The sequence below is a fragment of the Mobula birostris genome, chromosome 11 (assembly GCF_030028105.1).
Source record: "Mobula birostris isolate sMobBir1 chromosome 11, sMobBir1.hap1, whole genome shotgun sequence".
In the NCBI taxonomy this organism is placed as follows: Eukaryota; Metazoa; Chordata; class Chondrichthyes; order Myliobatiformes; family Myliobatidae; genus Mobula; species Mobula birostris.
The window spans coordinates 115,455,602-115,743,959 of record NC_092380.1 but is presented as its reverse complement, the minus strand read 5'-3'; the positions used below and the strand labels follow the sequence as shown (position 1 = coordinate 115,743,959).

The 288,358-nt window shown below is 45.7% G+C and overlaps 2 protein-coding genes and 1 long non-coding RNA gene across 6 annotated transcripts in view; 1 reads left to right on the top strand and 2 right to left on the bottom strand.

Moving 5' to 3' along the window:
• The window catches only part of irf7 (interferon regulatory factor 7), a 118,176-nt gene extending 99,428 nt beyond the window's left edge, over positions 1–18,748 (bottom strand). Inside the window, exon 1 of the mRNA XM_072271389.1 lies at positions 18,713–18,748. Within this exon, the coding sequence (XP_072127490.1) occupies positions 18,713–18,748 (36 nt within the window). The remainder of the gene's footprint in view (positions 1–18,712) is intronic.
• A 43,826-nt stretch (positions 18,749–62,574) lies between these two features.
• On the bottom strand, positions 62,575–257,971 carry phrf1 (PHD and ring finger domains 1). 3 transcript variants are annotated; one of them, XM_072272921.1, is made up of 18 exons: positions 257,824–257,971; positions 238,489–238,606; positions 233,023–233,163; positions 226,209–226,402; positions 215,589–215,672; positions 214,481–214,602; positions 166,463–166,554; positions 151,053–151,234; positions 143,994–144,132; positions 132,343–132,464; positions 129,667–129,854; positions 127,909–128,031; positions 104,739–104,890; positions 92,934–96,689; positions 86,055–86,212; positions 77,286–77,567; positions 73,169–73,297; positions 62,575–63,363 (listed from the first exon to the last, which is right to left on the bottom strand). In XM_072272921.1, the coding sequence occupies exons 2-18, from the start codon at positions 238,580–238,582 to the stop codon at positions 63,211–63,213; spliced, it is 6,111 nt and encodes a 2,036-aa protein (XP_072129022.1). In that variant the 5' UTR covers positions 238,583–238,606; positions 257,824–257,971; the 3' UTR covers positions 62,575–63,210. The 3 variants fall into 3 exon arrangements, with proteins under 3 accessions (XP_072129022.1, XP_072129023.1, XP_072129024.1); XM_072272922.1 differs by having other exon boundaries at positions 129,667–129,761; XM_072272923.1 differs by lacking the exons at positions 214,481–214,602; positions 215,589–215,672; positions 226,209–226,402; ... (1 more) ...; positions 238,489–238,606; positions 257,824–257,971 and adding an exon at positions 189,245–189,410.
• A 15,601-nt stretch (positions 257,972–273,572) lies between these two features.
• LOC140205334 (uncharacterized) lies at positions 273,573–283,059 on the top strand. 2 transcript variants are annotated; one of them, XR_011887821.1, is made up of 4 exons: positions 273,573–273,926; positions 278,603–278,721; positions 280,040–280,153; positions 280,249–283,059. It is a non-coding gene; the product is annotated as an uncharacterized lncRNA (long non-coding RNA). The 2 variants fall into 2 exon arrangements; XR_011887820.1 differs by having other exon boundaries at positions 273,575–273,926; positions 280,040–283,059.
• Positions 283,060–288,358: the final 5,299 nt, after the last annotated feature.

Sequence of the window (288,358 nt, the reverse complement as noted above, 5' to 3'; positions counted from 1 at the left end):
TGCCAAGAGTCTGACCATTAATGCTATATTCTGCCATCGTATTTGACTTACCAAAATGGACCACTTCACACTTATCTGGGTTGAACTCCATCTGCCACTTCTCAGCCCAGTTTTGCATCCTATCAATGTCCCACTGTAACCTTTGACAGCCCTCCACACTATCCACAACACCCCCAACCTTTGTGTCATCAGCAAATTTACTAACCCACCCCTCCACTTCCTTATCCAGGTCATTTATAAAAATCACAAAGAGTAGGGGTCCCAGAACAGATCCCTGAGGCACTCCACTGGTGACCGACCTCCATGCAGAATATGACCCGTCTCCACCCACTCTTTGCCTTCTGTGGGCAAGCCAGTTCTGGATCCACAAAGCAATGTCCCCTTGGACCCCATGCCTCCTTACTTTCTCAACAAGCCTGGCATGGGTTACCTTATCAAATGCCTTGCTGAAATCCATATACATTACATCTACTGTTCTACCTTCATCAATGTGTTTAGTCACATCCCCAAAAAATTCAATCAGGCTGGTAAGGCATGAACTGCCTTTGACAAAGCCATGCTGACTATTCCTAATCATATTATACCGTCTACAAATGTTCATAAATCCTGCCTCTCAGGATCTTCTCCATCAACTTACCATCCACTGAAGTAGGACTCACTGGTCTATAATTTCCTGGACTATCTCTACTCCCCTTCTTGAATAAGAGAAACAACATCTGCAGCCCTCCAATCCTCCGGAACCTCTCCTGTCTTCATTGATGATGCAAAGATCATTGCCAGAGGCTCAGCAATCTCCTCCCTCGCCTCCCGCAGTAGCCTGGGGTACACCTGTTCCAGTCCCAGTGACTTATCCCCTTACTCCAATTAAACATTTCCCTAACTTCTCTGTTCTTATTCCTCTCCAATGCTATGGTAAAGGAAATAGAATTGTGATCACTATCTCCAAAATGCTCTCCCACTGAGAGATCTGACACCTGACCAGGTTCATTTTCCAATACCAGATCAACTACAGTCTCTCCTTTTGTAGGCTTATCTACATATTGTGTCAAGAAACCTTCCTGAACACACCTAACAAACTCCACCCCATCTAAACCCCTCACTCTAGGGAAATGCCAATCAATATTTGGGAAATTAAAATCTCCCACCACAACAACCCTGTTATTATTACTGCTTTCCAGAATCTGTCTCCCTATCTGCTCCTTGATGACCCTGTTACTATTGGGTGGTCTATAAAAAACACCCAGCAGAGTTATTGACCCCTTCCTGTTCCTAACTTCCACCACAGAGGCTCCGTAGACAATCCCTCCATGACGTCCTCCTTTTCTGCAGCCGTGACACTATCTCTGATCAACAGTGCCATGCCCCACCTCTTTTGCCTCCCTCCCTGTCCTTTCTGAAACATCGGAAGACGCTCGCATGGAGGGCAGAAGAAACGTTACAAAGACACACTAAAGTCCTCCCTGAAGTTATTTGACATAGACACGACCTCCTGGGAAACACTGGCACAAAACCGCCCTACCTGGCGCGGCCTCATCCACAAGGGTTGCCAAGCTTACGAAGCAAGGCGCATTGCTGAAGCACAACGTAAGCGCGAGCTGCGCAAGTCCAGCGCCACCAGTGCAACAACTGCAGCGCCTACACATCTGCCCAACATGTGCTAGGACATTCTGTGCCCGAATTGTCCTGACCAGTCATCTTCAGACACTCCGCATCCAGTCTCAAAGTGACTAATGGTGTCGCGGTCTTCATCGACAACAACGATGGACGAACAACAACAAAGCCTGGCACTTGAAGTAGCCATTCCTGTCCCTGCAACATCCAAGTCTCTGTAATGGCCACAACATCATAGCTCCAACTGCTGATCCATGCTCTAAGCTCATACGCTTTATCCATAATACTCCTCGCATTAAAATAGACACATCTTAAACCATTGGTCTGAGTGCATTCTTTCTCTATCATCTGTCTATCCTCCCTTTTGCGCTGTCTCCAAGCTTTCTCTATTTGTGAGCCAACCTCCCTTTCCTCTGTCTCATCAGTTCGGTTCCCAGCCCCCAGCAAATCTAGTTTAAACTCTCCCCAATAGCCTTTGCAAACCTCCCTGCCAGGATATTGGTCTCCCTCAGATTCAAGTGCAACCCATCCTTTTTGTACAGATCACACCTGCCCCAAAAGAGGTCCCAATGCCACGTATTTATCCGCCACCTCACTCTATTCCTATACCCACTGTCACGTGGCACAGGCAGTAATCCCGAGATTACTACCTTTGAGGTCCTGCTTCTCAACTTCCTTCCTAACTCCCTGTAGTCTGTTTTCAGGGCCTCCACCCTTTTTCTACCTGTGTCATTGGTACCAATATGTACCACAATCTGACTGTTCTCCTTCCCACTTCAGGAAATCGTGGACGTGATCAGAAACATCCCAGACCCTGGCACCTGGGAGGCAAACCTCCATCTGAGTTTCTTTCCTGCATCCACAGAATTGCCTGTCTGACCCCCTAATTATAGAGTCCCCTATCACTACTGCCATCCTCTTCCTTTCCCTACCCTTCTGAGCCACAAGACCAGACTCTGTGCCAGAGGCGCGACCACTGTTGCTTCCCCCAGGTAGGCCGTGTCCCCCAACAGTACTCAAACAGGAGTACTTATTGTATCCACTTGTACCACCCTCTCAGGCAGCTTGTTTGCATCACCATCACCCTTTATGTGAGATATATCTGCAGCTCCAGAGAGGGAAATCTGAACGTTACTTTCATTTCCCTCTCACTGAATGGTCAAGATCACTGGGATCTCCCTCCGCCCCTATTTGTGACATTAAACAGGAGCATTGTAGACAAAGGGGCAACGTATTGTTGAGAATCCCTGCCACTCATCCCACAATCTCTTTGACCCACCACCATCAGGAAGGAGGTACAGGAGCATCAGTCCTGATGAAGGGTCTTGGCCTGAAATGTCGACTGTTTATTCAATTCCACAGAGGCTGCCTGACCTGCTGAGTTCCTCCAGCATTTTGTGTGTGTTGCTCTGGATTTCCAGCATCTGCAGAATCTCTTAATGGGGAACAGTTTGAAAAGCGGTATAAGAACTGGGAGATAAGCGGTATAAGAATCTGTGTGCATACCTTGTTAAAGGAGTAAGATGGGTTGAGAAAGTGGTTTACAAAGCAACAGAGATCATGGTCTTTACAACAAGTTTTGATCAAAACTCAACCACTGTTCACCTCATTGGAGAAGTATATTCAGATGTGGGCAGCACACTTTAGGAAGGATTAAAAGGGTTTACTGGACCACTGTTCACCTCATTGGGGAAGTATATTCAGATGTGGGCAGTACACTTTAGGAAGGATTAAAGGGGTTTACCCTGATTCTATGGAATCGGAGCTATAGTTAAAACGTTCAGCACGGTGTTGAAATTGCAGGGGCCCTGGCAGATATATTTAAGATGTTGGTGTCTACAGGTGAGGTGCCGGAGGATTGGAGAATGGCTCATGTTGTTCCGTTGTTTAAAAAAGGATGGAAAAGTAATCTGGGAAATTATAGGCCGGTAAGTTTGACGTCGGTAGTGGGTAAGTTATTGGAGGGAGTACTGAGAGACAGAATCTACAAGCATTTGGATAGACAGGGTCTTATTAGGGAGAGTCAACATGGCTTTGTGCATGGTAGGTCATGTTTGACCAATCTATTGGAGTTTTTCGAGGAGGTTACCAGGAAAGTGGATGAAGGGAAGGCAGTGGATGTTGTTTACATGGACTTCAGTAAGGCCTTTGACAAGGTCCCGCATGGGAGGTTAGTTAGGAAAATTCATTCGTTAGGTATACATGGAGAGGTGGTAAATTGGATTAGACATTGGCTCGATGGAAGAAGCCAGAGAGTGGTGGTAGAGAATTGCTTCTCTGAGTGGAGGCCTGTGACTAGTGGTGTGCCACAGGGATCAGTGCTGGGTCCATTGTTATTTGTCATCTATATCAATGATCTGGATGATAATGTGGTAGATTGGATCAGCAAATTTGCTGATGATACAAAGATTGGAGGTGTAGTAGACACTGAGGAAGGTTTTCAAAGCTTGCAGAGGGATTTGGACTAGCTGGAAAAATGGGCTGAAAAATAGCAGATGGAGTTTAATACAGACAAGTGTGAGGTATTGCACGTTGGAAGGACAAACCAACGTAGAACATACAGGGTTAATGGTAAGGCACTGAGGAGTGCAGTGGAACAGAGGGATCTGGGAATACAGATACAAAATTCCCTAAAAGTGGTGTCACAGGTGGATAGGGTCGTAAGGAGAGCTTTTGGTACATTGGCCTTTATTAATCAAAATACATAGTATAAGAGCTGGAATGTTATGATGAGGTTGTATGAGGCATTGGTGAGACCGAATCTGGAGTATTGTGTTCAGTTTTGGTCATGAAATTACAGAAAGGATATAAATAAGGTTGAAAGAGTGCAGAGAAGGTTTACAAGGATGTTGCCAGGACTTGAGAAACTGAGTTACAGAGAAAGGTTGAATAAGTTAGGACTTTATTCCCTGGAGCGTAGAAGAATGAGGGGAGATTTGATAGAGGTATATAAAATTATGTTGGGTATAGATAGAGTGAATGCAAGCAGGCTTTTTCCACTGAGGCAAGAGGAGAAAAAAACCAGAGGACATGGGTTAAGGCTGAGGGGGGAAAAGTTTAAAGGGAACATTATGGGGAGGCTTCTTCACACAGAGAGTGGTGGGAGTATGGAATGAGCTGCCAGACAAGGTGGTAAATATGGGTTCCTTTTTAACATTTAAGAATAAATTGGACAGATACATGGATGGGAGGTGTATGGAGGGATATGGTCTGTGTGCTGGTCAGTGGGACTAGGCAGAAAATGGTTCAGCACAACCAAGAAGGGCCAAAAGGCCTGTTTCTGTGCTGTAGTTTTTCTATGGTTTCTATGGTTTCACAGGACAGACCCTTCGTCTCACAGTGTTGTGTGGAACCCATTAAATTAGTAATCAGATGCCTAACTAAACTAATCTCTTCTGTCTGCACAATATCCATACCCTTCCATTTTCCTCACATTCATGTGTCTATCTAAACATCTCTAAAAAGTCTCTAACGTATCTGTCTCTACCACCACCCCAGGCCATGCATTCTAGGCTCCCATCAAACTGTTAAAAAAAACTTTCCTCTCACATCTTATTTGAAATTATCCCCTCTCACCTTAAATACATGCTCTCTGGTATTAGAATTTTCAACTCTTGGAAAAAGATACTTTCTGCTATCTATGCCTCTCAAAATCTTATAAACCTCATTCAGGCCTTCCCTCATCCTCCGCTGCTCCACAGAAAACCAACACAAGTTTGTGCAACCTCTCACTATTGCACACACCCTCTAATCCAGGTAATATCTTTCTGTGGCATTCAAGTCCTGGAGGAGGGTTGGAGAAAGCCAGTGTCTCAGTCTGTGAACAGCTGGAGAAAGCCAGTGTCTCAGTCTGTGAACAGCTGGAGGAAGCCAGTGTCTCATCTGTAAACAGCTGGAGGAAGCCAGTGTCTCAGTCTGTGAACAGCTGGAGGAAGCCAGTGTCTCATCTGTAAACAGCTGGAGGAAGCCAGTGTCTCAGTCTGTGAACAGCTAGAGGAAGCCAGTGTCTCATCTGTAAACAGCTGGAGGAAGCCAGTGTCTCAGTCTGTGAACAGTTGGAGGAAGCCAGTGTCTCATCTGTAAACAGCTGGAGGAAGCCAGTGTCTCAGTCTGTGAACAGCTGGAGGAAGCCAGTGTCTCATCTGTAAACAGCTGGAGGAAGCCAGTGTCTCAGTCTGTGAACAGTTGGAGGAAGCCAGTGTCTCATCTGTAAACAGCTGGAGGAAGCCAGTGTCTCAGTCTGTGAACAGCTGGAGGAAGCCAGTGTCTCATCTGTAAACAGCTGGAGGAAGCCAGTGTCTCAGTCTGTGAACAGCTGGAGGAAGCCAGTGTCTCATCTGTAAACAGCTGGAGGAAGCCAGTGTCTCAGTCTATGAACAGCTGGAGGAAGCCAGTGTCTCATCTGTAAACAGCTGGAGGAAGCCAGTGTCTCATCTGTAAACAGCTGGAGGAAGCCAGTGTCTCAGTCTGTGAACAGCTGGAGGAAGCCAGTGTCTCATCTGTAAACAGCTGGAGGAAGCCAGTGTCTCATCTGTAAACAGCTGGAGGAAGCCAGTGTCTCATCTGTAAACAGCTGGAGGAAGCCAGTGTCTCAGTCTGTGAACAGCTGGAGGAAGCCAGTGTCTCATCTGTAAACAGCTGGAGGAAGCCAGTGCTGTAACGTATGGATCTATTTCTTTTAGAGCAATGACACCCCTGAGCACCGAGTATGGACTGATAACTTACCTATTGGCATTGATATGTTGTCTATGCATGCACATTGACCTGTTCATTCGTGTGTTTTCTCTCTCTGTCTCTCTCTCCAATGTGAATATATCTGTTAAAGTTATCCCCCATGTGCGTGCTTTTATTTAATCGTATGTAGTTGCACAGACACAACACTTAGGCAATGAGTACAACCTTGAATGTTAGAGAATATCACCAACTGCACCGACAGTTAGGGGTTGAGATAGTGAGAGGAAAGCGTTAACCAGTACACAGTAGACTGTCACAGACGCTAACATACAGGCACGTGAGTAACTGCATTGTCTCCTCTCTCTCTCCGGTTGTCCATCGAAATTTGATGATGATGACGACGTGAGATCTTTGATGACTGTACAGTCCTATCCTGGACCCACAAGCTCTATTGCAGGTGGGACATGTATATGTAGTAGTGGTGGCAACCATGGCTGCATTTCTCCTGGCTCTCTTCTGCTGTCTTCTGGTTGTTCTTTCCATCTCCAGGATATGAATCCGGTCCCTACACAGCTGTCGCCAAGTGGTACGGTCAGCAGCAACCTCCTCCAGGTCCTCGGGTCTGATCTTGCACTTCCTTGAAGCATTCTTCATCTGATCCTTACAGTGCTTCTTCGGCCTTCCAGCTGAGCGTCGACCATGGTGTAGCTGGCCGTATAACACTCTGCGGGGTAGCCGACATGGGGGCATCATTATCACGTGCCCCAGCCACTGCAGCTGACGCTGGGTGACCATGGCCTCAATACTCCTGCAGTTGGCCTTTACAAGTATTTCAGTGTGAGGCACCCGCTCACGCCAGGTAATTCCCAGGATGTGCTGGACGCAGCTTATGTGCAAGCGCTCCAAGGACTTGATGTGATGGCTGTAGGTTACCCAAGCTTCACAGCTATAAAGGAGGGTGGTGACACAGACCGCTTGGTGTACGGCAACCTTTGTGGGGGGACGAAGGCTCCTGTATAGTACACAGTGAAAGATGCACAAATAGCAAAGTTACAGTGAAAATATGTGGCTGGCAGTCAGAACTGCATTGCAAGAGAAACAATGTGGAGGAGCAAAAGAAAGCAGCTGCAGTTCTTAGTTTAATGGCTTTTACACAACCTAGAAGCTCCTGAAAAGCCAGTAAGCAAGGCATTCCATGAAACTGTTGCAATTTTACAAAATCATGAGCCCTGAACCGCTAGGAATAGCTGAGAGGTTTGGATTTCACCAAAGGAACCAGTAAACTTCTGAAATGTCTGCTTCGCTGCTGCTGCTACTGTGTGATCCAGAATCTCCGGAGGGGAAGGCCCTGAGTCCTCGGCTTTGCTTGTTGCTCGGCAGCCGGGGCAGGGTCGAAGTGCTCGGCAGAGATGGTGCTGGATGTCGAAGGGCTGGTCGGAGGCTCGAAGTTTTCGGACGGACTCAGAGTCCGCTGCGGTCGGGTGCTTCCAACGGTGCTGCATCAGCAAGTTGGCGGCGCTTGGAGGTTCATGGCAGGGAGAGTTTCTCCCTTCTGCCACCTGCGTGAGATGATGAGGCTATCAGGACTTTGAGACTTTTTTTTACCGTGCCCATGGTCTGCTCTTTATCAAATTATGGTATTGCTATGCACTGTTGTAACTATATGTTATAATTATGTGGTTTTGTCAGTTTTAGTCTTGGTTTGTCCTGTGTTTCTTGTGATATCATTCTGGAGAAACGTTGTATCAATTTTTAATGCATGCATTTCTAAATGACAATAAACGAGGACCAACTGTCCTCATAATCTAATCTAATCTAAAAGGTTAAAAACATTTCTGAGTACATTGCAGAACTGTACAAACTTTCCCAGTACTGTGACTTTAGAGATAGACTTTTTGATGCACTAAGGAACAGGCTTATTGGTGGTGTGCATAGTCAGAGCAATCAAAAGGGGCTACTGTCAGAAAGATGCCCAACCTTAAAACGGACATTGCCCTTGCAATATCGATAGAGACTGCAACAAAGGATGAAGCAGAACTACAGAAAAGAGTTTAGAATATGAAAGCCATAGAAAGGGTGCAGAGAAGATTTACAAGGATGTTGCCTGGATTGGGGAGCATGTCTTATGAGAATAGATTGAGTGAACTTGGCCTTTTCTCTTTGGAGCGACAGAGGATGAGAGGTGACCTGATAGAGGCGTATAAGATGATAAGAGGCATTGATCGTGTGGATAGTCAGAGGCTTTTTCACAGGGCTGAAATGGTTACCACGAGAGGACACAGGTTTAGGGTGCTGGGGAGTTGGTACAGAGGAGATGTCAGGGGTAAGTTTTTTTACACACAGAGTGGTGAGTGTGTAGAACGGGCTGCTGGCAACGGTGGTGGAGGCGGGTACAATAGGGTCTTTTAAGAGACTTTTGGATAGGTACATGGGGCTTAGTAAAATAGAGGGCTATAGGTAAGCCTAGTAATACTGTGTCCGGTGCTCCCGGTGCAGCCTTCTATATATTGGTGAGACCCAACGAAGATTGGGAGAACGCTTCGCTGAACGCCTACGCTCTGTCCGCTAGAGAAAGCAGGATCTCCCAGTGGCCACATATTTTAATTCCACGTCCCATTCCCATTCTGATATGTCTATCCACGGCCTCCTCTACTGTCGAGATGAAGCCACACTCAGGTTGGAGGAACAACACCTTATATTCCATCTGGGTAGCCTCCAACCTGATGGCATGAACACTGATTTCTCTAATTTCCGTTAATGCCCCACCTCCCCCTCATACCCCATCCGTTATTTATTATTTATTTTCTCTCTTTCCCTCTCACAATAACTCCTTGCCTGTTCTCCATCTTCCTCTGGTGCTCCCGTCCCCCTTTCTTTCTTCCAAGGCCTTCCGTCCTATGATCCTCTCCCTTCTCCAGCCTTGCATCCCTTTTGCCAATCACCTGTCCAGCTCTTGGCTCCATCCCTCCCCCTCCTGTCTTCTCCTATCATCTCGGGTCTCCCCCTCCCCCTCCCACTTTCAAATCTCTTACTATCTCTTCTTTCAGTTAGTCCTGACGAAGGGTCTCGGCCTGAAACGTCGACTGCACCTCTTCCTAGAGATGCTGCCTGGCCTGCTGTGTTCACCAGCATTTTGTTTGTGTTGCTTGAATTTCCAGCATCTGCAGATTTTCTCGTGTTTGTGCTTTTAAAAGCCTAGTAATTTCTAAGGTAGGGACATGTTCGGCACAACTTTGTGGGCCGAAGGGCCTGTATTGTGCTGTAGGTTTTCTATGTTTCTATGAAATGCACAGAATGTCCCTGAATGGTGTAAAAAGCCAAAAATGTCATTGATGTGGCAAATCCTTCCAGGATGCAAATTAACGTCGCTTCAAAGAAAGTCTGCAGAAAGTGTCACAGACAAGGTCACATAGAGAGAGTGTGCAAGGCAGACAAAAGCACAACCAAAGAGAAAATAAGTGTCAGGTGGTTCATTTTGGTAGGTCAAATATGATGGCAGAATATAACATTAATGGCAAGACTCTTGGCAGTGTGGAGGATCAGAGGGATCTTGGTGTCTGAGTCCATAGGACACTCAAAGCTGCTGCGTAGGTTGACTCTGTAGTTAAGAAGGCATACGGTGCATCGGCCTTCATCAACTGTGGGATTGAGTTTAAGAGTTGAGAGGTAATGTTGCAGCTATATAGGACCCTGGTCAGACCCCACTTGGAGTACTGTGCTCAGTTCTGGTCACCTCACTACAGGAAGGATGTGGAAACCATAGAAAGGGTGCAGAGGAGATTTACAAGGATGTTGCCTGGATTGGGGAGCATGCCTCATGAGAGTAGGTTGAGTGAACTCTGCCTTTTTTCCTTGGAGCGACGGAGGATGAGAGGTGACCTGATAGAGGTGTATAAGATGATGAGAGGCATAGATCATGTGGATAGTCAGGCTTTTTCCCAGGGCTGAAATGGCTCGCACGAGAAGGCACAGTTTTAAGGTGCTTGGAAGCAGGTACAGAGGAGATTTCAGGTGTAAGTTTCTTAACGCAGAGAGTGGTGAGCGTGTGGAATGGGCTGGGCAACGGTGGTGGAGGCGGATACAATAGGGTCTTTTAAGAGACTCCTGGACAGGTACATGGAGCTTAGGAAAATAGAGGGCAGTGGGTAACGCTGGGTAATTTCTAAGTAAGGACGTGTTCAGCACAGTCTGTATTGTGGCTGTATAGGTTTTCCATGTTTCTATGTAAAAATCACACCGAGTGAAAAATTTCAAACACAAAACTAAGCAAATGCAGAAAGTGAACGAATGTGAAACTGAATCAGACAACACAGAGCTGGACAAACGTGAGCTGTCGTGCCGGGAGCTGCAGAGTATTACTGAAGAAGATCACAAAATCATCTGGATCACAATCAATGCGTCTGCTGTAAAACTGAAAATGGAACTGGATACAGGGCCAGCTTTGTCCAACATTCCAGCGGCTGACTACAACAGACTGTTTTAAAAGCCACCATTAGAGAAGACCTCAGTGATGCTGAAGAACTACAGAGGTGAAAAAAGTGTCTCCCAAAAGCATACTGAAAGTGAAGGTGACGTATGGAGACCAAACACAGCAGTTAGAACTTCATGTGTTGAAAAGTGGAGGGCGAGCACTTTTCATATGTGAATAGTTGAGAAAACTCCAACCAAACTGGCACACAACTAGAAAGGACAGCAAATACGGTACTCAAGGTGTTGTATCCAAATGTGCATAGTATAAAAAATAAGGTGGATGGTCTTGTTGCAATATTACAGATTGTCAGGTATGATGTTGTGACCATCACTGAATCATGGCTGAAGGATGGTTGTAGTTGGGAGCTGAATGTCCAAGTTTACATATCGGAGGGATAGGAAGGTAGGCAGAGGGGGTGGTGTGGCTCTGCTGGTAAAGAATGGGATCAAATCAGTAGAAAGATGTGACAAAGGATCAGAAGATGTTGAATCCTTGTGGGTTGAGTTAAGAAACTGGAAGGGTAAAAGGACCCTGATGGCAGTTATATACTGGCCTCCCAACAGTGGCTGGGAGGTGGACCACAGGTTACAACAGGAAATAGAAAAGGTGAGTCAGAAGGGCAATGTTATGGTAGTCATGGGAGATTTTAACATGCAGGTCGATTGGGAAAATCAGGTTGGTAATGGATCTCAAGAGTGAGTTTCTTGAATGCCTAAGAGAGAGATTTTTAGAGCAGTTTGTCATTGAGCCAACTAGGGATCAGCTGTACTGGATTGGGTGTTATGTAATGAACTGGAGGCAATTAGGGATATTAAGATAAAAGAACCCTTAGGAACCAGTGATCACAATATGATTGTGTTCAACTTGAAATTTGATAGGGAGAAAGTAAAGTCTGATGTAGCAGTATTTCAGTGGAGTAAGGGAAATTACAGTGGTATGAGAGAGGAGTTGGCCAAAGTAAATTGGAGGGAGCTGCTGGCAGGGATGTCAGCAGAGCAGCAATGGCGTGAGTTTCTGGGAAAAATGAGGAAGGTGCAGGACATGTGTATTCCAAAAATGAAGGAATACTCAAATAGTAAAATAGTACAACCATGGCTGACAAGGGAAGTCAAAGCTGTCGTAAAACAAAAGAACGGGCATACAACAAAGCAAAAATTGGTGGGAAGATAGAGGATTGGGAAGTTTTTAAAAATCTACAGAGAGCAACTAAAAAAATCATTAGAAGAGAAAAGTTGAATATGAAAGCAAGCTAGCAAATAATATCAAAGTGGATAGTAAAAGTTTTGTGAAGTATGTTAAAAATAAAAGAGAAATGAGAGTGGATATAGGACTGCTAGAAAGTGAGGCAAGAGAAATAATAACAGGGGACAAGGAGATGGCTGAGGAACTAAATGAGTATTTTGCGTTAGTCTTCTCTGTGGAAGACACTAGCAGTGTGCCAGATGTTGTAGTGGGTGAGGGAAGAGAAGTGAGTGCAGTTACTGTTACAAGAGAGAAGATGCTCAAAAAGCTGAAAGAGCTAAAGGTACAAAAGTCACCTGGACCAGAGGAACCGCACTCTGGGGTTCCAAAATCTTTGGGAACAGGACTTACAGACTTCAATTTCTGAGAAAACTTGGAATGAACTTTTTTAATTGGTTAACACTTCATCGTTATGCGCTCACCACTCTCTCTTACAGTTTAAAGTGGTCCATAGGGTCCAAATGACCAAGGATAAGTTGTCTCGCTTTTATTTGGGTATATCTCCTTATTGTGATAAATGTAATAATGGAGAAGCTTCACTCATTCATATGTTTTGGACATGCCTGAGTATTGGAAAATACTGGAAAGAAGTATTTCAAACCTTCTCGGTACTTTTCAAAGTCAATTTTAAGCCTAATCCTTCGACCGCTTTATTTGGTACTGTCAGAGGAAAGGATATTATTTTGGAGAAATCTGATTTACACATTTTGGCTTTTATTTCTCTTATGGCTAGGAGGGTGCTCTTGCTTAAATGGAAAGATGTGGTCCCGCCCACTGACGTTCACTGGCTACGGGATGTGATGTCATGTTTAAACTTAGAGAAGATTCGGTGTTCAATTTCTGAATCTAATCAAGACTTTCAAACATTGTGGGGACCTTTTTTTGAACTATTTTCAAAACCTGTGATTTGCCATTAAAGCACAAATCATGGCTGATAATATACTTTTTTTCCCTTTTTTCTCCTTTACTAATCAGCTTCGGTCTTGGTAGTGGGTTAGATTTTTTTCCATATAATAAATTTACTATATTCCAATATTATGAATTAATCAATTTGTATGAATATAGGGTAAGGAGTTTGTATGTGCAATTCAGTATAATGTATTTCATATATTTATTTTTTCTTGAACTCTGTATTCTCCTATGTAGAAAATTAATTTTAAAAAATTGAAAAGAAAAGAAAGAAAATTATAGATCAGTTAGCCTGACAGCAGTGGTTGGGAAGATGTTAGAGTCAATTGTTAACGATGAGGTAATGAAGTACTTGGTGATGCAGGACAAGATAGGACAAAGTCAGGGAAAATCCTGCCTGACGAAACTGTTGGAATTCTTTGAGGAGATTACCAGCAGGTTAGATAAAGGGGATGCAGTGCATGTGAGCAACACAGGAAACCTACAGCGCAACACAGACCCTTCGGCCCACTATGCTGTGCCGAACATGTACTTACTTTAGAAATTACCTAGGGTTACCCATAGCCCTCTATTTTTCTGAGCTTCACATACCTATCCAGGAGTCTCTAAAAAGACCCTATCGTATCCGCCTCCACCACCGTCGCCGGCAGCCCATTCCACGCACTCATCACTCTCTGTGTAAAAAACCTACCCCTGACATCTTCTCTGTACCTACTTCCAAGCACCCTCTCATGTCAGCCATTTCAGCCCTGGGGAAAAGCCTCTGACCATCCACACGATCAATGCCTCTCATCATCTTATACACCTCTATCAGGTCACCTCTCATCCTCCGTCACTCCAAGAAGAAAAGGCCAAGTTCACTCAACCTATTCTCATAAGGCATGCTCCCCAATCCAAGCAACTTCCTTGTAAGTCTCCTCTGCACCATTTCTATGGTTTCCACATCCTTCCTGTAGTGAGGTGACCAGAACTGAGCACAGTAGTGGGGTCTGACCAGGGTCCTATATAACTGCAACATTTCCTCTCGGCTCCTAAACTCAATCCCATGATTGATGAAGGCCAATACACCGTATGCCTTCTTAACCGCACAGTCAACTTGCACAACAGCTTTGAGTGTCCTATGGACTTGGACCCCAAGATCCCTCTGATCCTCCACACTGCCAAGAGTCTTACCATTAATGCTATATTCTGCCATCATATTTGACCTACCAAAATGAACCACCTCACACTTATCTGGGTTGAACTCCATCTGCCACTTCTCAGCGCAGTTTTGCATCCTATTGATGTCCCGCTGTAACCTCTGACAGCCCTCCACACTATCCACAACACCTCCAACCTTTGTGTCTTCAGCAAATTTACTAACCCATCCCTCCACTTTCTCATCCAGGTCATTTATAAAAATCACAAAAATTGGGGGTCCCAGAACAGATCCCTGAAGCGCACCACTGGTGACCGACCTCCATGCAGAATATGACCCATCTACAACCACTCTTTGCCTTCTGTGGGCAAGCCAGTTCTGGATCCACAAAGCAATGTCCCCTTGGACCCCATGCCTCCTTACTTTCTCAACAAGCCTTGCATGGGTTACCTTATCAAATACCTTGCTGAAATCCATATCAGCAAGGCTCTACCTTTATCAATGTGTATAGTCACATCCTCAAAAAATTCAATGAGGCTCATAAGGCACCACCTGCCTTTGACGAAGCCATGCTGACTTTTCCAAATCATATTCTATGTCTCCAAATGTTCATAAATCCTGCCTCTTCTCCATCAACTTACCAACCACTGAGGTAAGACTCACTGGTCTATAATTTCCTGGGCTATCTCTACTCCCTTTCTTGAATAAGGGAACAACATCCTCCAAGGCAACCCTCCAATCCTCCGGAACTTCTCCCATCCCCATTGATGATGCAAAGATCATTGCCAGAGGCTCAGCAATCTCATCCCTCGCCTCCCACAGTAGCCTGGGGTACATCTCGCCTCCTTTTGGTCAAGGAGCAATCCACTGTAAGTCATCCCTACAATCGCCAAGATCCTTTTCCGTAGTGAATACTGAAGCAAAGTATTCATTAAGTACCTCTGCTGTCTCCCCCGGTACCATACACACTTTTCCACTGTCACACTTGCTTGGTCCTATTCTCTCATGTCTTATCCTCTTGCTCTTCACATACTTGTAGAATGCCTTTAGGGTTTTCCTTAATCCTGCTCACCAAGGCCTTCTCATGGCCCCTTCTGGCTCTCCTAATTTCATTCTTAAACTCCTTCCTGCTAGCCTTATAATCTCCTAGTTCTCTATCATTACCTAGTTTTTTAAACCATTCATAAGCTTTTCTTCTTGACTAGATTTTCTACAGCCTTTGTACACCACAGTTCCTGTACCCTACCATCATTTCCTTGTCTCATTGGAACGTACCTATGCAGAACTCCACGCAAATATCCCCTGAGCATTTGCCACATTTCTGCTGTACCTTTCCCTGAGAACACCTGTTCCCAATTTATGCTTCCAAGTTCCTGCCTGATAGCCTCATATTTCCCCTTACTCCAATTAAATGCTTTCCTAACTTGTCTGTTCCTATCCCTCTCCAATACTATGGTAAAGGAGATAGAATTGTGATCACTATCTCCCAAACGCTCTCCCACTGAGAGATCTGACACCTGACCAGGTTCATTTCCCAATACCAGATCAAATACAGTCTCTCCTCTTGTAGGCTTATCGACATATTGTGTCAAGAAACCTTCCTGAACACACCTAACAATCTCCACCCCATCTAAACCCCTTGCTCTAGGGAGATACCAATCAATATTTGGAAATTAAAATCTCCAACCACAACAATCCTGTGTGGTCTTCTCATTAGCATTATGCAATTGTGACAGTCTCTGGTCAGTGCTACTGTTTGGGCTGAAGTTGCCTGTTGATGACACATTGAGGGCTTTGATTGACCATAAGAGATAGGAGCAGAATTAGGCCATCTGACCCAATCATTGCTGGCCCTTTTTTTAAAATCTCCTCTTCACCCCAGTTCCCAGCTTTCTCCCCATAACCTTTGATGCCATGTCCAGTCAAGAACCTATCAATCTCCACCTTAAATACGTCCAACAACCTGGCCTGCACAGCTGCATGTGGCACTGGAGTTCTCCCTGCCTTTCCACATCCCGTAGGAGCAGCATTTCACGATCTTGCCTGTTATCCCTATTGTCCTAGCTGAGCAGGTATAAAGAAGAGAATGAAAAAAGAATAAGCTTTTCATTCCTTTGCTCTCACTGAGTGAAGCATCTCCTCTCTGGAGCCTCGAAGAGCTAAAGCCTCAAGATCACCACTCGGACTCTGCCCACTCAGACGACAGTCGCTGTGCTTTCCCCTGCCTTCCTTTAATTTGCTCTTGCTAATCAATCGCAAACACTAATTGGCTGCTAGTTAAGGCTTAATTACACTGCCGCGACACGCTCCTGCCTTTAATCCTCGGATGACTGATGTCCCCCTCCTCTCCAAACTTCTGACATTAAAGGTGTTAGAGAATCTACATGAAGGACATTTGGATACAATCTATATGAAGAGTCTCGCCTGGGGTGACATGTGGTGGCTGGGAACAGATAGATTGAAGACTTGTTCGAGATGCCAGAATTTCAAAATGCACTCCCACAGGCACCGTTACGCTGTGGGAGTGGTTGTTGTCACCATGGAAAAGAGAACATATTGACTTTGCTGGGCTGTTCATGGATTCCATGCCTCTGATTGCTGTCGATGGTCATTCAAAGGGCCGAAGGTCATACCAATAAAGTCAACCACATCAGAAAAGACTCAGCACTCTTTTCCAGAAATGATCTGCTGTCATTCACAAATTGTGAGTGACAACAGACCACAATACACATCAGAAATGTTTAGACTATTCATGAAGAAAGATGGCATCGGACATTTCAAGTCAGCTCCTCACCAACCAGCAACGAATGGATTAACTGAAAAGTTTACCCAAACCTTCAAGAAGTCTACTAACGCGATGGACAAGGAGGACATTTCTCTACAGCACAAGATGGACAACTTTTTGTGTATCGGAACTCTCTTCATATGACAACAAATCAAACACCTGCAATGTTGTTCATGAACAGGAATCTGAGATCTCACATAGACCTCCTGAAACCAGACCTACGGAGGGAAGTGCAGAATAAAGAGTTCAGCCTGTTGCCAGGAGTTAGGTCAGGAAGTCCGAGCCTGTGATTACTGAGAAGACAAGTGGACACCCGGTAGGACAGCTACAAGAACCAGACCGCTGATGTACACAGAGGATGTTGGAGATCAGACATGGAGACGTCAGTGGACCAGCTACTGGATGCTAAACGGAAGAGCACACCTGGGTCAATTCCATCCAACAAGATGGAGACATTACAGTCACCGGACTTACCTGTCAGTGTTAATCTTGTCAGATTAACAATTGTACGGAGCATTGACAGATGGAATTTAATACTGAAAACTGCAAGATGATCCTTTTTCGGTGTCAGACTGGGTGTGACATTTACTGTAAAGGAATGCTGACGAACAGTGACTGAAGTGCCAGCTCCATCGTTTTCTGGAAATTACAAGGCAGGTTGACAGGGTGGTGAAGAACGGTTGGGGCATGCTTGAACTTACAGCCTACGGCAGAGCATGTAAAAGCTGTGACATTATGTTGCAACATTACAAAACATTTGTTAGTCAGTGTGTCCTTAATGTTGTTATCACCAGGGACAGGGGTAGCGGGGATAAGCTCTCACTACCGAGTAAAGGCTCCCCAGTAGCGTGCATTGCAGATAGCCCCTGACAACCAAGTCCAGCTCCTGGCCTTAGCTGCTGAGCCCGGTGGAGCTACTTCAACAAAGGCAGGAAAAGGACAAAGGCGGGCTACTGGCACCTTAAAACCAGTCGCTTCGGGCAGATGGTGCTCATCAGTCATGGCTGACAGCTCGTCTAGGAGAAGGAAAGCTCTGATCTCAAACTTCCACTGCCTTGCGGCTATACCGACACATGGGGAAGGCTTCCGGAGTAAACACCAAGGAAAAACCTGGAGCTGGAGCTGGAGCAGCTCTACGTCGAGTTCAACACTGACTGCGATTCGTGCGATACCACCTGTGCCAAGCTGTATCAGCCTCTGTCTCCAGCATCAACGTTCTTGTTGCCATTTTTTTTGTGCTTGGGGAGAGGGAGATTTGGAGGCTGATTTTTTTTTGTGTTTTGTGCAGGGGAGGGTGTTTGGGAGTCAATGTTCTTGTTGTGTTTTTGTTACTTTTTTTGTTTGGGGAGAGGTTTATTTGGGGACCGACGTTCTTGTTGCATTTTGTGCTGGGGAGGGGGATTTGGGGGGTTGATGACCACGTTCTTTTTTTTCTTTGTTTCATGGGTATCTGGAGAAGAAAGATCTCAGAGTTGTAGACTGCATACATACTTTGCTAATAACTGAACCTCTGAACCGAGTGGCTGATATCTGGACCTTGCTGCCAGTGGAGGTGGTGGAATCAGATTGTGTTTAAGAGGTGCTAGACAGTTGAATAGGCTTGCAGTAGAAGGATACAGTCCTAATTCAAGCAGATGGAACTGGTGTATAGGGTAAAACTGTTGGCACAGACTTGAAGGGTCAAACAGCCTGTTTCTGTGCTACTCAGCTCTATAGACAAGCTTCATCCTCTGTTTGGATTCCTGGCCACTTTGAAGTCTTGAAACTGAACCCTACCTGAAGTAACTCGATTTTGGTGTGTACCAGACCCCGCTGCTTGCTGTGGGATTAGCTTGTCTGTTTTCCCACTCTCTCACTCTCTCTCTCTGAGTGGAGGACGTACCCAGCCTTCCCTGCCGGGCAGCTCCTCCCGCTCCATATTTTACTCCTTCTCCGTTCTCTAGTCCGAGTCTGTGACATGTTTCCCCTCCCGCAGAGTCTGCCTGACCTGCTTGCAATTCCGGTTCCTGACACAGGTTTAAAACGTACAAAATAGCACAGTACAGGCCCTTCGGCCCACAATGTTGTGCTGACCTTTTAACCTACTCCAAGATCAATCTTGCCCTTTCCTCCCACATGGCCCTCCATTTGTCTATCATCCATTTGCCTCCCTGAGTTCCTTAAATGCCCCTAAAGTATCTGCATCTACCCCCACCCTAGCAGTGCATTCCATGTACTCACCACTCTCTGTGTAAAGAATTTACCTCTGACATCCACCACCCCCCCCCCAAACTTCCTTCCAATCACCTCCAAGTTGTGTCCTCCTCATATTAGGCACCTCCACTCTGGGAGAAAGGCACTGCTGGTCCATACAATCTATCACACCTCTATCTAGTCACCTCTCATCCTCCTTCACTCCAAAGAGAAAAACCTGTCCCCAGAAGTCATACTTTCTAATCCAGGCAGCATCCTGGAAATTCTCCTCTGCACCCTCTCTACAGCTTCCACACCCTTCTTGTAATGAGATGACCAGAGCTGGACACACAGTTTTCAGGAGGTGCAGCTTGTTCTGAGTTTAGGAGGGCTCCTGGGTTGTTGCTGCCTCGGCCTAGGGTTCACCAGGCAGCCACAGCCTCACTCCATTGTCAGGGGTCCCACGTGGAGGGGTGAGCGGAGTTAGTGGGCACTGAGGCCTCTGGCCGTCACAGTAAACTCAAAGACCGCGGAGCTCAGTGTTTGGACCAGATTCCGCGTGGGTAGGCAGCGGGGAGAGGGTGAGGAGGCTGTACCTCATGGAGAATCGAGATCGAGGGAGGGGAACAAGCATCCGTCATCCCTGGGACTGACCTGGCAGTAGTTCCAGAGGGGGAGAAGCAATGGGTGGACATCGGTGGATGTGCTGTATCCAGCCTGATCCCCAGGCTGTGTCCGTGACAGACAGTGGTGGAAGGATGATGTCCCAAGTCAGAGACCAATGTTAGGGACTTGGGTCCCAGCAGGGGCCACCAGAGTTTCTGATCTCCCCTGGGGGAGAGGTCCCAGCAGGGGCCACCAGTCTCCGATCTCCCCTGGGGGAGAGGTCCCTGTGGGGGCCACCAGTCTCCGATCATCTGACCGGTGCTGGGAGGGAAAATGCTGCCCTTCTGCTGAGGGTACTGGAGGCTCCTCTCCCGGTGTGATTCCTCACCCATCCTGGAATCCCATGGGTGGTTGACTGTCTGGATCGACGCAGGCGATGACGGGGTACCCTGGCAGCGTAGCGGCCAACGTGATGCTATCACAGTTCAGGACGTCGGAGTTCAGAGTTCAGTTCTGATGTCCTCAGTAAGCAAGCTTGTACAGACCTTCCCGTGTGTGCATGAGTTTCCTCCAGCTTCTTTCCACATTCCAAAGATGTACTGGTTGGTAGTTTTGTAGGCCAGTGTTATTGATGGAAATATACATAACTCAGCCACCGACAATGAGTTGGGGTTCACTTTTAAGAAGCTGGTCTGACATGATGATGTAATTATGTAAAGTACTTTTACCACGCTTTGTGTTCGGTGTTTGGAGTACAATAAATGAGATGCTACGATTTTTCTTAGATATAAAATGCCTTTGCCACCTACACTGGTGACCCCAATGTTCTAGGACAATTCCATGTCAATCAACGCAGTCACTTTGAAACTGTTGGAATTTAGGGAGGAAAATGCTGTTGCTTGTGGTTCATACAAGCTGAGGCCCAATTTGCCCTGCGAGAAATCTCCGCCGGCAATGCCAAATATTTCTCTGTGGTAGTGTTGTGCAGTAGCTCCATGGCTGTGAGAGTGGTGAGTCTACTAGAACACCCGTCTGAACACAATAAATACCGATCGCTGGAAATTCTCTTTTACAGACATTTGGACTATCGGAGTCTGAGCAAACCAAACAGTTGTTCTCCTTACCGGTCTTGGTGATGCTGGGCCTTCAGAGATAATGGACCACATGCTGTCTCTCCTGGGAAATCGCCATCCTTGTTTTATTTTTAAAGAACTCTTCATACAGCAACTGCCTGATCCAGTTTGCTCAGCCCTCACTATTACACCCATGATGGACTATAGCGAGCTTACTAAAACGGCCGATATTTTACACTCAGCCAGTCAGAGGTGCATAATTCCTCCTCCTTTCCCTGCCACTATCAGCCCAGCAAACAAGGCCTCCGGCACACGCATGCCCACGACAACACTGGGTCTGTAGTTTCACCACACTCACTTTGGTACAAACGTCAGGAAGTGCTGACCGCCTTGCAGCTTCGACAGTGCCAACACATTGGGACATGGGAGGTCAGTGGGCCCCAGCTACCAGGGTCTCTACTGTTCAATACAGACACCCTTACAGGGCGATGCTTCTTGTGTGACATGGGTGCTCAAGTGAGTGTGCTGCCCGTATCGCTTATTGATCAAAAGACAAAGAGCAATGAAACGTTGCTGGAGGCCGCCAAAAACAGCAGGATCCAGACTTACAGGTCACAATGGGTGACGCTCTGCTTCTGTGGGCATGTTACACACGGGGCTTTGTCCTGGCTCAGTGTAGATTCCCTGTGTGCCCCAGGACCATCAGTTGATCTGAAGAACTGCTGAGTTGTGGGTGCCAAGGGCTTTGGGTTGTTACCCTGCTCTCCCAGTTAAGTTCCCCACAACGACTCTGTCAAGCACGTGCACTGCCGCATGTGAATTCACTCGACTTCTGAGCGAATTCCCAAACCTCAGCTACCGTCACAAAACATGGACACAATGGCCTACACGAGCGATTTCACCACTCCTCAAAGGCTGCTCTGAGCCTTTCCCCGACAGATGAGTGTTTACACGATCACCTCCCGTTGGTCCTGCTGGGGCTCAGAACAGTTCTGAAAGAGGGTCTGCAGTCGCCCACGGCTGAATTGGTATACGGGCAGCCATTACAAGTGCCAGGTGATTTTATTCCTGATGCCATGACTGCCCGGTTGGCTTCTCAACAGGTGGGTGCCCTAGGGAGGATTTGTTCCTTACCCTCACTTAACAGGAGAAGCTGCCCCGGTAGATGCCGGGGCGGGGGGGGGGGGGAGTTTGTTCCTTACCCTCACCTCCATTTCCCTGTTCCCCAACACCCTGCGTACTTTGCTAATTGCTCACAGGGTTGGAATTGGTCTGTTACTGTCTCATGTACAGAGTAACAGTGAAAAGCTGGTCTTGCACACTGCCAGTACAGATCAGATCATTACACAGTACATGCAGGTAGAACAAGGGAAAGGAATAACAGATTGCAGGATAAAGTGTCAGACTTACAGAGAAAGGGCAGCTCAGGCAGACAATAAGGAGGAATTTAAAGGGGGGGGTTATATGGGAGGCAGGGTTTAAGGGTCGGCACAATAATGTGGGCCAAAAGGCCTGTGCTGTACTGTACTATTCTATGTTCTATGTAGAGAACATTGGGGAGAACTGTGCAATAGTACCTTGAGATTCATTTCCTTGCAGGCATTAAGGTGATTGGAGAAAAGTACAGGGGGGAAGTTAGCACTAATTTCTTTCTATAGAGAGTGGTGTGTGTGTGGAATGCCCTGCCAGATACATTAGGGACGTTTAAGGGAATCTCAGATAGGCACGTGGATGGTTGAAAAATGGAGGGCTGTGGGGGAGGGAGGGGTTAGATTGATCTTGTACTATGCTATAATGTTCTATGTCCTATGTTTTACAGGATATTAATACTGTAGAATTTACAAAACTCTATTCATAAACAAGGGGTTTATGGGGTGTGTAGAGCGGGGTGGCTCCACTGGTGAAGGGCTGGTTGTGTCCATTCTGGGTCAGCTCACTCACCTTTGGGTCCCACTGGACACTCAGCCCTCACCTGTGGCCCCAAGTAGCTGTCTGCATGTGACAGCATCCACACCCCAGGACACCGCTTCGACAGGCCAGCTGAACCAGGTGAGGGCAGCCGTTGGGCCTCACATCCCACTGAGACAGGAACACGCTAGTCCTCCAGGTGAAGTCGGCTCCACTGGACTGGGCGAATAAGATCTACAGTGAGGTCCAGTGGCCACGCAACGCTCCGTGGAAAGCGAAGGGCGTGACGAGGCAAGAAGTTGTCAATGTCATCCACTGCAACCGTGGAATCAAGGTAGTGTCACTTGTGCATACCCAGACACCCAAGGTTGAGAGAACGGAACCGTCCCAGTGCAGTAGTTTTTCCACGTTAAATCTCTCCCGCTCAGGTTTGCTGTTGTCATCGCACGTGACAGACAACCACCTTTCATAAATAAAACCAACAACCAATGTACGAATCTGCCCTCCTGTTTTAGACTTCCTTACCTCATAAAAAAGGCTGTGACTATTTATCCAACTTATGCCAATCAGGGGACACCCGCCCTCTGACCCTGCAGGGATAGGGGCCTTCATTAGAACACAGTTAGCTTCAGGGGTTGCTCCACTCTGTGTGTGAAATGTGGCAATTCCAGGAGACCTCCAGCCAGGTTCTCTTCAGAGAGCGTGTGAAGGAACGGGGGCTGCAGCTCGATGACTTTCGGCTCATACAAGGGAATGAGAAGATGATAGATGGGAGGTAGTCACTCCAAGGTCGCAGGACGCAGGTAACTGGATGACTGTCAGGAGGAGGAAGGGAAACGGGCAAGCTGTATAGAGAATCCCTGTGGCCGTTCCCCTCAATAATGAGTATATCACTTTGAATATTGTTGAGGGGGACGACCTACTGGGGGAGCCACAACGAATAGGTCTCTGTCACCGAGTCTGGTGCTGTGGCTCAGAAGAGAAGAGAGGTGAAGAGGACTGCAGTGGTGATGGGAGATTTCACAGTTTGAAGAATAGAAACAAGATTCTGTGGATGCGATTGGGAGACTCGGATGGTATGTTGCAAGGGTCAGGAATTTCTCGGATTGGGTCCACGGCATTCTAAATGGGGAGGTGAACAGTCAGAAGCCATGATACATATTGGCACTAGTGACATGCGTAGGAAAAATGAGGAGATTCTGAGCAGAGATTTTAGGGAGCTAAGAAGAAAGCTGGAAAGCTGAGAAACAGGACCTCCCGGGTAGTGATCCCGGTGTTGATGCCTGTGCCACGCCCCGGTGAGCATAAGATTTAGCAGGTGAATGCGTGGCTGAGGAACGGGTGTAGGGGCAGGAGTTCAGATTTAAGGATCTTTGGTATGTTTACTGGGGAATGTACAACTTGTCAAAAGGAATGGGTTACACCTAGTTCCTTAAGGTTGTAATATTGGGGAGTGGGGGTGGTAGTGGGGATAAGCCCCCTACCCATTAAATGCTCCCGACAGCGTGCACCTCAAAAAGCCTCTGAAAACCAAGACCAGCTCCTGGCCTTCACGTGTGGCTTAGCTACTAAGCTCAGCGGAACTGTTTCTACTGACAGGAGAGGGGGAAAAGGCAGGTTACTGGCGCTGTAAAATCAGTCACTTCAGGTAGATGGTGCTGATTGGCAGTGGTTGATAACTCATCCAGAGAAGGAAAACTCTGATCTCAAATCTCCGATGCCTTAGGGCTATACTCGCTCATGGGGAAGACTTTGGGAATAAACCCCGAGGAAAAGTCCGGAGCTGCAGTCCCTGAGGCAGTCCTACGCTGAGTCCAATGCTGCCTGGCAACTCCTGTAATGCTGCTGGTGCCAGACTGTACTCTGCCATTCCTCTGGATTTATCTGCTGCATGGAGGGGGGAGATTACTACTTGGACAACAGCTTGCTTTCCATATCATACTGCCCAGGCTTCCGTAGCCAGACGGTCGGATGCAACGTCCAGGGTCGACCCTAACCGTCAGAGGCCTCACTCACACCTGAACGTGAGAGGGAACCAATACCCTTGTGGGCAGGTTTGCTAGAGCTGTCCAGGAGGGTTTAAGCTAATTTGACAGGGGGATGAGAACCAAACTGATAGCACTGAGGATGAGGTAGTTGGTTTACAAACGGAGCCAGTGTTTAGTGAGACTGCTAGTGAGGAGAAGCTGATGATGGAGCAAAATTGCAGTCGGCAGGCTGAATTGCAAGGTGAAAGGTGGACAAAATCCGTGTGATATTTGAATTTACGCAGTATACGGAGTGAGGTCGATGAATTTGTTTATGACACATTGGCATAAATGACATTGTGGGCATCACTGAATCATGGCTGATAGCTGAGTGCTTAGTATTCAAGGATGCACATTGTATCAGAAGGACAGGCAGTGGGCAGAGGAGGTGGTGTGGCCCTATAGGTAAATATGAAATCAAATCATTAGAAAGAGGAGACGTGGTGTTGAGTCATTGTGGGCTGAGCTAAGGAACTGATAGAGCACCTTGTGTTTGAGCCTACTGGGGAGGAACTATTCTGGTTTGGGTGTTGTACAATGAACTGGAATTGGTTAGAGAGCTTAAGGTAAAGGATCCCTTAGGAGCGGATGATCGTAAAGCTCAAAAAGAGCTTTAATTAACAGCCAGCCCAACCAGCGACCAATCGACACTTGGAATTGATTAGCAAGAACAAATTAAAGAAAGACAGGGACGAGTGCAGTGGCCATCGTCTGGTGGACTAGCTCAGAATGGTGATCTTGAGGATTTAGTTCTCCAAGGCTTCAGTTCTTCAAGGCTTCAGCGAAGAGCGGCTTCACTCAGAGAGAGCAAAGGAAAGAAAAGCTCAAGTTTTTTCCTTTTCTTTACATCTGCTCAGCTAGAACAGTAGAGATGCCAGGCAGGATAGTGGGATGCTCCTCTTGTGGGATGTAGGAAGGCAGGGAGACCTCCAGTGTCCCAGAGCACTACAACTGTGAGAAGTTCATCCTGCGCAGCTTCTAACAAACTGCGTTAAGGAGTTGGAGCTGGAACTGGATGAGCACTGGATCATTTGAGAGGCTGGGGGGGGGGGGGGCGGGGGTGATAGATAGGACATATAGAGAGATAGTTATACCAGAGGTGCAGGACACAAGAAATTGAGTGACAGTCAGCAAGGAGAAAGGGGCTAAGGGACCAGTGCAGAGTACCCTGTGGCCACCCCCCTCCCCCTCGGTAACAGGTATATCACTTTGGATACTGTTGGGGGGATGATCTACGGAGGAAAGTCACAGTGGCCAGATATCTGGGTCTGCCTCTGTGACTCGGGGTGGGGGGGTGGGAGAAGGGGCATGCTATGCTGACAGAGGATTTGTTAGTTAGGGTAACGGACAGGAGGCTCTGTGGGTGAGAACGAGATTCCCAGATGGTATGTTGCCTCCCAGGTGGCAGAGCAGCAATGGTAGGAATTTCTGGAAGCAATTCGGAAGGCACAGGATATACACACCCCAAAGAGGAAGAAGTATGCTAAATGAAAGATGATATAACCGCGGCTAACAAGAGAAATCAAAACGAACATAAAAGCCAAAGACAGGGCATACAAGACCAAACATTAGTGGGAAGTTAGAAGATTGGGAAGCTTTTAAAAACCAACAGAAGGCTACGAAGAAAGTCATTGAGGTAAAGATGGAATACTAAAGTAAGCTAGCCAATATTAAAGAAATTACCAAAGTTTCCTCAGATACATAAAGTGTAAAAGAGAAGCAAGAGTGGATATCAGACACTGGAAAATGAAGCTCAAGATGTAGTATTGGGGGGCAGTGAAACAGCAGATGAACTGAATAAATATTTGCATCAGTCTTCGATGTTGAAGACACTAGCTGTATGGTGCAAATTCCAGGTGTTAGGGGCCATGAAGTGTGTGAAGTTCCATAACCACCCAAAAGGTTCTTGGGAAACTGAAAGCCCTATAGGTAGATAAGTCACCTGGACCAGGTTCTGAACAAGGTGGCTGAAGTGATTGTGGAGAATGGTTCCAAATGATTAGAAAATTGCAATTCACTCTTCAAAAAGGGAAGGTGGCAGAATGAATGAAACTATAGGCCAGTTAGTCTGACCTCAGTGGTTGTGAAGATGTTGGAGTTGATTACTAAGGATGAGATCTCAGAGTACTTGGAGGCACATGATAAAATAGGCTGTAGTCAGCATGGTTTCCTCAAGGGAAAATCTTGCTTAACAAACCTGTTGGAATTCTTTGAAGAATCAACAAGCCGGAGAGACAAAGGAGAATTGGTTGATGTTGTGTACTTGGAATTTCAGAAGGCCTTCGACAAGGTGTCTCATGAGGCTGCTTAACAAGCTAAGAGCTCACGGGACTACAGGAACGATTCTAGCATGGATAAAACAGTGGCTGATTGGCAAGAGGAAAAAAAGGTGGGAATAAAGGGAGCCTTTTCTGGTTGGCCGCTGGTGACCAGTAGTGTTCCACAGGGGTCTGTGTTAAAAATGATTCTTTATACATTATATACATGATTTGGATGATGGAGTTGATGGCTTTGTTGCCAAGTTTGGAGACGATATGAAGATAGGTGGCGGGGCAGGTAGCTTTGAGGAAGTAGAGAGGCTACAGGACTTAGACAGATTCGGAGAATGGTCAAAGAAATGGCAGATGGAATACAGTGTCGGGAAGTGTATGGTAAATGCACTTTGGTAGAAGAAATGAAAGGTTGGCTATTTTCTAAATGGAGAAAAATACAAAAACCTGAGGTGCAAAGGGACTTGGGAGTCCTTCTGCAGGATTCCCTAAAGGTTAATTTGCAGGTTAAGTTTGATGAGGAAGGCAAATGAGGTATTAGCATTCATCTCAAGAGAACTAGAATATAAAAGCAAGGATGTAGTGTTGAGGATGTGCTGAAACTGGAGAGGGTTCCAGGAATTGACAGCTTGTCATATGAGGAGTGGCTGATGGCACTGGGCCCATATTCACTAGAATTCAGAAAAAAAAAAGGTGACCTCATTGAAACTTACTGAATGGTGAAAAGCCTTGACAGAGTGGATGTGGAGGGGATGTTTCCTGTGGTGGGAGAGTCTAGCACCAGAGGACACAGCCTCAGAATAGAGGGACATGTATTTAGAATGAGGATGAGGGGGAATTCCTTTCTCCAGGGAGTGGAGAATCTGTGGAACTCGTTGCCACAGGCAGCTCTGAAGTTGTCATCGGGTATGTTTAAGGCAGAGTCTGAAGGCTTCTTCATAAGTCAGGGCATGAAGGGATACATCTCCTCACAATCTTCGTCTGAAGCTCAGGCTTGGAGTGGATTATTCGCTGGCTGTTTTCTCCAGCTGGAACATTGGGAGCAGACTGTGATGGGAACATTGTTGTGGCATGCTCCAGTGAACACATAGCCAAACAAGTACAGAAAGGTTACTCATTAACTCTCGGCGTCTCACTGCAAATCAAAGGCCAAAGGTTCACACACTCCGGCATAGTTATCCAAGATGTGCCAAGGGAGGGTGGCACTGTGAGAGGGGTGCTACTGCGGGAGGGTTGGCTTCCTACCCCTCTTCCAAGGTATGTTAGAGTCTGGGTGTCCCTGGAGAAGAAGCAGGCAGTTACAATGGGTTCAACGGAGGACGTCCTAGGCAGTTGGGTGTCTTATAGGTAGCAGTAACCATATTTTAATTTGAAATTATTTATAGTCTTGTAACTCCTTGATGCTTGGATTTTGTGTGTGAATAAACTTTTGTAGTTTTGTAAAAGAAAACCTCCAGTATCGAAGCCCTGACTAGATTCAGGACATCACCCGGAGAATTCCAAAAATTCACCTCACACGCTCCAGACAGAACATTCTTAAATTGGAAGGCGTTCAGTCCCAAACTTTCTTTATTTGTTAACCCTTTCATTCTGCTAATCAGTTCAGTAAACCCCCCCATGCAATCACACATGGACTGCGGGAGTCCATGGAGAGCTGGCTAGCAGAGACAGAATCATTGTCTCATGTACAGAGACACAGTGAAAAGCTTGTCAATACAGATCAGGTCATTACACGGTGCATTGAGCTAGAACAAGGTAACACAATAACAGAACACACAATAAAGTGCAACAGTTACAGAGAAAGTGAAGTGCAGGTAAACAAAAAAGTTCAAGGTCATAATAAGGTAGATTATGAGGCCAAGAGTCCAATTTATTGAAGCAAGGGACCATTCTTATGGTCCTAAAACAGGATAGAAGCTGTCCTGGAGCCTGTTGGACGTGCTTTCAGGTTATTGAATCTTCTGCCCAATGTGAGAGGGGAGAAAAAAGAATGTCTGGGATGGGTGGGGTCTTTGATTACGCTGGCTGCTTTACTGAGAGAGTGAGATGTGTAGACAGAGTCCGTGGAAGGGAGGCTGGTTTCTGTGATGTGCTGAGCTGTGTGCACAACTCTCTGTGGTTTTTTGGGGCACACACAGAGCAGTTGCCGTACCAAGCTGTTATGCATCCAAATAAGATGCTTTCTGTGGTGCATCAATAGAAATTGGGGATAATTTCAATTGATACCAAATGTCTTTGGCCTCCTAAGGAAGTAGAGGCATTGGTGAGCTTTCTTGGCCATGGCATCTACATCAAAGTTATAGAGATTACAGCACAGAAACAGGTCCTTTGGCCTGTCTAATCCATTCTGAACTATTATTCTACCCAGTCTTCTCCCATCCATGTACTTATCCAAAGTATTCAATTCCAAAGAAGAAGCGTACAAATTAGCCAGAAAAAGTGGCTCACCTGAGGACTGGGGGAAATTCAGAGTTCAGCAGAGGAGGACAAAGGGCTTAATTAGGAAGGGGAAAAAAGATTATGAGAGAAAACTGGCAGGGAACATAAAAACTGACTGTAAAAGCTTTTATAGATATGTGAAAAGAAAAAGATTGGTTAAGACAAATGTAGGTCCCCTACAGACAGAAACAGGTGAATTGATTATGGGGAGCAAGGACATGGCAGACCAATTGAATAACTACTTTGGTTCTGTCTTCACTAAGGAGGACATAAATAATCTTCCGGAAATAGTAGGGGACAGAGGGTCCAGTGAGATGGAGGAACTGAGGGAAATACATGTTAGTAGGGAAGTGGTGTTAGGTAAATTGAAGGGATTAAAGGCAGATAAATCCCCAGGGCCAGATGGTCTGCATCCCAGAAGCTTAAGGAAGTAGCCCAAGAAATAGTGGATGCATTAGTGATAATTTTTCAAAACTCTTTAGATTCTGGACTAGTTCCTGAGGATTGGAGGGTGGCTAATGTAACCCCACTTTTTAAAAAAGGAGGGAGAGAGAAACCGGGGAATTATAGACCGGTTAGCCTAACATCGGTGGTGGGGAAACTGCTAGAGTCGGTTATCAAAGATGTGATAACAGCACATTTGGAAAGCGGTGAAATCATCAGACAAAGTCAGCATAGATTTGTGAAAGGAAAATCATGTCTGACGAATCTCATAGAATTTTTTGAGGATGTAACTAGTAGAATGGATAGGGGATAACCAGTGGATGTGGTATATTTAGATTTTCAAAAGGCTTTTGACAAGGTCCCACACAGGAGATTAGTCTGCAAACTTAAAGCACACGGTATTGCGGGTAAGGTATTGATGTGGATAGAGAATTGGTTGGCAGACAGGAAGCAAAGAGTGGGAATAAAGGGGACCTTTTCAGAATGGCAGGCAGTGACTAGTGGGGTACCGCAAGGCTCAGTGTTGGGACCCCAGTTGTTTGCAATATATATTAATGACTTGGATGAGGGAATTAAATGCAGCATCTCCAAGTTTGCGGATGACACGAAGCTGGGCAGCAGTGTTAGCTGTGAGGAGGATGCTAAGAGGATGCAGGGTGACTTGGATAGGTTAGGTGAGTGGGCAAATTCATGACAGATGCAAATTAATGTGGATAAATGTGAAGTTATTCACTTTGGTGGCAAAAACAGGAAAACAGGTTATTATCTGAATGGTGGTCGATTAGGAAAAGGGGAGGTGCAACGAGACCTGGGTGTCATTATACACCAGTCATTGAAAGTGGGCATGCAGGTACAGCAGGCGGTGAAAAAGGCGAATGGTATGCTGGCATTTATAGCGAGAGGATTCGAGTACGGGAGCAGGGAGGTACTATTGCAGTTGTACAGGGCCTTGGTGAGACCACACCTGGAGTATTGTGTGCAGTTTTGGTCCCCTAATCTGAGGAAAAACATCCTTGCCATAGAGGGAGTACAAAGAAGGTTCACCAGATTGATTCCTGGGATGGCAGGACTTTCATATGATGAAAGACTGGATGAACTGGGCTTATACTCGTTGGAATTTAGAAGATTGAGGGGGGATCTGATTGAAACGTATAAAATCCTAAAGAGATTGGACAGGCTAGATGCAGGAAGATTGTTCCCGATGTTGGGGAAGTCCAGAACGAGGGGTGACAGTTTGAGGATAAAGGGGAAGCCTTTTAGGACCGAGATGAGGAAAAACTTCTTCACACAGAGAGTGGTGAATCTGTGGAATTCTCTGCCACAGGAAATAGTTGAGACCAGTTCATTGGCTATATTTAAGAGGGAGTTAGATATGGCCCTTGTGGCTAAAGGGATCAGGGGGTATGGAGGGAAGGCTGGTACAGGGTTCTGAGTTGGATGATCAGCCATGATCATACTGAATGGCGGTGCAGGCTCGAAGGGCCGAATGGCCTACTCCTGCACCTATTTTCTATGTTTCTATGCTTTTATCCAAACTTTCCTTAAATGTTGAAATCAAGCCCACACTGGCAGCTCATTCCACATTCTCACCACACTGTGAGAGAAGATCAAAAGATACTGGAGCAGAATTAGGTTATTTGGCCCATCACATCTGCGACATAAATTGTCCCTCCTCAGGTTCAGTGGAAAAAGCCTGCTTGCATTTACCCTATCTTCAACCCTCATAATTATTTTGTATACCACTCTCCAATCTCCCCTCTTTCACCTGTATTCCAGGGAATAAAGTCCGAATCTGTTCAACCTCTCCCCATAACTCAGGTCCTCAAGTCCCAGCAACATCCTTATAAGTTTTCTCTGCTCTCTTTCAATCTTACTGATCTCTTCCCTGCAGATAGGTGACCAAAACTGCACACAGTACTCCAAATTAGGCCTTACCAATGTCTGATGAAACTTCAACTTTCTAATTCTTCCTATGTCTTACAGTCTTATCAGGGAGAAGGCAGGAGAACGGGGTTGAGAGGGATAATAAATCAGCCCTGATGGAATGGTGGGGCAGACTTGATGGGCCGAATGGCCCAACTTTGCTCCTTTGTCTTATAGTCTTAACATAACATCCCAACTACTGTATTCAATATTTTAATTTATGAAGGCCAATGTGCTCTTTACGACATTATCTACTTCTGATGCCATTTCAAGGAATTACGGATCTGTATTCCCAAATCCCAGGTGTTGCATTTTGGAAAGCCGAATCTAGGTAGGACTTTCATAGTGACTGGTTGCTCCTAGGGAGTATTGCAGGGCAAATGGGTCTTGGAGTAGAAGCACAAGGCTCAGTGAAAGTGGCATCACAGGGAGAGCTTATTGTTGTCCCTGTAGCGGAGAGCCGTGCCTGCCCATAGTCAAGGGGGGACAGGTATCGTCGTTACTTTACCCTTGCTTGTATATGTACCTGAACTCTGTCCCCACACTGTTTTCCCATGTATTATACTGCTGACCCGACTCTCATCACCCATTGTTGTGATGAAAATGAGACAGGTTCTTTGGCTCTCAAAGGCAAAGACTCTGGACACACAGGTCTAACAATAAGGAGTTTATTTACAAGGATAGAAGAGGTTGGGGACAACACAAGCGGCTACAATATTCGCACAAACATGCTTAGAACAGACGAGCGTGGGAAAAGTCTCCAGTGCTGTTCTGCAGTCTTCAGCCTGGAGCGAAGCACGGTGCTCCCTCGAGGATGGCAAAAAAGAGAGCGAGCCGAGCTCATGTAGCACCCTATATAGATCTGGGCTGGAGGGTCCAGTCCAGGCAATTCACTGGGGGGCCAACAGCTTGGTGCTAGACAGGTTAATCCAATTAAGGTGGCCAATGGTTATGTGTGCATTGATTAGTTGGGAGGGGTGAAATGTTGACTGGCATGTGGTGTGCCTTCCAAGCAGGTAGGGGGCAGTGCTGAGCCGGGACAGGCATGGCTCTCTGAAGACACCCATGTAGAAGCGTTGGTCTACCAGCTTCCCCTTGACGATAGAGATGCTTCTGGACTTGCTCGGCTTGATCTTCAGCCGAACCTGCTTGATGTTCTCTTGAAGCTTTCTCGACAGGCGTACAGTACAAGCCTTGGTCATGGTGAGTGTTGTGAGATCATCCCTGTATGCTCTGATGGGCGGCAACCTCAGGCCAGGTCGTATGCACTGTCCTCCAACCACGCATCGAGATGCTCAGATGATCACCTCCACGGCCATGGTGAAGGCTAGCGGGGAGATGGTACAACCGGCCATGATTCCCACTTCCAGATGTTGCCACACTGTGGTGTAATCTGCTGTTGTCAAACATAGCTGCACGTCCTGGAAGTAGGCCTCAACGAGGCCTGAGAGGGCCACTGGGACCCTGAAGAAGTGGAAAGCAGTCCAGAAGAGGTTATGAGGGACTGCGCCGAAGGGGTTGGAGAGGTCCAGGAACACCACATGAAGATCTGTTCCCTCCTTCTTGGCGACCTGGATTTGATGCCAGATGGTGCAAGCGTGTTCCAGACAGCCAGAGAAGCCTGCGATCCCTGCCTTCTGCATCGATGTATCAATCAGGTGGTTTCTTCGCAGATACCCTGACAGTCTATGAGTCAGCACACTAAAGAAGATTTTACCCTCGATGTTTAGGAGACTAATCTAGCGGAATTGGCTGATTTCTGATGAACCCTTTAAAAGTTGAGAAGTCATGTGCAGATATACAGGAGAGGACAGTGAGGCTTGAGGTTAGGTTCGGGCATCCTGAGAGAGGATAGATGTTATTAAAATTGAAAGAATGTGGAAAAGGTTTACGAGGATGTTGCCCAGACTTGAGAAACGAAAGAGAGAAGTAAGACAGGCTAGGACTACTCCCTGGAGAGCAGGAGAGAGAGCAGATCTCATGGAGCTGTATAAAGTCATGAGGGGTGTAGATCGGGGTAACAGATTCAGTCTTTTTCCCAGGTTTGGGGAGCGAAAAACCAGCAGGAAAAGGTTTAAGGTGAGAGGGGAAAGATTGAATGGGAACTTCAGGGGCAACTTTCTCACACAGAGGACATTGGGTGTATCGAACGAGCTGCCACAAGAAATGGTTGAGACATGGTTTGGAAGGTTCTAGATTGTGATCAGTTTTGGGCCCCTTCTCTTAAAAAAACACGTTCTGACATGTGGACCAGAGGAGGTTCGGGGAATGAAAGGGTAAACATACGAGGAGAATTTGATGGCTCTCGGGCTGTACCTGCTGGAATTTAGAAGAATGAGAGGGGAGCTTGTTGAAACCTATCGAATGTTGAAAGGCCTCAATACAGTGGATGTGGAGAGGATGTTTCCTATAGTGGGGGAGTCTAGGACCAGAGGACACAGATAGAGTGGATGTGGAGAGGATGTTTCCTATAGTGGGGAAGTCCAGGACCAGAGGACACAGATAGAGTGGATGTGGAGAGGATGTTTCCTATAGTGGGGGAGTCTAGGACCAGAGGACACAGATAGAGTGGATGTGGAGAGGATGTTTCCTATAATGGGGGAGTCTAGGACCAGAGGGCACAGCCTCAGAATAGAGAGACGTCCATTTAGACAGAGAAGAGGAGGAATTTCTTCAGCCAGAGGTTAGTGAATCTGTGGAATTCATTGCTACAGATGGAGACTAAGTCATTAGGTATATTTAATGTGGAGGTTGATAGGATCATGACTAGTCAGGGTGTCAAAGGTTATGCGGAAAAGGCAGGAGAACAGGATCAAGAGGGGAACTAAATCAGCCATCACGGAAAGATGGAGCAAACTCTGGGCCAGACGGCCTAACTCTGCTCCAGTGCTTCTGGGTAAATCAAGGGCAGATAGGAAAGCTTCAGAGAAGGCAAAGGCAGAGGAAGACGTTACAGTCCATTTACCACTGACACTGTCAGGGTTCTTGGCCAGAGACAGGAACCTCTGCTCTGCTCAACCCCTCCCTGAGGGCTCACCCAACGGGAGAGTGGGCTGTTGGAGGAGTGAGGGGAGGATCTGGTGAACGTGGCCGGCTGGACAATGTCACTGGTGCATTAACAGCTGTACCGTCTCCACGCACTGTCGGTCAAGCCAAGCTGATCTGCCGGGATGTCTGAGATGCTGCAGCAAGGAATTTCGGTGGCCACAGGCAGAGAGAGATCATCATCAACATTACGTGCGGTGACGCGGTGCTGAAGGGTGTGAGTGAGGTAGCACTGATAAACACCATCAGCTACCAGACCAAAATCACAGACACTACCAGGACAAAACATCTGATTTACACATGGTCTAAACTCCTGGTAAATCACTAAACCTGGCTTACAGCAGAAGAAACATTTCACCAATAGTCACGTAAACCAGCGGGGAGAGTGGGGCAGTGCGATTAGTGTGAGACTGACACAGGACTGTGGGGAGAGAGTGGGACACTGGGATTCGTGTGGGGACTGACACAGGACTGTGGGGAGAGAGTGGGACACTGGGATGAGTGTGGGGACTGATACAGGACTGTTGAGAGAGTGGGACACTGGGATTAGAGTGGGACTGACACAGGACAGTGGGGAGAGAGTGGGACTGTGGGATCAGTGTGGGACTGACACAGGACTGTGGGGAGAGAGTGGGACACTGGGATTAGTGTGGGGACTGACACAGGACTGTGGGGAGAGAGTGGGACACTGGGATTAGTGTGGGGACTGATACAGGACTGTGGAGAGAGTGGGACACTGGGATTAGAGTGGGACTGACACAGGACAGTGGGGAGAGAGTGGGACTGTGGGATCAGTGTGGGACTGACACAGGACTGTGGAGAGAGAGTGGGACACTGGGATTAGTGTGGGGACTGATACAGGACTGTGGAGAGAGTGGGACACTGGGATTAGAGTGGGACTGACACAGGGCTGTGGGGAGAGAGTGGGACTGTGGGATCAGTGTGGGACTGACACAGGACTGTGGGGAGAGAGTGTGACAGTGGGATTAGTGTGAGACAGACACAGGACTGTGGGGGGAGTGGGACAGTGGGATTAGGGTGGGGACTGTCACAGGACTGTGGGGTGGGAGTGGGACAGTGGTCCCAGTGTGGAACTGACACAGGGCGATGGGGAGAGTGTGGGACAGTGGGATTAGTGTGAGACTGAGAGAGGACTGTGGGGAGAGAGAGGGACAGTGGGATTCGTGTGGGACTGACACAGAACTGTGGGGAGAGAGTGCGGAAGTGGGATTAGTGTGAGACTGACACAGGACTGTGGGGAGAGAGTGGGACAGTGGGATTACTGTGGAGACTGACACAGGGCAGTGGGGAGAGAGTGGGACAGTGGGATTAGTGTGGGGACTGAGACAAAACTGTGGGGAAAAGGTGGGACAGTGGGATTAGGGTGAGACTGACACAGGGCTGTAGAGAGAGTGGGTCAGTGGGATTAGTGTAAGACTGACACGGGAATTTGGGGAGAGAGTGGACAGTGGGATTAGTGTGGGGACTGACACAGGACTGTGGGGAGAGAGTGGGACAGTAGGATTAGTGTGAGACTGATACAGGGCTCTGGTAGAGAGTGCGACAGTGGGACTTGTGTGGGGACTGACACAGGGCTGTCGGGAGAGAGTGGGGCAGTGGGATTAGTGTGGCACTGATACAGGGCTGTGGGGAGAGAGTGGGACAGTGGGATTAGTGTGGGGACTGACTCACGGCCGTGGGGAGAGAGTGGGGCATTGGAATTAGTGTGAGACTGACACAGGACTGTGGGGTGAGAGTGGGACAGTGGGATTAGTGTGGGGACTGACACAGGGCTGTGGGGAGAGAGTGGAGCAGTGGGATTAGTGTGAGACTGACACAGGGCTGTGGGGAGAGAGTGGGGCAGTGGGATTAGTGTGAGACTGACAGAGGACTGTGGGGAGAGAGTAGGACAGTGGGATTAGTGTGGGGACTGACACAGGACTGTGGGGAGAGTGGGACAGTGGGATTAGTGTGGGGAATGACACAGTGCTATGGGGAGAGAGTGGGACAGTGGGATTAGTGTTAGACTGATACAAGGCTCTGGTAGAGTGCGGGATAGTGGGATTAGTGTGGGGAATGACACAGCGCTGTCGGGAGAGAGTGGGGCAGTGGGATTAGTGTGGGACTGATACAGGGCTGTGGGAGAGAATGGGACAGTGGGATTAGGGTGGGGACTGACACACGGTCGTGGGGAGAGAGCGGGGCAGTGGGATTAATGTGGGGATTGACACAGCGCTGTGGGGAGAGAGTGGGACAGTGGGATTAGTGTGGGGACTGACACAGGACTTTGGGGAGAGAGTGGGACAGTGGGATTAGTGTGGGGATTGACACAGGGCTGTCGGGAGAGCGGCACAGTGGGATTAGTGTGGGACTGACACAGGGCTGTGGGGAGAGAGTGGGGCAGTGGGATTAGTGTGGGGAATGACACAGTGCTATGGGGAGAGAGTGGGACAGTGGGATTAGTGTTAGACTGATACAAGGCTCTGGTAGAGTGCGGGATAGTGGGATTAGTGTGGGGACTGACACAGCGCTGTCGGGAGAGAGTGGGGCAGTGGGATTAGTGTGGGACTGATACAGGGCTGTGGGAGAGAATGGGACAGTGGGATTAGGGTGGGGACTGACACACGGTCGTGGGGAGAGAGCGGGGCAGTGGGATTAATGTGGGGACTGACACAGCGCTGTGGGGAGAGAGTGGGACAGTGGGATTAGTGTGGGGACTGACACAGGACTTTGGGGAGAGAGTGGGACAGTGGGATTAGTGTGGGGATTGACACAGGGCTGTCGGGAGAGCGGCACAGTGGGATTAGTGTGGGACTGACACAGGGCTGTGGGGAGAGAGTGGGACACTGGGATTAGTGTAAGACTGACACAGGATTTTGGGGACAGAGTGGGACATTGGGATTAGTGTGGGGACTGACACAGGACTGTCGGGAGAGAGTGGGACAGTGGGATTAACGTGAGACTGATACAGGGCTCTGGTAGAGAGTGGGACAGTGGGATTAGTGTGGGAACTGACACAGGACTGTGTGGAGAGAGTGGGACAGTGGCATTAGTGTGAGACTGATACAGGGCTCTAGCAGAGTGCGGGATAGTGGGATTAGTGTGGGGACTGACACAGCGCTGTCGGGACAGAGTGGGGTAGCGGGATTAGTGTGGGATTGATACAGGGCTGTTGGAGAGAGTGGGACAGTGGGATTAGTGTAAGATTGACACAGGATTTTGGGGAGAGAGTGGGACAGTGGGATTAGTGTGGGGACTGACACAGGACTGTCGGGAGAGAGTGGGACAGTGGGATTAGTGTGGGGACTGACAGGGCTGTCGGGAGAGACTGCGGCAGTGGGATTAGTGTGGGACTGATACAGGGTTGTGGAAGAGAGTGGGACAGTGGGATTAGTGTGGGGACTGACTCACGGCCGTGGGGAGAGAGCGGGGCAGTGGGATTAGTGTGGGGATTGACACAGGACTGTGAGGAGAGAGTGGGACGATGGGATTAGTGTGAGACTGATACAGGGCTCTGGTAGAGTGCGGGATAGTGGGATTAGTGTGGGGACTGACACAGGACTTTGGGGAGAGAGTGGGACAGTGGGATTAGTGTGGGGACTGACACAGGGCTGTGGGGAGAAAGTGGGACAGTGGGATCAGTGTGGAACTGAGACAGGACTGTGGGGAGAGAGTGGGACAGTGGGATTAGTGTAAGACTGACACAGGATTTTGGGGAGAGAGTGCGACAGTGGGATTAGTGTGGGAACTGACACAGGACTGTGGGGAGAGAGTGGGACAGTGGGATTAGTGTGAGACTGATACAGGGCTCTGGTAGAGAGTGGGACAGTGGAACTTGTGTGGGGACTGACACAGGGCTTTCGGGAGAGACTGGGGCAGTGGGATTAGTGTGGCACTGATACAGGGCTGTGGGAGAGAGTGGGACAGTGGGATTAGTGTCGGGACTGACTCACGGCCGTGGGGAGAGAGCGGGGAGGTGGGATAAACATGGGGATTGACACAGCGCTGTGGGGAGAGAGTGGGACAGTGGGATTAGTGTGGGGACTGACACAGGGCTGTGGGGAGAGAGTGGGGCATTGGAATTAGTGTGAGACTGACACAGGACTGTGGGGAGAGAGTGGGACAGTGGGATTAGTGTGGGGACTGACAGGACTGTGGGGAGAGTGGGACAGTTGGATTCGTGTGGGGACTGACACAGATCTGTGGGGAGAGAGTGGTGCAGTGGGATTAGTGTGAGACTGACACAGGACTGTGGGGAGCGACTGGGACAGTGGGATTAGTGTGGGGACTGACACAGGGATGTCGGGAGAGCGGCACAGTGGGATTAGTGTGGGACTGACTGGACTGTGGGGAGAGAGTGGGACAGTGGGATTAGTGTGGGGACTGACACAGGGCTGTTGGGAGAAAGAGGGACAGTGGGATCAGTGTGGATCTGAGACAGGGCTGTGGTGAGAGAGTGGGGCAGTGGGATTAATGTGGGGACAGACACAGGTCTGTGCGGAGAGAGTGGGTTGGTGGGATTAGTGTGAGACTGACACAGGACTATGGGGAGAGAGTGGGACCGTGGGATTAGTGTGGTGACTGACCCAGGACTATGGGGAGAGAGTGGGATAGTGGGATTCGTGTGAGACTGACAGAGGACTGTCGGGAGAGAGTGGGACAGTGGGATTAGTGTGGGGGCTGACACAGGACTGTGGGGAGAGTGGGACAGTGGCTTTAGTGTGGGGACTGACAGAGTGCTGTGGGGAGAGAGTGGGACAGTTGGATTAGTGTGCGATTAATACAGGACTGTGGGGAGTGAGTGGGGCAGTGGGATTAGCATGAGACTGACACAGGACTATGGGAAGAGAGTGGGACAGTGGGATTAGTGTGGGCACTGACAGGACTGTGGGGAGAGTGGGACAGTGGGATTCGTGTGGTGACTGACACACGGCTGTGGGGAGAGAGTGGGGAAGTGGGATTAGCGTGGGGATTGACTCAGGGCTGTGAGGAGAGAGTGGGGAAGTGGGATTAGCGTGGGGATTGACTCAGGGCTGTGGGGAGAGATTGGGACAGTGGGATTAGTGTGGGGACTGACTCACGGCCGTGGGGAGAGAGCGGGGCAGTGGGATTAATGTAGGGATTGACACAGCGCTGTGGGGAGAGAGTGGGACAGTGGGATTAGTGTGGGGACTGACACAGGGCTGTGGGGAGAGAGTGGGGCATTGGAATTAGTGTGAGACTGACACAGGGCTGTGGGGAGAGAGTGGGGCAGTGGGATTAGTGTGAGACTGACAGAGGACTGTGGGGAGAGAGTAGGACAGTGGGATTAGTGTGGGGACTGACACAGGACTGTGGGGAGAGTGGGACAGTGGGATTAGTGTGGGGAATGACACAGTGCTGTGGGAGAGAGTGGGACAGTGGGATTAGTGTGAGACTGATACAGGGCTCTGGTAGAGTGCGGGATAGTGGGATTAGTGTGGGGACAGACACAGCGCTGTCGGGAGAGAGTGGGGCAGTGGGATTAGTGTGGGACTGATACAGGGCTGTGGGAGAGAATGGGACAGTGGGATTAGGGTGGGGACTGACACACGGTTGTGGGGAGAGAGCGGGGCAGTGGGATTAACGTGGGGATTGACACAGTGCTGTGGGGAGAGAGTGGGACAGTGGGATTAGTGTGGGGTCTGACACAGGACTTTGGGGAGAGAGTGGGACCGTGGGATTAGTGTGGGGACTGACACAGGACTATGAGGAGAGAGTGGGACAGTGAGATTAGTGTGGGGACTGACACAGGGCTGTGGGGCTACAGTGGGGCAGTGGGATTAGTGTGGGACTGACACAGGGCTGTGGGGAGAGAGTGGGACAGTGGGATTAGTGTGGGAACTGACACAGGGCTGTGGGGAGAAAGTGGGACAGTGGGATCAGAGTAAAACTGACACAGGATTTTGGGGAGAGAGTGGGACAGTGGGATTAGTGTGGGGACTGACTCACGGCCGTGGGGAGAGAGCGGGGCAGTGGGATTAACGCGGGGATTGACACAGCGCTGTGGGGAGAGAGTGGGACAGTGGGAATAGTGTGGGGATTGACACAGGACTTTGGGGAGAGAGTGGTACAGTGGGATTAGAGTGGGGACTGAGACAGGGCTGTCGGGAGAGAGTGGGACAGTGGGATTAGTGTGGGGACTGCACAGGGCTGTGGGGAGAAAGTGGGACAGTGGGATTAGTGTGGGGATTGAAACAGGGCTGTGGGGAGAGAGTGGGACAGTGGGATTAGTGTGAGACTGATGCAGGGCTCTGGTAGAGTGCGGGATAGTGGGATTAGTGTGGGGACTGACACAGCGCTGTCGGGAGAGAGTGGGGCAGTGGGATTAGAGTGGGTACTGACACAGAACTTTGGGGAGAGAGTGGGACAGTGGGATTAGTGTGGGGAATGATACAGGACTGTGGGGAGAGCGGCAGAGTGGGATTAGTGTTGGGACTGACACAGGACTGTGGGGAGAGTGGGACAGTGGGATTCGTGTGGGGACTGACACGGCTGTTGGGAGAGAGTAGGACAGTGGGATTAGTGTGGGGACTGACACAGGATTGTGGGGAGAGAGTGGGGCAGTGGGATTAGTGTGAGACTGACACAGGACTGTGGGGAGCGAATGGGACAGTGGGATTAGTGTGGGGACTGACACAGGACTGTGAGGAGAGAGTGGGACAGTGGGTTTAGTGTGAGACTGACACACGTCCGTGGGGAGAGAGCGGGGCAGTGGGATTAATGTGGGGATTGACACAGCACTGTGGGGAGAGAGTGGGACAGTGGGATTAGTGTGGGGACTGACACAGGGCTGTCGGGAGAGCGGCACAGTGGGATTAGTGTGGGACTGACTGGACTGTGGGGAGAGAGTGGGACAGTGGGATTAGTGTGGGGACTGACACAGGGCTGTTGGGAGAAAGAGGGACAGTGGGATCAGTGTGGATCTGAGACAGGGCTGTGGTGAGAGAGCGGGGCAGTGGGATTAGCGTGTGGATTGACTCAGGGCTGTGGGGAGAGAGTGGGACTGCGGGATTAGTGTGGGGACTGACACAGGGCTGTGGGGAGAGAGTGGGGCAGTGGGATTAATGTGGGGACAGACACAGGTCTGTGCGGAGAGAGTGGGTTGGTGGGATTAGTGTGAGACTGACACAGGACTATGGGGAGAGAGTGGGACCGTGGGATTAGTGTGGTGATTGACCCAGGACTATGGGGAGAGAGTGGGACAGTGGGATTAGTGTGAGACTGACAGAGGACTGTCGGGAGAGAGTGGGACAGTGGGATTAGTGTGGGGGCTGACACAGGACTGTGGGGAGAGTGGGACAGTGGCTTTAGTGTGGGGACTGACAGAGTGCTGTGGGGAGAGAGTGGGACAGTTGGATTAGTGTGCGATTAATACAGGACTGTGGGGAGTGAGTGGGGCAGTGGGATTAGCATGAGACTGACACAGGACTATGGGAAGAGCGTGGGACAGTGGGATTAGTGTGGGCACTGACAGGACTGTGGGGAGAGTGGGACAGTGGGATTCGTGTGGTGACTGACACACGGCTGTGGGGAGAGAGTGGGGAAGTGGGATTAGCGTGGGGATTGACTCAGGGCTGTGAGGAGAGAGTGGGGAAGAGGGATTAGCGTGAGGATTGACTCAGGGCTGTGGGGAGAGAGTGGGACAGTGGGATTAGTGTGGGGACTGACTCACAGCCGTGGGGAGAGAGCGGGGCAGTGGGATTAACGTAGGGATTGACACAGCGCTGTGGGGAGAGAGTGGGACAGTGGGATTAGTATGGGGACTGACACAGGGCTGTGGGGAGAGAGTGGGGCATTGGAATTAGTGTGAGACTGACACAGGACTGTGGGGTGAGAGTGGAACAGTGGGATTAGTGTGGGGACTGACACAGGGCTCTGGGGCGACAGTGGGACAGTGGGATTAGTGTGGGACTGACGCAGGGCTCAGGGGAGAGAGTGGGACAGTGGGATTAGTGTGAGACTGACACAGGGCTGTGGGGAGAGAGTGGGGCAGTGGGATTAGTGTGAGACTGACAGAGGACTGTGGGGAGAGAGTAGGACAGTGGGATTAGTGTGGGACTGACACAGGACTGTGGGGAGAGTGGGACAGTGGGATTAGTGTGGGGACAGACACAGCGCTGTCGGGAGAGAGTGGGGCAGTGGGATTAGTGTGGCACTGATACAGGGCTGTGGGAGAGAATGGGACAGTGGGATTAGGGTGGGGACTGACACACGGTTGTGGGGAGTGAGCGGGGCAGTGGGATTAACGTGGGGATTGACACAGTGCTGTGGGGAGAGAGTGGGACAGTGGGATTAGTGTGGGGACTGACACAGGACTTTGGGGAGAGAGTGGGACAGTGGGATTAGTGTGGGGACTGACACAGGGCTGTGGGGCTACAGTGGGGCAGTGGGATTAGTGTGGGACTGACACAGGGCTGTGGGGAGAGATTGGGGCAGTGGGATTAGTGTGAGACTGACAGAGGACTGTCGGGAGAGAGTGGGACAGTGGGATGAGTGTGGGGGCTGACACAGGACTGTGGGGAGAGTGGGACAGTGGCTTTAGTGTGGGGACTGACAGAGTACTGTGGGGAGAGAGTGGGACAGTTGGATTAGTGTGCGATTAATACAGGACTGTGGGGAGTGAGTGGGGCAGTGGGATTAGCATGAGACTGACACAGGACTATGGGAAGAGAGTGGGACAGTGGGATTCGTGTGGTGACTGACACACGGCTGTGGGGAGAGAGTCGGGCAGTGGGATTAGTGTGAGACTGACACAGGACTGTGGGGAGCGAGTGGAACAGTGGGACTAGTGTGGGGATTGAAACAGGTCTGTGGGGAGAGAGTGGGGAAGTGGGATTAGCGTGGGGATTCACTCAGGGCTGTGGGGAGAGAGTGGGACAGTGGGATTAGTGTGGGGACTGACACAGGGCTGTGGGGAGAGAGTGGGGCATTGGAATTAGTGTGAGACTGACACAGGACTGTGGGGTGAGAGTGGGACAGTGGGATTAGTGTGGGGACTGACACAGGGCTGTGGGGAGAAAGTGGGACAGTGGGATCAGTGTGGAACTGAGACAGGGCTGTGGTCAGAGAGTGGGACAGTGGGAGTTGTGTGGGACTGACACAGGACTGTGGGGAGAGAGTGGGACAGTGGGATTAGTGTAAAACTGACACAGGATTTTGGGGAGAGAGTGCGACAGTGGGATTAGTGTGGGAACTGACACAGGACTGTGGGGAGAGAGTGGGACAGTGGGATTAGTGTGAGACTGATACAGGGCTCTGGTAGAGAGTGGGACAGTGGGATTAGTGTGGGGACTGACACAGGGATGTCGGGAGAGATTGGGGCAGTGGGATTAGTGTGGGACTGATACAGGGTTGTGGGAGAGAGTGGGACAGTGGGATTAGTGTGGGGACTGACTCACGGCCGTGGGGAGAGAGTGGGGCAGTGGGATTAGTGTGGGGATTGACACAGGACTGTGAGGAGAGAGTGGGACAGTGGGATTAGTGTGAGACTGATACAGGGCTCTGGTAGAGTGCGGGATAGTGGGATTAGTGTGGGGACTGACACAGCGCTGTCGGGAGAGAGTGGGGCAGTGGGATTAGTGTGGGACTGATACAGGGCTGTGGGAGAGAGTGGGTCAGTGGGATTAGGGTGGGGATTGAAACAGCGCTGTGGGGAGAGAGTGGGGAAGTGGGATTAGCGTGGGGATTGACTCAGGGCTGTGAGGAGAGAGTGGGGAAGAGGGATTAGCGTGGGGATTGACTCAGGGCTGTGGGGAGAGAGTGGGACAGTGGGATTAGTGTGGGGACTGACTCACGGCCGTGGGGAGAGAGCGGGGCAGTGGGATTAACGTAGGGATTGACACAGCGCTGTGGGGAGAGAGTGGGACAGTGGGATTAGTGTGGGGACTGACACAGGGCTGTGGGGAGAGTGGGGCATTGGAATTAGTGTGAGACTGACACAGGATTGTGGGGTGAGAGTGGGACAGTGGGATTAGTGTGGGGACTGACACAGGGCTCTGGGGCGACAGTGGGACAGTGGGATTAGTGTGGGACTGACGCAGGGCTCTGGGGAGAGAGTGGGACAGTGGGATTAGTGTGAGACTGACAGAGGACTGTGGGGAGAGAGTAGGACAGTGGGATTAGTGTGGGGACTGACACAGGACTGTGGGGAGAGTGGGACAGTGGGATTAGTGTGGGGACAGACACAGCGCTGTCGGGAGAGAGTGGGGCAGTGGGATTAGTGTGGGGGCTGACACAGGACTGTGGGGAGAGAGTGGGACAGTTGGATTAGTGTGCGATTAATACAGGACTGTGGGGAGTGAGTGGGGCAGTGGGATTAACGTGGGGATTGACACAGTGCTGTGGGGAGAGAGTGGGACAGTGGGATTAGTGTTGGGACTGACACAGGACTTTGGGGAGAGAGTGGGACCGTGGGATTAGTGTGGGGACTGACACAGGACTATGAGGAGAGAGTGGGACAGTGAGATTAGTGTGGGGACTGACACAGGGCTGTGGGGCTACAGTGGGGCAGTGGGATTAGTGTGGGACTGACACAGGGCTGTGGGGAGAGATTGGGGCAGTGGGATTAGTGTGAGACTGACAGAGGACTGTCGGGAGAGAGTGGGACAGTGGGATGAGTGTGGGGGCTGACACAGGACTGTGGGGAGAGAGTGGGACAGTTGGATTAGTGTGCGATTAATACAGGACTGTGGGGAGTGAGTGGGGCAGTGGGATTAGCATGAGACTGATACAGGACTATGGGAAGAGAGTGGGACAGTGGGATTAGTGTGGGTACTGACAGGACTGTGGGGAGAGTGGGACAGTGGGATTCGTGTGGTGACTGACACACGGCTGTGGGGAGAGAGTCGGGCAGTGGGATTAGTGTGAGACTGACACAGGACTGTGGGGAGCGAGTGGAACAGTGGGACTAGTGTGGGGATTGAAACAGGTCTGTGGGGAGAGAGTGGGGAAGTGGGATTAGCGTGGGGATTGACTCAGGGCTGTGAGGAGGGAGTAGGGAAGTGGGATTAGCGTGGGGATTTACTCAGGGCTGTGGGGAGAGAGTGGGACAGTGGGATTAGTGTGGGGACTGACACAGGGCTGTGGGGAGAAAGTGGGACAGTGGGATCAGTGTGGAACTGAGACAGGGCTGTAGTCAGAGAGTGGGACAGTGGGAGTTGTGTGGGACTGACACAGGACTGTGGGGAGAGAGTGGGACAGTGGGATTAGTGTAAGACTGACACAGGATTTTGGGGAGAGAGTGCGACAGTGGGATTAGTGTGGGAACTGACACAGGACTGTGGGGAGAGAGTGGGACAGTGGGATTAGTGTGAGACTGATACAGGGCTCTGGTAGAGAGTGGGACAGTGGAACTTGTGTGGGGACTGACACAGGGCTTTCGGGAGAGACTGGGGCAGTGGGATTAGTGTGGCACTGATACAGGGCTGTGGGAGAGAGTGGGACAGTGGGATTAGTGTCGGGACTGACTCACGGCCGTGGGGAGAGAGCGGTGCAGTGGGATTAACGTGGGGATTGACATAGCGCTGTGGGGAGAGAGTGGGACAGTGGGATTAGTGTGGGGACTGACACAGGGCTGTGGGGAGAGAGTGGGGCATTGGAATTAGTGTGAGACTGACACAGGACTGTGGGGAGAGAATGGGACAGTGGGATTAGTGTGGGGACTGACAGGACTGTGAGGAGAGTGGGACAGTTGGATTCGTGTGGGGACTGACACAGATCTGTGGGGAGAGAGTGGTGCAGTGGGATTAGTGTGAGACTGACACAGGACTGTGGGGAGCGAGTGGGACAGTGGGATTAGTGTGGGGATTGAAACAACGCTGTGGGGAGAGAGTGGGGCAGTGGGATTAGCATGGGGATTGACTCAGGGCTGTGGGGAGAGAGTGGGACAGTGGGATTAGTGTGGGAACTGACACAGGGCTGTGGGCAGAAAGTGGGACAGTGGGATCAGTGTAAAACTGACACAGGATTTTGGGGAGAGAGTGGGACAGTGGGATTAGTGTGGGGACTGACACAGGACTGTCGGGAGAGAGTGGGACAGTGGGATTAGTGTGAGACTGATACAGGGCTCTGGTAGAGAGTGGGACAGTGGGATTAGTGTGGGGACTGACACAGGGCTGTCGGGAGAGACTGGGGCAGTGGGATTAGTGTGGGACTGATACAGCGTTGTGGGAGAGAGTGGGACAGTGGGATTAGTGTGGGGACTGACTCACGGCCGTGGGGAGAGAGCGGGGCAGTGGGATTAGTGTGGGGATTGACACAGGACTGTGAGGAGAGAGTGGGATAGTGGGATTAGTGTGGGGACTGACACAGGACTGTGGGGAGAGAGTGGGAGAGTGGGATTAGTGTGGGACTGACACAGGGCTGTGGGGAGAGAGTGGGACAGTGGGATTAGTGTAAAACTGACACAGGATTTTGGGGAGAGAGTGGGACAGTGGGATTAGTGTGGGGACTGACACAGGACTGTCGGGAGAGAGTGGGACAGTGGGATTAGTGTGAGACTGATACAGGGCTCTGGTAGAGAGTGGGACAGTGGGATTAGTGTGGGGACTGACACAGGGCTGTCGGGAGAGACTGGGGCAGTGGGATTAGTGTGGGACTGATACAGCGTTGTGGGAGAGAGTGGGACAGTGGGATTAGTGTGGGGACTGACTCACGGCCGTGGGGAGAGAGCGGGGCAGTGGGATTAGTGTGGGGATTGACACAGGACTGTGAGGAGAGAGTGGGATAGTGGGATTAGTGTGGGGACTGACACAGCGCTGTCGGGAGAGAGTGGGGCAGTGGGATTAGTGTGGGACTGATACAGGGCTGTGGGAGAGAGTGGGTCAGTGGGATTAGGGTGGGGACTGACACACGGCCGTGGGGAGAGAGCGGGGCAGTGGGATTAACGTGGGGATTGACACAGCGCTGTGGTGAGAGAGTGGGACAGTGGGATTAGTGTGCGGACTGACACAGGACTTTGGGGAGAGAGTGGGACAGTGGGATTAGTGTGGGGACTGACACAGGGCTGTGGGGAGAAAGTGGGACAGTGGGATCAGTGTGGAACTGAGACGTGGCTGTGGTGAGAGAGTGGGACAGTGGGACTTGTGTGGGGACTGACAGTGGGCTTTCGTGAGAGACTGGGGCAGTGGGATTAGTGTGGCACTGATACAGGGCTGTGGGAGAGAGTGGGACAGTGGGATTAGTGTCGGGACTGACTCACGGCCGTGGGGAGAGAGCGGGGCAGTGGGATTAACGTGGGGATTGACACAGCGCTGTGGGGAGAGAGTGGGACAGTGGGATTAGTGTGGGGATTGACACAGGGCTGTGGGGAGAGAGTGGGACAGTGGGATTAGTGTGGGGACTGACAGGACTGTGGGGAGAGTGGGACAGTTGGATTCGTGTGGGGACTGACACAGATCTGTGGGGAGAGAGTGGTGCAGTGGGATTAGTGTGAGACTGACACAGGACTGAGGGGAGCGAGTGGGACAGTGGGATTAGTGTGGGGATTGAAACAGCGCTGTGGGGAGAGAGTGGGACAGTGGGATTAGCGTCGGGATTGACTCAGGGCTGTGGGGAGAGAGTGGGACAGTGGGATTAGTGTGGGAACTGACACAGGGCTGTGGGGAGAAAGTGGGACAGTGGGATCAGTGTAAAACTGACACAGGATTTTGGGGAGAGAGTGGGACAGTGGGATTAGTGTGGGGACTGACACAGGACTGTGGGGAGAGAGTGGGAGAGTGGGATTAGTGTGGGGACTGACACAGGACTGTGGGGAGAGAGTGGGAGAGTGGGATTAGTGTGGGACTGACACAGGGCTGTGGGGAGAGAGTGGGAGAGTGGGATTAGTGTGGGACTGACACAGGGCTGTGGGGAGAGAGTGGGAGAGTGGGATTAGTGTGGGACTGACACAGGGCTGTGGGGAGAGAGTGGGACAGTGGGATTAGTGTAAAACTGACACAGGATTTTGGGGACAGAGTGGGACAGTGGGATTAGTGTGGGGACTGACACAGGACTGTCGGGAGAGAGTGGGACAGTGGGATTAGTGTGAGACTGATACAGGGCTCTGGTAGAGAGTGGGACAGTGGGATTAGTGTGGGGACTGACACAGGGCTGTCGGGAGAGACTGGGGCAGTGGGATTAGTGTGGGACTGATACAGGGTTGTGGGAGAGAGTGGGACAGTGGGATTAGTGTGGGGACTGACTCACGGCCGTGGGGAGAGAGCGGGGCAGTGGGATTAGTGTGGGGATTGACACAGGACTGTGAGGAGAGAGTGGGACAGTGGGAATAGTGTGGGGATTGACACAGGACTTTGGGGAGAGAGTGGTACAGTGGGATTAGAGTGGGGACTGAGACAGGGCTGTCGGGAGAGAGTGGGACAGTGGGATTAGTGTGGGGACTGCACAGGGCTGTGGGGAGAAAGTGGGACAGTGGGATCAGTGTGGAACTGAGACAGGGCTGTGGTGATAGAGTGGGACAGTGGGATTTGTGTGGGATGGACACAGGACTGTGGGGAGAGAGTGGGGCAGTGGGATTAGTGTGGGGTCTGACACACGGCTGTGGGGAGAGAGCGGGGCAGTGGGATTAGCGTGAGGATTGACTCAGGTCTGTGGGGAGAGAGTGGGACATTGGGATTAGTGTGGGGCTGACACAGGACTATGGGGAGAGTGTAGGACAGTGGGATTAGTGTGGGGACTGACACAGGGCTGTCGGGAGAGACTGGGGCAGTGGGATTAGTGTGGGACTGATACAGGGCTGTGGGAGAGAGTGGGACAGTGGGATTAGTGTGGGGACTGACACACGGCGGTGGGGAGAGAGTGGGGCAGTTGGATTAACGTGGGGATTGACACAGCGCTGTAGGGAAAGAGTGGGACAGTGGGATTAGTGTGGGGATTGACACAGGACTTTGGAGAGAGAGTGGTACAGTGGGATTAGTGTGGGGACTGACACAGGGCTGTTGGGAGAAAGTGGGACAGTGGGATCAGTGTGGAACTGAGACAGGGCTGTGGTGAGAGAGTGGGTCAGTGGGATTACTGTGGGACTGACACAGGACTGTGGGGAGAGAGTGGGACAGCGGGATTAGTGTGGGGACTGACACAGGGCTGTGGGAGAGATTGGGACAGTGGGATTAGTATGGGACTGACACAGGACTGTGGGGAGAGAGTGGTACAGTGGGATTAGTGTGGGGACTGACACAGGACTGTGGGGAGAGTGGGACAGTGGGATTCGTGTGGGGACTGACACGGCTGTTGGGAGAGAGTAGGACAGTGGGATTAGTGTGAGACTGACACAGGACTGTGGGGAGAGTGTGGGTGAGTGGGATTCGTGTGGGGACTGACAGGGCTGTGTGGAAATAGTAGGACAGTGGGATTAGTGTGGGACTGACACAGGATTGTGGAGAGAGAGTGGGGCTGTGGGATTAGTGTGAGACTGACACAGGACCGTGGGGAGCAAATCGGACAGTGGAATTAGTGTGGGGATTGACACAGGGCTGTGGGGAGAGAGTGGGGCAGTGGGATTAGTGTGAGACTGACGGAGTATTGTGAGGAGAGAGTGGAACAGTGGGATTAGTGTGGGGACTGACACAGGACTGTGGGGAGAGAGTGGGACAGCGGGATCAGTGTGAGACTGACACAGGGCTGCAAGGAGAGAGTTGGGTGTTGGGATTAGTGTGGAGACTGACACAGGGCTGTGGGGAGAGAGTGGTACAGTGGGATTAGTGTGGGGACTGACACAGGACTGTGGGGAGAGAGTGGGACAGTGGGATTCGTGTGGGGACTGACACAGGACTGTGGGGAGAGAGTAGGACAGTGGGATTAGTGTGGGACTGACACAGGATTGTGGGGAGCGAGTGGGACAGTGGGATTAGTGTGGGGATTGAACAGTGCTGTGGGGAGAGAGTGGGGCAGTGGGATTAGTGTGAGACTGACAGAGTATTGTGAGGAGAGAGTGGGACAGTGGGATTAGTGTGGAGACTGACACAGGACTGTGGAGAGAGAGTGGGACAGTGGGATTAGTGTGGGACTGACACAGGGCTGTGGGGAGAGAGTGGGACAGTGGAATTAGGGTGAGACTGATGCAGGACTGTGGGGAGAGAGTGCGACAGTGGGATTAGGTTGGGGACTGACACAGGCCTGTGGGGAGAGAGTGGGTCAGTGGGATTAGTGTGAGACTGACACAGGACTGTGGGGAGAGAGTGGGACAGTGGGATTAGTTTGGGGACTGACACAGGCCTGTGGGGAGAGAGTGGGTCAGTGGGATTAGTGTGAGACTGACACAGGACTGTGGGGAGAGAGTGGGACAGTGGGATTAGTTTGGGGACTGACACAGGGCTGTGTGGAGAGAGTGGGACAGTGGGATTAGTGTGGGGACTGACACAGGAATGTGGGGAGAAGATGGGACAGTGGAATTAGGGTGATACTGATGCAGCACTGTGGGGAGAGAGTGGGACAGTGGGATTAGTGTGGGGATTGACACAGGGCTTTGGGGAGAGTGGGGCAGTGGGATTAGTGTGAGACTGACAGTGTATTGTGAGGAGAGAGTGGAACAGTGGGATTAGTGTGGGGACTGACACAGGACTGTGGGGAAAGAGTGGGACAGTGGGATCAGTGTGAGACTGACACAGGGCTGCAGGGAGAGAGTGGGGCATTGGGATTAGTGTGGAGACTGACACAGGGCTGTGGGGAGAGAGTGGGACAGTGGGATTAGTGTGGGATTAACACAGGTTTGTGGGGAGAGATTGGGGCATTGGGATTAATGTGAGACTGACACAGCACTGTGGGGAGAGAGTGGTACAGTGGGATTAGTGTGGGGATTGACAGAGGACTGTGGGGAGAGTGGGACAGTGGGATTCGTGAGGGGACTGACAGGGCTGTGGGGAGAGAGTAGGACAGTGGGATTAGTGTGCGACTGACACAGGATTGTGGGAAGAGAGTGGGGCAGTGGGATTAGTGTGAGACTGACGCAGGACTGTGGGGAGAGAGTGGGACAGTGGGATTAGTGTGGGGATTGACACAGTGCTGTGGGGAGAGAGTGGGGCAGTGGTATTTGTGTGAGACTGACACAGGGCTGTGGGGAGAGATTGTGACAGTGGGATTAGTGTGGGACTGACACAGGGCTGTGGGGAGAGAGTGGGACAGTGGGATTAGATTGAGGATTGACACAGGCCTGTGGGGAGAGAGTGGATTGGTGGGATTAGTGTGAGACTGACGCAGGACTGTGGGGAGAGAGTGGGACAGTGGGATTAGTGTGAGACAGACACAGGACTGTGGGGAGAGAGTGGGACAGTGGGATTAGTGTGGGGATTGACACAGTGCTGTGGGGAGAGAGTGGGGCAGTGGGATTAGTGTGAGACTGACAGAGTATTGTGAGGAGAGAGTGGGACAGTGGGATTAGTGTGGGGACTGACACAGGACTGTGGGGAGAGAGTGGGACAGTGGGGTCAGTGTGAGACTGACACAGGGCTGCGGGGACAGAGTGGGACAGTGGGATTAGTGTGGAGACTGACACAGTGCTGTGGGGAGACAGTGGGACAGTGGGATTAGTGTGGGACTGACACTGGGCTGTGGGGAGAGAGTGGGACAGTGGGATTAGTTTGGGGACTGACACAGGCCTGTGGGGAGAGAGTGGGTCAGTGGGATTAGTGTGAGACTGACACAGGACTGTGGGGAGAGAGTGGGACAGTGGGATTAGTGTGGGGACTGACACAGGAATGTGGGGAGAAGGTGGGACAGTGTAATTAGGGTGAGACTGATGCAGGATTGTGGGGAGAGAATGCGACAGTGGGATTAGGTTGGGGACTGACATAGGCCTGTGGGGAGAGAGTGGGTCAGTGGGATTAGTGTGGGGACTGACACAGGGCTGTGGGAGAGAGTGGGACAGTGAGTTAGTGTGGGGACTGACACAGGCCTGTGGGGAAAGCGTGACAGTGGGATTAGTCTGGGACTGATACAGGAATGTGGGGAGAGAGTGGGGCAGTGGTATTTGTGTGAGACTGACACAGGGCTGTGGGGAGAGATTGTGACAGTGGGATTAGTGTGGGACTGACACAGGGCTGTGGGGAGAGAGTGGGACAGTGGGATTAGATTGAGGATTGACACAGGCCTGTGGGGAGAGAGTGGATTGGTGGGATTAGTGTGAGACTGACACAGGACTGTGGGGAGAGAGTGGTGCAGTGGGATTAGTGTTGGGACTGACACAGGACTGTGGGGAGAGTGGGACAGTGGGATTCGTGTGGGGACTGACACGGCTGTTGGGAGAGAGTAGGACAGTGGGATTAGTGTGGGGACTGACACAGGATTGTGGGGAGAGAGTGGGGCAGTGGGATTAGTGTGAGACTGACACAGGACTGTGGGGAGCAAGTGGAACAGTGGGATTAGTGTGGGGATTGACACAGGGCTTTGGGGAGAGAGTGGGGCAGTGGGATTAGTCTGAGACTGACAGTGTATTGTGAGGAGAGAGTGGGACAGTGGGATTAGTGTGGGGACTGACACAGGACTGTGCGGAGAGAGTGGGACAGTGGGATCAGTGTGAGACTGACACAGGGCTGCAGGGAGAGAGTGGGGCATTGGGATTAGTGTGGAGACTGACACAGGGCTGTGGGGAGAGAGTAGGACAGTGAGATTAGTGTGGGATTAACACAGGTCTGTGGGGAGAGATTGGGGCAGTGGGATTAATGTGAGACTGACACAGCACTGTGGGGAGAGAGTGGTACAGTGGGATTTGTGTGGGGACTGACACAGGACTGTGGGGAGAGTGGGACAGTGGGATTCGTGTGGGGACTGACAGGGCTGTGGGGAGAGAGTAGGACAGTGGGATTAGTGTGGGATTGACACAGGATTGTGGGGAGAGAGTGGGGCAGTGGGATTAGTGTGAGACTGACGCTGGACCGTGGGGAGCGAGTGGGACAGTGGGATTAGTGTGGGGATTGACACAGTGCTGTGGGGAGAGAGTGGGGCAGTGGGATTAGTGTGAGACTGACAGAGTATTGTGAGGAGAGAGTGGGACAGTGGGATTAGTGTGGGGATTGACACAGGACTGTGGGGAGGGAGTGGGACAGTGGGATCAGTGTGGAACTGTCACAGGGCTGTGGGGAGAGAGTGGGACAGTGGGATTAGTGTGGGACTGACACAGGACTGTGGGGAGAGAGTGGGACAGTTGGATTAGTGTAAGACTGATACAGGGCTCTGGGATAGAGTGGGGCAGTGGGATTAGTGTGGGGATTGACACAGAGCTGTGAGATTACCGTAGGGATTTATATAGGGCAGTCAGGAGACAGTGGTGAACTGGATAAGCAGTATCTGTCGTACGTTAATCTTTAGCAGATGATATTAAATACATGACAGGCAGTCAGTTGGAAAAACATACGGGTGATTCGGATGAAGTGCAGGTGAGATGGTTCCGTATTGTATTACACTGTGACTAAAACCATCATCCTCTGTCTGAGGTCTGACTGCTGATTTCTCCCTTAAGTGCCTTAAAATCTCAGATTTTTCATAGCTTTGTGCTTCGTGACGCGACAGTCACACATGAGCAGGATGCCCTCTCGTTTCTGCTGCTTCCACCCTGCTCATGGCCTGTTTGTCCCACTCCCTTAGGGAGGAGGCTACGTAGCATCCATGCCAGGGCTACCAGGCTCAAAAACAGTCACTTTCCCCAAGCAGTAAGGCTGATCAACACCTCCGACCACTAACCCACCTCTCCACATCCCCAACCACCACTGCTGTATCATCTCCTGCGCCTAGCATCATTTTGAAGCCCTTCATTGTTCGGGGTTGACCACAGATGTTGCGTCCCAGCTGTCTACGTGGTACGCAGGCTGAGGAAGTACGATACGGATAGCAAACTGCGGCCCACGCAACACCCTCACCCTCTCCACACAGTTGACCATCCAAAGGCAATCGAGTGCAATAGTTTGGTACCAGCGGCATTGCAGGAGTTGCCAATCAGCGTTGAGCTCAACATAGGTCTACTTTAAGGACTCCTGCTCTGGAACTTTCCTTGGGATTTACTCCCAAAGCCTTCCTGATGAGTGGGTGTAGTCACAAAGCAGCAGAGTTTCCAGTTTTCCTTCTGGATGAGCTGCTAACCATGGCGAGCAAGCCTCATCTGCCTTGTCACTTTATGGACATATAATCAATTTCTGTATATACTGTAGCTTAAGTATTTCTGTTCATTGTATTTTTCATGTGCTGTATCAGATCCGGAGTAACAATGAGTTCATTCTCCTTTACATTTGTGTACAGGAAATGATACTGAACAATGGTGAATAGCGTTACTGAGCTCACCTCTGAGGGTTCATTCTGGAGGCTGGTGCTAGTGAAATGGGGAGTGAGTGGTGAGGACTTTCCACTCAATTACATTGCCCTATACAGTACCCAATTGCTTTGCTGGTGACTGACTGGGTTTATGTGCAATTCCCCTGGTCTGTCAGTGAAGAGGTGCTGGCAGGTTGGCTGTGGATATGGTGGGAGTAGATGCAATCACCTCTTGCCGAGGGACTGGATGAAGTGATGCCAGCAGGATGTAAAGAGAGAGAATGGGGACACTGGGAAAGGGCCAGCATGGTTGGGATGGGCTGAGTGTCCACCTCCTTTGCTGAGAAGTGGATGAAGGAAAAAGCAGGGAAGTGCAGGGTGAATCATAAATACACGAGGTTCTTCAGCCGATGAAATCCAGAGGAACTCAGAAGGTCAGGCAGCATTTAAGAAAGGGAATAAACAGTCGATTTTACAGGCCGGGACCTTTCATTAGGAATGGAAATGGAGGAGGGCAGCTCCATTTACTGATACTGCAGGCTCACACGCAGAGAGCCAGACAGGTCGACGAGGCAGACTGGTGTAGTGGGCTGCTCTATATACTGAACACATCTACACGAAATGCTGTCGCAGGAAAGCAGCATCCATTATCAGTGGCCCCCACCACCCAGGCAAGGCTCTGGTTTCACTGCTGCCATCAGGAAGGTGGTACAGGAGCCTCAAGGCCCTCACCACCAGGTTCAGAAACAGTTATCACCCCTCTTGAAGCAGAGAGGATAACTTCACTCGTCTCATCACTGAACTGTTCCCACAACCTGTGGACTCTTCATCTCATGTTCTCAATATTTATTGCTTGTTATTATTATTATTTTCTATTTTTGTATTGGCACAGTATTATCTTTTGTACATTAGTTGTCTTTCATTGGTTCTGTTATGATACATATATAAACACTGAGAACATGAGTTGTAGAGTCCTTGGAGATGGGTGTCAGTTCAGAGTTGTGGTGAGTGAAGTTATCTACGCCAGTTCAGCAGCCTGACTTTCACTTTCAAGTATCTCCACCTCATATTCTCCATATTTGTTGCTTATTTATTATTGTGTATTTATTTTGTATTTGCACAGTTTAATATCTTTTGCATGAGTTGTCTGTTAGGTAAGGGTCTTTCATTGATTCTATTGTGTTTCTTGTATTTACTGTGAATGCCCGCAAGTACATGAATCTCAGGGTTGTCTGGTCACATATATGTACTGTATCTTGAAAATTAAATTACTGTGGAACTTTGTGGAGTCATACTCCGAGCCACAGGGAATCAACCTGATAACCTGAGTGACTCCCCAAATAACCGGAGATTACACCCTGAGTGACGGCTCACAGGGGAACTGGGGCTGTGCTTGGCTTGGCCAAGATGTCAACACTCTTTTCAGGATCCCTTCTCCAAAGGCAGTGCTAAAAACAGATGGAGCAGGAGACACAGAACACAGGACAGTTCTGCACAGGAACAGGCCTGCCAGCCACCATCTCTGTCCAGATCACACTCACACTCACGTCCCACCTGGTGAGGTCGCACTTGCACGATTGTGTATTATTAAACCAGAAAGAGTGCAGAAAAGATTTACCAGGACGTTGCCTGGGCTTGGGGGCACAAGTTACAAGGAGAGGTTGTGTAGACTGGAACTTTATTCCCTGGAATGCAGGAGACTAAGAGGTGTCCTGATTGAGGTGTATAAAATCATCAGGGGCATCGACTGGATGAAAGCACATGATCTTTTTACCAGGGGAGTGCAAAGAACAAGATGACATTGGGGAGGGGGAAGAGGAGAATGCAAGTGTTCTCTCACCGTCTTGCAGCATGTACAAGGGAAATTGAACCATTCCGCTCTGAAACTTATAAAATTTCCAGCTTGTTCCCCTGCAGATGTACTGCACACCTGACAAATAATTCAGGGTCTGGCAGAATCCACTTCTCCTTTCATGGGAGAGGCATGCATACTAATTATAGATAAAAAGCAGCACTTCTCCAGCCGCCGCTCACCACAGAGCACTGCAGACATCCTGTCCACGTGGCCAGCAGCTACTGTGATGTTAAACTGGGGGAACTGTCTGGCACTCAGACAGAGTAAAGGCGAAGCCAGTCAAATCTCCAAAACCTTCAGTGACCCGTAGAGACGAGATGTATGTATAACTCAATAACTAAATACTTCCAGGGAGACTGAGGCGGACGTGGAAGAGGAAAGGGAGTTCTGATACTGATTACAGGGAACAACATGGCACTATTTGGAGAAGGGCAAGGTCCTGGGTGGCCTTCTGTCATAGACTCATAGAGCATTACTGCACAGAAACAGGTCATTCAGCCCATCTAGTCCATGCTAGCCCATTTTTTGTTTATAACCACATACCTGCACCCAGATTACAGCCCTCCATATCCTCTGATCAATGTACTTGTCCAAACCTCCCTAAAAAAGTGCCACAAGAGGTTAGAGGTTACCTCGACACTACTACAGCTTAGGGCATCAGGGTTCAATTCTGGCGTCCTCTGTAAGCAAATCTGTACTTTCCGTCCCGTGGTTGCTCCAGTTTCCTCCCACAGTCCAAAGACCTATCTGTTTGTTGGTTTATTGGTCATCGTACATGCTCCTGTGATTAGGCTAGGGTTAGTTTGCTGGGTTGCTGGGCAGCATTGCTTAGTCAGCCCGAAGGGTCTGTACAGCACAGTATCTCCAAATAAATCAATCCTCTAACAATCACCCCCCCCAACCTTCCTTCATTGCTCCATTTTACCATTAGGGTGGGAGGGGGGTACCTGGGCCCACACCATCGTCAGTCCCTGTAGTGATCTGATGTCTGTAGCTCTGCGCATTTCACCCCTGCCACAGCAATCAGTTCTGTTGTCCTCTTTCAAGGAGACTTTTTATTGATGTAGAGATACAGCACAGAATCGGTCCTTCTGGCCTCTGAGCCACTCCTCCAACAACCGATACAAGCCTAATCACCGGACAATTTACAGTGACCAATTAATCCACTCACTGGTCTTTGGGATTTGGGAAGAAACCAGAGTACCTGGAGGAAATCCATGCATTCATGGGGAGCACGTACAAACTCCTTACAGAGGATGCCGGGATTGGACTCTGAACTCTGATGCCCCAAGTTATAACAGTATTGCACTGCCACACTACCGTAGCGCCATAACTGGGTCAGATTCTAATCAGCTGTGTTCTGCCCGCAGTACATTCCATCCTCAGTTACCACATGCCACACTGGCAGCTCACAATGAAGCGACATACACTCACTCGTCTGCCAGCACTTGGCTCACACACTATGATTTTCATTGACAGAGGCCCAGATAATCTCTGTGTTCTTGTGTGCTTCACTCTTCTGCATCGGGAACTCAACAGGTGAATAACCAACTCCAAACCATGATGTGATGGGTCTCCTCACCAAACACAAACCAATGGAATTACAATTTGTCAGGACTATTTGACGAACTCTGTCATGGACAGTCCCAAGCCCGGCTGAGAAAGGAGGAGGGTTGGGCAGGGGGCTAGCAATCCATCCTGTAAAACCCAAAGCTACAGAAGTGCCAAAAGAACATCTGAAGACTTCAATCCTGAGAGAGGAAGGATACACCAAGGAACAACAAGCCCAGGACAGAGGACTCTGGTGACAGCTTATGCCCCGGAAGGAGTGATGGGCTTAAGTAAGTAGGACTATAAGGTGCTGAAACAATCTGTTGGAAGAACTCAGTAGTTCGAGCAGTATCTGCGTAGGGGAAAAGAATTTTCCACTTATAAGACCATAAGACATAGGAGAAGTAGACCATTCAGCCCATTGAGACTGCTCTGCCATTCCATCATTGGCCCTGTTCGGATTCAACTGCAACCTGTCTTTTTTGCGCAGGTCACAGCTTCCCCAGAAGAAGTCCCAATTATCCAGAAGTCTGCATCCCTGGTCCCGCTCCAATTCTTTAGCCACACATTTATCCTCCACCTCGTTTTATTCCTATCCTGTCGCATGTCACAGGCAGTAAATCCAAGGTTACTGCCCTTGAGGTCCTGCTTCTCAGCTTCATCCTCAACTCCTTGCATTCTGCTTTCAGGATCTCCTCCCCTTTTCTACCTATGTTGTCGGTACCAATGTGTACTGACTTCTGGCTGCTCACCCTCCCGTATCAGGATATTGTGGACGCAGCATCGTGTTTCACCTTCCCTGTTTCTTTCTCGTTTTCACGGAATTGCCTATGTCTCCCTTACTATAGAGTCTTTTATTACTTCTGCCATTCTCTTCAGTTCCCTACCCTTCTGACCCACAGGGCCAGACTCAGAGGCATGGTCGCTGTCACTTCCCCAGGAAGGTCATTTACCCCCTCCCCCAACAGTACTCCAACTGGAGTACTTACAGTGCATGGTCACAAGGATGTTCTCTCTTCCCTCTCCAGGGTCACCCACTTATCTGTCTCCTGTAGAAACTGACTATCCTACAAAAAGTAATGGACATGGCCCAGTCCATCACAGGTAAACCTTTCCCACCATTCAGCACATCTACACAGTGCTGTCATAGGAACGCAGCATCCACCAACAGTGACCACCTGAAGTACAGGAGCCTCAGGCCTCCCACCACCAGGTTCGGGAACAGTTATTACCCCTCAACCATCAGGCCGCCCACCGCCAGATTCAGGAACAGTTATTACCCCTCAACCATCAGGAAGGAGGTACAGGAGCCTCAAGTCCCACACCACCAGGTTCAGGAACAGTTATCACCCTCAACCACCAGGTCCCACACCACCAGGTTCAGGAACAGTTATTACCCCTCAACCATCAGGTCCCACACCACCAGGTTCAGGAACAGTTATCACCCCTCAACCATCAGGCCCCCCACCGTCAGGTTCAGGAACAGTTATCACCCCTCAACCATCAGGTCCCACACCACCAGGTTCAGGAACAGTTATCACCCCTCAACCATCAGGTCCCACACCACCAGGTTCAGGAACAGTTATCACCCCTCAACCACCAGGTTCAGGAACAGTTATTACCCCTCAACCATCAGGAAGGAGGTACAGGAGCCTCAAGTCCCACACCACCAGGTTCAGGAACAGTTATCACCCCTCAACCACCAGGCTCTTGAACCAGAGGGGATAATTTCACTCACCCCATCACTGAACTGTTCCCACAACCTATGGACTCACTTTCAAGACCTCTTTATCTCATGTTCTCAATATTTATTGTTTGTTTATTTATTTACTATTAATTCTACTTTTTCTTTGTTGTTTCGTATTTGCATGGTTTGTTGTCTTTTGCACGCTGTTGTCTGCCCTGTTTGTGCAGTCTTTCTTTGATTCCATTATGGTCATTGATTTATTGAGTATGCCCGCAAGAAAATGAATCTCAGGGCTGTATATGACCACCTACAAGTACTTTGAAAATAAACTTACCCTGCGGGTCTTGAGAGACAATTTCTTCCCTGCACAGATGCCGTTTGACCTGCTGAGTTGCTCCAGCAGATTCCATCATCTGCTGCCTCCTGTGTCTCCTATTTGGTGAATACTCATACCTGAAGCATCTTGACAGAAAAGTCGCCTTCGTTAGACTATTGTTAATTGACTACAGCTCAATTACAGCCCTCAGTAATATAATTCCCAAAAAACTCCCCTCCAGACTCGGGCCTGGGTCTCATCATCTCCCTCTGCAACTGTATTCTTGACCTCTGACCACATTCAGTAAGGAGAGGCAACAACACTGCCACGATTACTCTCAATACCGGTGTTCCACAAGGTTATGTCCTTAGCCCCTTACTCTACTCTTTGTACATCTACAACTGTGTGGCGAGCTTCTGCTCCCACTCCATCCGCAAGTTTATAGATAATACCATCGTAGTGGGCCAAATCTCAAACAATGATGAGACAGTTCATAAAGGAGATAGAGAGTTTAGTGACATGGTGTCATGACAACAATCTTTCCCTCAGTATCAGCAGAAGAAAAGAACTGAATAGTGACTTCAAGAAGGGACTTGGTGCTCCTGTCAGTAGTTCTGAGGTTGAGAGACTTGAGAGAGTTGACAGCTTCAAGTTCCTGACAGCGAACATCATCAATAGCCTGTTGTGTAACAAAATATATATACCATATACAAACTTAAGAAGAATCTTAAGCTCCAAGGTTTCCCTCTGTTTTGTAGCTGTCTGCAGGAAGGCACATCTCAGGGTCATATACTATGTACATATTTTGATACTGAGAATCTTATTAGTTATGTTCAGGGTCAAACAACGTGGGGACTCTGTTCCATCGGGCAACAGAGACTCCAGCCTCTGCAGGATCAAGGACATCTTCAAAAGCAGATGTCTCTAGAAGGCAGCATCCATCATCAAAAGCCACCATCGCCCAGGACATGCCCTCTTCTCATTGATACCATCGGGGGGAGGTACAGGAGCCTGAAGACACACACACGCACAAACATTTCAGGAACAGCTTCTTCCCCTCCACCATCAGATTTCTGAATGGACAGTGAACCCATGAACTGTATTTTCTCTTTTTGCACTACTTATTAAAATTGTTATATATATTTCTTATTGTAATTTATGGTTTTATTATTATGTATTGCACTGTACTGCTGCCGCAAAACAACAAATTTCGCGACAAATGCCAGTGGCATTAAATTGAGTCCGATTCTGGCAATGAAAACTATTAGGGCCACACTCAGTGTAGGATTTGCTAACAGGATCTTCAGGGTAACTCATGTAAACAGCTGGTGTGCACATCACATAATATCTGAATCCTACAGCAAGATCAAGGGCCTGAGTGGCCTCTTCTGGTCCTTGGATAACAGGTTTGTGGGGTCTGAGGGATTGGCCTGTGTAACATGCTCACGCCCACATGACCTTGTTTCACAAGTTTAGCGATCTGAAGGTCTCGATTCTGTCTTGTTGCAGAGCTGAGATGCTGAATATTCCCTTGTTACTAAAACTTGGAATGTATGAAGTGCCCTGGGAAGGGTAGCGCTTTTGGCGAAGGGGCTTATCTTGTCTGTTCTGGGGCAGTTCATTCACCTTTGTTCCCCACCGACACTCAGCTCTTACCTGTGGCTCCAAGTAGCTGTTTGTATGCCACAGTGGCCACACTCTGGTATTCCACTTCAACAGGCGGGCTAAACCAGGTGAGGGAGGCCAGTGAGACAGGGACATGCCTATCCCAGCATGTGAAATCAGCTCTGGCAGATTGGGTGGATGAGATCCACAGTGACATCCAACGACCAGGTAGGTGGTTCTGCAGCACCTTGTGGACAGTGAAGGGCACGACAAAGCACAGAAGACATCACGGTCATCCACTGCAACCAAAGACCCTAGTTTGTTATGACTACTTGTACCACTGGAGCCGGATTTCTGAGGACGAAAGAAGGGAATTGCTCCAGTCCAACTGCTTTCCCACTTTAAAAACTTTCCCCGCATTGATTTGGTCACAATCGGATACGATAGACAATCAACAAAAGTGCTGAACACGGTGAGAACCCTGCCACAACTCGGTAGGTGTTAGTACACGGGCTTTAAATAAAGTTCGTTCAGACATGAAGCAAACAGAAACAATACACCCAGCATGAATTAATAACCATTTACACTGCATTTTTATAATCACAAACCCAGAACTGTTCTTACTGGGTAAAGAAAGCACTCCAATTCTCTAACAAATGAATTTCAAATATTATTTACAGCATTAAAAGATGCAATTATGGCTTTTAAATTATGATTTATGACAAGCAGTTGAGAGCAGATTTTGAGAAGCCGAAGTATGTTACGGTTTACCCAGGAATGAGGAGACTGTTTGAAAAGGGACTGATGTTTTATAAACTTGAGTTATTTAGACTTTCACCTTTTACAGGCAAAATCAGACTGACTATACAGCTTTTCAAGTATTCAATCCATTTTAAGTCAAAGGAACGTTATGCTAAAGGCAATGTCTACAAACCAGATTCATGGGAAGATCATCACAGTGTGTGAAACTTTGTTCTATTGTACAAGAAAACCAAGCAGGCAGGAAGGTTCTAGCTGCTCTCCTGGCCGATTATTTCCTCTCTCTCGGGAGCGGTTACACATTGACTGACAATACCGTTAAGTTTAAAGTGTCTGGGTGCTGCAGCCAATGGCACTGTGGTTCGTTGGAGTTACAGTTAGCGTCCTCCACATTTACGGGAAAGACACTGCACAATGAACCGTCTGTCCAAGCAGACTTCGCTGCCTTCAGCTTTCCTCGGCCTTCGCATCTGTCTCTTTGCTGGGCTCTCCCTCTGCCCCCTTCTTGTACTTTCGAATGTGTTTGTATTTCTCCACGTAACCTTTCACCAGGTTAGCGACCTTGACTGGGTTAATTTCACCACTCTTGCTGTGACAGATCTGCAGAGTGAAACAAAGATATTTCTTAAACCTCGTGTTAAAACATTAAATCACTGGCCACTTTATTAGGTACAACTGTACACCTGCTAGTTAATATAAATATCAAATCAGCCAATCGTGAGCAGCAACTCAATACATAAAGGCGTGCAGACATGGCCAAGAGATTCATTTGTTGTTCAGACCAAACATCAGAATGGGGAAGAAATGTGATCTAAGTGACTTTGACCACAGAGTAATTGTTGCTGCTAGTCAGGGTGGCTTGAGTATCTCAGAAATTGCTAATCTCCTAGGATTTGCACACACAACGTTCTCTAGTGTTTGTAGAGAATGGTGCAAACAAAAACAAAAAAAATCCAGTTAACAACAGTTCTATAAGCAAAAACAGTTTGTTAATGACAGAGATCAGAGGAGAATGGCCAGACTGGTTCAAGCTGACAGGAAGGCGACAGTAACTAAAATAATTACACATTACAACAGTGGTGTGCAGAAGAGCATCTCTGAATGCACATCACGTGAAATCTTAAAGTAGATGGGTTACAGCAGCAAAAGACATCAATGGGTTCGATTTCTGTAACTAACAATGTGGCTACATAAGAACATAAGAAATAGGAGCAGGAGTAGGCCATCCGACCCATCGAGCCTGCCCACCATTCAATAAGATCATGGCTGATCTGTCCGTAAACTCAGCTCCATCTACCTGCCTTTACCCCATAACTCTTAATTCCCTTACTATGTGAAAACCTATCTAACTGTACCTTAAATATATTTAGTGAAGAAGCTTCAACTGTTTCCCTGGGCAGAGAATTCCACAGATTCACCACTCTCTGGGAAAAACAGATTCATAGAACATAGAATAGTACAGCACAGTACAGGCCCTTCAGCCCACAATGTTGTGCCGACCCTCAAACCCTGCCTCCCATATAACCCCCCACCTTAAATTCCTCCATATACCTGTCTAGTAGTCTCTTAAACTTCACTAGTGTATCTGCCTCCACCACTGACTCAGGCAGTACATTCCACGCACCAACCACTCTCTGAGTAAAAAATCTTCCTCTAATATCCCCCTTGAACTTCCCACCCCTTACCTTAAAGCCATGTCCTCTTGTATTGAGCAGTGGTGCCCTGGGGAAGAGGCGCTGACTATCCACTCTATCTATTCCTCTTATTATCTTGTACACCTCTATCATGTCTCCTCTCATTTTCCTTCTCTCCAGAGAGTAAAGCCCTAGCTCCCTTAATCTCTGATCATAATGCATACTCTCTAAACCAGGCAGCATCCTGGTAAATCTCCTCTGTACCCTTTCCAATGCTTCCACATTCTTCCTATAGTGAGGTGACCAGAACTGGACACAGTATTCCAAGTGTGGCCTAACCAGAGTTTTATAGAGCTGCATCATTACCCCGCGACTCTTAAACTCTATCCCTCGACTTATGAAAGCTAACACCCCATAAGCTTTCTTAACTACCCCTATCCACCTGTGAGGCAACTTTCAGGGATCTGTGGACATGTACCCCCAGATCCCTCTGCTCCTCCACACTTCCAAGTATCCTGCCATTTACTTTGTACTCTGCCTTGGAGTTTGTCCTTCCAAAGTTTCTCCTCATCTCCATCCTAAATCTTCTCCCCTGAATCTTGAGGCAATGCCCCCTAGTTCTAGTCTCACCTACCAATGGAAACAACTTTCCTACTTCTATCTTATCTATCCCTTTCAAAATTTTGTATGTTCGATAAGATACCCTCTCATTCTTCTGAACTCCAGAGAGTATAGTCCCAGGCGACTCAATCTCTCCTCATAGGTTAACCCCTTCATCTCTGGAATCAACCTGGTGAACTTTCTCTGCACTGCCTCCAAAGCCAGTATATCCTTTCTCAAGTGTGGAGACCAGAACTGCACGCAGTACTCCAGGTGCAGCCTCACCAGTACCCTGTATAGTTGCATCATGACCTCCCTGCTCTTGAATTCAGTCCCTCTAGCAATGAAGGCCAACATTCTGTTTGCCTTCTTAATAACTTGTTGTACCTGCAAGCCAACGATTACTCAGTGTAGGTTCCAATTGACACATGATATTCGCTGTGGAGGAGGACTGTGGGGGGTTCAACAGTCCATTAGTCCAGGGCTGACGGAGTGATGCAACTGTTGACCACTGGACATAGTAAATACTCCAGCAACTCTGCCATTTACCGTCCTAAGTCTGGCTGTGAAAGTAAAACGGTTGAGCTAACAACCTCATCCCAGAGCTACAAAAAATGCCAATGGAAGTTCCATCATCCCTGGGAGAGAAGATGGGCTACACCTGGGGACAAAGTGAAAGACTGGCCCAGGACAGAGGGCTCTGGCCAGTTGCCGTTGTTGGCCTATGCCCCAGTAGGTGAAATGGGCTTAAGAGGGAGAGGAAATAGTCTAGTAACATTTACTCTGGATTTGCTCAGCACAACCACTCCTTATCCAATACCACACATTAACGATATGTTAATTGGAACCTGTTTGTGGATCCTTGCTATAAACTGACAGCTCTGACTGTGCTAGCAGCACTGTAGTTGGTGGGGCAGCAGGGTAGCGTAGTGGTTAGTGAAATGCTTTACAGCGCCTGCGATCAGGGTTCAATTCCAGCCACTGTCTGGAAGAAGTTTGCATATTCTCCCCATGACTTTGTAGCTTTCTTCCAGGTGTTCTGGTTTCTTCCCACCTTCCAAAGACATATGGGTTAGGGTTCGGGTTAGTAAGTTTTGAGCATGCTGTGTTGGCACTGGAAGTAGACACTTGCAGATTTCCCCAGCACAATTCTGGGTCTGTGTTGCTCAATGATGCAACAGTGCATTTCACTATATGTTTCAATTTTCATGTGACAAATTGATCGAACGTAACACGTCCAACATTGGAAGGAAGTTGTCCACTCAACATATCTCACAATTAAGACAGATGTCAGAGCAGCAGTGGGAGAGAGTTTCTGCCACACTGGGACTCACGTCCCCCTGACAACTGGGTTATTTGCCCATCGCAGGCAAAGCCCTCTCCATCAAGCACATTTACAAGGAGCACTGCCACAGTAAAACAGCATCCATCATCCAGGAGCCCAAGCATCAAGCTTTTACCTGCTGAACCAGTGTGGATAAATTCACTCACAACACTGACCTACACACTCACTTTCAATGACTCTCTACAGCTCATGTTTTCAATATTAGTTTATTTACACAGTTTGCTTTATCTTTCTGCTTTGGTGTTTCTCAGTCCTCGTCTGGGATGTATGGGAGCCCAAGGAGGGGCAACACCTCTGGCGAAGGAGGTTGAGTCCATTCTGGGCTAGCTCACTCACATTTGGTCCCTACTGGACACTCAGCTCTCACCTGTGGCTTCCACCGAGATGCAGCACTGAGTGTCATAGGAAGTCATTCCTGCCTGTGGCCATCAAACTTTACAACTCTTCCCTTGGAGGGTCAGACACCCTGAGCCAATAGGCTGGTCCTGGACTTAATTCATAATTTACTGGCATAATTTACATATTACTATTTAACTATTATGGTTTTATTACTATTTATTATTTATAGAGCAACTGTAACGAAAACCAGTTTCTCCCGGGATCAATAAAGTATGACTATGACTATGACTAAGTTGTTGTTTCCACGTGACAGTGGCCACAACCCGGTACACTGCTTCGACAGGCAGGCTAAACCAGGTGAGATAAGGACATGCCTGTCCTAACATGGGAAGTCAGATCTGGCAGATTGGGTGGATAAGATTGACAGTGAGATCCAACGGCCAGAAAGACGGTTCTGCCAAGCTCTGTGGAGAGCAAAGGGCATGACAGGGCACAGAAGTCATGGTCATCCACTGCTACCAAGGAAGACTCCAATTGTGACAGCTACTCGTACCATTGGACCTGGACTTCCAAGGTCAAGAGAGGAACTGCCCCAGTCTAACAGCTTTTCCACCTTAAAAACTCTCCCGCACAAGTCCCCAATCATTGTTGGATATGATGGACAACCAACCAGTAATTGTCTATTTATGTACAATTTTTAGCAAAATTCTACTGTACATCTTTCATTGCCCTGTAAATACCTGCAAAAAAAATGGTATGATACACTGGAGGTACTTTGATAATAAATTTACTTTGAACTTTGCTCAGCTACTGTGTTGAAGGAACAATGGAGGGGAAGTACCTCACTGACTCACTGGGAAAGCGTTTGTTTGAAATGATAGCTAAATTCTACAGTAGCATTCTGTACCAGCTGAGACACAGCCTCAAGTTCTAATCTTTTGTTAGCAGCTGGGGAAACTAAAATGCTTACTTAATCAATCTGTGGGGAAAACCCAATGTTAGACGGTGATGAGTTAGTGGTAAAAATCAACCTAGCTTACTTAAAACTTTTGGTGAGAAAGGTTTGTTGCACACCCTACGTGTACTATGAACCCACAGAAACTGGTGTCAGAGGTTTGTTGCATGCCCTCTATGTACTGTGGACCCACAGTAACTGGGGAGGTGAGGGAAGTTTGCTTATGGCCCTGTTCGTACTGTGGACTCACAGCAACTGTGAGGGAAGTTTGCTGATGGCCCTGTAGGTACTACACAATTACAAATTGGTTAGTACGACATTGTGGGCATCACTGAGTCGTGGCTGAAAGGTGGTCATTGTTGGGAGCTTAACATCAAAAATATAGTTTGTATTGAAAGGACAGGCAGGAAGGCATAGGCAGTGGTGTGGCTCTACTGGTAAGAGATGGAATTACATCTTTAGTAAGAGGTGACATAGGGCCAGAGAATGTGGAATCTTTGTGGGTGGAGTTAAGAAATTGCAAAGGTCAAGAAAACATTATGGGAATCATATATAGGCCTCCAAATAGTAGCCAAGATGTGGGGTTGAGAAAAGGCATGTAATAAGGGTAATGTCACAATTGTACTGGGGGACTTCAATATGCAAGGGGATTGGGGATATCAAATTGGTGTCAGATCGCAAGAGAGATGGCTTTTTAGAGCAGCTTGAGCTTGAGCCTACTTGATGAAAGGCTATCATAGATCGGGTGTTGTGTAATAATCCAGATCTTATTAGGGAGCTTAATGTAAAGGAACCCCTTAGGATGCAGTCATTATAATCTGATTGAAATCATACTGCAGTTTGAGAGGCAGAAGCATAACTCACATGTATCCGTATCACAATGGGATATAGGGAATTAAAGAGACATGAGAGAGGAGCTTGTCCAGATGGATTGGAGGAGGATACTGGCAGAATGACGGCAAAGCAGAGATGGCTGAAGTTTCTGGGAATAGTTCACAAGGTGCAGGAAAGATATGTCCCACAGAGGAAGAAGTTCTCAAATGGCAGGGACGCAACCGTGGCTAACAAAGGAAGTTAAGGACTGCATACAAGCCAAGTAAAGGGCATGCAAGGTAGCAAAAGTTAGTGGGATGTTGGATGATTGGGAAGCTTTTAAAATCCAACAAAAGGCAACTAGGAAAGCTATAAGGGAAAAGATGAAATATGAGGGCAGACTAGCCAATAATATAAAGCAGGGTGCCAAGTCTTTTCAGTAATATGAAGGGTAAAAGGGAGGTGAGAGTGGATATTGGACCACTGGAAAATGATGCTGGTGAGGTAGTAATGGGGGACAAAGAAATGGCAAATGAACCTAATGGGTACTTTGCATCTGCCTTCACTGTGGAAGACATTAGCAGTGAGTGGCTGAGGACCGTGACTGTCAGGGAGCAGGAGAGAGTGCCATTGTTATTACAAAGGAAAAAGTGCGAGGCAAATTCAAAGGTGTTAAGGTGGATAAGTCACCTGGGCCAGATGGACTCCATCCCAGAGTCCTGAGAGAGGTTGCAGAAGAGATAACAGATACATTGGTCATGATCTTTCAAGAATCACTTGATTCTGGCATGGTCCTGGAGGTGTGGATGATTGAAAATGTCACTCCACTCTTTAAGAAGGGAAGAAGGCAAAAGAAAGCATTTTTATAGGCTAGTTAACCTATCCTCAGTGGTTGGGAAAGTGTTGGAATCTATTATCAAGGATGAGGTTTCGAGGTACTTGGAAACTAATGATAAAAGATCACTAGTCAAAGTCAGCATGGCTTCTGTGAAGGGAAACCTTGCCTGACAAATCTGTTGGATTTCTTTGAGGAAGTAACAAGCAGAGTGGACAAAGGAGAGGCAGTGGATGTCATTTACTTGGATTTTTCCAGAAGGTGTTTGATAAGGTGCCACACATGAGGCTGCTTAACAAGATAAAATCCTATGGCATTACAGGAAAGATACTGGCATGGATAGCAGAATGGCTGACAGGCAGGAGGCAGCAAGGGGGAAACAAAAGGGGACCTTTCTGGTTGGCTGCCTGTGACTAGTGGTGTTCCTCAGGGGTCAGCATTGGGACTGCTATTTTTCATATTGTTTGTCAATGATTTAGATAATGGAATTGATGGCTTTGTGGGAAAGTTAGTGGATGATACAAAGATAGGTGGGGGGTAGGGAGTGCTGAGATAGGTGGGGAGGGGTAAGGAGTGCTGAGATAGGTGGAGGGGTAGGGAATGCTGAGATAGGTGGAGGGGTAGGTAGTGCTGAGATAGGTGGAGGGGTAGGGAGTGCTGAGATAGGTGGAGGAGTAGGGAGTGCTGAGGAAGCAATGCGATTGCAGCAGGACTCAGGCTTTATAAGACACTAGTCAGGCCCCACTTAGAGCACTGTCAACAGTTTTGGGCCTCATATCTCACAAAGGACATGTTGTCATTGGAGAGAGCCCAGAGGAGGTTCACGAGGATGATTCTGGAAATGAAGGGGCTAACGTATGAGGAGCATTTGGCAGCTTTGGGCCTGTACACGCTGGGGGTGTCCAGAACTAGAGAGCACAGCCACAAAATTGAGGGGCAACCCTTTAGAACAGAGCTAAGGATGATTCTTTTTTCGCCAGAGTAGTAAAGTTGTGGACTGCCATGTTACACTGCGGTGGAAGTCCGTGTGTATGTTTAAGGGGGAAATTGATCGTTTCCTGATCAGTGGGCATCAAAGGATGTGATGAGAAGGCAGGTGTATGGGGTTGAGTGGGATCTGGAATGGCGGAGCAGATTCGATGGGCTGAATGGCCTAATTCTGTTCCTATGTCTTACAGCCTTATGGACCCACAGTAACTGTGAGAGAAGTCTGTTGAAGACCCTGTATGTACTGTGGTCCCATAGTAACTGGTTGTCTCTTAACTGTCTTGTCCTATTGACCTGCACCCAGACCACAACCCTCCACACCACTCCCATGTACTTAGATAAACTTCTCTTAATGTTACAATTGAATCTGCATTCGCTAATTCTGCTGGAAGCTCATTCCACTCTCTGAGCAAAGATATTCTCTTTTAGGTTCCCCATAAATATTTCACCTTTCACCCAACCTGAGGGAAAAACGTCTGTAAGCATTTACCCGATCTATATCCCCCATCATTTTGTATCCCACTATCAAACCTCCCCTCATTCTCCTATATTTCAAGGAATAAAGCCCTATCCTATTCAGTCTTTCCCTATTACTCAGGTTCTCAATCCCAGCAACATTACCCGTATATTTTTCCCACTCTTAAGCTTTTTGCTATCTTTCCTGTTGGTTGGTGACCAAAACTGCACACAATACTCTAAATTAGGCCTCACCAATGTTTTATACAACTTCAACATAACATTTCAACTCCTGTACTCAATGCCTTGACTTACAAAATCCAATGTGCCAAAAATTCTCTTTACAATTCTATCTACCTGTGACACCAACTTTAAGTTCAAGTTCAATTGTCATTCAACCATACATGAATACCCATGAATACAGCCCAAGAAAGGTGTTATTCTGGGGCCAAGGTGCAGAACACATTACCAACAGTCATTCACAGTAGAAGGCACATACAAGATAGCAGTAAAATACAGTCACACAAAAAAAACAGTTCAATCACTGAGTCCATGAATATTGCAGCAGTCTGCTGTTGAACACGATACATCCTGTCTTCTGCTGTGCGAACATAGGAGGGTAACACTGACTTCACCATGGACACCACGCCACACCGCCTCCGGTACGCCAGTGGAGCACAGTGACTCTGATGTCTCTCTCACTGGAAATAGTGAACCCACAGTCTGAGGCCTAGTTCTTGCTACACCAAGGCTGTTCAGCTCTCCCGTCGTTCGCCAATGAAACAGTGAATCAAATTTGCAGAATTCCACATTACCAATGTCCACACCACTTTTGTGCACCAACTGCTCTCTGACACAGGCAGCAGTACAATCCGCACCAAGTCCAGCTCCTTCAGTTTCACCACCAACAAGCAACTGGCTGATGGGGTAGACTTGCAGTCCTTAATGTCCAGCAGAGTCTTGCAATCATAATAGATGTGTTTAAAAAAAGACAATAAAACTTTGGTTGGCCCCATAGAAGTCGCTGCATTCAAGTGCACTGCTGTCTTACTGAGAACAAGTTTTCAAGGAATTCCTAGATCTCTCTGTTCTACCACACTCCTCAGTGTCCTACCGCTCAACATGTAAGCCCTACCCTGATTTGTCCTCCCAAAGTGCCACATCTCACACTGGTCTGCATTAAGTTTCATCTGCCATTTTTCAGCTCATTTTTCCAGCTGGTCCAGATCCCCCCATTGCAAGCATTGATAGTCCTCCTCACTCTTCCCACTACTCCCCCAATTTTGGTGTCACCTGCAAATACGCTCATCTAATTTATTACATTATCATCCAGATCGTTGATAGAGATGATAAACAACAGACCCAACACCGATTCCTGCAGCACACCACTAGCCATATGGCTCAAATTAGAGGGGCAACCATTTACAAACACTCTATGACTTATCCCACAAAGACAATGTTGAATTCAATTTACTACCTCATCCTGAATGCCAAATGACTCAGCTTTCTGGACCACCTTCCCCTGTCAAAGTCCTTGCTACTGTCTGCATAGACAACGCCCACAGCCTTTCCTTCATCAACCTTTCTCATAACCACTGAGACAGGACCGCTGTGGTTTTCCCCTGGTAGGTTGTCCCTCCAACTATATCCAAAGGATAGACTTATTATTGAGGGTAACAACCATTGGAGCTCCCTGCACCGTCTGCCTAGTCCTTACTCTCTCCTCATGGTCACTCAGCTAGCTGCCTCTTGCAAACTAGGTGTGAATGCACACCAGTAATTCCTGTCAATCAACCTCTCAGGCTCTCGAAAGATCCGTAGGTCATCCAGCTCCAGCTCCAGTTCCCTAATACCATCTCTAAGGAGCTGCAGCCTGATGCTCTTCTTCATCATCACAGGCACTGGAGGACACCCAGACTTCCCACATTGAACAAGAGGAGAACACCTCTGCCATTTCCACTTCTCCAACTGTGCAATCAGAAAGAATGAAAAAATAACTTCACAGAAGACCTTAGTCCCTGCCTCTTTAGCCAAAGCCTCAGCTCCCCACTCTACCTCTATAACCCTCCAACAATCAAACTCAAGTGAAGAATGTCAGCTGGCACAGTAGAACAGATAGGAAGAGGTGGGCTGGCCAGGACCAGGACAGAGGTATCCCTTTCCAATGGACAGCAGTAGCCTGGTGGTCATTCAGGTACACACTCTGCCTCTCTGTGACTTTCACACTTTGACTGGAGAAGGATCATTTTCTATTTTCAAATTCTCAACACAGCCACGTTCCCTCACTTTTAAATTCAATGATCAGCTAAACAGTCAACAGACCCTAACAAACACTGTTTCAATGATGGTTTGGAGATCCCCCTACTATGAATGCCTACAATGGTCAGATATCAGGACCAGCTGCCGCCACACATCCAACGCTTGATGCACTCAGGTCTTACCTTCTGTACCGCTTTACGCAGGATCTCTTTGTACTCCTCTTTGGTGATCTCCTTATTCTGGTAATACGGCTTTAGTGCTAACTTTGCCTCTTCAACAGCTCTCTCCTGCACGTGCAATTTCTTTATATACTGAAACGAAAGTTTAATATTAGCACCTTTTGTAGACAATCATAAACCTTCCTACCCCAGGAGAGTGACTGGAGATAATTGATACTGTTAAGGAGTGGACAGCCTCCCCCCCTTTCTGCACTCATTATTCATATCACAGGCTCCTTGGAACAGGCTGTATACTCTCCCCGTGAACTGAGAAAGACAACACACAAGAAGGAAAGCCCTTGACTAGAAGCAAAGTTTCAAAGAACAGAACACAGATCAAACTTAAACATGGATTCACCCCAGTGAAAACCACTGACAAGACAGAATAAAGCTTATTCCACCATGAGCGGCACATGTCATGCTGTTCCATCATCATCATCAGCCAGACATATCTCAGAAATGGATACATAGTCAAAGACCCCCGACATTCCCTCTTCTCCCTTCTCTAGACAGAAGGTTCTTAGGAAACTGAAAAGTCTGAAGGTAGATAAGACATCTGGACCAGGACCAGATGGTGTACACCCCAGAGTTCTGAAAGAGGTGGCTGAAGAGATCGTGGAGGCATTGGTAATGATCTTTCAAGAATCACTAGATTCTGGAATGGTTCCAGAAGACTGGAAAATTGCAAATGTCACTCCACTCTTCAAGAAGGCAGAGAGGCAGAAGAAAGGAAATTATAGGCCAGTTAGTCTGACCTTAGTGGATGGGAAGATGTTGGAGCTGATTATTAAGAATGAGGTCTCAGGGTACTTGGAGGCACATGCCTGGCAAATCTGTTGGAATTCTATGAAGAAGTAACAAGCAGGACAGACAAAGGAGAACTGGTTGATGTTGCGTACTTGGATTTTCGGAAGGCCTTTGACAAGGTGCCACACATGGGGCTGCTTAACAAGCTATGAGCCCATGGTATCACAAGAAAGATTCTAGCGTGGAGAAGGCACTGGCTGATTGGCAGGAGACTAAGTGTGGGAATGAAGAGAACCTTTTCTGTCTGGCTGCTGGTGACTAGCGATGTTCCACAGGGGTCTGTGATGGGACGGATTCTTTTTACGTTGTATGTCAGCGATTTGGATGATTGATGGCCTTGTTGCAAAGTTTTCAGGCGATAGGAAGATCGGTGGAGGGGCAGGTAGTTTTAAGGAAGTAAAGAGGCTACAGAAGGACTTAGATTAGAATGGCCAAAGAAATGACAGATGGAATAGTGTCAGAAAATGTATGGTCATGCACTTTGGTAGAAGGAATGCAAGTGTTGACTATTTTCTAAATGGAGAGAAAATACAAAAAAAAGTTGAAGTGCAAAAGGATTCCCTGAAGGTTAATTTGCAGTTGAGTCTGTGGTGAGGAGGCAAATGTGATGTTAGCATTCATTTCAAGAGGACTAGAATATAAAAGCAAGGATGCATTGTTGAAACTTTGGAAAGCTCTGGTGAGGCCTCACTTGGAGTATTGTGAGCAGGTTTGGACCCCTTATCTTGGAAAGGATGTGCTGGAACTGGAAAGGGTTCAAAGGAGGTTCACGAAAATGATTCCAGGATTGAATGGCTTCTCATATGAAGAGTGTTCGATGACTCTAGGGCCTCATTGAAACCTATTGAATTGTGAAAGGCCTCGATAGAGTGAATGTGGAGAGGATGTTTCCTATGGTGGGAGAGTCTATCAGCCTCAGAATAGAGGGACATCCCTTTAGAACAGAAGTGAGAATGAATCTCTTTAGCCAGAGAGTGGTGAATCTGTTGAATTCTTTGCCAAAAGCAGCTGTGGAGTCAAGTCCTGATGTATATTTAAGGCAGAGGTTCATACATTCTTGATTGGTCAGGGCATGAAAGGATACAGGTAGAAGGCTGGAGATTGGCGCTGAGAGGAAAACTGGATCAGCCATGATGAAATTGCAGAACAGACACAATGTGCCAAATGGCCTAAACCTGCTCCTATATCTTACAATCTCTCCCATCGGCTAGAAAGTACAAAAGCCTGAAAGCATGTACCACCAGGCTCAAGGACAGCTTCTATCCCATTGTAACTGTGACACTTTATTCTGTATTGTTATTGTTTCTCCTTGTTCTCGCTCAATGCATTGTGCAATGGTTTCATCTGTATAAACAGGATGCAAGACCAACTTTTCACTGCATCTCCATACATGTGACATTTATAAACTCATAAACTAACAACTAATAAAGAATATCATTCTACAATTAAACAAGAAACTAATACTCAATATCGTGCATAAAATCTTCCCCCTTCTTTTCCAGTCCTGATGAAGGGACTTGTCCCATCCAAAGATGCTGCCTGGCCTGCTGAGCTCGTCCACACTGTGTAAACTAATACACAACAGAGACAGCTTGAAGAACTACAACAGAAGCTATTTCCCGTGGATTACGGGTTGATATTGGAAAGTGGGCCGAGGAGCGCCAAGTGGATTTCAATGCAGTGTGAGGTGATGCATTTTAGTGTAGTACTTGGTAGGGCACTAGGCAGTGTGATAAAACAGAGGAACTTAGGAGTACAGGTGTATAACTCATTGAAAGCAGTGTCACAGATAGACAGAGTGGTGAAGGCATTTAGCACGCTGGCATTCATCAATCAAGGTACTGAGGATAGGAGCTTATACATTATTTTCTGGTATAAGTCATTGGTGAGTCTGACCAACTGTTTACAGTTCTGGTCTTCCTGGTATAAGAATGATGTTGTTAAACTAGAAGAAGTGCAGAAAAGATTCACAAAGATGTTGCCAGGACACAAGGGATCCCCTTAATGGACTCTATTTCTTGCTGCCTCAGTCAAACAGCCAACAAAATCAACGACCTCACCCAGTCTTTCTTCTCCCCCCCCCCCCCCACTTCAGCAGAAGATACAAAAGCCTGAAAGCATGATCCACCAGGCTCAGGGACAGCTTCTACCTTCCACCCCAGAGACTCTTGTACGATAGGATGGACTCTTGGCCATGATCCACTTCACTATGATCTTGCATTTTATCATTTACCTGTACTGCACTTTTTTCAGGAGCTTGTGCACTTTATTCTGTGTTGTTATTGTGTTACCTTGTTCTGGCTCAATGCACTGTGTAATGATTCGCTCCGTAGAAACCAGCTTCTCATTGTATATCCGTGCATGTGACATTAATAAACCAATAAACCTATAAATAATGAAGCAAATTGGGGCTGGCACGATAGTGTAGCAATTAGCGAAGCACTGATGCAGCACCTGTAAATGGCATACTATACAATTATCACTGCTATCTCTAAGGAGTTTGTACATTGTCCCTGTGACCATGTGGGTGGAATTGAACCCTGGTCAGTGGCCTGTACTATGCTACTGTGCCTGCTGTAAATGAGTGGGCAGAGGATTCTGGGAGTTGGGGTGACGAGAGGTAACAGGTCAGACGGAAATATCATCAGGCTCTGACAGCTGAATATAGTATCACCACCACTCATTTTTTCACTCTCTCTCTTACATGTTCCCTTCTTCTCCCTCTTCCCACTCTTCCCAAACATCCCCTCTCTCTTTCTGTCCCCCATCTCTTACACTGGAGAGAAACCAGAGGAAGTTCATGAGAATGATTCTGTGAAAGAAAGGGTTAATGATGTATGTATGAGGAGTGTTTGACGGCTCTGGGCATCAATCGCTGGAGATGAGAAGAATGAAGGGGAAATCCCATTGAAAACTATCAATTATTAAAAGGCCTAGACAGAGTGGATATGCAGAGGATGTTTCCTGTAGTGAGGGAGTCTAGGACCAGAGGGCACAGCCTCTGAGTAGAGGGATGTCCATTTAGAACAGAGATGAGGAGGAATTTCTTTAGTCAAAGGGTAGTGAATCTGTGGAATTCATTGCCACAAACAGCTGTGGAGGTCGTCATTGGATATATTTAAAGTGGAGGTTGATAGGTTCTTGATTAGTCAGGATGGCAAAGGTTATGAAGTGAAGGCAGGAGAATGAGGTTGAGAGGTTTAATAAATCAGCAGTGATGGAATGGCAGAGCAGATTCAAAGGGCTGAGTGACCTAATTTTCTTTTGGTCTTACATTCTCGTTCTGAGTCTTGTCCTCACTGGTTTTGTTATCGGCATCCAGGTTCCCTTCCACTTGCGACACGTGTGTTTCTGGAGCTGGTGTTGAAGCAGGAACCGTCCCAGCCTGGTAGGTGGGCTGTGGGAGCAACGGAGGCACAGGAGTGGAGCCAATCAGTGGGATGTTCCCCTGCATGATGTACGGTGGGGCTGGCTGGCTGACCGGTGCGTAGGGTGGAGGGTGCAGTGGTGGGAATGGCGGCATGAACGGAGGTGGCATGTTGAGTTGGTTGAAAGCCTGCAGGAACGAAAGAAAAAAAAAACCTTTAGTTATCAATTCATAGAGCACTACAGCCCATTTTCCCCAAAGGGTCCAGGGCCCACTGTGAGCTTTGATAGTCTTCCTTGTTGTCCAGTACACCCCCAATCTTGGAGTCATCACCAAATCTGCCGAACAGGCAGCGATGGACCCAGCACCGATCCCTGTAGCATTCCATTATTCACAGACCTCCAGTCAGAGAGGTAACCATCTACTACCACTATCTGGCTTCTTCTTTGAAGTCAATGCCTAATCTAATTTACAACCTCATCTTGAATGCTGAGCGACTAACCCTTCTTAACGAAGCTCCCATGTGGGACCTTGTCAAAGTCCATGTAAATAACATCCATTTTAGACAGTGAAGAGTGACATGGTGGGCAGGCACTGTGTACTGAGACAGGAAGTTACAGGTATCTCAATGTATCCCGGTACGTGTGACATTAATAAACCAATTCCAATCAAACTACATGCCCCAAAAGCAAAAAAAAAGTGCAGATACAGCATATCCGAAATAAACTCAGCAAGGTAGGCAATGCGTTTGGAGAGACAGTGTTATCATTTCAGACATCCATGTCCAGCTTCAATCAATGCCTGTAATATCAGAGCACCAAGAGCAGACACTACCCACCATAGCTCTATGAACAAAAACCTCAAGTACTGGTTCCCAAGGAGGAGGGTAGGGCATGGGGCTAGCAACCCCATCCCATAAAATCCCAGAGCTACAGAAACACCAACAAGAGCTCCAAAGCCTCATTCGTGGTAGGAGAATTTTAAGATGGGCTATCTGGGAACAATTTGAAAGACTGGCCCCAAGACAGAGGACTCTGTCGAGCTGCTGTTGGTGGTCTATGTCCCAGTAGGGGTGATGACCTTAAGAAGAAGACTGGTTCCTAAAGTTCACAGAAGGACCCTCTCTTCACCGGACATTGGACATACTGGCCTTCATCGTGTCCGACACTTAACCAGGCCTGGACCCATTTGCTACGCCGCTATGAAGAAGTAGGTGGCTCCATAGGGACACAATGACCAGACCACTGGCAGCAACCGCCACCCGCCACTACTCTGTGTCTCATGCAGGACACCTTGGCGGCCTTCTCAACTGCCCCAACGCTGCCAATTATTTGGGCTGGGGAGCAGGTGACCAGCGTAGTTGAGATGCTGCACGTTATTAGAACAAGGAGCAAGCTGCATTCAATATTGGTCATTGGTCCCTACACTGAAATGGGTCAAATTTAACACTCGGGAATAAAATGCACTCAGTAGCTACTTTATTAGGTACATCTGCTCATTAATGTAAATGTCTAATCAGCCAGTCATGTGGCAGCTATGTGCAGACATGGTCAAGAGGTTCAGCTGTTGTTCAGACTAAACATTAGAATGCGGAATGACTTTGACCATAGAATGATTGTTGGTGCCAGACATGGTGGTTTGAGTATCTCAGAAACTGCTGATCTCCTGGGATTTTCATGCACAACAGTCTTGAGAGTTTTCAGGTAATGGCATGAGAAACAAAAACCATCCGGTGAGTGGTAGCTCTGTCTTGTTAATGAGAGAGGTCAGAGGAGAATGGCAGACTGGTTCAAGCTGACAGGAAGGTGACAGTAACTCAAATACCCACATTTCAACAGTGGTGTGCAGAAGAGCATCTCTGAACCCACAACATGTGTCACCTTTAAGTGAATGGGCTACAGCAGGAGAAGACCATATCGAATTCCATTTTTGTACCTAATAAAGTGGCCACTGAGTGTACTATCAAGGGAAAGCCCTTGCAAGGCCTTGCCCTTCCAAGGAACTGTCCACTGTTAAAGTTAAAGTCTGTCCCCCGAGCCTTGTGGCCCAACAGGCCGGTGCTTATGCTGGTTTCTGTGGCGTGAAGCGACTGAGAGTACAGTCTATCGTGAGGTTAACCCCCAGCATTTGCCGGTACCCATTTTCAGCTGGGTGGACTGGAGCAGAGTGGGGTTAAGTGCCTTGCTCAAAGACACAACACACTGCCTTGGCCGAGACTCGAACCCACGACCCTCAGATCGTGAGCCCAACACCCTCACCACTTGGCCACACATCACACAACTGTCCGCTGTACTGGACTTTAATGAAGACCCAACACGGAGAGATAGATCCCTGTGCACGCTCAAATACACATCCACATGGGGTCACCCCAAATTCACGGAACGGAATTCTCCCTGACTACAGGCTCAGAACTGGATACAAGGTTCACCATAAGCAACCAAGTCAATTCCTGCAATCTCATGCCCTCTGGTGGTCAGCTGATGAATTACAAGCACTGACACTGCCCCTTCAAGTTGGGAACAATGCGATGAGTTGGCAGGTAGGGGTTATGGGAGAAAACTGGAAAACACAATTGGAGGAAATTATTAGGATGTGCAGGGAAACTACACAAAGCCAGAAAGTATTAAGATTTGCAGAGGAAGTACATGAGGCCAGGTACATAGCAGAAACCTTCTAAATGTATCTCAACTCAGTACCATTTTTACAATGCAAAACCTGCAGAGTTGAGGCCAATTCTGATCCTACGTCTCATGTCATGGTCTCAGAAACTGACAGAGTTCAGCATATCACAGAAAGCAGCCTCCCCTCCATGGACACAGCTCAGCGTAATCAAAGACCTCACCCATTAGACAGAAGATACAAAAGCCTGAAAGCATATGCCACCAAGCTCAAAGGACAGCTTCTACCCCACTGTTACAGGAGTACAGAAGGGTCCTGTTGTATTATAAAATGGACTCTTATTGCCTTGTCTGCCTGCACTACACTTTCTCTGTTACCTTACTCTGCATCTATAACCAGGCCCGTGATTAGGTTAGGGTTAAATTGGGGTTGTCAGGGGTTGCTGGCTGGTGCGCTCCAAAGGGCTGGAAGAGCTTTATCCTTAATTAAAATTTTTTAAAATTATTCTGCATTCTGTTATTGTTTTAACTTGCACTATCTCAATGCTCTGATGTAATGAAATGATCTGTATGAGTGTCATGCAGAACAAGTTTGTCACAGTAACTCAGTATGTGTGACAATAACCAATCCAATTCGAACTGCAGGCCTCAAAACCAAAAACAGATGCTAGACATCCAAAATAAACTCAGCTACTGCGGGACAGCAATGCAGGCAGGGTGTGCAGGCGGGCAGGGGGGAGGGAGGACGGGGGAGGGAGGAGGGGGAGAGGAGGGGGGAGAGCGGGTGAGGGGAGAGCAAGGGGCGGGGGGGTACAGAGAGAGGTGGGGACAGGGGGTGACAGGGAGGTACAGAGGGGGAGGAGACAGAGGGTGAGGGAAAAGGAAAGAAGGGGTGGGGTATAGAAACATAGAAAATAGGTGCAGGAGTAGGCCATCCGGCCCTTCGAGCCTGCACCACCATTTATTATGATCATGGATCCAACTCAGAACCCCGCCCCAGCCTTCCCTCCATACCCCCTGATCCCCGTAGCCACAAGGGCCATATCTAACTCCCTCTTAAATATAGCCAATGTACTGGCCTCAACTGCTTCCTGTGGCAGAGAATTCCACAGATTCACCACTCTCTGAGTGAAGAAGTTTTTCCTAATCTCGGTCCTAAAAGGCTTCCCCTTCATCCTCAAACTGTGACCCCTCGTTCTGGACTTCCCCAACATCGGGAACAATCTTCCTGCATCTAGCCTGTCCAATCCCTTTAGGATTTTATACGTTTCAATCAGATCCCCCCTCAATCTTCTAAATTCCAACGAGTACAAGCCCAGTTCATCCAGTCTTTCTTCATATGAAAGTCCTGCCATCCCAGGAATCAATCTGGTGAACCTTCTTTGTACTCCCTCTATGGCAAGGATGTCTTTCCTCAGATTAGGGGACCAAAACTGCACACAATACTCCAGGTGTGGTCTCACCAAGGCCTTGTACAACTGCAGTAGTACCTCCCTGCTCCTGTACTCAAATCCTCTTGCTATAAATGCCAGCATACCATTCGCCTTTTTCACCGCCTGCTGTACCTGCATGCCCACTTTCAATGACTGGTGTATAATGACACCCAGGTCTCGTTGCACCTCCCCTTTTCCTAATCGGCCACCATTCAGATAATAATCTGTTTTCCTATTTTTGCCACCAAAGTGGATAACTTCACATTTATCCACATTAAATTGCATCTGCCATGAATTTGCCCACTCACCCAACCTATCCAAGTCACTCTGCATCCTCTTAGCATCCTCCTCACAGCTAACACTGCCACCCAGCTTCGTGTCATCCGCAAACTTGGAGATGCTGCATTTAATTCCCTCATCCAAGTCATTAATATATATTGTAAACAACTGGGGTCCCAGCACTGAGCCTTGCGGTACCCCACTAGTCACCGCCTGCCATTCTGAAAAGGTCCCGTTTATTCCCACTCTTTGCTTCCTGTCTGCTAACCAATTCTCCATCCACATCAATACCTTACCCCCAATACCATGTGCTTTAAGTTTGCACACTAATCTCCTGTGTGGGACCTTGTCAAAAGCCTTTTGAAAATCCAAATATACCACATCCACTGGTTCTCCCCTATCCACTCTACTAGTTACATCCTCAAAAAATTCAATGAGATTCGTCAGACATGATTTTCCCTTCACAAATCCATGCTGACTTTGTCCGATGACTTCACCGCTTTCCAAATGTGCTGTTATCACATCTTTGATAACTGACTCCAGCAGTTTCCCCACCACCGACGTTAGGCTAACCGGTCTATAATTCCCCGGTTTCTCTCTCCCTCCTTTTTTAAAAAGTGGGGTTACATTAGCCACCCTCCAATCCTCAGGAACTAGTCCAGAATCTAACGAGTTTTGAAAAATTATCACTAATGCATCCATTATTTCTTGGGCTACTTCCTTAAGCACTCTAGGATGCAGACCATCTGGCCCTGGGGATTTATCTGCCTTCAATCCCTTCAATTTACTTAACACCACTTCCCTACTAACAAGTATTTCGCTCAGTTCCTCCACCTCACTGGACCCTCTGTCCCCTACTATTTCTGGAAGATTATTTATGTCCTCCTTAGTGAAGACAGAACCAAAGTAATTATTCAATTGGTCTGCCATGTCCTTGCTCCCCATAATCAATTCACCTGTTTCTGTCTGTAGGGGACCTACATTTGTCTTTACCAGTCTTTTCCTTTTTACATACCTATAAAAGCTTTTACAGTCAGTTTTTATGTTCCCTGCCAGTTTTCTCTCATAATCTTTTTTCCCCTTCCTAATTAAGCCCTTTGTTCTCCTCTGCTGAACTCTGAATTTCTCCCAGTCCTCAGGTGAGCCACTTTCTCTGGCTAATTTGTATGCTGCTTCTTTGGAATTGATACTATCCCTAATTTCTCTTGTCAGCCACGGGTGCACTACCTTCCTTGATTTATTCTTTTGCCAAACTGGGATGAACAATTGTTGTAGTTCATCCATGCAACCTTTAAATGCTTGCCATTGCATATCCACCGTCAATCCTTTAAGTGTCATTTGCCAGTCTATCTTAGCTAATTCACGTCTCATACCTTCAAAGTTACCCCTCTTTAAGTTCAGAACCTTTGTTTCTGAATTAACTATGAAACTCTCCATCTTAATGAAGAATTCCACCATATTATGGTCACTCTTACCCAAAGGGCCTCTCACGACAAGATTGCTAATTAACCCTTCCTCATTGCTCAAAACCCAGTCTAGAATAGCCTGCTCTCTAGTTGGTTCCTCGACATGTTGGTTCAAAAAACCATCCCGCATACATTCCAAGAAATCCTCCTCCTCAGCACCTTTACCAATTTGGTTCACCCATGGGGGGAGGGGGACGGGAACAGAGAGGGGATGGGGAGATGGGGAGGGTGCAGTGGGATGGGGGAAGAAAGAGAGATATATAATTATAATTTCAGGGTGATAACCCATTTACATTACATTACATTAAGGCATCCATTAGTCTTGCGAGACCATGGACCTGCGCCTGGAAAGTCTTCACTCTCCAGGGCACAGGCCTGGGCAAGGTTGTATGGAAGACCAGCAGTTGACCATGCTGCAAGTCTCCTCTCTCAACGACACCAATGTTGTCCAAGGGAAGGGCATTAGGACCCATACAGCTTGGCACCGGTGTTGTCGCAGAGCAATGTGTGATTAAGTGCCTTGCTCAAGGACACAACACGTTCCCTTGGTTGCTAGTCCAATGCCTTAACCACTTGGCCACGTGCCCATTAACTCATTAGAACCTTTCATTCTGAAATGAGACGTTACAGTAGTGTAGCAGTTAGTGCAACACTATTCCAGCCTGGGGCGTCAAGCATTCAATTCCAGTGTTCTGGAAGAAGAAAAAGGATCTAGTGTATTCTGGCTGAAGATCACGAATAGGCTCTTCTCAGGCTTCCAGCTGGGTACAGGTATCGATTATAACTAACGTTTCAATGACAAACTCTGCCATCTTCTTCAGGGATGATACCTGGGTACATCTAGTCCGGTGGTATTTATACCCCCGTAGTCTGTCCCTGATTGGTTAGTCCTCATCCAATTGGGCTTCTGCTGTCCCACCTTGTTTACAATCGAATTCCAGTTCTTACTTAGAGCGAGACTTTCGTCTTTGTTAAAATTCTTTTATTTCACTGCCTTCCTATACCAGGCTTTCCCAAAAGCCAATGGCACGGCACAGTAGTTTTGTACCGTTGAGGTCAATCCTATGGCTATTCTCAATGCAGTGTACTGTTACCTGGAGGAACCCAAACGGATACACCTCCTGTGCTCCTTGATGCGGGTTTCCACTGTGCGTCGCGGCTGGCCGATATACGTTGCTCCGCATTCACAGGGAATTCTGTAAACACCAGCAGACCTGAGTCCCAGGTCATCTTTAACCCTCTGTGATTTGAACTTCCTTACGGATTTGTGGATGGTATTAATCCGGTATTTCTTCAGGATCCTGACGATCCTTCCAGAAACACACATCAAAGTTGCTGGTGAACGCAGCAGGCCAGGCAGAATCTCTAGGAAGAGGTACAGTCGACGTTTCAGGCCGAGACCCTTCGTCAGGACTGACTGAAGGGTCTCGGCCTGAAATGTCCACTGTACCTCTTCCTAGAGATGCTGCCTGGCCTGCTGCGTTCACCAGCAACTTTGATGTGTGTTGCTTGAATTTCCAGCATCTGCAGAATTCCTGTTGTTTGCGTTTTTAAGATCCTTCCAGAAACTGTGGAAATATAGGGAAGACAGGCAGTAGCGACGGGTTCCTGCTCATTCGGGTTCCTGGTTTTTCTGTCAGCCCTTTTAAGGGCCTGGGGAGTCTCTCCAAGGAGATTAGATGATTACACATGAGTTCCTACAGAATGGCTACAAGATGAAGAAAATTAATCTGACCCATCACGGCATATGTGGGTTAAAGACGACCTGGGACTCAGGCCGGCTGGCGTTTACAGGATTCACTGTGAACGCGGCGCAGCGTATATTGGCCAGATGGGAAACCCACATCAAGGAGCACGTGAGATGTATGTGTTTGGGTTCCCAGGGAAATCAGCAGTAGCAGAACATAGGATTGACTTTGACAGTACAAAACTACTGTGCCATGCCAATGGCTTTTGGGAGCAACTGGTAAAGGAAGCTATTGAAATAAAACCAGAGAAATAAAATTTTAACAAAGACGGTGTTCTCGCTCTAAGTAACAACTGGAATTCAACCGTAAACAAGGTGGGACAACGGAAACCTGATTGGATAAGGACTAAATCTGGAGGGATGGACGATGGGGGTATAAATACCACCGGACTAGACATACCCAGACAACCCTAAAGAAGATAGCAGAGCTTGCTATTGAAACGCCAGTTGTAGTCGATAGCTGTACCCAGCTGGAAGCCCAAGAAGAGTTTATTGGTCCTCTGTAAGAAGTTTGTACATCCTTTCCGTGAGCGTGTGTTTTTCCAGGTGCTTCAGTTTCATTCCACAGTCCAAAGACATATTGGTTATTAGGCTAACTGGTCATTGTAATGTGTCCCTTGATTAGGCTAGGATTAAATAGGTGGCTTGCTAGGCTGGAAGGACCTGTTCCGCACTGTTTCGCTAAATAAACAATCCTTTCTGGGCTACCATCTTACCAAGTTGCGCCTTAACTGAGGACACATTTTAATTTCACACAGCCTGTTCAATATGTTTTAACTGCACGGGGAGTATAGGAAAAATATAATTAGCATTTGTATGGTGTTTCTCACAAAGCAAGGATATTCCAGTAGCTTTACTGTGGAGGCACTGTGACATTATTGGGAATAGAACAGCCATTCTGCACAGAGCAGGTCACCACACTTTGATGTAACAAGGACAGGTGATGAGACTTAAGGGCCATGGAGTCGAGGGTATAGATCCAACCAGAAGTTCACTGAGCAGAGGTGAGTTGGAATGTTTGCTCTTGTGTATGGCAGGAATGGAAGGAAATAAAAACGCTGCTTCAGGCGTGAACCCCTCGTCACCACTGAGCAGCAGAGCAGGTATGCAGCAGGGTAGGGCTCACCACCAACCTGCGGTGGAAACAGACCAGGGAAAACAGGTGGAGGAATCATGTAGTTTGGTGGAGGGGGTTGGAAGATTGGCATTTGGTTTGATGGTTGACTTGTTTCTGGAGGTTTCCAGCTGCTTTCTTTGTTGTATCTGTGTGTCCTGTACGACATTGGAGTCCCTGCAAACAAATAGACAGGTTATAGCTTAAAGCCAAGCCCTGTTCCCATCATGTAACAAATAACATCCAGAATAACACACTTGTAGTATCACTTGTTCTAGTAGACATGGTATGATTTTAAACACAGGTACACACTGGAACACACTGCCCGACAGGGTGGTCTCCAGACACTCTCAAAACGTTTAAACACCATCTGGATGAGCACATTAGAATCACCAAGGCATCATAATGCCAATAGCTGTGTTTTTCTTACTCTTTTAGCATCACTTAATTTTTTTTAAATATGTTTTTAATTGTAATTTAGTTTTTTTTATTATGTATTACAATGTACTGCTGTTGCAAAACAACAAATTTCACGACATATGCCAGTGATATTAAACCTGATTGTGATCCTGAACAGGATGTGTACAGACTGGACTTCATGGCTGGCACAAACACGGTGGGCAGAAAGGCCTGTTTATCAGCTCACCTTACTGTTGGCAAGCTACCCACTACTAGTACACGTACCCAAGATTCTGTGCAGGACATTGTCCAAGCCTTCCCCACTGCTGCTGAGAACAACTACAAGACCATAAGATATAGGAAAATATAGGGGCCATTTGACCCATTGAATCTGCTATCCATTTCATCATGGCTGATCCATTTTTCCTCTCAGCCCCAATCTCCTGCCATCTCCCTGAATTCCTTCATGTCCTGGCCAATCAAGAATCTATCAACCTCTGACTTAAATATATGTAAGGACTTGACTCCACAGATGCTTTTAGCAAAGAATTCCACTCTCTGGCTAAAGAGATTCATCCTAATCTCTTTTCTAAGATACTTAGACACTTCCACCATAGGAAACTCCTCTCCACATCCACTCTATCAAGGCCTTTCACCATTCGATAGGTTTCAATGAGGTCACCCATCATTCTGAATTCCAGTGAATACAGGCCCAGAGCCATCAAACGCTCTTCATATGACAAGCCAATCAATACTGGAATCATTTTCGTGAACCTCCTTTGAACCCTTTCCAGTTTCAGCACACCCTTTCCAAGATAAGGGACCCAAACCTGCTCACAATACTCCTAAGTGAAGCCTCACCAGTGCTTTATAAAGTCTCAACATTACATCCTTGCTTTTACATTCTAGTCCACTTGGAATGAATGTTAACATCGCATTTGCCTTCCTTACCATAGACTCAACCTGCATATTAATCTTTAGGGAATCCTGCACAAAGATTCCCAAGCCCCTTTGTGCCTCAGCTTTTTGTATTTTCTTTCCATTTAGAAAATAGTCCACCCTTTCATTTCTCCTACCAAAGTGCATGACCATACACTTCCCAACACTCTATTCCATCTGCCACTTCTTTGCCATTTCTCCTAATCTGCCTAAGTCCTTTTGTAGCCTCTCTACTTTCTCAAAATTACCTGCCCCTCCACCAATCTTCCTATCGCCTGAAAATTTTGCAACAAAGCCATCAATCATCCAAATCGCTGACATACAACTTAAAAAGAATCCGTCCCAACGCAGACCCCTGTGGAAAATAACTAGCCATGGGAAGCCAACCAGAAAAAGCTCCCTTTATTCCTACTCTTTGCCTCCTGCCACTCAGCCACTGCTTGATCCACGCTACAATCTTTCCTGTAATACCACAGGCTCATAGCTTGTTAAGCAGCCCCATATGTGGCACCTTGTCAAAGGCCTTCTGAAAATCCAAGTAGACATCATCAACCAATTCTCCTTTGTCTACTGCTTGTTATTTCTTCAAAGAATTCCAACAGATATGTCAGGCAAGATTTTCCCTTGAGGAAACCAAGCCGACTACGGCCTATTTGATCATGTGCTTCCAAGTACCCCTAGATCTAATCTTTAATAATCGACTCCAACATCTTCCCAACCACTGAGGTCAGACTAACTGGTCTATAGTTTCCCTTCTTTTGCCTCTCTCCCTCTTCAAGAATGGAGTGATGTCTGCAATTTTCCAGTCTTCCAGAAGCATTCCAGAGTCTAGTGATTCTTCAGAGATCATTACTAATGCTTCCACAATCTCTTCAGCCACCTCTTTCAGAACGCTGGGATATACACCATCTGGTCCAGGAAGGTCTATTTACCTTCAGACCTTTCAGTTTCCCAAGAACCTTCACCTTGGAAATAGCAACTTTGCACACTTCATGGAACTTCCACCATACTGTTTGTGTCTTCCATAGTTCATCTCCCATTTCATTCTCCCCCCATTACTACATCTCCAGCATTGTTTTCCAATCTATTCTCAACTCTCTTTTACACATTATGTATCTGAAAAAAACTTCTGGTATCTTTAATATTATTGGCTAGCTTACTTTCGTATTCCACCTTTACTTCCTTAATGACTTTTTTAGTTGCCTTCTGTTGTTTTTCAAGGGGAGCTGCCACAAGAAAGTAATCTCCATTATCAAAGACATCACCATCAAGGGCTTGCTCTCTTCTCACTGCTGTCATCAGGAAAGTGGTACAGGAACCTCAGGACCCACACCATCAGGTTCAGGAGCAACTATTACCTCCTCAATCAGCAAGCTCTTGAACCAGAGGGGATAACTTCAATCATCCCAACTCTGATCAGATTGCACGCCCTATGGACTCATTTTCAAGGACTCTACAACTCACGCCCTCAAAATTATTTATTTATTTTTCTATTTGCACGTTGCTTGTTTGTACCTCTTTATGTGTAGTTTTTTATTGATACTATTGTATTTCTTTGTTCTGTGAATGCCCACAAGGAAATAAATCCCAGGGTATACGGTGGATATGGTGACATATATGTACATTGATAATAAATTTATTTTGAACTTTGAGATACAACTGAACATCAGTCCAAGGCAACAGGTATGTGCAAGAAAGGTATATTCCAAAAAAGAAGAAATTTTCAAGTGGAAAAAGGATGCAACCGTGGTTGACAAGAGAAGTCAAAGCCAAAGTTAAAGCTAAGGAGAGGGCATACAAGGAAGCAAAAATTAGTGGGAAGACAGAGGATTGGGAAGTCTTTAAAACCTTACAAAAGGAAACCAAGAAGGTCATTAAGAGAGAAAAGATTAACTATGAAAGGAAACTAGCAAATAATATCAAAGAGGATACTAAAAGCTTTTTCAAGTATATAAAGAGTAAAAGACAGGTGAGAGTAGATATAGGACCGATAGAAAATGATACTGGAGAAATTGTAAAGGGAGATGAGGAGATGGAAGAAGAACTGAACAAGTATTTTGCATCAGTCTTCACTGAGGAAGACAGCAGGATACCGGACACTCAAGGATGGCAGGGAAGAGAAGTGTGCGCAGTCACAATTACGAGAGAGAAAGTACTCAGGAAGCTGAATAGGCTAAAGGTCGATAAATCTCCTGGACCAGATGGAATGCACCCTCGTGTTCTGAAGGAAGTAGCTGTGGAGATTGCGGAGGCATTAGCGATGATCTTTCAAAAGTCAATAGATTCTGGCATGGTTCCGGAAGACTGGAAGATTGCAAATGTCACTCTGCTATTTAAGAAGGGGACAAGGAAGCAAAAAGGAAATTATAGACCTGTTAGCTTGACATCCGTGGTTGGGAAGTTGTTGGAGTCGATTGTCAAGGATGAGGTTACAGAGTACCTGGAGGCATATGACAAGATAGGCAGAACTCAGCATGGATTCCTTAAAGGAAAATCCTGCCTGACAAACCTATTACAATTTTTTGAGGAAATTACCAGTAGGCTAGACAAGGGAGATGCAGTGGATGTTGTATATTTGGATTTTCAGAAGGCCTTTGACATGGTGCTACACATGAGGCTGCTTAACAAGATAAGAGCCCATGGAATTACAGGAAAGTTACATACGTGGATAGAGCGTTGGCTGATTGGCAGGAAACAGAGAGTGGGAATAAAGGGATCCTATTCTGGTTGGCTGCCGGTTACCAGTGGTGTTCCACAGGGATCAGTGTTGGGGCCGCTTCTTTTTACATTGTACATCAACGATTTGGATTATGGAATAGATGGCTTTGTGGCTAAGTTTGCTGACGATACGAAGATAGGTGGAGGGGCCGGTAGTGCTGAGGAAACGGAGAGTCTGCAGAGAGACTTGGATATATTGGAAGAATGGGCAGAGAAGTGGCAAATGAAGTACAATGTTGGAAAGTGTATGGTTATGCACTTTGGCCAAAAAAATGAACGGGCAGACTATTATTTAAATGGGGAAAGAATTCAAAGTTATGAGATGCAACGGGACTTGGGAGTCCTCGTACAGGATTCCTTTAAAGTTAACCTCCAGTTTGAGTCGGTAGTGAAGAAGGCGAATGCAATGTTGGCATTCATTTCTAGAGGAATAGAGTATAGGAGCAGGGATGTGATGTTGAGGCTCTATAAGGCGCTGGTGAGACCTCACTTGGAGTACTGTGGGCAGTTTTGGTCTCCTTATTTAAGAAAGGATGTGCTGACGTTGGAGAGAGTACAGAGAAGATTCACTAGAATGATTCCGGGAATGAGAGGGTTAACATATGAGGAACGTCTGTCCGCTCTTGGACTGTATTCCTTGGAGTTTAGAAGAATGAGGGGAGACCTCATAGAAACATTTCGAATGTTAAAAGGCATGGACAGAGTGGATGTGGCAAAGTTGTTTCCCATGATGGGGGAGTCTAGTACGAGAGGGCATGACTTCAGGATTGAAGGGCGCCCTTTCAGAACAGAAATGCGAAAAAATTTTTTTTAGTCAGAGGATGGTGAATCTATGGAATTTGTTGCCACGGGCAGCAGTGGAGGCCAAGTCATTGGGTGTATTTAAGGCAGAGATTGATAGGTATCTGAGTAGCCGGGGCATCAAAGGTTATGGTGAGAAGGCGGGGCAGTGGGACTAAATAGGATAAAATGGATCAGCTCATGATAAAATGGCGGAGCAGACTCGATGGGCCGAATGGCCTACTTCTGCTCCTTTGTCTTATGGTCAACAGTGGTTCTGTGTCATTTCATCTCCAGTCTCCAAACAGTGAGGCAACTGGCTCCTGATGACGGATGTATTATCTGTGCCCAATGCACTGGTCCTTCCTGCATGGTTGGTGCATCAGGTCCACTGCCCAAATAAAACCCTTAATGAGTTTAGGAGGCAAGTGGTGTTGCAGTGTGAGGTTGTGCAATTATATCACTGCTTTAATACAAAGTATCCAGTTACACTGACTCCATTTTACTCTGTTCACATCCTCACCAATTCCCACACTTTCCATCACTCAGCTACATAATTAGTGACCAATTAACCTAACAATTCACAGGTAACACATAAAATGCTGGAGGAACTCAGCAGGTCAGGTAGCATCTAGGGAAGGAATAAACAGTCAATGTTTCAGGCTTAGACCCTTCATCAGGTTGTGTGGCCGGGTTACAGTTGATATGACGATTGGTGGTGTTATAGATAGCATAGAAGACTGGCAGAGAATACAACATGATATAAATCAATTGCAGATATGGGCAGAGAAATGGCAGATGGAGTTTAACCCGGCTAAATGTAAAGTGTTGCACCTTGATAGGTCAAATGTAAAGAGACAGTACACTGTTAATGGTAGGACCTTCAACAGTGTTCATATTCAGATGGATCTTGGCATCCAAGTCCATTTCTCCCTGAGTTTGATTGGATGGCAAAGGCGACATTTGCAATGTTTGCCTTTACTAGTGAAGGAATTGAGTTCAAAAGTCAGGAACTTTATAAAGTTGCAACTTTATAAAACGCTAGTTAGGCCATATCTGGAGTATTGCATTCAGTTCTGATCACCCCATTACAGGAAGAATGTTGAGGCCTTGGAGAGGGTGCAGGAGAGGTTTACCAGGATGCTGTCTAGATTAGAGGGCATGTGCTTTAACAGGAGGTTGGACAAACTTGGGTTGTTTTCTCTGGAGCAACGGAGACCGAGGGGAGATCTGATAGAGGTTTATAAGATTATGAGAGGCAGAGATAGAGTAGACAGGGAGTATCACTTCCCCATTATTAAGGACCCCCATCACCCAGGACATGCCTTCTTCTCATTGCTACCATCAAGAAGAAGGTACAGAAGACAGAAGACACACGCTTAACATTTCAGGAACTGTTCCTTCCCATCCACCATCAGATTGCTGAACAGACAATGAACCCATGAAGACTATATCACTACCTTTTGCTCTCTTTTTGCACTACTTATATAATTCATTTATATATATATTAATTTCATATTGTAATTTTCAGTTTTTTAACATTAAGTATTGCAATGTACTGCTGCCACAAATGACAAATACCAATGATATTAAACTATTGAAAATTGATATTGTTACTAGTCTTGGCCTCTCTTGTTGCTGTAGTCTGTAAACCCGAAGCAGCGAATGAAACTACTTCATCTCTGCCAGTGTGATATAACAGACATTGAGGCATAGAAAGCTACTTGGCCAGGTACATGGATAGGAAAGGTTTAAAGGGATATGGGTCCAATGCAGCTTTGTTTGCAATTTTTGTTGGCATGGACCAATTAGGACGAAGAACAGAAATGAGGGTGGGGAATCTGTGGAATTCATTGCCACAGGCAGCTATGGAGAGCAAGTCATGGGGCATATTTAAAGCAGAGATTGATAGGTTCTCGATTAGAAAAGATGTAAAAGGTTCTAGGGAGAAGGCAGGAGAGTGGGGTTGAGATCAGGCCATGATAAAATAGTGGTCTTTAGCTCCTATGTCTTATGGTCCAATATAAAGTGCATTAACCTATAAAGGAAACATCATACTCACTTGCAGGCCTTCCAGAGGGAGCCTCGTCCTTCTCAGTCTCCAAGTTCCAAGTTACTCTCTTGACAAGAGGCTTGGTTTTCACTCCAGTGCTTTGTGAAGCAGCTTCGGTCTCTGCCTTCCTTTTCACTGGTTCTGTCGACGGCAATCCACACTCGTTACCACTCTCTGTTTTCATTGACCCCAGCCTTTTCTCCCATGATTCATTTCCAACCGTAGCAGTCCGTGCTTCATCCTGCTTCATTACACTGTGTGAATCAGGGCAAACTGCCTCTGGCCTTGGTTCATTCTTCTCCAAGCGCATGTCTGCCGCAAAGTTCTCTACCTGCTCACTCTTGAAGGAGGTTACTGTCTCAGTACTGGGAGGGACAGAGCTTTTTGGATGCTCAGTTGTACTCATGCCCACAGATACTTTTTGATCATCAACACACGTAACGGGTTTAACATCTGCAGATATCGTTGGTTTAATGTCTACAGGTATCGATGGTTTAACGTCTACCGGTATCGATGGTTTAACGTCTACAGGTATCGATGGTTTAATATCTGCAGGTATCGTTGGTTTAATGTCTACAGGTATAGATGGTTTAACGTCTGTAGGTGTCGTTGGTTTAACGTCTGCAGGTATTGATGGTTTAACGTCTGTGGGTATCGATGGTTTAATGTCTGCAGGTATCGATGGTTTAACGTCTACAGGTAGCGTTGGTTTACCATCTACAGGTATTGATGGTTTAACGTCTACAGATATAATTGGTTTAACATCTACGGGTATCGATGGTTTAACGTCTACAGGTAGCGTTGGTTTAACATCTACAGTTATTGGTGTAACATCCACAGGTATAACAGGTTTAATATCTATAGGTATCACTGGTCTAACACCTACAGGTATTGCTGGTTTAGCAAAGTTCAAAGTGTCAGCTTCAGCAAAAGATGTTGGATCTGATGTAGCTGAAAGAGGCAGCGGAAACAGTTCATCGTCAGGCTTCACGGCTTCGTCATCCACTGTCAAAGGTGCACTCTTCTTTTCTTGACAGAGATCAATCCGGGAACCAGAAACCTCACCTGCGACTGGGCACCCCACGTGAACAGACTCAGAGGAAATACATGGAGTTTTTACTTCTGCTTCTGCTTGCCTTGTCTGTGTGTCCAAACCTTCCCAAAGAGGTTCTGCTACAGCAGGAATTTCCACCTTATCTTTTCCAAAGTTCTCACTTTGGTAGATGAACTCTTTGTTTTGTTCAGGAAGCTCCATTTGCTCTGGTTCTTCTTGTACTTGATCACTGTGTGCCACTGATTCCTCATTTATTACATGAGAAGAATTCTGGTCAACAGACAAATTGTTACCACCCTGTGAGCCCTCAGCACTACAAGAAATTATAAGCTCCTGCACTGCTGCATTCTTCTCCAAAGACTCATGCCTGGCAGAGGGTGAAGGTCTCTTTTGCTCTTGATCCTTCTCATTAGATGCTACTTCCTCCTGAGTAAATTTCCGTCTTCTTTCAACTTCTGGGGCATGCCACTTTGTCTGTGACCCTCTCTCTCTAGACCTAGATCTACTCTGATCCCTTGACCGAGAATGAGTTCTTGATCTAGTCCTTGGTTTCCTTCTCTCTTTGGATCGCGATCGAGTCCTTGATCTTCGTTTTCCTTTATATCTAAAAGATCTTCGTTTCTCCCTTGAACTTGATCTGGTCCGTGACCTTCTCTTATCCCGTGAACTGGATCTAGACCGCGATCTCCTTTCTCTAGAACTAGATCTGGACCATGACTTTGTCTTCTCTCTAAATTTAGGCCATAGCTTTCTCTTATCTCTGGATCTCGATCTCCTTCTCTCCCTTGACCAGGAGGTTGAGCGCCTCCTTCGCCTATCATACTGTTCTCGACTCAGTTCCCGTCGATACTGCCTTCTCTTGCCTTTCTCGCTGCTGCTTCGGGAGTGCTTGTAAGAACCCTTGTGCTCCTTTGAGCCGGAGACTTTCCTCCACTTCTTGCGGCTGTCTGTAGATGCATCAGAAGATGAGCTACCTGATCTTCGTTCTCTTGATTTTGATCTAGAACGTCCTCTCTTTTCCCTGCACCTTTCCTGCTTCACTTTCCGTCTCCTGTACCTTTCAGAGCTGCTAGACCGAGACCGTGATCTGGACTTCGATCGCCGCCGTTCTCTTGAATGCGATCTCACCCTTTTCCGCTCCTTTGACCCTGACTTTGATCTGTAGCCCCCATGATTCTCGCGGACCAAATTCTTGCTTCTACGTCGGCTGTGAGAACTTGATCTCGACCTCGAGCGAGCCTTTGGTTCAGTGTGGACTTTTTTATCAGCTCTGTCTCTTACCTCATTTTCTGAAGTGATATCTACATCAGTTCTCATTCCAGTGGGAACAGTCTGGTTAGTGCCCTTCAAAGCCCCTTCATCAGAAAATGAACATGAAGAAACACCATCACTGTCCGTGTTAACTAGCTGTTGCTCAGACCTGTGTCCATCTTCAGACACTGAAAAGCTGCACTGCATTTGGCTTTTGTGCACGTTATTCCACTTGCTCGTGCCAGACTCTGCACTCAATATCTCGTCCTTGGCCTCAGAAGGAACCTGAGAGCCACAAGAAGCTTCCAAGTCGGAGTCCAAAGAGGGTATAGTAAAAGATTGGTAAGCATCGGGGTCCTCGGCTGGGGTTTCTGCTTTGATTTTACAAGGTTCAGATTGTTCAGCATCGGAATGAAAATAAAGGCTTACTGTGTCTGCTCTGGGTTCCTCTCCTACTGACACCACATTGCCAGGGCTGGAAGCCGGAGACTCACCTTCACATTTTGATTCTCTCCTCTCAGGGGTGGAATTAGATGAACTTGGGTCAGAACCCGTGGGTTCGAAAGGATCATATATATCATCTGCACTTTTTACATTGGTTGGCAATGGCGAATTGTTGGCCTTTTTGCCACAGTGTTGAACTTCATCATCTGTAGGTTCAAATGGGTCATACGGATCCAAGCTAGGCAACCTCGCGCCACTCATCAACTTTACACAACTCTGTGCAGACGAGCTGGGAACTATGTCCTGACCTCGGAGCCTTCCTGGGAAAACACCAGAGGTGTTGGCTGAGCCTAGAGCAAGAGAAGACTGAAATCTTTCCTGGAATGGTCTTTCACCACTCTTTGCAGGCTCCGTAGACCCTGAAGCCTGAGTATTCTGGTGACCACCCCCCAGTTTGTTTACAGGAGGTATTCCATTACCTTGCGTGTTACTACTGGTTTGACTCTTGATCTTTGGTATTCTAGGGAATTCAGATATATCAAGCCTCTTAAGAGCTGGTTTGGGTGGGATCCGGTTCAATGTGCCCATGTTGTTTTTAATATGCAAGTTCGAGGCACTGTTTAACCACCTGAAAGGCGTGAAGCCACTGGTTCCCTTCTGATTGTCCCCTGCACTTTTACCAGGTGCTCCTGTCTGCTGCGTACCAGTGACAGAAGCAGATTCTCCAGTTCTGGGGCCAGAGGATACCTCAGGCATGGGGGTAAACGTCCCTGAAAAGGCAGGTCGCAGGTTGCCGGAAGCTGTTTGCTGCCGTAGATTCGAGGGAAAACCAGATGTTGATGGAAAAGCAGTCGAGGAAGATTTCTTTGTAGGAGTCAAGCCAACAGTTTTCCAATCCCCTTTCGGGCCACTTATGGAGTTCCCTGAGTTATGAGCACTTGTGGATAAACTGCCACTGGAAGTCTCGCCTGTTCTGCTGCTACTGGATGGTAACAGTGAAGGTTGGCTTGATGCAGCTGCAGAGAGGAAGTGATAAAATTAATAAAGTTCCAAAGAACACAACGAATCACAATGGTTTACAACAACAACAGGAATTCTGCAGATGCTGGAAATTCAAGCAACACACATCAAAGAATCACAATGGTTACTCATTATCTGAATAGCAATGTTTCATTTCAAATCAATGTGCTGCAACACACAGTTAGCCAGGGACAGAGTGGGAGCCTTTAGGAACCAAAGAGGTAATCTATGCGTGATGTGAGTCACATTCAGGTCACGCTCTCTTCTCAGGAGGTATAGGAGGCTCAGGACCCACACCACCAGGTTCAGGAACAGTTATTACCCCTCAACCATTAACTCCTGAATCAGAGGGGATAACTTCACTCACCTCAACTCTGCCTCGATTCCACAACCTATGAACTCACTTTCAAGAGGCACTGTAACTAATGTTCTCAGTTTTTGTTTGTTTGTTTATTTATCTTTTTATTATTTACTTTCTTTTGTATTTGAACAGTGTGTCATCTTTTGCGTGTTGGCTGTTTGTCAGTCTCAGTGTAGCTTTTCACTGTTCTACTGTATCGCTTTTTTCTACTCTGAATGCCTGCAAGAAAATGAATCTCAGGGTTGTATATGGTGCCATATATGTACTTTGATCATAAATTTACTTTGAGTACATTAGTGACATTTAAGAGACTCTTAGGCACATGAATGATAGGAAAATAAAGGGCTATGTAAGAGGGAAGGGTTAGATTGGTACAACATCGTGGGCTGAAGGACCTGCTGTAATGATCTATGTTCTATGAATATTTCTCATCTGTATTCACCAAGAAAAGTCCAGTGAGGGCCAATAGTCTGGAGATGGTCAGCATTAAGGTGGAGGAGGGGTTCGATGCGATGGAACACACAAGGGTTGATAAATCCCTAGGTCTAAACAAGATCAGGTTGCTAAACAACTTGAGGGAGGAGATGCCTTGGGCCCTGAAGGAGAATTTGCAACATTTGTTAGTCACAAGTTGAAGTGTCAGAGACTAGGGGATAGCAAATGCTGTTCCCTATTAAAGTAGGGTATCATACACAAATTAGATTACTTAAGGCCAGTGAGCCTTATGTAAGAGGTAGAGAAATTATTGGAGAAAATCCAGAGGGATACAATTTACGTGCATTTGGAAAAATGCAGGGTGGGCATGGAGAATCAGCATGGCTTTGTGTGGGGGAAATCCTGTCACTTTAATTTGATTAAAGATGTTTTGGAGGAGATAACTAAAGACAGTGAAGACAGAGAGGTAGATGTTGTCTATGGAGCAGTAAGGCATTAGACAAGGACCTACATGGTAGCTGACCCTTGTCTAATTTATTGTAAAATTGGCTTAAGATATGAGGCAGAGGGCAGTAGCGAAAGGATGCTTTTCAGAATTGTTTAATGTCATTTCCTGTACACAAGTGTAAAGGAGAACAAAATAGTTGTTACTCCAGATCCGATGCAGCACAAAACAAACATAATAAGATAAAGAACACAATAATATTAAAACACAATAAATATAAATACATAAGACTGCTTACATACGTAGATTGCTTGTATGTCCATAAAATGACACTAGGCACAGGAGTGTCTGTACATAAGGAGACTGACAGGAAATATGATATAGTAGTGGTGGGTTGGGGGTGTAGAGGGTTGGGTTAGTGGGTGGAGGTGTTGATTAGAATCAGAATCAGGTTTAATATCACTGTTATATGTCATGAAGTTTGTTTTTATTGGTGGCATTACATTGCAATATATAATAATAATGGGAATGGGACAAACAGTCCATGAATGGGGTGGGTGGGGATCCTTCGTGATGTTACTGGCCCTTACTGTATATATGTGTCCTCAATGGTGGGTAAGCTGAAGCCGGTGATATATTGGGCAGTTTTGAGAGCCTTTCTGTGCACCACAGTGATTAGATGTCTGTGACTAGTGATGGACCACAGAGATCAGTAATTGAAATCCTTTTTACTTGTGATATATTTACAATTTGGATGTGAATTTTAAGCGCATCTATAAACTTCTTGAGCGGCACTATCATATTTTCTTCCACTCTTACCCTAGCAGCACGTTCTGGGCGCTTACTACTCCCTGTGTAAAAAAAAATTATTCTGCACATCCTCTTTGAACTTTCCTCCCCTCACCCTGAAGCTATGCCTTCTTATACTTGACAAGTTTATCCTGGGAAAATGGGTGGCGTGGTGGAGGTGTAAGGCACTGCTTCCCTCTGCTAGTCAGCAGGTCCCCCTTGGGCAAGGCGTAGCAGTTGTTTGTCCCTCCAGTCAGGGTCATGTGAAGCCATGGCAGAAGCTAGTGGATGGTTGTACGAGTAACTGGGGCACATCACAAATCCTGGTTATGCAACCATTGACACCAGACAGACAATCCCTGAGGAGTATTGACGATAACTAGGGTCACCTATCTTGTAAAGCCACAAGCAGGCAATGGCAAACCACTTCCGCAGAAAAATTTGCCAAGAACAATCATGGTCATTAAAAGCTCATGATCGCCCGTCATTCAACACTGTACATAACAAAGAAACAAACCCTGGGAAATTGAATCTGGCTGTCTGCCCAATCTACATCTCTCCTAGTTTTTATGCCCTTCAATGAGGCCGTCCCTCAGCCTCGGAAACTCTAGAGGAAACAAGCCTCTCCCCCCCACCCCCCACCCCATATCAACTTTCAGTTCCTCAGTGTTCTCACTTCAGAGAATGTGTCCTGGGTCCAGCACCAAAGTGCCTTTAGAACATAGAATATAGAGTAGCACAGTACAGCACAGTACAGGCCCTTCGGCCTACATTGTTGTGCCGACCCTCAAACCCTGCCTCCCATATAACCCCCCACCTTAAATTCCTCCATATACCTGTCTAGTAGTCTCTTAAACTTCACGAGTGTATCTACCTCCACCACTGACTCAGGCAGTGCATTCCACGCACCAACCACTCTCTGAGTAAAAAACCTTCCTCTAATATCCCCCTTGAACTTCCCACCCCTTACCTTAAAGCCATGTCCTCTTGTATTGAGTAGTGGTGCCCTGGCAAAGAGGTGCTGGCTATCCACTCTATCTATTCCTCTTAATCTCTTGTATACCTCTATCATGTCTCCTCTCATCTTCCTTCTCTCCAAAGAGTAAAGCCCTAGCTCCCTTAATCTCTGATCATAATGCATACTCTCTAAACCAGGCAGCATCCTGGTAAATCTCCTCTGTACCCTTTCCAATGCTTCCACATCCTTCCTATAGTGAGGTGACCAGAACTGGACACAGTACTCCAAGTGTGGCCTAACCAGAGTTTTATAGAGCTGCATCATTACCTCGCGACTCTTAAACTCTATCCCTCGACTTATGAAAGCTAACACCCTATAAGCTTTCTTAACTACCCTATCCACCTGTGAGGCAACTTTCAGGGATCTGTGGACATGTACACCCAGATCCCTCTGCTCCTCCACACTACCAAGTATCCTGCCATTTACTTTGTACTCTGTCTTGGAGTTTGTCCTTCCAAAGTGTACCACCTCACACTTCTCCAGGTTGAACTCCATCTGCCACTTCTCAGCCCACTTCGGCATTCTATCAATGTCTCCCTGCAATCTTCGACAATCCTCTACACTATCTACAACACCACCAACATTTGTGTCGTCTGCAAACTTGCCAACCCACCCTTCTACCCCCACATCCAGGTCGTTAATAAAAATCACGAAAAGTAGAGGTCCCAGAACAGATCCTTGTGGGACACCACTAGTCACAACCCTCCAATCTGAATGTACTCCCTCCACCACAACCCTCTGCCTTCTGCAGGCAAGTCAATTCTGAATCCACCTGGCCAAACTTCCCCGGATCCCATGCCTTCTGACTTTCTGAATAAACCTACCGTTAGGATGAAGGCACAGCAGCACCTCAACTTTCTTAGAAGTTAGCAAAAATTCAGCATGACATTTCAAGCTTTGACAAACTTCTATAGATGAGTCATATAGAGTATCCTGACTGGTTGCATCATAGGCTGGAATGAATACACCAAAGCCCTTAAACAGAAAATTTCACAAAAGTAGTAGATATAGCCCAGTCCATCACAGGTAAAGCCCTCCTCACCATTGAGTACATCTACACGGAGCACTGTCACGGGAAAGCAGCATCCATTATCAAGGCCCTTCACCATCCAGGCCATGCTCTCTTCTCACTGCTGCCATCAGGAAGAAGGTATAGAATCCTGAGGTCCCATACCACTAGGTTCAGGAACAGTTATTATCCCTCAAACATTAGGCTCCTGAACCACTGTGGATAACTTCACTCATCCCAACACTGAACAGTTCCCACAACCAATGGACTCACTTTCAAAGACTATAACTCATGTTCTCAATATTTATTACATTTAAATGAACCTGGTCATCAGGTGCCCTCAGTAGGAGAGCATTTTGGAGGTAGTGATCACAACTCTATCTCCTTTACCATAGTGCTGGAGAGGGATAGGAGCAGACCATAAGACGATAAGACAGAGGAGCAGAAGTAGGCCATTCGGCCCATTGAGTCTGCTCCACATTTCAATCATGGGCTGATCCAATTCTTCCAGTCATGCCCACTCCCCTGCTTTCACCCCATATCCTTTGATGCCCTGGCTAATCAAGAACCTATCTATCTCTGCCTTAAATACACCTAATGACTTGGCCTCCACAGGTGCCAGTGGCAACAAATTCCACAGATTTACCACCCCGACTAAAGTAATTTTTCCGCATCTCAGTTCTAAATGGACGTCCTTCAATCCAGTCGTGCCTTCTTATCCTAGAATCCCCTACCATGGGAAATAACTTTGCCATATCTCATCTGTTCAGGCCTTTTAACATACGGAATGTTTCTATGAGATCCCCTCTCATTCTCCTGAACTCCAGGGAATACAGCCCAAGAGCTGCCATACGGTAACCCTTTCATTCCTGAAATCATTCTTGTGAATCTTCTCTGAACCCTCTCCAATGTCTGTATATCCTTTCTAAAATAAGGAGCCCAAAACTGCACACAATACTCCAAGTGTGATCTCACGAGTGCTTTATAGAGCCTCAACATCACATCCCTGCTCTTATCTTCTATACCTCTAGAATTGAGTGCCAACATTACATTTGCCTTCTTCAAAACTGACTCAGCCTGGAGGTTAACCTTTAGGGTATCCTGCACAAGGAATCCCAAGTCCCTTTGCATTTCTGCATTTGAATTCTCTCCCCATCTAAATAATAGTCTGCCTGTTTATTTCTTCACTGAAGTGCATGACCATACACTTTCCAACATTATATTTCATTTGCCACTTCTTTACCCATTCCACTAAACTATTTAAGTCTCTCTGCAGGCTCTCTGTTTCCTCAACACTACCTGCTCCTCCACCTATCTGGAGGCCATGAGAAGGCCTTGGCAAGCAGGATTAAAGAAAAGCCAAGGCATTATTTAATTTGGGAAAACATTTAATTGGGGTAGGGGGATTATATGATGTTATTAGGCACGAACTCAGGAGCATAAATTGGGAGCAGACGTTGTCAGGGAAGTGCACAGAAATGTGGCAAATGTTCAGGGAATATTTGCATGGTGTTCTGCATAGGTAGGCTCCACCGAGGCAGGGAAAGGATGGTAGGGTAGCAGAACCATGGCGTACAAAGGATGTGGAAAATCTAGTTAAGAAGAAAAGAAAAGCTTACAAAACTTTCAAGAAAATCGGTACTAATAAGAGTTCTAGAAAATTACAAGGTTGCCAGGAAGGAGCTTAAGAATGAAATTAGGAGAGCTATAAGGGGCCATGAGAAGGCCTTGGTGAGCAGGATTACAGAAAACCCCAAGGCAGTCTACAAGTACGTGAAGAGCAAGAGGATAGGACCAACCAGGTGTAAGAAGAGGACCAATCAGTTGCAATAATGGAAATCTGTGCATGGAGTTGGAGGAGGTAGCGGAGGTACTTAATACTCTGCTTCAGTATTCACCAGGGAAAAGGACTTTGGCAATTGTGGGGATGACTTACAGTGGACTGAAATGCTTGAGTGTATAGACATTAAGAAAAAGGATGTGCTGGAGCTTTTGAAAAGCATTAAGTTAGATAAGTTGCTAGGACCGGACAAGATATACCCCAGGCAACTGTGGGAAGTGAGGGAGGAGATTGTTGAGACTCTGGCGATGATCTTTGGTTCACCAACAGGAATGGGAGAGGGACCGGAGGGTTGTAAATGTTGTTCCCTTGTTCAAGTAAGGGAGTAGAGATAACCCAGGAAAATTGTAGACCAGTGAGTCCTACTTCAGTGATGGGCAAGTTATTGGAAAACATCCTGAGAGGCAGGATTTATGAATATTTGGAGAGATATAATCTGATTAGGGATAATCAGCAAAGCTTTGTCAAGGGCAGATTGTGCCTTACCAGCCTGACTGAATTCTTTGAGGATGTAATAAAACACATTGATGAAAGTAGAGCAGTGAATGTTGTGTATATTGATTTCAATGAGGCATTTGATAAAGTTTCCCATGCAAGGCTCATTCAGAAAGTAATAAGGCATGGGATCCAAGGAGACCTTGCTTTATGGATCCAGAATTGGCTTCACACAGAAGGCAAAGAGTGGTTGTAGATGGTTCGTATTGTGCACGGAAGTCGGTGACCAGTGGTGTTCTGCAGGGATCTGTTCTGGGACCCCCTCCTCTTTGTGATTTTTATAAATGACCTGGATGAAGAAGTAAAAGAATGGGTCAGTAAGTCTGCTGAAGACACAAAGGTTGGGGGTGTTGTGGATAGTGCAGAGGGCTGTCAGAGGTTACAGCGGGACATCAATAGGATGCAGAACTGGGCTGAGAAGTGGCAGATGGAGTTCAACCCAGATAAGTGTGAAGTGGTTCATTTTGGTAGGTCAAATTTGAAAACAAAATTTAGTATTAATGGTATGACTCTTGGCAGTGTAGAGGATCAGAGAGAACTTGGGGTCTGTGTCCATAGGACACTCAGAGCTGCTGCACAGGTTGACAGTGTTGTTAAGAAGGCGTATGGTGTGTTGGCTTTCATCAACCATGGAACCGAGTTCAAGAGCCGTGAGGTAATGTTACAGCTGTGCAAGACCTTGGTCAGACCCCACTTGGAGTACTGCATTCAGTTCTGGTCACCTCACTGCAGCAAGGATGTAGATACTATAGAGACAGTGCAGAGGAGATTTATGAGGATGTTGCCTGGATTGGGGAGCATGCCTTATGAGAATAGGCCGAGTGAACTTGGCCTTTTCTCCTTGGAGCAACTGAGGATGACACATGACCTGATAGAGGTGTATAAGAAGATGAGAGGCATTGATCGTGTGGATAGCCAGAGGCTTTTTCCCAGGCCTGAAATGGCTAATACAAAGGGGCATAGGTTTAAGGTACTTGGAGGCAGGTACAGAGGGGATGCCAAGGGTACATTTTTCACACAGAGTGTGGTAGGTACATGGAATGCACTGCTGGCAACGGTGGTGGGTCTTTTAAGAGACTCTTATGTAGGTACATGGAGCTTAAAAAATAGAGGGCTACACGGTAGGGTAATTCTAGGAAGTCTCTAGAGTAGGCTACATAGTCAGCACAACATTGTGGGCCGAAGGGCCTGTAATGTGCGGTAGATTTGTATGTTCTGTGTTCTATTTATTAATTATTATTATTTTACTTTTTTTTGTATTTGCACAATTTGTTGTCTTTTGCAGATTAGATGCTTGTTAGTCTTTGTGTGCAGTTTTCACTGATTCTATTGTGTTTCTTTGTATTTACTGTGAATGCCTGCAAGCAAATCAATCTCAGGGTTGTATATGGTGACATATATATACACTTTGATAATAAATTTAGTTTGAACTTTGAACGTTATAGCTCATAACCTGTAATCCAGGTTAAAAATACAACATAGAAACATAGAAAATAGGTGCAGGAGTAGGCCATTCGGCCCTTCGAGCCTGCACCGTCATTTATTATGATCATGGCTGATCATCCAACTCAGAACCCCGCCCCAGCCTTCCCTCCATACCCCCTGACCCCCGTAGCCATAGCTGAAGATAATATGCTCTGGTTTGATGAATACCTTTTGCCCTTAGTGATCCATCCCTGTTGATCACAATGTTGGAGCTATCCATCAGTAGAACATTTTGCCCAGCGAGGATACTTTCCAGCACATCTGGTACCGGTGTGGCTTCTGGTTGTGCTTCCTGCCCATCAACTGGAAGTCGTCCATTCCTGTCACACAGCAAGAACAAGGTTAAAAATTTCCTTGTAAGGAGCAACATTACACTTTGCTGCAAGCCCTGCTGTCTAGAGCTATAGAAACCTTCCAGGCACCTCAAGAACACTGGTGACTGTTTCCATTTTGCAGGAGAATGCAAGATCCTATCTCCAATGCCTGTTAACACGATGAGCCAAGCAAACTGTGCTTGGCTTTCTCTCTTACAGCCTTAATCAAGGCTTCAGTCTCTCTGTGTAAAAAAAGATGTGCTGATGTTGGGGAGGGTCCAGAGGAGGTTAAAGGATTGAGGTGTAAGGAATGTTTGATGGCTCTGGGCCTGTACTCACTGGATAAAGATCTCATTAAAACCTATCAAATATCTAAAGGCCTAGATAGATGTGGAGAGGATGTTTCCTATAGCGGGGTAGTCTAGGACCAGAGGGCACAGCCTCAGAATAGAGGGACGTCCATTTAGAACAGAGATGAGGAGGAATTTCTTTAGCCAGAGGGTGGAGAATCTGTGGAATTCATTGCCACAGACGGCTGTGGAGGCCAAGTCACTGGATGTACTTGATTAGTCACAGCATCAAAGATTATGGGGGAGAACGCAGGAGAAAGGGCTTGAGAGGAGAATGAATGTCATGCTGAAATAGCAGAGAATGGATGGGCCAGGTGGCTTAATTCTGCTCCTATGTGTATGCCAAAATTGCCAGTATACAGCAAGGGTCACTAACACTGCCAGTCACTGCCACTGGGGGACGGACCTCATATCTCTGTTGTGCTAGCCCACATTAATGATGATCCATTATCCATCACAACATGCAGCCTTGAGAGGTGTGAAAGCTTCCAGTGGAGTAAATAAATATAAACATCTTATCTTTGGTGAGTTAGTAGCTAGCAGCGATCTGAGGTAACTGACAGAAGAACTAGAACTCAGTTGAAAAAGAGGAATGGAGACACAAGAGATGGTAGATGCTGGAATCTGGGTGAAGCAGTCTGCTGGAAGAACAGCATGACAATGGACCTCTTGTATGATCAGATGGACTCTTGGCCTCACAATCTACCTCGTAATAACCTTGCACCTAATTGTCTGCCTGCACTGTACTTTCCTTGTAACTGTTACACTTATTCTGCATTCTGATATTGTTTTACCTTGTTCTACCTCAGTGCACCATTTATTTGTAATGCCCTGGTTAAATTTTTACTGCTATGCTGCAGGTATTTCATTTTAGCAATTCTACAAGGACAGTCTATTCTGTTTTCAGCATGTTTGGGGTTGAGCCAAAGATAAGGGGCTATGTTGTTCAATTTAGGAATGTTGTGTCAGCCAATCAGGATGGTGGAATTGGGAGAAGGTTCTAGAGAAAGCTGGGCGGAGAGGTTTTTGTAACGGACACTGGTGTGGGTCAAGGTCTTTTTGGCAGGAGCTGCGAGAAAACAGGAGAGAAGATGGATAAGGATGTAGTCTCTGTTGCACGTAGTGCTTTGTGTAGATGAATGGCTTCAAGGGGAAGCCCATTTGTTCAAGGTGGATTTTGAGCGCCATTCGGAAGGTGGTTTGTGCTTTCAAGCAGACCGTGAGTCCAGCATGTGTTTTAAAGACAACTTCAACATGAGATCCAACTTATGTGCACATTTAGCATGGGTTAATTGTGATGGTGCCTTTTCTTTGCTTTTCTTTTTTCTGACTAACCGCTTAATAAAGCAGTAAGCTGTAAATATACTTTCTTTACAATTGTATGCAGTGTACAATCTGTTATTTTTTGCTGAAGGCTAATTGCATGAGGGCAGTAGTTATACAGTATTCGCACAGATCACAGTTCAGATGGTTGAAACATCCCAACTTCCCGGTTTTGGTGGGACCCAAGTCATACTGACCCTAGACGCATGGTAAAAAGGGGTTTAACTGTGGGGGTTATTGCCCAGGATTTGATTCCCTGAATACTCTGTATTTGCTGTAAGAATCAATGAAGTGGTTTGTGTGTTTAAGCCTGTGTTTAAACTAGTGTCTGGGAAAGTGATTAATTACTGACACTGCAGAGATTAAACTTTGGTGCGATTCAAAGAGATTATCTGTAACTAATGCTTGTGTTCTTAGCGGAGTGGATAACTGCAGCCCAGATAAATTGTTGATTTGGGGTTTAAGTACCATTAAAGTATTAGGGAAAGTCACCCTCGTTGAATGGTGTTTTGATCAAATGGCTGGTAAGGATGTTGTTAGTCCAGTCCAGTAAAAGCGTGACGGGAGTGGATCTGCCTGGTACGACTGGAGCACCTGGAAAAGCGGGACCATGGCTGTCCAGACTTTTATAGGTGAGGAGTGTAGCAAAGGGTGAAGAATTGGGAGACAAGTTTCCCGTAGCTGAGGATGGAGACTTTAAAATCAAGTTGCTCTCTTTTCTGCAAAGTGAGGGGAAGGAGTTGTCTGATATGAAAGGTCCTTCAGCTGGTGATTTAAATTCTGAGTTCATTTTGGCGATAACATCACTGGTTGACAAATGCAGAGTTATATCTGCGGGGAGCCAAAGATATTGTAGGCTGGGAGTGTTCTCTGGGGTCAAGCCCAGACCCGACGGGATGAAGAATATGAGGCTTGGGCTGAGTGGAGGTCTCAGTTACTGGATGAATTATAATGTGAAAAATCTGAGACTGGTAGAGAGCTTAAGGGGCCCGGTGGCTGATATAGTGAGGTCCCTCAAGGCAGAAAATCCATTAGCCACGTCAGCTAATTATCTGAAAGCTCTGGAAGATGCCTTTAACACCACTGGAAGTGCAGCCGATCGTAGGATGAGGTTTAGGCACACATTTCAGGAGGAAGGAGAGAAGTTATCTGCCTACATTTTCAGTCTGGAGAAGCTGCTGCTCCGTTTGTACCACAAAAGGGGCATTCAACAGTCTGAGAGAAATTGTTTGAGGATGGAGCAAGCTGTGAAGGGCAGGCTGTCACATGACGTGATTGCTCTACATATTCGAATGACCCACAGGATGCCCCCTCCTCCATCTTTTACCGAGTTACTCAGAGAAGTTAGAGGGGTGGAAAACGCGGTGGGAGAGCAGGGCAAAGTCCTCGGTAGCAGCCTCTGTTACTAAAGCAACCCCTGACGCCACACAAAAGGGGTTTTGCAGGATGTCGCGAAAGATCTGAGGGCCAAGGTACCTCAGAGATATTGGCTGGTGCTGCCACCAAGCGTGACAAGGCTGACAGGAAGCTGGCCCCACTGGTAGGCCATACCAAGGCAAGGGCTGCTACCGAGCGGGGTCCCTTGACCAGAGAAGTGACCGGTATTTTCTGTTACAACTGTGGAGAAGATGGACATTTCAAGCGGGAGTATGAAGGACAGGAAAATCTTTGGAAAGTAAAACAGCGGTTAATCAAATAGAGAAGAAAAGGGGTAAAAACTACAGAGGGACCCAGTAAAGGAATGGGCTGGCATTTCAGAGTATACATTCCTATCAGTGTATCAAGGGAAGAACTGAAGTGCAAAACACTATTCCTTTAGGTTTAGTGGGACCAAGCTCTGTCGTATCCGAACGGATTGAAGGTGTTTATGCTACAGCCGTATGTGACACAGGTTCTCAAGTTACTTTGCTTTATAGATCCTTTTACAATCGGTATTTGACGCATTTACCATTGATGCCACTCAGTGCTTTTGAGATTCAGGGGCTCAGTACTGAAGAGTACCCATACAATGGTTACTTGTTGCTGAAGCTGGAGTTTTCAGAAGCAGATGCTGGAGTGACTGAGACTATTGACACACCAGTGTTGGTCTACCCGGATCCGGGTACAAAGGGTGGAGCTTCCATTCTTGTGGGAACAAACACTGCCATTGCGAGAAGGCTCATGGGAGCATGCAAGGAGAGAAATGGGCAAAACTTTCTGAAAACCTTGTCCATCCACCCTGTGTTCAGAGCTGCTTCTGAGAAGCTACGAGTTCCTCCTAAGCAGGATGATGAGCAGAAACGGGGAACTGGCTAAACTACACCCTGTCTAAACTTGTTATGTTTCATCCTGGAGGAGTAGCTGAAGTGACAGGAACCCCAGAATTTGACAGAATGGAAAAGAACATTAACTGAGAAGATGTTGGGACATGAAGATGTGTTTTCTACTGATGAATCCGATGTTGGTTACTCCAGGAGTACTTGCCATACTATTAGAGTGACTGAGGACACCCCTTTCCGAGAGAGGTCTTGCCGGTTAGCACCAGCAGAGGTTGAAGATGTTTGGCAGCACCTACTTAAACTGAAAGAAGTTAAGTTCAGTCACGGAGTAGGGGAACCTGAGCCACTGGCAGACACGGTGATGGACAGGGGGAGACACCCCCTGGTAGACAGGAAGGGTCACAAGGGGTAGTTGAAGCTGGAGGAGCAGAAGATGAAATAAAGAGGTCCAAAGAGTCAGGAAACCACCAGATAGGCTGGCCTATGACACACTGGGGGAACAGAGTGTTGTGCCTATCCCCCTAGTTAGATATATCACTACCATTTACAAATGGGTTGGAGGTCCTGACATTATGAAATTCCAATGAAAACTGTGTTACTAATGATGGGCTGATAAATTTCAAAGTCATGAGGACATGACTATTTTTGGTGGGGGGAAGGGGGAGTGTAATGCCCTGGTTAAGATTTTTATTGCTATGCTGTAAGATATTTCATTTTAGCAGTTCTGTAAGAGCAGTCTGTTCTGCTTTTAGCATGTTTGGGTTTAAGCTAAAGATAAAGGGCTATATTGTTCAACTTAGGAATGTTGCATCAGCCAATAACAATGGTAGAATTGGGAGAAGGTTCTCGAGAAAGCTGGGTGGAGAGGTGTTTTTGTTTATATAACGGACACTGGTGTGGACCAAGGTCTTTCTGCTGGGAGCTGAGAGAAGACAGGAGGTAGGATGGCTGAGAATGTCATCCCTGTGCACAGGGTGCTTTGTGCAGATGAATGGCTTCAAGGTGGAAGGAACAATAGTCCCATGAGGGAGCCCATTTGTTCGAGATGGATTTCCAGCGACATTCAGAAGGTGGTGTTCATGCAAACTGAGGGCCCAACATGCAATTGAAAGACAATTTCAAGATGAGCTCCAACTTATGTGCACATTTGGACTGGGTTAACTGTAATAGGCCCTTTTATTTTTTTCTCCCTCTCTTTTTTCCTACTGTTTGATAAAGCTGAAATTTGTTATATTTTCTTTACAATTGTATGCAGTGTATGATCTGTTATTTCTTGCCAAAGGCTAATTGCATGGGGGCAGTATTTACACAGTATTCGCACAGATTGGGGTTTGGGTGGCTGAGACTTAACAACTTCCCAGTTTTAGTGGGACCCAAGTCATACTGACCATAGATGTACAGAGTTTGAGAAAGATGGTTTTCACCACTGAGCCCAGTGGCTGTCAACAAGAGGCCAACAGCTGTGTCTCTAGAGACGCCCGGTAAAAAGGGCTTTCATAATGATCTGATCTGTATTAATTGTACACAAGATAAGCTTTTCACTGTATCTCCCTACATGACAATAACAAACCATAAAACAAAGCCAGTGGAAGGAACAAAATTGTTGATGTTTCATGTCATCATTGCAAGGTTTCCTCTCACTAATGCTGCTCAATCTGCTGAGTTCCTGTAGCAGATTGTGTGTGCTGCAGAAAGAGCAAAATTGGGACTAATTTTCTTCAGGCAATCTCTGGTGCTGTAAAATGAAGACTATACAAATGTTGGGTGATTAAAATTGAGATTTTAACTTGACAGGATCAAGATTGAGGATTCAAGATTGTTTAATGTCATTTCCAGTACAGAAGTGTAAAGTGTCTTGGAAATTGAGTCTGGTGGTCCGAGCGCGGTTGCTACATAGCCTCCTCCCTGATGAGAGGGTGAACAGGGTGCGTGGACTCTTTAATGATGTTACTGGCCCTTTTCTGGCACATTTCTGTATACGTGTTCTTGACAGCAAGTAACCTGTTGCTGGTGATGGTTTGGGCTGTTTTGACTACCCGCCAGCCGCAAAGAAACTTCACAGCGGGGTCATATAAACCTCTGAATTTAATATTGCATCAGCAAACTTGTTTGTACCGGCAGGAACAAAGAACATGATTTTTAGTTCAGTATTAACATAAGAAAATATTGAGAAACCTTCAGTCAATTAAATGTGAGATAAGAGGCTTTTATGAACAACAGGCAAAAAAGTTCAATTAAAGAGCCCAAGGATATAGGACTAGATGTATAAGAGCAAGTATGTAATGTTGAGGCTTTATAAAACATTGGACAGACTGCACTTTGAGTATTGCACGCAGTTTTAAGGCCCTTATTTAAAAAAAGATGTGCTGGCATTGGAGAAGGGTCAGAGGAGGTTCCTGAGTATGATTCCGGGAATGAAAGGGTTAATGCATGAGGAACACTTGGCAGCTCTGGGCCTGTACTTGCTGGTGTTTAAGAGTGTGGAGGAATCTCATTAAAATCTATTGTATGGGATGCATAAAGTATCACTATATGCAGATGACCTGTTACTATATATCTCTAACCCAGAGAAATCCATCCCTGCATTAATTACACTATTTGCTCAGTTTAGTAGTTTTTCTGGTTATAAATTGAATCTTAATAAGAATGTGCTTTTTCCATTAAATATGCAAGTTCCAATTCATAGACAAGCACCATTTAAATTAGTTACTGGTTATTTTACTTATTTGGGTGTTAAAATTACTAAGAAGCACAAGGATCTACTTAAAAGTTAATTTTTTTCCCCTTAATTGATCATGTTAAACAACTGTTTACTAAATGGTTCCCTTTGTCCTTATCTTTGATTGGTTGAATTAATACTATTAAGATGATTATTTTAACCTAAATTTTTGTATTTATTTCAGGCGGTATCAATTTTTATCCCTAAATCTTTTTTGATATTATTGATTGTAGAATTTTTTCATACATATGGCAGAATAGAAATCCCAGGTTAAGTAAGAAATATTTACAGAAATCAAAAAAAGGTGGCGGTTTGGCTTTGCCGAATCCTAGATTCGATATTTAATGTTTTGGACACAAGAATTGGATGAAACTCAATGTCCACAATGGATGAACCTCGAGCGGGAGTCTGTACAGGGTTTTTCGCTGGCTTCCATTCTAGGAGCTGCTCTTCCCTTTGCACTTACTAAATTGAATAAACAAATGATAAATCCAATGATTAAACATACAATACGAATATGGTTTCAATTTCGTAAATTCTTTGGATTGAACAAATTTATCTTGTCAAGTTCTATTATACTTAATTTTTTCTTTTAACCATCTAGAATTGATCAAGCTTTTCTTCTATGGAAAACAAAGGGAATAACATGTTTTAGTGATTTATTCATGGTTGATTGTTTTATGTCTTTTGAACAGTTGTCTAATAAATATAATTTGCCTAGATCACATTTTTTCAGATATTTACAGATTAGGAACTTTTTGAACACTACTTTATCTACCTTTCCGTTATCGCATCAAATTGAAGTTACAGAAAAAAATTTAGGTTTAAACCCTTATCAGAAGAGTTTAATAGCAATTATTTATAATCTGATTACGAAAATACATCAAGGTACATCTGATAAAATTAAGTATGAGTGGGAAAGAGAAATTCAAATATCTTTATCTACAGAGAAATGGGAAAAAATTCTTCAATTAGTCAATACTTCTTCAATGTGTGTCAGACACGCCTTGATACAATTTAAGATGGTTCACAGGGCTCATATGTCCAAGGATAAGTTAGCTCATTTTTATTGCCATATAAATCCTGTTTGTGATAGATGTAGCTCTAAGGCAGCTTCCTTGACACATATTTTCTGGTCTTGTCCTTTTCTAGAAAAATATTGGAAAGATATTTTTGATATTATTTCAGTAGTTCTGCGTATTGATTTACAACCTCATCCTATTACTGCAATTTTTAGACTACCAGTGATAGACTCTAGTCGTTTATCCTTCTCAGCTTGTCGTCTAATTGCATTTGTTACATTAATAGCCCGAAGATCCATTTTATTTAAATGGAAAGATTCTAATCCCCCCACTACATTTCAATGGTTTTCCCAAACAATAGCATGCCTAAACTTGGAAAAAAATAGGAGTGGTTCTATGGATCCTTCGGTTAAATTTGAAGAAACTTGGAGGCCGTTTATTCAATATTTTCATATGATGTAAGTTGACCCTTTCTGAGTCCTTTGTAGTAATTGTTTTTTGTTCATGTATAGAGGAGCGGAGTTAACCACAAATAATAATTTTAGCCGATGTAATATGACAGCCCAAGCTTTGTTTTTTTAGTTTAGTTTTTTTGAAGTTTAGGGGTGTTTTTTTCTCTCTTTATAAAATATCTTTTTCATAGTCAGTTACTATGAGATTGGGAGGCTAAACTATATTTGCTACTCGGAATCTGTGCTTGCACATGTTAATTGCTACTATTGTAATCCCGATCTCTACGTAACATTACTATTATTATTATGTTTAATTTTGAAACTTTCTAAAAAGATTGAAAAAGAAAGAAAGAAAATCTATTGTATATTGAAAAGCCTAGATATGATGGATGTGGAGAGGATGTTTCCTATAGTGGATGAGTCTAGGACCAGAGGGCACAGCCTCAGAATAGAAGGATGTACATTTAGAACAGAGATGAGAGGAATTCCTTTAGCTGGAGGGTAGTGAATCTGTGGGAGCCAAATCATTGGGCATATGTAAAGTGGAGGGTGATAGGTTCTTAGTTAGTCAGGGTGTCAGAGGTTACAGGGAGAATGCAGAAGAATGGGGTTGAGACAGTTAATGAATCAGCCATGACGGAATGGTGATTGGACTCTATGGGCCGCACGGCCTAATTTCGCACTTGCATCTTATGGTCATATATAGTAGATATGGCAGTGTAGCAGTTAGCACTGCTGCCTGCCAGTGCCATGGACTTGTGTTCAGCCCTGGCCTTAATGCTGTGTGAGTTAGGAGTTTGCTCTCTCTGTGACATGATTTTCCCCTTGATAAGGCAATTTCCGCCCCTTCGCCCAACAGATTCATGGGCCACTGCAAATTATCCCTTGGAGTAGCAGGTGACTGCGTAGGAATCAGAATCAGAAACAGGTTTATACAGTATGTCATGAAATGTATTGTTCTGCAGCAGTACAATGCAGTACATAAAATACACTACCAAGGATTCAAGATTCAAGATTGTTTAATGTTATTCTCAATACATAACTGTAAAGGTATAGAAAATAACTGTTACTTCAGATCTGATGCAGCACAAAAAAAAACAGTAAGAACACAATAATAAAAAATTACAATAAATATAAATACATAAGATAACTTATATACATAGCTTAATTGTACGTCCATAAAGTGACACCAGGTACAGGAATGTCTGTACATAAGGTGACTGACAGGAAATGATAAAGTAGTGGTGGTTGGACTGTGGAGGGATGGGTTAGTGAGTGGAGGTGTTGATCAGCCTTACTGCTTGGGGAAAGTAACTGTTTTGGAGTCTGGAGGTCCTGGCGTGGATGCTATGTAGCCTCCTCCCTGATGGAGATATATACATAAAGATTAAATAAGTAATATTAGTATGTAATGTTAATAGCAATAAGATATATATATATATTAAATAAGTAGTGCAAAAAGAGAGCAAAAAATGTGAGGTAGTGCTCATGGGTTGGTTCATTGCCTGTTCAGAACTCTGATGGCAGAGGGAAAGAGCTGTTCCCAAAGATTGAGTGTGCGTTTTCAGGCTCCTGTACCTCTTTCTATGATGGTGGTAATGAGAAGAGGGCATGTTTTGGTTGATGGGGGTCTGTAATGACAGATGCTGCCTTTTCAGATGTTCTCCAAAATAAGCTGCAGAGCAATGGAGCAGATGGCATTCTGCGCTTGGAGTTAGGATAGAACTGATTGGCCAAAGGGCTCGCTCTCCATTGAAGCTTGAGGAGACTTGGGATATCACCAAAGACATAATGGGTGTCACTGGGTGCTAGAGTCTGGGACATCTCAGATCGAGTCTTCAGCATTCCCAAGTGGGAGGGTTGACAGCCAGAGGTCATGGTTCACAGAGGTACCAATGACATGGGTAGACCGAGTGATTCGGTTCTGCATAGGTAGTTCAGGGAGTTAAGTGCTACAGTCACGCTAGGAAGTTTGTGAACCCTGTAGAATTTTCTCTATTTATGCATAAATATGACCTAAATTACAATCAGATTTTCATGCAAATCCTAAAACTAGATAGAGAACCCAATTAAATAAATAACACAAAAATATTATTCTTGTTCATGTATTGAGAAAAATGATCCAATATTACATGTAGTTGTTCGAAAAATGTGAACCTTTGCTTTTAGTAACTGGTGTGACCGACCTGTACAGCATTAACTTCAACCAAACGTTTCCAGTAACTGTTGATCAGTCCTGCACATTGGCTTGCAGGAATTTTAGGCTATTCCTCCTAACAAACTGCTTCAACTCTGTGAGAACTCTGGTGGGCTTCCTTGCATGAACTGCTTGCTTCAGGTCCTTCCACAACATTTCTATAGGATTAAGGTCAGGACTTTGATTCGGCCATTCCAAAACACAAGTTTTCTTCTTTTTAAACCATCCTGTTGTTGATTTACTCTTGTCTTTCAGATCATCGTCTTGTTGCATTATCCAACTTCTATCCAACTTTAGGTGACAGACCGCTACCCTGACATTCTTTCGTAAAATATCTTGATACAATTTTGAATTCATTGTTCCCTCATCAACTGCTAGCTGTCCAGGTCCTGAGGCAGCAAAGCAACCTGAAACCATCAAGCACTTTCCACCATGCTTCACAGTTGGGATGAGGTTTTGGCATTGGTATGCAATGTCCTTTTTCCTCCAAAAATAGCAATGGGCATTTCTACTGAAAAAAAGATAATTTTTGTCTCATCTGTCCACAGAACATTGTCCCAGAAGCACTGTAGAACATTCAGGTGGTCTTTTGCAAACTTGAGATATGCAGCAATGTTTTTTTTTGGAGAGCAGTGATGTCCTCCGTGGTGTCCTTCCGTGAACACCATTTTTGTTCAGTCTTTTTCTTTTGCTGTTGCACAAAAACATAGAAAACCTACAGCACAATACAGGCCCTTCAGCCAACAAAGCTATACCGAACTGTCCTTACCTTAGAATTTACCTAGTGTAACCCACAGCCTTCTAGTTTTCTGAGCTCCATGTACCTGTCCAGGAGTCTCTTAAAAGACCCTATCGTATCTGACTCACCACTGTCGCCGGCAGTCCATTCCATACACTTACCACACTCTGCATAAAAAACTTACCCCTGACACCTCCTCTGTACCTACCTCCAAGCACCTTAAACCTGTGACCTCTCGTGCGAGCCACTTCAGCCCTGGGAAAAAGCCTCTGACTATCCACACGATCAATGCCTCTCATCATCTTATACGCCTTTATCAGGTCACCTCTCATCCTCCGTCACTCCAAGGAAAAAAGCCCAAGTTCACTCAACCTATTCTCATAAGGCATGCTCCCCAATCCAGGCAACATCCTTGTAAATCTCCTCTGCACCCTTTCTATGGTTTCCACATCCGTCCTGTGGTGAGGTGACCAGAACTGAGCACAGTACTCCAAGTGGGGTCTGACCAGGGTCCTATATAGCTGCAACATTACCTCTTGGCTCCTAAACTCAATCCCATGATTGATGAAGGCCAATGCACCGTACGCCTTCTTAACCACAGAGTCAACCTGCGCAGCAGCTTTGATTGTCCTATGGACTCGGACCCCAAGATCCTCCACACTGCCACAAGTCTTACCATTAATGCTATTTTCTGCCATCATATTTGACATACCAAAATGAACCACCACACACTTATCTGGGTTGAACTCCATTTGCCACTTCTCAGCCCAGTTTTACATCCTATCGATGTCCCACTGTAACCTCTGACAGCCCTCCACACTATCCACAGCACCCCCAACCTTTGTGTCACCAGCAAATTTACCAACCCATCCCTCTACTTCCTCATCCAGGTCATTTATAAAAATCACGAAGAGAAGGGATCCCAGAACAGATCCCTGAGACACTCCACTGGTCACCCACCTCCATGCAGAATATGACCCATCTACAACCACTCTTTGCCTTCTGTGGGCAAGCCAGTTCTGGATCCACAAAGCAATGTCTCCTTGGATCCCATGCCTCATTACTTTCTCAATAAGCCTTGCATGGGTTACTTTATCAAATGCCTTGCTGAAATCCATGTATTTACTACATCCGCTGCTCTATCCTCATCAATGTGTTTAGTCACATCCTCAAAAAATTCAGTCAGGCTCGTAAGGCACGACCTACCTGTCACAAAGCCATGCTGACTATTTCTAATCATATTACGCCTCTCTAAATGTTCATAAATCCTACCTCTCAGGAATCTTCTCCATCAACTTACCAACCACTGAAGTAAGACTCACTGGTCTATAACTTCCTGGGCTAAATCTACTCCCTTTCTTGAATAATGGAACAACATCCGCAACCCTCCAATCCTCCGGAATCTCTCCTGTCCCCATTGATGATGCAAGGATCATTACCAGAGGCTCAGCAATAGAACCATAGAACCATAGAAACTACAGCACAGAAACAGGCCTTTTGGCCCTTCTTGGCTGTGCCGAACCATTTTCTGCCTAGTCCCACTGACCTGCACATGGACCATATCCCTCCATACACCTCCCATCCATGTATCTGTCCAATTTATTCTTAGATATTAAAAAAGAACCCCCATTTACCACCTCGTCTGGCAGCTCATTCCATACTCCCACCACTCTCTGTGTGAAGAAGCCCCCCCAATGTTCCCTTTAAACGTTTCCCCCCTCACCCTTAACCCATGTCCTCTGGTTTTTTTCTCCCCTTGCCTCAGTGGAAAAAGTCTGCTTGCATTCACTCTATCTATACCCATCAGAATTTTATATACCTCTATCAAATCTCCCCTCATTCTTCTATGCTCCAGGGAATAAAGTCCTAATCTATTCAACCTTTCTCTGTAACTGAGTTTCTCAAGTCCCGGCAACATCCTTGTAAACCTTCTCTGCACTCTTTCAACCTTATTTATATCCTTCCTGTAATTTGGTGACCAAAATTGAACACAATACTCCAGGTTCGGCCTCACCAATGCCTTATACAACCTCATCATAACATTCCAGCTCTTATACTCAATACTTTGATTAATAAAGGCCAATGTACAAAAAGCTCTCTTTACGACCCTATCTACCTGTGACGCCACTTTTAGGGAATTTTGTATCTGTATTCCCAGATCCCTCTGTTCCACTGCACTCCTCAGTGCCTTACCATTAACCCTGTATGTTCTACGTTGGTTTGTCCTTCCAACGTGCAATACCTCACACTTGTCAGTATTAAACTCCATCTGCCATTTTTCAGCCCATTTTTCCAGATGGTCCAAGTCCCTCTGCAGGCTCTGAAAACCTTCCTCACTGTCTACTACACCTCCAATCTTTGTATCATCAGCAAACTTGCTGATCCAATTTACCACATTATCATCCAGATCATTGATACAGATGACAAATAACAATGGACCCAGCACAGATCCCTGTGACACACCACTAGTCACAGGCCTCCACTCAGAGAAGCAATTCTCTACCACCACTCTCTGGCTTCTTCCATCGAGCCAATGTCTAATCCAATTTACCACCTCTCCATGTATACGTAGCGACTGAATTTTCCTAACTAACCTCCCATGCGGGACCTTGTCAAAGGCCTTACTGAAGTCCATGTAAACAATATCCACTGCCTTCCCTTCATCCACTTTCCTGGTAACCTCTTCGAAAAACTCCAACAGATTGGTCAAATATGACCTACCACACACAAGGCCATGTTGACTCTCCCTAATAAGCCCCTGTCTATCCAAATGCTTGTAGATTCTGTCTCTTAGTACTCCCTCCAATAACTTACCTACTACTGACGTTAAACTCACCGGCCTAAATTTCCCGGATTACTTTTCGATCTTTTTTTAAACAACGGAACAACATGAGCCACTCTCCAATCCTCCGGCACTTCACCCGTAGACAGCGACATTTTAAATATTTCTGCCAGGGTCCCCACAATTTCAACACTAGTCTCCTTCAAGGTCCGAGGGAACACTCTGTCAGGTCCCGGGGATTTATCCACTTTAATTTCCCTCAAGACAGCAAGCACCTCCTCCTTTTCAATCTGTACAGTTTCCATGGTCTCACTACTTGATTCCCTCAATTCCATAGATTTCATGCCAGCTTCCTTAGTAAATACAGACGCAAAAAACCTATTTAAGATCTCCCCCATTTCCTTTGGTTCTGCACAAAGCCGACCACTCTGATCTTCAAGAGGACCAATTTTAATCCTTACAATCCTTTTGCTCTTGATATACTTGTAAAAGCTCTTTGGATTATCCTTCACTTTGACTGCCAAGGCAACCTCATGTCTTCTTTTAGCCCTCCTGATTTCTTTCTTAAGTATTTTCTTGCACTTCTTATACTCCTCAAGCACCTGATTTACCCCCTGTTTCCTATACACTTCATACAACTCCCTCTTCTTCTTTATCAGAGTTGCAATATCCCTTGAGAACCAAGGTTCCTTATTCCTATTCAATTTGCCTTTGATCCTGACAGGAACATACAAACTCTGCACTCCCAAAATTTCCCCTTTGAAGGCTTCCCACCTACCAATCACATCTTTGCCAGAGAACAACCTGTCCCAATCCACGCTTTTTAGATCCTTTCTCATTTCTTCAAATTTGGCCTTCTTCCAGTTCAGAACCTCAACCCTAGGACCAGATCTATCCTTGTCCATGATCAAATTGAAACTAATGGTGTTATGATCACTGGAACCAAAGTGCTCCCCTACACAGACTTCTGTCACTTGCCCTAATTCGTTACCTAACAGGAGATCCAATATTGCATCCCCTCAATCTCCTCCCTCGTCTCCCACAGTAGCCTGGGGTACATCTCATCCGGTCCTGGTAACTTATCCAACTTCATGCTTTCCGAAAGCTCCAGCACATACTCTTTCTTAATATCTACATGCTCAAGCTTTTCAGCCCACTGTAAGCCATCCCTACATAGCCAAGATCCTTTTCCGTAGTGAATACTGAAGGAAAGTACTCATTAAGTACCTCTGCTATTTCCTCCAGTTCCATACACACTTTTCAACTGTCACACTTGATTGGCCCTATTCTCTCACATCTTATCCTCTTGCTCTTCACATACTTGTAGAATGCCTTGGGGTTTTCCTTAATCCTGCCCGCCAAGGCCTTCTCATGGCCCCTGCTGGTTCTCCTAATTTCTTTCTTAAGCTCCTTCCTGCTTGCCTTATAATCTTCTAGATCTCTATCATTACCTTTCGTAAGCTCTTTTCTTCTTGACTGGATTTACAACAGCCTTTGTACACCACGGTTCCTGTACCCTACCATCCTTTCCCTGCCCCATTGGAAAGTACCTATGCAGAACTCTACACAAATGTCCCCTGAACATTTGCCACATTTCTTTCGTATATTTCCCTGAGAACATCTGTTCCCAATTTATGCTTCTCAGTTCCAGCTTGATAGCCTCATATTTCCCCTAACTCCAATTAAACACTTTCCTAACTTGTCTGTTCCTATCCCTCTCCAATGCTATGGTAAAGGAGATAGAATTGTATTACTACCTCCAAAATGCTCTCCCACTGAGAGATCTGACACCTGACCAGGTTCATTTCCCAATACCAGATCAAGTACAGCCTCTCCTCTTGTAGGCTTATCTACACATTGTGTCAAGAAACCTTCCTGAACACACCTAACAAACTCCACACCATCTAAACCCCTCGCTCTAGGGAGATGCCAATTGATATTTGGGAAATTAAAATCTCCCACTACAACAACCCTGTTATTATTACACCTTTCCAGAATCTGTCTCCCTATTTGCTCCTCGATGTCCCTGTTACTATTGGGTGGTCTATAAAAAACACCCAGCAGAGTTATTGACCCCTTTCTGTTCCTAACTTCCACACACAGAGACTCCGTAGACAATCCCTCCATGAGTTCCTCCTTTTCTGCAGCTGTGACACTATCTCTGATCAACAGTGCCATGCCCCCACCTCTTTTGCCTCCCTCCCTGTCCTTTCTGAAACATCTAAAGCCTGGCACTTGAAGTAACCATTCCTATCCCTGAGCCATCCAAGTCTCTGCAATGGCCACCACATCATAACTCCAAATACTGATCCACGCTATAAGCTCATCCATATAACCATATAACAATTACAGCACGGAAACAGGCCATCTCAGCCCTTCTAGTCCATGCCAAACTCTTACTCTCACCTAGTCCCACCGACCTGCACTCACCCCATAACCCTCCATTCCTTTCCTTTGCTCATAATACTCCTTGCATTAAAATAGCACATCTCAAACCATCGGTCTGAGCGTGTCCCTTCTCTATCACCTGCCTATCCTCCCTCTCGCACTGTCTCCAAGCTTTCTCTATTTGTGAGCCAACCTCCTCTTCTTCCATCTCTTCAGTTTGGTTCCTGCCCCCCAGCAATCCTAGTTTAAACTCCCCCCAATAGCCTTCGCAAACCTCTTGGGTTCTTTTTCACCTCCTTCATCATTGCATGTTGTGCTCTTGGTTGATCTTTGGAGGCTGCCCACTCCTAGGGAGAGTAGCAACAGTACTGAGTTTCCTCCATTTGTAGACAATTTCTCTTACAGTGGACTGATGAACACTCAGGCCTTTAGCAATGCTTTTGTAGCCTTTCCCAGCTTCATGCATTTCCCCAATTCTTCTAAGGTCCTCTGAAAGTTGTTTTGATTGAGGCATGGTGCATATTAAACAGATCTTTCTTGAGAAGTGCAGACTCTGTCAGTAACCTGACTTTCTTTGAGGGCAGGACACCTCTACAACCCTAACCTCCAATCTCATCTCATTGATTGTGTAGAAGGCATTACCCCAGAGGTTCACATACTTTTTCCAACAAATACATGTTAATAGTGGATTATTTTTCTCAACAAATAAATGAACAAGTATAATGTGTTTTATTTAATTGGGTTCTCTTTATCTAGTTTTAGAACTTACATGAAGATCTGATCACATTTTAGGTCATATTTATGCGGAAATAGAGAAAATTATACAGCATTCACAAACTTTCTAGCACTACTAAGTTAAAGGGCAGGACCTCCAAGGTTGTGATTGCAGGATTGCTATGCATGTCACGTGTTAGTGAAGGCAGAACGAGGAAGATTACACAGTTTAACACGTGGCTAAAGATTTGGTGTAGGAGGGAGAGTACAAGATTTTTGGATTATTGGGATCTATTCCAGGGAAGGTGGGACCTGTACAGAAGATACAGTTTGCATCTGAACTAGAGGGGGAACTAATTTCCTAATGGAAAGGTTTGCTAATACTGCACAGTGGGGTTACAACTAGAGTTGTAGGGGAATGGGAAACACAGTTAGAGGAGAGGTTGAGAAGACAGATGTTGGTAAGACCACAGACAAAGTCAGGAATCAAAAGCACGGTGTGACTGGTGTCCTGACCTGTGTATATTTCAGTGCAAGGAGTATCGTAGAAAGGCGGATGGATAACCTCAGGGCACGGATCAACACCTGGAATTATGGGAATGTATCATTAGTGAGAGTTGGCTGCAGCAGGGGCAGGACTGGCCAGGGTCCCATAGTTTTAGACGTAACAGAGCAGGAGGGATTAAAGGAGAAGGGGTAGTGTTACTAGTCAGGGAAAATGTCACGGCAGTGCTCCATCAGGACAGACTGGAGAACACGACTAGTGAGGCATCTTGGGTGGAACTGAGAAATAAGAATAATATGACCACGTTAATAGGCTACATTACAGACCACCCAACAGTCCAAGGGATTTAGAACAACAAATTTGTAGAGAGTTCGCAGACTGTTGCAAGACATGCAAGTATGTTAAAGTAGGATATTTTAACTTTCCACATACTACCTGGGAATCCCGTACTGTAAAGGGACGAGATGGGATAGAATTTGCAAACGCTCCTAATGAGCGAGCATGTGATACTGGATCTGCTATGAGGAATGAGACAGAGCAGGTGACAGAAGTTTGTGCAGGGGGACACTTTGCCACCTGTGACCACAATGCCATTAGCTTCAAAGTAAATATGCAAAAAAAAAAGTCTGGTCCACAGGTTGAGGTTCTAAATTGGAGAAAGGTCAATTTTTAGGGTATCAGAAATGATCTAGCAAGTATAGTTTGGGACAGGTTGTTTTCTGGTAAAGGTTTACTTGGTAAGTGGGCTTCAAAAATGATATTTTAAAAATACAACACTCTGGAGGGGCGGAGCGAAGTTATGACGGCACTAATTGGCGACTCTTGCTTGCATCTTCAGAAACAGCTCTATTTCTATCTTTGATATCTCTTTTCTTGGTTCTTTTGAAGACCCTGATCTGGAGTTACATTCTGACTTTGGTTCTTTGTGGGAATGGGATCCGCTCTCAGGCCTCATGACCATCCGCTTTTTAATATCCCAAGGCACGGACTGGAAGGCGAACATGTTTTCAGGGTGCTGGATTTTGGTGGCTCTGGAGATGTGCTCATTCTAGCCGGTGCCCCTGACTGAAGCGCCGTGGCAGTACATGGAACAACGGGAGCAGCAGGTTAGCTGCTGTGAGTTGTGTGCCTGAAGACCTGCGCCTTTCTGGGGCTGACTCTCTGGGTGCAGAGCTTGGAAAAAGCGACGCAACAGACTTTTAACATCATAAAGCAGCGAGTTGTTTGTTATGTCTTCCCTCTCGCTGTGACATGGGGTCATCTCTTTTTCCATTATAAGAGAGAGAGTGAGAGAGCGAGCAAGAGAGAGAGCGAGAGAGCGAGCGAGAGAGAGAGTGAGAGAGCGAGCAAGAGAGAGAGCGAGAGCGTATGTCAAATTACTGGGTGAATGAGTAGTCTTTGGGGTACTGCAAGTCTGTGTCTTTATCGATGCTTGCTGCACGCTGGGCTCGGTGGAGGGGGCTGATGCTTTTTGCTGGTGGGGGGGGAGAGTTTGTTGCCTTGCTGCTGCTTGTGCATGGGAGGGGGAAGCGGGGGGGGGAATGACGTTTAACTGTCATTCATTCTTTGGGGCACTCCTCTGTTTTCGTGGATGTCTGCGAAGAAAAAGAATTTCAGGATGTATATTGTATACATTTATTGTGTACCTATTGAAATCTATTGCATGTGCCTGTCAGAATAAAGAGCAAAGATAACAAGTGTAGGGAACCTCGGTTTTCAAGAAATATTGAGGCCCTGGTTAAGAGAAAAAAGGAAGTACATAGCAGGTTATAGGCAAGCAGGAACAAATTAGGTACTTATGGAATATAAGAAATGCAAGAGAACACTAAAGAAAGAAATCAGGAAGGCTAAAACATGACATGAAGCTGATCTGGCAGACAAGGTATTTCTACAGATATGTTAACAGCAAAAGGATTGCAAAGGACAAAATTGGTTCTCTGGAATATCAGAATGGTAATGCAGGTGTGGAGCCAAAACAGACGGTGAAGATCTTAAACAAGTTGTTTACATCTGTATTCATTCAGGAGATAGACACAGCGTCTATAAAAGTAAGACAAAGTGGTATCAACTTTATGGGCCCTCATCAGATTACAGAGGAGGAGGTATTTGCCATCCTGAAGCAAATCAGGGTGGATAAATCCCCAAGGCCTGACAAGGTGTTCCCTTGAGTCCTACAGGAGGCAAGTGCAGAAATTGCCAGGGCCCCAGAAGAAATATTTAAATCATCCTTCGCGATAGGAGAGGTACCAGAGGATTGGAGGATAGCCAATGTTTTTCAACTGTTTAAAAGAGGCTCTAAACATAAAGCCTCTTCAAGCCTCATAAAGGTTCGTTAAGGTTGTTAATAGTCAGGGGTGGTAATGGAAACAAGCTCCCACTACCTATTAAATGATCTCAATGGCGTGCGCCTCAAATAGCCTCTGACAACCAAGTCCAGTTCCTGGCGTTTTCGTGTAGCTTAGCTAATAAGCCCAGCGGAACCGCTTTTACTGACAGAAAGGGAAAAGGCAGGTTACTGGTGCCTTAAAACCAGTGGCTTCGGGCAGATGGGGTTCATCAGCCATGGTTGGTAGCTCATCTAGAAAATTGATCTCAAACCTCTGCAGCCTTGCTGCTATATCCACTCATGAGGCAGGCTTCAGGAGTAAACCCCGAGGGAAAAATCCAGAGCTGGAGTCCCTAAGGCAGTCCTACATTGAGTTCAATACTGACTGGCAATTCCCACGACGCTGCTGGTATTAAACTGCATCGGTCTCTGCCGTTCCTTTGGGTTCATCAGTTGTATGGAGGGAGGAGCTTGCTATATAGAACACAGAAATCTACAGCACATTACAGGCCCTTCGGCCCACCATGTTGTGCCAACCATGTAACCTACTCTAGAAACTGCCTAGAATTTCCCTACCGCATAGCCCTCTGTTTTTCTAAGCTCCATGTACCTATCTCACAGGCTCCTAAAAGACCCTATTGTATCTGCAAACAGCTACACGGTCAACAGCTTGCTCTCACATCGTATTGTCTAGGTTTGCGTATCTAGACAGCTATATTCATGGTCAACTTTAACGGACGGGGGCCTCAAAAACGAAACCAGGAAATTATGAACTGTTGAGACTGACATCAGTTGTGGGAAGTTATTGGAAGGTATTCTAAGGGACCAAATGTACAAGTATTTGCATTGACACTGACAGGTCTAAAGATCTCTCTGAGAAAAGTAAAGGTGGGAGAGTATGTTTCATGGTGAACAATGCTTGGTGCAACCCAGGTAGCACACACAGCCTCAAATCCCTTTGCTCCCCAGATCTGGGGTACCTTATGCTGCTGTGTCAACCTTTCTGGCTGCCTAGTGAATTCATGTCTGTTATTATTACAGCTGTGTACATCCCACCACAGGCCTATACCAACCTGGCCCTCAATGAACTTTGTGAAACCACCAATATCCATGAAGCTACACACCCAGAGGCTGCTTTCATCATCGCTGGAGACTTTAACCAACCGTCCCTGAGCACAGCTTATGCAAAGCTCTGCCAACACATCGAGGTGAGCACACAAGGAGGAAACATACTCAACCACTGCTACTCTCCCTTCCGCAATGCCTACAAAGCACTTAACCATATAACCATATAACAATTACAGCACGGAAACAGGCCATCTCGGCTCTTCCAGTCCGTGCCGAACTCTTACTCTCACCTAGTCCCACCGACCTGCACTCACCCCATAACCCTCCATTCCCTTCCTGTCCATATAGCTGTCCAGTTTACCTTTAAGCGACAGCATGGAACCTGCCTCAACCACTTCTGCTAGAAGCTCGTTCCACACAGCTACCACTCTCTGAGTAAAGAAGTTCCCCCTCATGTTACCCCTAAACTTTTGCCCTTTAACTCTCAACTCATGTCCTCTTGTTTGAATCTCCCCCACTCTCAATGGAAAAAGCCTATCCACGTCAACTCTATTTATCCCTCTCATAATCTTAAATACCTCTATCAAGTCCCCCCTCAACCTTCTACATTCCAAAGAATAAGACCCAACTTGTTCAACCTTTCTCTGTAACTTAGGTGATGAAACCCAGATAATATTCTAGTAAACCTTCTCTGTACTCACTCAATTTTGTTGACATCTTTCCGATAATTTGGTGACCAAAACTGTACACAATACTCCAAATTTGGCCTCACCAATGCCTTGTACAATTTCAACATTACATCCCAACTCCTATACTCAAAGCTCTGACTTATAAAGGCCAGCATACCAAAAGCTTTCTTCACCACCCTATCCACATGAGATTCCATCTTCAGGGAACTATGCACCATTATTCCTAGATCCCTCTGTTTTACTGCATTCTTCAATGCCCTACCATTTACCATGTATGTCCTATTTTGATTAGTCCTACCAAAATGTAGCACCTCACATTTATCAGCATTGAACTCCATCTGCCATCTTTCAGACCACTCTTCTAACTGGCCTAAATCTCTCTGCAAGCTTTGAAAACCTACTTCATTATCCACAACTCCACCTATCTTAGTATCATCTGCATACTTACTCATCCAATTTACCACCCCATCATCCAGATCATTAATGTATATGACAAATAACATTGGTCCTAGTACAGATCCCTGAAGCACACCACTAGTCATCGGCCTCCAATCTGACAAACAATTTTCCACCACCACCCTCTGGCGTCTCCCATCCAGCCACTGCTGAATCCATTTTACTACTTCAATATTAATACCTAACAATCGAACCTTCCTAATCAACCTTCCATGTGGGACCTTGTCAAAGGCCTTACTGAAGTCCATATAGACAACATCCACCGCTTTACCCTCGTCAACATTCCTAGTAACCTCTTAAAAAAATTCAATAAGATTTGTCAAAGATGACCTTCCACAGACAAATCCATGTTGATTGTTCCTAATTGGACCCTGTCTATCCAACCTCTCCACCCTTCATTTGGAAAGTCTGACCATTTCTCCACCTTGCTCCTGCCCGCCTACAGGCAGAAACAGAAATAGGAAACAGCCATAATGAAAACCATCCACTGCTGGTCCAACCAATCAGACTCAATGTTACAAGACTGCTTTGATAGCGTCACCTGGGAGGCATTTGGCCACACAAACTGACAAAAAGTAGTGAATGTGGCCCAGTTCATCACGGGTAAAGTCTCCCCAGCATCGAGCGCATCTCTACTGAGCGATGTCGCAGGAAAGCAGCATCCATCATCAGGGACCCCCACGCTTTCTTCTCACTGCTGCCATCATGAAGGTGATACAGGAGCCTCAGGACTCACACCACCTGATTCAGGAACAGTTATTACCCCTCAACCATCAGGCTCTTGAACCAGAGGAGATAACTTCTCTCTCCCCCACACAGAACTGATCACACAACCTCTGGGCTCACTTTCAAGGTCTCTTCACCTCATGCTCTCCATATTTATGTTATCATTTTATTTCATTTCTTTGTATTTACAATGATACCCACAATAAAATGAAACTCTGGATATGGTAACATATATGTAGTTTAAAAATACATTTACTTTGAACTTTAGAGTTTCCACTCACAGCAACAATGAACCAACAGCATTGCTTACCTGGAGAGTTTTACAGAGATGGGCCTGGCTACTGGCCGATGAGATCGCAGGGCAGAGCGGGAAAGAACCTTTCTCTTGTTGCTCTGGAGGGATCCAACACTTGAAGTGTCAGGTTCAGGAGCACTGGAAGATAACAGCCATTACATACCAGTTAATTTCATGCATTCTAAAATACTGATAATTCTATGTATAAAGAAGATGCATTAGCTTATTTCAGGGCATTATGCATGGGGTGTCTAGGGAGGGCTAGCATCTCTGGTGAAGGGGCTTGTTGTGTCCATTCTTACCTTTGGGCCCCACCAGACACTCAGCTCTCACCTGTGGCTCCAAGCTATTGCATATAACAGCAGTTACACTCCGGTACATTGCTCTCACAGGTGGGGTAAACCAGGTGAGGGTAGCCGGTGGGCCTCAGATCGCAGTGAGAAAACAGAAAACTTGAACTGAATTAATACCGCTGCTTTAACAGGTCTATCTAAGTCAATAATCTTTCTTTCCAGAATGTAGATTAAGGAAAGCAGGGAGCTTTGATCAAGACTTAACAAGACAAAAGGAAGACTGTCGCCACACTGATCTGAAGTCTGAACAGGGAAATGCCATTTTTATACAGAATTAAATACAATCACAAAGAAACACTCATTGGCTGGAATGTGTGCAATCTCACGTGTGGGACTGCCATCTTCCTTCAACTACCTGCCTGCAAGAGTGCCCTGACTCTGTGGCTCCAATTTACAGTAACACACTTCAAGCATCCAAATGATATCTTTGGGAATTTTCTCCAATGTGTTAGCCCAGACTTGGCACTATACCTTTCAGAGACTAAAAGTGTTTGTAAGGAGTTTGTATATTCTCCCCATGACCTTGGGTTTCCTTTTGGGTGCTCCAGATTCCTCCCACTTCCAAAGATGTACGGGTTAGGGTTAGTCAGCTGTGGGTAGCTGTGTTGGTGCTGGAAGCATGGTGACACTTGCAGGGTATCCACAACACATCATCGCACACAGGTTGACTCTGTGGTTAAGAAAGCATGCGGTGCATTGGCCTTCATCAATCGTGAGATTGAGTTTAGGAGCAGAGAGGTAATGTTGCAGCTATATAGGACCCTGGTCAGACTCCACTTGGAGTACTGTGCTCTTTTCTGGTCACCTCACTACAGGAGGATGTGGAAACCATAGAAAGGGTGCAGAGAAGATTTACAAGGACATTGCCTGGATTGGGGAGCATGTCTTACGAGAATAGGTTGAGTGAACTCGGCCTTTTTTCCTTGGAGTGACGGAGGATGAGAGGTGACCTGACAGAGGTGTATAAGATGATGAGAGGCATTGATCGTGTGGATAGTCAGAGGCTTGTCCCAGGGCTGAAATGGTTGACACGAGAGGGCACAGTTTTAAGGTGCTTAGGAGTAGGTACAGAGGAGATGTCAGGAGTAAGTTTTTCACACAGAGAGTGGTGAGTGCGTGGAATGGGCTGCCGGCGGCAGTGGTGGAGGCGGAAACGATAGGGTCTTTTAAGAGACTCCTGGATGGATACATGTTTAGAAAAATAGAGGGCTATGGGTAACCCTAGGTAATTTCTCTCGTAAGGACATGCTTGGCATAGCTTTGCAGGCCAAAGGCCTATATTGTGCTGTAGATTTTCTATGTTTCTATATTTCTATGTATTGTGTTGGTCATCGACTTAAATGATGGATTTCACTATGCCTCGATGTACACGTGACAAATAAAGCTGATCTTTATAAGTCTAATCAAAAGAAAAACTAACCTTTCGAAGGGGTCCAAGTCATTTGGGTCACCATACACAGAGAACGATGCCGCTCCAATGTCCGTCCGCATGACTTTCAGGGACGGTTCCAGTGGCTTGTACATAGAGGGAAATGAGAGCCCATTTACAGGTTTACCCAGGCCAAGGCTCTTTGCAATGCGTGAGTGCACGGTGATACCCGGCTTTACCTAAGTGAATACATAGAAACGTTACCCACGTTTCCCCAAGGGTAACTCTGACCTGAATACATCATCGCACTGACGCCACTCTTCTCACCCCCGAAAATAAAACAATGACTAGACCCAGAACATACACACTCTTATGACTCACTTACACAAGAACAGCATGGCTCCAATCACCACACTGTTCTGAAATCTGAAGAGAAATGTCATTTTTATACAGAACTTACGAGCGGTTACAGATATTGACTACTGGTGAACTGTGTACATTTGAATTTCTTACTTGCAAGAACAATCACTGTTCACAATGCACGTGTCAAAAGTCAATATAAACTACAAGCTGACAACCGATGACACTTTGAAGTTTGCAGCCCTGATCTCACACATCATTGTATCCTGGATAATGGACTGGATACCACAGTAAGTGTGGCTTCAGAACTGTGTGTCAGACATGGCTACAAGTAGCACTGGGGCCCCACAGGGGACTATATTGGCTCCCTTCCTGTTTACCCTGTACACCTTGGGCTTTACATACAAAACTGAGTCATGTCATCTGCAGAAATTCTCTAATGACTCAGCAATAGTTGGGTGTATAAAGGGAGGAAAGGAGGATGAATATAGGGCCCTGGTGGAGGACTTCAGAAACCATAGAAAATACAGCACAGAAACAGGCCTTTTGGCCCTTCTCGGCTGTGCTGAACCATTTTCTGCCTAGTCCCACTGACCTGCACACGGACCATATCCCTCCATTCACCTCCCATCCATGTATCTGTCCAATTTATTCTTAAATGTTAAAAAAGAACCCACATTTACCACCTCGTCTGGCAGCTCATTCCACACTCCCACCACTCTCTGTGTGAAGAAGCCCCCACCCTAATGTTCCCTTTAAACTTTTCACCCCTCACCCTTAACCCATGTCCTCTGGTTTTTTTCTCCCCTTGCCTCAGTGGAAAAAGCCTGCTTGCATTCACTCTATCTATACCCATCAGAATTTTATATACCTCTATCAAATCTCCCCTCATACTTCTACACTCCAGGGAATTAAGTCCTAACCTATTCAACCTTTCTCTGTAACTGAGTTTCTCAAGTCCCGGCAACATCCTTGTAAACCTTCTCTGCACTCTTTCAAACTTATTTATATCCTTCCTGTAATTTGGTGACCAAAACTGAACACAATACTCCAGATTCGGCCTCACCAATGCCTTATACAACCTCATCATAACATTCCAGCTCTTATACTCAATACTTTGATTAATAAAGGCCAATGTACCAAAAGCTCTCTTTATGACCCTATCTACCTGTGACGCCACTTTTAGGGAATTTTGTATCTGTATTCCCAGATCCCTCTGTTCCACTGCACTCCTCAGTGCCTTACCATTAACCCTGTATGTTCTGCCTTGGTTTGTCCTTCCAACGTGCAATACCTCACACTTGTCTATATTAAACTCCATCTGCTATTTTTCAGGCCATTTTTCCAGCTGGTCCAAGTCCCTCTGCAGGCTCTGAAAACCTTCCTCACTGTCTACTACACCTCCAATCTTTGCCAAACGGTGCAAGCTGAATCATCTAAGGCAAAGGAGATGGAGATGGACTTTAGGAAGACTAAGCCTGCACTGCTCCCTGTTACTATTGATGGTGAGGATGTGGAAGTGGTGAGGACCAACAAGTACCTGGGGTACACCTGGATAACAGACTTGAGTGGAGCACCAACACAGAGGCTGTGTACAAGAAGGGCCAGAGTCACCTCTACTTCCTGAGGAGACCAAGGTCCTTTGGAGTATGCAGGCCCCTCCTTCATGTTCTCACAGTCTGCTGTCACCAGTACAATCTTCTATGCGGTGTATGTGTGGGGTAATGACATCAACACAGGTGATGCCAACAGGCTCAATAGACTGATTAGAAAGGCTGGCTCTGTCATAGGAGTCAAACTGGACACACTGGAGGCTGTGGTAGAACAAAGGACACCATAGAAAATCCTGGCAATTCTGGACAATGTTCCTCACCCTCTGCATGCCACCTTGTCTGAACAGAGGAGTACTTTTAGTAATGGACTAAGACAATTGTTCTGCTCCAAAGAGCGCTGTATGAGGTCATTCTTACCTTCGGCCATTAGGCTCTATAATGGGTCAACCTATAGTCGGGGAAGTGATCACCTCCTCCTGTTAGACTGTTTGAGGTAACTTATTTTTTACTCTTTCTCACTTCTCCTCTAATATTTGTATATCTGTGTATTTGTAATGCTACTGTGACACTGTAATTTCCTTTGGGATCAATAAAGTATCTATACAAAGCAATTGTTCATGCGCACGCACCTGGGATTGGTTATCTTGTCTCCAGACCTCTTCTGTGCAAAGGGAAGCTTTGCTCTTCAGAGACCTTGCTTGGCTGGGCTGTTTGTCTATTTACAACCTATCCTTGCCTGTACATTCCATTAACCCACAACGTTCACACTCTCCCAAGTTTCTCAAGGGTAACTCTTTATTAATGCTATTCTCACCACTTTCTTTGTGCCTTTCTTTCTCCTCGCCTTCCTCCTGCGTTTTCTCGTGGTCTTTTCACTGATCTTAGTTCCGGTCTTACTGCGAGATTTTTGTGTTCCAGTTCTTTTCCTTTTTTTACCTGTAGTAGGGGAAAGAGAGAAGGTTACAACACCAGTCAGCATGGGTGCACGGCTAGAAACTACAACCACTACACAAAATTCCATCTCGCATTCGACTAATGTAATTCTTGTCCAACTCAACACACTGACATCAATGAAGCAAGCAGTCCTGATGAAGGGTCTTGGCCAGAAACATCAACTGTTTACTCTTTTCCTGCTGAGTTCCTCCAGCATTTTGTGTGTGTTGCTTTGGATTTTCAGCATCTGCAGGTTTTCTCGTATTTGTGACATTGACATCAAAATCAAATCACAAGTGATAAATATCAGGCTCCCGAACTGACACGGGTAACTTCATTCACCACTACTCCGAACTGATTCCACAACCTACAGACAACCAAAGACTCTTTACAACTCATGCTTTCAGTATTATTTATCATTTGCAGTCTGTCATCTTTTGCACTTTGGCTGTTTGTCAGTCGTCTGTTTATGTATAGTTTTTTGCAAATTCTATTGAATTTTTTCCTGTATATCCCTGAAAGAAAATGAACCACAAGTTCATATAGTAATATATGCATACATTTACAACAAATTAACTTTCAGCTTTGAGGTGTCCAAGGATAAATGGGTAGAAGTAGGTGAACAAAAGCAAAAATCAGACATACATAACCAGCTGATCGGTACAGCCAGTTATCACTATAACTGTATGTCCCAACTTTACTGTAAGCTTTGATCCAGCTTCCTGATCAGTTCATGACCCAACAGCAAATGCTTGGAGATGATTTATCAGCACGGTAACAGTCCCTTCCAGCCCAACAAGCCCGCGGCTCTCAATTACACCCATTCACTAATTAACTTACTAACTGGTGTGTCTTTGGAAGGTGGGAGGAAACCAGAGCACCTGGAGAAAACCCTTATGTTCATGTAGGAGGACGTACAGTATTATAAAAAGTATTTACCCCCCCGCCCACCCCGGAAGTTTTCATGTTTTACTCTTTTACAATATTGAATCACAATGGATTTAGTTTGACTTTTTTGGCACTGATCTACAGATAAAGACTTTTGTGTCAAAGTGAAAACGTATTTCTACACAGTGATCTCAATTTATTCCAAATATGAAACACAAAATAATTGATTGCAGTGAAGCATCGCCACAGCATGATGCAGCCACCACCATACTTCATGGTAGGGATGGTGTGATTTTGATGATGTGCGGTGTTTGGTTTATGCCAAACACAGCGTTTAGTCTGATGGCCAAAAAGCTCAATTTTGATTTCATCAGATCACAGAACCTTCTTCCAGCTGACTTCAGAGTCTCCCACATGCCTTCCAGCAAATCTCTGCCATTCTCCCATAAGGCTATGACTGGTGAAACACCCTGGCAACAGTTGTTGTATTGTCAGTCTCTCCCATCTCAGCCACGGAAGCTTGTAACTCTTCCGCAGTTGTCATAGGTCTCTTGGTGGCCTCCCTTACTAGCCCCCTTCTTGCATCGTCACTCTGTTTTTGAGGACGGCCTGCTCTGGGCAGGTTTATAGCTGTGCCATATTCTTTCCATTTCTTGATGATTGACTTAACTGTACTCCAAAATATTCAGTGACTGGAAATTTTCTTGTATCCATCTCCTTACTTCTGCTTTTCAATAAGCTTTACACAGAGTTGCTTGAAGTGTTCTTTTGTCTTCATGGTGTGCTTTTTGCCATGATCCTGACAAACCAGCAGTTGGACCTTCCAGATCAATCAATTTACTACAATCAATTGAAACCATAGAAACTACAGCACAGAAACAGGCCTTTTGGCCCTTCTTGGCTGTGCTGAACCATTTTCTGCCTAGTCCCACTGACCTGCACACGGACCATATCCCTCCATACACCTCCCATCCATGTATCTGTCCAATTTATTCTTAAATTGTTAAAAAAGAACCCACATTTACCACCTCGTCTGGCAGCTCATTCCATACTCACACCACTCTCTATGTGAAGAAGCCCCCCCTAATGTTCCCTTTAAACTTTTCCCCCCTCACCCTTAACCCATGTCCTCTGGTATTTTTCTCCCCTTGCCTCAGTGGAAAAAGCCTGCTTGCATTCACTCATCTATACCCATCATAATTTTATATACCTCTATCAAATCTCCCCTCATTCTTCTACACTCCAGGGAATAAAGTCCTAACCTATTCAACCTTTCTCTGTAACTGAGTTTCTCAAGTCCCGGCAACATCCTTGTAAATCTTCTCTGCACCCTTTCAACCTTATTAATATCCTTCCTGTAATTTGGTGACCAAAACTGAACACAATACTCCAGATTCGGCCTCACCAATGCTTTATACAACCTCATCATAACATTCCAGCTCTTATACTCAATACCTTGACACCTTGACTGCACACAACTCTCCAAAAACAGATCTCCATTTAACCTAATAATGTAACTTCTAAAACCAACAAGCTGCACCAGTGATGATTTGGTGTGTCATATTAAAGGGGGTGAATAGTTATGCAATCAATTATTTTGTGTTTTATCTTTGTAATTAATTTAGATCACTTTGTAGAGATCTGTTTTCACAAAGGAGTCTTCTTCTGTTGATCAGTGTCACAAAAGCCTAATTAAATCCACTGTGATTCATTTTTGTAAAATAATAAAACATGAAAACTTCTGGGAGGAGTGGTGAATACTTTTTATTGGCACTGTATAAACTCGTTATAGACAGTAGCAGGAAACGAACCCCTGTCGCTGGTGTTGTAAAGCGTTGTGCTAACTGCTACACTTGGCGTAGATCCACAATGCAAGAGGTGCTAGATAGGAGAAATGAAACATGCAGGGGGAATGTTTGTGGTGGCAAGGGCACCTCTGTGGCTATTCCCATCAATAATAAGTATACTGTTTTGGATACCGTTGATGGGGATGACCTACCAGGGACAAGTTGTAGTGGTCGCGTCTCTGGCACCGAGATTGGACCCTCAGCTCAGAAAGGAAGGAGGGAAAAGAGGACAGCAGTAGTGATAGGGGATTCAATAGTTAGGGGGACAGATAAGAGGTTCTGTGGGAGAGATCGAGAATCCCAGATGGTCTGTTGCCTCCCTGGTGTTAGGGTCTGCGATATCTCGGATCGAGTTCTTGGTATTCTCAGGAGGGAGGGTGAGCAGCCAGATGTCATGGTCCATGTAGGGACCAATGACGTGGATAGGAAGGAGGAGGTCGTCCAGCAAAGAGAGTTTAGGGAGTTAGGTGCAAAGTTGAAGGACAGGACCTCCAGGGTTGCAATCTCAGGATTGCTACCCGTGCCACATGCTAGTGAGGCTAGAAAGAGGAAGATAATGCAGCTAAGTATGTGGCTAAGGAGTTGGTGCAGGAGGGAGGGCTTCACGTTTCTAGACAATTGGGCCTTGTTCCAGAGAAGGTAGGACCTGTTCCGACTGGATGGTTTGCACCTGAACTGGAGGGAGACTAACATTCTTGCGGGTAGGTTTGCTAGTTCTGCTCAGGGGGGGGTTTAAACTAGATTTGCAGGGGGAGGGGAACCAGAGTGTTAGAGCAGACAGTGAGGTGGAGGAGGATAACGGTCATGCGAGGACTTTATGTACAGACAGTAATCAAAGGTTTGTACATGATAGGAATGTTCTTAGGTGCACCTATTTCAATGCAAGGAGTATTGTAGGTAAAGCAGATGAGCTTAGGGCACGGATTGATACGTAGGATTGCGATATTATTGCTATTAGTGAGACTTGGTTGCAGGACAGGCAGGACTGGCAGCTTAGTGTTCCGGGATTCTGCTGTTTCAGACATGACAGAGGGGGAGGGATGAAAGGGGGAGGAGTGGCATTACTAGTCAGGGAGAATATTACAGCTGTGCGTAGACAGGACAGCCCGGAGGGCTTGTCTGCAGAGGCCATATGGGTGGAGCAAGGAACGGGAAAGGTGTGACCACACTAATAGGGTTGTATTATAGACTGCCCAATAGGCAGAGAGAATTGGAGGAGCAAATCTGTAGAGAGATAGCAGACTGATCTAAGAAACAGAAAGTTGTAATAGTAGGGGATTTTAACTTTCCACATATTGACTGGGACTCCCACACTGTGAAAGGGCTAGATGGCTTGGAATTTGTCAAATGTGTTCAGGAAAGTTTTCTAAATCAATATATAGAGGTACCAACGGGAGGATGCAATACTTGATCTCCTATTAGGGAACCAGACAGGTCAGGTGACAGAAGTATGTATAGGCGAACATTTTGGGTCCAGTGACCGTAATGTCATTAGTTTCAAGCTAATTGTGGATAAGGATAGGTCTGGTCCTTGAGTTTAAGGTTCTAAATTGGAGAAGGGCCAATTTTGAGAAAATGAGAAAGGATCTAGGAAGAGTGGATTGGGATGAGTTGTTTTCTGGCAAGGATGTGTTCAGTATGTGGAAGGCATTCAAAGGCAAAATTTTGAGAGTGCAGAGTTTGCACGTTCCTGCCAGGATTAAAAGCAAAGTTAACAGGCATAGGGAACCTTGGTTTTCAAGGGACACTGGTGATCTGGTTAAGAAAAAGAGAGAGGTGTGTAGCAGGTATAGGCAACAAGGAACAAATGAGGTATTTGAAGAGTGTAGAAAATGTAAGAAAATACTAAAGAAGGAAATCAGGAAGGCAAAAAGAAGACATGAGGTTGCTTTGGCAGATAATGTGAAGGTAAACCGGAAGGGTTTCTACAAGTATATTAAAAGGATAGTAAGGGACAAAATTGGTCCCCTAGAAGATCAAAGTGGTTGTCTATGTGTGGAGCCTCACGAGTTGGGGGAGATCTTAAACAATTTTTTTTGCATCAGTATTTACTCAGGACACTGGCATAGCGTATATGGAAGGAAGGGAAACAAGCAGCAGTGTCATGGAACATAAAGAGATTAAAGAGGAGGAGGTGCTTGCTGCCTTACAGCGAATAAAGGTAGATAAATCCCCCGGGCCTGATATGGTATTTCCTCGGACTTTAAGGGAGACTAGTGTAGAAATTGCAGGGGCCCTGGCAGAAATATTTAAAATGTCCTTAGCCACACGGGTATGGTGCCAGAGGACTGGAGGGTAGCTTATGTTGTTCCGTTGTTTTAAAAAGGCTCCAAAAGTAAACCAGGTAATTACAGGCTGGTGAGCCTGACATCAGTAGTAGGTAAATTATTGGAAGGTGTTCTGAGAGATTGGATATACAAATATTTGGACAGCCAAGGGCTGATTAAGGATAGTCAGCATGGCTTTGTGCGTGGTAGATCGTGTTTAACGAATCTTGTAGAGTTTTTTGAGGAGGTTACAAAGAAAGTAGACGAAGGAAAGGCTGTGGATGTTGTCTACATGTACTTCAGTAAGGCCTTTGACAAGGTCCCACATGGGATGTTAGTTCAGAAGGTTCAGACACTAGGTATCCATGAAGAGGTTGTAAACTAGGTTCGAAATTGGCTGTGTGGGAGAAGACAGAGAGTGGTAGTGGATGATTGCTTATCATATAACCATATAACAATTACAGCACGGAAACAGGCCACCTCAGCCCTTCTGGTCCGTACCGAACTCTTACTCTCACCTAGTTCCATCGACCTGCACTCAGCCCACAACCTTCCATTCCTTTCCTGTCCATATAGCTGTCCAATTTAACTTCAAACCACAACAATAAACCTGCCTCAACCACTTCTGCTGGAAGCTCATTCCACACAGCTACCACTTTCTGAGAAAAGAAGTTCCCCATCATGTTACTCCTAAACTTTTGCCCCCAAACTCTCAACTCATGTCCTCTTGTTTGAATCTCCTCCACGCTCAATGGAAAAAGCGTATCCACATCAACTCTACCTATCCCCCTCATAATTTTAAATACCTCTATCAAGTCCCTCCTCAACCTCCTACATTCCAAAGAATAAAGACCAAACTTATTCAACCTTTCTCTGTAACTTAGGAGATGAAACCCAGGTAACATTCTAGTAAATCTTCCCTGTACTCACTCAATTTTGTTGACATCTTCCCTATAATTCGGTGACCAGAACTGTAAACAATACCCCAAATTTGGCCTTACCAATGCCTTGTACAATTTCAACATTACATCCCAACTCCTATACTCAATGCTCTGATTTATAAAGACCAGCATACCAAAAGCTTTCTTCACCACCCTATCCACATGAGATTCCACCTTCAGGGAACTATGCACCATTATTCCTAGATCCCTCTGTTCTACTGCATTCTTCAATGCCCTACCATTTACCATGTATGTCCTATTTTGATTAGTCCTATCAAAATGTAGCACCTCACATTTATCAGCATTAAACTCCATCTGCCATCTTTCAGCCCACTCTTCTAACTGGCCTAAATCTCTCTGCAAGCTTTGAAAACCTACTTCATTATCCACAACGCCACCTATCTTAGTATCATCTGCATACTTACTCATCCAATTTACCACCCCACCATCCAGATCATTAATGTATATGACAAACAACATTGGACCCAGTACAGATCCCTGAGGCACACCACTACACTCCCTCCTCCAATCTGACACACAGTTAACCACCACTACTCTCCGGCGTCTCCCAACCAGCCACTGCTGAATCCATTTTACTACTTCGATATTAATGCCTAACGATTGAACCTTCCTAACTAACCTTCCGTGTGGAACCTTGTCAAAGGCCTTACTGAAGTCCATATAGACAACATCCACCGCTTTACCCTCAATGTTCCTAGTAACCTCATCAAAAAATTCAATAAGATTTGTCAAACATGACCTTCTATGCACAAATCCATGTTGACTGTTCCAAATCAGACCCTGTCTATCCAGATAATTATATATACCATCTCTAAAAATACTTTCCGTCAATTTACCCACCACTAACGCAAACTCACAGGCCGATAATTGCTAGGTTTACTCTTAGAACCCTTTTTAAACAATGGAACCACACGAGCAATACGCCAGTCCTCCGGCCCCATCCCCGTTTCTAATGACATTTGAAATATTTCTGTCAGAGCCCCTGCTATCTCTACACTAACTTCCCTCAAGGTCCTAGGGAATATCTTGTCTGGACCCAGAGACTTATCCACTTTTATATTCCTTAAAAGCGCCAGTACTTCCTCTTCTTTAATCGTCATACTTTCCATAACTACCCTTCTTGTTTCCTTTACCTTACACAATTCCATATCCTTCTCCTTAGTGAATACTGAAGAAAAGGATTTGTTGAAAATCTCCCGCGTCTCTTTTGGCTCCACACATAGTCGTCCACTCTAATTCTCTAAGGGACCAATTTTATCCCTCACTATCCTTTTGCTATTAATATAACTGTAGAAACCTTTTGGATTTATTTTCACCTTACTTGTTAAAGCAGACTCGTATCTACTTTTAGCTTTTCTAATTTCTTTCTTAAGATTCTTTTTACATTCTTTATATTCCTCCAGCACCTCATTAACTTCAAACTGCCTATATTTATTGTAGATCCCTCTCTTTTTCCAAACCAAGTTTCCAATATCCCTTGAAAACCATGGCTCTCTCAAACTTTTAACCTTTCCTTTCAACCTAACAGGAACATAAAGATCCTGTACCGTCAAAATTTCACCTTTAAATGACCTCCATTTCACTATTACATCCTTCCCATAAAACAAATTGTCTCAATCCACTCCTTCTAAATTCTTTCGCATCTCCTCAAAGTTAGCCTTTCTCCGATGATAAATCTCAACCCTGGGTCCAGTCCTATCCTTCTCCATAATTATGTTGAAACTAATGGTATTGTGATCACTGGACCCAAAGTCCTCCCCAACACAAACCTCCAGCAGCTGACCTATCTCATTCCCTAACAGGAGATCCAACACTGCCCCTTCTCTAGTTGGTACTTCTATATATTGCTGCAAAAAACTATCTTGCATACATTTGACAAACTCCAAACCAGCTAGCCCTTTTACAGAATGGGCTTCCCAGTCCATGTGTGGAAAATTAAAATCTCCACTGGGTTCTCTTCCAGGTAAGGTGGGACCTGTACAAAAGGGACAGTTTGCACCTGAACTGGAGTGCAACTAATATCCTAGTAGGAAAGTTTGTTAATACTGCATGGTGGGGTTTAAACTAGAGTTGCAGAGGGATGGGAACTACAGTGCAGAACAGCTAGTGGAGAGGTTGTGGAGACAGATATTGGTAATCTTGCGACATAGAGGACTGCAGAGTTTTGCTTCCAAATAAGCTTAATGCCTTCTATGCTCACTTTGTTCACCAGAACAGGGAGGAACCATCGCGCACCCCATGTCTCTCGATGATCTTTTGGTCTCAGTATCTGAAGACAACATGCAGGCTGCCTTCAAGAGTGAATCCATGGAAAGCATCTGGTCGGGACAAAACATCTGGCTGAGAACTGAAGACTTGCATCGGCCAAATGGCCGGTATATTCACGGGTATCTTCATCCTCTCACTCTGGCAGTGCGTGACAACCACCAGCTTCAAGCAGGCTTCAATCGTGCCGATGTCCAAGAAGAGTGCGGTAATCTGTCTAGATGACTATCGCCCAGTGGCACTTACATCCAGAGTGATGAAGTGTTTTGAGAGGCTGGTGTTGAAACGCATCAGCTCCTGTCTGCATGGTGACTTGCATCCACTCCAATTTGCCTACTGAAGCAACAGGTCTACAGCAGATGCTATCTTGTTGCCTCTTCACAAAACCCTGGAACTCTGGACAGCAAAGATGCATACATCAGGATGCTCTTTATCGATTACAGCTCAGCATTTAATACAATCATCCCTTCAAAACTAATTAGTAAACTCCAAGAGATGGGCCTCATCACCACCTTGTGCAATTGGCCCTTGGATATCCTCACCTGCAGATCCGTCAGTTCGGATTGACAATCTCCCTCAGTACAGGAGCACCACAGGATTGTGGGCTTCAACCCTGCTCTAACTTGCTTTACACCATAACTCTGTGGCTAAGTACAGTTCCAACACCATATATAAGTTTACTGATGACACCATTGTGGGCTGTATAAAGGTGGTGATGAATCCGCATGCAAGAGAGAAACTGAAAATTTGACTAAGTGGTGTAATAACAACAACCACTCACTCAATGTCAAAAAGACCAAGGAACTTCAGAATAGTAGACTTCAGGAGAGGGAAATCAGAGGTCATGAGCCAGTAATCATTGGAGGATCAGAAGTAGAGAGGGTCAGTAGTTTTAAATTCCTGGGTGTCACCATCTCAGAGGACCCATCCTGAACCTGTCATATAAATATAATTGTGAAGAAAGTACGACAGTCCCTCTACTTCCTCAGGAGTCTGTGGAGATTCAGCATATCATCAGAAACCTTGGCAAACTTCTATAGATGTGTGGTGGAAAGTGTGCTGACTGGCTGTATTATGGTCTGGTATGGGAACACCACTCTGAGTGGAAAATCCTACAAAAGGTAGTGGATTCAGCCCAATACGTCATGGGTAAATCCTTCCCGACCATTGAGCACATTTACATGAAATGCTGTCGTTGAAATGCAGCAGCCATCATCAAAGATTCTCACCACCCAGTCCGTGCTCTTTTCTCGCTGCTGCAATCAGGTAGAAGGTACAAGGGCCTCAGGACTCACACCAGGTTCAAAACCATTTACTACAGCTTAACCATCACGCTCTTGATCAGAAGGGGACAACTACACTCATTTATTATTATTTCATGCTTGTTATTTATTGTTATTTATTTATAATCTGCACTTGCACAGTTTTACTGTTTATAGTTGATGTTTACAGTTTACATATCCCATTACAGTTACTGTTCGATAGGTTTGCTAAGTATACCCACAGAAAAAGAATCTCAGGGTTGTATGTTGTGACATGTATGTACTCTGATGATAAATTTTACTTTGAACTGTGACCTCAGACAAAGTCAGGAATCAAAAAGTTGAGCATGGTGCAACTAATGCCCATATATTTCAATGCAAGAAGTATCATACAAAAGCCGGTTGAGCTCAGGGTGTGGAGCAACACCTGAAATTATGACATTGTAGGCATAGTTGCAGGAGGGGCAGGACTGGCAGCTCAATATTACAGGGTTCCATTCTTTTAAATATGACAGAGGAGAAGGGATTAAAGGAGGAGAGCTGGTGTTACCAGTCGGGGAAATGTCAGAGCAGTGCTTTGTCAGGATAAACTGGAGAACTCGTCTAGTGGGGCATCATGGGTGGAACTGAGAAGTACGAAAGGTATGACCCCCAATATACAGGAGGCAACACTGGGACCGGATACAGTAGATGACCCCGACAGACACACAGGTGAAATGTCACCTCACCTGGGAGGTCTGTTTGGGCCCCTGAATGGTAGTGAGGGAGAAGGTGCAGAGGCAGATGTAGCACTTGTTCCGCTTATAAGGTGAAGTGCCAGGAGGGAGATCAGTGGGGAGGGATGAATGGACAAGGGCGTCTCGTAAGGAGCGATCCCTGTGGAAAACAGAAAGTGGGGAGGAGGGAAAGGTGTGTTTGGTGGTGGGATTTCTCACACATTTCTTACTGTAATTTCTAGTTTATTAGGTATTGCAATGTATTGTTGCCGCAACAAAAATGTTCACAATATATGCCAGTGACATTAACCTTAATACTGATTCTGATGCATGCTGTATTAATACAGCCCTTGCTGCTCATCCTTGTACACTTCCATCAGAACTCCCCTCGTCTACTAAACAAGCTAGATATGTCAATATTTGAAAGGTCCAAAACTGAAGGCAGAATACAGGGTTGATGGTAGGATTCTTTGCAGTGTAGTGGAACTGAGATATCTTGGGGTCCACTTCCATAGAACCCTCACAGTTACCACACAAGTTGATAGGGTTGTTAAGAAGGCATATGGTGTTCAATGTTCAAAGTAAATTTATAATACATATATTTCATTATATCCTACCCTGAGATTCATTTTCTAGTGGGCATGCATGAGTGTGTTGCTGTTCATTAGTTGGAGGATTGAGTTCAAAAGCCACGAGGTAATGTTGTAGCTCTATAAAACTCTGGCCAGACTAGACCACACTTGGAATATGGTGTTCAGTTCTGGTTGACTCATTACAGGAAGAATGAAAAAGCCTTAGAGAGGGTGCACAGGAGATTTACCAGTATGTTGAATGGATTAGAGAGCACATTTTATGAGGAACCAAGAAGGAAGAGAGAGAAAGGTTAGATTGATCTTGGAGTAGGTTAAAAGGTCAGCACATTATGGGCTGAAGTATCTTAATGGTACTGAAGTGTTCTATGTTCCATACCAGTTAGAAATTCAACTGGTCAGTCCCCCCTCTGCTTTTAGCACCTAGGCCACTAATCATAAATATATCTCTTAGTTTTAAATATACTCAATGACTTAGCCTGCACAGCCATCTGTGGCAATGAACTCCAGATTCAGCTCCCCCTGGCCAAAGAAATTCCACATCATCTCTGCTTTAAGTGGACATCCCTCTATTCTGTGGCTGTGCCTTCTGGTCCTAGACTCTCCCACAATAGAAAACATCGTCTCCAGATCCACTCTGTCTAGGTCTGTCACCCTGTAATAATACTGTGGGTGATGCAGCAGGGCCTGGACTAGTTGCGCTTTGTGCATGTGCATCAAGCTGGACACCATTACCTGTCCTTTTCCTACGTTTCTTTGTGCTTCGAACTCGAGGGGTGAGGGGCCGGTGGTATACAGCCGTATTTAAGCCAGCAACAACACTCTCGATGGTTTCATCCAGCAAGCTTGCATTCATCAGGTACTGTGGAACGTCCTGCAGGTACAAAAGATGGCACTGTTACAGCCTGAGCTTAATTACACTTGGCTGGGCTTGTTCAGTGCAGTCCAACAGCTGCAACCAGTAAACTCACCTCATCTCTATGTAATAGAAACAAAAGAATACGAGTCAGGAATTTACAGCACAAGCAAGCCATTCCCACAAGCAAAAATCACAAGCCAGCTATCCCAACAGGCAAAATCCGTTAACTACTCTGATAATGGAGATGATCTTCGAGAAACACAAGCCAGGCAAAATCTGTTGTTTATTATTTTATTTATTTAAAAGGCGGGAGGTGAGAAAGCAGGGTTAAATAAGAGCCGTGGACAATTCTGATTTGATGGAAAGGGACGTGAAAGCACAGAGGAACATCTGGAGAAATTTCTGAAACGCTCGTTCGCTGTTGTCGTTACTGCGCGGTCGGGAATCTTTCGGAGGGAAGGCCTCAAAATCCCCAGCTTTGCCTGCTGTTGGCGACCAAGAAGGAGGTTGAATCGTTCGGACAGAGATGGTGCTCAGTACTCGGTGTCGGAAAGTTGATCAGAGCTCGAAGTTTTCGGATGACCCAGAGTCGGACCGTGGTCGGGTATGGCAGGGAGAGTTTTTCTTCCTTCTCCCGTCTGCGTGAGATATGGGACATTTGAGAGACTTTGAACTTTTACTGTGCTCACGGACTTCTTCATCAAGTTATCGTATTCTTGCACTGTTGTAACTGTATGTTATAATTATGTGGTTTTTGTCAGTTTTTCAGTCTTGGTCTGTCCTGTGTTTTGTGATATCACACTGGAGGAAATATTGTATCATTTCTTAATGCATGCATTACTAAATGACAATAAAAGAGGACTGCGTGTCTTCATAATCTAAAAAAATAAAAAAAAATTATTCATTCGGATACAGCTTGGAATAGGCCCTTCCAGCCCTTCGAGCAAGGCTACCCCACAATCCTCCAATTCAACCCTAGCCTAATTATGGGACAATTTACAATGACCAATTAACTTACCAACCGGTATGTCTTTGGAGGAAGCTGGAGCACTCAGAGGAAACTCATGCAATGCTCTAGCTTTATAAGACACTGGTCAGGCCGCACTTGGAGTATTGTCAACAGATTTGGGCCCCACATCTCAGAAAGAATGTGTTGTCACTGGAGAGAGTCCAGAAGAGGTTCACGAGGTTGATTCTGGGAATGAAGGGGTTAACATTTAGCAGCTTTGGGCCTGTAATCACTGGAATTTAGAAGAATTCGGGGGATCTCATTGAAACCTACCGAATGTTGAAAGGGCTAGATAGGGTGGATGTGGAGAGGATGTTTCTTCGGGTGGGTTTATCCAGAACTGGCGGGCACAGCCGCAAAATTGATGAGCGGTCTTTTAGAAAAGAGGTGAGGAGTAATTTTTTTAGCCAGAGAGTGGTGAATCTGTGGAATGCTCTGCTGCAGACTGCGGTGGAAGCCAAGTCCATGGGTATAGTTAATGCAGAAGTTGATTGCTTCAGAGTGTCAAAGGATATGGCAAGAAGGCAGGTGTATGGGGTGGAGTGGGATCCGGGATCAGCCATGATGGAATGGCAGAGCAGAGTCGAAGGTCTGAAATGGCCCAATTTTGCTCCTGTCTTATGGTCTGATCACCTGTGATGCCCTTACTATTGAAGAACCGATCAAGCTTAATGGATGGCACGGTAGTGTAGTGGTTTGCGCAATGCTATTACTGCTCAGAGAGTTCCTGAGTTCGGAGTTCATTTTAGTATTGCTAAAACTTACTTTACCTATCTTGGTATTAAAATTACTAAAAATTTTATGGATCTCTATAAATATTTTTTTCCATTAATTGACTACACCAAACAAATGCTTTCTAAATGGTCACCTATGACATTATCATTAATAGGTCAAATTAATGCTATTAAAATGATAGTTTTACCGAAATTCTTATATATATTTCAGGCAGTTCCTTCCTTTGTTCCTAAAAAGTTCTTTGACAGAATAGATTCTATAATCTTATCTTATATTTCCATAAACCATAGAACCATAGAAACTACAGCACAGAAACAGGCCTTTTGGCCCTTCTTGGCTGTGCCGAACCATTTTCTGCCTAGTCCCACTGACCTGCACATGGACCATATCCCTCCATACACCTCCCATCCATGTATCTGTCTAATTTATTCTTAAATGTTAAAAAAGAACCCACATTTACCACCTCGTCTGGCAGCTCATTCCATACTTCCATCACTCTCTGTGTGAAGAAGCCCCCCCAATGTTCCCTTTAAACTTTTCCCCCCTCACCCTTAACCCACGTCCTCTGGTTTTTTTCTCCCCTTGCCTCAGTGGAAAAAGCCTGCTTGCATTCACTCTATCTATACCCATCAGAATTTTATATACCTCTATCAAATCTCCCCTCATTCTTCTACACTCCAGGGAATAAAGTCCTAACCTATTCAACCTTTCTCTGTAACTGAGTTTCTCAAGTCCCGGCAACATCCTTGTAAACCTTCTCTGCACTCTTTCAACCTTATTTATATCCTTCCTGTAATTTGGTGACCAAAACTGAACACAATACTCCAGATTCGGCCTCACCAATGCCTTATTTTAAACAATGAAAATACTAGATTGAGTAAACCCTTTTGCAGAAATTAAAAAAGGATGGTGGTATGGCTTTGCCAAATTTTAGAATGTACTATTGGGCAATTAATGATTGATGGATTCACTATTCAGAGATACATGAATGTCCTTCATGGTTGGATTTGGAGGAAAACTCGGTGAAGGGGCTCTTTTTGGCCTCTTTACTGGGAGCTCCTCTTCCCTTTTTGTTTTCTAAGATTAGTAGACAAGATTTTAATCCCATTATTAAACATACATTAAGAATTTGGTTTCAGTTTTGTAGATTTTTTGAGTTAAATAATTTTATTCTTTCCAGTAATATCCATCTCAATTACTTTTTTAAACCATCAATTTTGGATAAGGCCTTTTTAATTTGGAAAACCAAGGGAATAATAACTTTTTCACATTTGTTTTTAGGGGACTGTTTAATGTTTTTTTCTCAATTAGTGGATAAATATGATTTATCTAATGTACACTTTTTTAGATATTTACAAAATAGGAATTCTTTACATGGTTTGTTGCCAAATTACCCTTTTGCTTATCCACTTAATATGACAGATGCTCCCTTTCAGTTTAAACCATTTCAGAAAGGGTTGATAGCTATAATCTATAAACGGTTATTGAAGTCACGAATGATATCAAATGATAAAATTAAATGTGCTTGGGAATCGGAATTTTAAGAGTCATTTTCAGATAGTCAATGGAGTAAACTTTTTCATTTGGTTAATAACTGATCTATTTGTGCCCGTCACTCCTTGATACAGTTCAAGGTAGTGCATCGGGCCCATGTCAAAGGATAAACAAGCGCGTATTTTTTCCAATATCAATCCTATTTGTGACAGATGTGATATTGAGGTGGCCATTTTAACTCATATGTATTGGTCTTGTATAAAGTTAAATAACTTTTGGAGAGATGTTCTTAAAATGCTATCAAAAGTCTTGGATCAGGATCTCTCCCCGTGAACTGCATGTGTTTTCCCTGGTTTCCTCCCACAGACCGAAGACAAACCAGTTTGCAGGTTAACTGGACATTGTAAATGGTCCCGTGGTTTGGCGAGGGTTAAACAGGTGCATTGTTGATTGTTAACTGGGCATTGTAAATTGTCCTGTGGTTCGGCGAGGGTTAAACAGGTGCATTGTTGATTGCTAACTGGACATTGTAAATTGTCCTGTGGTTCGGCGAGGGTTAAACAGGTGCATTGTTGATTGTTAATTGGGCATTGTAAATTGTCCTGTGGTTCAGCGTGGGTTAAACAGATGCATTGTTGATTGCTAACTGGACATTGTAAATTGTCCTGTGGTTCGGCGAGGGTTAAACAGGTGCATTGTTGATTGTTAATTGGGCATTGTAAATTGTCCTGTGATTCAGCGAGGGTTAACAGGTGCATTGTTGATTGCTAACTGGACATTGTAAATTGTCCTGTGGTTTGGCGAGGGTTAAACAGGTGCATTGTTGATTGTTAACTGGGCATTGTAAATTGTCCTGTGGTTCGGCGAGGGTTAAACAGGTGCATTGTTGATTGCTAACTGGACATTGTAAATTGTCCTGTGGTTCGGCGAGGGTTAAACAGGTGCATTGTTGATTGTTAATTGGGCATTGTAAATTGTCCTGTGATTCAGCGAGGGTTAACAGGTGCATTGTTGATTGCTAACTGGACATTGTAAATTGTCCTGTGGTTTGGCAAGGGTTAAACAGGTGCATTGTTGATTGCTAACTGGACATTGTAAATTGTCCTGTGGTTCGGTGTGGGTTAAACAGGTGCATTGTTGATTGCTAACTGGACATTGTAAATTGTCCTGTGGTTCGGTGTGGGTTAAACAGATGCATTGTTGATTGCTAACTGCACATTGTAAATTGTCCTGTGGTTCGGTGTGGGTTAAACAGGTGCATTGTTGATTGCTAACTGGACATTGTAAATTGTCCTGTGGTTCGGTGTGGGTTAAACAGATGCATTGTTGATTGCTAACTGGACATTGTAAATTGTCCTGTGGTTCGGTGTGGGTTAAACAGGTGCATTGTTGATTGCTAACTGGACATTGTAAATTGTCCTGTGGTTTGGCAAGGGTTAAACAGGTGCATTGTTGAGCCATGCGGCTCATTGAGCCGGAAGGGCCTGTTCCCGCCATAAAGCTAAATAAATATTTTAAAATCAAATGAAAATCAACATATATTTATGAAGTGTAAGTAAATTTGACAAGTTTGGTAGAGTTCTTTCTGGATGTAACAAGCAGATATGATATTTTAGAATAGTTGTCGCAATGTCTTTACTTATGACCGAATTTCAAATGAGGGTCACAGTTAGTTGCAAGAAAAATAAGGTTATGATAGTAGGCCATTTTAACTTTCCACATACTGACTGAGGCTCCCATACTGTAAAACGGATGAATAGGATAGAATTTCTTAAACACGCTCAGGAAAGTTCCCAACTAGACAGAGAGTACAATACTGGATCTATTAGAGAAAGAGACAGTGCACGAGGCTGAAGTTTGTGTAGGGTGATCATAAGTCCATTCTTTTTAAAGAAAATCACAGGAAAGGATAGGTCTGGTGTTCAGGTTGTGAATCTAAATGAGAGAAGGGCCAATTTTGAAAGCATCAGAAAGGATCTGGCATGTGGAGATTGGGATAGGTTGTTTGGTGGGAGACATTCCACCAAAGGGATGCTTGCTAGGTGGGAGACATTCAAATGTACAATATTGAGAGTATAGAGTTTGTATTTCCTGTCAGAATAAAAGGCAAGGATAACAGTTTTAAGGAACCTTGGTTTCTAAGAGATATTGAGGCCCTAGTTAAAAAAGGTGTATAGCATATAAAAACAAAATGAGGTCCTTGAGCAGTATAAGAATTGCAAGAGAACACTTAAGAAGGAAATCAGGATGGGCAAAAGAAAGCATGGTGTTGCTTTAGCTGGCAAGTTGAAGGAGAATATCAGGCTTCTACAGATATATTAAGAACAAAAGGATAGTAAGGGACAAAATTGGTCCTCCAGAAGATCAGAGTGGTCATCTATGCATGGAGCTGAAAGAGATGGGGGAGATCATAATTGGATTTTTTGCACCTGTATTTACTTGGGAGACGTATGTCCATGGTAGGTCATGTCTAACCATGAGTTTTTAGAGAATTTTTTGAGGAAGTTGTTAAAAAAGTTGATGAAGGCAAGGTAGTGGATGTTGTCTATAAGGACCTCAGCAAGGCATTTAACAAGGTCCCACATGGTGGCTGGTCAAGAATTTTCAGTTGCTTGGCATTCATAATGAATTTGAAAATTGGATTAGATGATAACTTGATGGGAGAAGCCAGAGAGTGGTTGTAGATGGCTGCCTCCCTGATTGGAAGCCTGTGACTTAGGGTGTGCCGCAGGGATTGGTGCTGGGTCTGTTGTTGGTTGTCATCCATATCAATGATGGATGATAATGTGGTTAATTGGATCAGTAAATTTTCAGAAAATACCAAGATTGGGTGTGAGAAGGCAGGGAGGGGTGAGTATATGGAACAAGTTTCCAGAGGAAGTGGTTGAGGCAGGTACAATGGTATCATTTAAGAAACACTTGGATAGGCACATGGAAGGGTGGGGCTTTGAGGGATATTGGACAAATGCAGGATTTCATGCATAGCTGGGAGGACACCATGGATTGTTTAGGCTGAAGAACCTGTATCTGTACTGTATTGATCTGTGACTATGACTGTGCATAGTCTGCTTCATTAGGGTCACATTTAAAGTGGCTGGTGAAGGAAGATGGTAAAAGATCAGCCATGATCTCCATTGCATGATGAAGCAAGCGTTAACATATGAGGAGCTTTTGATGGCTCTGGGCCTATAGTCACTTAAGTTTAGAAGGATAAGGTAGAATCTCATTGAAGCCTATTGAAATTTGAAAGGTCTAAACAGAGTGAATATGGAGAGGGTATTTCCTATAGTGGGGAGTCTGGGCCCAAAAGGCACAATCTCAAAGGTACAGTGGATTGAGAACAGAGATGAGGAGGAATATCTTTAGCCAGAGAGTGCTGAATTTGTGGAATTAATCTGGAGGTCCAGTCAATGGGTATACTTAAAGTAGAGGTTGATAGGTTCTTGGATAATCAGTACAACAAAGGTTACGGAAACAAGGCAGGAAAATGGGATTGCAAGGGATAATAAATCATCCAAGTGGCCTAATTCTGCTCCAATGTCTTATAGTCTTATAAATGAGGAAGTGCACACAGATGAGTGTCTCTCACCTGCTTCTACTTCTGATCTTCTGCAAATGGCCCAGTTTGGTTTCTGATTCCTATCACTGAACATTGCATTTAGCATTGCCACAGCATTGTACCCCGAGTTCAACTCACCCTGATCTGATGCGCACGGGTGATCCGACTCCTGTTCACATTTGCTCGGACCCGCTCACTCTGACGAGTCCGCGCTATGGCCCTCGTTCTTCTGGCCGTTGGACGTAACCGGGAGGTGGTGGGCTCTTGGGGTGCATCAGCAACGAGGAATGCAAGCTCCTCATCATCGATCTCTTCATCAGCTGCAGGGATAAGACAATAAAGTGAAATATTGTTTCTGTCTAGCTTCACTCTACACAACCTTCTCGTTTAGTGAGAGATCCACCCCACATAACCTTCCTGGTTAGTGAGGTCTCCACTCTATGTAACTTTGTAGTTTCGTGATGATTTGCACTCCACGTAACCTTCTCATTTAGTCTATTCCACATAACCTTTCCAGTTAGTAAGAACTCTACTCTATGTAACCCTCTCACTTAATAAGATCTCCACTCTACATAACCTTCCTGTTCAGTGAAGATCTCCACTCTGCATAACCTTCTCATTTAGAGAGAACTCCAGCCTACGTAACCTTCTCACTTAGTGAGATTTCTAGTCTATGTAATCTTCTCATTTCAGACCATAAGACATAAGAGCAAAATTAGTCCATTTGGCCCATCGAATCTGGTCCACCATTTCATCATGGCTGATCAATTTTTCCTCTCAGCCCCAATCTCCTGCCTTCTCCCTGTATCCCTCATGCCTGACCAATCAAGAATCCATCCTCTGCCTTAAAGATGCATACAGACTTGGCCTGCACAGTTGGCTGTGGCAAAGAATTTCACAAATTCACCATCTTCATCATCTCCATTCTAAAAAGACACCTCATTCTTCTGAATTCTAGTTAATACAGGCCCAGAGCCATCAAACATTCTTCATATGACAAGCCATCTAATCCTGGAATCAATTTTGTAAGCCTCCTTTGAACCCTTCCAGTTTTAGCACATCCCTTCTAAGGGGCCCAAACCTGCTCACAATACTCCAAGTGAGGCCTCACTACTGCTTTATAGTCTCAACATTACATCCTTTCCTTTACACTTCATTTCTCTTGGAATGAATGTTAACTTCACATTTGCCTTCTTAACCGCAGACTCAACCCGTAATCTTTAGGGAATCCTGCACAATCACTCCCAAGTCCCTTTGCGCCTCAGTTTTTTGTATTTTCTCTAAATTTAGAAAACAGTCAATCCTTTCATTTCTTCTACCAAAGTGCATGATAATACACTTCCTGACACTGCATTCCATCTGCCATTTCATTGCTTATTTCCCTAATCTGTGTAAATCCTGCTGTAGACTCTCTACTTCCTCAAAACTACCTGCCCCTCCTATCTGTGTATCACCTGCAGACTTTGCAACAAAGGAAGTTATTTGGAAACAGAAGCAGAGTTAAGGTGGCGCTAAACGGCGACTCTTTGCTTGCATCTTTCGAAACAGCTCTATTTCCATCTTTATTATCTTTATTTTTCTCTTTCAGAGTTCTTTTGAAGACCTTGACCTGGAGTTACACACTGACTTTGGTTCTCTGCATGAATGGGACCCATTCTCGGGGTTTCAGGACTGGCCATTGTTTGGCACGCCAAGGGTTCGGCCTGACAGTCTGGCTCGTATTTGGAAGCCTCAGATCTTGGGGCTCTGGAGATGGGCAGATTGAGGGTCGGTGTCATAATAGGAGACACGTATGTCATTGGGGGAGTTGAAAAAACTACTGCTGTGGGCCCAAAGACCCGAGACCTTTGCGATCTTCAGGCACAGAGCTCGAAAAAAGCAACGTAACAGGTTTTTAACATCGTAAACCAGCGAGTTGCTGTTATGTCTCCCTGCTCGCTGGGAAAATGGAGACATCTCCCTCTCTCTTACTAGGGGGAGAGAGAGAACATGTGGTGTGTTGAATGCCGGGTGTAACACGAAGTCTTTGGGTCTTTGCTATTGCTTTGCTCACACTTCAGTGCTCGGTGGTGGTGCTGATGATTGCTTTTCTTGCCGGTAGGGGGAGGGGGATTGTTGTTCACTGCTACTTACGCGTAGGAGTGGGGAGTTGGGGGGGGGGACTTCAGGGTTCCCACGTTTAACTATCATTCATCCTTTGTGGCACTTCTCTGTTTTCATGGATGTTTGCGAAGAAAAAGCATTTCAGGATGCATATTGTATACATTTCTGACATTCAATTGGACCTTTCAACCTTTGAATAATTCCATCATCCAAATCATTAACAAATAACGTAAAAGTAATCGGCCCCAACACATATCCCTGTGGAACTCCTCTAGTAACCAGCAGCCAACCAGAAAACCCTTTATTCCCATTCCCTGTGTGGATGAGTGTGTGCCTACAAAGGCTTACTGTGCATTCCCAAACCAAAAGCCAAGGACGAACCAGGAGGTACGTCGTCTGCTGTGGCATTCAAGTCTGGTGACCCAGGCCTGTACCAGAAAAGCAGGTATGATTTGTGGAGGGCTATCTCAAGGGCGAAGAGACAATTTTGAACGAGGTTGGGGGCGACATCGGATGCACAGCAACTCTGGCAGGGTTTGCAAGACATTACTTCCCACAAAGTGAAACCCAATAGCATGAATGGCAGCGATGCTTCACTACCAGATGAATTCAACACCTTCTATGCCCATTTTGAAAGGGAGAACACAACTACAGCTGTGGAGATCCCTGCCGCACCTGATGAAGCTGATGTTAAGGCTGTCTTTAACTAGAGTGAACCCTCGCAAGGCAGAACATCCAGATAGAGTACCTGGTAAGGCTCTGAAAACCTGTGTCCACTAACTAGCGGGAGTATTCAAGGATACTTTCAACCACTAACTGCTACAGGCAGGTTCCCACTTGCTTCAAAAAGACAACAATTATACCAGTGCCTAAGAAGAATAATGTGAGCTGCCTTGATGACTATCACCCGGTAGCACTCACATCGACAGTGATGAAAAGCTTTGAGAGGTTGGTCATGACTAGACTGAACTCCTGCCTCAGCAAGGACCTAGACCCATTGCAATTTGCCTATCGCCACAATAGGTCAACGGCACACACAATCTCAATGGCTCTCTCCATATGGTTTTAGACCACCTGGACAACACAAACGCCTGTGTCAGGATGCTGATCATCAACTGTAGCTCAGCATTTAATACCATCATTCCCACAATCATGATTGAGAAGTTGCAGAACCTGGGCCTCTGTACCTCCCTCTGTAATTGGATCCACAACTTCATAACCGGAAGACCACAATCTATGCGGATTGTTGATAATATCTCCTCCTCGCTGAAGATCAACACTGGCACACCTCAGGGGTGTGTGCTTAGCCCACTGCTCTACTCTCTATATACACAAGACTGTGTGGCTAGGCATAGCTCAAATACCATCTATAAATTTGCTGATGATACAAACATTGTTGGTAGAATCTCAGACAGTGACGAGAGGGCGTACAGGAGTGAGATATACCAACCAGTGGAGTGGTGTCACAGCAACAACCTGGCACTCAACGTCAGTAAGACAAGAGCTGATTGTGGACTTCAGGAAGAGTAAGAGGAAGGAACACATACCAATCCTCACACAGGGATCAGAGTGGAAAGAGTGAGCAGTTTCAAGTTCCTCGGTGTCAAGATTTCTGAGGACCTAACCTGGTCCCAATATATTGATGTAGTTATAAAGGCAGCAAGACAGCGACTATACTTTATTAGGAGTTTGAAGAGATTTGGCATGTCAACAAATACACTCAAAAACTTCTGTAGATGTACCATGGACAGCATTCTGACAGGCTGTTTCACTGTCTGGTATTGGTGGGTCGGGTATGGGGGGGCTACTTCACAGGACCGAAAGAAGCTGCAGAAGATTGTAAATTTAGTCAGCTCCATCTTGGGTACTAGCCTACAAAGTACCCAGGACATCTTCAGGAAGCGGTCTCTTAGAAAGGCAGCGTCCATTATTAAGGACCTCCAGTACCCAGGGCATGCCCTTTTCTCACTGTTACCATCAGGTAGGAGGTACAGGAGCCTGAAGGCACACACTCAGCGATTCAGGAACAGCTTCTTCCCCTCTGCCATCCAATTCCTAAATGGACATTGAAGCTTTGACACTACCTCACTTTTTTTAATATACAGTATTTCTGTTTTTTGCACGATTCTAATCTATTCAGTATATGTATACAGTAATTGATTTATCTATTTATTTGTTGTTACTACTTTTTTTCCTTCGGCAATTGAATAGTGCACGACTGCACAAGCACGTGAAAGTTGGACCGTGAGGCAGCGGGAGAGTTAAAAAGCCAGCAGATTAACGGAGCAGGCGACGTAGTAGCGGGAAACAGGATAGGAAGGCTTTGGCTCGAGTGGCTTCAGCGAGCAGAAGCTGAGGACGAGCTTGCTTCCAGTGAGATAAGGCTGGGTAAGCTCCTTTAGTTAATTTAATTACCTTAGGAGTAGGTACTGGAGGCAGCAGTTAGGGCAGTTGAGTGCTCCGTTTGCAGGATGTGGGAAGTTAGGGCGAGCATAATAGTCCCTGATGACTACACCTGTAAAAGGTGCATCCAGCTGCAGCTCCTGACAAACTGAGTTAGGGAACTGGAGCTGGAGCTGGATGAACTTCGGATCATTCGGGAGGCAGAGGCAGAAATAAACAGGAGTTACAGGGAGATAGTCACCCCTAAGAGTCAGGAGACAGGTAGCTGGGTGACTGTCAGGAGAGGGAAGGGGAATAGACAGAATGAGCAGAGCACCCCTGTGGCCGTTCCTGCCAATAGTAAGTACATCGTTTTGGATACTGTTGATGGGGACGACCTACCAGGGACAAGTTGCAGTGGATGCGTCTCTGGCACCCAGACTGGACCCTCAGCTCAGAAAGGAAGGAGGGAAAAGAGGAGAGCAGAAGTGATAGGGGATTCGATAGTTAGGGGGACAAATAAGAGGTTCTGTGGAAGAGATCAAGAATCCCAGATGGTCTGTTGCCTCCCTGGTGCCAAGGGCCGCGATATCAAGAATTGAGTTCACAGTATTCTCAAGAGGGAGGGTGAGCAGCCGGATGTCATGGTCCATGTAGGCACCAATGACGTGGGTAGGAGGAGTGAGGAGGTCCTGAAAGGTGAGTTTAGGGGAGTTAGGTGCCATGTTAAAGGACAGGGCCCCCAGGATAGCAATCTCAGAATTGCTACCAGTGCCACGTGCAGGTAGGTTTAGAAATAGTAAGATAGTGCAGATCAACATGTGGCTGAAGACATGGTGCAGGAGGGAGGGCTTCAGATTTACAGATAATTGGGCAGTTTTCCAGGGAATGTGGGACCTGTTCCGGCAAGACGGTTTACATCTGAACTGGAGGGGGACAAATATTCTTGCAGGTAGGTTTGCGAGAGACTCCAGTGGATTTAAACTAGATACAAGGGCGGAGGGGAACCAGAGTGTAGGACCAGATGTAGGGGAGAAGGAAGAAAAAGAAGATAGTAAAGTTGTTTGCACCGTTAGTGATAAACAGAGAGTAAGAGGTGGAAAATTTCTTAAATGCATTTATTTTAATGCTAGGAGCATTGTAAAAAAGGTGGATGAGGCATGGATTGATACCTGGAAGTATGATGTTGTAGCTATTAGTGAAACATGATTGCAGGAGGGGTGTGATCGGCAACTAAATATTCCTGGATTTCATGGCTTCAGGTGTGATTGAATCAGAGGGACAAGAGGGCGAAGTGTTGCATTGCTTGTCAGAAAAAATATTACAGCGGTGCTCTGGCAGGATAGATTAGAGGGCTCGTCTAGGGAGGCTATTTGGGTGGAATTGAGGAATGGGAAAGGTGTAGTAAAAGTTATAGGGGTGTATTATAGACCACCTAATGGGCAGTGAGAATTGGAGGAGCAAATTTGTAAGGAGATAGCAGATATTTGTAGTAAGCACGAAGTTGTGATTGTGGGAGACTTTAATTTTCCACACATAGACTGGGAAGCCCATACTGTAAAAGGGCTGGATGGTTTGGAGTTTGTAAAATGTGTGCAGGATAGTTTTTTGCAGCAATACATAGAGGTACCAACTAGAGAAGGGACAGTGTTGGATCTCCTGTTAGGGAATGAGATAGGTCAGGTGACGGAGGTATGTTTTGGGAGCACTTCGGGTCCAGTGATCACAATGCCATTAGTTTAATATAATTATGGAGAAGGATAGGTCTGGACCCAGGGTTGAGATTTTTGATTGGAGAAAGGCTAACTTTACGGAGATGCGAAAGGATTTAGAAGGAGTGGATTGGGACAATTTATTTTATGGGAAGGATGTAATAGAGAAATGGAGGTCATTTAAAAGTGAAATTTTGAGGATACAGAATCTTTATGTTCCTGTTAGGTTGAAAGGAAAGGTTAAAAGTTTGAGAGAGTCATGGTTTTCAAGGGATATTGGAAACTTGGTTCGGAAAAACAGAGATATCTACAATAAATATAGGCAGCGTGCAGTAAATGAGGTGCTTGAGGAATATAAAGAATGTAAAAAGAATCTTAAGAAAGAAATTAGAAAAGCTAAAAGATACGAGGTTGCTTTGGCAAGTAAGGTGAAAATAAATCCAAAGGGTTTCTACAGTTATATTAATAGCAAAAGGATAGTGAGGGATAAAATTGGTCCCTTAGAGAATCAGAGTGGACAGCTACGTGTGGAGCCAAAAGAGATGGGGGAGATTTTGAACAATTTCTTTTCTTTGGTATTCACTAAGGAGAAGGATATTGAATTGTGTAAGGTAAGGGAAACAGGTAGGGAAGTTATGGAAACTATGATGATTAAAGAAGAGGAAGTACTGGCACTTTTAAGGAATATAAAAGTGAATAAGTCTCCAGGTCCTGACAGGATATTCCCTAGGACCTTGAGGGAAGTTAGTGTAGAAATAGCAGGGGCTCTGACAGAAATATTTCAAATGTCATTAGAAACGGGGATGGTGCCGGAGGACTGGCGTATTGCTTGTGTGGTTCCATTGTTTAAAAAGGATTCTAAGAGTAATTCTAGCAATTATCGGCCTGTGAGTTTGATGTCAGTGGTGGGTAAATTGATGGAAAGTATTCTTAGAAATGGTATATATAATTATCTGGACAGACAGGGTCTAATTAGGAACAGTCAACATGGATTTGTGCGGGGAAGGTCATGTTTGACAAATCTTATTGAATTTTTAGAAGAGGTTACTAGGAAAGTTGATGAGGGTAAAGCGGTGGATGTTGTCTATATGGACTTCAGTAAGGCCTTTGACAAGGTTCCACATGGAAGGTTAGTTAGGAAGGTTCAACCGTCAGGTATTAATATTGAAGTAGTTAAATGGATTGAGCAGTGGCTGGATGGGAGACGCCAGAGAGTAGTGGTGGATAACTGTTTGTCAGATTGGAGGCCGGTGACTAGTGGTGTGCCTCAGGGATCCGTACTGGGTCCAATGTTGTTTGTCATATACATCAATGATCTGGATGATGGGGTGGTAAATTGGATTAGTAAGTATGCAGATGATACAAAAATAGGTGGCGTTGTGGATAATGAAGTGGGTTTTCAAAGCTTGCAGAGAGATTTAGGTCAGTTAGAAGAGTGGGCTGAAAGATGGCAGATGGAGTTTAATGCTGATAAATGTGAGGTGCTACATTTTGGTAGGACTAATCAGATAGGATATACATGGTAAATGGTAGGGCATTGAAGAATGCAGAAGAACAGAGGGATCTAGGAATAATGGTGCATTGTTCCCTGAAGGTGGAATCTCATGTGGATAGGGTGGTGAAGAGAGCTTTTGGTATGCTGGCCTTTATAAATCAGAGCATTGAGTATAGGAGTTGGGATGTAATGTTAAAATTGTACAAGGCATTGGTAAGGCCAAATTTGGAGTATTGTGTACAGTTCTGGTCACCGAATTATAGGAAAGATGTCAACAAAATTGAGAAAGTACAGAGAAGATTTACTAGAATGTTACCTGGGTTTCATCTCCTAAGTTACAGAGAAAGGTTGAACAAGTTGGGTCTTTATTCTTTGGAGCTTAGAAGGTTGAGGGGGGACTTGATAGAGGTATTTAAAATTATGAGGGGGATTGATAGAGTTGACATGGATAGGCTTTTTCCATTGAGAAAAGGGGAGATTCAAACAAGAGGACGAGTTCAGAGTTAGGGAGCAAAAGTTTACGGGTAACACGAGGGGGAACTTCTTTACTCAGAGAGTGGTAGCTGTGTGGAACGAGCTTCCAGCAGAAGTGGTAGAGGCAGGTTTATTGTTGTGGTTTGAAGTTAAATTGGATAGCTATATGGACAGGAAAGGAATGGAGGGTTATGGGCTGAGTGCAGGACGGTGGGACTAGGTGAGAGTAAGCGTTCGGCACGGACTCGAAGGGCCGAGATGGCCTGTTTCCATGCTGTAATTGTTAAATGGTTATATTATGTGGTTTTTCTATATTATGTGTTGCATTGAACTGCTGCTGCTACTATGTTAACAAGTTTCATGTTAAGCGTCGGCGATAAAAAAACGGATTCTGATTCTGATCAGGATAGATTGCTCTTTGCCTCCTGCCAGTCAGCCATTGCTTTATCCACGCTAGAATCTTTCCTGTAATACCATGGTCTCCAGTGATGATGTCCACTCTACGTAACCTTCTCATTTAGTGAGAACTCCACTCTACCTAACTTTTTCTCATTCACTGAGATCTCTAATCTGCATAACTTTCTCATTTAGTGACAATCCCCACTTAGTAACTTTCTTTAGTGATGATCTCCACGCTATGTAACTTTCTTGCTTAGTAAGAAATCAAATCTACGTAACCTTCTCATTTAGTGACCATCTCTATTCTACGTAACCTTCTTGCTTATTGAGAGCTTCACTCTATGTAACCTTCTCCTTTGTGACAACCTCCACTCTACACAACCTTCTCGTTTAGTGACAAGATCCACTGTACGTAACCTTCTCATTTAGTGAGAGCTACACTCTACATAACATTCTTGTTTAGTAACGAGATCCACTCTATACAACTTCTTGTTCAGTGACAACCTCCACTCTACACAAACAACAGGAATTCTGCAGATGCTGGAAATTCAAGCAACACACATCAAAGTTGCTGGTGAACGCAGCAGGCCAGGCAGCATCTCTAGGAAGAGGTACAGTCGACGTTTCAGGCCGAGACCCTTCGTCAGGACTAACTGAAGGAAGAGTTAGTAAGAGATATGAAAGTGGGAGGGAGAGGGGGAGATCCAAAATGATAGGAGAAGACAGGAGTGGGAGGGATGGAGCCAAGAGCTGGACAGGTGATTGGCAAAAGGGATATGAGAGGATCATGGGACAGGAGGCCCGGGGAGAAAGACGGGGGTGGGGGGGAACTTAGAGGATGGGCAAGGGGTATAGTTAGAGGGACAGAGGGAGAAAAAGGAGAGTGAGAGAAAGGATGTGTGTATAAAAATAAATAACAGATGGGGTACAAGGGAGAGGTGGGGCATTAGCAGAAGTTTGAGAAGTCAATGTTCATGCCATCAGGTTGGAGGCTACCCAGACGGAACATAAGGTGTTGTTCCTCCAAGCTGAGTGTGGCTTCATCTTTACAGTAGAGGAGGCTGTGGATAGACATGTCAGAATGGGAATGGCATGTGGAATTAAAATGTGTGGCTAAATGCCACATCTAAGCACATCTTTCCCTCCGCCCCCCCCCCCCCAGCTTTCCGCAGGGATCGCTCCCTACGTGGCTCCCTTGACCATTCGTCCCCCCCATCCCTCCACACTGATCTCCCTCCTGGCACTTATCCTTGTAAGCGGAACAAGTGCTACATATGCCCTTAGACTTCCTCCCTTACCACCATTCAGGGCCCCAGACAGTCCTTCCAGGTGAGGTGACACCACCTGTGAGTCAGCTGGGGTAATATACTGCGTCCGGTGCTCCCGATGTGGCCTTCTATACATTGGCGAGACCCGATGCAGACTGGGAGACAGCTTTGCTGAACACCTACGCTCTGTCTGCCAGAGAAAGCGGGATCTCCCGGTGGCCACACATTTTAATTCCACATCCCATTCCCATTCTGACATGTCTATCCACAGCCTCCTCTACTGTAAAGATGAAGCCACACTCAGGTTGGAGGAACAACAGCTTATATTCCGTCTGGGTAGCCTCCAACCTGATGGCATGACCACTGACTTCTCTAACTTCCGCTATTGCCCCGCCTCCCCCTCGTACCCCATCCGTTATTTATTTTTACACACACATTCTTTCTCTCACTCTCCTTTTCTCCCTCTGTCCCTCTCACTATACCCCTTGCCCATACTCTAGGTTCCCCCTGCCTTTTCTTTCTCCCTGGGCCTCCTGTCCCATGATCCTCTCATATCCCCTTTGCCAATCACCTGTCCAGCTCTTGGCTCCGTCCCTCCCCCTCCTGTCTTCTCCTATCATTTTGGATATCCCCCTCCCCCTCCCACTTTCATATCTCTTACTAACTCTTTCTTCAGTTAGTCCTGACGAATGGTCTCGGCCTGAAACATCGACTGTACCTCTTCTTAGAGATGCTGCCTGGCCTGCTGCGTTCACCAGCAACTTTGATGTGTGTTGCTCCACTCTACACAACCTTCTCATTTAGTGACAATCTCCACTCTACACAACCTCCTCGTTTAGTGATGAGATCCACTCTACACAACCTTCTCATTCAGTGACAATCTCCACTCTACACAACCTTGTTTAGTGACAATCTCCACTCTACACAACCTTGTTTAGTGATGATCTCCACTCTACACAACCTTCTTGTTTAGTGATGAGATCCACTCTACACAACCTTCAACCTTCTCGTGTAGTGACGATCTCTGCTCTGCACAATCTTCTCGTTTAGTGATGAGATCCACTCTACACAACCTTCTCGTTCAGCGACAATCTCCACTCTACACAACCTTCTCGTTTAGTGATGAGATCCACTCTACGCAACCTTGTTTAGTGACGATCTCCGCTCTACACAATCTTCTCGTTTAGTGACAATCTCCACTCTACACAATCTTCTCGTTTAGTGACAATCTCCACTCTACACAACCTTCTCGTTTAGTGATGAGATCCACTCTACACAACCTTCTCATTCAGTGACAATCTCCACTCTACACAACCTTGTTTAGTGACAATCTCCACTCTACACAACCTTGTTTAGTGATGATCTCCACTCTACACAACCTTCTTGTTTAGTGATGAGATCCACTCTACACAACCTTCAACCTTCTCGTGTAGTGACGATCTCTGCTCTGCACAATCTTCTCGTTTAGTGATGAGATCCACTCTACACAACCTTCTCGTTCAGCGACAATCTCCACTCTACACAACCTTCTCGTTTAGTGATGAGATCCACTCTACGCAACCTTGTTTAGTGACGATCTCCGCTCTACACAATCTTCTCGTTTAGTGACAATCTCCACTCTACACAATCTTCTCGTTTAGTGATGAGATCCACTCTACACAACCTTCTCGTTTAGTGACGAGATCCACTCTACACAACCTTCTCGTTCAGTGACAATCTCCACTCTACACAACCTTCTCGTTTAGTGGTGAGATCCACTCTACACAACCTTCTCGTTTAGTGACGAGATCCAGTCTACACAACCTTCTCGTTCAGTGACAATCTCCACTCTACACAACCTTGTTTAGTGACGATCTCCACTCTACACAACTTTCTCGTTTAGTGACAATCTCCACTCTACACAACCTTGTTTAGTGACCATCTCCACTCTACACAACCTTCTCGTTCACTGGCAATCTCCACTATACACAACCTTGTTTAGTAACGATCTCCACTCTACACAACCTTCTCGTTTAGTGACAATTTCCACTCTACACAACCTTCTCGTTTAGTGATGAGATCCACTCTACACAACTTTCTCTTTTAGTGATGAGATCCACTCTACACAACCTTCTCGTTTAGTGATGAGATCCACTCTACACAACCTTCTCGTTTAGTGATGAGATCCACTCTACACAACCTTCTCGTTTAGTGATGAGATCCACTCTACACAACCTTCTCGTTCAGCGACAATCTCCACTCTACACAACCTTCTCATTTAGTGACAATCTCCACTCTACACAACCTTCTCGTTTAGTGACAATCTCCACTCTACACAACCTTCTCGCTCAGTGACAATCTCCACTCGACACAACCTTGTTTAGTGACGGTCTCCACTCTACACAACTTTCTCGTTTAGTAATGAGATCCACTCTACACAACCTTCTCGTTCAGTGACGATCTCCACTCTACACAACCTTCTCGTTTAGTGATGAGATCCGCTCGAAACAACCTTCTCGTTTAGTGATGAGATCCACTCTACACAACCTTCTTGTTCAGTGACAATCTCCACTCTACAGAACCTTGTTTAGTGACAATCTCCACTCTACACAACCTTCTCGTTTAGTGACAATCTCCACTCTACACAATCTTCTCGTTTAGCGATAATCTCCACTCTGCACAACCTTCTTGTTTAGTGACAATCTCCACTCTACACAACCTTCTCATTTAGTGACGATCTCCACTCTACACAACCTTCTCGTTTAGTGACAATCTCCACTCTACACAATCTTCTCGTTTAGTGACAATCTCCACTCTACACAACCTTCTTGTTTAGTGACAATCTCCACTCTACACAACCTTCTCGTTTAGTGATGAGATCCACTCTACACAACCTTCTCGTTCAGTGACAATCTCCACTCTACAGAACCTTGTTTAGTGACGATCTCCACTCTACACAACCTTCTCGTTTAGTGACACTCTCCACTCTTCACAACCTTGTTTAGTGACGATCTCCACACTACACAACCTTCTCGTTTAGTGATGAGATCCACTCTACACAACCTTCTTGTTCAGTGACAATCTCCACTCTACACAACCTTCTCGTTTAGTGATGAGATCCACTCTACACAACCTTCTCGTTTAGTGACAATTTCCACTCTACACAACCTTCTCGTTTAGTAATGAGATCCACTCTACACAACCTTCTCATTTAGTGATGAGATCCACTCTACACAACCTTGTTTAGTGATGATCTCCACTGTACACAACCTTCTCGTTTAGTGAAAGTGCCACATTCACCTCAGAGGAACCATTACTAGTGAAAGAGGTTAAACAGCAAAGATTAATTGTTAATTTGGCACAGAGAAATCATTGAACTCTTAATAGCAATAAACTATAAAATTCAAAGTAAACACGAGGAAATCTGCAGATGCTGGAAATTCAAGCAACACACACAAAATGCTGGTGGAACGCAGCAGGGCAGGCAGCATCTATAGGAAGAGGTACAGTCGACGTCTCGGCCCGAAACGTCCACTGTACCTCTTCCTATAGATGATGCCTGGCCTGCTGTGTTCCACCAACATTTTGTGGTGGAAGTTCAAAGTAAATTTATTATCAAAGTACATATATGACTTCAAATACGATCCTGAGGTTATTTTTACTGGACGGCATACATAGTAAATCCAGGAAATGTAATAGAAGCAATGAAAGACCACACCCAAAAGGTCAGGCATACAACCATTGTGCCAAAGACAAAAAACTTGGCAAATATTAAAAAAAAAGAAATAACAATAATCATAATAAATAGATAAGCAATAGATATCAAAACCATATGATGAAGAGTTCTTGAAAATTAGTCCATAGGGTGTGGGAAGAGTTCATTGATCGTGCAAGTGAAAATTAATGAAGTTATCTCCTCTGCTTCGAGTCTGATGCTTATAAATCAAAATAATCGATCGTCTGACATACTTAAAACTCCATGCCTGAATGGGGTAAATTCAGAATGTTCCATTCGTTGAGAGATCACAATCTGGGGCAACCAAGTTTACAGATGATCTACAGCACAACTGCTTCACTTGTTTCCACCTGTTTCAATGCAACTGCACACGGTAGTGTGTAAACAACAGTGCACAGAGCTGTTCGATCAGCATGACACTGTCTACCAAGGTAGTGCTGCACTATGGGAGGGGTGGTACTGAGGGAGGGTCACACTGTGGGAGGCGTGGCACTGAAGCAGGGTCAACCTGTGGGAGGGGGCTTTACTGAGGGCAGTTAAACTGTAGAAGGGGTGGTACTGAGGGCGGGTCACACTGTGGGAGGGATGGTACTGGGGGGGGTCACACTGTGGGGGGGTGATACTGAGGGAGGGTCACACTGTGGAAGGGGTGGTACTGAGGGGGGTCACACTGTGGGAGGGGTGATACTGAGAGAGGGTCACACTGTGGAAGGGGTTGTACTGAGGGAGAGTCACACTGTGGGATAGGTGGTACCGAGGGAGGGTCACACTGTGGGATGGGTGGTACCGAGGGAGGGTCACACTGTGGGAGGGGTGGTACTGAAGGAGAGTCACACTGTGGGGGGGTGGTAGTGAGGGAGGTCACACTGTGGGAGGGGTGGTACTGAGGGAGGGCCACACTGTGGGAGGGGTGGTACTGAGGCAGTCACACTGTGGGAGGGGTGGTACTGAGGCAGTCACACTGTGGGACGGATGGTACTGAGGCAGAGTCACACTGTGGGAGGGGTGGTACTGAGGGAGGGTCACTCTGTGGGAGGGGTGGTACTGAGGGAGGGTCACACTGTGGGAGGGGTGGTGCTGAGGGAGAGTCACACTATGGGGGGGTGGTACTGAGGGAGAGTCACACTATGGGGGGTGATACTGAGGGAGGGTCACACTGTGGGAGGGGTGGTACTGAGGGTGAGTCACACTGTGGGAGGGGTGGTACTGAGGGTGAGTCACACTGTGGGAGGGGTGGTACTGAGGGAGGGTCACACTGTGGGAGGGTCACACTGTGGGAGGGGTGGTACTGAGGGTGAGTCACACTGTGGGAGGGGTGGTACTGAGGGTGAGTCACACCGTGGGAGGGGTGGTACTGAGGGAGGGTCACACTGTGGGAGGGGTGGTACTGAGGGTGAGTCACACTGTGGGAGGGGTGGTACTGAGGGAGGGTCACACTGTGGGAGGGGTGGTACTGAGGGAGGGTCACACTAGGAGGGAAAGAACTGCTGGAGGGTCACACTGGCATAGGGGCAGTATCAGGGGTGGGTTCAACTGTGGGAGGGGCAATACTGAGGGTGGGTCAAACTGTGGGAGAAGCAGTAAGGAGGGTGGGTTCAACTGTGGGAGGGGCCGTACCGAGGGTAGGTCACACTGAGGGCAGAGTTGTATTGAGGGAGTGTCATACCGTGGAAGGGGCAGTACCGAGGGTGGGTCAAACTGTGGGAGGGGTGATACTGGTGGGAAGGACAGGACTATGGCCGAGGAATGCAGTGCTGTGGTGGGAAGGAGGGGTGTGGTATTGAGGAAGCGCTGTGTTGAGGGAGGGGTGGTGTTGAACGAGTGCTGTGCTGTGGTTGTGGTAAGAGCTGCAGTCCTGGTCTCAGTTTTTGATTTTGAGGTGTGAAGTGATGACATCAATCTCTGAATTCTTGCAGAACCTCACAATGGGCTGAACAAGCATTCATCTTGGGTACATTGGGGCAAAATCGATCAGCTGCCATCAGCTTGTGTTCACTTACCAGCCATGGGATTGTTCAGAGCACATTCCGGACAAAACCATTCTTCTACTGGGACAGTGTGAAGGGCAGGAGTGAGACAGTCCAGGTGATACCTGTAACAAGGTGTGACACAGCTTGAGTCAGCAACATCCCCCAGTGCAGACAAGCATAGAAGGTAGCATGCAGTCAAACAGACCAGAGAACAGAACCAATAACAGAGCAGCAATGACCACTCTTTGCAAGATCAGCAGACACCAAACCATAGATTGGTTATTTCTACTATGTGAGAACTTAAGACATTCAAGCAGAGTTAGGTCATTAAGTCTGCTCTGCAATTCTATGATGGCTAATTTATTATCCCTCTTAACTTCATCCTCCTGCCTTCTCCCCATAACCTTTAACACCCTGAAAAATCAGGACCCAATCAACCTCTGTATTAAATATACCCAATGACTTAGTCTCTATAGCTGTCTGTGGCAATGAATTCCAGATTCACCACACTCTGGCTAAAGAAATTTCTCTCCTCTCCAGGTCGTCCTTCTATTCTGAGGCTGTGCCCTCTGGTCCTAGACTTCCCCACTATGGGAAACATCTTCTCCACTTCCACTCTCTCTAGGCCTTTCAAAATTTGAAAGGTTTCAATGAAACACCCCACCCACCATTCTTCTAAGCTCCATCGAGTAAAGGCCCAGAGCCATGAACCACTTCTCAAATGTTAACCTTTTCATTCCCCAAATCATTCTTGTGAACTTCCTCTGGTCCCTCTCCAATACCGGCACATCTTTTCTTAGCTGAGGAGACACTTGTAACCCGTGAAAGGAAGAGCCTGGTGCTGATCTTTTGCAAGGCCACAAACCACGCAAACTGGCTACTGGTGACCGTATTGGACATACATTTCCTCTGTGATCGCAAGACCCTGCTGGACATTGATTGCAGCAGGGCTGTTTCTCTGGTTTGGTGGGGAGACAGGCAGTGAGACAGCAGTGTCGTCTCGGCTGTAGCTAGGACTTGGCCTCAGCCTTCGGGCTTGCGTTGTGGGGTGGCATCAAGGCTCGATTGGAGGTGGCCTCTCCCTTTAGTGGTGGATCAGTGGAATTACAGGCTGGACTGCAGTCTATTTTTCTTATGTGACTATGTTCTTTTTTTCTTTTCTCGTTATTTTGAATGCGCAGATATGTTTTTGCACCGTCTCATTCGGCTGCATCCATGTATGATTTGAATGACAATTCAACTTAATTTGATTTGATCTCGATTTTGATACAAGGTAGTAATCTTGGGATTACTGCCTGTGCCACGTGACAGTAAGAATAGGAATAGAATGAGGTGGAGGATAAATGTGTGGCTGAGAGATTGGAGCAGGGGGCAGGGATTCAGATTTCTGGATCATTGGGACCTCTTTTGGGGCAGGCGTGACCTGTACAAAAAAGGACAAGTTGCACTTGAATCCGAGGGGGACCAATATCCTGACAGGGAAGTTTGCCAAGGCTATTGGGGAGAGTTTAAACTAGAATCGCTGGGGGGTGGGAACTGAACTGAAGAGATGGAGGAAGAGGCTGTTGGCTCACAAACAGAGAAAGCTTGGAGACAGTTTGTGAGGGAGGATAGTCAGGTGATTGAGAAGGGACGAGCTCAGACTGATGGTTTGAGATGCGTCTATTTTAACGCAAGGAGTGTTGTGAACAAAGCGGATGAGCTTAGAGCGTGCACCAATACTTGGAGATATGATGTGGTGGCCATTACAGAGACTTGGATGGCTCAGGGACAGGAATGGTTACTTCAAGTGCAGGGTTTTAGATGTTTCAGAAAGGACAGGGAGGGAGGGAGGCAAAAGAAGTGGGGGGTGTGGCACTGTTGATCAGAGGTAGTGTCATGACCGCAGAAAAGGTGGAGGCCACGGAGGGATTGTCTATGGAGTCTCTGTGGGTGGAGGTTAGGACAAGAAGGGGGTCAATAACTCTACTGGGTGTTTTTTATAGGCCACCCTATAGTAACAGGGATATCAAGGAGCAGATAGGGAAACAGATCCTGGAAAGGTGTAATAATAACAGAGTTGTCGTGGTGGGAGATTTTAATTTCCTAAATATCGATTGGCATCTCCCTAGAGCAAGGGGTTTAGATCGGGTGGAATTTGTTAGGTGTCTTCAGGAAGGTTTCTTAACACAATATGTAGATAAGCCTACAAGAGGAGAGACTGTACTTGATCTGGTATTGGGAAATGAACCTGGTCAGGTGTCAGATCTCTCAGTGGGAGAGCATTTTGGAGGTAGTGATAATAATTCTATCTCCTTTACAATAGCACTGGAGAGAGATAGGAACAGACAAATTAGAAAAGCATTTAATTGGAGTAAGGGGAAATATGAGGCTATCAGGCAGGAACTTGGAGGCTTAAATTGGGCACAGATGTTCTCAGGGAAAGGTACGGAAGAAATGTGGCAAATGTTCAGGGGATATTTGTGTGAAGTTCTGCATAGGTACATTCCAATGAGACAGGGAAGTTATGGGAGGGCACAGGAACCGTGGTGTACAAAGGCTGTAGTAAATCTAGTCAAGAAGAAAAGAAAAGCTTACAAAAGGTTCAGAGAGCTAGGTAATGTTAGAGATCTAGAAGATTATAAAGCTAATAGGATTAGATTAGATTATGAGAACACGCAGTCCTCGTTTATTGTCATTTAGAAATGCATGCATGCATTAAGAAATGATACAATGTTCCTCCTGAGTGATATCACAGAAAAACAGGTCAAACCAAAGACTAACACTGACAGAACCACATAATTATAACGTACCATAATTATACCATAATTTGATAAAGAGCAGATCATGGGCACAGTAAAAAAAAAGTCTCAAAGTCCCGATCGACTCCCGAATCCCCGATAGCAGGCGGCAAAAGGGAGAAACTCCCTGCCATAAACCTCCAGGCACCAACAACTGCTGATGCATTGGAAGCACCCGACCACAACCGACACTGAGTCCGTCCCTCCAAAAACTTCGAGCCTCCGACCAGACCCTCCAATACAGCCTCCCGAGCGCCATCGACCTCACCCCGGCCACTGAAACAAGCAAAGTCGAGGATTCGGGACCTTCTCCTCCAGAGATTCCGGTTACTACACAGTAGCAGCAGCAGCAAAAGCAGGCATTTCAGAAGTTTCTCCAGATGTTCCTCCATACTCTCACATCTGTCTCCATCAATCAGAATTGTTCACGGTACCCTACTTGACACATAACAAATATCATTCACCGCAGTGGCCGCATGTGCTACGTCCTGTTGCCATCTTCTCCTCCTCCCTCTAGGAAGGAGCTTAAGAAGGAAATTAGGAGAGTCAGAAGGGGCCATGGGAAGGCCTTGGCGGACAGAATTAAGGAAAACACCAAGGCATTCTACAAGTATGTGAAGAGCAAGAGGATAAGACATGAAAGAATAGGACATATCAAGTGTGACAATGGAAAAGTGTGTATGGAACCAGAGGAAATAGCCGAGGTACTTAATGAATACTTTACTTCAATATTCACTATGGAAAAGGATTTTGGTGATTGTAGTCATGACTTGCAGCAGACTGAAAAGCTTGAGCATGTAGATATTACGAAAGCAGATGTGCTGGAGCTTTTGGAAAGCATCAAGTTGGATAAGTCACCGGGATCGGATGAGATGTACCCCAGGCTACTGTGGGAGGTGAGGGAGGAGATTGCTGAGCCTCCGGTGAGATTCTTTGCATCATCACTGGGGACAGGAGAGGTTCCGGCGGGTTGGAGGGTTGCGAATGTTGTTCCCTCATTCAAGAAAGGGAGTAGAAATAGCCATGGAAATTATAAACCAGTGAGTCTTACCTCAGTGGTTGGTAAGTTGGTGGAGAAGATCCTGAGAAGCAGGATTTATGAACATTTGGAGAGGTATAATATGATTAGGAATAGTCAGCATGGCCTTGTCAAGGGCAGGTCGTGCCTTACCAGCCAGATTGAATTTTTTGAGGATGCGACTAAACACATTGATGAAGGAAGAGCAGTAGATGTAGTGTATATGGATTTCAGCAAGGTATTTGATAAGGTACCCCATGCAAGGCTTATTGAGAAAGTAAGGAGGCATGGGATCCAAGGGGACATTGCTTTGTGGATCCAGAACTGGCTTGCCCACAGAAGGCAAAGAGTGATTGTAGACAGGTCATATTCTGCATGGAGGTCGGTGACCAGTGGTGTGCCTCAGGGATCTGTTCTGGGACCCTTACTCTTCACGATTTTTATAAATGACCTGGACAAGGAAGTGGAGGGATGGGTTAATAAGTTTGCTGATGACACAAAGGTTGGGGGTGTTGTGGATAGCGTGGAGGGCTATGAGAGGTTACAGCGGGACATTGATAGGATGCAAAACTGAGCTGAGAAGTGGCAGATGGAGTTCAACCCAGATAAGTGTCAGATGGTTCATTTTGGTAGGTCAAATATGATGGCAGAATATAGTATTAATGGTAAGACTCTTGGCAGTGTGGAGGATCAAAGGGATCTTGGGGTCTGAGTCCACAGGACGTTCAAAGCAGCTGCACAGCTGCTGGTTAAGAAGGCATACGGTGTACTGGCCTTCATCAATCATGGAATTCAATTTAGGAGCCGAGAGGTAATGTTGCAGCTATGTAGGACGCTGGTCAGACCCCACTTTGGAGTACTGTGCTCAGTTCTGGTCGCTTCACTACAGGAAGGATGTGGAAGCCATAGAAAGGGTGCAGAGGAGATTTACAAGGATGTTGCCTGGATTGGGAAGCATGCCTTATGAAGACAGGTTGAGTGAACTTGGCCTTTTTTCCTTGGAGCGACGGAGGGTGAGAGGTGACCTGATAGAGGTGTATAAGATGATGAGAGGCATTGATTGTGTGGAGAGTCGCAGGCTTTTTCCCAGGGCTAAAATGGCTGCCACAAGAGGGCACAGGTTTAAGGTGCTTGGAAGTAGGCACAGAGGAGATGTCAGGGGTAAGTTTTTTTACGCAGAAAGTGGCCGGCAATGGTGGTGGAGGCAGATACGATAGGTCTTTTAAGAGACTTTTGGATAGGTACATGGAGCTTAGAAAAATAGAGGGCTATGGGTAACCCTAGTAACTTCTCAGGTAGGGACATGTTAGGCACAACTTTGTGGGCTGAAGGGTCTGTATTGTGCTGCAGGTTTTCTATGTTTCTAAGTATGGAATGGTCAGTGTCATTTCATCCACCCAATGGAAAATGGAGAGGAATGGACAGGAATTTGATGGACTGAATGGCCTCATGGCTTCCATAGATCCAGAACCATTTCGACAAGGCCAACAAAGCCAATATTATATTAGGTAACATACCAACATGCTTATGACCATTTGCAATGCAGTGGATTCCGGTTAATTGGGACACATTGGGGCTGGAGTAACATTTTGGCCCAGTTAAGCTGCTGCCCCAATTAGCCAAAGTTTCATGGAAATATTTAAAAAGGTATATAAAAAAAGATAACTACCATTTCACTGAGTATCAAATTATATATTTAAATGAAATACATAACAAATTAGAACAATACAAATATTACTGCGGTACTCTAAAACTATGTATTTGTTCCTAACAGTTATCGACGGAAGAATTCATCCAGTGTATCCTGCTGTGTTCTTTTGATTGACTTGTGAATGAAGAAAATTAACTCAGACACCTAGTGAAGCCTTCATATAATGCTTTCAGCAACTGATTCCCACAAATCTTCACTTTTATTGTAACATTCAAGATGATTGTAGATACCTTCAAATTCTTTATAGTTCCTAACTTTTAAGTCGTCTCCAATTCTGACTGTTTGAAACTGCAGTGAGCAAAACAGTTCTGAATTGTCTTACTGTTTATTTCTCGCCAACTATCAAAGTGACAAAAATCACTGCTTTTTGAACACATGCACATGCAACAGTCGCTATAAAAACTTTGCTCTAAGTGCACAGTATTGTGTCTAACAGCCAAACAAATGCATGAGACTGACACTAGTTACCAACTTTTTGGCAAAAGACTCCTGTCTTAATCAAGTGGCAGTGTCCCAAATAAACAAAAGGATTGCTAGCTATCTTCTCCATTAGTTTTTGTTCTTTAAGAGTTATCCCAAATAAGCAGCAGCCCAAGTTATCTGGTGGTCAAATTAACTGGAATCTGCTATTTTTAAATAAACTGTACATCCTGTGTTTGATTAGAGAGAAGTTTGGATAAATAGAAGGGGTAGAGGGGTAGAATTCCGGTGCAGGTTAATAAGATGCGAGGGGTAGAGTTCCGGTGCAGGTTAATAAGACTAGGTAGATAGATAGATACTTTATTGATCCCAAAGGAAATTACAGTGTCACAGTTGCATTACAAATATACAGATATACAAATATTAGAAGAGAAGTAAGAAAGAATAAAAAAAAAGTTACCCCAAACATCTAACAGAAGGGGATATCACTTCCCCAGCTATAGGTTGACATCATAGATCCTACTGGCTGAGGAAGAGAATGACCTCATATAACACTCTTTGGAGCAGTGCAGTTATCTCAGTCTATAACTAAAAGTGCTCCTCTGTTCAGACAAGATGGCATGCAGAGGGTGAGGAACATTGTCCAGAATTTAAAAACGCAAACACGAGGAAATCTGCAGATGCTGGAATTTCAAGCAACACACATCAAAGTCTCGGCCCGAAACGTCAACTGTATCCATTCCTAGAGATGCTGCCTGGCCTGCTGCGTTCACCAGCAACTTTTATGTGCGTTGATTGTCCAGAATTGACAGGATTTTCCGTAGGGTTCCTTGCTCTACCACAGCCTCCAGTGTATCCAGTTTGACTCCTTTAACAGAGCCAGACTTTCTAATCAGTTTATTGAGCCTGTTAGCACCACTTGTGTTGATGCCATTGACCCACATACACACCGCACAGAAGATTGTACCGGTGGCAACAGACTGTGAGAACATGTGAAGGAGAGGCCTGCATATTGCAAAGGACCTCAGTCTCCTCAGGAAGTAGAGGCGACTCTTGTGTACAGCCTGTGTTGGTGCTCACTCGAGTCTGCTGTCCAGGTGCACTCACAGGTATTTGTAGGTCCTCACCACATTCACATCCTCACCATCAATAGTAACAGGGAGCAGTGCAGGATTAGTCTTCCTAAAGCCCATCACCATCTTTGTCTTACTGATGTTGAGCTGCAGATGATTCAGCTTGCACCATTTGACAAAGTCCTCCACCAGGACCCTGTATTCATCCTCCCGTCCTCCCTTTATACACCCAACTATTGCTGAGTCATCAGAGAATTTTGGCAGATGACATGACTCAGTGTGGTACCTAAAGTCCAAGGTATACAGGGTAAACAGGAAGGGAGTCCCTGTGGGGCCCCAGTGCTGCTTTTATCCATGTCTGACACACAGCTCTGAAGCCGTACAAACGGACCTTTTCCCCCAGCAATGAGGGTTGTATGTTATTGAAGGAACTTGAGAAATCAAAAAACATGATTCTCACAGTGCTCCCCTGCTTATCCAAATGGGAGTAGGTTCTATTTAGCAGGTAGATGACAGCATCATTGACTCCAATGTGCTCCTGGTAGGCAAGTTGCAAGGGACTGAAAGCTTATCTGACCAGGAGCTAGGACCAGCCTCTCTAGAGTCTTCATGGTGTGTGAAGACAGGGCTATTGTACGGCAGTCATTCAGGACTTTCGTTTGGCCCTTCTTGGGTATTGGGACCACCCATGATCTTTTCCACACAGTCAGGCTGAGACTCTGATTGAAAATTTGCTGGAGAACTCCACACAGCTGCCCAGCACACTCCTTCAGAACCTTGGGGTTCACACCATCTAGTCCCAATGCTCTGCCAAACCTGAGTTTTCCCAGAGCCCTTCTCACCTGCTCAGTGGTGAAGTTGAGTCCATGATGACTGGGGAGCTGATGGAAGGTGGGGGCTGGGGGAGATGAAGATTGGGACAATAGACATTGGTATGTGGAGGTGTGGATGTAGGACCACAGCAAGGAGAGGATGTAGAAGGTGGTGGACAGTGTTGTTCATCCATGGTAGAATAACAGTTCAGCAGAGACTAGATCCTGTTTTGTGCCGTAGTGCCCTATGAGTCTACATCCCCTTCATTCTGAATTGCCATGGCAATCTTTACAAAGATGTGTAACAAACTGACGGCCCTGGCCTTGTGCACTAGGTTTAGGCCAGCAAAGAGCAGGCACGTGTACATGGGCAGAATGGACAGTACAGCTGAATGGTTCCATGTCAACACTGGTGTTGCACTGAGTGCTCAGGCTCCAGCCCTTCCACATTGGAGAGGCTGCAGAGGACTTTCAGGTATGAAAGGGTTAACATATAAGAGTGTTTGATGGCTCTGGGCTGTACTGCTTGAGTTTAGAAAAGTGAGGGGGAATCTCATTGAAATTGATCTAATATTGAAAGGCCTAGGTTGAGTGGATGTGGAGAGGATGTTTTCTATAGTGGAGGAGTCTCGGACCAGAGGGAATAACCTCAAAATAGCAGGACATCCATTTAGAACAGAGATGAGGAGGAATCTCCTTAGTCAGAGGGTGGTGAATCTGGAATTCATCGTCACAGATGGCTGTGAAGGCCAAGTCATTGGGTATATTTAAGGGAGAGGTTGATAGGTTGCTGATTAGTAAGGGTGTCAAATGTTATGGGGAGAAGCCAAAAGAATAGGGTTAAGATAGATAATAAATCTGCCATGATGTAATGGCAGAGCAGCCTCAAGGGGCTGGATGATCTAATTCTGCTCCTATCTAACCATATAATAGTTACAGCACGGAAACAGGCCATCTCGGCCCTTCTAGTCCGTGCCGAACACTTACTCTCACCTAGTCCCACCGACCTGCACTCAGCCCATAACCCTCCATTCCTTTCCTGTCCATAACCTATCTGTCTTATGGTCTTATTTATGGTCAACATGCCAATACTAACAATATAAATAAGTATTGATGCCAGCACATAGTTCAGTTTGTCCTGAGTCAGTGGGAAGGAAGGCAGGGAGATGAACATTACAGGCATACCGCAAGGGGCGTCTGCATTCAACAGATTGCCTATTTACTATGATGAACTCAATCGGCTCAATGGCCTCCCATGTCTTACAGTCTGCTACTTTGATTGGTAGCAGAGCGCAATGAAGCTGTGTAGAATGAAAAGAAATGAAGTGAGAAGAATGAAACAAGGGGGTGGACAAATGGGTTGTTTTCTCTAGAGCAGCGGACGATGAGGGGAGGTTTATAAGATTTTGAGAGGCATAGATAGAGCAGAAAGACAGTAACTTTTTCCAAGAGTTGAAAATTCTAATAGCAGAGAGCATGTATTTAAGGTGAGAGGGGATAATTTCAAATAAGATGTGAGAGGAAAGTTTTTTTTAACAGTTTGATGGGAGCCTAGAATGCATGGCCTGGGGTGGTGGTAGAGACAGATACGTTAGAGACGTTTTAGAGATGTTTAGATAGACACATGAATGTGAGGAAAATGGAAGGGTATGGATATTGTGCAGGCAGAAGAGATTAGTTTAGTTAGGCATCTGATGACTAATTTCATGGGTTCCGCACAACACTGTGAGAAGAAGGGTCTGTCCTGTGCTGTACATTTTAACTATAGCTCCGATTCCATGGAATCAGAGTAAACCCCTTTAATCCTTCCTAAAGTGTGCTGCCCACATCTGAATATACTTCCCCAATGAGGTGAACAGTGGTCAAGTAAACCCTTTTAATCCTTCCTAAAGTGTGCTGCCCACATCTGAATATACTTCTCCAATGAGGTGAACAGTGGTCCAGTTTTGATCAAAACTTGTTGTAAAGACCATGATCTCTGTTGCTTTGTAAACCACTTTCTCGACCCATCTTACCCCTTTAACAAGGTATGCACACAGATTCTTATACCGCTTATCTCCCAGTTCTTATACCGCTTTTCAAACTGTTCCCCATTAAGAGATTCTGCAGATGCTGGAAATCCAGAACAACGCAAACAAAATGAAGATGAGCTTTCAGGGTACTTGGAGACTAATGATAAAATAAGACAAAGTCAGCATAGTTTCTGTAAAGGGAAATCCTACTGAACAAATCTGTTAGAATTTTTTGAGGAAGTACCAAGCAGGGTAGACAAAGGAGAGGCAGTGGATGTCATTTACTTGGATTTTCAGAAGGCATTTGATAAGGTGCCACACACGAGGCTGCTTAACAAGATAAAATCCTATGGTGTTACAGGAGAGATACTGGCATGGATAGAGGAATGGCTGACAGGCAGGAGGCAGCGATTGGGAATAAAGGGGGCCTTTCTGGTTGGCTGCCAGTGACGATTGGGACCACTATTTTCACATTGTTTGTCAGTGATTTAGATAATGGAATTGATGGTTTCGTGGCAAAGTCTAAGGATGATACAAAGATAGGTGGAGGGGTAGGTAGTGCTGAGGAAGCAATGTGATTGCAGCAGGAAGAATGGGCAAAAAAGTGGCAGATGGAATACAGTGTTGGGAAATGTATAATAATGCATTTTGGTAAAAGGAACAATAGTGCAGACTGTTATCTAAATGGGGAGATGGTTCAAACATCAGCGGTGCAGAGGGGCTTAGGAGTCCTCGTACAAGACTCCCAGAAGATTAATTTAAAATTAATTTACAGGTTGAGTCTGTGGTAAAGATGACAAATGCAATGCTGGCATTTCAAGGGGAATAAAATATATAAATGTAAGGGGTTTCTTCTTTTATGTTACTGCATAGGCTAATTAAAATGGCTTCTTTGTTATGGTAAATGCTGAGAAAGTTCTCTCGCTAGCAGCTTGATTGGGTTATATTATTGATAAGAGAGCAAATGAACCAATAGGTGTCCATGTTGTTCTTTCTAGTGTGTCTGTAAGCTATTGTGATGCACGGGTTTTTGGGCAGAAAGCGAGAGAGAGGGAGAGGGAGAGAGGGAGAGAGGGAGAGAGGGAGAGAGGGAGAGAGGGAGAGAGGGAGAGGGGGAGAGGGGGAGAGGGGGAGAGGGGGAGAGGGGGAGAGGGGGAGAGGGGGAGAGGGGGAGAGGGGGAGAGGGGGAGAGGGGGAGAGGGGGAGAGGGGGAGAGGGGGAGAGGGGGAGAGGGGGAGAGGGGGAGAGGGGGAGAGGGGGAGAGGGGGAGAGGGGGAGAGGGGGAGAGGGGGAGAGGGGGAGAGGGGGAGAGGGGGAGAGGGAGAGAGGGAGAGAGGGAGAGAGGGAGAGAGGGAGAGAGGGAGAGAGGGAGAGAGGGAGAGAGGGAGAGAGGGAGAGAGGGAGAGAGGGAGAGAGGGAGAGAGAGAGAGAGAGAGAGAGAGAGAATGGACAATGGGGTCGGATCCCAAACAGGAGTCAGAAGACCAGGGTCTTCGGAGAGGAGAGGAGACGAGGATAGACTCGTGTGGAGCGTCTGGTCGACCACCATGGTTGGTCCCAGGCGGCGGGTCGAGGTGGTCAGAGGGGATCGAATGGTGAAGAGAGGATCATTGCTAGAGCTCCAACCGTTTTGTGCACGAAGAGATTGAACTTTGATAAGTGTGGCACCTTTTATTTTCCTTTTATATTTTATCTCTATTAATTATATAGTTCCAGTAATCTCTATAAACTGTAATTCATTTAATTGTATATGGTGTATTGTCTGTTATTTGGCGGGGTGGGGTACATCACACAGCATCCACCCAAACTTGATTACCCAGTTTGGCGGGGCCGAGGGCTGTTTCACTAGACGACAGCGAGCTGAGCGACCCTGAGGCTTCCCGGGGGGGGGGGGGGCACTACATAAACAAGGGGATAATGTTAAGCCTTTATAAGACACTAGTCAGGCTGCACTTGGAGTATTGTCAACAGATTTGGGCCCCATATCTCAGAAGAATGTGTTGTCATTGGAGAGTCCAGAGGAGGTTCACGAGGATGATTCTGGGAATGAAGGGGTTAACGTATGAGGAGTGTTTGGCAGCTTTGGGCCTGTATTCACTAGGAAGAAGAATGCCGGGAGGGGGGATTTCATTGAAACCTACCAAATGTGGAAAGGACTAGATAGGGTGGATGTGGAAAGCATGTTTCCCTTTGTGGGGGTATCCAGAACTAGAGGGCACAGTCTCAAAATTAAGGATTGTGAGCACCTCAGTTGAGGATCTTTTAGAACAGAGGTAAGGAGGAATTATTTTAGCCAGAGTGTAGTGAATCTGTGGAATGCTCTGCTACATAGTGTGGTAGAGCTCAAGTCTGTGGGTATATTTAAAGCAGAGGTTGATCATTTCCTGATCGGTCAGGGCATTAAAAGATCTGGTGAGAAGGCAGGTGTATGGAATTGAGTGGGATCTGGGATAAGCCATGATGGAATGGCGAAGCAGATTCGATAGGCTGAATGGCCTAATTCTGCTTCTATGTCTTATGGTCTTAAAATGCTGAAGGAACTCAGCATCTGTGGACAATATTGCATAATTCCATAGAGTTTGCTTGACCTGTACGGCTCCTCCAACAATTTGTATGTGCTGCCACACATGTATCACCTATTCTCATTCCTCCTACCAAAATGTAACAACTCTCATCTCTCAGTTCTAATGTTCATCTGTCATTTCCATAACTAATAATTTCTCCATAACATCTACCTCCCATAGCATCACAGTTCACTCAGTCTGGGTTTTTGTATCATATCTAAATTTGGAAATTATATCCTGCACACCCGAGTCCACCTCATCTGTAGACATTAAATAAAACATTGCTCTAAGCACCAACACACAGGAACATAAGAAGCAAGAAGCATGTACAAAATTATGAGAAGTATAGATAGGGTAAATGCAAGTAGGCTATTTCCACTGTGGTTGGGTTGAACAACTAAGTCATGGGTTAAGGGTTAAAGGTCAAAAGTTGAAGGGGAACTTCACTCAAAGAATGGTGAGAGTAGGGAATAAGCTGCCAGTGCAAGTGGTGAATGCGATTTCGATTTCAATGTTCAATAGAAGTTAGACAGATATGGGGAGGTATGGAGGACGATGGTCCAGGTGCAGGTTGATGGGACTAGGCAGTTTAAATGATTTGGCATGAACTGAATGGGCAGAAGGGCCTGTTTCTGTTCTGTACTTTTCTATGACTCTAGGAGCAGAGTAGATTAAACTTTAGTGAATCCTGGCTTCACAACAATGCAATTTCAAGTAGGTCCAGAGTATCAGGTTTGGAAACTCAAGTTTATCACTCTCAAATTTAGCCACAGCTTTTTCCCCCCAAGGGTGGAAATGACTAATCCAAGGGGGCATAATTTTTAAGTGATTGGAGGAAAGTATAGGGGGATATCAGAGGTAGGTTTTCCCCCCACAAAGAATGGCAAGTCTGTGGAATACCTTGCTACAGGCAGCTGCGGAGGCCAAATCTTTATGTATATTTATGGCAGAGGTTGATAGATTCTTGATTGGTCAGGCATGAAAGGATAAGGGGAGAAGCCAGGAGACTGGGGCTGAGAGAAAATTGGATCAGCCATGATGAAATGGCAGAGCAGACTCAATGGACCAAATGGCCTAATTCTGCACCTATATCTTATGGTCTTACGGAGTGCATGGAACATGCTGCCAGTGGCGGAGATGGAGGGAGGAAACATTTACATGACTCTTAGATAGACACATGGACAATAGAAAAATGGAGGCCTATGTGGAAGGAAGGGTTAGATTCTTCTTAGTGTAAGTTAAAAGGTCGGCCAAAGAGCCTGTACTCTGCTGTAGTGTTCTATGTTCTCACTGAATCTGAAATCCAGCAACCATTTCCTACATTCTCTTTAGTTTGAGATTAATCATACCATTAAACACCATTGTATTCCTCCAGTCCAGTAAGACCAGAGTCTCACTTCTAACATGTGATAAACATACAATACAGCACAGGGACAGGCTCTTCGACCCACAATGTTGTGCTGAATCAATTAAATTAGTAATCAAATTGCCAACTAAACTAATCTGTTCCAGCTACACAATGTCCCTATCAATCCATTTCCCTCACATAAATGCACCTATCCAAACATCATAAAAGTCTCTAATGTATCTGCCCCTACCACCATCCCAGGCACCCACAACTCTTCGTGTAAAACAAAAACTTCTCATATCTCCTTTGAATTTACCCCCTCTCACCTTAAATGCATGTCCTCTGGGAACACTGCAACCCTGGAAAAAAGATATTGTCTATCTAAGTCTTTCGTAATCATATAAACCTCTGTCAGATCTTCCATCAGCCTCCACTGTTCCATAGAAAACCAACCAAGTTGGTCCAACCTCCCCTACAGCTCAAACCCTCTAAACCAGGCAGCATCCCGGTAAACCTCTTCTGCACCCCCTCCAAAGCCCCGACATCTTTCCTATAATGGGGCAGCCAGTACTGTATGCAATACTTCAGGTGCCACCTAAATGGAGTTTTATAAAGCTGCAACATAACTTCCTGACTTTGAAACTCAGTGCCTCGACTAATAAAGACAAACATGCCATGTGCCTTCTGAACCCCCCTGTCAACCTGTGTAGCCACTTTCAGGGAGCGATGAACTTGGATCCCAAGATCCCTCTACTCCTCACACAAGGAGACACTCTGTTGCTGTGATGCTGATTTGGAGATAAATCTACAAACCAGCTGCATTAATTCTCAGTTGATGTTACAAAGCAGCAGAGCATTGTCATAAACCACCCCAGAAGTTTCTGTCCAGCTGCAATACATTACTCTCTTCTGTGCTTTGCACCTTCTCTGACTGGCTGCAGATGGACCAATCCAATTTACAGAGTGGAGCAGTAAGAGTTAAACTATCAGGCATACTCTATGAAGTCTAGGGCTCGGGATTTGGGCAGTACTGCCACGACTCAGTTCCACCGCTGTCTGTGAGGAGTTTGCATGTTCCACTTGTGACTGCGTGGGTTCCCCCCACATTCCAAAAAATGTCCCGGCTGGGGATAATGAGCAGCAGACAAGCAATTTTGGCAGCAGAAGCATGGCGACATTGCAGGCTGCCCCCAGCACATCCTCAGAGGGTATAGGTCCTTGACACAAAACAACACATTTCACTGTCTGTTTCAATGTTCCGATGTACATGTGACAAAAAAAGTGAACCTATCAAAATTACAGGGTGAAACATGGCCAGCAGTTCATCCAGAGCTGTCGCCAACGGCTTACTTGCAGGTCAGTGCTCTGACGTTAGCACATGTGCAATTAGTCAGAGGGTCGAATGCTGGCTCACCCAATCCACAGTGAGACTTGGGGCTCAGGCCAGAGTGGGATTAGTCAGGGGGTCGGGGCTGATGTCAGGGATTAATCAGAAGGGTGAATCCTGGCTCACCCAACCTCCCAATCCACAGCAAGACTCGGGGTTCAGGCCGGAGTGAGATCAGTCAGGGGGTCGGGACACAAGTCAGGGATCAGTCAGAGGGTTGAATGCGGGCTCACCCAACCTCCCAATCCACAGATAGACTCCAGGCTCAGGCCAGAGCGGGATTAGTCAGGGGGTCGGGACACAAGTCAGGGATTAATCAGAGGGTCGAATGCTGGCTCACCCAACCTCCCAATCCACAGCTAGACTCGGGGCTTAGGCCAGAGCGGGATTAGTCAGGGGGTCGGGACACAAGTCAGGGACTATTTAGACTCAAAGATGATATCATAGATAAGACCATTTCTTCAGATAGAAAAATCAAAAACTAAAGGACATAGAAACCAACAGCACAGTACAGACACTTCACCCACAATGTTGTGATCAATCTAACCCTTCCCTCCGACATAGCCCTCCATTTTTCTATCATCTATATGCATGTCTACGAGTCTCTTAAATGTTCCTAATGTATGTGCCTCTTCCATTACCCCAGTAGCACGTTCCACATACCCATCACTTTCCGTATAAAGAACCTACCTCTGACATTCCCGCCCACCCAATCACCTCAAAATTATTCCCCTTCATATGAATCATTTCCCTCCTGGGGAAAATAGCCTCTGGCTGTCCACTCAGTTGATTCCAGTTATCATCCTGTATACCTCTACCAAATCACCTCTCATCCTCCTTCATTCCAAAGTAAAAAGCCCTAGTTTGCTCAGCTTATCCTCATAAGACACGCTCTCAGATCCAGGCAGCATCCTGGTAAATCTCCTCTACACCCTCACTCAAGCTTCCACGTCCTTCTAATGAGGCAACCAGAACTGAACTCCATATTCCAGAGGAGACAGGAAGCACTTCAAAAATCAGAGGAAGTGTGGAAGCCTCTCTGGCCCCAGAATTTTGCACAAATGGAGGACAATTGAAAATACTAAAGCAGAGATGGAATGATTTTTGTTTGGAGAAGAAGTGGAACAGAGTCAGCGAATAGTGTTCAGGAATAAATCCAGCACTGTTTCATTGAATGGCAGAGAAGATCCAGGGTCGGAATGGGGCACTGCTACTTCCAGATGACACTTTATGGCATTAAGGGATTCGGATATTAGACCATAAGACTATATGACAAAGGAGCAGAATTAGCCCATTCAGTCCATCGTGTTTGAGCCACTGTTCTAACATGACTGATTTATTAACCCTCTCAACTCCATTCTCCTGCCTTCACCCCATAAACTACGATGCCCTGACTAATCAAGAAACCCCCCCCCCCACAATCAGCCTCCACTTTAAATATACCAAATGACTTGGCCTCCTCAACAGTCTCTGACAATGAATTACACAGATTCACCACTGTATGGCTAAAGAAATTCCTCATCTCTGTTCTAAATGGACATCCCTCTATTCTGAGGCTATGCACTCTGGTCCTAGACTTGCCCACTATCGGAAACATCCTTTCTACATCCATTCTATCTAGTTTTTCGATATTTGATAGGTTTCAGTGAGATTCCTTTCATTCTTCAAAACTGCAGCATGTACAAGTCGAGTCATCAAGAGCTCCTCATACATTAACCCTTTCATTTCCAGATTCATTTTCATCAGCCTCCTCCGGGCCCTCTCCCATGCCAACACATCTTTTCTTAGATAAAGAGCCTAAAACTGCTTACAATACTCCAAATGCAGCGTGGCCAATGCTTTATATAACCTGAGCATTACATCCTTGCTTTTATATTCTAGTTCTCTTGAAATGAATACTAATGTTGCATTTGTCTTCCTCACTACCAACTCAACCTGCAAGTTAACCTTTAGGGGATCCTGCACAAGGATTTCAGCAAGGCATTTGATAAGGTATGGATTTCAGCAAGGCATTTGATAAGGTACCCCATGCAAGGCTTATTGAGAAAGTAAGGAGGCATGGGATCCAAGGGGACATTGCTTTGTGGATTCAGAACTGGCTTGCCCACAGAAGGCAAACAGTGGTTGTAGATGGATCATATTCTGCATGGAGGTCGGTCACCAGTGGAGTGCCTCAGGGATCTGGGACCCTTACTCTTCGTGATTTTTATAAATGACCTGGATGAGGAAGTGGAGGGATGGATTAGTAAGTTTGCTGATGACACAAAGGTTGGAGGTGTTGTGGATAGTGTGGAGGGCTGTCAGAGGTTACAGCAGGACATTGATAGGATGCAAAACTGGGCTGAGAAGTGGCAGATGGAGTTCAACCCAGGTAAGTGTGAAGTGGTTCATTTTGGTAGGTCAAATATGATGGCAGAGTATAGTTTTAAGGTAAGACTCTTGGCAGTGTGGAGGATCAGAGGGATCTTGGGGTCCAAGTCCACAGGACGCTCAAAGCAGCTGCGCAGGTTGACTCTGCGGTTAAGGCGGCATACGGTGTATTGGCCTTCATCAATCGGGGAATTGAATTTAGGAGCCGAGGTAATGTTGCAGCTATATAGGACCCTGGTCAGACCCCACTTTGGAGTATTGTGCTCAGTTCTGGTCACCTCACTACAGGAAAGATGTGGAAGCCATAGAAAGGGTGCAGAGGAGATTTACAAGGACGTTGCCTGGATTGGAGAGCATGCCTTATGAGAATAGTTTGAGTGAACTCTGCCTTTTCTCCTTGGAGCGACGGAGGATGAGAGGTGACCTGGTAGAGGTGTATAAGGTGATGAGAGGCATTGATCACTTGGATAGTCACAGGCTTTTTCCCAGGGCTGAAATGGTTGCCACAAGAGGATACAGGTTTAAGGTGCTGGGGAGTAGGTACAGAGGAGATGTCAGGGGTACGTTTTTTACTCAGAGAGTGGTGAGTGCGTGGAATGGGCTGCCGGCAACGGTGGTGGAGACGGATATGATAGGGTTTTTTAAGAGACTTTTGGGTAGGTACATGGAGCTTAGATAAGCCTAGTAATTTCTAAGGTAGGGACATGTTCAGCACAATTTTGTGGGCTGAAGGGCCTGTATTGTGCTGTAGGTTTTCTATGTTCTATGAATCCATGTCCCTTTGTACCTCTAATTTTTGGATTTTCTCCCTGTTTTGAGTACATTCTCAGAAATTTGAAGTCAAGTTGGAAAAGTCTTTAAGGCACAGTCACACTGAATGTCAGAACAGTTTAGAGTCACAGAGTCAAAGAGAAGCACAGCACAGAAACAGGCCCTTCAGCCCACCTAGTCATGCTGAAACCATTTAAACTGTCTACTCCCATCGATCTGCACAGGACCATAGCCCTCTATACCCCTACCATTCACGTATCTATCCAAGTTTCGCCTAAACATTGAAATCGAGCTCGCATGCACCACTTCTGCTGGCAGCTCATTCCACACTCTCACAACCCTCTGAGTGAAGAAGTTTCCCCTCATGTTCCCCTTAACCTTTCACCCTTAACCCATGACTTCTGGTTGTAGTCCCACCCAACCACAGTGGAAAAAAATTTGCATTTCCCCTATCTACACCCCTTATAATTTTGTATACCTCTATCAAATCTCCTCTCAATCTTCTATGTTCCAAGTAATAAAGTCCTAGCTTATTCAATCTTTCTTCGTAACTGACGTCCTCCAGATCCAACAACATCCTTGTAAATTTTCTCTGTACTCTTTCAACCTTGCTTACATCTTTTCTGTAGGCGGGTGACCAAAACCACACATAATATTCCAAATCAGGCCTCACCAGTGTCTTACAACTTCAACATAACATCCCAGCTCCTGCATTCAGTACTTTCATTTATGAAGGCCACTGAGCAAAAAGCTTTATGACCTTATCTACCTGTGACGGCACTGTCAACAAATTATAGTTCTGTATTCCCACATCCCTTTGTTCCACCACACTCCTCAGTGCCCTACCATTCACTACGTAAGACCTACCAAAGTGCAAAACCTCAAACTTGTCTGCATTAAATTCCATCTGCCGTTTTCTTACTTTTACAGCCGATGCAAATCATTTTGTAAGCCATGACAGCCTTCTTTGCTGTTCACTACACCCCCAATCTTGATGTCATCTGCAAATTTGCTGATCCATTTAAACACATTATCATCCAGATCATTGATACAGATGACAAACAACAAGGGACCTAACACCAATCACTGCTGCACACCACTACACAGGCCTCCAGTCAGAGAGGCAACCATCTACTACCGCTCTCTGCCTTCTCCAACAAAGCCCAATATCTAATCTATTTTACTACCTCATCCTGAATGCTGAGTGAATGAACCTTCTTGACCAACCTCCCATGCAGGACCTTGTCAACTGCTTTGCTAAAGTCCATGTAGACAACAGCCACTACCTTGCCTTCATTAACTTTCCTGGTAACCTCCTCGAAAAACTCTATATGATTGGTTAGACATGATCTACCATGCACAAAGCCATGCTGACTTAACCTTAATCAGTCCATATCTATTCAAACACTTAAATATCCAGTCCCTTAGAATGTCTTCCAATAACTTTCCCAGACTTACTGGCCTATAATTTCCTGGATTATGTTCAGAGCCACTATTAAACAGCAGAACAAAAATGGCTATTCTCCAATCCTCTGGTACCTCTCCTGTTGCCAAGTATGATTTAAATATCTCTGCTGGGGCCCCAGAAATTTCTGCACTTGCCTCCCGCAGGGTCGATGGGAGCACCTTGCCAGGCCCTGGGAATTTATCCACCTTGATTTGCCTCAGGATTGCCTCCTCCCCCGTCATCTGTATAAGGTTCAGGAAGTTGAGACCGCTTTGCTTCACTTCTATGGACTCTATATTCATCTGCTGAGTAAATACAGATGCAAAAAAAAAATTTAAGATCTCCCCTAGCTGTTTTGGCTCCACACACAAATTACCATTCTGGTCTTCCAAAGGTCCAATTTTGTCTGTTGCAATCCTTTTGCTCTTAATAGATCTACAGAATCCCTTAGGATTTTCTTTCACCTTGTCTGCTGGAGCAACTTCATGTCTTCTTTTAGCCTTCTGATTTCCTTCTCTTGCATTTTTTATATTCCGTAAGTACCTCACTTGTTCCTGCTTGCCTATAACCTGAAATGGAACTCCTTTTGTCTCTAACCCAGGACCTCAACACCTGTTGAAACAAAGGATCCCTGCACTCGTTATCTTTACCTTTTACTCTGACACACACATACAAGCTTGGCACTTTCAAAAGTGTCATTTTTTAAGGTCTCCCACTTGCCACCTTTGCCAGAAAACAGCCTGTCCCAATCCACATTTCCGATACCATCAAAATTGGTCTTTCTCCAATTTAGAATCTCAACTTGTGGACCAGACCTACCTTTTTGCATATTTACTTTGAAACTAATGGCATTGTGGTCACTAAATGTGAAATGTTCCCCTACACAAAATTCTGATATCTGCCCTGTCTCATTCCCACACAGCAGATCCAGCATTGCATGCTCTCTCATTGGGACTTCCACGTACTGATGAAGGAAACTTTCCTGAACACTTTTGACAAACTCTATTCCATCTAGTCCTTTTACAGATAGGTAGGTAGATACTTTATTGATCCCAAAGGAAATTACAGTGTCACAGTAGCATTACAAGTGCACAGATATACAAATATTAGAAGAGAAGTAAGAAAGAATAAAAAATAAGTTACCTCAAATAGTCTGACAGGAGGGGCTCATCATCTCCCTGGCTATAGGTTGACTCATTATAGAGCCTAATGGCCGAGGGTAAGAATGACCTCATTTTGCGCTCTTTGGAGCAGCGCAGTTGTCTTCATCTATTACTCAAAGTGCTCCTCTGTTCAGCCAAGGTGGCAGGCAGAGGGTGAGAAACATTGTACAGAATTGCCAGGATATTCCGTAGGGTCCTTTGTTCTACCACAGCCTCCAGAGTGTCCAGTTTGACTCTTATAAACAGAGCCAGTCTTTTTAATCAATTTACTGAGCCTGTTAGCATCACCTGTGTTGATGCCATTGCCCACTGCACAGAAGACTGCACTGGCGACAACACTATGGGATCCCAAGTCAAAATGTGGAAAGTTAAAATCACCTACTATAGTAACCTTATGTTTCTTGCAACAGTCTGAGATATCTTTATAAGTTTGTCCCTCTAAATCCCTTGGACTATTGAATCGTCTTTAACATGGTCATATCTTTCGTAGTTCTCCAGTTCCACACATAACACCTCACTAGATGAGTTTTCCAGTCTGTCCTGACTGAGCACAGCTGTGACATTTTCCTCTATTAGCAACGCCACCCCTCCTCCTTTAATCCAGCCTGCTCTAAAACGATGGAACCCTGGAATATTAAGCTGCCAGTGCTAACTCTCCTGTAACCAAGTCTCACTAAGGCATACAATTTCATAATTCCAAGTGTTGATCCATGCCCTGAATTCATTTGCCTTTCCTACGATACTTGTTGCATTGAAAAATACATAGCACAGGACACTAGTTGCACCATGCTCAACCTTTTGATTCCTAACTTTGTCTGAGGCCTTAACAACATCTGTCTCCACAACTTCTCCACTAACTTTGCTAGCACTCTGGTTCCCATCCCCCTGCAACTCTAGTTTAAACCTCACCTTGCAGCATTAACAAATCTTCTAAACCCTCCTGCTAGAATATTAATCCCCCTCCAGTTCAGATGCAAACCATCCTTTTTGTACAGGTCCTACCTTCCCTGAAAGAGAACCCAATGATTCAAAAATCTTACGCCCTCCATGCTTGGTTGCTGGTCAATGCTCCAAAAAACTGCCGTGCTTGGTTGCTTTTCCTATGCAGTCAGTGGACCTAATGAAATTCTCTCCTCTCAAGCTTCTGATCTCCCGATTGGCCACTGGTCAGAGTTTGTGGGGCTGTCTGGGGCTACTCTTATTTCTTCCGTCCTCAATAATCTTAAGGTGAGTGGAGGAAAATATATGGGGGATGTCAGAAGTTAAGTAATTTTTTTTTAAACACAGAGAGTGCGTGGGAAATGCTGGCGGGGTGGTGGTAGAAGCAAACACATTAGAAACATTTAGGAGACTCTTAGATGATAGAAAAATAGAGGGCTATGTAGGAGGGAAGGGTTAGATTGATATTAAAGTAGGTTAAAACATCAGCACAACATTGTGGGCCAAAGGGCCTTCTGTGTTCAATGGATCCTGTTAGCTGATACTTAATTGTCTGATTTTAATCTGTCTATCAATTAATTGATTTATTTAGTGATACAGCCCAGCAACCCACCTATTTAAACCTCAGTTAATGATGGGACAATTTACATTGACCAATTAACCTACCAACCGGCACGTCTTTGGACTGTGGGAGGAAACCTGAGCACCTGGAGGAAAGCCACATAGTCACAGGAAGGACATACAAACTCCCTACAGTTGACATCAGAATTAAACTGCTAACTCCAACGCCCTGAGCTGCTAACTACTACACTACTGTGGTACCCCATATTATATTTGTAGGCCCAGAGAAAGATGCAGGCATTTGTATTCAGGCCTGGAGTTGCTGTAATAAGAGAGGCTGCTTTTATTTACAAGCAAGCAGCTCTGAACACATTGGCATTGCAGCCCAGCCTCTGGGAGAGCTCGAGATGAGCAGATATTTGCCTGTGGCACTCACCCCTGTAGCTTGGGAGAAGGAGCCGTGCTTGACATCAGTGCTCATGGCCACCTCCCTCAGGCCTTTGGCTGTCCGTTCTAACTGGATGGTGGAGCAGGCTCAGGAGGCTGGGTGGCCTCTCACTCTTGGGCAGATACGGAAGAAATGCCAGAAGATCAGCTGACTGATCAACTTCGCCAGCGTCTGGTCATCTTGTCGGCAGCGTGCCCACGACTATCCAGCTCTAAAGAGAAAGACATTGCTGACAGCCCCAACTCCCACTGATCTCCCATTATTACAAACATCCCTGCAAATAACAACACTGTCACTGTGCTGTGTCAACATCTCGTAAGATCCATCCTGGGCCCAACATATTGATGCAATTACAAAGGCAGCACAACAGGGGCTAGATTTAAGTAGGAGTTTGAGGAGAATTGATATGTCACCAAAGACTCTCCCAAATTTCTACCGTACAGAGGATTCCCACTGGTTACATCACTGTCCGGTGTAGAGGGGCCACTACAAAGGAACAAAAAAGGCTGCAGAAAGTTGTAAGCAGCCAGCTCCATCACCACTACTGAGGATACCTTCAAAAGGTGATACCTCAAGAAGGCAGCATCCATCATTAAGAATTCCCATCACCCAGGACATGCCCTCTTCTCATTGCTACCATCAAGGAGATACTACGGGAGCTTGAAGAAACACACTCAATGATTCAGGAACAGCTTCTTCCCTTTAGCCCTCAGATTTCTGAATGGACAATGAACCCATCTACACTATCTCACTATTTTTTTACTCTCTTCTTGCATTTTTTTTTACATATATATTCCTTATTGAAATTTATTGGATTCATTAGTTGTGCGGGGAGTAGGAGCCTGCTGCACAGGCAACAGTTTACTCTCCATATCGTACTGCCCTGACTTGTGTATCACATAGAGAGCTCGGACACAACATCTATGGTCAACCTCATCAAGCAGTGGGTCTCAAAGCCACATGATGGATCAGCCAGAGGGGAAGAAAATGTGCCCATATTCTGCAAGTTTCAATGGGAAACCCATAGCTCTGTTCCACCCACTGTATCCAATCGAAAAGGTTGAAAATGCAGTACTACAGAGTCAAGTGCAATACAGTCATGGAGCACCACGGCACAGAAACAGCACCTTCAGCCCATCTACTCTATGCCAAACTGTTATTCTGCCACATCCCATTGACCTGCATCTGGTCCTCCATACCCCTACCTTCCATGTACTTATCCATACCTCTCTAGTTCAATCTTTTTAAGGTCCATTTGCTGTCACGAGTGGACACAAAAAATCCCAAAGGCAATCATTCCAAGAACAGGAGTTTTGCCCAGAACCTTGTGCTGTTTATTTAATTAACAGAAATTCAAGCAAGTTATCTCATCATTTTGTGATATGTTGGGGGAACACTACAAAGCTGCCACTTCTCCCATAAAATGACAAAACTTCACTGTAAATTATTTTGAGATATTCTGGAAGGGATATAGAAGCAGAGAAGAAGAGCAAGACTGCTCCAAATGTTATTCCCAAATATGTTGCTATGAACAGTCACAAAAATGACCAGATACATTTGCATTTGAGTCAGCATTTTATTAGACCTTAATAAATCTAAACACAGAAGCGGATAAAAACTCATTGGCTGCATGTATAGGTTCTATCTTTAAGGCTTCAAACTGCAAATGTGCCCTATCATTAGCTTGGCCTTCCTCAAAGTATCACTACACACTGCCCCATCTGCAGCCCTATCACTCCAGTTCCCAACAATCTGCCAAATTAGTTTAAACCCTCCCGAATAGCAGTGTTACCCTGAAGGATATTGGTCCCCCTTGGGTTCAGAGCTGGCCTGTAACTCACATCCCCCTTCTGTATACAGAGCTGGCCTGTAACTCAAAGCTCCCTCTGTAATACAGAACTGGCCTGTAACTCACACCCTGATCTGTAATACAGAGCTGGCCCTTAACTCGCACCACCCCCTCACTCTGGAATACAGAGCTGGTTCAGAACAGTACACGGAATAAGGCGGAGGAACTCGCAGCACAGTTGCAGATTGACAGGTATGATGTTGTAGGCATCACAAAATCATGTCTGAAAGATTATAGCTGAGAGTTTAATGTCCAAGGATACACATTGGATCGAAAGGATAAGCTGGAAGGCAGAGGGGGTGGTGTTAAAAAAATGAAATAAAATCATTAGAAAGAGGTGACTTACGGTCAGAAGGTGTTGAATCATTGTGGATAGAGCTAAGGAACTGCAATGGTAAAAAGACACTGATGGGAGTTGTATACAAACCCCATATAGTAGTAAGGATGCAGCCTCCAAATTACGATGGGAGATAGAAAATGCATGCTAAACGGGCAATGTTACAATAGTTATGGGGGACTTCAATATGCATGGAGATTGAGAAAATCAGGTTGGTGCTGGATTGCAGGAGGGGAATATCTAGAGTTCCAATGAGTTGGCTTTTTAGAGCAGCTCATGGTTGAGCCCACTCGAGGATCAGCTATTCTGGATTGGGTGTTGTTCAATGAACTAGAATTGATTAGAAAGCTTAAGGTAAAAGAACCCTTAGGGACAATTGATCATAATATGATTGAATTCACCCTGAAATTCGAGGAGAAGCTAATGTCAGACGTATCAGTATTACAGTGGAATACTGTAAAGGGAGTTACAGAGGCATGAGACAGGAGTTGGTCAGAACTGATCAGAAAAGAACACTGGCAGGGATGGCAGTAATGGATGGAACTTCTGGAAGCAATTCAGAAGGCACAGGATATTTACATCCCAGACCCAGAGGAAAAAATATTCTAAAGGAAAGATGACACAACTGTGGCTAACAAGAAGACAAAGCCAACATAAAAGCCAAAGAGAGGGCATATAATAGCAAAAATTAGTGGGAAGTTAGAGGATTGGGAAGCTTTTAAATACCAACAGAAGGCAACTAAAAATGAAATCATTAAGGTGAAGATGGAATATGAAAGTAAGTTAGCCGATAATATTAAAGAGAGTACCAGACATTTCTTCAGGTACAAAAGAGAGGCGAGGGTGGATATCAGACCGCTGGAAAACAATGCCAATCATGGGGCATAACAAGACAGCGGACAAACTGAATTAAGTATTTTGCATCAGTCTTCACTGTGAAAGATGCTAGCAGTATGGTGGTAGTCCAGGTGTCAGGGGGCATGAAGTGTGTGAGGTCACCATAAACAGACAAAAGGTTCTTGGGAAACTGAAAGGTCTGAAGGTAGATAAGTCACCTAGACTTGATGGTGTACCCCCCAGAGTTCTGTAAGAGGTGGCTGAAGAGATTGTACAGGCACTAATAATGATCATTCAAGTGTCACTAGAATCGGGAATGGTTCCTCATTCCCCTTCTCTCATGGTCCACTCTCCTCTCCTACCAAATTCCCTCTTCGCCAATGATGTCATGAGCCCTGTGGGCTTGTGCACCTGGATTTGTTAATTGTCGTCTTATGAGTCATTAAGCCCTTAAACTTTCTGTTTAATCTTGTTGAGTTTATTTTGACTGGCACGGGACTCCAAGTGGGGTCTAACTAAGGTCTTATATAGCTGTAACATTACCTCCTGGTTCTTGAACTCAATCCCATAGTTGAAGGCGGCCAACACCCATACACCTTCTAAAGAACACTGTCAACCTGTGCAGCAGCTCTGAGTGTCCTATGGACTGGGGCCCCAAGAACTCACTGATCCTCCGCACTGCCAAGAGTCTTACCATTAATATTATACCTTGTCTTCAGCGGTTTGAACAGGGCACATCTGCGCAACAGCATGGAGATCAGCCAGTGAGAACAGTGAGAAGAGTTTAAAAAGACAGCTTTATACAGCCGGCTTCAGAGTAGAGGGTGACAGAGTAGGAAGGCTTTGGCTCAACAGGGCTTCGGCGATAACAGATTGAGGCAAGGTAGGTTACCTGTTTAGAATACACGTGGCCAAGTGGTTAAAGTGTTCGTCTAGTGATTTGAAGGTCACTAGTTCAAGCCTCAGCTGTGGCTGCGTGTTTGTGTCCTTGAGCAAGGCACTTAATCACACATTGCTCTAGTCTGTGTGAGGAGTGGCGCCCCACACAGACTTCTAATCTGCGCCTTGTAAGGCATGAAAATGCCCGACGCAGGCCTCTCATGGTCTGAGTCAACGTTCCCTTCCCTTAGAATACAGACAGGAAGTATGTGTGTGAGGCCACTTTTCTGTCCTTGGTGTCAGATGTGGGAGGTCCTGGAGACTCCCAGCCTCCCAGATGGCTACATCTGCACCAGGTGCGTCAAGCTGCAGCTCCTTAGGGAGCGCGTTAGGGAACTAGAGCTGCTGCTCAATGGCCTTCGTCTGGTCAGGGAGAGTGAGGAGGTGATAGAGAGGAGCTATAGGCAGGTAGTCACTCCAGGTCCACAGGAGACAGAAAAGTGGGTAACAGTCAGGGCAGGGAAGGGCAAGAGGCAGATGCTGGAGAGTACCCCAGTGGCTGTCCCCCTTAACAAAAAGTACTCCTACCTGGGGGAAACAACAGTGGTCACGCCTCTGGCACAGAGTCTGGCCCTGTGGCTCAGAAGGGTAGGGAAAAGAAGAGGATGGCAGTAGTGATAGGGGACTCTATAGTTAGGGGGTCAGACAGGTGATTCTGTAGATGCAGGAAAAAAACATGGATGGTAGTTTGCCTCTCAGGTGCCAGGGTCCGGGATATTTCTGATCGTGTCCACGATATCTTGAAGTGGGAAGCAGAACAGCCAGGGGTAGTGGTACATATTGGTACCAACGACATAGGTAGGAGTAGGGAGGAGATCCTGAAAACAGATTACAGGGAGTTCGGAAGGAAGTTGAGAAGCAGGACCTCAAAGGTAGTAATCTCGGGATTACTGCCTGTGCCACGCGACAGTGAGTATAGGAATAGAATGAGGTGGAGGATAAATGTGTGGCTGAGGAATCGGAGCAGGGGGCAGGGATTCAGATTTCTGGATCACTGGGACCGCTTTTGGGGCAGGTGTGACCTGTACAAAAAGGACGGATTGCACCTGAATCCCATGGGGACCAATATCCTGGTGGGGAGGTTTACTAAGGCTAATGGGGAGAGTTTAAACTACAGCTGCTGGGGTGGTGAGAAAAGAAGTGACGGAGGAAGGGGAGGCTGGCTCACAAATAGCGAAAGCTTGGAGACAGTGCGAGGGGGAGGTTAGGCAGGTGATAGACTGATGGCTTGAGATGTGTCTATTTTAATGCAAGGAGTATTATGAACAAAGCGGATGTGCTTAGAGCGTGGATCAACACTTGGAGCTATGATGTTGTGGCCATTACAGAGACTTGGATGGTGCAGGGGCAGGAATGGATATTTCAAGTACCAGGCTTTAGATGTTTCAGAAAGGACAGGGAGGGAGGCAAAAGAGGTGGGGGCATGATACTGTTGATCAGAGATAGTGTCATAGCTGCAGAAAAGGAGGAAGTCATGGAGGGGTTGTCTACAGAGTCTCTGTGGGTGGAAGTTAGGAATAGGAAGGGGTCAATAACTCTACTGGGTGTTTTTTTATAGACCACCCAGTAGTAACAGGGACAACGAGGAGCAGGTAGGGAGACAGATTCTGGAAAGGTGTAATAATAACAGGGTTGTTCTGGTGGGAGATTTTAACTTCCCAAATATTGAAGTTTAAACCCCTAGAGTGAGGGGTTTAGATGGGGTGGAGCTTGTTAGGTGTGTTCAGGAAGGTTTCTTGACACAATAGGAGAGGCTGTACCTGATCAGGTATTGGGAAATGAACTTGGTCAAGTGTCAGGTCTCTCAGTGGGAGAGCATTTTGGAGATAGTGATCACAATTTTATCTCCTTTACAATAGCATTGGAGAGGGATAGGAACAGACAGGTTAGGGAAACATTTACTTGGAGTAAAGGGAAATATGAGGCTATCAGGCAGGAACTTGGAAGCATAAACTGGAAACAGATGTTCTCAGGGAAATGTACAAAAAGAAATGTGGCAAATGTTCAGGGGATATTTGCATGCAGTTCTGCAATAAGTACGTTCCAGTGAGACAGGGGAAGGATGGTAGGGTACAGGAACCATAGTGTACAAATGCTGCTGTAAATCTAGTCAAGAAGTAAAGAAAAGCTTACGAAAGGTTCAAAAAACTAGGTAATGACAGAGATCTAGAAGATTATAAGGCTAGCAGGGAGGAACTTAAGAATGAAATTAGGAGAGGCAGAAGGGGCCATGAGAAGGCGGGCAGGATTAAGGAAAACACCAAGGCATTCGACAAGTATATGAAGAGCAAGAGGATAAGACGTAAACGAATAGGACCTATCAAGTATGACAGTGGAAAGGTGTGTATGGAACCGGAGGAAATAGCAGAGGTACTTAAATGAATACTTTGCTTCATTATTCACTACGGAAAAGGACCTTGGCGATTGAAGGGATGACTCGCAGCGGATAAAAAGCTTGAGCATGTAGATACTAAGGAAGAGGATGTGCTGGAGCTTTTGGAAAGCATCAAGTTGGATAAGTCACCGGGACCGGACGGGATGTACCCCAGGCTACTACGAGAAGCGAGGGAAGAGATTGCTGAGCCTCTGGCGATGATCTTTGCATCATCAAAGGGGACAGGAGAGGTTCCAGAGGATTGGAGGGTTGCGGATGTTGTTCTGTTATTCAAGAAAGGGAGTAGAGATAGCCCTGGAAATTATAGACCAGTGAGTCTTACTTCAGTGGTTAATGGAGAAGATCCTGAGAGGCAGGATTTATGAACATTTGGGGAGGCATAATATGATTAGGAGCAGTCAGCATGGTTTTGTGAAAGGCAGGTTGTGCCTTACAATCCTGATTGAATTTTTTGAGGATGGGACTAAACACATTGATGAAGGTAAAGCCGTAGATGTAGTGTATATGGATTTCAGCAAGGCATTTGATAACGTACTCCATGCAAAGCTTATTGAGAAAGTAAGGAGACTTGGGATCCAAGGGGACATTGCTTTGTGGATCCAGAACTGGCTTGCCCACAGAAGGCAAAGAGTGGTTGTAGACGGGTCATATTCTGCATGGAGGTCGGTGACCAGTGGTGTGCCTCAGGGATCTGTTCTGGGATTCCTCCTCTTCGTGATTTTTATAATTGACCTGGATGAGTAAGTGGAGGGATGGGTTAGTAAATTTGCTGTTGACACAAAAATTGGGGGTGTTGTGGATAGTGTGGAGGGCTGTCAGAGGTTACAGCGGGACATTGATAGGATGCAAAACTGGGCTGAGAAGTGGCAGATGGAGTTCAACCCAGAGAAGTGTGAGGTGGTTTTTTTTGGTGCGTCAAATATGACGGCAGAATATAGTACTAATGGTAAGACTCTTGGCAGTGTGGAGGATCAGAGGGATCTTGTGGTCCGAGTCCATAGGACACTCAAAGCTGCTGCGCAGGTTGACTCTGGTTAAGAAGGCACGCGGGGCATCAGCCTTCATCAACTGTGCGATTGAGTTTAGGAGCTGAGAGGTAATGTTGCGGCTATACAGGACCCTAGTCAGACCCCACTTGGAATACAGTGCTCAGTTCTGGTCACCTCACTACAGAAAGGATGTGGAAGCCATAGAAAGGGTACAGAGGAGATTTACAAGGATGTTGCCTGGATTGGGGAGCATGCCTTATGAGAACAGGTTGAGTGAACCCGGCCTTTTCTCCCTAGAGCAACATAGGATGAAAGGTGACCTGATAGAGGTGTACAAGATAATGAGAGGCATTGATCATGTGGATAATCAGAGGCTTCTTCTCAGTGCTGAAATGGCTAGCACGAGAGGGCATAGTTTTAAGGTACCTGGAAGTAGGTACAGAGGAGATGTCAGGGGTATGTTTGTTTGTTTTTTTTTACGCAGAGTGTGGTGAGTGCGTGGAATGTGCTGTTGGTGGTGGTGTTGGAGGTGGAAACGATAGGGTCTTTTAAGAGACTCCTGGATAGGTACATGGATCTTAGAAAAATAGAGGGCTATGGGTAAGCATTGGTAGTTCTAAGGTAAGGACATGTTCGGTATAGCTTTGTGGGCCAAAGGGCCTGTATTGTGCTGTAGGTTTTCTATGTTCTATGTCCTATGTTCAAATTTTACCTACCTCTTCACACTTATCTGGGTTGAACTCCATCTGCCACTTCTCAGTCCAGTTCTGCATGCTATCGCTGTTCTGCTGCAATCTCCAGACTATCCACAACACCCTCAACTTTTGTATCATCAGCAATTTTATGAACCCACTTTTCTACTTGCTCATCCAAGTCATTTATAAAAATCACGAAGAGGAGGGTTCACAGAACAGATCCCTGCAGGACTCACTGTTCTATAATTTCCTGGGTTATCTCTACTCCCTTTCTTGACCAAGGGAACAACATCTGCAACCTTCTAATCATTTGGTACTTCTCCCATCTCTATTGATGATGCAAAGATCATTGCTAGAGGCTCAGTAATCTCCTCCCTCGCTTCCCACAGTAGCCTGGGGTACATCTTGTCCGGTCCCGGTGACTTATCTAACTTAATGCTTTTCAAAAGCTCCAGCACATCCTCTTTCCTGATATCTATACACTCAAGCATTTCAGCCCACTGTGTTATCCCCACATTTGCCAAGGTCCTTTTCACTGCTGAATACTGAAGCAAAGTATTCAAAGCTACCTCCTCCAGCTCCATGCACACGTTTCCACTATCGCTCCTGATTGGTCCTATTCTCACACGGCTCATCCTCTTGCTCTTCACATACATGTGGAATGCCTTGGGGTTTTCCTTATCCCTGCTCTCCAAGGCCTTTTCATGGCTCCTTCTAGCTCTCCTAATTTCATTCTTGAGCTCTTTCCTGGCACCCTTGTAATTTTCCAAAGCTCTAACAGTACCTAGTTTCTTGAACCCTTTTGTAAGCTTTTCTTTTCTCCTTAACTAGATTTTCTACATACTTTGTACACCATGGTCTTTTTATCTTACCATTCTTTCCCTGCCTCAATGAAACATACCTATGCAGAATGCCTTGCAAATGCTCCCTGAACATTTGCCACATTTTGTGCCGTATTTCCCTGAGAACATCTGCTCCCAATTTACGTTCACAAGTTCCTACCTATAGCATCATATTTCCCCTACCCCAATTAAATGCTTTCCCAAATTGTCTGCTCCTCTCCCTCTCCAGCACTATGGTAAAGGAGGTAGAGTTGTGATCACTACCTCCAAAATGCTCTCCCACCAAGAGATCTGACACCTGACCAGGTTCATTTCCCAATACCAGATCAAGTACAGCCTCTCCTCTAGTTGGCCTATCTACATATAGCATCAGGAAATCTTCCTGAACACACCAAACAAACTCTACCTTATCTAAACCCCTCGCTCCAAGGAAATGCTAGTCAGTATTGCGAAAGTTAAAAACACCCATCACAACAACTCTATTATTATTGCACCATTCCAGAATCTGCCTTCCTATCTGCTCCTCGATGACTCTGTTACTATCGGGGGGGGGCACGGGGGACTTATTGGCCCCTTCCTCTTTCAGACTTCCACCCAGAATGATTCAGTAGACCATCTCTCCTTGACTTCCTTCTCTTCTGTAGTTGTGATATTATCCCTGATTAGCAGTGCCACTCCCCCACCTCTGTTGCCTCCCTCCCTGTCCTTTTTGAAACATCTAAAGCTTGGCACACTCAGCAGCCATTCCTGCCCGAGACATCCAAGCCTCTGTAATGGCCACATCATCATAGTTCCACATATTGATCCATGCTCTAAATTCATCTGCCTTGCTTATATTACTACTTGCATTAAAATAAACACATCTCAAACCATGTGGCTGAGTGCTTCTTTGCTCTATCATCTACCTATCCTTCCTCAAACTCCCAACAAGCTGTCACTACTTGTGCACCAACCGCCCCATCCTCTGCCTCTTCACTTCAGTTTCCACCCCCCTGCAAATCTAGTTTAAACACTCCCCAACAGCATCAGCAAACCTCCCTCCCAGGATATCGGTTCCCCTCCAGTTCAGGTGCAACCTGTCCCACTTGGACAGGTCACCCCTCCCCAGAAAAGGTTCCAATGATCCAAAAACTTGAAACCCTGCCCCATCTCCACAGCCACTCATTCATCAGCGCTATCTTCTTGTTCTGACCTTCACTAGCTTGTGGCACTGGGGGAAATCCAGAGATTACCACCTTGGAGGTCCTGCTCTTCAGCCTCCTTCCAAACTCCCTAAACTTACTGCGCAGGACCTCTACCCCTCTCCTACCTACGTCATTGGTACCAACATGTATCACAATCTCCGGGGACTCACCCACCCCTTCAAGAATATTCTGCAACCACTTAGAGGCATCTTGGACCCTAGCACCCAGGAGACAACAGATGATACTGGTGTCTCTTTCGCTCTGCAGGATCTGCTATGTGCCCCCCTAACTATAGAGTCCCTTATGACTATTGCTCCGCCCGACTTCACCCTACCCTTCTGAGACTCAGAGCCAACCACAGTGATATTGGTCTGGCTGCTGCCGCCTTGCCTACATAGGTCATCCTCCCCAGAAGTATCCAAAGGGGTATACCTATTGCTGAGGGGAATAGCCACAGGGGGACCCTGCACTGACTTCCATCTCCCTTTACCCCTCTCGGTGTTCACCCATCTACTCTCTGAATTCTTCACTCTGGGTGTAACATCTCTCAAAAGTCATATCTATCAACTGCTCTGCCTCCTGGATGATCCTCAATTCATCCAACTCCAGCTCCTTAATGTGGTCTTTCATGAGCTAGAGTTGGCTGCACTTCCTGCAGGTGTAGCCATCAGGGAGACTATCAGCTTCCATGAATTCCCACATCCTACAGGAGAAGCATTCCACTGCCATATCTACCATCCTGCCTGCATTGTACAATGACCAGTTCTTCTAACTTGTGTCTTTGACCTCAGCCTCTTCTCGTCAAAGCCTGACACTCCTACTCTCACCACTGGTCCTCTCCCAACAATGATCACCCTGCTTGTCCCTTTTATTTAATTCGCAGTGCTTTGTTCCCAATGCCGACTGGGCCTCTGGAATATCCAAACGCCTGTGAAGCTCTCCTTTATACAAGCTTCGCTCACTCGTGAGAAACCTCTTCGAAGTGCTCTGCTCCCAATGCTGACTGGGCTTCCAGAATGTCCAAGTGCTCGCAAAGCTCTTCTTTTATACAAGCTTCGCTAACCTGCGAGTAAGCTCTTCGAAGTGCTCTGTTCCCAATGTTGTTAGGGCCTCTGAATTAATACAGACGCGACCTGTAAATTAACCTTCTGAAACTCCTACACGAAGACTTCTAAGTCCCTCTACACCTCTGATGTTTGAACCTTCTCCCCATTTAGATAATAGTCCACACTATTGTTCCTTTTACCAAAATGCATTATCATATATTTCCCAACACTGAATTCTACCTGCCACTTCTTTGCCCATTCTTCCAATTTGTCTATGTCCTGCTGCAATCTCATTGCTTCCTCAGCACTACATACCCCTCCACCTACAGTGGCATGCAAAAGTTTGGGCACCCCGGTCAAAATTTCTGTTACTGTGAACAGCTAAGCCAATAAAAGATGACCTGATTTCCAAAAGGCATAAAGTTAAAGATGACACATTTCTTTAATATTTTAAGCAAGATTACTTTCTTATTTCCATCTTTTACAGTTTCAAAATAACAAAAAAGGAAAAGGGCCCAAAGCAAAAGTTTGGGCACCCTGCATGATCAGTACTTAGTAACACCCCCTTTGGCAAGTATCACAGCTTGTAAATGCTTTCTGTAGCCAGCTAAGAGTCTTTCAATTCTTGTTTGGGGGATTTTTGCCCATTCTTCCTTGCAAAAGGCTTCTAGTCCTGTGAGATTCTTGGGCCGTCTTGCATACACTGCTCTTTTAAGGTCTATCCACAGACTTTCAATGATGTTTAGGTCAGGGACTGTGAGGGCCATGGCAAAACCTTCAGCTTGCACCTCTTGAGGTAGTCCATTGTAGATTCGGAGGTGTGTTTAGGATCATTATCCGTTGTAGAAGCCATCTACTTTTCATCTTCAGCTCTTTTACAGACGGTGTGATGTCTGCTTCCAGAATTTGCTGGTATTTAATTGAATTCACTCTTCCCTCTACCAGTGAAATGTTCCCCGTACCACTGGCTGCAACACAAGCCCAAAGCATGATCGATCCACCCTCGTGTTTAACAGTTGGAGAAGTGTCCTTTTCATGAAATTCTGCACTCTTTTTTCTCCAAACATACCTTTGTTCATTGCCCCCAAAAAGTTCTATTTTAACTTCATCAGTCCACAGGACTTGTTTCCAAAATGCATCAGGCTTGTTTAGATGCTCCTTTGCAAACTTCTGACACTGAATTTTGTGGTGAGGACGCAGGAAAGGTTTTCTTCTGATGACTCTTCCATGAAGGTCATATTTGTGCAGGTGTCGCTGCACAGTAGAACAGTGCACCACCACTCCAGAGTCTGCTGAATCTTCATGAAGGTCTTTTGCAGTCAAACAGGGATCTTGATTTGCCTTTCTAGCAATCCTATGAGCAGTTCTCTGGAAAGTTTTCTTGGTCTTCTAGACCTCAACTTGACCTCCACCGTTCCTGTTAACTGTCATTTCTTATTTACATTACGAACTGAGGAAACAGCTACCTGAAAACGCTTTGCTATCTTCTCCTGCTTTGTGGGCATCATTTATTTTAATTTTCAGAGTGCTAGGCAGCTGATTAGAGGAGCCCATGGCTGCTGATTGTTGGGACAAGGTTTGAGGAGTCAGAGTATTGATAAAGCTTTGAAATTTGTATCACCTGGCCTTTCCTAACGATGACTGGGAACAAGCCATAGCCCTAACAAGCTAATTAAGGTCTGAGGCCTTGGTAAAAGTTATCTGAGAGCTCAAATCTCTTGGGGTGCCTGAACTTTTCCATGGTGCTCCTTTCCTTTTTTTCCACTCTAAAATTGTACAAAACAAAAATAATACACTAATCTTGCTTAAAATGTTGAAAGAAATGTTTCATCTTTAACTTTATGACTTTTGGAGATCAGTTCATCTTCTACTCACGTAACAAATTTTGACCAGGGTGCCCAAACTTTTGCATACCACTGTATCTTTATATCATCCGTAGACTTCGCCACAAAACCATCAATTCCATTATCTAAATCATTGACAAACAGTGTGAAAAGCAGTGGTCCCAATACTGACCCCTGAGGAACACCACTAGTCACCAGCAGCCAACCAGAAAAGGTCCCTTTTATTCCCACTCGCTGCCTCCTGTCTCCTGCCTCTCAGCCATTCAGTTATCCATGCCAGTATCCTTCCTGTAACACCATAGAATTTTATCTTAAGAAGCCTCAAGTGTGGCACCTTATCAAACACCTTCTGAAAATCCAAGCAAATGACATCCCACTGCCTCTACTTTGTCCACCCTGCTTGTTACTTCTCAAATCTGTTGAGAGTTCTACGAGGTATAGTGCTGGTGTACTGGATGGTGGGAAATGGTTGGACTTTACTCAAGGGTTGCAGACAACCATTCTCCTACCTTCTCCCCGTAACCTTTGACTCCCTGACTAATCAAGAACATATCAACCTCAGCTCTGAGTATACCTAATGACTTGACCACCACAACCATCTGTGGCAGTCAATTCCAAACATTCACCACCCTCCAGCTATAGAAATTCCTCATTTCTGTTCAAGATGGACGTCCCCCTACTCTGAGGCTATGCCCCTGGTCCCAGACTAACCCATTATAGGAAACACAACTCTTTCCCAGGCCTTTCAATATTTGATGGATTTCAATTACTTCTGTATGAAAAATATGTAAGGCAAGCATTTCACAGTATCTTGGCATACAGGGTTAATAATAAAGCAATTCCAATTCCAAAACAAGTATGCAGCTCCAACTACTTCTGTGACAAAAAAATTCCTGGAAGGCGGAGAACACCTTGTACAATATTCAAAGTCTCCTTGACAGTAAATATTACATCCAGGCCAACACTTGGGAACCTTTGCGTCTGCACTGTGCAGGGTGGAGAAAGGGCATTCAGGGAGGTCCTGAGCCCCTCCAGTCTCTAAGATAGAGGCACATAGAGGGCAAGCAAAGAGCATCCAATATCCTCAATAACCCACTCAGGCCCACAGCCCCAATGACCTACTCACCCCTCAGGGTCTCAATATCCCCAATGACCCACTCACCCCTCAGGGACTCAATATCCCCAATGACTCACTCACCTACTCACCCCTCAGGGTCTCAATATCCCCAATGACCCACTCACCCCTCAGGGACTCAATATCCCCAATGACTAACTCACCTACTCACCCCTCAGGGTCTCAATATCCCCAATGACCCACTCACCCCTCAGGGTCTCAATATCCCCAATGACCCACTCATCCCTCAGGGACTCAATATCCCCAATGACTCACCCACCTACTCACCCCTCAGGGTCTCAATATCCTCAATGACCCATTCATCCCTCAGGGACTCAATATCCCCAAAGACCCACTCAGCCCTCAAGGACTTAATATCCCTGATGACCCATTCACACACTCACCCCTGAGAAACTCAATATCCCCAATGACCCACTCACCCTCAAGGACTCAAATCCCCAACGACACTCTCACCCCACCAGGGACTCAAATCCCAAACGACACTCTCACACTCCCAGGAACTCAATATCCCCAATGACCCACTCAGCCCCTCAGGGAATAATATCCCCAATGGCCCAGTCATCCCCTCAATCGCCTGGCCTTGATGGACCACACCCCAAAGCTCTAAAAGAGGAAGCTGAAGAGATTGTGGGGGCATTTGTAATAATTTACCAAGAATCACAAGATCCTGGCACGATTCTTGAAGACTTGAAAACTGCAAATGTCACTCCACTTTTGAAGAAGGGAGGTTAGCAGAAGAAAGGAAATTATAGGTCAGCATGACTGACCTCAGTAGTTGGGAAGATGCTGGAGCCAATTGGTAAAATAGGCCAGTGTCAGCATGGTTTCCTTAAGGGAAAATCTTGCCTGCAAATCTGTTGGAATTCTTTGAAGAAATAACAAGCAGGACAGACAAAGGAGAATCTGGTGATGTTGTGTACTTGGATTTTCTGAAGGCCTATGACAAGGTGCCACACATGAAGCTGTAAACAAGGATTACCAGAAGGATACTAGCATGGGTAACACAATAGCTGATTGGCAGGATGTAAAGAGTGGGAATAAAGGGATCCTTTTCAGATTGGCTGCCAGTTGATAGTGGTGTTTCACAGGGATCTGTGTTGGAACCGCTTCTTTTTACATTGTATGTCAACAAATTGAATGATGAAATTGATGGCTTTGTGGCCAAGTTTGCAGACAAATATAGGTGGAAGGGCAGATAGTTTTGAGGAAGTAAGGAGGCTTCAGAAGGGCTTAAGACAGATTAGGAAAATGGACAAAGAGGTGGCACATGGAATACAGTGTTGGGAGGTGTACGGTCATGCACTTTTGTAGAAGGAATAAAAACACAGACTATTTCCTAAACGGGGAGAAAATTCAAAAACCCGAGGTGCAAATGGATCTGGGAGCCCTCATGCAGGATTCCCTAAAGTTTAATTTGCAAGTTGACACAATGGCAAGGAAGGCAAATGCAATGCTAGCATTCATTTCAAAAGGACTAGAATACAACAGTTGGATATAATGCTGAGGCTGTACAAGGCATTGGTGAGACTTCTCTTGCAATATTATGAGCAGTTTTGGGCCCCTTATTCAGGAAACGATGTGCTAACTTTGGAGAGGATTCAGAGGAAGTTCACAAGAATTTACCTACTTCGGGGGTGCCTCGAGGCAACTCATGTAGCAGCAGACCTCTCAATGGATATGATTAAATATTTTAGTTTCAGCCTGATACAGCTAAAGAGCACAACTGCTTCCAAGGTCAGTACAGTCAACAAAGATGCCTTAATGCGTTTAAATGGACTATCGTTGCTTAAAACTGATGGAAACACTGCTGATTGTGGACTGACTCGTTGCCCACGAAGGAAACACGGTTGCAGGTCAGTGATACAAGTGCATTTAAGGAAACGGGATTTTAAACTCCCAATACCAACTATCTTGCTGGCAAATGTACAGTCTCTAGTGAATAAAATTGATGATCTCAGAGCTAGGGTGCTGAATCAGAGGGACATTAGAACCGCGTGTGTCTTTTGTTTCACAGAAGACTGGTTAATCCCTTCCGTTCCAGATGCAATGATTCAGATTGACGGGTTTACTACAGTATAGATCTATAGCCTCTCAAAAGCAGAGGTGGAGGAGTATGTCTCATGGTCAACTCTTCTTGGTGCACAAACATATCAGTGCTGTCCCAATTCTGCTCACCAGATCTGGAATATCTAACAGTTAAGTGCCGTCCTTTTTATCTACCACGGGAGATTTCCAGGATCATTTTGGTAGTGGTATACATTCCACCTCAGCCCAATGACAAAAGGCTTTAGATGATCTGAGCAATGGGATCAACGTGCACCAAAAAGCGCACCCCAACGCCTCCACCATCATTTTGGGGGATTTTAACCAGGCCAGTCAGAAAAAGTCACTAATCAATTACCATCAACAGATCACTTGCAATACCAGAGGAAACAACACACTGGACCACTGTTACACCACCATCAAGAATGCTTACCGTATTATTCCACGCCCTCACTTCAGGAAGTCTGATCACCTGGCTGTACTTCTACTCCCTGAGTATAGGCAGAGACTTAAGACTGCAGCAGCAGTAGTGAGGACCAAGAAGCTATGGACAAGGGAAGCACAAGAGTGCCTACAGGCCTGCTTTGAATTGGTGGACTGGACTGTATTCAGAGATTCATCTTCGAAGCTGGATGAGTATGCTGCAGTTGTTACTGACTTCATTAAAACTTGTGTGGAAGAATGTGTGCCTAGAGAGGCTTACTGTACATTCCCAAACCAAAAGCAGTGGATGAACCAGGAGGTATGTCATCTGCTGAAGGCTAGATCTGTAGCATTCACGTCTGGCGACCCAGGCCTGTATCAGAAAACCAGGTATGATTTGTGGAGGGATATTTCAAGGGCGAAGAGACAACTTGGAATGAGGTTAGGGGCGACATTGGATGTACGACAACTCTGGCAGGGTTAAAAGGCATTACTTCCTACAAAGCAAAACCCAATAGCATGAATGGCAGCCATGCTTTCCTACCAGATGAACTCAATGCCTTCTATGCCCAGTTTGAAAGGGAGAACACAACTACAACTGTGAAGATCCCTGCTGCATCTGATGATCCTGTTTGCTCTGTCTCAGAGGCTAATGTTAGGCTGCCTTTAAAGAGGGTGAACTCTCGCAGGGTGTAAGATCCTGAAGGAGTACCTGGCAAAGCTCTGAAAACCTGTGCCAACCAACTAGCGGGAATATTCAAGGATATTTTCAACCTCCCACTGCCACAGGCAGAAGTTCCACTTGCTTCAAAAAGGCAACAATTATACCAGTGCCTAAGAAGAATAATGTGAGCTGCCTTAATGACTGTCGCCTGGTAACACTCACATCTACAGTGATGAAATGCTTTGAGAGGTTGGTCACGATTAGACTGAACTTGTGCCTCAGCAAGGACCTGGACCCATTGCAATTTGCCTATCGCCACAAGATCAACAGCAGATGCAATCTCAATGGCTCTCCACATGGCCTAAGACCATCTGGACAGTACAAATACCTATGTCAGGATGCTATTCATTGAATATAGCTCAGCGTTTAATTCCATCATTCTCACAATCCTGATTGAGAAATTGCAGAACCTGGGCCTCTGTACTTCCCCCTGCAATTGAATCCTTGACTTCCTAAATGGAAGACCACAATCTGTGCGGACTGGTGAAAACATATCCTCCTCGCTGACAATCAACACTGGTGCACCTCAGGGGTGTGTGCTTAGTCCACTGCTCTACTCTCTCTATACCCATGACTGTGTGGCTAGGTATAGCTCAAATACCATCTATAAATTTGCTGATGATACAACCATTGTTGATAGAATCTCAGATGGAAATGAGAGGGCGTACAGGAGTGAGATATGCCAACTAGTGGAGTGGTGCTGCAGCAACAACCTTGCACTCAACGTCAGTAAGACAAAAGAGCTGATTGTGGATTTCAGGAACAGTAAGACGAAGGAACACATACCAATCCTCATAGAGGGATCAGAAGTGGAGACAGTGAGCAGTTTCAAGTTCCTGGCTGTCAAGATCTCTGAGGACCCAACCTGGTCCCAACATATTGAAGCAGTTATAAAGAAGGCAAGACAGCGACTATACTTCATTAGGAGCTTGAAGAGATTTGGCATGTCAACAAGTATGAGGGGTGATTGATAAGTTCATGGCCTAAGGTAGAAGGAGTCAATTTTAGAAAACCTAGCACATTTGTTTTTCCTACATTTACACACTTAGTCCAGCAGTCGTGGAGCATATGGATCCCTTCTTTGTAGAAGTCAGCATCTTGGACCCCCAGAAAGTGGTCCACAGCAAAGGTGATTGATAAGTTCATGGCCTAAGGTAGAAGGAGATGAGTTATTAACTTCAAACTTTCTGCATTTTCACTCAGAGTTGAACTGCACATGCATGTAATGAGAGCTGTATAACTCATTTCCTTCTACCTTGGGCCACAAACTTATCAATCACCCCTGCTGTGGACCACCTGGAGGTCCAAGACGCTCTCATTACATGCACATGCAGTTCAACTCTTTGAGTGATAATGCAGAAAGTTTGAAATTAATAACTCATCTCTTTCTACCTTAGGCAACAAACTTATCAGTCACCCCTGCTGTGGACCACTTCTACAAAGAAAGGATCCGTATGCTCCATGATCGCTGGACTAAGTGTGTAAATGTAGGAGGGGACTATGTTGAAAAATAAATGTGCTAGGTTTTCTAAAATTGACTCCTTCTACCATAAGCCACAAACTTATCAATCATGCCTCGTACACTCAAAAACGTCTATAGATGTACTATAGACTACAGCATTCTAACAGGCTGCATCACTGTATGGAATGGGGGGGCGGGGGCTACTGCACAGGTCTGAAAGAAGCTGCAGAGGGCCTACAAAGTACCCAGGACATTTTCAAGGAGTGGTGTCTCAGAAAGGTAGCGTCCATTATTAAGGCCCTCAGCACCCAGGGCATGCCCTTTTCTCACTGTTACCATCAGGTAGGAGGAACAGAAGCCTGAAGGCTCACACTCAGCGATTCAGGAACAGCTTCTTCCCCTCTGCCATCTGATTCTCAAATGGACATTGAACCCATGTACACTACCTCACTTTTTTAATATATATTATTTGTTTTTTTGCACAATTTTTAATCTATTCAATATACATATATTGTAATTGATTTATTATTATTAATATTATTTTCTTCTTCTATATTATTTATTGCATTGGAACTGTTGCTGCTAAGTTAACAAATTTCATGACACATGCTGGTGATAATAAACCTCTTATTCTGGGAACGAAAGGGTTATCATATGAGCAATGATTGAAGACTTTGGACCTGTACTCGCTGGAATTTTGAAGAATAGGTGGGGGTATCTCATTGAAACCTATTGAATGTTGAGAGGCCTAGATAGAGTAAGTATAAAGAGAAAGCTGGGGTTGAGGGAAATGGATCAGCTATGATGAAATGACAGAGCAGACTCGATGGGTCAAATGGCTTAATTCTACTCCTATATCTTATAAACTCAATATCCCCAATGACCCACCAACCTCTCAATATTCCAAATGACCCACTCACCCCCTCAAGTTGCACCTGCCTCACCTCGCGCAGAGTCTGCAGAACTGAAGTGATAGCAAGTTATTTTGGACTCCAAGAAGATGTCAACATAAATACATCATACCATGACCACCAAACTCATCATGTGCTGCGTAGTGTAATAACAGCATTACTGATTTACACAGCACTGTCCTTTATAAATGTGGCAAAATTTACAACAAAAATATCAACAGGACAGAGAGCAATGTTTAAAATGAGTACACATTACATTGGAGATTAAATTGCTACCACCCCATCTCAAAATCAATGAGGAACTGATTCAGCTTGGTTCCCCTCCACCTTCAGCCATGAACATTACCTCATTACTCCTTTTTTGTTGCACTGTTTGTCTTTATAATCCTTAGATATAAGAACATTTAATACTAGTGAGGAGAGCAAGGAAGACTATCATGGCTTGCAGACAGATCTGAACCACCTGCAAAATAGGCTGAGAAACAGCAGATGGAATTCAATGAAGACCAGTGTAAGGTTTTGCACTTCAGTAGGACCAACCACAGAAGGTCTTACAGAGTGAAAGTTAGGGCACTGAGGTGTGCGGTAGGACAAAGGGACCTGCAAATACAGGTCCTTAATTTATTGCAAGTGGTATCACTGGTAGGTAGGGTCGTAAAGTAAGCTTTTGGTACATCAGCCTTCATAAATCAAAGTATCAAGTGCAGGAGATGGGATGTTATGTTGAAGTGGTATAAGACATTTGTGAGCCCCAGTTTGGAATATTGTGTGCAGTTTTGGTCTCCTATCTACAGGGAAGATGTAAGTAAGGTTGAAAGAGTACAGAGAAAATTTACAAAGACATTGCCAGGTCTGGAGGACCTGAGTTATATGGAAAGATTGGTTAGAATTTATTCCTTGGAATGTAGAAGATTGAGGGGAGATTTGACAGTATACAAAATTATGAGGAATATAGATAGGGTAAATGTAAGCAGGCTTTTCCCACTGTGGTTAGGTGGAACAACAACTAGAGATCTTGGGTTACAGGCTAAGGGTGAAAGGTGAAAGGCTTAAGGGGAACATGAGGGGAAACTTCTTCACTCAGATGGTTGTGAGAGTGTGGAATGAGTTGCCAGCGCAAGTAGTGCGTGCAAGCTCAATTTCAATGTTTAAGATAAGTTTGGATAAGTACATACATGGAAGGGGAATGGAGAGCTATGGTTCCAGTGCAGGTTGATGGGAGTAGGCTGTTTAAATGTTCCAGCATGATCTAGATGGGCTGAAGGGCATGTTTCTGCATTGTATTTTCTATGACTATAACTCTACAACAAAGTACAGGCTCTTCGACCCACAATATTTTGCTGACCTTTTAACCTACTCTATGATCAATCTAACTTTCCCTCCTACACCATCCATATTCCTCCATTTTTTCTATCACCCACGTGCCTATCTAAGAGTCCCTCAAATGTCCCTAATCTATCTGCCTCTCCCACCACCCTTGGCAGGGTGTTTCATACAACCACCACTCTATGTAAAAAATCCAGCTGGCATCTCCACCACCCCCTCTCCCATATTTTCCTCCAAACACCTTAAAATTTTCCACCCCATGTTTGTCATCTCCACCTTGGGGAAAATGTCTCTGGTTGTCCATTCGATATATGCCTCTTATCATCTTGCACACCTCTATCAAGTCATCTCTTATCCTCCTTCACTCTAGGAGAAAAGCCCTAGCTCACTCAACCTATCCTCATAAGACATGTCCTCTTACGCAGGCAACATCCTGGTAACTCTCCTCTACACCCTCCCTAAAACTTCTACATCTTTCCCATTATGAGGCAACCAGAACTGAACACAATATTCCAAGTGTAGTCTAATGAGAGGTTTATAGAGCTGCAACATTACCTTAATCCTGACTAATGAAGGCATTTTTGTCTTTGCACTGTAGTACTGCCACAAAATATACAGTAGAACATTACAGCACAGTGTAGAGCATTTGGCCTACAATATTGTGCCAATGTTTTAACACATTCTAAGATCAATCTAACCCTTCCCTCCTACATAGCCCTCCATTTTTCTGTCATCCATGTGCCCATAAAGAGTTTACTAAATGTCCCTAATGTATCTGCCGCTACCACTACCCCCAGTAGCACATTCTACACACACACCACTCTGTGTTAAGAACTTACCTCTGATATTGCCCTTATACTTTCCTACAATCACATTAAAATTATGTCCCATAAAACAGAGAACATCAAATTCATGTTATATCTCAATTATGAAATATCTGATTCTGAAATCAGACTTCACGAGTCTCCTGTTTGTGTAATACAATGACAATCAACCAACAGTCCATTGAAAATTGTGGGTGCATGTCTACTTCAGCCATAAGCTTCCCTTCCTGCTGTAACGACAACATCAGATCAGTGTCAAATTTGAAACTGAAAACAATGTGATTGATCAGTATGGGTCCTCTCTGCCATTCTGCGGTTAAGATTTTAGACACTGGCTTTCCACTAGAGCCACTCTTCTTTTTCATTGTGTCCCCTGCTACCCCAGGGTCATCTGTTAAAGACACATGCTTATGTGTTTGAGGGATTAGAATATGGGACTTCAAATGATCACCTGGTCAGTGGAAATCAGAGCTAACCAGATACACATTCAACTACAAGAGCAGCATGGTCATGCAGCACTTAGCGTAATGCTATTACAGCGCCTGTGCCCCAGGTTTAATTCCAATGTCTTTAAGGATTTGTACCTTATCCCTGTGACCGCATGAGTTTACTCCAGATACTCCAGTTTCCTCCCATATTCCTACAACATACAGGCTAGAAGGTTAATTGGTCAAGTGGATGTAATTGAGCAATGGGAACTCAATGGTTCTATGCAGTGTTTTATTGCTAAATAATAAAAATAAGCCTCCAAGCTTCTGGTCCCAATTACATCACTATAGTGCATCCTGGAAACATTCTCCAAGGTCCAAGAATGAAACCAAGAGGGTCTCATATTCACTGACCTCCGTGCATTTGTCTCCAGAGGAGATGATTTCAGTTTAGTCAAGATAATGTTGGTTGGAAGTTTCACAAATTGCCTTAATTGCTACTTTTCAGATGTGGGTAACTCTTGATTTTACCAAATGGAATTCAGACTTGGATTTATCGCTGATTTGCTGCCCACTGAGAGCTATGAAATTATTTGAAGTATTATTATTGTGAATGCCTCATTTATCTATAAAAAGAAAATAGCTGACTGAATACTATACAGCAAGAAACATGCAGTCTCTCAGTTAGGCAGGGGTAATGAGGTTAGGATTAAGGCAGAAAAAGGATGGAGGGGCTTGATATTTCAGTGTGGGTTAGGTAGTTAGAAACATAGAAACACAGAAAAACTACAGCATAATACAGACCCTTCAGCCCACAATGCTATGCCGAATATATACTTACTTTAGAAATTACCTACGGTTACCCATTACCCTCTATTTTTCTAAGCTCCATGTACCTACCCAGGAGTCTCTTAAAAGACTCCATCGTATCCGCCTCCACCACCATTGCCCATTCCACGTACTCACCACTCTCTGTGTAAAAAAAAAACTTACCCCTGACATCTCCTCTGTACCTATTTCCAAGCACCTTAAAGCTGTGCCCTCTCGTGTTAGCCATTTTAGCCCTGGAAAAAAGCCTCTGACTATCCACACAACCAAGGCCTCTCATTATCTTATACACCTCTATCAGGTCACCTCTTATCCTACGCCACTCCAAGGAGAAAAGGCTGAGTTCATTCAACCTATTCTGATAAGGCATGCTCCCCAATCCGGGCAACATTCTTGTAAATCTCCTCTGCACCCTTCCTATGGTTTCCACATCCTTCCTGCAGTGAGGTGACCAGAACTGAGCATGGTACTCCAAGTGGAGCTAATCGGGGTCCTATATAGCTGTAACATTACCTATCAGCTCTTAAACTCAATCCCAGAGTTGATAAAGCCCAATGCACTGTATGCCTTCTTAACCACAGAGTCAACCTCTGAAGCAGCTTTGAGTGTCCTGTTCACTTGGACCCCAAAATCCCTCTGATCTTCCACACTGCCAAGAGTCTTACTATTAATACTACATTCTGCCATCATATTTGACTGACCAAAATGAACCACCTCACACTTACCTGGGTTGAACTCCATCTGCCACTTCTCAGCCCAGTTTTGCATCCTATCTTTGTCCCGCCGTAACCTCTGACAGCCCTCCACACTATCCACAACACCCCCAACCTTTGTGTCATCAGCAAATTTACTAACCCATCCTTCCACTTCATCATCCAGGTCATTTACAAAAATCACAAAGAGGAGGGGTCCCAGAATAGATCCCTGAGGCACACCACTGATCACCAACCTCCATGCAGAATATGACCCATGTACAACCACTCTTTGCCTTCTGTGGGCAAGCCAGTTCTGGATCAACAAAGCAAGATCCCCTTGGATTCCATGCTTCCTTACTTTCTCAATAAGCCTTTCATGGGGTACCTTATCAAATGCCTTGCTGAAATCCATATACACTACATCTACTGCTCTACCTTCATCAACATGTTTAGTCACATCCTCAGAAAAGTCAATCAGGCTTGTAAGGCACAACCTGCTTTTGACAAAGCCATGCTGACTATTCCTAATCATATTATGCCTCTCCAAATGTTCATAAATCCTGCCTCTCAGGATCTTTTCCATCAACTTACCAATCACTGAAGTAAGACTCACTGGTCTATAATTTCCTGGGCTATCTCTACTCCCTTTTTTGAATAAGGGAACAACATCCGCAACCCTCCAATCCTCCGGAACCTCCTTTGTCCCCATTAATGATGCAAAGATCATTGCCAGAGGCTCAGCAATCTCCTCCCTCACCTCTCACAGCAGCCTGGGGTACATCTCATCCAGTCCTGGAGACTAATCCAACTTGATGCGTTCCAAAAGCGCCAGCTCATCCTCTTTCTTAATGTCTATTTGCTCAAGCTTTTCAGTCCACTGTAAGTCATCCCTACAATCGCCATAGTGAATAATGAAGCAAAGTATTCATTAAGTACCTCAGCTATCGCCTCCGGTTCCATACACACTTTTCCATTGTCACATTTGATTGGTCCTATTCTCTCATGTCTTATCCTCTTGCTCTTCACATACTTGTAGCATGCCTTGGGGTTTTCTTTAATCCTGCTTGCCAAGGCCTTCTCATGGCCCCTTCTGCCTCTCCTAATTTCATTCTTAAACTCCTTCCCGCTAGCCTTATAATCTTCTAGATCTCTATCATTACCTAGTTTTGAATCTGAGTTTCAAAGTTAAGGTAATATAGCAGTTATTGTCAAAGAGTAGTTATCACTTAGTACTTAACAATTTGGGAACATCAGCAGTAATGTTTCTGCAGCCTATTGTTTCTAGAGTGACTTATACACAAGAACTTTGAAGTAACAATACTCTAACAAGTGCAGTGAATATAATCTGAAAACATTCCTCACAGCTGTGTTGGGCTTTGGATAAACATTTGATCAGACATCAGAATGCCACTGTAATTTAATCAACTACCAATGTCTCGATAGCATTAGCTTACGTGTGTTTACATACCCCGCATCACAACCATCACAGAGGAGAAGGCTATCTTCCCGGTCACTTCGTCCACACACCTCACAATTTGTCACGTCCTCCTGCTCCTCTTCATTGTCTTGGTTCGCGTTCTGCACTGGAAGCTTCAAAAGGAATTTAAACTCTTAGCACTTAAATATCTGATGGTCACGATATCCACTTTATTATGCGACTCATATCAGCTCTCAAAATGAACATGAACCAATATGAATGTGAAGAAAATGGAGGAATATGGACATTGTGTAGGCATAAGGGAGTAGTTTAACTTTACCATTTGATTATTCATTTAATTGGTTTGACACAATATTGTGAGCCAAAGGGCCTGTTCCTGTTCTATGTTCTAAACAATTTGGAAGCTGTGTTATATTGTTGGGGGTGTTGGTATCGGTGGGAAAGAAAGGGACACTATAGAGAGGTATGTCAGGTTCATTTGTAAAACAAAACGGACTATTTCACCAGACACAATTTGTTCTCCCAGGATCCAATGCTAACCATGTGATAGACACATGGATGATAGAAAAAAGGAGGTTTATGTGGTAGGGAAGGTTTAGATTGATCTTGGAGTAGGTTAAAAGGTTAGAGAGCCTATACTGTGTTGCACAAAATGCCAGAGGAACTCAGCACGTCAGGCAGCATCAATGAAGGAAAATGAATAGTTGATGGATCAAAACTCTCAGCCAAAAATATCAACTGTTTATTCCCCCTCCATAGATGCAGCCTGACATGCTCAGTCCCTCCAGTATTTTGTGTGTATTGCTCTGGTTTTCTAGCACCTGCAGAATCTCCAGCATCTGCAGATTTCCTCGTGTTTGCGTTGTACCTGCAGAATCTCCTCTGTTTATACTGTGCTGTACTGTTGTATATTGAATGTTACACATACTTGCCCGTTCAGGTCAGGATAGGATAACCTAAACTCTCCCAATCTTCACCCAGAATCACACACTAGCGCAAAGTTCCAGAAAATGACTGCCCCATACCACCTCTATCCCCACCCACCTTAACAATGGGCATCTTTACCAAATGAGGAAATAAGTAAATGGTTTCTCCATTGTGTGCATCAATGCAAGGAACAATTTGCATACTAACTCACCTTCTTTAAAACCGCCCCCCCAAAATGAGTACGAACACAGATGTGCTTGAAAGTTATTCGATCCACGGGACATGAATTGGCATTCTGTTGGAGAAATAATGTTTAAAACACATCAGGACATTTCCGTTGACTTGGTGAAGCTCAGATTAATCACTCTGCTTTGTAATTTTACAACTTGGTTTTTAGGTACAGTGGATTCCAGTTTATTGGAACACATCAGGACCATTTCATTTTGGCCTAAATAAGCAGCTGTCTCAATTAGCCGAAGTTCCATGGAAATAGTTAAAAAGGTATTAAAAAAACAACATGAGTAACAAATTATGAATTTAAATGAAATACAGAACAAATTAGAACTCTATCAATAGTACTACAGTACTATACAACTATTAGTTTCAGATAGTTATTGACGGAGGAATTCATTCAGCATACACAATAAGCAAAATCAGTGCAGACACCGAGTGCAGATAATGGACTGCCTTTATACATGCTTTCAACGACTGTATCCTCAAATCTTCATTTTCATTGTAACATTAAAGATTATTGTCGATACCTTCAAATTCTTCACAGCTCCTAACTTGCTGAAGTAGTGAAATAGTTTTATTTTCATTCCCAGCCATTTCTGGCATCCCCAAGCCTGAACCCTTGAAAGCAGAATAAACAAAACAGTTTGGAATTGTCTTATTGCTGATTGTTCACCAATGAGCAGTGACAAAGATCACTTTTTGAACACAAGCACACAAGTGACGTTATTTTAAACTGTTTGCTCTAAGCTTGGTGTAGTGTCTATCGGTCAGCCACACAAGTGCAAGGGACTGACACTAGTTAGAAACCACTCGACAACAGTCCCTGTCCCAATTAAGCAACATCGTGTCCCAAATAAACAAAATAACATCCTAGCTATTTTCTCAATTTGTTTTTGTTCTTTAAGAGTTGTCCCAAACAAACAGCTGCCCCAATTAACCAGAATCCACTGTATTTATCCCAGATGTGCCTCTACATCTGGAAGCAAAAAAAAGATACACTCACACTTCCACAACACCTTTCACCATCTCAAACATCCCAGAGCCCTTTACACTCAGAGTACAAACACTCCATCAATGGAGCACATACATATGGGTGTTTTATACAATATCCAACCACCACATTGGTATTTTATACCATAGAGTACTACCACACTGGTGTTTTATACAAAGGAGATAGGAGATTGAGGCTCCCCTCACGCCTATTTTAACCAATTTTTACAGCAGCACCATCCAGTGTCCTGACCAGCTGAATCTCTGTCTGGTATGGGAATTGCAAGGCATTTGACTGCAAGACACTACAAGGGATCGCAAAGAATGCTGAGAGTATCATCAGGGTCTCCCTTTCACCCACCAGAGATATTTATCAGGAGCGCTGTGTACACAGGAATCTTAGCATTACTGTAATCTCTCTCATCCGTCCGACAATCTCACTGAACCCCTACCATCAAGTAGGAAGTACCATATCATTAAGACAAAGACTGTTAGGATGCGAAACTACTGAACTCCCTGCCACCACCCAGGTCTCATTTGTGGTAATATTACTCTATGTGCTATGTGTGAGAGTTATATGTAGTGTGCTGTGCACCTTGGTCTGGAGGAATGCTATTTTGTTTGACAGCATACATTAGTACAGTTGAATGACAATAAACTTGAATTTGACTTCACTTGAATAGAGTACCACCACATTGGTGTTATACAATAGAGTACCAATACTGTCTATCAATTCTAAAGCTGTCAACTCACATTTTTGGAGAACATGGGATCCAGGGAAGTTTGGCCAGGTGGATTCAGAATTGGCTTGCCTGCAGAAGGCAGAGGATGGTGGTGGAGGGAGTACATTCAGATTGGAGGATTGTGACTAGTGGTGTTCCACAAGGATCTGTTCTGGGACCTCTACTTTTCGTGATTTTTATTAACGACCTGGATGTGGGGGTAGAAGAGTGGGTTGGCAAGTTTGCAGACGACACAAAGGTTGGTGGTGTTGTAGACAGTGTAGAGGATTGTCAAAGATTGCAGAGAGACATTGATAGGATGCAGGAGTGGGCTGAGAAGTGGCAGATGGAGTTCAACCTGGAGAAGTGTGAGGTGGTACACTTTGGAAGGACAAACTCCAAGGCAGAGTACAAAGTAAATGGCAGGATACTTGGTAGTGTGGAGGAGCAGAGGGATCTCGGGGTACATGTCCACAGATCCCTGAAAGTTGCCTCACAGGTGGATAGGGTAGTTAAAAAAGCTTATGGGGTGTCAGCTTTCATAAGTCAAGGGATAGAGTTTAAGAGTCGCGATGTAATGATGCAGCTCTATAAAACTCTGGTTAGGCCACACTTGGAGTACTGTGCCCAGTTCTGGTCACCTGACTATAGGAAGGATGCGGAAGCATTGGAAAGGGTACAGAGGAGATTTACCAGGATGCCGCCTGGTTTAGAAAGTATGCATTATGATCAGAGATTAAGGGAGCTAAGGCTTTACTCTTTGGAGAGAAGGAGGATGAGAGGAGACATGATAGAGGTGTACAAGATAATAAGAGGAATAGACAGAGTGGACAGCCAGCGCCTCTTCCCCAGGGCACCACTGCTCAATACAAGAGGACATGGCTTTAAGGTAAGGGGTGGGAAGTTCAAGGGGGATATTAGAGGAAGGTTTTTTACTCAGAGAGTGGTTGGTGCGTGGAATGCACTGCCTGAGTCAGTGGTGGAGGCAGATACACTAGTGAAGTTTAAGAGACTACTAGACAGGTATATGGAGGAATTTAAGGTGGGGGTTTATATGGGGGGCAGGGTTTGAGGGTCAGCACAACATTGTGGGCCGAAGGGCCTGTACTGTGCTGTACTATTCTATAAAACACCCCTTTTCTTCAACTGGACTGATACACCCACTGTCCAGCTGAAATAAAATTCTCTGACATCTAATTTACATTATTAAAAATCTTGTATTGGATGAAAAAAAATAAATCAAAAATTACCCTTAAGTTACCTTAAGTAAACAGAAGTCACGGAATAATTGGACAACCAGACTTGTTCCTAAGGCACGAATGGCTAATATCAGGGGACATGATTTTAAGGTGATTGGAGGAAAGTATGGGGTGGTTAATGTCAGAGGCAGGTGTTTTGCACAGAGTGATGGCTACATGAAGCAATGGACCAGAAGAGGTGGCAGAGCAGATACATAAGAGACATTTAAGAGACTCTCACATAAGCACATGGATGAAAGGAAAACAGTGGATTATGCAGGTAGGAAATGTTAAATTGATCTTGGAGTAGGTTACAAGGTGGGCTGAAGGTAGAACATAGAAGGTACTCTTCTGTGTCTGACCTTCAAACCACTCCTTCAGCACTTTCCTACATAAGAATAGAGGTGAAAACAGACTGAAAAGATTTAAAAATTGGCTTCGCGGTAAGAAGCAAATGGTGGTGTTTAAAGGTTTAAAATGCGTATTCACAGTAAATACAAAGAAGCACAATATAATCAATGAAAGACCCCACACAAGATAAACAACCAATGTGGGGGAAAAAAACAAACTCTGCAAATGCAAAAAAAAAAAAATACTAATAAGTAAATAAATAAGCAATCAATATCAGGAACATGACATGAAGAGCCCTGAAAGTGAGCCCATAGGTTGTGGTAACAGTTCAGTGAATGGGCAAGTGAAGTTGAGTGAAGTTCTTCCCTCTGGTTCAAGAGCCTGAAGGTTGAGGGGTAATAGCTGTTCCTGAACCTGGTGATGTGGGTCCTAAGGCTCCTGTACTTCCTTCCTGAATGCAGCAGTAAGGCAGCAGCATGGCTTGGATGGCAGGGGTCCACGATGATGGATGCTGCTTTCCTGTAACAGCGCTCTGTGTAGATATACTCAGTGGTGGGGAGGGCTTTACCCGTGATGGACTGGGTTGTCTTTTGGAACTGAGGCTGGTGACTAAAACTGTTGTGCAGAGGTCAGTGTTGGGAACCTTGTTATTCATTATTTATAAAAATGCTTTTGATATCAATACACATGGCTTGATCAGTAAGTTTGTGGATGACACAAAATTAGGAACTGTCATTGATAGTGAAGGTTACCGTAGATTACAGGAGAATCTTGTTCAGTTGGGGAAGTGGACCTAAAAATGGGAAATGGACTTCAGTACAGATAAGAGTGAGGTTATGCAATTTGGATAGTAGTCAAACTAGAGTAGGTACTATGAATGATAGGGTGACGGAAGGAAGTGTAATGGAACAGAGCGACTGAGGAGTACAAGTGCATAACTCATTGAAAGCAGATACACGGATAGTCAGGGTGGTGAATAAAGCATTTAGCCTACTGGCCTTCATCAGTCAGGATGCTGAGTATAAGAATTACGGAATTAGTATTACTTCATGACTTTATAAATGCTGGAAAGTTGATGAATGCAAGGCAGTGGATGTCGTCTACATGGACTTTAGCAAGGCCTTTGACAAGGTCCCACATGAGAGCTTCATCAAGAAAGTTTGTCATTCAAGATGGATGTAGTAAACGGGATTAGACATTGGCTTCATGGGAGAAGCCGGAGAGCGGTAGTGGATGGTTGCCTCTGTGTCTGGAGGCCTGTGACTAGTGTTGTGTCACAGGGATCAGTGCTGGGTCCGTTGTTGTTTATCACCTATATCAATGACCTGGATGATAATGTGGTAAACTGGATCAGAAAATTTGCAGATGACACCGAGTTTGGGAGTGTTGCAGACAGCGAGGAAGACTATCAAAGTTTGCAGCGGGATCTGGACCTGCTGCATAGATGGGCTGAAAAATGGCAAATTGAATTTAATGCCAATAAGTGTGAGGTGTTGCATTTTGAAAGGCCCAAACAGGGCAGGACTTACACAGTGAACAGCAGGCCAGTGCAGAGTTCTGTAGAACAGGAATCCAGGAATGCAAGTCCATAATACATTGAAAGTGCATCACAGACAGATAACATCATAAAGAAAGCTTTTGGCACATTAGCCCTTATAAATGGATGTACTGAGTACAGGAGTTGGGATGTTTTATTGAAGTTGTATAAGATGTTGGTGAGGCCTAATCTAGAGTATTGTGTGCCAGTTTTGGTCACCTACCTACAGGAAAGACATAAATAAAATTAAAAGAGTGCAGAGAACATTTACAAGGACGCTGCCAGGACTTGAGAACCAGAGTTATAGGGAAATGTTGAATAGGTTAGGATTTTATTCTCCTGGAGCGTAGGAGAATGAGAGGAGATTTGACAGAGGTATACAAAATTATGAAGGGTACAGATAGGATAAATGCAAGCAAGCTTTTCCCACTGAGGCTGAGTGGGTCTAGAATGAGAAGTCATGGGTTAAAGGTGAAAGGTGAAATGCTTAAGAGGAAATTCTTCACTCAGAGGGTGTTGAGAGTGTGAAACTAGCTGTCAGCACCAATAGTGGATGCAGGGTTGATTTCAACATTTAAGAGAAGCTTAGATAGGTACATGGATGGTAGACGTATGGAGGGTCATGGTCCCAGTGCAGGTTGATGGGATAAGGCAGCTTAACTGTTTCATCACAGACTAGGTGGGCTGAAGGGCCTGTTTCTGTGCTGTACTTTTCTATGACTCCATGAGAGAGCAGACAGCCAGAGACTTTTCCCCAGGGCGTAAATAGCTAATACAAGAGAACATAATTTTACAGGCGTTTGATCAAAAGTATAGGGGTGATATGTGCTTGCTACATTAAATACCCTTTGCGTTATGTATGACAGGAGGACAATAGGCAGATGACAGGACAAAACTGCAGCCAGTAGGTTTAGTATTAAGGATGCAGAATCAAAAAGGGTAGCAAATACAGTATTCAAAGTGTTATATCTCAATGCAAGGAGTATAAGAAATAAGGTGGATGATCTTGTTGCACTATTACAGATTGTCAGGTATGATGTTGAGGCCATCACTGAATCATGGCTGAAGGATGGTTGTAGTTGGGAGCTGAATGTTCAAGGTCACACGCTGTATAAAAGGGATAGGAAGGTAGGCGGGGGATGGTGTGCCTCTGTTGGTGAAGAATAGCATGAAGTTAGTAGAAAGGTGTGACATAGGATCATAAGATGTTGAATCCTTGTGGATTGAATTAAGAAACTGCAAGGGTGAAAGGACCTTGATGGCAGTTATACACAGGGATGGTAGATGTATAGACAGCAGCTGGGATGTGAACCACAGATTACAACAGCAAATAGAAAATGCGAGTCAGAAGGGCAACGTTAAGATAGACATGGGAGATTTCAATATGCAGGTCAATTGGGAAAATCAAGTTGGCAATGGATCTCAAGAGAGGGAGTTTCTTGAATGCCTCAGAGATGGCTTTATAGAGCAGTCTGTCATTCAGCCTACCAGGAGATCAGCTATACTGGGTTGGGTGTTACATAATGAACTGGAGGTGATTAGGGAGCTTAAGGTTAAAGAACACCTTAGGAGGCAGTAATCCATCTTCGAACCTGGATGAACATGCTGCAGTTGTTACTGACTTCATTAAAACCTGTATGGATGAGTGTGTGACCACAAAGACTTACTGTACATTCCCAAACCAAAAGCCGTGGATGAACCAGGAGGTACATCGTCTGCTGAAGGCTATACCTGTGGCATTCAAGTCTGGCAACCCAGGCCTGTACCAGAAAACCAGGTATGATTTCTGGAGAGCTATTTCAAGGGCGAAGAGACAATTTCAAATGAGGTTGGAGCCGTTATCAGATGCACGGCAACTCTGGCAGGGTCTGCAAGACATTACTTCCTACAAAGCAAAACCCAATAGCATGAATGGCAGTGAAGCTTCACTGCCAGATAAACTCAACGCCTTCTATGCACGCTTTGAAAGGAAGAACACAACTACAGCTGTGAAGATCCCTGCTGCACCTGATGATCCTGTGATCTCTGTCTCAGAGGCTGATGTCAGACTGTCTTTAAAAAGAGTGAACCTTCACAAAGCAGAAGGTCCTGATGGAGCACCTGATAAGGCTCTGAAAACCTGTGCCAACCAACTAGCAAGAGTATTCAAGGACATTTTCAATCTCTCACTGCTCCGGGCAGAAGTTCCCACTTGCTTCAAAAAGGCAACAATTATACCAGTGCCTAAGAAGAATAATGTGGACTGCCTTAATGACTATTGCTTGGTAGTACTCACATCGACAGTGATGAAATGCTTTGAGAGGTTGGTCATGACTAGACTGAACTTGTGCCTCAGCAAGGACCTGGACCCATTGCAATTTACCTATCGCCACAATAGGTCAACGGCAGATGCAATCTCATTGGCTCTGCACACAGCTTCAGACCACCTAGACAACACAAACCTACTGTTCATCGACTATAGCTCAGCATTTAATACCATCATTCTCACAATCCTCACTGAGAAGTTGCAGAACCTGAGCCTCTGTACCTCCCTCTGCAATTGGATCCTCGACTTCCTAACCAGAAGACTACAGACTGTGCGGATTGGTGATAATACATCCCCCTCGCTGACGATCAACACTGGTGCACCTCAGGGGTGTGTGCTTAGCCCACTGCTCTTCTCTCTGTATACACGACTGTGTGGTTAAGCATAGCTCAAATACCATCCACAAATTTGCAGATGATACAACCATTGTTGGTAGAATTTCAGGTGGTGACGAGGGGGCATACAGGAGTGAGATATGCCAACTAGTGGAATGGTGCCGCAGCAACAACCTGGTACTCAATATTAGTAAGATGAAAGAGCTGCTTGTGGACTTCAGGAAGGGTAAGACGAAGGAACACATACCAATCTTCATAGAAGGATCAGAAGTGGAGAGAGTGAGCAGTTTCAAGTTCCTGGGTGTCAAGATCTCTGAGGACCTAACCTGGTCCCAACATATCGATATAGCCATAAAGAAGGCAAGACAGTGGCTGTACTATATTCGGAGTTTGAAGAGATTTGGCATGTCAACAAATACACTCAAAAACTTCTATAGTTGAACCATGGGGAGCATTCTGACAGGCTGCATCACCGTCTGGTATGGAGGGGCTACTGCACAGAACTGAAAGAAGCTGCAGAAGGTTATAAATCTAGTCAGCTCCATATTGGGCACTAGCCTACAAAGTACCCAGGACATCTTTAGGAAGCGGTGTCTCAGAAAGGCAGCATGCATTAGTAAGGACCTCCAGTACCCAGGGCATGCCCTTTTCTCACTGTTACCATCAGGTAGGAGGTACAGAAGCCTGAAGGCACACACTCAGCGATTCAGGAACAGCTTCTTCCCCTCTGCCAACTGATTCCCAAATGGACATTGAAACTTTGGATATTATCTCACTTTTTAAAAAAAAATACAGTATTTCTGTTTTTTGCACATTTTAAAAAAATCTATTCAATACATGTAATTGATTTACTAGTTTATTAACTTACTATTTTTTTTTCTCTCTCTGCTAGATATGTATTGCATTGAACTACTGCTGCTAAGTTAACAAATTGTACATCACACGCCAGTGATAATAAACCTGATTCTGATTCACCCCGACTAGATGAACTGCACCCTAGCGTTCTGAAAGAGGCAGCGGGAGAGATTGTGCAGACATTAGTGATGATCTTTCGAAAATCATTGGACTCTGTCATGGTGCAAGAGGACTGGACAATTGCAAATGTTATTTCACTCTTTAAGAAAGGAGAAAGGCAACAGAAAGGTTATAGACCAGTTAGCCTGACCTCAGTCGCTGGGAAGATGTTGGTGTCAATTGTTATAGATGAGGTTATGGAGTGCTTAGTGACACAGGACAAGATAGGACAAAGTCAGCATTGTTTTCCTTGAGGAAAAATCTTGCCTAACTAACCTATTAGAATTCTTCGAGGAAATTACAACCAGGATAGATGAAGGAGATGCAGCGGATGTTGAATATTTGGACTTTCAGAAGGCATTTGACAAAGTGCTGCACATGAGACTGCTTATCAAATTAAGACCCCATGATATTACAGGAAAGTTACTGGCATGGTTAGAGAATTAGCTGATTGGTAGGAGGCAGTGAATGGGAATAAAAGGATTCTTTTCTGGTTGGCTGCCAGTGACTAGTGGTGTTCCACAGGGGGTTGGTGCTGGGATCGTTTCATTTTAGGCTGTATATCAACGATTTAGATGATGGAATAGATGGTTTTGTTGCCAAGTTTGCACATGATATAAAGATTGGTGGAGGAGCAGGTAGTGTTGAGGAAACAGGTCGGCTGCAGAAGGACTTAGACAGATTAGGAGAATGGGCAGGGAAGTGGTAAATGAAATACAATGTTGGAAAATGCAAGGTTAACTTGCAGGTAGAGTCAGTGGTGAGGAAGACAAATGCAATGTTAGCATTCATTTCAAGAGGTCTAGAATACAAGAGCAGGGGTGTAATGCTGAGGCTTTATAAGGCACTGGTGAGGCCTCACCTTGAGTATTGTGAACAGTTTTGGGGTCCTCATCTAAGAAAAGATGTGCTGGCATTGGAGAGGAGTCAGAGAAGGTTCACAAGGATGATTCCGGAAATGAAAGGGTTATCATGCAAGGAACGTTTGATGGCTCTGGGTCTGTACTCACTGCAATTTAGAAGGATGAGGGGGGATCTCATTGAAACCTTTCGAATGTTGAAAGGTCTAGACAGAGTTGATGTGGAAAGGATGTTTCCCATGGTGGAAGAGTCTAGAACAAGAGGGGATAGCCTCAGCATAGAGGGACGTCCATTTAAAACACGCAGAAAAGTTTCTTTAGCCAGAGGGTGTTGAATTTGTGGAATTTGTTACCACAGGCAACTGTGGAGGCCAGGTCGTTGGGTGTATTTAAGGTGGAGATTGATAGGGTCTTGATTGGACACGGCATCAAAAGTAATGGGGAGAAGACCAGGGAGTGGAACTGAGGAGGGGAAATAAAGGATCAGCCATGAGTGAATGGCAGAGTAGACTCAGTAGGCAAATGGCCTAATTCTGCTCCTATGGCTATGGTGATAACACGTAACTGATGCAGATATGTGAGCAGAGAGTGACGTGTGCCAGCTGCTGCCCCGAAGGCTGGCATCTGTCACACACTACTCCGGAGGCTGACATCCGTCAGTTACTACTCCAGAGGGAGATGTCTGTCAATCATTAATTCATTAATAAAGTTTGGAAAGGTCACAAATTTGACACAAGTTTAGCACATGTTACTGACGATGGATCTGACTGTTGAATTCGTAAATTAGACTACTTAATTGTTATTTTCTTTGCAGTTTAACAATTAATCATCTGGTTGTACTTAAGTAGTTTTTATATGCATATGACAGGGTGTTATGCTTCCTAGTGGTCATAATATGTATATGCAGTTGTTCAATGTGTCCCCTTGTGTTATACTACTGGTATGATTCTGGAATCTTCTCTGGGTACTGGATTATTTAATTAAGAGCTATCTCATAGACTGCCTTTTAGCTGCAAATTTGAATGGAATTTTGCTGATCTAGGGTATAAAAATGCTGCACCATCTTGATCCTAGTCTCTTTGCCTTTAAGCCTTCTGCTACTAGATTCTGCTTGTGTTTTCTTTGTTTTTCCCTCAATGCTTAATAAAACATTTGTGAAGCATCAAATTTGTGCCTCTCTCCTGACTTCTGAGAGAACCATAGATTATAACATCACAATCCACTCTGTGCATTGACAGCACTCACCTTTGCCCATTCGAGGATGCAATCGAGGCAGAAGTAATGCACACAGCTCTCTGGAGTTCCGATAGCCTGATCCCGGAAAGCATTGAGACAGATTGGGCAATTTTCAATCTCCTCGTCAGAGCCACTTGCCCACTTCTCTGCAGTGCCAGATTTCTCAGCGTCCACTCCTTCAGCCGCACCATCAGCCTCATCATCTTCAAAGTCCAAAAAGATAAAAAGTGTTTGACAAAATTAATGACATTCCCACTAATCAACTTCGAACCACAATGGGGTGAGCAGTTTCATGTTCCTGAGTGTCAACATCGCTGAAGATTTATCCTTAGGTCCAACATATTGGTGCAATTGCAAGGTGTGACAGGGGCTACATTTCATCAGGAGCTTGAGGACAATTGATGTCACCACAGATACCCACAGCTTTCTACGATGTACCATGGAAAACATTCTGACTGGTTGCATCACCATTTGGTCTGGAGAGGCCACTGCACAGGATTAGAAAAAGCTGCAGAAAGTTGTAAGCTCAGCCAGCTCCATCATGGGCACTAGCCTCCCCAGCATTGAAGACATCTTTAAAAGGCGAAGCCTCTAGAAGGCAGCATCCATCATTAAGGACCCCCATCACCTAGGACATGCCCTCTTCTAATTACTACCATCAAGGAGGTGGTACAGGAGCCTTTAGGCACACATTCAATGCTTCAGGAACAGCACCTTCTCCCACACCATCAGATTTCTGAATGGACAAATGAACCCATGTACACTACCTCACTTTTCCCCCCTCTCTATTTACACTACATATACTGTACACATATATACATACATATGCGATGTTAGCATTCATTTCAAGAGGTCTAGAATACAACAGCAGGGATGTGATGCTGAGGCTTTATAAGGCACTGGTGAGACCTCACCTTAAGTATTGTGCACAGTGTTGGGCTCCTCATCCAAGAGAAGGTGTGCTGGCTTTGGAGAGGGTTTAGAGGAGATTCACAAGGATGATTCTGGGAATGAAAGGGTTATCAGACAACGAACGTTTGATGGCTCTGTACACACTGGAATTTAAAAGGATGAGGGGGATCTCATTAAAACCTTTCAAAGGCCTAGACAGAGTAGACGTAGAAAGGATGTTTTCCATGGTGTGGGAGTCTAGGACAAGACGGCACAGCCTCAAGATAGAGGGTCATCCATCTAAAACAGAGATGCAGTGAAATTTCTTTAGCCAGAGGGTGGTGAATTTGTGGAATTTATTACCACAGGCAGCTGTGGAGGCCAGGGCATTGGGTGTAATTAAGGCAGAGCTTGATCGGTTCTTGATTGGACACGACATCAAAGGGAGAAGGCTGGAGAGTGGGGCTCAGGAGGGAAAAAAAAGTATCAGTCACGATTGAATGGCAGAGCAGACTCAATGGACCAAACAACCCATCTGTTTTTATTAAGTGCAATCGTGAACAATAGCCAGATCAGAAATGCTGATCAAGTCAACTAGTTCCCAAAGAGAACTCTGATAGGCCAATCAGATGGTTCACAGCTGCTCAGTGATAGAGCACAACAAAATCATATGTACAATTAAGAAACATTAAAAAACAGTAGAAGTACAGGAGTCATGATGAAGTCTGCTGGAGAGAGACGTTTATACACATGCTGTCCTCCATAATTCAAAGATTGAAGGATAAGGTTGTAGGGTGACAAAATGTGGCAGGAGCACTTGGAACTAAAAACTAATCCCTACCGGGAGAAAACAGCACCTGTTCTTTCCGCACTGTTCTCCAGCAGTTTAAGGACTAAGTCCAGCCGGAACATAACTCACAAGTGCTCTTGAAAGTCAGATATTAACCCTACTTACCAACAATCAAGCATCTGCTCCTATATCTTATAGTCTTCGATATACATATAAAACATATATACATATACATTCACATATATACAAATACACACATGCATACACACTTGTAGTATTTTATAGTGTTTTTTATTTTGCATTGCAATGTACTGCGGCAACAATATAACTTATTTCGCGACATACGCCAATGATATCAAACCTGATTTAGAAAGCAAATTAACATCAGCCTGCATTTGCAAGGCATCTTTAATACAGTAAAACCAATCTGCTCGACAGAAACATTACTACAACCAACTGTAACAACAAGCACTCAAGGAGTTAACAGCCCAGTACTCCTTCCTAGTAAATATAGATTTAACTTGACAAGAATTCCAAGCAGCAATTCATCAATAAAAGCTCATTGTGACCTGGTTGTGAGAGGTGATTCAAGATACATGGCAGGTAGGGCAGCATCCGTGGAAAAGGACAGCCAACGTTTCGGGCCGGAACCTTTACGTTGACTGATCTTTTCCATGGATGCTGCCCGACCTGCTGAGTTCCTCCAGTGTGTTGTGAATGTTGGTTTGACCCCAGCACCTGCAGATTATTTTGTGTTTAAGATATATGGCATTGGTAGCATTTAATAGGCAATGGGAGCTTATCCCTACTACACACCCCCAACACTCACTGGCTATTTCAACCTTAAGGAACCTGCCTGGCATTAGGAACATGAAAACCAAGAACCAGTCTACCAACTCAAAGCAATGCACATCAAGTCTGCTCTGCCATTCCATCATGGCTGATTTACAGTTGCAAGAAAAAATTTGTGACCCCTTTGCAACTACCTGGTTTTCCTGCATTAATTGTGCATAAAATGTGGTCTGATCTTCATCTAAGTCACAATAATAGACAAACATGATCTGTCTAAACTAGTAACACATAAACAATTGTACTTTTCATGCCTTTATAGAACACATTGTTTAATCATTCACAGTCCAGGCTGGAAAAAGTATGTGAACCTTTGTATTGAATAACTGGTAGAACCTCCTTCAGCAGCAATAACCTCCATCAAAAAGGATCCAGTGCTTTCCCAGCGTATATGATGAATAAACTCTCCATGGGCTTCCAGCTGGGTACAGGTATCGACTTTAACTGACGTTTCCATGACAAACTCTGCCAACTTCATCAGGGATGGTGCCTGGGCAAGTCTAGTCCGGTGGTATTTATACGCCCATCGTCCGACCCTCCTGATTCGATTATAAACATGGTGGAGGAGTGGAAACCTGATTAGATGAGGACTAACCAGTCAGGGGATGGACAATAGGGGCATAAATACTACTGAATTAGAAATGTACAGGCATCCTCCCTGATGAGGATGCCAGCGTTTGAAATCAAAACATTGGTTCAAATCGATACCTGTACCCAGCTGTATAGGGCAGGGCACCTCTACAACCCACACCTCAATCTCATCTCATTGATCGGAACACCTGACCCCAAATAGATTTTGTAGAAGGATTTAGCCCAGAGGTTCACACACTTTTTTGAACCTAGATTGTGATTGTTCAAATGGTGTACTCAGAATTGACGAGAAGTAGTAAAATTGTTTGTGTATTATTTGTTTAGGCAGATTGTGTTTGTCTATTATTGCAACTTAGATGAAGATCAGACCACATCTTATGGGTAATTAAGGCAGAAAACCAGGTATTGCAAAGGGTTCACAAACTTTTTCTTACAATTGTATTATCCCTCACAACCTCATTCTCTTGCTTTCTCCCTGTAACCTTTGAAGCACTAACTCATCAAGAAACTATAAACCTCTTAAATATACCCAATGATTTGGCCTCCACAGCCATCTGTGACATTGAATTCCACAGATTCACCACCCTCTGGCTAAAGAACTTCCTCCTCATCTTTAGGAAATATCCACTCCACATGCATTCTATCTAGACCTTTCACTATTCGATAGGTTTCAATCAGAATCCCCCCTCGCCCCATTCTTCTAAACTCCAGTGAGTACTGGCCCAGAGCTATCAAAAGCTCCTCATACATTATTCTTTCATTCTTGAGTCATTCTCGTGAACCTGCTCTGGTTCCTCTCAAATGCCAGCAAATCCTTTCTTAGATAAGGAGCCCAAGATTGCTCACAATACTCCCAAGTACAGTCTGACCAATGCCTTATAAAGCCTCAGCATTACATCCTTGCTCTCATCTTCTAGTCCTTGCTCTTATATTCCAGTCATCAATCTGGCATATCTGCTGAACTAGTCTGCCATCTGGGACCTTGTCAAAAGCCTTGGCAAAGTGATTTATTATTGTTACATGTACCAAGATACAGTGAAAATCTTGCCCTACCTACTATTTATAGAGATCAAATCACCACGATCAAAATCAGCACAGTAACGTGGTGATTAGCACGACTCTATTATCGCTCAGGGTGGAGCTTGGAGTTCAACCCTGGAGTCCCCTGTAAGGAATCTGTATGTCCTTCCCATGGACTGCGTGGCTTTCCTCTGGCTACTCGGGTTTCCTCCCACAGTCCAAAGACATATCTGTTAGTAGGTTAATTGGTCATTGTAATCGCCATGTGGTCAGGTAAGGGTTACATTGGGGGCTGTCAGGGATTGCCGAGTGGCACACTTAAAGGGCCAGAAGGGCCTGCTCCGCACTGTATTTCGACATAAAATCTGTATTTTTTAAATTACATGGTGCACTAAACTTGAATAAATATGGTAATGTCTACGATGCTCATATAAACTAAAGAATGCCAACCACGGAATCAGAATCAGGTTTAATATCACTGGCATGTTTTGTGAAGTTCATTGTTTTGCGCCAGCAGTACATTACAATACCAAATTTTAAAAAGCTATAAATTACGATAAGAAATATACATATAAATTAAAAAGTAGTTATTAATTTATTAATGCTATTAATAAGCAGGCATTTCCACTGAGGTTGGGACTGCAACTACAGCTCGTGAGTCTAGGGTGAAATGTGAACTATTTAAGGGGAACTTATTCACTCAGAGAGTCATAAGAGTGTGGAATGAGCTGACAGTGCAAGTGGTGCATGCATGCTCGATTTCAACGTTTAAGAGGTTTGGACAGGTACAAAGACGATAGGGGTATGGAGGACTATGGTCCTAGTACAGGTCAAAGGAAGTAGGCAGCTTAAATGGTTCAGTGTGGACTAGATGGGCCAAAGGTCCTGTTTCTGTGCCGTATTTTTTTCGTGACTAAGACTTCTAGTGCAAACAGAGATCACAAATAGGAAAACAGTGAGGTAGTGTTCATGGGTTCATTGACTTTGGAATCTAATGGGAGAAGGGAAGAAACTTTGCTGAACTGTGTGCGCTTTATTTTACTTTAATACATATTTTAATAATAATAACTTTATTAATTGAGCACTTTTCATACGGATGATGTAATTCAAAGTGCTTTACAATGGGATAATGTGCAAACATGAAATAAAAGACAAAAAGAATTAGTTAAAAGTTAAATAAATCAGTTTTGAGCTGGTGCTTAAAAGTGTCAACTGAGTCTGCATCCCTTACAGTTTTAGGTATTGAACTCCACAGTTTAGGAGCGTGGCTGACCTGTCAATTAACTTTCAAGGAGATTATTTAAATTTAAGAAGCTGGTGGAAGACCTGAGAGCTTGAACAGGATAACATGTACTTTAATACGGAAGACCATGATATTATTTGGCAAAGTATTCTCTCCACCACACATGGACTGCACGAGGGGCAGAAAGGCACAGAGAACAGAAGCACAGGAACAGACTTCCCAGCCTTTGATAGCTGTCGATCATGATGCCAAATGCATACATAGTCTATGTTCTTAGGCAACCACAGGTACAAACAGCCCTGGAGGGGAGTGACATAAAGATCGGACAAAGTCCTGCTGTTAATCAACACCCAGCAGTCACAATTCACAGTATGCTTCAAAGCACATGTGACAAATAAAGCAAATATTTAATCTGAACTGGATGTAATCAAGCAGAACCAGAAGATCATAAAACATAGGAGCAGAATTAGGTCATTCTGTCCCCTACGTCATTCCTTCATGGCTGATTCATTATCCCTCTCAACCCCATTCTCCTGCCTTCTCCCCGTAATCTATGAAGCCCTTCCTTATTAAGAACCCACCAACCTCTGCTTTAAATATTCGCAATGACCTGGTATACACAGCCATACGTGACAATGAATTCCACAAATTCAAGACCCTCTAGGAAAAGAAATTCCTCCTCATCTCACAATACTCCAAGCACAAGGTTCATTCATGTTGCCCCAGCCGGGTTTTCAGATACTAACCAATGAGGTCCAGTCAATTACAGCACTAGACCAGTCTCCAGGGGAACAAGAACAAGTTTCTTCAAATGTGCAACTTATTTTTAAAAATGTGACTTTAGTAATTGTACCAACATACCCAAAACCGGCTTGGAGCTGTAAACAGAAATCTGACACTGTCAGATCAGTAAACATGAGGATATCAGTGCCCTCAACTGGTTTAAGCAAATCAAGTTAATTTATCAGGATGTTGCCTGGATTGGAGGACACGTCTTATGAAAATAGGTTGAAAGAGCGAGGGGTTTTCTCTTTGGAGTGAAGGGGGCCAACAGAAGGGTACAAGACAATAAGAGGCATAGATTGAGTGGACAGCTAGAGATTTCTCCCCAGAGTGAAAGTGCCTAACACAAGGAGGCATAATTTTAAGATGACTGGAGGAATGTACAAGGAGGGATATCAGAGGTAACTTTAATTTTTACACAGAGAGCAGTGAGTGCATGAGACACCCTGCCATCGGTGGTTGTAGAGGCAAATACATTAGGGGCATTTAAGAGATTCTTAGATAGGCACATAGATGATAGAAAAATGGAGCGCTCTGCGGGAGGGAAAGGTCAGAATGATCTTGGAATAGATTAAAATTTGGCATAACATTGTAGGCTGAAGGGCCTGTATTGTGCTGCAGTGTTCTATGTTTAATTAATGAATTAAGTAACCTACCTTCCTCCTCCTCTTCATCTTCCTCTTCATCGTCATCATCTTCATCCTCTAGGTCATCATCTTCTGCACCTTCTCCATCATCATCATCATCATCTGTATCGCCCTCGTCCATGTCATCATCATCTTCACTACTTGATTCCTCTAACAAAAGAAAACAGCATTCAGTACTTCATAAGCAGCAGTCTGGTTGGAATCCCACCTTGCCAACTGAGGGGAATGTGGACAACCCGTGAGCTATTGCTGGTCAGAAGGTCACTGAAATCTCCATGTAACTGCCCTTGAGGACTAAGATAGGATCTAGCTCCCTTAGCATAGCAATGAGACAAAAACCGTGTTGATGGTAAATACTCTACTGAGAGACTACAGTGAGGTTGAAAACAACTCAAGATGGATTTCAAACAACAGAAAAAGATGTTATTTAACCTCATTTAGTAAATTCCACATTACATTTTTAAACAAGCTTTGGGAACTGCTGACTCCACCATGGATGACCCCAGGCTAGGCTGCAAGAGGAGGAATGTTGGACATGGGGCTTGCAACCCCATCCCCTAAAAACCCAGAGCTACAGAAGATCCAAAGATCTCCTCTCTGGGAGAGAAAGGATAAACCAGTAAGATGGGCTGAACCTGGGGACAACGTGAATGACTAGCCCAGGACAGAGAACTCTGGTGAGCCACTGTCAGTGCCCTTTGCCCCAGTAGGGGTGATGGGCTTAAGTAAGTAAGTTTGGGAACTGCTAAGCATGCGACTGCCCAGGTCAGAAAGTATTTATTAGTTTGATTCACCATATGGCACTGTTAACCTTTTCAGCTAAATAAAATATTTTCAATATTTTCAGCTGAGGTGAAGCTTAAGTCATCAGTGGGGCTTCAGACACCCAGCTGACGTAGTAATTCCAGTTGCAGCATAACCTGGGCTCCTGGGCTAAGTGTGATTACACTGGGAACCACAACGACCCAGACCAATACCCCTCCATCCTGTTAACCTTACCATACCGGTCCAAAGACCACTGAAGATGACAGCATAGGTAGATAGAGCAGTCCCAGCTTATACAGTCCTTCATTTTAACTCAAGCATTGCAGTCCAAACAACATACCTATGTTTCTTTTCTGCAACCTCTCCAATGCAATCACATCCTTCCTAGAGTACAGTTGACCAGAACTGCACAAGATAATCCAGGTGCAGTCTCACCAACATCCTACAGAACTGGAATGTCGCATCCCATCTCTGGTACTCAACACCCTGTCCGATGAAGACAAACGTGATAAAGTATCTACCTATGTCACATCTTTCAGGAAATTATGTACCTGCACCCTTAAGTCTCCCTGTTCTGCAACACTCCTCAGAGACCTGTTCTTTACTGTGCAAGTCTGGCCCTAGTAAAGCACAGCACTGCACATAATGCTCTAACTGCACAAGCAGCCCAGGTTGGATTCTGTTGCTGTCTGTAAGGAGTATATATATCATCATGACCGCATCGGTTTCCTCCCACAGTCCAAAGATGTACAGGTTATTAGATTAATTGGTCACACGGGCTTGTTGGGCCAGAAGGGCCTGTTAATGTGCAGTATCCCTAAATAAAAATAAATAGATAACATGATTCAACGTGTTGGCCTTCATTATTTGTTTATTTATTTTACTTGTTTATTGAGATACAGTGCAGAACAGGCCCTTCAAGCCATGACACCCAGCAACCCCCGATTTTACTCTAGTCTCATCACAGGACAATTTACAATGACCAATTACTCCACCAATCAGTAAGTCAATGGATTGTGGGGAAAAGGCAGCAGCTGCAGAAACCCATGTAGTCATAGAGAGAATGTACAAACTCCTTCCGGACAACAGTGGGAATTGAGCCCAGGATGCTGGCACTGTAAAACGTTGTGCTAACCACTACACTACTGTATCACCCGCACCCCCCCCCATATAAGAACTGAACACAAGAGAAAAGAAGGTTATACTCCAACATTATCAAACATTGCTCTGACCTCATCTGGAGTACTGAATGCAGTTCGGGTCACTAAACTATTGGGAGGCCATGATAGCACCGGAGAGGAAGAAAAGAGCCTCCATTATAAGGCATTGCTCTGACCTCATCTGGAGTACTGAATGCAGTTCTGGTCACCACACTATAAGTCAGCTGTGACTGTGATAGCACCAGAGATGGTACAGAGCAGATTCACAGATGATATCTGGGATGAAGCAATGAATGAGATCTATAAAATAAATCTGAGAACTACAGACCAGTGGGTCTCACATCTGTTGTAGAGAAATTGCTGGAGAACATTCTTAGGGATAGGATATATGAGCATTTGGAAACCCATGGCCTAATCAGGGAGAACCAGCATGGCATTGTGTGTGGCAGGTCGTGCCTCACCAACTTGATTCCATTTTTTGACAAGGTGACAAGAGACTGCTGAGGGTAGGGTAGACGATGTTGTCTACACAGATTTTAGTAAAGTGTCTGCCAAAGTCCCTCATGGGAGGCTAATCCAGAAGATTAAGGTGCACGGGATCCGCAGCAAATTGGCTGTCTGGATTCAGAACTGGCTTGCACATAGAAGGCAGAGGGTAGTGGTTGAAGGGACTTATTTGAGCTGAATGTCTGTAATTAGTCGTGTTCCGCAGGGATCTGCGCTGAAACCTCTGCTGACTGTGATGTATATAAACGAACTGGATAAAAATGTAGATGGGCCTGTTGGCAAGTTTGCGGATGATACAAAAATTGGTGGAGTTGTGGACAGTGTAAACGACTAGCACGGTATAGATCAGTTGCAGATATGGGTTGAGGATTGGCAGATGGAGTTTAACGCAGATAACTGTGATGTGTTGCACCTCAGTAGGGCAAATGCAAAGAGACAGTACACTGTTAAGGGCAAGGTCCTCAACAGTGATGCTGAGCAGAAAGATCTTGGGACCCAAGTTCACAGCTCGGTGAAAGTGGCCACACAGGTCGATAAGGTGGTCAAGACGGCTTATGGAATGTTTGCTTTTATTGGTCAAGGCATGGAGTTCAAAAATCAGGAGGGAATGTTACATCTTTAGAAAACTCTGGTTAGGCCACATCTGCAGTTTGGCACACAGTTTAGTCGTCCCACTATATGAAGAATGCTGAGGCTTTGGAGAGGGTACAGAAGAGGTTTACCAGGATGCTGCCTGGTTTAGAGGGCACGTTATCACAAGAGGTTGAAAAAAAATTGGGTTCTTTTCTCCGGAACACTGGAGGCCAAGGGGAGATTTGAAAGAGGTTTACGAGATTATAAGAGGCATAAAGTGGACAGAGAATATCTGTTTCCCGGGGTTGAAATGTCTAATAGAGAGGGCATGCATTGAAGATTAGGGAAGGTAGGTTCAAAGGGGACGTGAGGGGTAAGGTTTTTACTCAGTCATGGATGCCTGGAATGCGCTGCCTGGTACAGCGGTAAAGGCTAATACATTGGAAGCTTTTAAGAGATAGGCACATAGATACAAGGAGGATGGAGGAATATGGACATAGTGTAGATAGGGGGGATTAGTGTTTGCACATTTTTGATTTGCTTTTTAGCTGGTATGGCACAAGCTTGTAGGCAAAATGGCCTGTTCCTGTGCTATGTTCTATGTAGTACGGAATAAGCCCTTCTGGCCCAAAGAATCAAGATCATCTGATCTTGAACAGGATTCGCACCGCCATCGACCCTAAGCTAAGATTCAATCAGAATGGTTTTTGGCAGAAGCGCACAGCAGTAATGCAAATACTTGCTCTCCGTAGAATCATCGAGGAAGTCAAGAAAAACAACCTACCAGCCGTGTTTACTTATATCAATTTTCGCAAAGCTTTTGAATCCATTCACCGAGATAAAATGCTGAAGATCCTGAAAGCTTACGGAGTGCCAGACCATCTACTGAGAGCAATAGAGTCCAGCTATACCAAAACCATGGCGAAAGTTGTATCACCAGACGGAGAAACAGCAGTGTTCGAGCTCCTAGCTGGTGTGCTGCAAGGAGACACTCTGGCACCCTACATCTTTATAATCGTCCTTGATTACGCTCTGTGACAAGCTACCAAAGATCATGACAAGCTTGGTTTTACATAAAACCAGGAGAAACAAAAGGGTCAGACCAGTTACGCTCACAGATCTCGATTTTGCAGATGACATAGTCCTGCTCTCTGACCAGATGGAGGAAGCACAGCAGCTACTGACAAAAGTGGAAATTGAGTGCAATAAAGTTGGACTTCACCTAAACACTAAAAAGACAGAGTACATGGCGTTTAACTGTGACGAAGGTACTCTCCAGACCGTAAAGAATGATACCATTAAGAAAGTCTTTGACTACAAGTACCTCGGGTCAAGAATGATGAGTTCGGAGGAGGACATAAAGATACAGAAGGCGCTGGCATGGAGGGCTATGAATGACATGAAGGAAATCTGGAAGTTGAACCTGACCAGAGGGCTTAAAAAGAGGATTTTCATAGCAGTCATAGAGTCCGTTCTCACGTACGGATGCGAGACGTGGACACTCAGCAAGACTATGTGAAAGTCTCTAGATGGCTGCTGTACACGAATGCTCCGGATGGCTCTTACGTGAGTTGGCAACTGCACATGATGAACGCCGAGCTCTATGACGACCTTCTGATGCTCACCACTAAAATCGAGGCGAGAAGACTGCAACTAGCGGGGCACTGTCTACGCCACCCCGAGCTACCTGCCGGCCCAGTCATCATATGGTAGCCCAAGCACGGGAGGATGAACACTGGGCGCCCTCCCAAGACCATGGTCAACACGCTCCTAGAAGACAGTGGTGTGGCTAATGTAGATGAACTGAACACACTGATGAGGGAGAGGGAGAAGAGGAGAGTCTGTCATCGTGCCCGACGCCGGCCCCCTAGGCCTGTTCGACGTAGTAGTAGTGGGCCCAAAGAACCACAGCGCCCAGCAACCCATCTATTTCACCCTCGCCTCATCACAGGACAATTTACAATGACCAATTAACCAACAAACCATTACGTCTTTGGAATGTGTGAGGGAACCAGAGAACCCAGAGAAAACCCATGCAGTCACAGGGAGAATGTGCAGGCAGCAATGGAATTAACTCTGAGCTGCGGAATGGCCCCAGTTGTAATACTGTCACGTAAACCACTATGCTAACTGTTCCTCTGGAGGATGATTTCAATGAGGCCTGAGGACATTTTTATAAATGCACAAAGACGTGGCTTTGGTGCACTGATCCAAGTTAAAGACAGCTCTCTTCTCTCCACTACCCCAACACCCCAGTTTACATTTGAGCTTTAGCAATGTGCTGATTAATCAATATTGCATCTTATTTAACTAATGATCCATATCTGATCCAGATAAATGGGCTTAACTAAGTGCATGCTAGGAGGTGGGATTAATTACAGATAAATGCGCACTGAATGGTATGGACACGGGGGGTGGGGTGAGGGGTGGGATCGAATGGCCTTTCAATGCCTGATGACTCCAAAATTACCTTCATCGCTGAAAATGCTAAAGATTTCCCGCTTCCTTCGTGTTTTTCCCAGCGCTGTGCTCTTATTAACTGGATCATCCTGATCTTCATCCATAGTTTACATTCAAACACGAGGTACCTGCAAAAAAATAACAGAGCTTTAGCAACTAACAATCAGCAGAGGAACTAACTCCTTCATGAACAGTCCCAAACCCGTCTGTGAAAGGAGGAGAGTTGGGTATCAACTCCCCATGGACAGTCCCAAACCCGGCTGTGAAAGGAGGAGGAACGGGTATGAACTCCCCACGGACAGTCCCAAACCCGACTGTGAAAGGAGGAGGAACGGGTATGAACTCCCCATGGACAGTCCCAAACCCGGCTGTGAAAGGAGGAGAGTTGGGTATGGGGTTAGCAAACCCATCCCATAAAAACCCAGAGCTACAGAAATGGCAACAGAAGCTCCAAAGCCGTCATCCCTGGGAGGAGGAGGAGAAGATGGGCTGCACCTTGGATAACTTGTAATACTAGGCAAAGACAGTGAGCTGCCATTGGCAACCTACAGTAAGTAACCAAACCAAAAGATGCTGGTAAAGCTCGCACAACTCCAGTTAGTTAAACCCAAAACTCCCGTTCAGCCCTGATGAAGAATCTCAAACCTGAACTGCTAACCTGGGATTTCTTCCCAAGATGCTGCCTGACCTGCTGAGTCTTTCTAGAATTTTTGAGTTCGGTTTATATTTCCAGCTTCTGAAGTTCTTTTCTTATTATCCAAGCATATTGCACCCTTCAGATCTCAAGAGCCAATATAATAATTTCATACAACTTGCTCAATTGTATCCTAATAGACCAATTGAGGTTATGTCTCTCGCAAACACCAGGAAATCTGCAGATGCTGGAAAATCAAGTAACAAAAAATGCTGGACCAGGCAGCATCTATAGGAAGAGGTACAGTCGACGTTTTGGACCAAGACCCTTCGTCAGGACTAACTGAAAGAAGAGATACTCCTGACGAAGGGTCTCAGCCCGAAACGTCGACTGTACCTCTTCCTATAGATGCTGCCTGGACCAGCATTTTTTGTGTGTGAGGTTATGTCTCTGTTTTATTAAATCAGATTCTCTCCACAGGTGCTGCCTGATCTGCTGAGCTTGGTCCGTGTTCTCCTTTCACTTCAGGTGTCAGCAACACCTCAAACCCGCATTTCACAACCTTGAGGTCCCATTGTCCTGTCCTTTCTCTCTCCTCTCTCATCCACCCCCCCCGCCATCTCTCCCCCTCCTCTCTGTCCCTCTCTCCATCCCCGCAACTCGACTTGCTTATCTTCTTTCACTTTATTTGCCAGATGGTTCTATAAATAGCAGGATCACGTCCACAAGCCTGGCCTCACTCCACTGTAGATATTCCCTTTGTACAATTCCCCATCCTCTCTGCAATTATTTTCTGTGTCCCAGTTCTTCAGAATGAACATTAACAATTTCCTCACCCACAGATATTAACTGAAATTCAGAATTTCTTACATTTCTATTACAGCAGATTTCTGCTGTTGCATTTTTTGAAAATAATATAATTGAATTTTAGTTTGTGTGGGGAAAATGCTGCCTCATTTAGTTTTATGGGGAGGACATTGAGATTGATGCAGGCAGGATGTCTATATGGACTTTAATAAGGTCCTGCATAGCAGTCAGATCTAAAAGCTTAAGGCACATGGGATCCAATGCAGGTTGGTTACAAAAGACCAGAAGTCTTTCCCCGACCATGATTATTTTTGACGAATTTTTCCACATTGCCTTCTTCTGGGCAGTCTTTACAAGACAGGTGACCCGAGCCATTATCAATACTCTTCAGCGATTGTCTGCCTGGCATCAGTGGTCGCATAAACAGGACTTGTGATGTGCTCCGGCTGTTCATACGACCATCCACCACCTGCTCCCATGGTTTCATATAACCCTGATTAAGAGGACTAAGCACGCGCCACACCTCACCCAAGGATGACCAGCAGGCTAGCAAAGGAAAGGAGTGGCTTAGTGGTTAGAAAGATGTTGAAGTCGATTGTTGAGGACGTGGTTTTGGGGTACTTGGAGGCACATAGCAAAATAGGCCATAGTCAACATGGTTTCCTCGAGGGAAGATCTTGCCTGACCAATCTGTTGGAATTCTTCGAAGAAGTAACAAGCAGGATAGACAAAGGAGAATCAGTGGATGTTGTGTACATCAATTTTCAGAAGGCCTTTGACAAGATGCTGCACATGAGGCTGCTTAACAAGTGAAGAGCCCATGGCATTAAAGGAAAGATACTAGCATGATAGAGCATTGTCTGATTGGCAGGAGGCAAAGACGGGGAATAAAGGGAGCCTTTTCTGGTTGGATACTTATTTTTACATTAGATTTCAATGATTTGGATGACAGAATTGATGGTTTTGCGGCCAAGTTTGTGGATGATACAAAGATAAGTAGAGAGGCAGGTAGTTTTAAGGAAGCAGAGAGGCTACATAAGGACTTATAGACAGTTCAAGAGAATGGGCAAAGAAAAGGCAGATGAAATACAGTGTCAGAAAGTATATGGTCATGCACTTTGGTAGAAGAAATAAATGGAGAGAAAATTCAAAAATCTGAGGTGCGAAGGCACTTGGGAGTCCTCGTGCAGGATTCCCAGAAGGTTAATCTGTGGTAAGGAAGGCAAATGCGATTGTAACACGCTGTGAGGTTTCACTGCTAATGTAATGGCTTCTCTGTAATGTTCCACTGCTGAGGTAATGGTTTCTCTGTAGCAACAACGTTTGTGTTACAACTAGAGATAACGGGACATGCTGGGCAATGAGCGGGATGCTGTTCTTTCCTGTGTGTCTAGGTGCCGGGAATTCACGGTCTTTTGCCGGGGAGAGACGAGGAGAGAGGAGGCAAATGGAGGGAACTGGTAGACCTCAGACGGAGTGGACTTGGAGTAAGGGTCCAAAGGTCAGTGACGATCGGAGGAGGTCGGTGGTGGACGAACAGCCTCATCAGTGAGTTCCAACATTGCACATTAGACCGTTTCATGAGAATGGGCCCTTTTCTTTCGTTTTCTTTACTAACCATATAGTCAAATTAAGAATTATAAAGCTCAATCAGTTAATTGCTCTGGACCTGTACATGCTGAAATTCAGTAGAATGAGGGGTGACCTCATTAAAACCTATCGAATGTCGAAAGACCTTGATAGAGCAGATATGGAAAGGATGTTTCTATTGTGGGGGAGCCTAAGACCGGAGGACAAAATCTAGGCCCTTCTTCTGACTGGAAAGAAAGAGGGCAGCAACTGGGGCGGGGGGGGGGGGCGGCGGAAGGGTCCAAGATGGTGGGTGGTACGCAAGTCCAGGTGAGGGGGAAGGTGAGGTACAGGGCTGATAGGGAACAATGTGAGAACCTGGACGATAGATGGAAGAGAGAAGGTGAAGGAACCACAGAAATGAAGGAAAATAAGGAGCGGGGGAAAAGGTAAACAACTGAAGTCATGACTGGTAGTACCATCAGGTTGGAGACTTCATTTAGGCCCTTCATTGATCAGGATCGACCATGAATGCTGCATCCTAGCTGTCTACATGATATACAAGTGAGGGCAGTACGATATGGAGAGAAAGCTGATGTCCATGTAGCAGACTCCCCCTCTCCATGCAGCTAATGAATACAAAGGAACGGCAGAGGCCACTGCAGGTTGGTGTCACTTGGGTTGCCAAGCAACATAAGCGACTCCAGCTCCAGATACTTCCCTCGGGGTTTACTCCTGAGGCCATCCCCATAAGTGGGTATAGCTGCAAGGCAGCAGAGGTTTGAGATCAGAGTTTTCCTTCTCCTGGATGAGCTACTAACCACAACCATGCCCTGGGTGCTGGAGGTCCTTAATAATGGATGCTGCCTTTCTGAGACACTGCTCCTTGAAGATGTCCCGGGTACTTTGTAGGCAAGTACCCAAGAGGGAGCTGACTAAATCTACAACCCTCTGCAGCTTCTTTCAGTCCTGTGCAGTAGCCCTTCCATACTAGAGAGTGATGCAGCCTGTCAGAATGGTCTCCACTGTACATCTATAGAAGTTTCTGAGTGTATTTCGTAATATACCAAATCTCTTCAAACTCCTAATAAAATATAGCTGCTGTCTTGCTTTCTTTATAACTGCATCAATATGTTGGGACCAGGTTAGATCCTCAGAGATCTTGACACCCAGGAACTTGAAACTGCCCACACTCTCCACTTCTGATCCCTCTGTGAGGATTGGTATGTGTTCCTTCGTCTTACCCTTCCTGAACTCCACAATCAGCTCTTTCGTCTTACTGACGTTGAGTGCCAGGTTGTTGTTGCTGTGGCACCACTCCACTAGTTGGCATATCTCACTCCTGTATACCAAGTCCTATATATTAATAGTCTATATACTACCCTGAGATTCGTTTTCCAGGGGGCATTCATTGTTAAATACGAGGAAAGTAATAGAATCAATTTAAGACCACACCCAACAGGAGAGACAAACAACCAACGCGCAAACGACAACGAACTGTGTGGACCTGTTGAGACCGTAAGCAAATTAGAGTGGATCCAATTGACTTCTCAGGCTGTATACTCAACTGGACACAATACTCCAAGTGTAGTTGCACCAACAACCTATATAACTGCAACATAATGTCCCAACTCTGAAACCCGATGCCCTGACTGAAGGAGGCGAGAATGCTAAAGGTCTCTCCACCAGCCTGTCTACTTGCACGGCTGCTTTCAGTGAACAGTGCACTTGTACTCCCAGCTCCCTCTGTTCCACAACACTCGTCAGTGCCCTAACAATCACTCTTTAGGACCTCTTCTCTTCTCCTCACCCACCTATCAACACCCCCCTGGTGCCTCTCCCCATTCTCCTATGGTTCACTTTCCTCTATCAGTTTCTTTTCCAAGTCCTTTACCTCCCAGCTCCCACCTCCCAGCTTCTTACTTCATTCCCCCCCTCCGCCACAGCCCTCGCTTACCTGCCAACTTGTCCTCCTTCCACACCCCACCACCCTCCTATTCAGGCATCTTATCTCTTCCTTTCCAGTCCTGATGAAGGGTCTCGGCCCAAACTGTCCAGTGCTTATTCCTCTCCATAAATGCTGCCTGACCTGAGTTCCTCTGGATTTCAAGCATCTGCAGAATTTCTTGTGCTGCTGAGTAGGAATATGGATCTTTCTCCTAATGGCAGGCTGTGACTATCCTAGCTCTGAGAAATCCTATTCCTCATTTTTTCTCTAATTCTCTCACACATACCCATTACTTTCCCCAATTCTCCACCAACCACATACATCAGACGTCACTTACAGTGGGCAAGACACAAAAGCCTGAAAGCACATACCACCAAGGACAGCTTCTACTCTGTTGTTATAAGACTACTGAATAGTTCCCCAGTATGATAAGTTGGACTCTTAACGTCACAATCTACCTCATTATGATCTTGCACTTTATTGCACTGCACTTTCTCAGTAGCTGTTACACTTTATTCAGCAAGGTTATTGTTTTACCTTGTTCTACCTCTATGCATTCCTCCAAGAGGACCACAACCTTGTTTATCATGGTTTGGAAGCTTGCGTGTCTCAATGACCCAGACAGCTCTGCTGGCTGGAGGCAGGGCTTTACGCTTTGGCTCCTGTTTGGGTCACTTATGCCAAATACATCTAAGGGTAGAGGCCGGACTAAGAATGGTCCACCAGTCCTCCAGGTTCAGGGGCTCAGCTCAAGGCTAACAACCCTGACTGACCAAACAAATTTAGTACAGAAGAAGCATGGAGAATTCTTCTACATCTGAGTGCTATGGTATTCCTGAGTCTCCACGGGATGTTGATGACTGACAGTTGTGAAAACCAAGAGAAAGTTACTGACGTGAAGAAAGCCCTGAACACTGCCAGAGATGGAGGACAATCATTGCTGCCCTAAATGCCAGAGGCATAATGAGCCATAACACACATCTCTCCACATTAGTTAATGACTTGGTCTATTTAGCGATACAGTGTGGGCTAGGCCCTTCCAGCCCTTTGAGCTACACCCCCCTGCAACCCCAACTTAATCACGTGACAATTTACAATGGCCCAGCAAGTCTTTAGACTGTGGTAGGAAACCAGAGCATCCAGGGAATACCCTCACATTCCAAGGGGAGGATGTACAGGAAATCCTTACAGAACGGCGTCAGAATTGAACTCAGAAATCCGGGATGCCCTGAGCTAGAACTGCACTAACCACTATGCTGTCACAGAGCCCAATACATACTGATGTGTGAACTGTATGCAGGACAAGCTTTTCACTGAGTCTCGGTACATGTGGAGCCTGAAGACACACACTCAATGTTTCAGGAATAGCTTCTTCCCCTCCAGCCATCAGATTTCTGAATGAACAATGAACCCTTGAACATTTCATTAGAATTTTTATCCCTCACTTTTGCTCTACTTACATATATATAACTTATTGTAATTTATAGTTCTTATTACTATGCATCGCACTGTACTGCTGCTACAAAACAGCTAATTTCATGACATACGTCAGTGATACTAAACCTGATTCAGATTCTGATATGGACAAAATTTCCCCATCCAATGCAGATGATAAATAGTTTTGGTTAAACAACTAGCACATCTTTATCATCTACATTGGATGGGGAATCAACCTTGCTCATGACCCTAAATTGAGTGGGAATGCCATTAGTGATGAGGAGACAGAAATGTTTCTCAGGGACATGGTCAAGCTGTGTAAGTGCACACAACATGACAGATAGAGCAGTGAGGAAAATGTCAATCACAGAGTAATACAGCACAGAAACAGGCCAATCAGCCCAACTGGTCCATACTAACCACATTATCTTCCCTGTTGGTCCCAGTTGCCCGCATTGGGCCCATAACCCTCCAAGCCCCTCCTCTCCACGTATTTTTCCAAATGCCTCTCATACGATGCAACTGAACCCACCTCCACCACTTCCTCTGGCAGCTCACTCCAGGTACTCACTACCCCTGTGTAAAGTTCCCTCTCAGGTCTCTTAAATTTCTTTTTATTCTGTCTAGAAAAGACTATGACTGTCACCTTATCCATACTCCGCATGATATTATAAACTTTTATATGGTCACCCCTCGTTCTCCTGTGCTCCAGGGAATATGATCCAGTGTGGCCAATCTCTTCCTATTACTCAGGCCCCCTAGTCCACGTCACCCCTCGTTCTCCTTCACTACAGGGAACAAGATCCACTGGACACAATACTCCATTTGCAGCCTCACCAACTTCAACATAACGTCCCAACTCCGAAACTCGATGCCCTGACTGATGCTGGCCAGCATGCTAAACATCATCTTCACCAGCCTGTCTACTCACACAGCCACTTTCAGTGAACTGTGCACTTGCAGTCCCAGCTCCCTCTGTTCCAAACACTCATCAGTGAGCTGACATTCACTGTAGAGGCCCCCCCCCCCCTTGGTTTGACTATCCAAAATGCATCTCACACTTATCACAGTTGAAATCCATTTGCCATTCCTTAGCCATCTTCCTAACTGATCAAGATCTCTGTGTAATAATTGTAACCAGCTTCACTATCAACAAGACCCCCTAATTTAGTATCATAAGCAAATGTGTCCTGTTGTTTAGAAAAGGTCTAAAAATAATACATAAAAATTATAGCTGGTGAGCCTGACATCAATGGTGGAAAGTTATTGGGAAGTATTCTAAGGAACTGGACTACAGGTATTTGGATAGACATGGGCTGATAAAGGATAGTCAGCATGGCTTCATGCAGGGCAGGTCGTGTCTAACCAACCTTAGAGAGTTTTTTGAGGAAGTTACCATAAAAGTTGAAGGCGGCAGAGAATGTCTACATGGACTTTAGCAAGGCACTTGACAAGACCCCGCAGGGAGGTTGATCAAGAAGGTTCAGTTGTTGGTATTCAAGATGAGGTAGTAAATTGCATTAGACATTGGCTTTGTGGGAGTGGTAGGAAATAACTCATTCCCTGACTGGTGGCCTGTAACTACTGGTGTGCCGCAGGGATCAGTGCTGGGTCCGTTGTTGTTTGTCATTGATATTAGTGAGTTGGATGACAATGTGGTGAACTGGATCAGCAAATTTGTGGACGACAGCAAGATGTAGTGAACGGTGAGGAAGACTATCAGAGCTTACAGCGGGATCTAGACCAGCTAGAAAAATGGGCTGAAAAATGGCAAATGGAATTTAATGCAAACAAGTGTGAAGTGTTGCACTTCAGTAGCACCAACCAGGGTAGGTCTAACACAGTGAGCAGTAGGAATATGGTAGAACAAATCAATCTGGGAATACAGGTACATAATTCATTGAAAGTGGCATCATGGTTTAACCTGAAGGACCTTATCAAAGGCCTTACTAAAGTCCATATAAACAATATTCACTGCACTGCCCCCTTAGTTAGCTCTTCAAAAGATTCATCAGACCTGACCCCCACACATTAAACCATGCTAGTTGCTGATCAAGCCTTGGGTATACAAACAATTGTAGACATTGCCCCTCACAATTTACTCCAGTAACCTCCCTACAATGGTAGCGCAGCGGTCAGCAGACGCTATTACTCCTCAGGACATCAGAGTTCGGAGTTCAAAACCAGTGTCATCTGTAAGGAGTTTGTACGATTTCCCCACGACTGTGTTGGTTTCCTCCGGGTGCTCTGGGTTCCACCCACAGTGCAAACCCATAATGATTAGGAGGTTAGTTGGTCCTGTGATTAGGCTGGGGTTAGTTACATCTCGAAAGGGTCAGAAGGGCCAGATCTGCTCTGCCTCTCCAAATAAAAATAAATTTTAAAAACTAAGTCAGGCTCACTGGCCTGTCTTTGCTACTCTACTAGAAGTTATGAAGAAAGGTTGCCTGCTTTCATTGAAGGAAAGCAGAAAGACTGTGTTTTTAAGCCTTAGTAGCAAGATGTTGATGTGGTGAGCAAGTGGAGTATTCACCTTTATTTCAAGGGGATTTGATTACAAGAGTGAAGGTGACTTACTTCATTTATATAGGGCCTCAATGAGATCACATTTAGAGCACTCTGCTCCCTTTTGATTTTATGAAAAAATTAAGTGAGTCACAAAAAGAAAGCAAGCTATCACTTCAATCATCCCACAATGACTCCTGGGATGCAGGTTCTCAAATGAGGAGAGACTGAGTAGGCTAGGCCTTGAACTCTGTTCTAGAACTTTGAAATATTTCAAACTTTTTAGCAGGCTCTCCCCGTGAGGTAGTTATGACTATAGGGCACAGTATGAGATTAAAGGCCATTTAGAACGGAAATGAGGAGGAAATTTGGAGTTGGAGGCGGAGTTACAATGGTGCTCAATGGCGACTCCTTCGTGTTCGTCAAAGAAATTTCTACTTTTGATGTCTCCTTTTCAGGGTGGATGGGTTCTGTTAAAGACCCTGACCTGGAGTTACACTCAGGCTTCGGTTCTTTGCGGCGGTGGGACCTGCTCCTGGGAGGACACAACCGGCCACTTTTTGATATCCCAAGGACATGGCCTAGAAGACTAGTGTGCCTTCAGGGTTCCATTCCGAGGTTTCATGGCCCTGATTCTAAGCCAGCGCCACCAACTGAAGCATTGCAGGGAAAAACAGAACATTGGAAACAGCAGATCAACTGTCGGACGCTCTGTACTCAGTGAATCGGGCTCTCTCTAGTTGGTGGAGGAAAGATTGCTGCCGATTCTCCAGGTGGAAAACCTGGGGGAAGAAAAGCAGCATGACCGACTTCTAATGCTGTCAATCAGCGAGTTGTTTTGTTATGTCACTGTGAAAGGGAACACCTATTTTTCCCTTTATTGGGGAGAGAGCCAGCCAGCCTGTGGCATGTCAAATTGTCGAGTGAACGATTAGTTTTTGTCACAAACAAGAGAAAATCTGCAGATGCTGAATATCAAACAACACACACAAATGCTGGAGGAACTCAGCAGGCCAGGCAGCATCTACGGAAGAGAACAGTTGACGCTTTGGGTGAGACCCTTCATCAATCGACTGTACTCTTTTCCATACATGCTGCCTGGCCTGCTGAGTTTCTCCAGCACTGTGTGTGCATTGATTAGTTTTTGTTGCACTGAAGATCATGGTCTTTATCGGGGGCTTTGCTGTTGCAGGCTTGGTGGGTGAGCTGATGCTTTTTTGCGGAAATGGGGGGTTGGAGGAGGGTCGTTGCTTTGCTGCTGCTTGTGCGTGGGGGGAGTGGGGAGGCTTTGGGGTTCGAATGTTTTAACTGTCACTCATTCTCTGGGCCACTCTTCTGTTTCCATGGATGTGAAGAACAAGAATTTCAGGATGTATATTGCATACATTTCTCTGATAGTAAGCTGAACTACTGAGGTTTCTTCACCTAGAGTACTGGAACATTGGAATTACCCCAGTTGGCTACAGAGGCTCAGTTATTTTCTGTATTCAAATGGTAGACAGAGATTTCTGGTCTTGGAGGTAATAGATCAACCATTATCTTGTCAAACGAATGAACAGACCTGAGAGGCCAGATGGTCTGCCGCTACTGGTATTCATATTGGTTTATTAATGACATGGGTACGGAGATACAGTGAAAAGCTTGCACTGCATGCTGCTCATACACACGAAATCATTAGACAGTGCGCTGAGGTAGTCATAGAAAAGTACAGCACAGAAACAGGCTCTTGGCCCATCCAGTCCATGCCAAACTAATTAAACTGCCTGCTCCCACTGACCTGCACCAGGACCATAGCCCTCCATACCCCTACCATCCAAGTACCGATCCAAACTTCTCTTAAACGTTGAAATTGAGCTTCCATGCACTTGTGCTGGCAGCTCATTCCACACTCTCACGGCCCTCCGAGTGAAGACATTTCCTCTCATGTTCCCCTTAAACTTTTCACCTTTCACCCTTAACCCATGAGCTCTGGTTGTAGTCCCACCCAACCTCAGTGGAAAACGCCTGCATTTACCTTATCCATACCCCTCATAATTTTGTACACCTCTATTAAATCTCCTTTCAATCTTCTGTGTTGCAAGGAATAAAGTCCTAACCTACTCAGTCTTTCCTTATAGCTCAGGTCCTCCAGATCCAGCAACATTCTCGTAAATTTTCTCTGTACTCTTTCAACCTTACTTACACTTTTCCTGCACGAAGGTGACCATAGCTGCACACAACACTCCAATTTACACCTCACCAATGTCTTATAGAATTTCAACATAATATCCCATCTCCTATAGTCAATGCTTTAACTTACCAAGACCAATGTACCAAAAGCTTTCTTTATGACCCTATCTATCTGTGAAATACACACAAGATGCTGGAGGAACACAGCAGGGAAGGCAGCATATATGGAAAAGAGTACAGTCAACGTTTCAGGCTGAGATGCTCCATCAGGACTGGAGAAAAAAAGATGAGAAGTCAGAGCTTGAAGGTGGGGGAAGGGAAGGAAGAAGTACAAGGTGATAGGTGAATTCGGGAGAGGGGGAGGGAGGGTGAAGTAAATGAATAAAGGGCTGGAGAAGGGGGAGGAGATCTGACAGACGACAGAAGGCCATGGAAGAAAGGAAAGAGGAGGATCACCAGAGGGAGGTGATAGGCAGATAAGAAGATAAGGTGACAGAGGGAAATGGGATGGGGGAATGGTGAATAGAGGGGAGGACAGCTCTTGATCTTTTCAATGATTTCAAGTTTCCTGGCCCTACTCATCTTATTTTCACTACGGATGTCTAGTCCCTAGACCTCTCCATCCCTCACCTGGAAGGCCTTAAAGCTGTTTTATTCTGGACAGTAGACCCAACCAGTTCCCCTCCATTAGAACTCCCCACTGTCCAAGCAGAGCTTGTCTTTACTCTTAAAAATTTCTCCGTCAGCTCCTCCCACTTCCTTCAAACAAAAGGTGTAACCATGGGCACTCACATGGGTCCTAGCTATGCCTGCCTTTTTGTTGGCTATGTGGAACAGTCCACACTGGTGTCACTCCTTAACTTTTCCTACGCTACATCAACGACTGCATTGGTGCTGCTTTCTGCACACATGCGGAGCTCATCAACTTCGCGTCTAACTTCCACCCTGCCCTCAAACTTACCTGGTCTATTTCGAACACCTCCCTCCACTTTCTCAATCTCTCTATCTCTATCTCTGGAGACAGCTTACCTACTGATGTCTTTTATAAACCCACTGACTCTGACAGCTACCTGAACTATATCTCTTCCCACCTTGTTACTTGTAAAAATGCCATCCCTTTCTCTTAATTTCTCTATCTCCACCTCATTTGCTCTCAGGATGAGGCTTTTCATTCCAGAACTAAGGAAATGTCAGACATATAGATGAGGGTAGTGCAGTGGATATGATCTACATGGATTTTAGTAAGGCATTTGATAAGGTTCCACACAGCAGGCTTATTCAGAAAGTCAGAAGGCATGGAATCCAGGGAAGTTTGGCCAGGTGGATTCAGAATTGGCTTGCCTGCAGAAAGCAGAGGGTCGTGGTCATAGTTCCCTTTAAGCTGTGCGTGTGCACACGTTTTTCAACCAGCACACAAAGGAAATTAATGTGCGCACAAAAGGTTAGTTATCTAAAATAATGTAGTAATTAATAATTATACTTATTGAAAGTAATATTTTAGCTGTTTCTGTTAACTAGTTAGTTGGTTTTTCAAACATCACAATGCACGTCACTAATTTACGTCACCTCACCTTTCCTGTTCCGGTTTGTACAGCTACATCATGGCAGCAGCCGTGTTTGGCAGACAGTGTTCATATTGTAAAGTTTACAAAAATCTGTTTCAAATCTTGTAGATAGCTTACTAAGTTTTTATTGAAAAAAACATTGATCCACTATGTCGAATTCAAAAGAAGCAAAGGGCGTGAAGCCCAAAAAAACTGCAAATTTGCTTAAAGTTGAATGGCTTAACAAAATAGTAGAAACTGCTACGCCGAAAGCTCATGAGGTCATGAACATTCAGCTATAAGAAATATTTATGTACGATTCAGAAACTGAAGTTATCCATTTGTATTGTTGTGATGTGAAAGTTGCTGTTGAATTTGTTAGTGGAAAGAAATGGGATGATATTTGGAAAGTTGACTTTGAAGCGTCATTTGGCAAGTAAATCGCATTTGAACGGTTTACAAAAGCTCAGGCAACAGAACCCGTCATTACCCGTTACAGGAGTGCTACGCATGTTACGGTTGAGTGCAGATGAGCGAGAGCGTAAACGATCAAACCCAGAGGAGATCAAAGTTGAGGTACAAGAATGGTCAGCTTTTGATTTCTCCGCAATTGCAGATTGTGACTTCACATTTAGCGATGAACAAGTTAATGCCTTATGTCTAAAATATCATGATTTTCTAGCTGAAAATACTGTGGTTGTTAGACAGTTTAATGATTTCAAATTTTCCATGCAAGAAAAAATTAAATCCAAACTGATTTCAAACTTTGCTCAAATGGTGGCATTTGTACTTCACAATGAACAGTTTTGCGACCGTACACAGTTGATGGACATGGGGGGAACCTTTCTTGTGTCTATTGTGGACTGTGAGCGAGGTTTTAGCCTAATGAATCAACTCAGAAACAGGCTGAGAAACCGTTTAGGTGAATGTTATTTGGATGTTAATGAGAATCTAAAGCTATCAATTGGATGGAAGTTCTATTAGTCTAGATAGTTTACAAAGAATGGGTAAATGCCAAAGACACGAGAGAGAAAAAAATAACTGAGTGACTTAAACACGTATGTTATTTTGTTGTTATTTTATGCAGTTTTATGCCAAATATTTTGTAAACCTACATAAACTGTGCCATGTGTGCATTCAGTGCGCACATACTTTTGTCACAGGAAAAAAATTTGCACAACGTAAGATTTTTGCGCACACTGACTACTAAAAATTAGAGGGAACATTGGTCGTGGTGGAGGGAGTACATTCGGATTGGAGGGTTGTGACTAATGTGTCCCACAAGAATCGGTTCTGAGACCTCTACTTTTCATGATTTTTTTATTAACGACCTGGATGTGGGGGTAGAAGGGTAGATGGGCAAGTTTGCAGATGACACAAAGGTTGGTGGTGTTGTAGACAGTGTAGAGGATTGTCAAAGATTGCAGAGAGACATTGATAGGATGCAGAAGTGGGCTGAGAAGTGGCAGATGGAGTTCAACCCGGAGAAGTGTGAGGTGGTACACTTTGGAAGGACAAACTCCAAAGCAGAGTACAAAGTAAATGGCAGGATACTTGGTAGTGTGGAGGAGCAGAAGGATCTGGGGGTACATGTCCAAAGATCCCTGAAAGTTGCCTCACAGGTAGATAGGGTAGTTAAGAAAGCTTATGGGGTGTAGCTTTCATAAGTCGAGGGATAGAGTTTAAGAGTCGCGATGTAATGATGCAGCTCTATAAAACTCTGGTTAGGCCACACTTGGAGTACTGTGTCCAGTTCTGGTCGCCTCACTATAGGAAGGATGTGGAAGCATTGGAAAGGGTACAGAGGAGATTTACCAGGATGCTGCCTGGTTTAGAGAGTATGCATTATGATCAGAGATTAAGGGAGCTAGGGTTTTACTCTTTGAAGAGAAGGAGGATGAGAGGAGACATGATAGAGGTATACAAGCTATTAAGAGGAATAGAGTGGACAGCCAGCACCTCTTCTCTAGGGCACCACTGCTCAATACAAGAGGACATGGCTTTAAGGTAAGGGGTGGGAAGTTCAAGGGGGATATTAGAGGAAGGTTTTTTACTCAGAGAGTGGTTGGTGCGTGGAATGCACTGCGTGAGTCAGTGATGGAGGCAGATACACTAGTGAAGTTTAAGAGACTACTAGACAGGTATATGGAGGAATTTAAGGTGGGGGGGTTATATGGGAGGCAGGGTTTAAGGGTTGGCACAACATTGTGGGCCGAAGGGCCTGTACTGTGCTGTATTATTCTATGTTCTATTCTTGCAAGAGAGGGGCTTCCCTTTCTCCACCATCAATGCTGTCCTCAACCACATCGCTTCCATTTCATGCACATCTACCCTCTCTCATTCTCTTGCCGCCCCACCAGGGACAGGGTTCCTCTTGTCCTCACCTCCCACCCACCAGCCTCCTGTGTCCAGCATATAATTCTTTGTAGCTTCCACCATCTCTAATGGGATCCCACCACCAAACACATCTTTCACTCCACCCCAACTTTCTGCCTTCCACAGGGATCTCTCCCTATGTGACTCCCTTGTCCATTCGTCCCTCCCCACTGATCTCCCTCCTGGCACTTGTCCTTGCAAGTGGAACAAGTGCTACACCTGCCCCTAAACCTCCTCCCTCACTACCATTAAGGACCCCAAACAGTCCTTCCAGGTGAGATGACACTTCACCTGTGAGTCTTTTGGGGTCATCTACTGTATCTGGTGCTCTCAGTGTTACCTCCTGTATATCGGTAGGACCCGATATCCACTACGAACCCCTTCACCAAGCACATATGCTCCATCCGCCAGAAGAAGCAGGATCTTCCAGTGCCACCCATCTTAATTCCACTTCCCATTCTGATATGTCTATCCACGGCCTCCTCTGCTGTTGCGATGAGGCCACATTCAGGTTGGAGGAACAACACCTTATATTCTGCCTGGGTAGCCTTCAACCTGATGGCATGAACATCGATTTCTCAAACTTCCAGTAATGCCTCCCCCACCCCCCCCCCACCATTCCCCATCCCCTTTTCCCTCTCACCTCATCTCTTTGCCTGCCCGTCACTTCCCTCTGATGATCCTCCCCCTTTTTCTTTCTTCCATGGCCTTCTGTCTGCTCCTATTAGATTCCCCCTTCTCCAGCCCTGTATCTTTCAACAACTAACTTCCCAGCTCTTTACTTCACCCCTCCCCCGGTTTCACCTATCACCTACTAGCTTGTATTTCTTCCTCCCCTCCCCCACCCTCTTATTCCGACTTCTCAGCATTTTTCTCCAGTCCTGGTGAAGAGTCTCGGCCTGAAACGTCGACTGCACTCTTTTCCACAGATACTACCTGACCTGCTGAGCTCCTCCAGCAGTTTGTGTGCGTCGCTTGGATTTCCAGCACCCGTGGATTTTCTTGTTTGTGATTAGACTATCTACCTGTGACACCACTTTCACCAAATTATGGACCTGTATTCCCAGATCCTTTTGTTCTACCACACTCCTCAGTGCCCTACCATTCACTGTGTAAGCCTACTCTGGTTGGTCCTATCGAAGTGCAACACCTCACACTAGTCTGCATTAAGTTAATTCTGCCATTTTTCAGCCCATTTTTCTAGCTGATCCAGATCCCGCTGCATACCATGACAGCCTTCATCACTGTCCACCACACCCCCAATCTGGGTGAAATCCACAAATTTGCTGATCCAGTTGACCACATTATCATCCAGATCATTGATATAGATGGCAAACAACAACGGACCCAGCACCGATCCCTGCAGCACAACATTAGTCACAGGCCTCCACTCAGAGGCAACCATCTACTACCATTCTCTGACTTCTCCCATAAAGCCAATGATTAATCCAGTTTACTACCAGTTGCCAGTCTGTACTGACTTCAGCATAGGGGGAACAAGGTAAAAAAAAAGTAACAACGTAGAATAAATTGTAAAAGTTACAGAGGAAGTGCAGTGCAGGGAAATGATAAAGTGCAAGATCTTAACAAGGTGATTACTGAGGTCTTTCTGCACAAGAAGTCTGTTCATATTTGATATATGAGCTGCAGCCACAACAGTGGTTTTCACTGCTTCTTTAGTTACCAGCAATTTTCAAAGGGGAATTGGATACTATAAGACCATAAGATATAGGAGCGGAATTAGGCCATTCAGCAATTGAGTTTGTTCCACCATTCAATCATGGCTGATTTATTATCCCCTTGTAAGACCATAAGACATAGGAGCAGAATTAGATGTGGAGTCTGTTTCACCATTTGATCACCATTGATTTGTTTTCCCTCTATAAGACCACATACATAGCAAAAGAATTTTGTGCACTAGTTTCACAAACAGCCAGCACAGATTCCTTTTAAACTGCCAGATTTTGAACTTATATAATGAGGCTCTCCATTGGTATTGTGTCTTTGCTGTCTACGTATACACAAGCCAATAACGCAAATCAGTACAATATGGAGAGCAAGCTGTTGCCCATGCAGAAGGCTCCCCCTCTCCACACAGCTGATGAATCCAAAGCAATGGCAAAGACTGACACAGTCTGGCACCAGCAGCATTGCAGGAATTGCCAGTCAGCATTGAACTCGAAGTAGGACTGCCTCAGGGACTCCAGCTCCAGATTTTCCATCAGGGTTCACTCCTGGTCTTCCCCATGAGGTGGGTATCACCGGAGGCAGCAGAGGTTTGAGTAATCCTGCTCCTAGATGAGCTGCCAACCATGGACGACAAGTCCCATTTGCTCAGAGTAACCGGCTTTAAGGCACCAGTAGCCCACGTTTACCCCTTCTCCTGTCACTAGAAATGATTCCACCGGGTTTTGTAGCTAAACCACACATGAAGGCCAGGAGCTGGACTTGGTTGTCAGAGGCTACTTGAGATGCTTGACATTGGAAACCTTTAATAGATAATTGAAGCTCATCTGCCCCTGGCTATGACAACCTTCAGGAACATACAAAACACCTAATGTCACCTGATCTAAGTCAGTGATAATAAATCTGATTCTGAAGGACTGTATGTTGCATTATACAGAATATACAATGATTGAAACAGGCCATTCAGCCAACCTGTGCTGTCCCTCCTGTTGAGCCCTTGCCCTCATCTGCCTAATTACTGTTCCCTTTGGAAAAATCGTCCACTTGAAAGTTATCGGTTGCAATACAGGGATAGGCTTCAAGCAGGTCAATGTGGAACTCCGTAAATAAGAACATAAGGTACAGGAGCAGAATTAGGCCATTCGGCTCATTGACTCCACCATCCCATCATGGCTGATTTATTATTCCTCTTAATACCATTCTCTTGCCTTCTCCCCATAACCTTTGACACACTTACTAATCAAGAACCTTTCAACCTCCAATATAAATATAGCCAATGACTTGGTCCCCAAAGCCATCTGTGGCAATGAGTTCCACAGCTTCATCATCCATTGGCTAAAGAAATTCCTTCTCATCTCTGTTCTAAATGGACATAGCTCTATTCTGAGCCTGTGCCCTCTGGTCATAGACTCCCCCACTAAAAGAAACATCCTCTCCTTAGCCACTCTATCTAAACATTTCAATATTTGATAGGTTTCATTTCAATGAAGATCTGCTTCATTTTTCTAAACTCCTGCAAGTACAGGCCCAGAGCCATCAAAAGCTCCTTGTACCTTAACCCTTTCACTTCTGGGATCATTCTTGTGAACCTCCTCTGGACCCTCTCCAATGCCAGCACATCTTTTCTTAGCAGCACACACAAAAGGCCGGAGCAACTCAGCTGGTTTCGACCCAAAATGTTGACTGTGCTCTTTTCCTAGATGCTGCCTGGCCTGCTGAGTTCCTCCAGCATTTTGTGTGTGTTGTTCAGATGTCCAGCATTTGCAGATTTTCTCGTTTGTGATTGGACATCTTTTTTTAGATAAGAGGCCCAAAACTGCTCACCATACTCCGAGTGTATTCACCAATGCTTTTTCAGCCAGTGGCCCAGAATATTCTTACAGAAACATATAAAACCATGAAAAGTATAGATAAGACAGAGGCAGGAAAGTTGTTTCCACTTGTAAGTGAGACTAGAACTAGGGAATATGGCTTCAAGATTCGGGGGAATAGATTTAAGACAGATGAGGAGAAACTGCTTTACCAGAGAGTAGTGAATCCATGGAATTCTCTGCCCACAGAAGCAGTGAGGCTACGTTTTAAAATATCTAAGACACAGTTAGTTAGATAGATTTTTGCATCACAGGGGAAGTAAGGGTTCTGGGGTGAAGGCACGTAGGTGGAGCTGAGTCCACGGTCAGATCAGCCATGATCAGATTGAATGGCCGAGCAGGCTGGACGGATCAGATGGCAGACTCCTGCGCCGGTTTCTTATGGAAATAAACTGCCCTCATAGAGGAGTGTGCCAGTTGTGTGTACAACCCCCTCCGTAAAGACTGTGAACTGACCTGTGGGTGAACAAGTCAGGGACGGTTTGCCTGGGGCCTGGATCTGCAGCCTTAGCCGTGCCTGGGGCCTTGCCTGAAGCCTGGACCTAGAGCCAGGGCTGCGCTTTGGGCCGCGCTTGGGGTCCGATACACCACACGGATTCTCCTTCCCTCGGTTCCTCATCGACCCCGGGTCCGGCCTGCGGACGGAGCCCGACTCCCCCACAGGCGCTGCTGTGAGCGCGTCCACTTTATCACCCAGGCGGTGTAGGCCGCAGGCTACGCCGCGACTCCAGTAGCGTCCCGGCACCGCTCCGCTCCCAGCCCCAGTTCCCGAGCTTCCGCCTCGCCCGCTCACACTCACCTCTTGCCGCTCCGGGTCCAGCGTCCCGAGTCCAGGCGCTCCCGGGCCTCTTGGTCCGGCTGTCAAACCCTCACGACCCTTACCGAACGCAGTACCGAACAGGGCCGCCGGAGAAACCCGAGCCTATCCGAGTCCATCCGACAGGGGTCGCCGAAGAGAGCCGAGCCCGTCCGAACAGGGCCGACTGCGAGAGCCGAGTCTATCCGAGCGGGGCTTCTTGGTCCGGTTGTCAAACCGTCACGACCCTTACCGAGCGCGGTACCGAACAGCGCCGCCGGAGAGAGCCGTGCCCAGCCGAGTCTATCCGTGCGGGGCCCCCAAAGTGAGCCGAGCCTATTGGAACAGGGCCGACGGAGAGAACCGAACCTGTCCGAACAGGGCCGACGAAGAGAGCCGAGCCTGTCCGAACAGGGCAGCCGGAGAGAACCGAACCCATCCGAACAGGGCCGACGGAGAGAGCCGAGCCTGTCCGAACAGGGCCGACGGAGGGAGCCGAGCGCTGCCGAGTGATAGACGACCTGTATTTGACCTGGATACGGATGAGAATGGCGATGGAAAGGTTGAGTGTCTCAAGTTCCTGGACGTCAACGTCCCAGAGAATCTATCCTGAGCCAAACAATCGACCCAATCACAAAATAATCTCTAATGCCATTTCAAAGTCTGCTGATACACCCCACCCACTTCTCTCTTGCTGCCGTCAGGAAGGAGGTACAAACCAGCAGGTTCAGGAACAGTTATTCCCCCTCAACCGTCAGGAACTTGAACCAGAGGGGCTAACTTCACTCAACTTCGCTTATCCCATCACTGCACCGTTCCCACAACCTGTGGAGCACACACAAAACGCTGCAGGAACTCAGCAGGCCAGGCAGCATCTTATGGAAAAGAGTACAATCGACATTTTGGGCCAAGACCTTTCGTCAGGACTGGAAAAAAAGACGAGGAGTCGGAGTAAGGTCACTGGACTCACTTTCAACGACTCTTCATCTCACATTCTCCGTATTTATTCCTTATTGATTTGTTATTATTATTTCTTTCCTTTGTATTTGTAATTTGTTGTCTCTTGTACACTGGTTGAATACTCAGTTGGTGCAGTCTTTCATTGATTCTATTATGATTATTAATCTGTTATGGATTTATTGAGTATGCCTGCAAGAAAATGAATCTCATGTGTGACAAAATTGTATTTTGATAATAAACTTAATTTGAACTTTGAAGACATGCCAGCGGCTCTGCTTCATAAGAAGTTTGAGGAGATCCGGTACGCCAGCAAAGACTTGAAAATTTCTACAGTTGTCATGTTGACAGCATTCTAACTGTTGTATCATCGTTTGGTTGGAAGTTCTAATCCATTGAGCCAAACTCAGCTGAAAAGCTCCTTCTGCCTACAGCGACCAGTTTTAAGGTGCCAGTAATCCGCCTTTGCCTCTTCAAAGTTCAAAGTAAATTTATTATCAGACTACATATATATCACCATATGTAACCCTGAGGTTCATCTTCATGTGGGCATACTCTATAAATCTAAATAATAATAATGATAACAGAATCGGTGAAAGACCACACAACTTGGGCATTCAACCCAGACAACAAACTTGTGCAAATACAAAAAGAAAGAAGTAATAATAAAAAATAAATAAGCAATAAAAATTGTGAGACATGAGATGAAGAGTTCTTGAAAGTGAGTCTATGGGTTTTGGGAGCATTTCAATGATTGGACAAGTGAAGTTATCCCCTTTGGTTCAAGAGCCTTCTCCTGTCAGTAGAAATATTTCCACTGGGCTTAGTAGCTAAGCCACATACAAAGGCTAGGAGTTGGACTTGGTTGTTAGAAGTATTTGAGACTCATGTTATTGGAGCATTTAGTAGGTAGTGGGAACTTTATGGCCACCAAAAAAGTTACAAGACTTCCAGATATGGTCTCTGGAAAACTGTCTCATGGGCGAAGTATCAATTCTGGACTAAAAATGAATCAGTAAAGGATACTCAATAGCTTTAGTAAGGCTTGAATGCTACCACTTCTTATAAAGTTAAATCAAGTGACATAGGAGACAGCAAGACTTTGCATCCAGAAGAGCTCAATGCCGACTGAGTTTGCTTTGTCCTTGAAAACGTCGAGAACTCTCACAGCCCCTGGTGATCCTTGATTTTGGACTTTGAGGTCGACATGAGAGCATCTGTCTGGAGGGTGAACCCATGGAAAGTACCTAGCCCAGATGAGATAGCTGGCCGAGTCCTAAAGACCCGTGCTGATCAACTGGCTAGAGTGTTCACTCAGATCTTCAACCTTTCGCTTCAGCAGTCCAAGGTACCCGCCACTTTAAGCAGGCTTAAGTTATACCGGTGCCTAAGAAGAACTTGGAAGCCTGCCTCATTGACTATCGTCCAGTGACACTTACATCCACAGTGAAGTGAGGTGACTCACAACTCAGATGTAGATGGTTATTATTTAATTGTCTAACGTGTAATTTTTTTTAGTTTTGTAAGGATGGTTTTGGAGACACAGAGAGGAGTTAGGGATCAAGTTAGGGTTTAAGTACAGAGATGTGTAGAACTAGAGGCCAGGCTGATCTAAGTCTCCACTCTGCGATCAAAGACCACCTTTTAAATCTACTCCTTGGCTTTTTGCCTCCAGTCCTGCCGAAGGGTTTCAGCCCAAAATATCGACTACTCTTTTCCTAGATGCTGCCTGGTCTGTTGAGTTCCTCCAGCATTTTGTGTGTATTGCTTGGATTTCCAGCACATGCAGATTTTCTCTTGTTTCTGACAACGTTGCAATATCCATGGTTGGATGTTGGATGGTGGCACTTGTGGGTGTGTGGTCGTTGATGGAAATGACACATTTCACTGCACACATGACAAATCAAACTAAGAGCTTATGCATACGAAGTTGCCAAGAGTAGTGGGAAACTGGAAGATCAGGAAAACTTTAAAAAGCAACAAAGAACCACTAAGTGAGCTAAAAAGAAAGGGAAGCCAGATAGTGAAAATAAACCAGCAGAAAATAGAAATACAGATAGTAAAAGTTTTTATAATTATATAAAGCAGAAATGGGTGGCTAAAGTGAATGTAGATCCCTTGGAAGACAAGAAGGGAGAAATAATATTGGGTATTGAGGAAATGGCCAAGGCTTTGAATGACTATTTTGTGTCAGTTTTCATGGTGCAGGACACATCTAACATGCCAAAGAGAGATATGGATGCAATGAGAGGTGAGGACTTGATACAATAGCTATCACTAAGGAGGTAGTGCTGAGCAAACTTGTGGGCCTGAAGATAGACGAGTCCCCTGGTCCTGATGGAATGCACCCCAGGGTACCGAAGGAAATGGCAGAAGTTATAGTAGAGGCTTTGGTGATGATTTAACAAAATTCTCTGGACTTTGGGCAGGTTCTGGCAGATTGGAAGACAGCGAATGTCATGCCACAGTTCAAAAAAGGATGTTGGCAAAAGGCAGAACGATATACTGGTTTTAAAGGCAGTGCAGAGGAGTTTAACCAGGTAGATTCCAGAGATGAGGGGGTTAGACCACGAGAAGAGACTGAGTTGCCTGGGACTGTACTCACTGGAATTCAGAAGAATGAGAGGAGATCTTAAAGAAACATATAAAATTATGAAAGGGATAGATAAGGTAGTGACAGGAAAGTTGTTTCCACTGGTAGGTGAGACTAGAACCAGGGGACATAACCTCAAGATTTGTGAGAGTAGATTTAGTACAGAGATGAGGAGGAACTGCTTTTCCCAGAGAGTAGTGGATCAGTGGAATTCTCTGCCCAATGAAGCAGTGGAGGCTACCTCAGTAAATATATTTAAAACAAGGTTGGATAGATCTTTGCATAGTAAGGAAATTAAGGGTTATGGGGAAAAGGCAGGTAGGTGGAGATGAGTCCATGATCAGATCAGCCATGATCTTATTGAATGGCAGAGCAGGCTCGACAGGCCAGATGGCCTACACCTGCTCCTGTTTGTTATGTTCTTAAATAAATGTGAATTTTGAATTTTGCTATTTTAGGGGAGGTATAGACTTTTAACATGAACAACAGGACTCCCACAAGTCCTGCTATAAACTATATACCTTCTTCTGACATTTGACCTGCCAAAGTGGAGCAGCTGATATTTGTCCAGGTTAAACTCTGTCTCTCATCTGGAGAAGCAAGATGTTGTGTCCCACATGAAGAGAAGGGACGTACTTACTCCCCGTTACACTGCTGGACTTTAATGGCAGCAGTGAAGGTCCTCCATCTCTCTCTCTCATTCCCGGAAACAATTTTGGTCTCGGTCTTAGCAGTATTCCGGACTTCTCTCATGACGTCAGTCGCTTCCTCTTGGTTTTCAGTACTGTCAGCAATGCAGGTCCCAGGTGGAGACTCAGGAATATCATCACACTCAGATGTAGAAGGATACTTCATTACAATTTCCAAAACATTTTTGTTTGACCAGTCAGTGTTGTTTACCCTGAGCTAAACCCACAAACCTGGAGGACCAGAGGCCCAGAGTAGTCCGGCGGACGGACCTCTACCTCACTGAGACCCAGCAGCAGCTCTCTGACAACTCTTTTTTTAATTAATTTTTTATGCATTTCTACAATAAAACTATAGAAAAAAACCCAACAACAAAATGGAGATTTATACAGTGTGAAACAAACAAATCCAATATACTATAATTAATAACATTAAAAAAATAGAATTATGTAAAATTAGTATCCACCCCGACCTCCCACTGAAAAAAAACCCAGGCCAACCATTTCTGCGTGTAAAAGGAAAAAAAAATTAATCAGAGCATTCAACCCCAGAGAACTGTAACTACATATATAGGCAAAAAGCAGGTATAATGCCGATTACCAAAAGTGCAATGTAATTCACAACAAAAAAACCATATAACATTACAAAAAAAAGCTGAAAGTAAGGGATTGTAGCATACAAAAAAAAAGATAAACTTAACTGAAAGAGGAGTTAAGAAAATATTCAAGAAAAGGTCCCCACACCTTATGAAACTTTATGTCCGAATTAAGAAGTGAATAATTAATCTTTTCATGGTCTAAACAGCCCATAATATCACTAAGCCATTGAGCGTGAGTGGGTGGGGCAGCATCTTTCCACCTAACAGGAACCAACTGTCTAGCCAAGAGAGAGGCAAAAGATAATGTTCGACGTTTAGTCGGACTCAAGTTCATGTCTACTTCACCCAAGGTGACAAAAAGAACAACCAGAGGGTTAGATTCTAAATGGCAATTAAGAATATGAGATAGGGTTGAAAAAACTTCTCTCCTGACTAGGACAGGCCCAATACATATGAATAAGGGAAGCCTCAGCCCCTTTACACTTATCACAGACAGGACTAATGTCAGGGTAAAACCGTGATAATTTTGTTTTAGACATATGAGCCCTGTATATAACCTTAAACTGCAAAAGGCAGTGGTGAGCACAAGGAGAGGCTGAGTTGACTGACTTAAGAATTGAATCCCAAACTGCATCAGATAAGGAGATATTTAGATCTTGTTCCCTGGCAGTTCTAATTTTATCAAAGGGGGCACGCCTCAAAATCACTAACTTATCCCGAATAGCAGATATTAAACAATTACCCAATGGATTGATACAAAGAAACAAGTCCAAAATATTTTTCTCAGACACCTCAGGAAAGTTTGATATCAAAGGGTTAAAGAAATGAGTATTAGGTAGATTAAACTTTACAGACAGTTGTTGAAAAGTTGCAAAATGATTATCAATGAAAAGATCTCCTCTTACTGACACCTCAACACCCCAACACCTCCTCTTACTTACCCCTGGAACAGGACCCCACCAAAAAACATCAAACCCCTGCACCACCACGGCCCTTATCAGCTCCGGAGACCTTCCATCCTCAGCCACTAAACTCATAATTCCCACACCCCGCACAGCTTGGTTTTACCTCCTCCCCAAGATCCACAAGCCTGACTGTCCCAGTAGACCGGTAGTTTCTGCCTGCTCCTGTCCCACCGAACTTGTATCTGTCTCCATTTTGTGACTCCATTTTGTCACCATAGTTCAGTCCCTCCCCACCTACATCCGGGATACATCCCATGCCCTCCACTTCTTCAATAACTTCCAGTTCCCCGGTCCCGAATGCTTCATTTTCACTGTGGATGTCCAATCCTTATACACCTCAATTCCCCATCAAGAAGGCCTCAAAGCCCTCTGTTACTTTCTGGACCATAGACCTCATCAGTTCCCCACCACCACTACCCTCCTCTGGTTGGTGGAACTGGTACTCACACTTAATAACTTCACTTTTGGCTCTTCCCATTTCCTTCAGACCAAGGGTGTAGCTATGGGAACTTGCATGGGCCCCAGCTACGCCTGCCTCTTCGTTGGTTATGTGGAACAGTCTGTGCCACAAACCTATTCTGGTACTGCTCCCCAACTTTTCCTTCGCTACATTGACGACTACATTGGTTCTACTTCCTGCACCCATGCTGAGCTGGTCAATTACTTTGCTTCTAACTTCCACCCAGCCCTCAAATTCACTTGGTCCATCTCGGACACTTCTTTCCCCTTTCTCAACATCTCGGCCTCCATCTCTGGAGACAGACTGTCCACTGACATCTTCTACAAGCCCACTGACTCTCATAACTACCTCGACTATACCTCTTCCCACCCTGCCACATGCAAAAATGCCATTCCCTATTCCCAGTTCCTCTGTTTCCGCCACATCTGCTCCCAGGATGAGGCTTTCCATTCCAGGACATCTCAAATGTTCTCTTTCTTTAAGGATTGTGGTTTCCTTTCTGCCGTCATCAATGATGCCCTCACCTGCATCTCCTCCATTTCCCACACTTCGGCCCTCACCCCATCCTCCTGTTACCACAACAGGGACAGAGTTCCCTTCTCCTCACCTAACACCCCACCAGCCTCCGGATCCAGCACATTATCCTCCTCAACTTCCGCCACCTTCAACAGGACCCCACCACTAAGCACATCTTTCCCTCTCCACCTCTCTCCGCCTTCCGCAGGGATCGGTCCCTCCGTGACTCCCTGGTCCACACGTCCATCCCCACAGATCTCCCACCCGGCACTTATCCCTGTAAGCGTAAGTGCTACACCTGTCCCTACACCTCCTCTCTTGCCACCCTTCAGGGCCCCAAACAGTCCTTCCAGGTGAGGCAACACTTCACTTGTGAGTCTGTTGAGGTCATCTATCGCATCCGGTGCTCCCGGTGCGGCCTCCTCTACATCGGTGAAACCCGACGCAGATTGGGGGATCGCTTCGTCGAGCACCTCCGCTCCGTACACCACAACAGACAGGATCTCCCAGTAGCCACTCACTTCAACTCTGCTTTCCATTCCCATTCAGATATGTCCATACATGGCCTCCTGTACTGCCATGATGAGGCTAAACTCAGGTTGGAGGAGCAACACCTCATATACCGTCTAGATAGTCTCCAGCCCCTTGGTATGAACATTGAATTCTCCAATTTCCGGTAATTCCCTTCCCCTCCCTTCCCCCATCCCAGTTTCACTCTGCCCCCTCCCCCAGCTGCCTATCACCTCCCTCATGGTTCTGCCTCCTTCTACTACCCATTGTGTTTTCCCCTATTCCTTCTTCACTTTTCCTGCCTATCACCTCCCTGCTTCCCCTCCCGCACCTCTTTATCTTTCCCCTTACTAAATTTTTCACCTGGAACCTACCAGCCTTCTCCTTCCCACCCTCCCCCCACCTTCTTTATAGGGCCTCTGCCCCCTCACTCTTCAGTCCTGACGAAGGGTCTCGGCCCGAAACGTTGACTGTTCATTTCCACGGATGCTGCCTGACCTGCTGAGTTCCTCCAGCGTGTTGTGAGTGTTACTGTTGTTCTGTGCCTGTAGTGAGGTCCTGGTGTTCTGTGTGTGTAGTGTGGTAATGGTGTCCTGTGTCTGTAATGTGGTAATGGTGTTCTGTGCCTGTAGTGAGGTCCTGGTGTTCTGTGCCTGTAGTGTGGTCCTGGTGTTCTGTGTCTGTAGTGTGGTACTGGTGTTCTGTGTCTGTAGTGTGGGTCCTGGTGTTCCGTGTCTGTAGTGTGGTCCTGGTGTTCTGTGTCTGTAGTGTGGGTACTGGTGTTGTGTGTCTGTAGTGTGGTAATGATGTTCTGTGTCTGTAGTGTGGGTACTGGTGTTGTGTGTCTGTAGTGTGGTAATGATGTTCTGTGTCTGTAGTGTGGGTACTGCTGCTTTCCGCTCTGGAGATGGACCCATAGGCAGAGTATTGGAGATGTTTCAGCACAGAATGATATTCTTCATGACAGACCAGGCAACAATGTAAATCTAGGCAGTGAGCTGGAAAGCTCGGAGCAACTGGTTGGGGCTGGTTGGTTTGATGAGTGAACAAGTGCAATGGGTGAAAGGTGGGGTTAAATAGGTTGCAGGTGATGAGTCAGGAATGAGTGGCAGGTGATTCCTGTTAGCTGGGTGGGCACTTGGGTGTGCCTGGATGTGCAGGCTGGTACTTGTCAGCAGGAGCAGGCCTGATGGTAAGGGTGGCTGATAGCTCAGGCACATATTATCTGCTCTGTATCTGTGTGAGTGGACCTGCTTGTCCTAGCATGTGAAGTCAGCTCTGGCATGCTAGGTCAATGAAATTCAACAGCCAAGAAGGCATAATTGAACACTCCGAGGAGAGGGAGGGATATGACAAGGCTCAAGAGAAGTTATGTTTGTCTACTGCAACCAAGGAAGCCCCCAGTTTGTGATGGACCAGGACTTCTGAGCTGATAGAGTGGAACTACCCCAGTTTCATTGCTCTCCTGTAAAGGCTTTTGTTATCATGGGATCCTATAAAGTACAATCACGTGTAGTCTGGGTACTGGCGTCCTGCATTTTCGGGGTGACTGATGGCTCGGGCAAGTTAATTTACTCTACATATAGACTGGGTGTTTGTCAGGCCTGCACATGTCAGCACCTCAGCGGATGCATTGGAATTGGTGCGCTAAGGCCGCGTCTAACAGCAAGTAATTGTCTTGGATGTTTCTCTTGTGATTGCAAGTCCCTGGTGGACATTGGTAATGTAAAATCCTGCAATTCTGTTTCCCTTGTTCATTGGCGAGACTGATGGTGGAAAAGCTGGGTGGCCTCGGTTGGAGCACAGACTAGGCCTCATGCCACAGGGTCAGGAGAGTAGACGCTGGAGGTGGTGTGGTGCAGCGTCCGTGCTGGGTTGGAGTCTGGCCCTCCTCCCAACAGTGCTGCCCTTTGTAGAAGACAAGCTGGTTTGCGTGCATCTGAATGTTCATCCGCAGACTGCTAAGATCTGCTTGTTCTTGCTGACAGCACCAATGCACCATCAATTTACAGGACGTCACTCAGGGACTTGGGCTACGTATATATTTTTTGTGTGACTGTATGCTAACTTGGTACAGTAACTTCTATGTGCTGTGTGTGCCTTGTGTATGACTGGTCGCTGTGTGCTTTACTCCTTGACCCTGGGGGAGCACTGTTTCATTTAGCTGTATGCATGGGTAGGAGTGAATAGCAAGTAAACTTGAACTTGAAACCCCCATTCTCTACCTAGCCAATAGATTTCACCTGCTGCTCGTTCCAGACACATCACCTGCAGCCTATTTAAACCCAGCTCGCAGCCACAGCCCTTGTTCACTCATCAAACCAGCCAGCCTTAACCAGTTGCTCCTAGCCTTCAGTTACCTGTTGCCTCTTGTTTTGTGGCCCTCATGGCTTGTTATTTTGCAGTTTATTACTGGAGTTGCCGTTCGTTGCTGAACCGTTTCCACTGCTGTGCTTTTGGGTGAAGCCTCCTGACAGTAGTGGTGATCAGTGCCCTCAGAGTGGCTGGTCGCTCAGACACATGTAGAAAGCTGCTCAGCTAGATGCCACTGCTGGCTCAGCCCAGTCAGGAGCTGACACTTTCCTGGCATGGAGAGCGGCAGCAACATCTCCCTGGCACCTCTTCTCATCAAGCAACTACTGCCTCTGAGCAGGGGGCTCACAAACAGAGCCACGGAGGATTATACTTTGCAAATATTTCTCCACCAAAGGCAATAATCTGACATTAATCCTCTTGTGCCAGACCTCCAGGTGCTTTATTTATTTATTGTTTAGCATTACAACGAGAACAGCTTCATCTGGGCAATGAGCCGCACCGTCCAGTAACCCCATCACAAGACAATTTACAATGACCAATTATCCGACTAACCGGTGGGTGGGAGGAAATCAGAGCTCTCAGAGGAAACCCACGCGGTCACAGAGGCAACGTACAAACTCAGAACTGAACCCTGTACTCCGACACCCCGACCTGTGACAGCATTATGCTAACCTCTATGCTACTGTGGTGCCCAAATCCATGGTCTCAAACCCAAAGTTCATAGTACAAATATGTCACAGTACACTACCCTGAGATTCAGGAGAACATTGGTATCAGCTGTGGTGGGGTCTGGTGCAGACTGGAGTTTCTTTCACTTCATTAATCATAGAACATTACAGCACAGTACAGGCTCTTTGGCCCCAGTGTTGTGCCGATCTGTTAAACTACTCCTATTCTAAGATTAATCTAACTCTTCCCTCTTAAATAGCCCTCCATTGTCAAGCTTTCAGCCATACGAACAGAATTAGGCCATTCGACCCATTGAGTCTGCTCCGCTATTCCATCATTATCCCCCTCAGCTCCTACTCTCCTGCCTTCTGCCTGCAACCTTTGGTGCCCTGGCTTATGAAGAACCTATTCACCCCTGCCTTAAATATACCCAATGTGAAGGTCAGAGACAGCTGCAGGAGGCTGGAGGCCTGGAAGCAGCCAGTCCTAGGTCTGCAGGAGTTTGTGTGTGTGTGTGTGTGTGTGTGTCTGTCTCTGTGTATGTGAGTGTGTGTGTGTATCTGTCTGTGTCTCTCTGTGTGAGTGTGTGTGTATCTCTGTATGAGTGAGTGTGTGTGTGTGTGTGTCTGACTGTATGAGTGAGTGTGTGTGTGTCTCTGTGTGAGTGTCTGCGTGCTTGTGTGTGTGCCTGTGTGTGTGTTTCTGTGTGAGTGTGTGTATGTGTGTCTGTGCCTGTGTGAGTGTGTCTGTGTCAGTGTGTGTGTGTGGTGGGTGGGAGAGGGGGAGGTGCTTGTTATGTTGTGTTCTGTGTTGTTCTGCTGTGCATTGTGGACGTGCTATGTTGGCGCTGGAACGTGTTCTGACACTTGCGGGCTGCCCACAGCACAAACCCCCACACAGACTGTGTTGGTCATTGACGCAAACAACACATTTCACTCTATATTTCGATCCACGTGCAGTAAGTAAACCTGAATCTGGTAGTTGTATCCAGGCGAAAGTTCAGGAGACCAAAGGGGTTCACTTGTCCGTGGTGGACGTTGACCAGCTGATCTACTGAATGCTTGCAGTGGTTCAGCGCAGAACAACATCTCCAACACTGCCTAAACTAAAGGTCTCAGTAGTGGTGATGTACCAAGGGAGAGGTGGGTGTGAAAGGATGGAAGAAAGATATGGAATTTCCCTCTCACAAGGACTCATTTCCTGGAGGGAAGCTGCAATATTTCTGTTCGTAAGCATCGTAACTGAGACTTGACTCAAGAATTCAACTGGATGTGAGAACTAGCAGGGGCCCACCAAAACAGTGGGGTCAGACCCAGCCTGGGACTAACCCCAGCATTCAGAACTGGTTCAGCTCTGATGGTGAGGTGGAACTCCTGTACTGCCATAGCACCTTCTGCACCCACTGGGCACCCTAGGGCATGAGAGTGCTGGGGAGGCAGAGGCTGAACTTGCAGTCTGGATCTGCCCCCAGTGGACTCGGGCGTGGGGGTGGCCATTCAGGGCGGAACCACAGAGACCAGGAGCTGAGCGTCCTTGTCCGGAGAACGATGGCGAAAAGAAACCGCAGGCACTGGAGAGGAGCTCTGCCTGACACAACCCTTCAACAACCGCAGACGGGTGCCACAGTAGTGCAGCAGTTAGTGTGATGCTATGACAGCTCAGGGTTCAGTACCAGTGTCCTCTGTAAAGAGATTGTGCGTCCACCCTGTGGAATGTGTAGGTGTCCTCCCACAGTCCGAAGGCGTATGCTCGGTGGGTGAGGTGTTTGTTGTGAACTGTCCCGTGTTTAGGCTAGGGTTAAGTGCTGGGTTGCTGGGCGGTGCAGCTCAGCGGGCCGGAAGAGGCTGTTCCGTGCTGTATCTCTAAATTAAAAAAAATTAAAGTGTCAGGAAAAGCCTGGGATTGCGGAAGAAACGGGGGAATGTCTGTTGCTTGAATTGGAGTGGTCAGTCCATGGATCGTCCGTCCCGAGACAAAACCTCACAGAATTCTGTACGATGCTCAACGCTAAACGAGTGAGGGTACCAAAGGCAGAGGGGAGGTAGGTGCCTGCAGCTATGTACAGCACCTCACTACTCAATGTTAGCACTAAGGGAGAGTCACCCCGGGAGGGGGGGTACTGAGGGAGAGTCACCTCGGGAGGGGGGGGTACTGAGGGAGGGTCACCCCAGGAGGGGGGGTACTGAGGGAGGGTCACACCATGTGGGGGGTACAGAGGGTCAGAGGGTCACCCCGGGAGGGGTGGTACTGAGGGAGGGTCACACTGGGGAGGGGGGGTACAGACAGAGGGTCACAGGGGAAGGGCTAGTACTGATGGAGGGGTGATACTGAGGGAGGACCAGACAGCGGGTTAGGGACACTGAGGGAGGTTCACAATCTCTCCACTATCTCACTATCCCCCTCCTCTATCTCACTCCCACTCCCCTCCCTCTATCCTCCTCTTCCCTATCCCCTCTCCCCCATCTTACCCTCCTGTCCCCATCTCTATCTTTCCCGTCACTCCCGTTCTCTTCTTTCCCTCTCACACCCCTCCTCCCATTCACTACCATTCTACCCTCCTCCCCCTCCCTATCTCCCCCTCCCCACCCTCTCTCCCTCCCCTTCTCCCCTCCCCTCTCTCCCTCCCCTCTCTCCCTCCCCTTCTCCCCTCCCCTCTCTCCCTCCCCCTCCCCCTTCTCTCCCTCCCCTCCCCCCTCCCTATCTCCCCTCCTGACCCTCCCTATCTCCCCCTCCTCTCCCCTCTCCTCTCTCCCTCCCCTCTCCTCTCTCCCTCCCCTCTCCTCTCTCCCTCCCCTCCCTCTCCCCCTCCCCTCCCCTCCCCTCTCCCTCCTCCTCCCCCCTCCCCTCCCCTCTCCCTCCTCCTCCCCCCTCCCCTCTCCCTCCTCCTCCCCCTCCCCTCTTCCTCCTCCTCCCTATCTCCCCTCCTGCCCCTCCCTCTCTCCCCTCCTGCCCCTCCCTCTCTCCCCCTCTCCCTTCCTCCCCCTCCCTATCTCCCCTCCTGCCCCTCCCTCTCTCCCACTCCCCTCCTTCCCCTCCCCTCCTTCCCCTCCCTCTCTCCCCTCCTTCCCCTCCCTCTCTCCCCTCCTTCCCCTCCCTCTCTCCCCTCCCCTCCCCTCCCCTCTCCCCTCCCATCCCCCTCCCCCTCCCCTCTCCCCTCCCATCCCCCTCCCCCTCCCCTCTCCCCTCCCCCTCCCCCTCCCCTCTCCCCTCCCCCTCCCCTCCCCCCTCCCCTCCCCTCCCCCCTCCCCTCCCCTCCCCTCCCCCCTCCCCTCCCCTCCCCTCCCCTCCCCTCCCCCTCTCCCCTCCCCCCTCCCCCTCTCCCCTCCCCCTCTCCTCCCCTCTCCTCCCCTCTCCCCTCCCCTCTCCCCTCCCCTCCCCTCTCCCCTCCCCTCTCCCCTCCCCTCTCCCCTCCCCTCCCCTCCCCTCTCCCCTCCCCCTCCCCCTCTCCCCTCCCTTCTCCCCTCCCCTCTCCCCTCCCCTCTCCCCTCCCCCCTCCCCTCCCCTCTCCCCTCCCCCCTCCCCTCCCCTCCCCTCTCCCCTCCCCCCTCCCCTCCCCTCCCCTCTCCCCTCCCCTCCCCTCTCCCCTCCCCTCCCCTCCCCTCTCCCCTCCCCCCTCCCCTCCCCTCCCCTCCCCTCTCCCCTCTCCCCTCTCCCCTCTCCCCTCTCCCCTCTCCCCTCCCCTCTCCCCTCTCCCCTCCCCTCTCCCTCCCCTCCCCTCTCCCTCCCCTCCCCTCCTCTCCCCTCTCCCCTCCCCTCCCCTCTCCCTCCCCTCCTCCCCCTCCCTATCTCCTCTCCTGCCCCTCCCTCTCTCCCCTTCCCCTCCCCTCCTCCCCCTCCCTATCTTCCCTCCTGCCCCTCCCCTCTCTCCCTCCTCCCCCTCCCTCCCTGTCCCGTGGGTGGTGCTACCCCAGATGCTACGTGCTGAGTGGAAGGTACCGGGAATCCGCGTGCTGATTGGTGCAGCTACTTGCCAGTCACTGACAGCTGGGGATAGGGCGGGACTATGAGGGAGAGAGAAAGTGAAACCGTGAGTAAATGAGTGAAAAGGGGAGATGGAGAGAGTGTGTGGGGGGGGGGAGAGGGGCAGAGAGAGAGAGTGGAAGAGGGAGAGATATAGAGAGTGAGTGAGAGGTGAGAGAGAAGGAAGGGGTAAGGAAGAGATGTGGGTAGAGAGAAGAGAGTGGGGGAGGGAAGGAGGGAGGAAAGAGAGGGGGAGGGAAGGAGGCAGGAAAGAGAGGGGGAGGGAAGGAGGGAGGAAAGAGAGGGGGAGGGAAGGAGGGAGGAAAGAGAGGGGGAGGGAAGGAGGGAGGGAATGAGGCAGGAAAGGGAGGGAGGAGAGGGGGAGGGAAGGAGGGAGGAAAGGGGGGAGGGAAGGAGGGAGGAAAGAGGGGGGAGGGAAGGAGGGAGGAAAGAGGGGGGAGGGAAGGAGGGAGGAAAGAGGGGGGAGGGAAGGAGGGAGGGAATGAGGCAGGAAAGGGAGGGAGGAGAGGGGGAGGGAAGGAGGGAAGGAGGGAGGAAAGGGGGGAGGGAAGGAGGGAGGAAAGAGGGGGGAGGGAAGGAGGGAGGAAAGAGGGGGGGAGAGAAGGAGGGAGGAAAGAGGGGGGAGGGAAGGAGGGAGGAAAGAGGGGGAGGGAAGGAGGGAGGAAAGAGGGGGGAGGGACGGAGGGAGGAAAGAGGGGGAGGGAAGGAGGGAGGAAAGAGAGGGGGAGGGAAGGAGGGAGGAAAGAGGGGGAGGGAAGGAGGGAGGAAAGAGAGGGGGAGGGAAGGAGGGAGGAAAGAGGGGGAGGGAAGGAGGGAGGAAAGGGGAGGGGAGAGGGAGGGGTGAAGGAGAGTGAAATGGCTGGGGTGAGGTAGCACAGGAAGGGAAAGGGTGAGGGCAGAGAGGATAGGACAGAGAAGAGAGTGAGGGTGTGGTGGGGGAAGACAGGGCAGGAGGTGGGTAAAACCACCAAACGGGGAGAAGTCAGGAGAATGGGGTTGAGAAGGATAATAAATCGGTCGTGACTGAATGGTGGGGCAGACTTGATAGGCCAAATGGCCTAATTCTGCTCCTATGTCATGTGGTGCTATGGGTGGAGTGGCCAGGTAGGGTTGGACACGGGGTGTTGTGAATGGGAGAGGGAGATCAGGTGTGGGGAGAGCGGACAGTGGAGGAGTGAACAGAGGGGACGGGTGGGGAAATGGATGAACATGAAACCAGAGAGGCAGGGCAGTGTGCGAGGGGGAGGGTGTTATGGAGGATGATGTTATGAACATGGGGGTAGGTTGGCCACTGCCCCACACACACTGCGTTAACGTGAAGCCCACTGTGCGTGTGACAGCGGCGAACCGGCTCTCAGGACAGCAGCTGGAAGATGGGAGGGGAGTGAGGGAATGGGGTAGACTTGGGGAAGGAATGAGAGGGTGGGGATGCAGGGGCCATGTCAGACCCAGTTTACTGTGTAACGTTCAGTGGGCCTGAAGCAACACCTGAATGGAGGGGGAGGGGGAGGCAGAGGGAAGAGGAGAAGGAGGGGAGGGGTGTGTGTCCATGAGGCGGTTTATCCCCCTGGTGGGACCCCCCAGAGGGCACTGGCAGTGGAGGATGGGTGATCTGCTCCGTAGGGCGGTGCGAGAAAATTGAGCACTGGGCAGGGGCAATGTCTGAGGGAATGGAGATCTCAGACACAGCGGGGCAGCTGCCTCCCACCCCAGGCTCAGCGTCAGGGAGCAGCTCCATGTCGACTGGACCCTCTGGATCTCTAGAGTGAAATCAAGGAGTTGGTCGTGGGCTTCAGGAAGGGGAAATCGAGGGATCACACACCAGTCCTCATCGAGGGATCAGAAATGGAAAAGGTAAGCAGCTTGAAGTTCCTGGTTGTCAACATCTCTGAGGATCTGTCCTGGGTTCAACATATTGATGAGGTTACAAAGGTACAACAGCAGCTGTATTTCATTAGGAGATGTTTTATGTCACTAAAGACACTCTCAAAGTTTTACAGATGTACCATGGACAGCATTCTAACTAGCTACATTATCGTCTGGTATTGGGGGGGGGCGGGGGCTACTGCGCAGGATCAGAAAAAACTGCAGAAAGTTGTAAGCTCAGCCAGTTCCATCATGGCCACTAGCCTCCCTAGCATCCAGGACACCTTCAACAGGCGACGCCTCAGAAAGGCAGCATCTGTCATTAAGGACCCCCATCACCCAGGACATGCCCTCTTCTCATTGCTACCATCAGGGAGGAGGTACAGGAGCCTGAAGATACACATTCAATGTTTCAGGAACAGCTTCTTCCCCTTCACCTTCAGATTTGTGAATGGACGTTAAACCCTCACTGGGTTTTTCTCTCTTTTTGCACTGCATACTTAATTTTTTAAATATATGTTTCTTATTGTAATTTATAGTTTTTAGTATATATTGCAATGTACTGCTGCCACAAAACAACACATTTCATCATGTAGAGTGTGGAAATGATATTAAACCTGATTCTGACTCTGAGTGGAATCGCTCGATAGCTGAAGTTCAGCCAGAGGTCACAGCTTAAAACAACATCCGGAAACTTTCGCAGGAAGGACTGCAACAACACCCAGCTCTTGTTCATCACCATACCCCAGGGAATGTGTGTGTTTGTGTGTATGTGTGTCAATGACTGTGTGTCTGTATGAGAGTGTGTGCAAATGTGTCTGTGTGAGAGAGAGTGAGTGTGTGTCTGTGTTAGCATGTGCAAGTGTGTTTGTGTGTATGAGTGTGTGCCTGTGTCTTTAAGAGGGTGTGCAAATGTGTTTTATGTATGAGACAGTGTATTTGTGAGAAAATGAATGTGTGTGTTAGTGTGAGAGAGAGTATGTGCAAATGTGTTTGAATATGTGTCTGAGTATGAATGTGTATGCCTGTGAGAGCGTATGCAAGTATGTTAGTGTGAGAGAGAGTGAGCATGGGTGGAAGTGTGTGTACGTGTGTTTCGGTGTGTATGGTGTACAAGTCTGAGAGTGTGCGTGTGTGAGTGTGTGTGTGTATGTGTGTTTCAGTGTGTATGGTGTGCAGGTCTGAGAGTGTATGTGTGAGTGTGAATGTGTGAGTGTGAGAGTGAGTGAGTGCGTGAGTGTGTGCATGTGTGTGAGTGTATGTGCGAGTGTATGTGTGTGCGAGTGTGAGTGTGTGTGTGAGTGAGTGTGCATGAGTGTGTGAGTGAGTGAGTGTGTGTGCGTGAGTGTGTGTGTGTGTGTGTGTGTGTGTGTGTGTGTGTGTGGGCACATGCAGATTAGAGAAGTGGCTGACCAGTGAAAGGCACAGACAGGTGGTGCATGAAGCTGATGCAATTCAGTTTGGAAGAAGGCAATGGAAAATGGTGCAGGAAGAGAGAGATTGTGAAATACAGGTGCACTCCCATGGCTTTGCTGATATCAGAGTGGTGGGTGTACTGAGGAAGCCCCTGCCACTCAGCATTATGTTGATGATCCAGGGGCTTCGGACATCATATTGAAGTCAGCAGTAATGACCAATCGATGCCATCAGACTGACAAAGACCCCAAAGAGGATGTTTGTTATAGAGGGCGAGTCCAGGACCAGACGGGATGCTTAGTGATGATACTCATGCCTTTAGAACAGAGATGAGGAGGAATTTCTTTAGCCTGAAAATGGTGAATCTGTGGAATTCATTGCTGCAGGCGGCTGTGCAGGCCAAGTCATTGAGTATATTTAAAGTGGAGGGTGATGGGTTCTGGGTTAGTCAGGGGGTCAAAGGTTACGGGGAGAAGGCAAGAGGATGGGGTTGGGAGGGAAAATAAATCAGCCATGGTGGAACGGTGGAGCAGACTAGATCGGCTGAATGGCTAAACTTTGCTCCTAGCCTTACGGTCTTTTGGACGCACTGAACCAAGGAGTAAGAAGGAGTGCTGGGTTAGGGGAATATGGGTGATCGAATTAACAACAGGAAGGGGGGTGAGCGGGGGTTCGGCACAGGAATTGGAGCAAAAGGAGAGCAATGTTATCGCACAGTAAGCTGTTGTGGTCAGCTGTGAAAAGGAAGGAACGGGGCTTTAAACTGGGTAATGAATACTTGTCATTTACAGGGCTGTGAGGAAAGAAGAGCAGCAGGGTTATCACAACGCTTTACAACGCCGGTGATCAGGGTCTGGTTCTCTCCATAGTCTGTAAGGAGTTTATACATACTCCCGGTGAATGGGTGGGTTTCCCCTGGGTGCTCCAGGTTCCTCCCACCAGTTAGTAGGTTAATTGGTCACGTGGGTCTAATTGTGCGGTGTGGGCTCATTGGGACGGAAGGGAATGTTACCCTGCTGAATCTCTAAATAAAAATAAGGTGAAGAGGGAGGTGGGACTGATTGTAGTCAAATCACAATGGAGCCACATTGTTCTGTTAGAGTGTCGAGCAGTCTGACTCAGAAACACTTGCTGGCTCAGTCAGGTCATTACCTCGATGATCAGTGTAACACAAGAAAACCAGATGCTGTAGGTTCCATTCTCACACCAGAGCTTTGCTGGAATTTCCTGGTTATGTTCACTGAGAGCTCGAGTTCATTTGAGTTTTAGAGATCATTCTGTGCTCGCTATTGAGGTGACAGCAGCAGAGAGTGTTACCTGCACTACCTCAGCCACTGGCAATCTTCTCACCTTTAGCTCAGGCTCTCTGGGATAATTTAGTCTTATCAATAACCCTGACTGCCTCTTGGTATTTTTTTAATTCTTCTGTTGGGATCTGGACATGATTAGGACAAGTTATTGTGATGATCAGTTATAGTAAAGTTCCATTGAGCGTAGGGCTTTACCTAGGGGAGGTGTCTGTAAGGAGCTTGCACACGCCGTTTTTGACCGTGTCGGTTTCTCTGGGTGCTCTGTGGACAGTCCAAAGACGTACTGGTTAGGGTCAGTAAGTTCTGGACACGCTATTTTGGCACTGGAAGTGTGGCGACACGTGCTAGATGCCCCAGCGCATCCTTAACACAAACTATGCATTTCGCTGTATTTTTCAATGCACGTGGAATGGCGGCAGAACAAGACTGGCTGGAGTATCTGGAAGCAGTTCGGACGGCACAGGAAATATACATCCCAAAGTTGAAGAAGTATTCTAAAGGCAAGATGACACAACCGTGGCTGGCAGGGAAGTAAAAGTCAATGTAAAAGCAAAAGAGAAGGCACGTAATAGAGCAAAAATGAGTGCAAAGTTAGAGGATTCGTGGACTTTTAAAAACCACAGAAGGCAGCTGAAAAGCCATAAAGAGAGAAAAGAGGGATGTTGGCGTTGAATGGTGAGCTGTAGTTGATAAAGAACAGTGAGGAGTAATTGATGTACTCACTGGAGTTTAGAAGAACGGAGGGGAGATCTCAGTGAAAACTGCTGAATATTGAAAGGGCTGGACAGAGTGGATGTGGAATGGATGTTTCCTCTTGTAGGTGATTCTCAGACCAGTGGGCACAGCTAGTTTTGTTTGCACTACCTTACTTTCCCTTTTCTATTTTCTATTTATGATTTATAATTTAAATTTTTACTATTTACTATCGATTTGTAATCCAGGGAGCGCGAAGCGCAGAATCAATATCGCTGTGATGATTGTACGCTCTAGTATCAATTGTTTGGCGACATTAAAGTAGAGTAAAGCCTCGGAATAGAGGGATGTCCATTTTGAACAGAGATGAGGAGGGATCACCCCCAGAGTGTGGTGACTCTGTTGAATTCATTGCCACAGGCGGCTATGGAGGCCAAGTTATTGGGTAAATTTAAAACAGAGATTGATAGGTTCTCAATTAGTCAGGGTGTCAAAAGTTAGGGGGAAAAGGCAGGAGGATGGGATTGAGAGGGATAATAAATCAGCCTCGATGGGATAGTGGAGCAGAGTAGAGGGCTGAATGGCCTTATTCTGCTCCTATGTCTTATCGTCTTCAACCTCATATATATTGAACCTCTACCCTGTAGTACTGAAGGGAAGAGTTCACTATGCCCTCCATCGTGCTGTATGCCTCTATCAGGGGTAGACCTCACAGAGTCATGCGTACACCTGACTTTGTCTACCATGTTGACGTATCAGTTAGTGTCTATGAGCAGTTCGTATGTTCTCCCTGTAACCACGTAGGTCTCTTCCCACAGTCCAAAGATGTGGCAGTTGGTAGGTTAGTTGGTCATTGTAAATTGTCCTGTGATTAGGTGAGGGTTAAACAGTGGGTGTGTGGACAATACGGCTCAGTGGGCTGGAAGAGCCCGTTCCCACTGCATCTCTAAATCAGTATCGTACACAACATCCCTCTGTTCCTCTACGCTTCCGACCATTCATTTTATATAATAATAACTTTATTTATAGAACACTTTTCATACAGATGATCTAGTTCAAAGTGCTTTACGATGGGATAAAAGTCCAAACATGAAAATAAAATAAAAAATAAAAATAAAAGACAAAAAGATGTTGGTTAAATAAATGGTTTCTGAGCTGGTGTTTAAAAGTGTCAACTGTTTCTGCATCCGTTATAGATTTAGGCATTGAGTTCAAAAAAGCTGACTTGCCAATTATCATTTAAAGGAAATCATTTAAATTTAAGAGACGTGCAGAAGAAGACCTGAGAGCTGGAGCAGGATTACAAAACAAAAACGATTCTGGGATGTACTCCTGTCCTAGACCATCGAAAGCTTTAAAAACAAGTAAGTGAACTTTAAAATCAATTCTGAAAGAAGCCAATACAGAGTAGAGAGGACTGGAGTTAGAAGTCTAGTGCAGCGTGTGAATGAGTTGAAGTTCCTCAATAGAGTCCTTTAGAAGGACAGTAAACAGTTCATTGCAGAAATCTAGACTATTCCATATAGAGGAGTGAATTAGTTTTTCAGCCTCATTATGTGACAGAAACAGACACAACTTTGCAAGATTTCTTAAGTGTAGAAATGCTACCCTGGTCACTTTCTTTCTGTGGGAATTAAAACTCTCATCTGAGTCAAGGGTAACATCCAGGCTAGTTACTTCTGATTTTTCAAGGGGAGCCAAGGGTTCCAAGTTATCAAGCACTTTATTTCTTTTGGTTTTGGGATCATCCAGAAGTATTTCAGTTTTATTTTCATTTGGCTTTGGAAATTATTGCTAATCCATTTGCTTATTGCAGCTATATCAGAAGCCAGAGAAGTTAGAGTGTTATTATCATCAGGCTCAACTGCCATTTACAATTGTGTGTCATCTACATAACCGTGGAAGTCAAGTTTATGCTCTCTAATGATGTCTCTGAAGAGGAACAGGTATAAGGAGAAGAGTAGGGGACTAAGACAGCTTCCCTGAGCAATGCCAAAAGGCACATTGTATCTCTTAGAAAACTGGTCTCCAAAACAGACAAAAATATTAATGGAACTATCAACAAAAATGATTAGGGGCAGAACCAGAGAGGCCAACCCAGTTCTCAAGGTGATCTAGGAAAATGTTGTAGTCAATTGTGTTGAAGGCAGCTCTTAGATCTGGAAGAGTTAGAACCGAGACTCAGTTGGTATCAGTGATGGTACCCATTGACGCACAAGAATGCTGAGAATATTGAAGTTGCCCCAAAGCCAAAGGATGTTGTGATCCTTTTTTGTCAATTACTATAACAGGTTCCTGCTAAGCCTGGTCACTTTGCTCCATCCCTTCAGCTGATTACAGCAGATCGGGAAGAAATGGTAATGGACGAAGCAGTGTGAGGTGGCTTTCCAAAAGGCAAAGGAAGTGGTGACGTCAGACACTGTACTCCAGTGAAGCTTGTCTGTGTTGCCTCTCCTTATGGTGTAGATGTAGTCATGTCGCGTGTTATGTGTGATGGAAGTGAATGCCTGATAGCCTTTGCATCACGTTCCCTTACTGCTGCCTAGAAAAATAACGCACAAGTTAACAGAGAGGCTTTGAGTCTGGGTTGGGGTGGAGAACATTTTGACCAGTACTTGTATGGGGGGAGAGTTTACCCTCATTACTGATCATCAACCACTAGTGTCCATTTTCAATCCACAGAAGGGTGTTCCACTAATATCAGCAGCACAGAGAGAAGAGATGGGCTCTGTTTCTTGGAGGACACAAATGCAAGATTGAATTCAAGAGGATGACTAACCATGGAAATGCTGATGGGTTAGACCATAAGACATAGGAACAGAATTAGGCCATCTGGCCCGTTGAGTCTGCTCCGCCACTTAGTCATGTCTGATCCTTTTTTTCTCCTCCAGTTCCCGACCTGTGGTGGTGGCCAGTGCCGTCATGTTTGCTGTTGTGTGCTGGGGCAGCAGGCTGAGGGTAGCAGACACCAACAGAATCAACAAACTCATTCATAAGGCCAGTGAAGTTGTGGGAATGGAACTGGACTCTCTCACGGTGGTATCTGAAAAGAGGATGCTGTCTAAGTTGCATGCCATCTTGGTCAATGTCTCCCATCCACTACATAATGTACTGGGTGGGCACAGGAGTACATTCAGCCAGAGACTCATTCCGCCGAGATGCAACACAGAGCGTCATAGGAAGTCATTCCTGCCTGTGGCCATCAAACTTTACAACTCCTCCCTTGGAGGGTCAGACACCCTGAGCCAATAGGCTGGTCCTGGACTTATTTCCTGGCATAATTTACATATTACTATTTAACTATCTATGGTTTTATTACTATTTGTTATTTTTGGAGCAACTGTAACGAAAATCCAATTTCTCCCGGGATCAATAAAGTATGACTATGACTATGACAATGACCTTCTCCCCATAACCTTTGATGCCGTGTCCAATCAAGAACCTATCAATCTCTGCCTTAAATACACCCAACGACCTGGCCTCCACAGCTGTATGTGGCAAAAATCTCCACAAATTCACCACCTTTGACGAAAGAAATTTCTCCGCATCTCTGTTTTGAAAGGGCACCCCTCTATCCTGAAGCTGTGCCCTCTTGTCCTAGACTCCCCCACCATGGGAAACATCCTTTCCACATCTACTCTGTCTCGGCCTTTCAACATTTGAAAGGTTTCAATGAGATTCCCCCCTCATCCTGAATTCCTGCAAGTACAGACCCAGAGCCATCAAACGTTCATCGTATGATAACCCTTTCATTGCTGGAATCATCTTTATGAACTTCCTCTGAACCCTCTCCATTGCCAGCACATCTTTTCTAAGATGAGGGGCCCAAAACTGTTCACAATACTGAAGGTGAGGCCTCACCAGTGCCTTATAAAGCCTCAGCATCACATCCCTGCTCTTGTATTCTAGACCTCTTGAAATGAATGCTAACATGGCATTTGCCTTCCTCACCAGCGACTTGACCTGCGAGTTAACCTTTAGAGTGTTCTGCACAAGTACTTCCAAGTCCCTTTGCATCTCAGATTTCTGGATTTTCTCCCCGTTTAGAAAATTGTCCACACTACTATTTCTACTACCAAAGTGCATGACCATGCATTTTCCAACATTCTATTTCATTTGCCACTTTCTTGCCCATTCTCCTAATCTAAGTCCTTCTGCATCCTACTTGTTTCCGCAACGCTACCTGCCCCTCCACCAATCTTCGAATCATCTGCAAACTTGGCAACAAAGCCATCTATTCCATCATCTAAATCGTTTATATACAACATAAAAACAAGCGGTCCCAACACCGATCCCTGCGGAACACCACTAGTCACTGGCAGCCAAGCAGAAAAGGATCCTTTTATTCCCACTCACTGCCTCCTAACAATCAGCCAATGCTCTAACCATGTTAGTAACTTTCCTGTAATAACATGGACTCTTAATTTGGTAAGCAGCCTCATGTGTGAAACCTTGTCAACGGCCTTCTGAAAGTCCAAATATACAACATCCACTGCAGCCCCTTTATCTATCCTACTTGTAATCTCCTCAAAGAATTCCAACAGGTTCATCAGGCAGGATTTTTCCTGAAGGAAACCCTGCTGACCTTGTACTATCTTGTCCTGTGTCACCAAGTACTCCGTAAACTCATCCTTAGCAATTGACTCATCACCTCATCCTTGACAATTGACTCCAACATCTCCTGAACCACTGTGGTCAGGCTAACTGGTCTATAATTTCCTTTCTGTTGCCTCCCTCCTTTCTTAAAGAGTGGAGTGACATTTGCAATTTTCCAGTCCTTTGGCACCATGCCAGAGTCCAATGATTTTGAAAGATCATTTCTAATGTCTCTGTATCTCTACCACAACCTCATTCAGAACCCTAGGGTGCAGTTCATCTGGTCCAGGTGACTTATGTACCTTTAGATCTTTCAGCTTTCTGTGCACCTTCTCTCTTGTAACAGTAACTGCACCCACTTCTCTTCCTTCACCCACTACAACATCTGGCACACTGCTAGTGTCTTCCACAGTGAAGACTAACGCAAAATACTCATTTAGTTCCTCAGCCATCTCCTTGTCTCCTGTTATTATGTCCCACCTCATTTTCTAGCAGTCCTATATCCACTCTCATTTCTCTTTTATTTTTTACGTACTTGATTAAACTTTTACTATCCACTTTGATATTGTTTGCTAGTTTGCCTTCATATTTCTTTTCCCTTCTAATGATTTTTTTAGTTGCTCTCAGAAGGTTTTTAAAAACTTCCCAATCCTCTATCTTCCCACCAATTTTTGCTTTGTTGTATGCCCGTTCTTTTGCTTTTACAATAGCTTTGACTTCCCTTGCCAGCCATGGTTGTACTATTTTACCATTTGATTATTTCTTCATTTTTGGAATACACATGGCCTGCACCTTCCTCATTTTTCCTGGAAACTCAGGCCATTGCTGCTCTGCTGACATCCCTGCCAGCAGCTCCTTCCAGTTTACTTTGGCCACCTCCTCTCTCATATAACTGTAAATTCCCTTACTCCACTGAAATACTGTGACATCAGACTTTACTTTCTCCCTATCAAATTTCAAGTTGAACTCAAATCATATTGTGATCACTGGCTCCTAAGGGTTCTTTTTAATTAAGCTCCCTAATCGCCTCTGGTTCATTGCATAACAACCAATCCAGTATAGCTGGTCCCCTAACAACAGGAATTCTGCAAATGCTGGAAATTCAAGCAACACACATCAAAGTTGCTGGTGAACGCAGCAGGCTAGGCAGCATCTCTAGGAAGAGGTCCAGTCGACGTTTCAGGTCGAGACCCTTCGTCAGGACTTCATCAACTGTACCTCTTCCTAGAGATGCTGCCTGGCCTGCTGCGTTCACCAGCAACTTTGATGTGTGTAGCTAATCCCCTAGTAGGCTCAACAACAAACTGCTCTAAAAAGCCATCTCTTAGGCATTCAACCAACTCACTCTTTTGAGATCCATTACCAACCTGATTTTCCCAATCGACCTACATGTTAAAATCTCCCATGACTACCATAACATTGCCCAAATGGATTGTCCCATTTACCCTTGGGAAAGGAAATACATGAAAAATTTACAAAAGAGGACACTCTTCTTGATGTATTCTCCCTAATGCAAATCAGAAGGCTTCCTATCCAAAGGGAAACCAGAAAAAAAACATCATTGTCTCAGGTCTGCATGGCCACCCAGAGTAGCTGGAATGTGCAGCAGAAATTGCACATCCCCCATTTTTACCAGCACTGAGATGAACTTGCCCTTGACGGGGTTTGCCTCATGTGGGGATTGAGAGTTGTTGTACCATCCAGGCTGGGAGCTCAAGTGTTTGAAGAGCTAGGCATGGCCAAAATGAAAGTGTTGGCTGGAAGGTTTATCTGATGGCCTGTAGATCGAGCAGCTTGCTGGGCTCTGTTCAGGATGCCAACACACCCAGAAGGTGCCGAGAGCAGCGGCTCTCCATCCCTGGAAATGGCCCTCATTGCCCTTGCAGAGGATTCTTGTGGATTTTGCCAGACCATTCATAGGCACAAATTTCTTGATAGTAATGAATGCAGCTACAAAGTGGCCAGAAGTGACCCCAATATCCTTCACTGCACCCTTACGTAAAATGCTGATTAATGCTGATGTGTTGAGAATCTTTTTTGCAAGGTCTAGTGTTCCAGAACACTGAGTCAGTGACAATGGACCACAGTTTATTGTGGAACAGTTTTGGTTATTCCTGAAAATGAACAGAATAAGACATAGTACATCTACACTGCACCACTCAGCTACAAATAGCTTGACAGAAAAGTTTGTCTAGAGTCTAAAGATCACTGACACTGAACCAGAAGCTTCTCATACATCAATGTAGCACAATCAACAACTGACCAGCCATGCTGTTCCTGAGTCGTCCCTTGCACTCACGTTTGGATCTCCTCAGTCCCAGTCTCAGAAGGAGTATGCAGGACCAACAGCTGAGACAAATTGAAGGCTCTTAGGGCGAGGTGGTTCAATGTTTCATGCCTGGACAAGCATTCCCTGTGAAGGACAACAGAACTGATCAAAAGTGTGAGTGGGTACTTGGAAAGATGAAGGACAGAGCCAGACCACTCTACACCGTGGAGATTGTGTCTGATGACACATTGATCAGTTGAGGAGAGCAAAGTCAATTGTTAGAGAAGCAGGTTGCCTACCGCTATCAGAAACACTTTCTGCAGTCTCAGAGTCGACTCCTACAACCACCACCCTGAACCTGACATTGTTTCACAGCCACTAATCTCACCTGCCAAGCAGAGTGACCTCCCCTTCTCAGGAAAGATGTTATCCCTCAAGAGTAAGAAATCCTCCACAGCAATGAATGGGACAATTTAAAATTTACTATGCTGTGGACTTCTTTTGTCACAATTTAGAAGAGTGTGTATAACAGAAATAAAAATGTAGTGAGGTAATGTTCATAGGTTCAATGTCCTTTTAGAAATTGGATGGCAGAGGGGAAGAAGCTGTTCCTGAATCACTGAGTGTGTGCCTTCAGAGTTCTGAACTTCCTTCCCGACAGTGATTGTGTGAAAAGGGCATCTCCTTAAAGATGGAGACTACTTTCCCTAGACACCGCTCCATGAAGATGTCTTGAATAATTTGGAGGCTGGTACCCATGATCGAGCAGACTAATGTTACAAGTTTTTGCAGCTTATTTTAATCATCTGCGGTAGCCCCCACCGCCATACCAGACAATGATGCAGCCAGTCAAAATGCTTTCCATGGTACGTTTGCAGAAGTCTTTGAGTGTTTTGATTGACAAACCAAATCTCCTCAAACTCCTAATGAAATATAGCTGCTGTCTTGCCTTCTTTCTAGCTGCATCGATATGTTGTGTCCAGGTTAGATCCTCAGAGCTTGACACCCAGGAACTTGAAACTACTCGCTCTCTCCACTTCTGATCCCTCTATGAGGATTGGTATGTGCTCCTTCATCTTACCCTTCCTGAAGTCCACAATCAGCTCTTTCATCGTACTGACGTTGAGTGCCAGGTTGTTGCTGTGGCACCATTCCACTATTTGGCATATCTCGCTCCTGTACGCCCTCTCGTCACCACCTGAGATTCTACCAACAGTGATTGTATCATCAGCAAATTTATAGATGGTATTTGAGCTATGCCTAGCCACACAGTCATGGGTGTAGAGAGAGTAGAGCAGTGTGCTAAGCACACACCCCTGAGGTGCACCAGTGTTGACTGTTGGTGAGCTAGAGATGCAATTTCCAATCTGCACAGATTGTGGTCTTCTGGTTAGGAAATTGAGAATCCAGTCGCAGAGGGAGGTACAGAGGCCTGGGTTCTTTTCAATCAGAACTATAGGAATGGTGGTGTTAAATGCTATTGTCAATATACAGAGTCCTGACATTGTTCAGGTGATCTGAGGCTGTGTGGAGAGCTGTAGAGATCATGTCTGTTGCAGATATATTGTGGTGATAGGCAAATTACAGTGGGTCCAGGTGCTTTCTGAGACAGGTGTTGATTCTGGCCATGACCAACATCTCAAAGCATTTCATCATCGTAAATTAGATTAGATTAGATTATGAGGACACTCAGTCCTCATTTATTGTCATTTAGAAATGCATGCATTAAGAAATAATACAATGTTCCTCCAGTATGATATCACAAAAACACAGGACAGACCAAGGCTAAAACTGACAAAAACCACATAATTATAAAATATAGTTACAATAGTGCAAAGCAGTACGTAATTTGATAAAGAGCAGACCATGGGCACGGTGAAAAAAAAGTCTGAAGTCCCGATAGCCCCATCATCTCACGCAGACGGTAGAAGGGAGAAACTCTCCCTGCCGTGAACCTCCAAGCGCCGCAAACTTGCCGATGCAGCACCCTGGAAGCACCTGACCGCAGTGGACTCTGAGTCCGTCCGAAAACTTCAAGCCTCCGACCAGCCCTCTGACACCAAACACCATCTCTGCTTTGACCCTGGCCCTGGCCACCAAGCAACAAGCAAAGCCGAGGACTCGGGTCCTTCCCCTCCGGAGATTCTGGATCACACAATAGCAGCAGCAGCGAAGCAGGCATTTCAGAAGGTTCACCAGATGTTCCTCCGAGCTCTCATGTCTGCCTCCATCAAATCAGGATTGTGCACGGCACCCTACTTGACAGATAACAGAAATTCATCATCGGAGTGGCTGCTGCGAGCTGCGTCACGCCGCCATCTTCTCCTTTGTGAGCATCATTGGACAATAGTCCAATAGTCGTTGAGGCAGCTCACGCTGCTCTTCTTGAGAAATGTGTGTGTATTCTTTGTTGTTTACATAATGCACTGCAGGGTATATGTAAAAGTATGTAAATGGCATACATCATTACACCATCACATCCTCACGAAAGTAAAAACAAAGTACACGTGTTTATCTCCTGGTTCCTTGTTTTGCTTTCAATTAGTTTTAATGTTTTGGAGTTACAAACCATAACAGTGCACAGCATGGGGCTGGCTGCTCAAGAGATGCAGCAAAAAACAACGGGGTTATGTTAATTGGCCTGCAGCAAGCCAGGCAACTACAGCTCAAGTATTTTGCACTATCAGAAGAAATTGAAGGAAGTTTGCAGACCAAACTGAAATTATCACCTAGCATATCAAATAGCTGGTCTATCAATAGTTGGGAGATTTATAGAGTTGGCCCTCACAACACTAACCTTGGGCATCTGGCTGTCCATCCTCAGGTGCTTTTAGACCATCTGTGTGAATTACTTTGTCCAACAAAAGGCATTTGAATCTTCAGATGTGTCTTATAATGTGCTTTCACTGTAAATATTTCACTTCAAAGGAAGGCACATATTGCAGAAAAAGATTTTATTGTAACTATTGAGATTGTATTGAGTCACCTTGATCTGAAGGGTATAAAAATGTGATGTACTTTCAGTTTGAGGCACTCTACCGAGAGGGTCTTCAAGAGAATGCCCATTTGCATGATGAATAAAGACTTCCATATCCACCAACTCCTCTGGTGTCTCCAGTGACTTAGTCACATCCACAATACTGGCATCCTGGAGACAGTTAGACTCATCCCATGAGCTAGAGGAATTTGGCAAAGGGGTGGGGTGGGGCAGGGCGGGGAGTTAGCAGAAAGTCCCGTCATGGAATTCATTCTGGTCAGAGGTCGGCACTAGTAGCCAGGTCAGTGGCCCCATGTTTGGCTCTGAGTGTAAAGGGGGAAGGGTGAAAACTGGCAGAGCGATGATAACAGGGGGCTCGAGAGCAGGGGGAGCAATCGATGCTGTTATGCTGTTGCTGAGACTCCAGGTGGTTGAGGGTGGGGGTGGAGTAAGGAGCTGGGAGGTGATAGGTGGGAAAGATGAAAGGGCTGGAGATGAAGGAATCTGATAGGAGAGGAGAGTGGACCATGGGGGAAAGGGAAGGAGTCGGGGCACCTGGGGGGGGGGGAGGTGATAGGCAGGTGAGAAGAGGTGAGAGGCCAGAGTGGGGAATAGAAGAAGGGGAAAGGAGGACTGAAAAGTTTCTATCCTAAAGAACATTGCGAGCAACCTCTTGTCCCGGGGTTAGGTAGGTTTAAACACCACCTGCCCCATTGGAGGTCAGTGTCTCTGGGACATGTGGGTGTACCTGACCTGCACAAACCAACTCAAACTGACTGAGCAGGTCGAGAGCGCAAGGCGGGGTACGAACGATGAGGAAGGTAAGAACAGACCCGCATTTTTCTACTGCAGGGTCTGACCATGAGACATGGGAGCAGAATCAGGGTTTTTGTCCCATCGAGTCTACTCCACCATTCCTGACAACTGTGAGATCAACCATAACTCACTGGGAAAGTTGAAGGCCCAATTTCTGCAAGTCTGCAGAAGCAGAGACGGCCTGACATGAGGTTGGAGGACAGTACGTGTGTGTGGGCGGGTGGGAGGAATGGGGCTTGCTGTGTTCTGTCGAGCGGTGTGGACGTACTTTGCTGGCACCGGAATGAGTGGTGACACTTTGGGTTGTCCCCAGCACATCCTTGGGTGTGTTGGTTGTTAATGC

Coding starts and splice junctions, on each gene's coding strand:
- phrf1 (XM_072272921.1), bottom strand. CDS start 238,582: ATGGATGAAGATCAGGATGATCCAGTTAATAAGAGCACAGCGCTGGGA. Junction 233,164..238,488: donor TAGCATTTTCAGCGATGAAG/GTAATTTTGGAG, acceptor TTCTTTTGTTAG/AGGAATCAAGTAGTGAAGAT. Junction 166,555..214,480: donor TGTGATGGTTGTGATGCGGG/GTATGTAAACAC, acceptor ACCTTGTTACAG/GTATCACCTGGACTGTCTCA.